Source organism: Coregonus clupeaformis, chromosome 36 (genome assembly GCF_020615455.1).
Source record: "Coregonus clupeaformis isolate EN_2021a chromosome 36, ASM2061545v1, whole genome shotgun sequence".
NCBI classification, from domain to species: domain Eukaryota; kingdom Metazoa; phylum Chordata; class Actinopteri; order Salmoniformes; family Salmonidae; genus Coregonus; species Coregonus clupeaformis.
In genome coordinates this window covers 36,674,781-36,915,461 of record NC_059227.1, presented here as the reverse complement: position 1 = coordinate 36,915,461, position 240,681 = coordinate 36,674,781, and the positions used below count along the sequence as shown (strand labels likewise).

Sequence of the window (240,681 nt, the reverse complement as noted above, 5' to 3'; positions counted from 1 at the left end):
TGCTGATGTTTCATACAGCAGCATACAGCTCTGTTTAGCCTTGTGAAAACTCTCTCCCCGATGTGGGCTGCTAATGTAGCCTACCCATATCTTACAAAATGTAGTAATTGTAATGTTTAAACGCCTACATGACAATGCAGTACATTACTATAGGGACTATAGGCTGCTGTCAATATGGTATTATGAAGACAATGAGTGGACATTGTTGTGAAAACAATGAATAGTGAATAGCCATTGTTTAAACAGAAAGATTGTCATAGTATATTTCATGACTTTTGATAGAGTGCATGTTCCTTAGCCACGTGTCAGGTGTTCTGAGGCAGTCCAGCCCACATGATCATTTGCAATAATTCCCGCCCTATAGCCTAACAATATCATATCATGTGCTCAATTACGTAAATATCTTTAGGCTAGGGAGTAGGGACAGGAATCTCATTTCTGAGAACTGCCTTGTAGCTGCCCTCACCTTTTAACCTGTGCGAACGGGATCCGCTCTTGACAGACGGAAAACGGGACGTAGGCTATATGCTCACATATACGGATTGGGAGCAAATCCGAGCCATCTGACGTGGAAGGATTTATAGGTTTAGGCGAAATTGCTTTCCGACAGTGAGATGAAATACCGTGGTATGTTTCAGTGTGTATATGTGTCTATAGTTTTTCAAATGGTTTTGGTGCGAACGGTAACCTACAGGGATCATGCCTGACGCACGTAAAAAGTTTTCACTGTAGCCTTTATTTTCTGAAACTGGACTTTTGGACAACTGGGTCCAGAACGCTGTCAGTGTGGAAATTATGCGCACGGATGTCCTACTGCTGCTACTTGCCTGGATGGTCGGTGCTTCTGGGAGATCAATTGGTCCGAGTAGACACGTGCGTCAGACCTACAGCCAAATCAGGTAGCCTACAATATTTAGGCTTCAAATGATTGATGAGTGCTGAGATGTGAGTGTAATTATCATAATGTCAATCCCAACAGGCTGCACTTGATGTACAGTGTAAGGTGTGCATTGATATGCATAGGATCTATAAGATAATGAATTCTGAGAAACATGCTCTCTCTTCTTGTGAAAGTTTTAACTGTGTCAACCTGTGCTGTGGGTAGGCCTATTATTGGCGGGTATAGGCTAAACGACAGTCGACAAAAAGCGCGGGAGGACTGTAATCCATTTATGTGCTACCAGTTACACTCAAGATGACAATCACTTGCACTGCACTGTTGGAACAGCATGCCCTTTATATTTGATTAAAGGTAACTGTCCAGTGTTTCCAGATTTCTATTAAATATAACCTATAATTAATTACAATAGTGAAATACTTTTTTGTTGTTGTTGTTGTAATGAAGTATGGGGCGGCAGGTAGCTTAGTGGTTAAGAGCGTTGTGCCAGTAACCGAATGGTCGCTGGTTCTAATCCCCGAGCAAGGCATTTAACCCTAATTGCTCCTGTAAATTGCTCTGGATGAGAGCGTCTGCTAAATGACTAAAATGTATGTTAAAAAGCAGATTTTCTGTGTTTGAATAGTGTCAGCATACCCCACCAACATAATGTTGTGGGCTTATACCGGTCATTAAACCCCCTAGAGTAGATGTCCATTCCCCCCTCGAAAATCGAATTTTCAAAATTCATCTGTTTAAGATGGAGATATCTGATTTTTGCATGGGCTGTTTCTCAATCCACCACATCCGCCAATGTGACTCTCACGAACACATACGTGTTGGTTGTTTTGCTCTAGGCCCACAAGCCTCACAAAACTTGTCTGAAGGTAGCCCAGTACTAGTAAAAAAAATTAATGGAAGTATATTTGGAAATACTTTAGGGGTTAAATATGGGTAAAAAAATGAAATAAATAAATCCTGCACTAAAAGCAGAGGGCCAAATTCAATGTTTCATCAAATATCTTTTATATATTTTTTCTTTTTATACTTACAGGGGTCCTAAAATTCCAAATCAAATAGCTAAATGATCCTTGGTATGACCATCTTAAAACAATTACATATGTTAGCTTAGTAGAAACCCAGCACCCGGCCATTAGACCTTTTAAAAATATTAATGCGAGTAGACCGCTGATTGGCCAGCTCAGCCATTGAGGCAAGATGACATCATCCTCTAAGTGAAAATAGCAAGCATGTTTTAAATGGTCTGTTTGAGATACAAGTTTGAGGTGGGGTTTTTTAAGTGTTTTTTCTCCAATTTATGCTTTGGCCACAAATATGTGGTCCTCTGTAGCTCAATTGGTAGAGCATGGTGCTTGTAACGCCAGGGTAGTGGGTTCTATCCCCGGGACCACCCAGACGTAAAAAAATTGATGCACACATGACTGTAAGTCGCTTTCGATAAAAGTGTCTGCTAAATGGCATATTATTATTATTATTATATGAGTATAAGATGAGTCAATAGCGTTATTTGGGTAACAGAATATTAACTTTTAAAAATGAGATTTTCACCCAAACAGATTTTTTTCTGGAATTCATCCAGACTACTCTATAACCATAGATCTACATAACTAGATAAAAAATTACCTGAGTTACCAGATGTTATCATTTTTGCGAGCAATATTTGTACAAAATGTCAGTATTTCACAATTCTGTATTATGCTATGTATTTATATGTGCCAGTCTGTATTGTTTAGGTGGCTTGGATGGAATGGTAATGCCTGATACAGTATAAAGGGTTTTGTTTGGTTGACACAAGGTGACAGTGCGTGGTTAGAAAAATTACTTACTCAGATTACGTAACCTGCACAGGTTATTTAATTTATTGTTATTGTTGTGGCTTTGCTGTCTGGAGGTTATCCGATTGGAAAGCAAAAGAGCAAAAACCCAGTGTAATTAAAAGTGATTTTTAATACATCAGTGATGTCACCTTCTAGATTGGTTGATTTATAGATGAGGAATTAGCTCCATTTGGGCTGCATACATTATGTCATAGTCTATACACTCTTGCAGAATAGCAGTGGCTGCTGCCTCTTCACCATGCTCTGAACCCCTCATGTCACTTCACATCATGTCTGCAATGGTGGGCACTGTCAGGGCAAGCTGGGCACATACAGGAACTTAATGCCCAGGAATATTGAGACAGCGGGTGTTCTAGTTACATCAGTGACCTCCAGGTCCAGTAACTGATGTTGGTCGCAGTACGTTTAGCCATCCCCATGGCTTTTGACCAGTGCTTGTCCAGGCCAATCACATCGCAACACATCCAAGTCCACCTCACATGCTGCAACAAAATACATTCATCATTGGGTCATATTGTACTAAGGGATTGGCCCATCAGCAGAAGGGTGAGGCCAGCATATCCATTTGTGGTTTAACACAGGGTTTCCCAAACTCGGTCCTGAGGCCCCCCCTGGGTGCACGCTTAGTTTTTTGGCCTAGCACTACACAGCTGATTCAAATAATCAAAGGTTGATGATGAGTTGGTTATTTGAATCAGCTGTGTAGTGCTAGGGCAAAAACCAAAACGTGCACTGTGTAGTGCTAGGGGGGGGGGGACCGAGTTTGGAAAACCCTGTGTTAAACCACAAATGGATATGCTGGCCTCACCCTTCTGCTGATGGGCCAATCCTTTAGTACAATATAAGGGCACGGGAACTCTGTTGATCATCATTGAAGACCATAGTATTACCGATTCATTCAGTGCCTGCCTAAAACAATTAAATCATCGATACTGTAAAGTTACTCAAACTCCCAGGGGCATTTGCTGAGAGTGTTGAGATTAAGTTGTTTTTCCTCAGAATTTCTCTTTGTGACACCCAGCAGATTTGTGTACACCTTCCTCCTTTACTTTCCTTTAAAATACCTAGAGAGGATCATATTCCAACATTCATCTTCTCTGACCTTGTGAGAAGAATATGTCATTGATTTACTTGGAACTGTATATGTGTGTGATGATTCCAGTGGATTTGAACAGCATGATTCTGATTTGAACAGCATGATGTTTGCACATCTGTGTCGGCTGGTTTTTAGACCACATTTGGGTAGGTAGGTCACTGATGCTTCTCTCTGCTTGCCATCAGAGTTCTTTCAGAGTAATATATTTTGCTAGGTGTTACTGCACTGTTGGAGCTAGAAACACAAGGATTTCGCTGCACATGCGATAACATCTGCAAATCTAGGTACACGACCAATAAACGTTAATTTGATTCGATTTGATTTCTACCAACGCTTTGAATTTGTTATTATAGTCTGACAGACGTTTTATTATGGTTGCCAAGATAAAGCTGCTTGGTATGTTTATAATTTTGAGTATATAGGCATAAAGGGCTTACGTTAGTGTATACTGATATCAAACTATATTGTTGAAGTGACTCTACAAATATGATTGTCTTAAATTGGATATTCATTGCAAATCATAGGCGGCAGGTAGCCTAGCGGTTAGAGCGTTGGGCCAGTAACTGAAAGGTTGCTGGTTAGAATCCCCAAACCGACAAGGCTCTGTCGATGTGCCCTTAAGCAAGGCACTTAACCCTAATTGCTCCTGTAAGTCGCTCTGGATAAGAGAGTCTGCTAAATGACTAAAAATGTAAATGGACCAAAACAGTCAAGCTCTGACTTGACGCATTCTAAAGCAATACAAAAATCATCTGTAAACTGAATTTGCTTACTGTCGTTCTAAAACAAATTACATAATAAAAATATTTGTATGAAACTTGTATGTCATGAGAGAATCATATCATAATTCCCAGATTAAGATATATTTATAGAGAAAAAAAGATTATATCAGTGAATCCCTCCCTGCTAAAGCAGTGACTGCTCTAATAGCCTGGTGAATATTCTCCTAAAGAGCTTTTAACCTGCACATATAGAGCTTTTAATCTGCATAGATAGAGCTTTGAACCTGCATATGTAATGGTGCTGAGTAGTCCTAGCAGCTGCCTGGACAAAACTAACACTGAAATATATTTTAATGTTGTTTCCCAAACAGCACCCTATTATTCCCTATATGAGTGGTGTAAATTACTGTCCGACATCAAAAAAACTATTAGAAAAAACATTGAATTACATCATGATATATTATCATTCATTCCAAGGCAATAACAAACAATTTTTTATTACCCAATTATTACGTTTTCTCCTCAATGTGATATCCAATTGGTAGTTATAGTCTTGTCCCATCGCTGCAACTCCCGTACGGACACGGGAGAGGCGAAGGTCGAGAGCCTCCGAAACACTACCCCGCCAAGCCGCACTGCTCGCTTAACCCGGAAGCCAGCCGCACCAATGTGTCGGAGGAAACACGGTACAGCTGGCCACCGAAGTCGACATAGCCCGGGATCAAACCCGGATCTGTAGAGACGCCTCTAGCACTGCTATGCAGTGCCTTAGACCGCTGCACTACTCAGGAGGCCCCAACAAACACATTGTTAAATTAATAAAGTACAAAGTCATTGTTTATATACATGATTCTATTGAGAGGTGGCTGTCCCACACTCTGACTCCTAAACTTCATGTTTGAAAATAAAGAAATTAATGAATTTGGTCATTTTTGTAACAGTATTATTCAATAGAACATCTTGAGTTGTTCTATTATTACATTACATTATTACAAGCCACACCCCTACAAATATCAGCAAGTGATGGGATTGCACCCCTCTCCAGCATGGCCACATAGTGAGTAGTCTGTCTGCAAACATTTTCAAGAAAATTAGTGAGCAAGTTGTTAAATCTTAATGTATTTTTTAAAGAAGTGTCAAAACTGAACACCACGGGGGACCAGTAAGAAAAAGTATGAAAATGTATGCACTCACTAATGTAAGACGCTCTGGATAAGAGTGTCTGCTAAATGACTAAAATGTAAAAATGGATGGTTTTGCTGGGATCTGTCCAAATGAAAGCTAGCCAGCCAAATACTATCTATAGCGATTCATTAAAGTCCAAACCGAAACGGTCACAAACGAAACAATTGACACCATAGAGATATAAAGAGGTCTCATCTTTGTATCTGTGCCATTATGGTGTCTGTGACAGCAGGCAGTGCCATTGAGGCTATCTCCATTTGAAAGTTCAAGTGACGTGCTCTACCGAGCTACAGAGTACCACCATGTGGGTAGTGGACAAGTGCACACTTCAGGAAAAGGTGTAGAGTATTGAGATGCATAGCAAGCAGGGTCTCCAACCCTCCAAGAGCCCAAACATTGACATATTTTTCGACCAAAAATAGACGTCTATAATGTACTGTACTTTTTTGTATTGTATTGTACGGTACCGTACTGTACCCTACTCTACTGTACTGTACTCTACTTTACTGTACTTTACTGTACTTTACTGTACTGTACTCTACTTTACTGTACTTTACTGTACCCTACTCTACTGTACTGTACTGTACCCTACTCTACTGTACTGTACTCTACTCTACTGTACTGTACCCTACTCTACTCTACTGTACTCTACTTTACTGTACTTTACTGTACTTTACTGTACTCTACTCTACTGTACTGTACTCTACTCTACTGTACTGAACTCTACTTTACTCAAGTTTCTTACAAATTATATATATTTTTTTTATAATATAGATTATATAATTCATGGATTATGTTTTAAATGCTCATAAAAGTGTGGTAAATGTGTACATTTTCCTGTCTCAAAAATATATTGTTCAAAACCAGCTGTTCAGGTACTTACTACTCTGCCCCTCAGTGACTGCCAGCAGCAGCAGCTCCGCCTCCATGGGCGCATAGGCCGTGCGAACATTGCTTGGATTGTTTTGCCAGCTATTCGCTATGAGGGAGAACTGCCCCAATGAAATCACAGGATTTCATAGCATAAATTATAACAGCACAAAGTAAATGGACCGTCCTGGGGAACTCAAATGTGGACTCAGTCAGAACTTCTGGGTCTGCTCTAGTCTCCCTCCCAATGAGTCTCTCGCGCCAGACGGCTTACTTCTACTCTATCAGATACAGATGGCGCTAAAGCAAAAGCTAATTGTAATTAACTTGTAAGTAAATAATCATAACAGTCATGGGAGCCTGGGACCTGATAAACCAGACAACTACATCCAACAAGAGTCGAAAGACAGAGGGACACACTAGCTAGAACCTTCTCATCGCAGAAGCATGGCCAATTCTATTGTTTCACCCCATGTTGTTCACCAGGTTCTACTGTAGGTGACAGGGCGACATGTTGTGTGGAATAAAACATTATAAAATGAATTAGCCGGCTACAGTAATTTGAGAAACATTAAGAAATAGTTTGGTGGATTTTTTGGTCAAATTAACCAGATATCTACCTTTGGTAGCTTGTTGCTACTTAGCTCCCATGCTAATTTCAAGTCTTTCTAAACTAATACAGTATCTGACTAACTCGAAAAGATGAAGTTATTTCAGAATGAAAGTTAACTTGCTAGAGCATCATGCTTTGTGACATTATGTAGCTAGCTATCCCCAGTTAGATAATGTATTTTCACTTTTTGCATCTGCATGCTTGTTGCGTTCTCCCTGGTGCACTCATTAGTGTGTTCGTGACGTGAGCTGGCTGCTCGTTCTAAATAGTATAATCTAATCTGTTCCAAACAGTGGCAGCATGTGCAGCAGTGGTCATTCGGTTTTTGACATGCGAAAGTGAAATAGGTGTGTTTATGCTGTTGTTCAAATGCACATATCGCTTTATATATCTTCTCAAAGAAACTACCTGTAGTTTGAAAACTTGGCATTACATTTCTGTCATGCTGCTTTGTTGACAACTCCAACCACCTCACGCCCTGGGTATTCAGACAATCAGCGGCCGCCACTGCTAACAATGAAAGAAAGTCTTAATCTAGTGGTCTTGGTCTTGAAACCACTTGAGACCTCATAAATTCAGTCTTTTAACTCGTCATGGTCTCAACTCAGTGGGTCTGGGTCTGGATCTTGGGACCAATGTCCTGGTTTAAATCTTGGTCTTGGCTCATGATTTCGGACAAGACCTTAGTCTTTGGTTAACAAACCATAGGCAACCCAACTTGAAGAAGAAGACAATGCTCTCTGATCATTGGCTGATCGCTCCCAACCCATAAGAATCTCCATCCAGTGGACTACTTTAAAATGATGGAAGCCCTCAATGGCAATATATCCATCTAGAGTCCTCTATATATCTCTATGATTGACACATGACACCGAAACGCCTGTTATTTGCCAGAATAAAGTTAGGAAAAGTGACAATGTATACATCTAGCAACATAATTATTTAGATGCATAAGTAATTCAATCAATCAATAGGTTTCAGATTCATACAATCATCATTGAACATTTTACAGAGAACAATAGAGGTGATATTTCTCTAAATTAAATTTAAAGGTTTGAAAATCTGGTTAAAAATCATGTTTTTACTATTTAGTAAATGTTGTATGCAAATAAAATGTATAAAATGAATCTGATCAATACTGTGCATGGTTCTCCCTTTATTGCAACTCTTTCAGTATGTTTCAATAGTGACAAATTTAGTGCCTGATAAGCAATTTAGGACAATATTTCAAACATGCAATACAAACAAAGTGTGTGAGTAGTAGATATGTCTATCTGACATATGTTGGAAGAGATGTGCGCTAAAAGTTTGGGGAAAATGAAAATAAAACATTGCACCACTTCTGTAGAATCACCCATATAGTGCACTACTTTTGACCAGGGCCTTATCATACTGTACTTCCCACTTTCAAGCAATGCTTAAACAATGCTCTGTTCAGCAATACTACAAACAAGTGGACGAGTGCTGTTCCAAATTGATTCTAGTGTTATTTTTTAAGATGTCTCAATGCACAGGGGACTTGGGAAACTCTTCTAATGAGCTGTTGGAATGGGCTATCATGTTGGAAATAGTCTCCTTTACATCTAATTTTTCTCGTTTTTCTTATAGATTCATACGAGAAGTACCATCGACTGTACAAGGACGTCAAAAAGTTGGCAGGTAAGAATCCTTCATCTAAATACAGTGTTACAGAAATAGTTTAGTCGAGAGGATCTGATTGAGGGAAACAAAGCAACTATCACCATAGGATTATTTACTTGGTTATTTATTTATTTAAAGCCCTATTCGGAAGGGATAAGATTTAATGGGGAAACTCAGGTAATGTAATTTTGTGAACGAGCACAAATCACCACATTCGTCATTTTAGTTCCGTCCGAATCTGCCATGTCAGTAATTTTTACTTGGCAGGGAGGTTATTATCCCAGCCCTAAAATCCTACTGTTTTTCGGCAAACTCCCAGGTCTTCTGATAATACTTATCCCGTGCGAATCGTCATCCCTGTGTTTTGAGGGATATTACAGAGGTTAACAGGTGCTGCACCCAGTTTCGGTAAGAACATGGGAAAAAATGTATGCCAGTCTGTTTGTGCTATCATGCCAACTTCTCGTCACTCATTGTCATGCTAAACATGTTTGGCTTGACAATGACAGCAGTGGAATTGGCAAGAGCACAAACAAATCTGGGACTAGCCAGTATGCTATAGAGGTTCAGAGACAATGACAAGAAGTGTAATTTTAAACATTGATTGTTTCATTGATCATGTTTCTCCACTCCTCACAGCCCTATACTGAGAAGAAGTCCAGATATGACCAAAACCACCATGACAAAGTCAGAGCAGCTCTTAAGCATAAATGACCACGACTTCACAATGAGGCCTGGCTTTGGAGGTGAGATTTTTTTACGGTGCTTTACTGTGTGACGTACAAATCAGAATCATCATCATCGGCAACATTCTACAGTTCACTGATATTTGCTGACAACTCTTACTTAATCATGACTCATCGTTAAGTGTAAGTCTTGCATCTAAACATTTCAGAAAAATTCTAGCTGTTTTTACTCAAATTAAGATTTGGCCGTTATCAGTTCTTAGAACTCAGGAAATCCATCAAATCCATGTATACTTGTCACATGCTTTGTAAACAACAGGTATAGACTAACAGTGAAATGTTTACTTACGGGCCCTTCCCAAGGACCCCATGGGGAGCAGATACATTAGAAGCGGATGTACACTTATGGGTCGTTCCATCTCAAAAAGCACAAGAAAGAGGATTTCGACAACCACCAACTCAGATTGTTCTGAAATTGTTTCTGTTGTTAGAAACAGATAACATTATTTTGTTGAAATTTAATTTGATGTCTGAGAAATTAAGCTAATTGATTGCACCCAAATTGGCTATTTACATTTATAGGATTCATATAATATTCAATAAATATAGTACCTAACATCCGATTTGGACCACTTTTTTTTAAACAATGAGTTAGACATGAGGAATCCAAATAAATGGTCAAAAGCCACTCACGGACCTTCCACACCCCACGCCAATCCCACTCCAACAACGAGTATAGAGTATCAGTTCTCTATGTCTGACAAGTAGTATGGAGCTACAGCTCGGAGTATTGTTTCTTCATCCTATGAAATGTATTCCCAGTGAATTCGTTGATGCTAAAGATACCATTGACTTGCATTGGATTTGTGCCACAAATGCTAAACAGTTAGCATTTTAAACAGTGGCCAGGTAAACAAAACCAAAGCATGGGTTGATGTCATACCATGTCCATTAACTGCTTCCATGGTAAGGAAACCAATATGTCATTTTGTAATTTGGGTTAAAAAAAAGTATATATAATACAAGTAGTCCTTGTGCATAGAGTTGTATGGTTTGTTAAACTTTGAAATCAATGGATTTTGTTTTGCATACATTTAAAAATGGAAAACCAGAGTCTCAGCGTTATTCTGTTACCGTTGGGCAACCCTGCCCTAGACCCACTTCAATTTGCATACCGCCCCAACAGATCCACAGATGACACAATCGCCATTGCACTACACACTGCCGTATCCCACCTGGACAAGAGAAATACCTATGTAAGAATGCTGTTCATCGACTACAGCTCAGCCTTCAATACCATAGTGCCCTTCAAGGTCATCATTAAGCTCAGATCCCTGGGTCTGAACCCCTCCCTGTGCAACTGGGTCCTGGACTTCCTGATGGGCGAGTGGTGAAGGTAGGCAACAACACCTCCGCCATGATGATCCTCAACACGGGGGCCCCACAGGGGTGCATGCTCAGCCCCCTCCTGCATGCGTGGCCACGCATGTCTCCAACTCAATCATCAAGTTTGCTGATGACACAACAGTGGTAGGCCTGATTACCAACAATGACTAGACAGCCAACAGGGAGGAGGTGAGAGCCCTGGCGGAGTGGTGCCGGGGGGGGGGGCTGCCATCCAGGACATCTACAGCACCCTGTTTCAAAGGAAGGCCAAGAAGATCATCATGGACCTCAGTCACCCGAACCACAGACAGTTTACTCGGCTTCTATTACCAGACCATCAGACTGTTGAACATATTCTAATATTTCTACTACTGTACATTTTAGTTACACTGTTTATACACACCATATATTTATTTATATACTGGATTCTTGACATGGCTCACTCTAATATATCTACTGCTATACATATAATTGTTAGTTTAGCTTGTGAGAGAATGCCAAGAGTGTGCAAAGCTGTCATCAAGGCAAAGGGTGGCTCTTTGAAGAATCTCAAATTAAAAGTATATTTTGATTTGTTTAACACTTTTGGTTACTACATGATTCCATATGTGTTATTTCATAGTTTTGATGTCTTCACTATTATTCTACAATGTAGAAAATAGTAAAAATAAAGAAAAACCCTTGAATGAGTAGGTGTCCAACCTTTTGACTGGTACTGTAAGAGATATGAATAAATGTTTTTTTTGTTACCTCATTGGATACACAAACAAAATGAGTGGTTCCTTTTTAAATCCCCTTAAGGGAGATGAGCTCTTTCAGCTGTCTGCAATATGAAATTTCAACCCAGGGAGGATTATAAAATGCACCCACTAAATATTGGAGAGCCTCCAGATATGTTTGTGTCTGGTACGGCTGAGTCGGTTTTTGGAACACTGTGGCCTAATTTGTTTTGTTTTTTTGCAGGGCACTGGATGAAGGGGACGAAAGGAGCAAAAGCTCATTGTTTTAAATAGAATTGTCTAGATAAAAATGTCCCCTAAATACAGCTACGTAATCCAGACAGTTTTTATTACATTGTTACAGCAATGGAGAGATAATCTTAGCAAGCTATTGACATTTTTGTTTTTGTCTATGTTGATTTGCGTACTATCAGGGACATTTCTAGGATTTGAGAACATTGGGGGCTTAGCCCAAAACCAGAGGGGAACCCTGGTAGGGGGTTCCGGGGGCTTCCTCCCCCAGAATAATAGATTTGGAATTTTAACAGCTAAATGCATCAATCTGGTGCACTTTGAGATTAGCATTGAGAGATTAGATCTACTAAGAATTTTGTTTAAAAATAAAAAAATAAAAAAAATCCACTCATGCGAATTGAACTATCAAAAATGAGCGCAAGGGCCCTGTTCGAAAATATCACCTTTTTTAAATGACCGCGGTTCCACACATGGTGCAGTCTGGGAAGAAATATCCTTTCTATTTCATTTTGTAATATTCCATTATATTCTTACTATAAAATGTCATATGTGTATGTTGACTGAGATAAGGGCATGGGAATATAAGTGTGTATTGTCTGCTAATAGGATGTGTTCGTAAATTCACTCTGGCAATCTACTCCGAGTTCAGAGCATTCTGGTTTGAGAGTGCCAGACTCTGGTTTGAGAGTGCCAGAGTGCAGAATAATGGATGAATTTACAAACTACATGTCGTGCCTGTTGTTATGACAGGTGCCAGTAAACATCAGCTAAAAATGTAATTAAATTGTTGCCAGTAACACAGTTACAATCACTAACCCTCTTGATAACATGAAAAGTCTTACCAGCTCTGCTAGGGCAAGTAAAATGGTCAGAGTGAGCTGTTTTCTGAACTTCTCTGTGTCTGTAAAGTAGCTAGCAAGCTAGCCAATGTTAGCCAGTTAGCTTGGGTGCTTGACTGACGTAAATAAACAAATGAACTATACACCTACCTACCCCAACCATTAACAACTTAAGCTATTTATGGAAACAAGTTACATTACCGTTAACATATCTGAATGGTTTTGTTTACTTATGTATTATGTTTATTGTTTTAATTCAGTTAAGATTTGAGTTGTGTATCTTTGCAGGACATACTGTTGAAGTTGGAGTTGATGTTCAGGTAGAAAGTCTGGACACAATCTCAGAAGTTGACATGGTAAGTGTTTCTATACTTTCTGTGAGCTGTGATGTTAACCAAAATAAAGCTGTCCTCAATAGATGCATAGATCATCCATGAAAGGATGCCTACTTTTTAATTTGACGAATTGGAAAGAAGAGGGGAAGACATTTATAGTGTATCCCATTCATTGCGGTTATTAATATGAGATCGCTTTGTTGAAATTCCAGCATTGTTATGCTCTGTGTTTCAGGACTTCACCATGACCCTGTATATTCCAGCATTGTTATGCTCTGTGTTTCAGGACTTCACCATGACCCTGTATATTCCAGCATTGTTATGCTCTGTGTTTCAGGACTTCACCATGACCCTGTATATTCCAGCATTGTTATGCTCTGTGTTTCAGGACTTCACCATGACCCTGTATATTCCAGCATTGTTATGCTCTGTGTTTCAGGACTTCACCATGACCCTGTATATTCCAGCATTGTTATGCTCTGTGTTTCAGGACTTCACCATGACCCTGTATATTCCAGCATTGTTATGCTCTGTGTTTCAGGACTTCACCATGACCCTGTATATTCCAGCATTGTTATGCTCTGTGTTTCAGGACTTCACCATGACCCTGTATATTCCAGCATTGTTATGCTCTGTGTTTCAGGACTTCACCATTACCCTGTATATTCCAGCATTGTTATGCTCTGTGTTTCAGGACTTCACCATGACCCTGTATATTAGGCACTACTGGAAAGACAAGCGCCTCTCTTTCCACAGCACCACCAATAAGAGCATGACCTTTGATGGGCGCCTGGTCAAGAAGATCTGGGTGCCAGACCTGTTCTTTGTCCACTCCAAGAAGTCTTTCACACACGACACCACCACAGATAATGTCATGCTGAGAGTCTACCCTGATGGCAAGGTGCTCTACAGCTTAAGGTAATTCACCTGGTCAGAGTCGAACATTGGTTTTGTTCTTTGCTCCATGGTTGACCACTGGCGCTCAGTTTGAAGCATACTGGTATAATACACTGCTCAAAAAAATAAAGGGAACACTAAAATAACACATCCTAGATCTGAATGAATGAAATAATCTTATTAAATACTTTTTTCTTTACATAGTTGAATGTGCTGACAACAAAATCACACAAAAATTATCAATGGAAATCAAATTTATCAACCCATGGAGGTCTGGATTTGGAGTCACCCTCAAAATTAAAGTGGAAAACCACACTACAGGCTGATCCAACTTTGATGTAATGTCCTTAAAAGAAGTCAAAATGAGGCTCAGTAGTGTGTGTGGCCTCCACGTGCCTGTATGACCTCCCTACAACGCCTGGGCATGCTCCTGTTGAGGTGGCGGATGGTCTCCTGAGGGATCTCCTCCCAGACCTGGACTAAAGCATCCGCCAATTCCTGGACAGTCTGTGGTGCAACTTGGCGTTGGTGGATGGAGCAAGACATGATGTCCCAGATGTGCTCAATTGGATTCAGGTCTGGGGAACGGGCGGGCCAGTCCATAGCATCAATGCCTTCCTCTTGCAGGAACTGCTGACACACTCCAGCCACATGAGGTCTAGCATTGTCTTGCATTAGGAGGAACCCAGGGCCAACCGCACCAGCATATGGTCTCACAAGGGGTCTGAGGATCTCATCTCGGTACCTAATGGCAGTCAGGCTACCTCTGGCGAGCACATGGAGGGCTGTGCGGCCCCCCAAAGAAATGCCACCCCACACCATGACTGACCCACTGCCAAACCGGTCATGCTGGAGGATGTTGCAGGCAGCAGAATGTTCTCCACGGCGTCTCCAGACTCTGTCACGTCTGTCACGTGCTCATTGTGAACCTGCTTTCATCTGTGAAGAGCACAGGGCGCCAGTGGCTAATTTGCCAATCTTGGTGTTCTCTGGCAAATGGCAAATGCCAAACGCCCTGCACGGTGTTGGGCTGTAAGCACAACCCCCACCTGTGGACGTCGGGCCCTCATACCACCCTCATGGAGTCTGTTTCTGACCGTTTGAGCAGACACATGCACATTTGTGGCCTGCTGGAGGTCATTTTGCAGGGCTCTGGCAGTGCTCCTCCTGCTCCTCCTTGCACAAAGGCGGAGGTAGCAGTCCTGCTGCTGGGTGTCCTGATGTACTGGCCTGTCTCCTGGTAGCGCCTCCATGCTCTGGACACTACGCTGACAGACACAGCAAACCTTCTTGCCACAGCTCGCATTGATGTGCCATCCTGAATGAGCTGCACTACCTGAGCCACTTGTGTGGGTTGTAGACCCCGTCTCATGCTACCACTAGAGTGAAAGCACCGCCAGCATTCAAAAGTGACCAAAACATCAGCCAGGAAGCATAGGAACTGAGAAGTGGTCTGTGGTCACCACCTGCAAAACCAGTCCTTTATTGGGGGTGTCTTGCTAATTGCCTATAATTTCCACCTGTTGTCTATTCCATTTGCACAACAGCATGTGACATTTATTGTCAATCAGTGTTGCTTCCTAAGTGGACAGTTTGATTTCACAGAAGTGTGATTGACTTGGAGTTACATTGTGTTGTTTAAGTGTTCCCTTTATTTTTTTGAGCAGTGTAGAATGGGTTTGGTGAACCACACTTGCACGATGAGTAACCTTGCCTGAGACTGGAAAACTTGTGTTAATAATAATGGATTGGATTTATATAGCGCCTTTCTACCTACTGAGGTACTCAAAGCGCTTTACATAGTCACCTCATCCACCATCAAAGCTAGGCATCAGCAGGCTTAGACAGTTTTGTGGCACACAAAATACCCTTGTGAACTCTAGTGGGTACAGTAGCTTGTTATGTAAAATAAGTCCAAACAAAGACAAAGCTTACGAATTATGGGTGAAATGAGCTAGCTAGGTCTGATCAGCGTGTGCTGTTGTAAACACTAGTCTTTGCCAACTGACTATTTATCCCCAAAGTGATTTCATTACGCAAATCACATAGCTGCCAGCTGAGGCAGGCTAAATTCAACCCTTTCATGCTTTTCTTTTAACCATTAGCAATTCACAAATAAAAAAATGCTGTGATGCTGTTTTGGATCAGGGTCCTGGCAAATTTATATCTCCTGACCAAATAGAAGTGCAGCTTGTATTTCATGACAACATCATTGAATGGATGTGATGAGAAACTGTTTGTCAGTAAAGTATAGTAAAGCTGCAGACAGAGAGTGAGTTTGTCATTTTGGTGAGTTATCAGAATGCTGGAGCCAAGAGAGACTTGTAATCCACGGTTGGTCCATTTGAGAGGCTTGGCAGCAAGAGCCAGGATCAAGATGTCTGTGTCAGTAGCTCCCTCTGCTGGCAGTCAGAACACACTGCATACAGTCTTATTGCACCTGTGGGCACTGATAGTAAGTAGCGTCATTAACACTTCCATCACTGGTGGTGTCAGCGGTCATGCTAAGAGAATGGTGCAAATAGCCATAAATAGCCATCAAGACAGACTCTGGTCTTGGGACTGTGAACTATGCCCTGGTATACACATAGGCCATCTGTAAATACCAATCTTGAGGTGGATTATACGATTTCTCTGTTCTTCCAGATGTATAGGACTTGTGGAGGGACAGGTTGGTGTGTGTTCTACTGTAGATACAATGCAGGCTCATCAGTAGGGTTAATCTCTCCGGAGAGATTTATTTTCCAGACAGGAGCAGATTGGGAGAGTAACTTCCTGTTTACTGTATGTGGACCTTCCTCCCAGAGGATCTGTGTAGCGGTGGGTCTCTTCTACACTGTGCTGGATTATCTTTGCTATTTTCATATATTCATCCCTGACCTGGGGGCTCCAAATCTCCTCAAACCCCTGACTCTGCGTGTATCTGTCTGAAATATAATGAAACAATAAGGCCCGAGGGGCTTTGGTATATGGCTAATATACCACGGCTAAGGGCTGTTCTTACGCACGACCCAACGTGGAGTGCCTGGATACAGCCCTTAGCCGTGGTATATTGGCAATATGCCTCAAACCCCCAAGGTGCCTTATTGCTATTATAAACTGGTTACCAACATAATTAGAGCAGTAAAAATACATGTTTTGTCATACCCATGGTATATGGTCTGATATACTACAGCTGTCAGCCAATCAGCATTCAGGGCTCGAACCACCCAGTTGATAATATACAACAACACATATTAACCCACATCCCCTACTGATTACTCTTTGCCATTATTGTATTATACTACATTGCTCTGTGCAGTGGCGATTTTAGCATATAAATCTTGCTGGGGCAAACTCCCCCCGAAAAAAATGTATGCATGCCGGCAAAGCCACTACACAGCACAACACTAAACAATACATTAATTGCACTATAACGGTGACCAGTGGTGATTTTAGCATGTAAATGTTGGTGGGGCAAACTCCCCCAAAAATGTTTTGATGCATGCCAGCAAAGCCACTACACAACACAACACAACACTAAACAATACATTAATTGCACTGTAGGCCCCCACAAACTGTTAGGGTCTACATAAAGCTGTCCCAACAGCAGAGCTTTCTTTTCAGCACCATGGAGTGAATCCTTACCACCGCTACACCTGGCTATCAGCGGAGCCTTGTCTGGCAGCAAAACAGTTCATTCAGCCTAATTTACTGCCATTTAAAAAAACATAGCTGATATGGCTGACTTGCTTAAACAAATGTGTTTTCTACTGACAATTGAGATGTACAAACAAACTATGACATAAGGGGACGACGAGCGGATAAGAGGCAATCCGTAATTTCGATTAAGACATTAATGAGCAAGCTAGGACGGACGTAGTCAATATAACTATTTGTTCAGCACTTTTGAAATGTACAGCGACAGAATTCAGAACATGGGCCGTTCTTACAGTATTCTCCCTGTACACCAAGTCAGAACCATAGGATAAATAAAGGGGGCATATAAGCAGACAATGAAAGCTCTTACAATATTCGATGATGACATTTCTCTAAAACAGGCTATAGGCTACATGTGCACCACCAAGTCAGAACAGTAGGCTAAATTATGAGAGAGAAAGGGACCAAATTATTAGGTTGAGGCACATGGGCTACTAACAGCTTACTAAACCACATACACTTAGTATTACTTTCTTAGCTACAGTATACATATCTCCCTGGCATATTACATCATTTATGCAGCAGCATACAATACATTTTTGGACTCACCTTGTTGTGCTGTGCTCACTTGAACAGGAAGGTGGCGCAACTGTAATCGTGGGCAAATTTTGTCATCAAAGTCTGGCATTCTCTGGATTTATGGTGCTTTCAAGACAACTGGGAACTCGAGAAAAAAAAACAAGGTTGAATCATGACGTCAGTGATGTTCAGGTCGGAGCTCTAGAAAGAGGCCCGAGTTCCCGACTTGGAATTCCGAGTTGGATGACCATTCAAAACGTATTTTCCCAGTCAGAGCTAGTGTTTTTCAGAGTTCCCAGTTGTCTTGAACTCAGTGAAGTCTGAGATTTCCCAGTTCCGAGTTTCCAGTTGTTTTGAACGTGGCAGAAGTCATGCTGGATTGACAGCATGGCCAATGTATTCAACTTTTTATGGCCAATGGTGTTGAATGTTTATCCTTTTAAGCTTGGAAAAGAGACCCTTAAACCCAGACTTGGACAACACACCACTCCACTGAATAGTAGGCTAGTGATTGCTTTGCAACGCTTGCAGTTAGCCACTGATTCCTTCCAAACCACTCATTGTTGAATTCTCGATTTCAAACGTATGTAATGTTTATGTCCAATGGCCAATGAGCACCAATACGTTTTATCTATAATTTCTCTTCAGAATTTCTCTTCATATAACAAGGATTGAAAAAGATTTACCAGTAGATTGTCGACTTGATTCATGATGATGACTGCTAGCTTGCTAGCTAAGATTTTGAAAGTATGACGTTGACATGATCAGTCCAATCAAAGCTACGGTAGATATAACTTGATTTGACGTAATTTCATCTGTGGCCAATGACCTTGAGCTTTCTTGGATGGGCACTTCTAATGTAACTCTATGGCAGCACCCAAGGGGCTTGAATTTTCGAGCTCTACCCATAGATTTTGCGGCGACGTAGGGTGACAGAACACTGAGCCAATCACAGCGCAACTAGAGAACATTACCAACCCCTACTCTCCGTATTGGCTGCCCCACCACCACAGAAAGCACTGAGCTAGGCTGAAACACCTGCATTTTGGAGCTGCCTTACTCAAGAAAGCAAAAAAGAGACCATGTTTATATGCGGCTTTATTAACTCAATTATTATTATTTTTACATTTTTGCAAACTGATATGTGACAGGTATTAATGCAAAAATAACATGCAGGTGGGGCTAAACATGTGGGGCTCAAAACAGGTGGGGCCGTGAATGACGGATCGCCACTGGCTCTGTGTATTGCTTGACCAATAGACTACTCAGCTTAGCCTGAGTACCAGTCTGTTTGTGCTATAATGTCAACTCCTTGTTACTCATTGTCATGCCTGCAACGTAGACGCAGGGAGTCAGGAAGCAGGTGCAGATGGTCAGTTTAATAATAACAAACATGGAGAGTTACAAAACAAGAGAAGCATCTGGACATGAAAACTGAACCAATACTGCCTGAAGAGTGATGCTAGGGAGTGCTAGATAAAGGGGCAATAATCAGGGTAGTGATGGAGTCCAGATGTGCCTCATGATGGGTTGCCAGGTGCGTAATGAGGGTTGCCAGGTGTGCGTACTGATGGGTTGCCAGGACCGGTGGTTAGTAGACCGTTGAGCGCCGGAGAGGGGGAGCGGGAGTAGACGTGACAATGTCAAACATTGGCTTGGCAATGACTGCAATGGAGCTGGCAAAAGCACAAACAGATCAGGGTATACTCAACTGTCCGTGTTGTGTTCTCATGCAGGGTGACGGTGACATCCATGTGCAGTATGGACCTGAGTCGCTTCCCTCTGGACACACAGACCTGCTCCCTGGAGATCGAGAGCTGTGAGTCTCCGCTCTAAGGATGTCACTTCCCATTTGACTCTTTCTCTTCTGTCACATTCAAATCGTAATATACAGTGCCTTGCAAAAGTATTCATCCCCCTTGGCGTTTTTCCTATTTTGTTACATTACAACCTGCAATTTAAATGGATTTTTATTTAGATTTCATGTAAAGGACATACACAAAATAGTCCAAATTGGTGAAGTGAAATAAATAAAAATACTTGTTTCAAAAAACTCTAAAGAATAAATAACGGAAAAGTGGTGCGTGCATATGTATTCACCCCCTTTGCTATGAAGCCCCTAAATAAGATCTGGTGCAACCAATTACCTTCAGAAGTCACATAATTTGTTAAATAAAGTCCACCTGTGTGCAATCTAAGTGTCACATGATCTGTCACATGATCTCAGTATACAGCTAAAGTCTGAAGTTTACATACTCCTTAGCCAAATACATTTAAACTCAGTTTTTCACAATTCCTGACATTTAATCCTAGTAAAAAATTCCCTGTCTTAGGTCAGTTAGGATCACCACTTTATTTTAAGAATGTGAAATGTCAGAATAATAGTAGAGAGAATGATTTATTTCAGCTTTTATTTCTTTCATCACATTCCCAGTGGGTCAGAAGTTTACATACGCTCAATTAGTATTTGGTAGCATTGCCTTTAAATTGTTTATCTTGGGTCAAATGTTTCGGGTAGCCTTCCATAAGCTTCCCACAATAAGTTGGGTGAATCTTGGCCCATTCCTCATGACAGAGCTGGTGTAACTGAGTCAGGTTTGGAGGCCTCCTTGCTCGCACATGCTTTTTCAGTTCTGCCCACACATTTTCAATAGGATTGAGGTCAGGGCTTTGTGATGGCCACTCCAATACCTTGACTTTGTTGTCCTTAAGCCATTTTGCCACAACTTTGGAAGTAGGCTTGGGGTCATTGTCCATTTGGAAGACCCATTTGCGACCAAGCTTTAACTTCCTGACTGATGTCTTGAGATGTTGCTTCAATATATCCACATCATTTTCCTTCCTCATGATGCCATCTATTTTGTGAAGTGCACCAGTTCCTTCTGCAGCAAAGCACCCCAACAGCATGATGCTGCCACCCCCGTGCTTCACGGTTGGGATGGTGTTCTTCGGCTTGCAAGCCCCCACCTTTTTCCTCCAAACATAATGATGGTCATTATGGCCAAACAGTTCTATTTTGTTTCATCAGACCAGAGGACATTTCTCCAAAAAGTACGATCTTTGTCCCCATGTGCAGTTACAAACCGTAGTCTGGCTTTTTTATGGCGGTTTTGGAGCAGTGGCTTCTTCCTTGCTGAGCGGCCTTTCAGGTTATGTCGATATAGGACTCGTTTTACTGTGGATATAGATACTTTTGTACCTGTTTCCTCCAGCATCTTCACAAGGTCCTTTGCTGGTGTTCTGGGATTGATTTGCACTTTTCACACTAAAGTACGTTAATCTCTAGGAGACAGAACGCGTCTCCTTCCTGAGCGGTATGACGGCTGCATGGTCCCATGGTGTTTATACTTACTATTATTGCGTACTATTGTTTGTACAGATGAACGTGGTACCTTCAGGCGTTTGGAAATTGCTCCCAAGGATGAACCAGACTTGTGGAGGTCTACAATTTTTTTTTCTGAGGTCTTGGCTGATTTCTTTTGATTTTCCCATGATGTCAAGCAAAGAGGCACTGAGTTTGAAGGTAGGCCTTGAAAAACATCCACAGGCACACTCCAATTGACTAAAATGATGTCAATTAGCCTATCAGAAGCTTCTAAAGCCATGACATCATTTTCTGGAATTTTCCAAGCTGTTTAAAGGCACAGTCAACTTAGTGTATGTAAACTTCTGAACCACTGGAATTGTGATACAGTGAATTATAAGTGAAATTATCTGTCTGTAAACAATTGTTGGAAAATTACTTGTTTCATGCACAAAGTAGATGTCCTAACTGACTTGCCAAAACTATAGTTTGTTAACAAGAAATGTGTGGAGTGGTTGAAAAATGAGTTTTAATGACTCCAACCTAAGTGTATGTAAACTTCCTGTACATACACATGTTCTGAAAGGCCCCAGAGTCTGCAACACCACTAAGCAAGGGGCACCACCAAGCAAGTGGCACCATGAAGACCAAGGAGCTCTCCAAACAGGTCAGGGACAAAGTTGTGGCGAAGTACAGATCAGGGTTGGGTTAAAAAAAATAATCAAACATTTTGAACATCCCACAGAGCACCATTCAATCCATTATTAAAAAATTTAAAGAACATGGCACCACAACAAACCTGCCAAGAGAGGGCTGCCCACCAAAACTCACGGACCAGGCAAGGAGGGCATTAATCAGAGAGGCAACAAAGAGACCAAAGATAACCCTGAAGGAGCTGCAAAGCTCCACAGCGGAGATTGGAGTATCTGTCCATAGGACCACTTTAAGCCGTACACTCCCACAGAGCTGGGCTTTACTGAAGAGTGGCCAGAAAAAAGCCATTGCTTAAAGGGTTGAATAATTATGCGCGCTCAAGTTTTCTGTTTTTTTGTAAAATCCATTTAAATTCCAGGTTGTAAGGCAACAAAATAGGAAAAATGCCAAGGGGGGTGAATACTTTCGCAAGCCACTGTAATGTACAGTGGGGGAAAAAAGTATTTAGTCAGCCACCAATTGTGCAAGTTCTCCCACTTAAAAAGATGAGAGAGGCCTGTAATTTTCATCATAGGTACACGTCAACTATGACAGACAAATTGAGAAAAACTATTCCAGAAAATCACATTGTAGGATTTTTAATGAATTTATTTGCAAATTATGGTGGAAAATAAGTATTTGGTCACCTACAAACAAGCAAGATTTCTGGCTCTCACAGACCTGTAACTTCTTCTTTAAGAGGCTCCTCTGTCCTCCACTCGTTACCTGTATTAATGGCACCTGTTTGAACTTGTTATCAGTATTAAAGACACCTGTCCACAACCTCAAACAGTCACACTCCAAACTCCACTATGGCCAAGACCAAAGAGCTGTCAAAGGACACCAGAAACAAAATTGTAGACCTGCACCAGGCTGGGAAGACTGAATCTGCAATAGGTAAGCAGCTTGGTTTGAAGAAATCAACTGTGGGAGCAATTATTAGGAAATGGAAGACATACAAGACCACTGATAATCTCCCTCGATCTGGGGCTCCACGCAAGATCTCACCCCGTGGGGTCAAAATGATCACAAGAACGGTGAGCAAAAATCCCAGAACCACACGGGGGGACCTAGTGAATGACCTGCAGAGAGCTGGGACCAAAGTAACAAAGCCTACCATCAGTAACACACTACGCCGCCAGGGACTCAAATCCTGCAGTGCCAGATGTGTCCCCCTGCTTAAGCCAGTACATGTCCAGGCCCGTCTGAAGTTTGCTAGAGTGCATTTGGATGATCCAGAAGAGGATTGGGAGAATGTCATATGGTCAGATGAAACCAAAATATAACTTTTTGGTAAAAACTCAACTCGTCGTGTTTGGAGGACAAAGAATGCTGAGTTGCATCCAAAGAACACCATACCTACTGTGAAGCATGGGGGTGGAAACATCATGCTTTGGGGCTGTTTTTCTGCAAAGGGACCAGGACGACTGATCTGTGTAAAGGAAAGAATGAATGGGGCCATGTATCGTGAGATTTTGAGTGAAAACCTCCTTCCATCAGCAAGGGCATTGAAGATGAAACGTGGCTGGGTCTTTCAGCATGACAATGATCCCAAACACACCGCCCGGGCAACGAAGGAGTGGCTTCGTAAGAAGCATTTCAAGGTCCTGGAGTGGCCTAGCCAGTCTCCAGATCTCAACCCCATAGAAAATCTTTGGAGGGAGTTGAAAGTCCGTGTTGCCCAGCGACAGCCCCAAAACATCACTGCTCTAGAGGAGATCTGCATGGAGGAATGGGCCAAAATACCAGCAACAGTGTGTGAAAACCTTGTGAAGACTTACAGAAAACGTTTGACCTGTGTCATTGCCAACAAAGGGTATATAACAAAGTATTGAGAAACTTTTGTTATTGACCAAATACTTATTTTCCACTATAATTTGCAAATAAATTCATTAAAAATCCTACAATGTGATTTTCTGGAATTTATTTTCTCATTTTGTCTGTCATAGTTGACGTGTACCTATGATAAAAATTACAGGCCTCTCTCATCTTTTTAAGTGGGAGAACATGCACAATTGGTGGCTGACTAAATACATTTTTTCCCCACTGAACCTGTTCATAGACTGTTTCAAGTGGTGAACACTGAACAGCATGTCTCTTTCTTTTTAGATGCTTACACGGATGATGACCTGATGCTCTACTGGAAGAAAGGGAACAATTCCTTGAGCACTGACGAAAGGATCTCCCTCTCCCAGTTCCTCATCCAGGAGTTCCATACCACCAGCAAAAAATCATTCTACAGCAGCACAGGTACAGCACTGAAGACTGACACAACACATGCTGTTCACTGTGATTTATCAAGGTTGTTTTTCTGTAATGCTAATGTAATGCAGGCAATGCAATGCCTTCGGAAAGTATTCAGACCCCTTGACTTTTTCTACATTTTGTTAGCTTACATCCTTATTAAAACATTTATTAAATCGTTTTTTTCCCTCATCAATCTACACACAATACCCCATAATGACAAAGCAAAAATTGGTTTTTAGAAAAGTTTGCTAATTTATTAAAAATAAGTATTCAGACCTTTTACTCAGTACTTTGTTGAAGCACCTTTGGCAGCGATTACAGCCTTGAGTCTTCTTGGGTATAACGCTACAAGCTTGGCACACCTGTATTTGGGGAGTTTCTCCCATTCTTCTCTGCAGATCTTCTCAAGCTCTGTCAGGTTGGATGGGGAGTGTCACTACACAGCTATTTTCAGGTCTCTACAGAGATGTTCAATCGGGTTCAAGTCCGGGCTCTGGCTGGACCACTCAAGGACATTCTGAGACTTTTCCCGAAGCCACTCCTGTGTTGTCTGGCTGTGTGCTTAGGGTCGTTGTCCTGTTGGAAGGTGAATCTTCACCCCAGTCTGAGGTCCTGAGCGCTCTGGAGAATGTTTTCATCAAGGATCTCTATGTACTTTGCTCCGTTCATCTTTACCTCAATCCTGACTAGTCTCCCACTCCCTGCCGCTGAAAAACATCCCCACAGCATGATGCTTTCACCACCATGCTTCACCGTAGGGATGGTGCAAGGTTTCCTCCAGATATGACGCTTGGCATTCAGGCCAAAGAGTTCAATCTTGGTTTCATCAGACCAGAGAATCTTGTTTCTCATGGTCTGACAGGCTTTAGGTGCCTTTTGGCAAACTCCAAGTGAGATTTCATGTGCCTTTTACTGAGGAGTGGCTTCCGTCTGGCCACTCTACCATAAAGGCCTGATTGGTGGAGTGCTGCAGAGATGGTTGTCCTTCTAGAAGGTTCTCCCATCTCCACAGAGTCACTCTGGAGCTCTGTCAGAGTGACCATCGGGTTCTTGGTCACCTCCCTGACCAAGGCCCTTCTCCCCCGATTGCTCAGTTTGGCCGGGCGGCCAGCTCTAGGAAGAGTCTTGGTGGTTCCAAACTTCTTCCATTTAAGAATGATGGAGGCCACTGTGTTCTTGGGGACCTTCAATGCTGCAGAAATGTTTTGGTACCCTTCCCCAGATCTTTGCCTCGACACAATCCTGTCTCGACGCTCCACGGAAAATTCCTTCAACCGCATGGCTTGGTTTTTGCTCTGACATGCATTGTCAACTGTGGGACCTTATAGAGACAGGTGTGTGCCTTTCCAAATCATGTCCAATCAATTGAATTTGCCATAAGTGGACTCCAATCAACAGGATGAATCTGAGCTCAATTTCGAGTCTCATAGCAAAGGGTCTGAATACTTATGTAAATAAGGTATTTCTGTTTTCGTTTTGTCATTATGGGGTATTGTGTGTAGATTTGTTTTATTTCATCCATTTTAGAATAAGGCTGTTACGTAACAAAATGTGGAAAATGTCAAGGGGTCTGAATACTTTCCGAAGGCACTGTATATAACTAAACATATGTAGTAATCTGATCCTCTTCTTTCAAGGCTGGTACAACCGCCTGTACATCAACTTCACCCTGCGACGCCACATCTTCTTCTTCCTGCTCCAGACCTACTTCCCTGCCACTCTGATGGTCATGTTGTCCTGGGTGTCCTTCTGGATCGACCGCCGGGCCGTACCGGCCAGGGTTCCTCTTGGTGAGTTAGCCCCTAGTAGTCCAAGATTTTAGTCAACGCTTGTTTGAAGCTCATGATTCTGTCTTCTACTGTATTCATGTTTCATAATTACAAAGCCTAAACACCTCTATTAATCTGCCTTCAGTAGAATATCCTGCTGCGTCCCTAAGTTTGAACATTTCTGATCAGATGTTGTGTGTTGTACTGTGCTCCAGGTATCACCACGGTGCTCACCATGTCCACCATCATCACTGGAGTCAATGCCTCCATGCCCAGGGTTTCCTACATCAAAGCTGTGGACATTTACCTCTGGGTCAGTTTTGTGTTTGTGTTCTTATCGGTTATAGAGTACGCTGCAGTGAACTACCTGTCTACGGTGCAAGAACGGAAGGAAAGAAAGCTACGAGAAAGGGTAAGTGCCATTATAACATTCCATGGATCCAAAAAGTCAGTTTCTCAGCCTGTAAAAGATGCTCTGGGAAAGAGTTTCCGATTTCAAATTCCTCTGGAAAAAGTGTGCTTGTCTCAGATGGAAAAATGTGGGTACTGTAGCTCGGTATCTAATCCAGTCACTGTGTCTGTCTGCAGCTGCCCTGCACCTGTGGCATGACCCACCCAGGCATGATGGGTAGCTACAGCGAGGATGATGTCAACAACACAGGGAATTATGGCGGTGTGCCGATGGAGAACGGCGCTGTGATGCAGCAAAGGATGATGGTCCATCTGGACTTTGAGGAGAATGACCAGATCACAGGACACGTGGGCTCCAGCGCTTACAGCAGTATGTGGATCGACACCCATGCCATAGACAAGTACTCCCGGGTCATCTTCCCTGGGTCCTATATTCTGTTCAACATCATCTACTGGTCCTGCTACCTCTAATGCTGCACAGAATGGGATGGAGGTAGACATACCACAGAACTAGAATGAATTCTATTAATTCTATTATATTTCTACGAAAATACCCAGGGTATGAACCTGGAAAGGAACCACAACTCTGACGATGTGATGATGCAAAATGCTAAACCATGGTACCTGGATTTCTGTACCTGATCTATAGAGGGCATGCCATGCACTAAACACAAAGAGGCCATTGTGGAGAGGTTGGAGTCTGTTTGATTGAGTGTGTGGACAGGTGTCTTTTATACAGGTAACGAGTTCAAACAGGTGCAGTTAATACAGGTAATGAGTGGAGAACAGGAGGGCTTCTTAAAGAAATACTAACAGGTCTGTGAGAGCCAGAATTATTACTGGTTGGTAGGTGATCAAATACTTATGTCATGCAATAAAATGCAAATTAATTACTTAAAAATCATACAATGTGATTTTCTGGATTTTTGTTTTAGATTCTGTCTCTCACAGTTGAAGTGTACCTATGATAAAAAATGACAGACCTCTACATGCTTTGTAAGTAGGAAAACCTACAAAATCGGCAGTGTATCAAATACTTGTTCTCCCCACTGTATATGTTGGTGTTTTATATGTCTGGGAGAAGTAATGAGTTCATGTAATGATTAGTAAGTAATGGGCTGGCTTGTATGCATAGCTGAAAACATAATTGATTTTTTATCCACATTGAGAATTGCAAAACTGTCATTTAGTTTAGTTGTCATTGTCAATATAATATGTTATATTGCATTGTTGGAAGATACATTTTTTCAAAGCCTATGAGAAATAATGCAAAAGTCACACTACAGTAGAATAACACATTCCCTAAAAATCTTAACATTACATTTGATCATCATCATCATACAGTATCATACAGAGCTATCCATTATGTTAGTCATGATCAAATCAAGATTTATTGGTCACGTACACAGATTTGCAGGTGTTATGGCAGGTGCAGCGAAATGCTTATGTTACTAGTGTCACGCCTACTCCCGCTCCCACCTCCAGCGGATGGAATGAGCCGGCGCTCCGCACTCTCTTCCGGAAAGGACTGCGCGAAGAGGTCCAGACAGAGTTGGCATGTCGGGATGACAACCTATCCTTGGATGCACTCATTACGATGGCCATCTGTCTGAATAACCTTCTTTGGTCGCGTCGGTGCCCACCTCGCCACTCGCCTCCTTCCTTTGGCTGTCCTGAGGCAGAGCCTGAACCCATGGAGGTAGGGGCCACACACCTCTCCCAGGCAGAGTGGCGTCGCCGGAGACTGCTGGGGCTCTGTCCCTATTGCGGCCAGGAGGGGCACCAGCTTCCCAACCCGGAGTCCACTAGGGCAGAGGGACGGCCCTGTGATCCCGTCTCCCAGGGTAGGCCTGAATATTCCACCATCATCGTTTTCCGCCAAACCCTTTCTAGTTCCCATTTCATTGGCTGGCTGTCCCTCAGGAGTTGTCTCTACAGCTCTACTGGACTCCTGTGCTGCAGGGAATTTAATCGACCAGGCCCTCGCCTCCTCCCTGAACATAACTTCATACTCGCTCTCCTCTCCTTTTCTGGTCCAAGCCCTGGATAAGCGACCATTGGAATCACGCAGATCACAGCACCCCTCACCCTAAGGAGTCACTGCCAGGACCGACAGGGGGAGTGAGCCCTGTTCCTTCCCTGGGCGGTGTACGCCCAGAACTCACTTCGTCACTCCTCCACCGGGTTGACTCCCTTCCAGTGCGTCCTGGGATATCAGCCAGCCCTGGCTCCGTGGACTCCGAGCCAGACCGAGGCCCCTGCAGTGGACGAGTGGTTCAAGCAGACCGCCACCGCAGTGAAGCTCCCGTGTTCCATCCTGGTGATCGCATCTGGCTCTCCTCCAAGAACCTCCCGCTCCACCTGCCCTGCCGGAAGCTGAGCCCCCGGTTTGTGGGACCCTTCAAGGTCCTCCGGAGGGTCAATGAGGTTACTTACAGTGGCTCGCGAAAGTATTCACCCCCCTTGGCATTTTTCCTATTTTGTTGCCTTACAACCTGGAATTAAAATAGATTTTTGGGGGGTTTGTATCTTTTGATTTACACAACATGCCTACCACTTTGAAGATGCAAAATCTTTTTTATTGTGAAACAAACAAGAAATAAGACAAAAAAACTGAAAACTTGAGCGTGCATAACTATTCACCCCCCCCCCCCCAAAGTCAATACTTTGTAGAGCCACCTTTTGCAGCAATTACAGCTGCAAGTCTCTTGGGGGTATGTCTCTATAAGCTTGGCACATCTAGCCACTGGGATTTTGCCCATTCTTCAAGGCAAAACTGCTCCAGCTCCTTCAAGTTGGATGGGTTCTGTTGGTGAACAGCAATCTTTAAGTCATACCACAGATTCTCAATTGGATTGAGGTCTGGGCTTTGACTAGGCCATTCCAAGACATTTAAACGTTTCCCCTTAAACCACTCAAGGGTTGCTTTAGCAGTATGCTTAGGATCATTGTCCTCATGGAAGGTGAACCTCCGTCCCTGTCTCAAATCTCTGGAAGACTGAAACAGGTTTCCCTCAAGAATTTCCCTGTATTTAGCGCCATCCATCATTCCTTCAATTCTGACCAGTTTCCCAGTCCCTGCCGATGAAAAACATCCCCACAGCATGATGCTGCCACCACCATGCTTCACTGTGGGGATGGTGTTCTCGGGGTGATGAGAGGTGTTGGGTTTGCGCCAGACATAGCGTTTTCCTTGATGGCCAAAAAGCTCAATTTTAGTCTCATCTGACCAGAGTACCTTCTTCCATATGTTTGGGGAGTCTCCCACATGCCTTTTGGTGAACACCAAACGTGTTTGCTTATTTCTTTCTTTAAGCAATGTTTTTTTTCTGGCCACTCTTCCGTAAAGCCCAGCTCTGTGGAGTGTACAGCTTAAAGTGGTCCTATGGACAGATACTCCAATCTCCGCTGTGGAGCTTTGCAGATCCTTCAGGGTTATCTTTGGTCTCTTTGTTGCCTCTCTGATTAATGCCTTCCTTGCCTGGTCTGTGACTTTTGGTGGGCGGCCCTCTCTTGGCAGGTTTGTTGTGGTGCCATATTCTTTAAATTTTTTAATAATGGATTTAATGGTGCTCCGTGGGATGTTCAAAGTTTCAGACATTTTTTTATAACCCAACCCTGATCTGTACTTCTCCACAACTTAGTCCCTGACCTGTTTGCAGAGCTCCTTGGTCTTCATGGTGCCGCTTGCTTAGACACTTAGATTGCACACAGTTGGACTTTATTTAACTAATTATGTGACTTCTAAAAGTAATTGGTTGCACCATAACTTATTTAGGGGCTTCATAGCAAAGGGGGTGAATACATATGCACGCACCACTTTTCCGTTTATTTATTTGTTAGAATTTTTTTAACAAGTTATCTTTTTTATTTCACTTCACCAATTTGGACTATTTTGTGTATGTCCATTACATTAAATCAAAATCAAAATAATTTTAAATTACAGGTTGTAATGCAACAAAATAGGAAAAACGTCAAGGGGGATGAATACTTTTGCAAGGCACTGTACTGTTTAAAACTCCCTACCAACTACTGGATCTCACCCTCTTTTCATGTTTCCCTCCTCGGGCTGGGGGTTTCTGATCCCCTAGCTGATGCCGTCCCACACGACACTCCTCCGCCTCCCCTGGACATCGATAGGACCCCTGCCTATCCCGTCAGGTCCCTACTGGACTCCCGACGTTGTGGGGGTCGGCTTCAGTACATGGTGGACTGGGAGAGGTACGGCCCAGAGGAACGCTGTTGGGTTCCTGGACCCCATCATTGTCAGGGATTTCCATCTCCACCGTCCGGATCGGCCTGCTCCTCGCTCTCGGGGCCATCCTCCTGGCCGGCGTCGTCCTACGGTTGGAGCCGCGTGTCGGGTGTGGGGGGTACTGTCACGCCTACTCCCGCTCCATCTCTCCAGCGCTCGACGTCGCCAGTCTACTAACCACCGGCACTGGCAACCAATATTACGCACACCTGCTCCCCATCATTACGCACACCTGCTCCCCATCATTACGCACACCTACTCCCCATCATTACGCACACCTGCTCCCCATCATTACGCACACCTGCTCCCCATCATTACGCACACCTGCTCCCCATCATTACGTACACCTGCTCCCCATCATTACGTACACCTGCTCACCATCATTACGCACACCTGCTCCCCATCATTATGCCCACCTGCTCCCCATCATTACGCACACCTGGACCCCATCATTACGCCCACCTGCTCCCCATCATTACGCCCACCTGCTCCCCATCATTACGCCCACCTACTCCCCATCATTACGCCCACCTGCTCCCCATCATTACGCACACCTGCTCCCCATCATTACGCACACCTGGACCCCATTATTACGCACACCTGCTCCCCATTATTACGCACACCTGGACCCCATCATTACGCACACCTGGACCCCATCATTACGCACACCTGGACCCCATCATTACGCACACCTGGACCCCATCATTACGCACACCTGGACCCCATCATTACGCCCACCTGCTCCCCATCATTATGCACACCTGCTCCCCATCATTATGCACACCTGCTCCCCATCATTACGCACACCTGGACCCCATCATTACGCACACCTGGACCCCATCATTACGCACACCTGGACTTCGTCATTACCTTGATTCCCTTTATTTAGCCCTCAGTAGTCTCAGTTATCAGGCAGTATTGGTTTGTTTACATGTTCAGTACGAATCCCCTGTTTTGTTCAGTTGCCTTGCATAATTGTTATTAAACTCTCCTACTGCACCTGCTTCCTGGCTCCTTCATATACGTGACAACTAGCTCCAACAGTGCAGTAGCATGTCTCACAGATACAATAAAAATACACAACTAATCAAAACAAGAATTCAAGAAATAACAATCCAAGTAGATACAGTATATTATAGCATGTGTGAGCATTATGTTAAAGATACAAAGTAAAGGTCACTCGAAAGCACCAATAATTGTACTTTTGTGAGCCAGTATAGATCCTTGAGGTTGGTTAAGTTAGGGAACAAAGCTATACCAAATACCTTCTGTACCAATAAGTACATTATTGTGCAGTTATTATGAGATCAGATATATAGTAGCATCCAGAATTGCATGTCTTGGCAACTGAAATGTAATGTATATCAAAACAAATGTTCCAAATGGTTATTTCAAACTGTGCTATACAATGTCGGGATAATTTTGTGTATTGTGGTTTCAAATGGACCATTTCTCCTATATTTATTGCGTTCCCCCTTCTCTGGATATGCTTAAATATGTATTGAATAACTACTGAATAACAGTACTTGTACAGTATTTTAGAATGAATCTGTCAACTGATAAAAAATATTTGTTCTTACATTATTTCCTGGACTTCTTTACGTTTCTGACCACCCTTCCCATCTATTTTAGTTTGATTCAACAAGTGTGACAGGTAAATGGGCTATTGACATGATGATTTTGTAACTCAGTTTCTGAAACAATAAGTAATTGATTAAAATGTTTTCATCTATTTGCTGTTCACAAATTCAGCACATTGTTCTTACATTTAATTAACAGGCTTCTGCCCAGATAAGATAATGACTGCTTCATTCACATGCAATGAAATCCAAGAAAAACAAACAAATTATGGGCATCAGTAGACTTTTGTCAGATTTATTATTCAATTCCCTGAATGGAGATATAAAAACCTTCCTTTCCAATGCATTTAGGCTTATCTAATGCAACATTGATATGACATCTGTTTGGAATTAAGTCTAATTTCAACCAAAGCCTGGATAGGTATATCCTACAAAAAAATATAATGTGAATAACAATTTAAGTGCTCACACATAACAGGTACAGCGAACACATCTTTGGTTGAAGTGCCAATAAGTGCTTTTAAGGTTCTATGAAAGGCTGAAAATCAAGTTTATTAAGGCTTTATTTCCTCCTATTGATAGCCAATCATCAGCTGTCAGAATATCAAAACTGACCAGATAGATCAGTGAACACAAACGCTGGTCAATAGAGTGCTACAGATTGCAGAGTTTTGTTCTAGCCCCGCACTTACACATTAATCTCAATGAGGTCTTCAAGGTTGATTGGTTGAATCAGGTGTGCAGGAGGTGACATGGTATGGAGTGGGTCTCTGCTCCCCTATCTGCCAGAGCCTACTGTGAGTATACAGTAGGATCTTAATTTGAGCCAGTTTGCTACAGCAGGAAAATAATCCTGCAGCAACAGGAAATGTGAATTATTATGTGGATTATAATTAATTGACATTTTTATAGGGGTTGATACATTTTCCGTAAGGGAAAATCAAGTCTGAAATGTCAAAGTAGAAATTAAAAAACATCAGAAGCCTTTTTAAACCTCAAATACACTACAAGTTTGAAATGTCCTTTACTGCAGGAAAGTTCCCATGCAACAGGGTGATCAAATTAAGATCCCACATCAGTATGTGGTTCAGTACTGGGCCACCCCTCCACAATGTTTGGCCTCTGAGGCACCTTTCAGGGCACGCTCCTCCTTCAGATTAGCCTCCTTTAACTCCTCCCTGGCCCTCTGCAGCAGCTCTGGACACAGCAGCACATCCAGGGTTGTCATGGCCAGGGCCTTCGCCGCCCGCAGGGTGTAGAACTGAGCTTTATCATCACCTAGACGACAGATTCAGAGACACGCACAATAGGCCTTTGTGAAAAATGATTGAATCCACCGTTATTATGGTTTTATGTTGCACTCAAACTTCTCAATAAAGATTTACTGAACTGAACTGGAGGGGAAAAACATATGTAGTCTACTCCATGACACCATACTTGCATGTCATGGAGTAGACTACATGTTTCCTTTAACAACAACAACATATATTTGTCATTTGTTTCAGGTGTATGATAAAGACGTACCAGCAGCCACAGTGTATTCCTCTGTGTGGTTTAGAGCATCTGAGCCAATGTAAAAGTATGGGTGGATTCCAGGTACAATAAAAGACACATTGCCAAAGTCTGTGGAACCTGTGGAGATAACAAACTATCAAAGGTATTTTGTTCTACGTTACAGCATTACAGGTTCATTGCATAACAAGAATGTTGCTTCCTACATCTTCTGATGACCACAAGAGGGCCTGTGGAAAGCACAGGGAGGGATGCATGATTGAGTTGGGCTGTCTTACCAGAGGAGATTTTGAGAACATCTTCATTTTTAACAAATTCGATCCCCAAAGCCTTGCCGTTTAACTCATACAACCCCTGCAGGGTGAGATTCTGCAGAACGTTGTAAAATGCATTCCTTGCAAACTCCAGTTTAACCTTTAAAAAAAAAAAAAAAAAAAATATTTGGTAAATTGCTCTGGATATGTATTTTAATTGGATAATGTATATGTTGAGTCAATGTTTTGTTAAATATAACAATAATTGGTGTGACACGCAACAAGATGACTTCTTCACATGTAAAGAATAAATAAAAATAAAAAGTAAACGTAGATATATCTTTCTTTGTGGTAACTTTGTCATCACGCTTACTTCACAACCAGTTGCCATGGCAGCTGATCTAAAACACATCTCAGCCTTGGCCTTAATAATGGGCAGGTCTTTGCGTGTGGGAGTTCGGAGATAGTACTCCAGCTCTGTGTACGCAGGGATGATGTTGGGTTTCACCCCTCCATGCTTGATGATACCTGCACAGGATCACAAAGTAACACTGTTTGGGGTTGTAGCTGGTGAGCAAGTGGAGAAAGTGTATAACATAGACATTGCAAAATAGGTAACTATCTTAGTTAATGTTTGCTGCATAGAGTTTGCATGCCTCTCATTCTGAGGTTAAAATGCCTCTGAACTTATTGTGAAAAGAATGTATAAGACCAGGACTAACATATGTGTTAATGTTAACTGGGCTCAGTGGGCTGTCCCTCACCGTGGATTCTCCAGTCTGGCTTGAGTTGCTGTCTGAGCACAGAGAGGTTATTGTAGGCGAGCACAGCAGCGTCCAGTGCGTTGACTCCTTCCCAGGGGTAGGCTGCAGCATGAGAGGCCTTGCCATGGTACCTCACTATGACACTGGAAATTGAAAAAAATAAGTGCCAAAACGTTGTTGTTTACCCATAAATTATATTGAGTATATTTAGAGTGTGCGACTATCTTTATTTATTTATACACAAGTTTACTATACTGTTAGTCAGCACAACTCATGCTTTTCACTGGAAATTAAACCAGAAACCAGACTTTGGCCTTTAGAGTTATGCTGTTGGCCTGGTGGTTTATTCTGAGAGTAGGCCAAGGGAACATCAGCTGTATCTTAAATGTTGTAACTGGCCTGACTGCCTGGCAGTGACTGCAGCCTGAAATAGCACTCTGCAATGCAGCTAGGGCCCCCAGTACAGAGTTCATGGATATCTCAGTCTACAAGGGGATATTATCTGATAACAATGGATTGAACTCTACTAAATGGATCTCTTTCTAATATGTTTTCGTTCTAGCAGCCATTAACTATGTGAAATGGGATCCATATGTTTGTATTGCTTAATACATTATGAAAGATATTGTGTGCGTCCCAAATGTACCCTTTTAGGAATGCATTATTTGGGATTCAGACATTGTAATTGACTGTTTTGATTGTGTGTGAGCCCTTGAAATAACCTTACTCATGTTCAGCCACGTCTGGCAGCCAGGAGGCATCTTCCTGTGAGGGATGAGCCATGAATACCACGTCCAGGCCATCGAACGCCCCTTCCCTTATCAGGTCGATTTTACCCCCTCCATCCTCCTCTGCTGGGGTTCCCAACACTGTCACCTGTGGAAGAAGAGTTGGCTGGTCAATATTGCACGGAAAAACTCCTGAGTCCTGGCCCATGTCAGAGCTATTAAAAGCCAATAAATGTGGAGAGGGCTGATAATAAAATAAATGGGAGTTAGGTTAATGCACATCCTCTTTTACAATGCACTCAAAAATGATGCTTTATTGGCATATTTTGACTCCTAACACACTCATCCTATGACACCATTCAGTTTCTTTTCTTTACATGTGGTCCTATGTAGCTCAGCTGGTAGAGCACGGCGCTTGTAACGCCAAGGTAGTGGGTTCGATCCCCGGGACCACTCATACACAATAAAAAATGTATGGACGCATGACTGTAAGTCGCTTTGGATAAAAGCGTCTGCTAAATGGCATATTATTTTACGTTAAATGAGTAACTGCTATTCTTGGTTAACCCAGAAGTAAAAGTCAGCTACACATTTGGGATTTCGGCAACCAAGCCCTTTATCTACTTCCCCAGTCAGATGAACTTGTGGATACCATTTTTATGTATCTGCGTTGCTATCTAGCGTTTGCGCAGTTGCTAACTAGCATTAGTGCAATGACTGGAAGTCGGATTGTAGACGTTCAGTCATTGCGCTAATGCTAGTTAGCATTGGCTCACGAAACTACTTCTAACTTCATTCACACTGGATGCAGAGACATATAAACTGGAATCCACGAGTTAATCTGACTGGAGAAATCGATAAGGGCTTCATTGCAAAAAATCCCATACTATCCCTTTAACTAACAGCAGATTACTAGATGGAGAACATGCATCCTTAGGCTATTGAGAAATGTATTAGTAGGATAAGACAATTTTCCCAGTGTTGGCAACTATTTTTCAGTGAGAATGTCTATTGGCTCCTCGATTTATCGCAAGAAGTCGCTATGTAGCGTGTTCACCCCTCCCCTTGTGCTTCGCTGGCAGGGTGTGCACAGTTTCTGCAACAAAACCTCTCAGTGGCAAAACTCCCCAAAAAGGCAAGCCTGAAAAGTTGCTGAATTTGTCGCTAGGCTCGTTAACCATTAAAAGTCGCTGGAGTGGTCAGAAAACACGCTAAATATCCTATAGCTACACATTTTCCAGTGTGAGTGTTTTTCGTGCTCTCGTGTGGGGGGTGCGTGAGCAAGCGCCTAAAATATATCTTCAGACATCTTACCTGGACTGGGACAGGAAAATCGGGTGTGCATTCTACCAATGCTTTTAATCCGATCGCTGCGGCAGCTCCTACTTCAGCTATGAGGTTATGGCCACATGCATGTCCAATGCCCGGCAGTGCGTCGTATTCACACAAGAAACCAACATTTATGACATGTTTGTTCCCCTTGGCCTTGCCACCGACGGGTCCCCATATGGCACGGAATGCTGTCTCGAGTTTAAAGTGACTGTCCACAGTCCATCCCTTCTGCTCTGAGAAAAAGGCAACTAACCTGTCGTGTGACTTTCTTTCTTCATATGCGAGTTCTGGGCAACTCCATATGTCTTTGCTAAGACGATGAAGCCCGTCTTTGGCTTCGTCGATACAACTGCCAACTTTTTGTTTTAGCTCCAGGAGCCTATCTGTTGCGTGCTGAGCCATTTATAAAGAGTAAACGGAGTCAGCACTAAACACTGCACTGCAGACAGTAACAACTCTCACTTGCTCACAGATTGTCGGGAGTGTTGTAATTCTTGGTCAAATGACCCGTTTATGTTTTTATATACTACTGTAAAGTTGAACAATTTCTACATGGAGAATAGCTCTACCTCACGTGCCAGATCAATTTTCTTCAGACTGAGTAAACATGTTGCAGAAGGGGGCACTCATCCTCGTATTTCAGTCTACAAAAGTAATTCAGACAGGACAGTTGGCTCTCCTTCCATGGTAGGCTGATATGCAGCCTGGCTGAATAAAAAACGACATTAGTTGCACAGTATGAAGAAGATACACGTCATTACGTATAATACACTGAACAAAAACCATAAAAGCATCTTGAAAAGGTGGTCTTCTGTAGCTCAATTGGTAGAGCATGGCGCTTGTAACGCCAGGGTAGTGGGTTCGATCCCCGGGACCACCCATACGTAAATATATATGCACACATGATTGTAAGTCGCTTTGGATAAAAGCGTCTGCTAAATGGCATATTATTATAAAGTCTTGGTCCGATGTTCTATAAGCAAAAAAAAATCTCTAATTTTGTGCACAAATGTGCTACATCCCTGTTAGTAAGCATTTCTCCTGTTAGAAATAGCGTAATTCAAATCTGGAATTGGAATAAGAGAAAACATAATCAAGAGATATTCAATCCAAGCTAAATTTATTATATGCAAAATGTATGTATGATAAGTATGATGGTTCGTATACGGCCTCACTAAAATACCACGCAGGGCAGACAGAGAACTAAGCCATTGTTATGAGTTCTTCTTAAAATACTCTGACAGTGATAGTTCCCGCTCCCTGCTGGCCAATCAGAGTAGAGACTGAGCGTGGTTTAGACTTACTCAGCCTATCCGTTGGCGCACAGGCTGGTCCCAGTCCCTTGGTGCTTCACTGTTGCCAGGTATACATTGTTATCATCACAACCTGTAGAGTCAGCACCTATTTGCAGTACACGTCCTTGAGCGGTTCACAGATCACAAAGAGGCAGTGTTCGTGTCTGTGAGAAATGCAAGTCTTATCCCATCCTACCCCCTAACGTACCTCACATGAATCACAGCTTGTTATGTGAAACAATTTATATCAGTACAGTACAAACCTTTTATGTTTAATCATTAATGCATTCTTTCTAAGCTAGTCATCACATCTAGATCCCCACACTCCTTTGCCAAGATAATCCATCCACCTGACAGGTGTGGCATTTCAAGAAGCTGATTAAACAGCATGATCATTACACAGGTACACCTTGTGCTGGGGACAATAAACGGCCACTCTAAATTGTGCAGTTTTGTCACACAACACAATGCCACGGATGTCTCAAGTTTGTAGGGAGCATGCAATTGGCATGCGGACTGCAGGAATGTCCAACAGAGCTGTTCCCAGAGAATGGAATGTTAATTTCTCCACCATAAACCGCCTCCAACATTGTTTTAGAGAATTTGGCAGTACGTCCAACTGGCCTCATAACCGCAGACCACGTGTAACCACGCCAGCCCTGGACCTCCACATCCGCCTTCTACACCTGCGGGATAGTCTGGGGAGTATTTCTGTCTGTAATAAAGCCCTTTTGTGGGGAAAAACTCATTCTGATTGGCTGGGCCTGGCTGCCAAGTGGGTGGGCCTATGCCCTCCGTGGCCGCACCTTTTTTTGTTCTTAAAACCTCTTAAGGATCGGATCCTTTTTTTCAATTTTCGCCTAAAATGACATACCCAAATCTAACTGCCTATAGCTCAGAACCTGAAGCAAGGATATGCATATTCTTGATATCATTTGGAAAGAAACACTTTGAAGTTTGTGGAGATGTGAAATTAATGTAAGAGAATGTAACATATTAGATCTGGTAAAAGATAGTACAAACTATCTTTTGCATGATCTTTGAAATGCAAGAGAAAGGCCAGACAGTGATGTAGGATTCTAGATGTAATTTAGATGTTGTCCACAAGATAGAAGCAGTGTGTGTGCAAAGTTTCAGACTGATCCAGTGAAGAATTACATCACTACACAATATTTTGTATCAAGTCTGCCAGTAGATTTCCCAAATGTGCCGAATTGGTAAATGTATACATTTTCATGTACATAACTATAGAGAACATACACAAATGCTATGGTAATAAAAAATTAAAGTTTACACACTCCCAGGAATGTCATACATGACGGATCATTAGCTTCCCTACAGAAAAGACACTAACCTTCACACCTCTAGATGGCCAGGCGGGGGTGGGTGTGGAGCCAGAGACAGCAGTGCTGTTAAACTTTAGAACCCAGTTCCTACATTTGAATATAAAATGGATTTATCAAACAAAACTACACTACATTTTATCTCTGGGACCCTCAGGATGACAAATCAGAGCAAGATTACTGAATGTAAGTACATTATTTACCTTCAGAGGTGAATGTATCAAAGCAGTTGTTGTTGTGCACTATCCTCAAACAATAGCATGGTGTTTTTTCACTGTAATAGCAACTGTAAATTGGACACCGCAGGTAGATTAACAAGACTTTAAGCTTTCTGCCCATATAAGACATGTCTATGTCCCGGAAAGTTGGCTGTTGTTTACAAGGCCATTCTTGTCACACATGGCATACTGAGCTGCAACTGTCTGGTCTAGGGACACCGATCCCATAGAGGCTTAAACAAGATTAGCTTTAAAACCAGATTTCTCTGTTTATTTTCTCTTTCATGAGATACAATCAGTTGTTTACATTATTTCTTGTTTTGTAACGTTTTTTTTGCTTGAAAAAAAATATATTTACAATTATTTTTAAACTGGATTAATATCATACATTGTAAATTATATTTACATTATATATTTTGTTTAAAGGAAAATCAATGACTTCCCATTGTTCACCCCCTCCTTGTTTCATTGGTTCTTAAAATCGGTCAACGTCTATTAGCTCTTTCAAACGAAATCCTTGTGCAAAAATATAAGCCTTTGTGTTTCATCCCTCCCCCCTTCCACAGAGCTGGAGTTGTCTGGGGGGAAAGGAGGGTAGCCATCAGGTTGTTGGGAAGCGACCGGAGTACTGGCAAGTTTTAGTGGGTCGAATTCATTAACTTTCTTTCGAGCAGACCGTTTTGCTGCTGGACCCATTGCTGCACCCCTGCCCAGTCATGTGAAATCCATTGATTTGGCCATTGTGAATTTTTTATTTGACTGATTTCCTTATATCAACTGTAACTTAGTCAAATCTTTGAAATTGTTGCATTTATATTTTAGTTTGCTGCTGGTTAATTTCTTTGTTGTGTAAGTTATTTATCCGCAACCACTACAATCAATGCTGAAACTAGAGTACTAGTTCTCTGATGTATAATATATTACTAGAGTAATAAACCAATGAACTTGTGGGGAGACTGACAGGCATTGTGAAGTCTGACATCTTAGCATTTTCAACTTGTGAAGGCGAATGGTAACAGACAGACAACATATAGGGGGTAGCCAATATTTTAATGTGAATTTAGATATGAAATGCATCATAAAATTTAAAAAACAGTTCTAATTGCAATGTGAGTGTATTGCTTTAAGATGTATACAAATTTAGTCACTGGACTAAAATAACTTTTTGAACATTTGCAAAAAAAATGTGTAAGTCTTTGGTACAGTAATACAATTTCATCATTTGTGTGTGACACTGAGTGAAGGTACAAGAATTAGCAGCTGCCTAGCTCCAGAGGGAAGGGGTCAAAGGTGTGTTACATAATAATAAAGATAATGTCACTCTAAATGATCATACATCTTACTTCCGGTAAACATTCTCAGTGCTTTAGATGGAACACAACACTGGTGATCAGGGGGCAAATGAAAGACAAAACCAAAACTCTAAGAAAACATAACAGAAACGTGTCAGTGCTAGAGATTCAAAACAAAGGGCACTCAGTCAGTGCTGAATGTCTGTTGCCTGCAGCGGCAGTTGTCCTCCTCGTCGGAGGGGGAATTCTTGATTTTGAGACTCACATTTGTCACTCCATCTTCTTAATCTCGTCCACCCAGGTGGCTCCCTCTGTCGTTGAGCCTAGGGACGAGGTTACCGTCTTCTAGACCATCCTTCCAGAGAGTTCCCTGAAGATTGTGGATCCTCCCTGCAGTGCATTCAGGGCAATAGCAGTCACAACTGGTGGGCCGAGGTTCACAGAACCCCAAACATTCACACAACTCTATGCTTGCCACTATGGGGACCCGTGTTGGTTCAGTCAGTCTTGTGCAAATTTGTAAGAAAATCTCTTACGTTTAATGCGGCCTATTATTGGAACAGTAAAATAGTGCACCAGCTCAAGGTGAACATCTTTTTTTAGGCTTCAGTAACAAAACTATACTTTCTGTTAAAATAACATGAAAAATATACACTTATATTACATGTTTACAGTATATACATTTACACAAGTTCATAAAAAATCCCCACAAAAACAAGGCCGCTTGCTCAAAACAACATGTGAAATTGTATTACAGATCAAAAACTCATTACATTCTGTTGCTGTTAAGTTATAGTTCCAGTTCTTTCAGAGTCCAAATTCTTCAGTGCCAAATTTCTTGTCATTGATCAGGTAAAGAAGGATCCTTTTGACAAGATTTTCCATCCATTGAGATCATGGTTTATCTTGAACCTTCAGCAGAGACTTCAAATGAAAAGTAATTTGCTCTCGGCTGTGGTCGGAATGTTGGGGGGCAGTCTCGCCGACCCAATGACTGGGTGGTTTGGGCAGGACACTTGGAGATGGGGGCTCGCTGAATTTAGCTCCAGCATAGATCTTCTCTCCGTCTTTGAGCTCATCCTCAGGTACAAGCTCAGCTGGGGATACATTCACGATCTTGACATTGTCAACTGAGTTGAAGGGATTCTTCTCCTCTCTACGGAGGAGCTGGAAGGGAGCAGAATTGGGCTTCGGGTGGCAGCTGTTGTCATTTTTCTGTACTGAGGGAGCATTGCAAGGTGCATTAACGTGCCTGCTCCTTCGGGTGTTGAGATTTTGGGCAGCTTGATCGAGTCTATGGAGGTTGTGGACAGACTGGTCACCTGGTGTTGTGGCCCTCTCCACTCTCCCACTTTTTGACTTCAGCAGCTGGGAGGAAAGAGAAACAAACGTTACAATCTCACACTGTCAGAACCATTCTAACTGTTACGCAAATAGTTTCTACTTTGACTGCTCTGAAGAACACTTGAGGAAACATTTCCAGTTCCACCTCATCTGTTGTTGGTGTCAATGCAATATGTAAACATCTCAGGAACTGGCACATCGCCAGCATCGTTGAAATCCTTCATAACAAGTAACCTAAATACCTGTAGCACATCTCCTCAGGTCAACCTTTAATAAACATTGATTGTACATAGTGTATCAAATTCCTATGTCAACAGGGCTGCTTTCAGTACGGAAAAATGGTGCGCAACATTCAATTAAACCCAAACAGTTCTGAATGACAACTTGAAAAACATGGAGGAGTTTTGAACAGTCAACATGGCCACTGCCCTTTAAAATATGTCAGTCATTGTTTGAAGCCACACCCACCAAAGGTACCATAGTCTGTTCAAGAACGCAGGGGAGAGTTCAGTTCGATTAAACATTTGCTACGTTGCGTAACGGATTGTACTGACCAACAAGTTTCCCCAAAACGTTCAACATTCTTTGAGGTATGTTTGATCCGTTTGGTGGGTGTGGCTCGAAGCAATGAGTGACGTATATATGCTGACAGCGTTCCCCAACCCAACCTGTTTTTAAAAAAAACGGTCATTTCTTTTTATTAGGATCTCTTTTAGTCCTCATTTGGACTAATCTTCCAAGAGTAATTAAACATTAAAATACAATTTATAATACAATCACATTTTCACATATAACACACTGTTACAAACAGACATAACACTGACATATTGACCAGATAAATACTCAGTCTGAAAATATAGATTGATTCCTTCATCTACCATAGTCCTGCACAACCTTCCAATTTATTATATTTAAAATGGTTGTAAAGTATTGCTAGAATTTATATATTGAAATGTTTCTGGTCTGCTCAGATAAATTATTCAATTTCTTTATTGCTCTAAATCGAAATGTTATTTTGCCTATTTCTCTTTTCTGTCTGGATAACACAGATGGTGGACAATCTATTCCTAGTATTTACTGAATGTTTGTCTCTTACCAACTGAATAGAATGGCGCCGGAGAAGATGGCTGCCGTTTTACAGCCCTCTAACCAATTGTACTATTATGTGTGTTTTTCCGCGTTATTTGTAATTTATTTTGTACATAATGTTTCTGCCATCGTCTCTTATAACCAAAAAGAGCTTCTGGATATCAGGACAGCGATTACTCACCTCGTATTGGACTAATAATTTTTCTTCAACGAGGCGGCCGCGAAGGATATCCTACAGACACCCGACAAGGCCCAAATCCCCGTCATTCGCATGAGGAAGAGACAGAGATATCGTGGACGTAGGTCGGGGTGCCCTGTAAGGATCCGACGGCGAGCGAGTAAACTGCCGCTCCCATCAATCCTATTAGCCAATCTTCAATCATTGGAAAATAAATTGGATGACCTAAGATTACGGTTATCCTACCAATGGGACATTAAAAACTGTAATATCTTATGTTTCACCGAGTCCTGGCTGAACGACGACATGGATAACATACAGCTAGCGGGCTATACGCTACATCGGCAGGATAGAACGGCGGACTCCGGTAAGACAAGGGGTGGCGGTCTGTGTATATTTGTAAACAACAGCTGGTGCACAAAATCAAATACTAAGGAAGTCTCGAAGGTTTTGCTCGCCTGAGGTAGAGTATCTTATGATAAGCTGTAGACCACACTATTTACCAAGAGAGTTTTCATCTATATTTTTCATAGCTGTCTATTTACCACCACAAACCAATGCTGGCATTAAGACTGCACTGAATGAGCTGTATAAGGCCATAAGTCAACAGGAAAACGCTCATCCAGAGGCAGCGCTCCTAGTGGCCAGGGACTTTAATGCAGGGAAACTTAAATCCGTTCTACCTAATTTCTACCAGCATGTTAAATGTGCAACCAGAGGAAAAAAAACTCTAGACCACCTTTACTCCACACACAGAGACTCATACAAAGCTCTCCCTCGCCCTCCATTTGGCAAATCTGACCATAACTCTATCCTCCTGATTCCTGCTTATAAGCAAAAACTAAAGCAGGAAGCACCAGTGACTCGGTTAATAAAAAAGTGGTCAGATGACGCAGATGCTAAGCTACCGGACTGTTTTGCTAGCACAGACTGGAACATGTTCCGGGATTCTTCAGATAGCATTGAGGAGTACACCACATCAGTCACTGGCTTCATCAATAAGTGCATCGATGATGTCGTCCCCACAGTGACCGTACGTACATACCCCAACCAGAAGCCATGGATTACAGGAAACATCCGCACTGAGCTAAAGGGTAGAGCTGCCGCTTTCAAGGAGCGGGACTAACCCGGACGCTTATAAGAAATCCCGCTATGCCCTCCGACGAACCATCAAACAGGCAAAGAGTCAATACAGGACTAAGATTGAATCGTACTACACCTGCTCTGACGCTCGTCGGATGTGGCAGGGCTTGAACACTATTACAGACTACAAAGGGAAGCACAGCCGCAAGCTTCCCAGTGACACAAGCCTACCAGACGAGCTAAACCACTTCTATGCTCGCTTCGAGGCAAGCAACACTGAAGCATGCATGAGAGCACCAGCTGTTCCGGATGACTATGTGATCACGCTCTCCGTAGCAGATGCGAGTAAGACTTTTAAGCAGGTCAACATTCACAAGGCCGCAGGGCCAGACGGATTACCAGGACGTGTACTCCGAGCATGTGCTGACCAACTGGCAAGTGTCTTCACTGACATTTTCAACATGTCCCTGACTGAGTCTAATACCAACATGTTTCAAGCAGACCACCATAGTCCCCGTGCCCAAGGACACTAAGATAACCTGCCTAAATGACTACCGACCCGTAGCACTGACGTCTGTAGCCATGAAGTGCTTTGAAAGACTGGTCATGGCTCACATCAACACCATTATCCCAGAAACCCTAGACCCACTACAATTTGCATACCGCCCCAACAGATCCACAGATGATGCAATCTCTATTGCACTCCACACTGCCCTTTCCCACCTGGACAAGAGGAACACCTACGTGAGAATGCTATTCATTGACTACAGCTCAGCATTCAACACCATAGTGCCCTCAAAGCTCATCACTAAGCTAAGGATCCTGGGACTAATCACCTCCCTCTGCAACTGGATCCTGGACTTCCTGACGGGCCGCCCCCAGGTGGTAAGGGTAGGTAACAACACACCAAGACAGACGTGAAGAGGGCACGACAAAGCCTATTCCCCCTCAGGAGACTGAAAAGATTTGGCATGGGTCCTCAGATCCTCAAAGATTCTACAGCTGCACCATCGAGAGCATCCTGACTGGTTGCATCACCGCCTGGTATAGCAACTACTTGGCCTCCGACCGCAAGGCACTACAGAGGTTAGTGCGTACGGCCCAGTACATCACTGGGGCCAAGCTTCCTGCCATCCAGGACCTCTATACCAGGCGGTGTCAGAGGAAGGCCCTCAAAATTGTCAAAGACTCCAGCCACCCTAGTCATAGACTGTTCTCTCTGCTACCGCACGGCAAGCAGTACCGGAGTGCCATGTCTAGGTCCAAAAGACTTCTCAACAGCTTCTACCCCCAAGCCATAAGAATCCTGAACAGCTAATCATGGCTACCCAGACTATTTGCACTGCCCCCCCACCCCATGTTTTTACACTGCTGCTACTCTGTTAATTATTTATGTATAGTCACTTTAACTCTACCCACATATTACTTCAACTACCTCAACTAGCTGGTGCCCCCGCACATTGACACTGCACCGGTACCCCCCTGTATATATAGCCTCCATACGGTTATTTTATTTTACTTCTGCTCTTTTTTTCTCAACACTTTTTTGTTGTTGTTTTATTTTACTTTTTTATTAAAAATAAATGCACTGTTGGTTAAGGGCTGTAAGTAAGCATTTCACTGTAATGTCTACACCTGTTGTATTCGGCGCATGTGGCCAATAAAATTTGATTTGGAATACTGTTGTGAATGGAGTTGTCATTCACCTAGTGCAGGGTTTCCCAAACTCGGTCCAGGGGCCCCCTCGGTGCACGTTTTGGTTTGTGCCTAGAGTTACACAGCTGATTCAAATAACCAACTCATCATCAAGCTTTGATTACTTAAATCAGCTTTGTAGTACTGGGGCAAAAACCAAAATACGTGCACCCGGGGGGGGGGACCCTGACCTAGCGAGTACACTATTTTACAATTGGGTCGTGGGCTGAAGATCAATGTGCAAATTCAGAATAAAGTAAAGGGGGAAAAGACTCCATCCATCACACTGCTTCAAGCGAATTGGTGTCAAGTTGCATAATGCGTGTGTTGTTTACAAGGATAAAAACAGCATAATGTTTTACTAACAATGGACAAAGAAATAACCACATGTACAAGCATAGAATACGAACGAAAACCATCTACTTCACTAAATTAACTGAATATATACCTCTTTCTTTGTCCCCTGCTTAATATGGTGACGGGTCAGCACAGTCGCGAGCTCGGCACTTGGGGCTTTCGGAGCTGCGACGTTGTTGTTGATGTCTGCAAGACGCGTGGGGTTGTTTCTCAGCGTTTTTTGGTGCGGTTGCTGGTGTGTCCGCTGCAACCCTGACGTTGTTGAACGCAATTTTCTGCCACCTTTCTTCAACAGTGCTTGCCTTGTTTTGCCTAGGCTTGCCCCGACGTGGTGGGAAGTCAAAATTGATGGCTTATTGTTTTCAACGTTGTCCAGATTTGGTTCAATATGACTTAGTGATTCGCCCAACATGACTTCAAAGTGGAGAGGGAGGACACATCAACGATACTAGCAAATCGTTCTAAAATATAAACTAGGCTAACTTTAACCTGCTAGCCAACGACGTTAGTTCACCTCACTACTACTACTACAACAATCGACAACAGCTAGCTAACACGACGACGTTATCTAGTACATAGTAGATGGTGGAACTAAAGTCTGTCCGAAAACCTCGATGCAGATAGATTGCAGTGGGTTTTTTGATCAATTGAAGAAGAGTCCAACGATGTTGATGGCGTAATCTTATTGTAACTAGAAGCACGGTCTTCGAGATGGCGTAGAAGCGATGGAAATGGCGCAGGACAACTTCCTGATTGTATTTCAGGGGAAGCTGAAACACACGCCCACTTATTTCCAAACAAAGGAGATGAGAGCAACACGATTTTAACGCCGTAAATCACGTTAATTGCTAATAGAATAACAAAATGCCATTAAAGTTTATTTATAAGTCAACGCGAATGCGTGCTCCGTGAAAAGGTAGAAGCAGCGTATAAATAAATCATTGGTTTCGAAAGCCGGAAATTGCAGATCTCCCATGTTCGAAATGACGTCATGTATGTTGTCATTCTCATGATCGGTACTTTCCAACATGGAGAGGCAATTGCCGCATTCAACAACTGGGACCTCGGAAAATACGAGGTCAAAACAGTGGACGTCAGTGATATTCAGGTCGGAAAGACGGAGCTCTAGAAAGAGGCCCGAGTTCCCGAGTTGGAAATCCAAGTTGGATGACCATTCAAATCGATTTTTCCAGTCGGACCTCGTTTTTTTCCGAGTTGCCAGTCGTTTTGAAGGCACTGAAGTCGGAAGTCGGAGATTTCCGAGTTCCCCATGCCGCGTTCAAAACAACTGGGAAGTTGGAAATCTCTGACTTCAGTGGCTTTTCGACACCATCAGCTACTATCAAATCAACAAAACATTGACAGTATCCCACAACTGGTTAGCCACTATTGGCTTAAAAAGCCCCAAAAACCTAACACAAAATCTGCCAATTAATTTCCAGCGATATTGCCCATGTCTGTCTTTGTGGTGCGTGCATTTGTATATCACTCTACATTTACATTTACATTTTAGTCATTTAGCAGACGCTCTTATCCAGAGCGACTTACAGGAGCAATTAGGGTTAAGTGCCTTGCTCAAGGGCACATTTACGTCATTTAGCAGACGCTCTTATCCAGAGTGACTTACAAATTGGTGCATTCACCCTATAGCCAGTGGGATAACCACTTTACACTTTTTTTTTTTGGGGGTAGAAGGATTACTTTATCCTATCCCAGTTATTCCTTAAAGAGGTGGGGTTTCAAATGTCTCCGGAAGGTGGTGAGTGACTCCGCTGTCCTGGCGTCGTGAGGGAGCTTGTTCCACCATTGGGGTGCCAGAGCAGCGAACAGTTTTGACTGGGCTGAGCGGGAACTATGCTTCCGCAGAGGAAGGGGAGCCAGCAGGCCAGAGGTGGATGAACGCAATGCCCTCGTTTGGGTGTAGGGACTGATCAGAGCCCGAAGTTACGGAGGTGCCGTTCCCCTCACTGCTCCATAGGCAAGCACCATGGTCTTGTAACGGATGCGAGCTTCAACTGGAAGCCAGTGGAGTGTGCGGAGGAGGGGGGTGACGTGAGAGAACTTGGGAAGGTTGAACACCAGACGGGCTGCGGCATTCTGTGTCTCGCCAGCCAGTTGTTGTGATAACCATCTTGTGGGTTTCCCCAAAACCTTCTTAATTAAATGTTGACTGCAAAGTAGGTTTACCTGGCAGAAGTATATCATGAGGAAATATATAATTTGTATCTATTTGCCATGAAATTAGCAGCAGCAGTACAGAACCATTGCTAGACCTGCACGTTGGACAGCACATTCCTCATTAAAGGAGAATTACACAAAAACAATTATAATTTGTTAGCTTTCTTCCAGACCAAAACAAAAACGTATTCTGATGTGATTTGAGCATTGACATGCACTCAGAACATCCAATTTCGGAAAAAGTAAAAGTCTGACGCCTTAATTTTGGAAAATATAAAACAGAATTTGGGGGAAAATCCCAGATTTCATAGGCTCCCCTTAGAGTTGTTTCTTAACCATTATTTTACCAGGTATATTGACAGAAAACATTGTGAACTATTTTCTCTTGTACAATAAGGACCAGGGGAAGAGTTGCAGGGGAGAGGAGAAGAGAAGAATGTGCCTATTTGAAGGCTAGAAAAAAGTGAGTAGCTCGCGAACTGTTTCATTTTTTAGAAACAAGCTCTCATGCTAGAAAAGGTTGGACCCCTGGGCTACACTATCTAGCTACTTCCATCTCCTTACTGCTCCAAACGGGAGTGAAGGACGCTAGTGCGCTCAGTGTTGTTGTGTTGCTGTGTTGCCGGCTTGCAGCGCAAACTCTCCCCATTGAGCAGTGTAGACTGCAGGCCTATCACGGTGACTACAAGTTATTTTATCTGTATTCTATATAGGCTTCTATCCTACTCGAAATAAAATCAAGTGGGATGGAACAAATTGGAGATGGTGTCCAAATACAGTTTGTGACATATACTACAAGTTATTTCTCCTTCGCCCATAGAAATAAATCTCACTTTCATTTACAAGTTTTAACCAGAGCCATTTCTTGCCAGCAGGACGACTGACTGAACCGAATAAATTCGTTTCCACACTCGATTCTCAGCTGCATAACATACATCATCGATTTGAGCACCAGGCGTATCGGTATAGCCCAGGGATCATCAACTAGATTCAGCCGCAGGCTGATTTTTTTATTGGGCGGATGGTCAGGTGTCTGGAACATAATTACAAATAATTTGTAGACTGCAAATTGACTGCAAGAAGCCCAAATATATATAATATTTGACTAAAACAACATATTAGGGTTGTGGATTCGATTCCCACGGGGGGCAAGTATGAAAAATAAAATAAAAAAGAATGTATGCACTCACTAACTGTAAGTCGCTCTGGATAAGAACGTCTGCTAAATGACTAAAATGTAAAATGTACACAAAATACCCAATAATGACAAAGTGAAAACATGTTTTTAGAATTTTTAGCGAATTTATTGAAAATGAAATACAGAAATATCTCATTTGCTTAAGTAGTCACACCCCTGAGTCAATACTTTGTAGAAGCACCTTTGGCCGCAATTACAGCTGTGAGTCTTTTTGAGTACATCTCTAAGAGCTTTTACAACAGCTGGATTGTACATGATTTGCCTATTATTCTTAAAAAAATTATTCAAGCTTGTCAAGTTGATTGTTGATCATTCCTTAACAGCCATTTTCATGTCTTGCCATAGATTTCAAGCCGATTTCAGTCAAAACTGTAACTAGGCCACTCAGGAACATTCAATGTTGTCTTGGTAAGCAATTCCAGTGTAGATTTGCCTTGTGTTTTATACTGAACAAAAATGTAAACGCAACATGTAAAGTGATGGTCCCATGTTTAATGAGATTAAATAAAAGAGGCCAGACATTTTCCATACCCACAAAAAGCTTATTTCTCTCAAATTTTGGGCACAAATTTGTGTACATCCCTGTTAGTGAGCATTTATCCTTTGCCAATATAATCCATCCACCTAACAGGTGTGGCATATCAAGAAGCTGATTAAACAGCATGATTTAACAGGTGCACCTTGTGCTGGGGACACTCAACACTCACACAACACAATGCCACAGATGTGTAAAGTTTTGAGGGAGCGTGGAATTGGCATGGTGACTGCAGGAATGTCCCCCTGAGCTGTTGTCAGAGAATTTAATGTTCATTCCTTTACTATGGGCTGCCTCCAACGTCGTTTTAGAGAATTTGGCAGTACGTCCAACCGGCCTCACAACCGCAGACCACGTGTAACCACACCAGCCCAGGACCTCCACATCCGGCTTCTTCACCTGCGGGATCGTCTGAGACCAGCCACCCGGACAGCTGATGAAACTGAGGAGTATATCTATCTGTAATAAAGCCCTTTTGTGGGGAAAAACCCAGTGGGTGGGCCTATGGCTGTGACCCTGCCCAGTCATGTGAAATCTATAGATTAAGGCCTAATTTATTTATTTCAATTGATTGATTTCCTCAGTAAAATCGTTTAAATTGTTGCATGTTGCGTTTATTTTTGTTCAGTATAGGTTATTGTCCTGCTGAAAGGTGAATTTGTCTCCCAGTGTCTGTTGGAAAGCAGACTGAACCAGCTTTATCTCTAGAATTTTGCCTGTGCTTATAGCTGTATTCCATTTATTTTTATCTTAAGAAACTCCCTTGCAGATGACAAGCATACCTATAACATTTTGCAGCCACCACCATGCTTGAAAATATGAATGGTGGTACTCAGTGATGTGTTTTGTTGGATTTGCCCCCAAAATAACGCTTTGTATTAAGTGCCTTGTTGCAAACATGATGCATGTTTTGTAATATTTTTATTCTGTACAGGCTTCCTTCTTTTCACTCTCATTTAGGTTAGTATTGTGGACTAACTACAATGTTGTTGATCCATCCTCAGTTTTCTCATATCACAACCATTAAACTCTGTAACTGTTTTAAAATCACCATTGGCCTCATGGTGAAATCCCTGAGCGGTTTTCTTCCTCTCAGGCAACTGAGTTAGGAAGGACGCCTGTATCTTTGTAGTGATTGGGTGTATTGATACACCATCCAAAGGCTAATTAATAACTTCACCATGCTCAAAGGGATATTCAGCGTCTGCTTTTTTATATATTATATTTCTCTACCAATCGGTGCCCTTCTTTGTGTTGGCATTGAACAACCTCCCTGGTCTTTATGGTTGAATCTGTGCTTGAAATTCACTACTTGATTGAGGGACCTTACAGATAATTGTATGTGTGAGGTACAGAGATGACGGAGTCATTAAAAAAACATGTTAACCACTATTATTATTGAGAACCCTGGTATAGCCTCTCCCTTTCCAACATTGCATGTACAAGCCTTCGAGTATGGTGGCCAGAGGGGATCTATCTGTCTGTCTTTCTTTCTGCCTCTGTCTGTGTAACGCAGCAATATAATGATGTTCATTACACAGGGAGATGTTTTCCAGACACACATTATTGTTTTGTTTTCCTCATGTGTTTGTACTCTGATCCAGGCAGCGAGGACAGTTTTAATATTCAGATCACACTGAGGGAGGTCTTTCAAGCTGTTGCTGAGCTCTTGTACGTGACCTGCTTGCCTGGTTGGAGCCGCTGCATCAAATCTGCATGGCAACAGCTGCAGTCTGTGTTGCTAGGGGAAAGTCTCATCACATGAACAGACCCTCTAGCATGTAATTGGTCATCCTGATCAACATTTTCTTCTCTTCATTTTTATTTTCACACACACACACAGAGACTACGTAAAGATGTATAAGATTTGGATGCAGTCTGATGTATTTGATCTCATACACATCTTATACACTCCTTTTTCCTGATTGTCCTACATAGAATATGTCATGTGCATATTTGTACTCTCACTATATGTGTAACAACATGCTTGATAGTCTTTCCTGGTTGAGGGTTGAAGATTGACTACTTCTCTTCTAGTCTTTTTGAGAAACATTTGGCTGCGTTTACACAGTTCAGATCTTTTTCCCACTAATTGGTCTTTTGACCAATCCCATCAGATCTTTTCACGTCAGATTTTTTTCAGAGCTGATCTGATTGGTCAAAAGGCGAATTAGTAAAAAAATATCAGAATTGGGCTGCCTGTGTAAACGCAGGTCTTGGGTTTCTTACCAGGACCCAAACCGAAAACGGATTTAATGAGTCGCTCAGTAATGTATAGAGCCATGTCATCGAGGAATGCACTGCCACAAGAGGCTACTCAGGCAAAAAGCAAGTTTAGCTTTAATAAAAAAACATATTGTATCACAGCGCCTTTCCTCTTTCTAAAGATCTAATTTAACTGTCCTGTATATACGTATATTAATATGTACAGTGGGGAGAACAAGTATTTGATACACTGCCGATTTTGCAGGTTTTCCTACTTACAAAGCATGTAGAGGTCTGTAATTCTTATCATAGGTACACTTCAACTGTGAGAGACGGAATCTAAAACAAAAATCCAGAAAATCACATTGTATGATTTTTAAGTAATTAATTTGCATTTTATTGCATGACATAAGTATTTGATTACCTACCAACCAGTAAGAATTCCGGCTCTCACAGACCTGTTAGTTTTTCTTTAAGAAACCCTCCTGTTCTCCACTCATTACCTGTATTAACTGCACCTGTTTGAACTCGTTACCTGTATAAAAGACACCTGTCCACACACTCAATCAAACAGACTCCAACCTCTCCACAATGGCCAAGACCAGAGCGCTGTGTAAGGACATCAGGGTTAAAATTGTAGACCTGCACAAGGCTGGGATGGGCTACAGGACAATAGGCAAGCAGCTTGGTGAGAAGGCAACAACTGTTGGCGCAATTATTAGAAAATGGAAGAAGTTCAAGATGACGGTCAATCACCCTCGGTCTGGGGCTCCATGCAAGATCTCACCTCGTGGGGCATCAATGATCATGAGGAAGGTGAGGGATCAGCCCAGAACTACACGGCAGGACCTGGTCAATGACCTGAAGAGAGATGGGACCACAGTCTCAAAGAAAACCATTAGTAACACACTACGCCGTCATGGATTAAAATCCTGCAGCGCACGCAAGGTCCCCCTGCTCAAGCCAGCGCATGTCCAGGCCCGTCTGATGAGACAAAAATAGAGCTTTTTGGTCTAAACTCCACTCGCCGTGTTTGGAGGAAGAAGAAGGATGAGTACAACCCCAAGAACACCATCCCAACCGTGAAGCATGGAGGTGGAAAAATCATTATGTGGGGATGCTTTTCTGCAAAGGGGACAGGACGACTGCACCGTATTGAGGGGAGGATGGAAGGGGCCATGTATCGCGAGATCTTGGCCAACAACCTCCTTCCCTCAGTAAGAGCATTGAAGATGGGTCATGGCTGGGTCTTCCAGCATGACAACGACCCGAAAACACACAGCCAGGGCAACTAAGGAGTGGCTCCGTAAGAAGCATCTCAAGGTCCTGGAGTGGCCTAGCCAGTCTCCAGACCTGAACCCAATAGAAAATCTTTGGAGGGAGCTGAAAGTCCGTATTGCCCAGCGACAGCCCCAAAACCTGAAGGATCTGGAGAAGGTCTGTATGGAGGAGTGGGCCAAAATCCCTGCTGCAGTGTGTGCAAACCTGGTCAAGACCTACAGGAAACGTATTATCTCTGTAATTGCAAACAAAGGTTTCTGTACCAAATATTAAGTTCTGCTTTTCTGATGTATCAAATACTTCTGTCATGCAATAAAATGCAAATTAATTACTTAAAAATCATACAATGTGATTTTCTGGATTTTTGTTTTAGATTCCGTCTCTCACAGTTGAAGTGTACCTATGATAAAACTTACAGACCTCTACATGCTATGTAAGTAGGAAAACCTGCAAAATCGGCAGTGTATCAAATACTTGTTCTCCCCACTGTATATATTAATATAGTGTGTAAATAGTATTTTTGGTGTCTTGATATATATCATTCTTGTTTTATTTTTAATTGAATGTCATATTATCTTATGTTGTTCTTGTCTGCAACTGTTCTGTACTCTGTTCTGTATTTTATGTTTTATGTGGACCCCAGGAAGAGTAGCTGCTGCATGTGGACATATTTAAAAGAGATCTTAAAACACCTTTTGCGCTTTTCTTTTCCTTAGGATGCTCTTTTAGTCTTTCTGTTTTTATTGTTATTCTTTAGTTTTTTATCCTCTAATGTTTATGTTGTAAATATTTTTGTTTTTATTTTCATTGTTTTTTATTTAGCGCAGAAAAATGAGAAAAATATCAGAATTGTGCTGCCTGTGTAAACACAGCAATAGAGAGCTGCATGTAGGAGGAGGCATGTAAAGAACCTACCTAAAACAGGGAACATTGTTGGAAAGCAGCGGATTGACATTATTGCAGCCAAAGGGTGAAAAGAACGAGCAATCAGGTGGGCAGGCAATTAAGAGACACATTTCAACCTATAAAACATATCTGTTGTCTCTTAGAAACAAGATGTTATGACAGACAGAGCATCTCTCCACATTACTGTCTTGTCTCAGGTGTCTGCAAGCAAAATGTGATGAGTAACCTGTCTGATCAGGGAGGAGGTCAGTGACAACAACCTCTCCCTTAACTTCAGCAAGACAAAGGAGCTGATCGTGGACTACAGGAAACGGAGGGCTGGGCACGCCCCCATCCACATCGGTGGGGCTGAGGTGGACCGAGTCAAGAGCTTCAAGTTCCTCTGTGTCCATCCACATCACTAAGGAATTAACATGATCCACACACACCAACACAGTCTTGAAGGCACGACAACACCTCTTCCCCATCAGGAGGCTGAAAAGATTCGACATGGGCCCTCAGATCCTTAAAAAGTTCTACAGCTGCACCATTGAGAGCATCTTGACTGCTTGCATCACCACTTGGTATGGCAACTGCTTGGAATCCAACCACAAGGCACAACAGAGGGTAGAGCGTACGGCCGAGTACATCACTGGGTCCGAGCTCCCTGCCATCCAGGAACTCTATACCAGGCGGTGTCAGAGGAAGGCCCTAACAGTTGCAAAGACTCCAGCCACCCAAGTCATAGACTGTTCTCCCTGCTACCGCACGGCAAGTGGTACCGATGGACCAAGGCTGGAACCAACAGGACCCTGAACAGCTTCTACCCCCAAGCCATAAGACTGCTAAATAGTTAGCTATTTGGTTAACTATTTAACTATCTGCATTGACCCTTTTTGCACTAACTCTTTTGACTCATCACATACGCTGCTGCTACTGTTTATTATCTATCCTGTTGCCTAGTCACTTTATCCCTACCTATATGTACATATCTACCTCAATTACCTTGTACCCCTGCACATTGTCTCGGTACTGGTACCCCATGTATATAGATAGCCAAGTTATCGTTATTCACTGTGCATTTATTCCTTGTGTTATTATTTCTAAATGTTTCTCTCTGCATTGTTGGCAAGGGCCCATAAGTAAGCATTTCACTGTTAGTCTACACCTGTTGTTTATGAAGCACGTGACAAATAAAATCGGGTTTTGATTCGATTTTTATTAAAATACTACCACCTAACTGTTTTGTTTTAAGTGTGCTTAAAAGCAAAATCGAACTAATGTAGCAACATTTGACAGTAGCTGTTTGTGTCATATTTGGTTGCGGTTGTTCAATTTGATGATTTAAAAAATATGCTACCACACCAGTAAGCAGCAGATCCAGCAAGAACACAATGCATTTGATCACAGGTCTTCTCTTAAATTAACGAGGAATTTTAGGGTTAGTCTACCAGCTAGTGGTTATTTTAAGTGACTGCAATTAATGGCAAAATAGTGCGGTGCACACTGGGAGAAATGTGGAGAATGATTGTAATTCATTCATGGACCTCGATATTTGGACATTGAACAATCGTAAGTAAAAACCTACATTTTGATTGATTTTCTCAATTTCTGGATCAGACCGCAAGGCCTGGGTTAGGCCCCACATCTAACACAATCATCCTAATTTTCAAGGCCCAAAATCCGCAGGGCATTTGCGCACGAGAGCCCGCGGTGGAGGGTGATATCCCAGGGACCGTCACGTCGATGTTCAACTGACGGACTAATTGCTGTGGCTGACGTTACATCCTCGGTGTGTGAAATTACAGTTGCCACTCTTGGACAAAATGTCACACACTGATCCTCCCCCTCGATGGCGGAATAGTCCTAGAAGAGGACAACCTGTAGCAGGTGAGTGGCGAAAGATTGTTGTGTTGTTAGCTAGCTAACGTTAATGTATCTAGCTACAACGCTGGCTAGCACTGTTGTGTCGCACTGTCTAACATTTTTTTGCAAAACTCAATGATTCAGCCCGTTTGAGGCCTTTGGTTTGATAAACTATGTATTCAGTGGACGATAACCACAATTCACTTTAGACTAGAGGCAAAATCCCTATGCAAACACTCACTGTTAGTCAGCTATGCTGTTATCCTGCCTTAAAGCGGTCGAGTACAGATCACGTGTCAAAACAAACCAGCAATAATATGGTAGCAATATATAGGAACACGTTTTCATTTTAAAATGACGTGTTAAACAAGACTAACTGACTAAAAATAAAGCGAAAGCAAATACTAATGTTCAGTGTTTCTATAGCTACCTCAGCTAAATAGGGTGTGTGTTTTTGTAGTTAGGATTAGCTAACCAGATTACATGAAACGTCACTTGCCATCCGTTTAGATTAACGTTAGTGAAAAGGAAACATGCTTACATATTCCAAGTGCGATCCTTATACGTGTTATCTTATGTAGCTAAATTAGCTAATAACCATGTCATAACGTATGGAAAACATAGGACAGTGAGTGGTACTGTTTTCATGGTGTCTGCATGTCTTGTGGTGACCTGTCTGTGACCACTCTACCTTTTCACTGTCTCACCAGGTAAATTCCTGCCAATGAAAACTGTTGGGCCCCAAGTATGATGACGAAGTGGCAGAAGAGAACAGGTTTCATCCAAGCATGCTATCCCAGTATTTAAAGAGTGTCAAGGTATGTCTTCCATGATGTTAAAATGTGTTTACTAGTCTTTTGTTTCTCTTTGGGAAAGATCAATCAGAGCTCAATTCACCACTAGTCTGTCAACATATGTTTTGTGTATTTTCTACGTTAAAATGGGTTTGCTTATTGATCTAACAAACATTATCCGCTTCTATGACCGCAACCAGATCGAGAAATAGGGCGTTAAATATGTGAAGCTTCAGTGCAAAGGGTACGTATGAGTGACCTGTTTTTAAAACTCAAGATTAATTCTCCATGTTTACACATTCAAATGCCACTAGTTGAAAATAATATAATTTGTTGATTGATCTGATGTGGTGTTCCTTCCTTGTTTAGCCACAGAGCAATTGATAGGTAAGGAATGCAATGCGTGCAAGTTTTTTTTTTTTACTGGAGCTGTATATTTCCTTATCTTTGTTCATGTGTCTGGCGTGTTGTTCATACAGAAACACATGTTGTGAATACATTGTTTTTGTTTTGTTTTGATAGCAGTCAAGAGGTAAAATACAGTCACATTTGAACTTGGTGCTACATTATCCCAAAGTATAGAGGATGTTGTATTGTAACATATTTGCCTGACAACTCAGTGGGCGTGGTGTTTGGCCAGAGCCATGTGGATGTGTAGCCAGGGGTGTATTCATTATGTCTTGCAATGGAAACGTTTACAGTTTAAGAACTAAACAGAAGCAAACATAGCAAACGGAACAAATCAGGGAGGGACCTCGTGTTCGTTGAAAAACCTTTTCTGTTTGGAGTAAACGATTTCTGTTACAAAACGTTTTGCAACAGAATCAGTGTAATGAATACACCCTAGGCAAGTAGCATAACAGCAAAATTGATTTTCAAGGTACGAGTATGTACACGTTTGTCCACTAGGGAGAGCCAGAATATAACAACCAAACAGTTCTAATCTTTTTAGTACCAACCAGACACCCTCCCTTCCTAATATTCTATCAGCTATTTGTGATAAGATGCATTTTGTTTGTAAAAACTATAAAATGGGTTTGCTAAATATTAAGTCAAAGTAATTGCATCTTCCCACAGGCGTTCTTGTAGAATTATAACCAAGTGTGTTGGTTGGTGGTCTGCTCTGCACATAGAGGTGGTGAAACACATTCATATCTGACTGAAATTGGTACTGATCATATGCCAGGATATTAATAAACAAATTGGATGGAAACCTGAAATGTGTAGCGGCTTTTGCAGGGGCCATGTTTAGTATAGTTCACCATATCTGTGTATGCAATCACTTTGTTGTAGCTCAGTGTGTGACCTGTCTGAGTATACCTCACAAGCCCACGGTTTGGAAAGGACCAACTGGACCCCTGCTGCTTAGAGGCTTGAAGGCAGATAAACCAATTTCAAAACCTTGCAGTCATGAATGATAAATGCACAACCACCCCTGTTGTGCTTTTTTGTATGTCCTTGAGCATCTAGCGGGAAATGAATATTTCTCAGGCTGGAATATATGAATGTCGTTATAAAGATGTCCTCCTGTTGGCCACCCGTTGATCTTTATCTGTTGTCTCTCTGGTATTAATGCAGCTGTTGAAATTAGACAGTGGGGGCTCGTGAATGTAACCCTTTAACGACCCCCCATCATCATTACTGGAGATTTCATCTCCATTTATGCTACCAGACAGACATCTTGTCCTGTCTGACGGACAGGGTGTTACAGCAGTCAAGCTGAGGTCAATCAGTGGAAACATGTACCCAATGGAGATTGCCATGCATTGACTATTCAGACTATCAGAGAAGGAGAGAAAAATATTCTTATCCTGATTACTGGGATAAGTCCAGATTGACTTTCTATGACCGTATTTTCAGAGATTTCATCAGAGATCTCCTAGTGGCTGGTCAAACCAGTGAGTTCCCATTTTATACCACTCTCTAATTATTCCCTTTTAAAGTTGAATAGAAATGGCTGACCAACTGACCAACTGCATCATGGCCGAGGGAGATGCTTCACAGACTGACGAAGCATGGCGTCTAAAATCAAACCATTTCCCCCCCCAAACCACACATGAATGCTGATAAAGGCTCTGCCATGAACATTTTAAAGTGGAGTGAAGATTTAGTTTGTCCCTATGATCCTTCCCTGCCTTGAAGATCAAAGCAAACATGGACCGATTCCCTCTGTTCCCTTTCCTCTCCTGTCCCCTAGCGTTAGATTGCGTCTGCCGTCCGTATTCATAAAGTGACTCGGTGTAGGAGTGCTGCTCTAGGATCAGGTTCTCCATGTCCATTCATTATAATCTAAAAAGCAAAACTGTTCCTAAATCACTCCTACTCTGAGATGCTTTAAGAATACAGGCCCTGGAGTATGTAGCTAACCTCCAGTTGGCTGATGAACTGGTTTTAAACATGAGGCTCCCACTTAGAGAAGCACCAGCAGATCGTTAAACCAGGTGTACACTACACTAATTTGGGGTCCGATTTAGCTGTCCCAGACATGTTTTTGAGATGGGAGGCAAAATCCCCATGTCGTTGCCTACTCTGGGCGTGCATCTGTCAACGACGCTCGTTTAATGTTACGCCTCGATCACACCGACTGCGTCATTGCGCAAAATGGTACGCAGCATCATCTGGATATGTGTGCAAATGAAGTTCAACCTTCTGCTACCATTTCTGTCAAGCCGTCTACGCATACAGTTTGATGCATACGTTCGATAAATCCAACGTATACACCACACAGAACGCACCTCAACTGCCTCTGCAACGCAATGCTGAACGGCAAACGCAGCGTTCCATTGAAAATGAATGTACTTCTGGTGTACCAAAATGCAATGACGCTGTCGGTGTGATCGAGGCGTTAGCGTGTCAGAGACTGAGTGCTACCGATCCTATCTTTGAGCAGGTCCAGACGTCCCGATATTTTCAAACATGTTTGATTTTATCGGCACAATATCTGCAATACTCTTGTAGTGTGAGATCTGCAACTACAAGTTGAGAACAGTGATCAGCAATAGCCAATGAGAGCTCACCAAAGAAGCCAGTGAGACTACGTTGTTTTGCATCACCCAGAATGTGTAGACTCGTGCATGAGCCATGACTACTACTACTATGCGTTTGTGTACTTGCCTTTAACCAAAGCGTCAAATCGTTACAGCTCTGAAGTTCACAAGCAATTTTATTCAATTCAAAATGTTGGCTAGATATTTCAACTCTGTATGGCAAGCGTGAATGTCTGACTGAAAACATTTGAGGCTGCTTTGAGCCACAGCTCGTTCTAGCTACGTTAACAATCTAATCACATCATTGTTTTTGCGAGACAGCGTGGTGGTATCGAGATTCCTCATGAGCAAGTGAAGTATCGTTTAGTGTGTGACCCCCCCTGTCTGTGCCAGATCGTTTAGTGTGCGCACCACTACCTTGGCAAGACAACAAACTACAGGAAAGATGTTGTTTTAATGTGAGAGGCTCAGCGAGGTTAGGATTCTGAAAGTTGTGTAGTGAACACCCGGCATAAGGGCTCTCTCAGGTGGATTCAGTGGGCGTTATGCGTAGCCAGGCCACCACCTCCTCTCTTCACATATAGGACTATTGATTTTGCAGGAGAGAGATGGTTGGAAAGTGACAGGGTTATTGGACTCAAGTCAAATGTATTTATAAAGCCCTTTTTTACACCAGCAGATGTCACAAAGTGCTATACAGAAACCCAGCCTAAAACCCCAAACAGCAAGCAATGCAGATGTAGAAGCACAATTGCGAGTACACACACACACACACACACAATTGTAGTAGTAGGGACAGATGGGCACGTTGCTTTATTGACTTATGCAGTGTCTGTCTCTTTTTGTTCTCCCACAGGTGTCCACTGCACGAATGGCTTCAATTGGACAGGCTTTCTGATCTGTGCATACCTGGTGGAGAAGATGGACTGGAGGTAAGGTCTAGCCATTCCAATCAAGCAACACCCCAGGGAACTGTGTTTGTTACACACTACTTCTGTGTGTGTGTGTGTGTGTGTACATCCCACTGCCAAATCACTTAATGGATTCCAACATTGACCACACAACCAACACAATTCCCAGAGTGGTTTGGCTTGTGTCACTCCTCTGTGTGTTCAGGATGGACTTCTGTAGTCTGCTAAGGGGGTGGAGCCATGTTGCAGTGGAAGCAGACTTAAGGCGTCAGCATGCTTCAGTTCGGCTGGCGCCTAGCCGAACCGAACAAGTGTGCTCGCATACTCCCATAAAATATATTCGCTTGCATAACGAGAAAAAAAACGGCAATAGTACTGTTTGTCCATCTTGAGACGCCGTAGCCAGTATAAACTTCCTCACAATAGTCAGAATTAATCTAATCTAAGACAACTCAATAAATCTATAATTAATTTTGACATTTTTGCAGAGGAGGTCTTAGCCGCGCAATTTTACATCTAACGAAGATGTTTGGTGCTGTGTTTTTCAATGAAATTATTTGCAGGAAAACTAGTCATCTCTCGTTGAATGACTACAAAGACTTTATTGAAGAGTCCCTACTATTGACCAATCACTGATGAAGGGGTGTAGACTTCGATTTATGCACGAACTCTACCGAACTGTTTTGGGTGGGAAGCATGCAGACTCCTTTAGCCTTGTGGTTGATTGGGTTGGGTTCTATCAGAGGCTTCTATTTCAACTATCTCTGCCTGCCCAAACCACGTGATAAGCCCCAATACAAAATCAATCACCTCATTGACAACTCTGCAATGTCATCTTAGACCAGACTACTCCAGTAAATATACTGCTGGTACACTACATTACCAAAAGTATGTGCTCGTCAAACATCTCATTCCAAAATCATAGTCATTAATATGGAGTTGGACCCCCCTTTGCTGCTATAACAGCCTCCACTCTTCTGGAAAGGCTTTCCACTAGATGTTGGAACATTGCTGCGGGGTCTTGCTTCCATTCAGCCACGAGCATTAGTGAGGTTAGGCACGGATGTTGGGCGATTAGGCCTGGCTCGCAGTTGGTGTTCCAATTCATCCCAAAGGTGTTCGATGGGGTTGAGGTCAGGGCTCTGTGCACTCCAGTCAAGTTCTTCCACACCGATCTCGACAAACCATTTCTGAATGGACCTCACTTTTTGCACAGGTGCATTGTCATGCTGAAACAGGAAAGGGCCTTCCCCAAACTGTTGTCATAAAGTTGGAAGCACAGAATCGTCTAGAATGTCATTGTATGCTGTAGCGTTAAGATTTCCCTTCACTGGAACTAAGGGGCCTAGCCCGAACCATGAAAAACAGCCCCAGACCATCATTCCTCCTCCACCAAACTTTACAGTTGGCACTGCATTGGGGCAGGTAGTGTTCTCCTGGCATCCGCCAAACCCAGATTCGTCCGTCGGACTGCCAGATGGTGAAGCGTGATTCATCACTCCAGAGAACGCGTTTCCACTGCTCCAGAGTCCAATGGCGGCAAGTTTTACACCACTCCAGCCGACGCTTGGCATTGCACATGGTGACCTTAGGCTTGTGTGCGGCTGCTCGGCTGCTCGGCCATGGAAACCCATTTCAGGAAGCTCCCGACGAACAGTTCTTGTGCTGACTTTGCTTCCAGAGGCAGTTTGGAACTCGGTAGTGAGTGTTGCAACCGAGGACAGACGATTTTTACATGCTACGCGCTTCAGCACTCGACGGTCACGTTCTGTGAGCTTGTGTGGCCTACCACTTCGCTACTGAGCCGTTGTTGCTCCTCGACATTTCCACTTCATAGTAACAGCACTTACAGTTAACCGGGGCAGCTCTAGCAGGGCAGAAATTTGATGAACTGACTAGTTGGAAAGGTGGCATCCTATGAAGGTGCCATGGTGAAAGTCACGGAGCTCTTCAGTAAGGCCATTCTACTGCCAATGTTTGTCTATGGAGATTGCATGGCTGTGTGCTCGATTTTATACACCTTTTAGCAACGGATGTGGCTGAAATAGCCGAATCCACTAGTTTGAAGGGGTGTCCACATACCATTTGTATATATAGTGTATATCTTTGTTCCATTTTGAATGGATTGGTAATTGGTGATATGTTGGTTTGAGTAAGAATATATATAATTTGGAGACTATGCCCTTACTTACCCTTGCTGTCATTATTTTGTGAATAGGATGAGATGCTAGATCTGAACCTCAGGGTTCCATAAGCACGTAGAGCAGAACAAATCTGCAAATAAAATAAAAATGAAGAACCAGGCAGATTGTATTGCGTTTTCAAGTCTTGGAACACACGTAAGCTACAACTCTCCACAATGTCAGAGAGAGTATGATTTCCCTTCTCACGCCAAGCTGTAAAATATATTGTCTGGCTACCCAAGAGAAGACTGTGATTATTAAACAATGGCATATGGGGATGATGACTAATGATGTATTTCCAATGGTTCCCCATTGAACGCCATATTGTATTGTTTGCCTGATGATTGGGTCAAAGGTGAGTTTGGCTTTTTTGATAGAGATGTTGGAATATGCCAGATATTGGAGCCTGTACGGCTTTGCTAAATTCTCTTCCAGGGGGCACCAGGCCACTGGGATATTGAGGTTCAACCACACACGTTGTGGTCTTAGCATAAAGGCCCAAAAATATAATTTAAGATTGGGGAGGTTTTGGCCTCCAGGACAGTTTGTTCCATATACATTTGGAGATAACGTATGCAGTTTCTTCCAATATCCCAGTGGTGGTGAAACTGGAATCATAGAGCTGTAAAAGTTTATCCGTGGAAGTATGTTCATCTTAACGATGGAAATGCATGTCTGAAAAGAGTTTAAATTTTTGCATTGAGACCATCTTTGCAGGTCTGACTCTATTTGTTTATGAACACTAACATTGGTAGTGGTGGTGATCTGTAAGGTTGGAGAGTTGTCAATACCTAGGTATTTGAAATGGCTTACTATTACTCCTCATTCAGCGGAAATATTGCAGATTTTGACCAATTTTTGTAACCTGAGATTGAATATACACTGCTCAAAAAAATAAAGGGAACACTTAAACAACACAATGTAACTCCAAGTCAATCACACTTCTGTGAAATCAAACTGTCCACGTAGGAAGCAACACTGATTGACAATAAATTTCACCTGCTGTTGTGCAAATGGAATAGACAACAGGTGGAAATTATAGGCAATTAGCAAGACACCCCCAATAAAGAAGTGGTTCTGCAGGTGGTGACCACAGACCACTTCTCAGTTCCTATGCTTCCTGGCTGATGTTTTGGTCACTTTTGAATGCTGGCGGTGCTTTCACTCTAGTGGTAGCATGAGACGGAGTCTACAACCCACACAAGTGGCTCAGGTAGTGCAGCTCATCCAGGATGGCACATCAATGCGAGCTGTGGCAAGAAGGTTTGCTGTGTCTGTCAGCGTAGTGTCCAGAGCATGGAGGCGCTACCAGGAGACAGGCCAGTACATCAGGAGACGTGGAGGAGGCCGTAGGAGGGCAACAACCCAGCAGCAGGACCGCTACCTCTGCCTTTGTGCAAGGAAGAGCAGGAGGAGCACTGCCAGAGCCCTGCAAAATGACCTCCAGCAGGCCACAAATGTGCATGTGTCTACTCAAACGGTCAGAAACAGACTCCATGAGGGTGGTATGAGGGCCCAACGTCCACAGGTGGGGGTTGTGCTTACAGCCCAATACCGTGCAGGACGTTTGGCATTTGCCAGAGAACACCAAGATTGGCAAATTCGCCACTGGCGCCCTGTGCTCTTCACAGATGAAAGCAGGTTCACACTGAGCAGATGTGACAGACCTGACAAAGTCTGGAGACGCCGTGGAGAACGTTCTGCTGCATGACCGGTTTGGCGGTGGGTCAGTCATGGTGTGGGGTGGCATTTCTTTGGGGGGCCGCACAGCCCTCCATGTGCTCGCCAGAGGTAGCCTGACTGCCATTAGGTACCGAGATGAGATCCTCAGACCCCTTGTGAGACCATATGCTGGTGCGGTTGGCCCTGGGTTCCTCCTAATGCAAGACAATGCTAGGCCTCATGTGGCTGGAGTGTCAGCAGTTCCTGCAAGAGGAAGGCATTGATGCTATGGACTGGCCCGCCCGTTCCCCAGACCTGAATCCAATTGAGCACATCTGGGACATCATGTCTCGCTCCATCCACCAATGCCACGTTGCACCACAGACTGTCCAGGAGTTGGCGGATGCTTTAGTCCAGGTCTGGGAGGAGATCCCTCAGGAGACCATCTGCCACCTCATCAGGAGCATGCCCAGGCGTTGTAGGGAGGTCATACAGGCACGTGGAGGCCACACACACTACTGAGCCTCATTTTGACTTGTTTTAAGGACATTTATATCAAAGTTGGATCAGCCTGTAGTGTGGTTTTCCACTTTAATTTTGAGGGTGACTCCAAATCCAGACCTCCATGGGTTGATAAATTTGATTTCCATTGATAATTTTTGTGTGATTTTGTTGTCAGCACATTCAACTATGTAAAGAAAAAAGTATTTAATAAGATTATTTCATTCATTCAGATCTAGGATGTGTTGTTTAAGTGTTCCCTTTATTTTTTTTGAGCAGTGTACGTTTTTAAAGATGTTGAGAAGGACAGGTAGAGAATGAAAAATGTCTTCAACATATAATACAATATCATCTGCATGAAGGGCTCTGTGTTGTATATGTGTGAGGTCACAAGGAGGGATGCTGTCAGTATCAATGAAGTCACGCTTAGGGAAAGACAGAGCTTGAGGTGAAGAGCCCACCAGAGGTGCTGAATCATTTACTGCAGAGAGGAAGGGGATGAATGTGTGTTTGGGCAGAGAGAGACTGGATCTGGAAAAGGTTAGCAGAATCTGTGAATTCCCTTGGGCTTAGTGTTGGAGGTATAGACAGGATGAGGATGGACCTCCTCCTCATCCCCCCCATTTCCTCTGGTTTAATAATCCCACAGCACTCACAGACAGAGAGTCTGAGATGTGCATCAGTTCTGGTTCTGGATGACAATATCACATGTGGTTAATCTTTCCTTTCTCACACTGTCAGCCACAGAATCAGTCAGCGGACATACAATAACTACTCAACTACTAAGCAGCGATGTGATCAGAAACAGTTGTTGAATGATTTTTGACAGGGTTATCCATTGGTCAAAGACGATTGATGAGCTGAGACGGTGTAGTCCACTTTGATAGCTAATTGACATCTCCTGTCTCTAGAGAGGTCTACTTTTAGGCCAGAGGGCCTGACTGATGTTTTGTTGTGATCCTATGTGTTTTTTCTCTTGATGTGGGTCAGTGCTGAGGGGGCGGTGGCAGCGTTCGCTCAGGCCCTTGCAACCTGGGATCTACAAAGGCGACTACCTCAAGGAGCTCTTCTGTCGTTATGGAGACACGGAAGACGTGCCCGCCGCCCCCGCGCTGCCTGAGTGGTGCTTCGACGATGACGACCAGGACGATGATGGCAACGTGATTGGTCAGGAGTCGTCTCAGTCGGGCCCCTCCTCCTCTGGATCGGCGCTGGGTAAACGGAGGAAGGAGAGAATAAAAGTGGTGAGACTGACTGAGAAAGGACTGAGGAAATAGGCTGTAGCCAAGGAGAGACGATGTGTCCCAAATGGCACCCTATCCCCTTTAGTGCAGTACTTTTGACCAGAGCCCAATGGAAAATAGGTTGCCATTTGGGATAGGGCTGCACAATTTATCAAATTCACATAAAAATTGCAATATTGACATGTGCAATATCCATATCGCAGAAGCATACAATATTTCGAACCGCCCGTCAGCCGCGTGTAATATGTTTTTATAGTATAATCTGTTTGTCGTCTCTCGCTCCTCTTGTGACTGCTTCCCACACACAAAGCCCTGCCCCCTGTCACTCTAGCACCGCACTTCCTTCTCATGGTTAGATTCACTCTAAAGGCATCAGCATGCTTCAGTTCGGCTGGCGGCTAGCTGAAGTCGGCTAGGCGAACCGAACGAATGTGCTCGCACACTACCTTAAAAGACCTTCACTTGAAAAACGAAAAGTGGCAATAGTACTGTTTGTCCATTTTGAGATGCCATATTCGGTGTACACTTCCTCAAAAGAGTCAGAATTAATCTAAGATAACTCAAGAAATCTGTCATTCATTTTGACGTTTTTGCAGAGATCGTAGTCGCTCAATTTGGCATCTAGCTAAGATGTTTGGTGCAGTATTTCTCAACAATTTTTTTTGCATGAAAACGAGTCGTCTCGTTGAATGACAACAAAGACTTTATTGAATAATCCCTATTGTTGACCAATCACTGATGAAGGGGCGTAAACTACGAACAAAAACGTCACAAAATGTCATAATATATGCACAAACTCTTCTGAACTGTTTCAGCTGGGAAGCATACGGACGCCTTAAGGTTGCCTGCTGTTCTGTTAGGTCAAATGCTGTCAATACATTGTTCCAAACAGCAATACTACTTAGAGTGAGTGTGAGAGAGAGAATGCATTGGTTCTGCTCCAGTTCACACAGACTGACTGTGAGAGCCGTGTGGGACCCTCTGAAATTCTCTCTCCAAATGTGCATAGTGTGCCTTTTGCTTTAAATGTTGCGTTGTGTGACCACAGAGTGAAGGAAAAGCAGCCAACAAGTGCTCAGCATATGTGGGAACTCCCTCAAGACTGTTGGAAAAGCATTCCAGGTGAAGCTGGTTGAGAGAATGCCAAGAGTGTGCAAAGGGTGGCTATTTGAAGAATCTCAAATATAAAATATAAACACTTTTTTGGTTACTACATAATTCCATATGTGTTATTTCATAGTTTTGATGTCTTCACTATTATTCTACAATGTTGAATGAGTAGGTGTTCTAAAGCTTTTGACTGGTAGTGTATGCTGAGCACTTGTTGGCTGCTTTTCCTTCACTCTGCAGTCTGACTCATCCCAAACCATCTCAATTTGGTTGAGGTTGGGGGATTGTGGAAGCCAGGTCATCTGATGCAGCACTCCATCACTCTCCTTCTTGGTAAAATAACCCTTACACAGCCTGGAGGTGTCATTGTCCTGTTGAAAAACAAATGATAGTCCCACTAAGCCCAAACCAGATGGGATGGCGTATCGCTGCAGAATGCTGTGGTAGCCATGCTGGTTAAGTGTGCCTTGAATACTAAATAAATCACAGACAGTGTCACCAGCAAAGCACCCCCACACCATAACACCTCCTCCTCCATGCTTTACGGTGGGAAATACACATGTGGAGATCATCCGTTCACCCACACGGCGTCTCACAAAGACACAGCGGTTGGAACCAAAAATCTCCAATTTGGACTCCAGACCAAAGGACACATTTCCACCAGTCTAATGTCCATTGCTCATGTTTCTTGGCCCAAGTAAGTCTCTTCTTCTTATTGGTGTCCTTTAATAGTGGTTTCTTTGCAGCAATTCGACCATGAAGGCCTGATTTACACAGTCTCCTCGCAACAGTTGATGTTGAGATGTGTCTGTTACTTGAACTCTGTAAAGCATTTATTTGGGTTGCAATTTCTGAGGCTTGTAACTCTAATGAACTTATCCTCTGCAGCAGAGGTAACTCTGGGTCTTCCATTCCTGTGGCGGCCCTCATGAGAGCCAGTTTCATCATAGCGCTTGATGGTTTTTGCAACTGCACTTGAAGAAACTTTCAAAGTTCTTGAAATGTTCCGTATTGACTGACCATCATGTCTTAAAGTAATGATGGACTGTCGTTTCTCTTTGCTTATTTGAGCTGTTCTTGCCATAATATGGGATAGGGATATATTCTGTATACCCCCCCTGCCCCCCCCCACCTTGTCACAACACAACTGATTGGCTCAAACGCATTAAGAAGGAAAGAAATTCCACAAATTAACTTTTAAGAAGGCACAACTGTTAATTGAAATGCATGCCAGGTGACTACCTCGTGAAGCTGGTTGTGAGAATGCCAAGAGTGTGCAAAGCTGTCATCAAGGCTAAGGGTGGCTATTTGAAGAATCTCAAATATAGAATATATTTTGATTTGTTTAACACTTTTGTTGGTTACTCCATGATTCCATATGTGTTATTTCATAGTTTAGATGTCTTCACTATTATTCTACAATGTAGAAAATAGTAAAAAAATAAAGAAAAACCCTTGAATGAGTAGGTGTTCTAAAACTTTTGACTGGTAGTGTATGTAAATGTGATATTTCACTTTGTTATTTTTAATACATTTGCAAAAATTTCTAACCATATTTTTGCTTTGTCATTTATATTTTTTCTATTTTTTTTTTTTTGTCATTTAGCAGACGCTCTTATCCAGAGCGACTTAGTTTTAGTGAGTGCATACATTTTTCATACTGGCCCCCCGTGGGAATCGAACCCACAACCCTGGCGTTGCAGGCGCCATGCGCTACCAACTGAGCTACAGTCCAGTCCAGTCCAGTCCCAATTATGTTGTATTGTGTGAAGATTGATGAGAATGTTTTTTGAAAATCCATTTTAGAATAAGGCTGTAACGTACCAAAATGTGGAAAAAGTGAAGGGGTCTGAATACGTTCCCAATGCACTGTATACCTTCTGGTAGCGCTATGTGTGTGTGACCCACTCTTACGCAGGTTGGCATTTATTGTCATGAATCTTGCCCTGGAGGCAGCTCTGCAGCGTGGTCACTAGCTGGCACAGCCACAAAATCATAAGACCTAAACTTAACCACACTGCTAACCCTAATGCCTAACCCTAACCTTAAATGAAGACCAAAAAGCATTTTCTTATTTTCATGAATTTCTTTACGATATAGCCAATTTTAACTTTGCAGCTGGGCCATCTAGCAGAAATCGCTCAGTTCTGCCTCCAGGGCAAGATTCATGACAATAAATGTCAACCTGCCACTCTTAATGAATTTTTATATTTTAGAGCGTTGTACTGTTAAGAGACACCAGGGCAGACATATGGAGTAATTGTGTTGTTTCAGCTCTAAAGCCGCATAATGTCTCATATAAGAGAAGAATCACATAAAAGTTTATTACGCTTTCTGAATTTCCAGTCCCTTATGCTCTAAGCAGTTGATTAAAAAAAGTTTTTTATTGTGTGTGTGTTCTAGGTCCGGGTTTCCAGGTGCTCAGCCTGTGTCCATGGACAGGCGGAACCTTTGCTTTCTGGAATAGAATCCCTATAAGGTCAGCTGGAATGCTGATGGGATACTGTGAGTCACTTGTTCTTCAGTGTCCTCCTTCCTCTTCCCAGAGGGCTCAGTCACAAGAAGCTGTTTAGCATAATATTAGCATTCCCAGAGAGTACCACAGTATGAGTCATAATACCCATAAAACCTAGCGGTCAAACAAGGAAATGGTTCCATACATTTTTCCCATAGGGGATTTTAGAAACACTAAAATAAGGGCTGTGTTTTGTGTAGGCTTACCCTGGCATGACGTTTTGATAATATCTCTAGGACAAGGTGACTTTTATCAATATATTTGCCTGAATTCCCCCCCGCCCCCCCCCAAAATGAAATGCTAATTAGCTGCTAATGTGGCTATCATAAAGAACTACAAATGCCATGATGATCTGGACGGACCGATGAAATCGAGGCAAAGGTAAGAATCTCTGAATTAACTATCTGATGTTAGCTAAATTTAGTAATTAATATAATGAACAAATATAAACGCAACATGCAACAATTTTAAAGATTTTACTGGGTTACAGTTCATATGAGGAAATCAGTCAATTGTAATAAATTCACATGACTGGAAATACAGATATGCATCTGTTGGTCACAGATACCTTAAAAAAAAATGGGCCTCAGGATCTCGTCATGGTATTTTTGTGCATTCAAATTGCCATTTGATAAAATGCAATTGTGTTTGTTGTCCGTAGCTTATGCCTGCCCATACCATAACCCCACCGCCACCATGGGGCACTCTGGTCACAATGTTGACATCAGCAAATCGCTTGCCCACACAACTCCATATACATGGTCTGTGGTTGTGAGGCCGGTTGGACGTACTGACAAATTCTCTGAAACGACATTGGAGGCAGTTTATGGTAGAGAAATTAACATTACATTCTCTGGCAATAGCTCTGGTGGACATTCCTGCAGTCAGAACGTCAATTGCACACTCCCTCAACTTGTGAAATCTGTGGCATTGTGTTGTGTGACATAACTGCACATTTTAGAGTGCCTTTTATTGTCCCCAGCACAAGGTGCACCTGAGTAATGATCATGCTGTTTAATCAGCTTCTTGTTATGCCACACCTGTCAGGTGGATGGATTATCTTGGCAAAGGTGAAATGCTCATTAACAGGGATGTACACACATTTGTGCAGAATATTTGAGAGAACTAAGCTTTTTGTGCATATGGAACATTTCTGGGATCTTTTATTTCAGCTCATGAAACATGGGACCAACACTTTACCTGTTGCGTTGATATTTTTGTTCGGTGTAAATTGGCAAAATGTCTTTAAATTGACAATTATGTGAACTGTCTTGTGCAAGTTTTAAATTGTCACAATACCTGTTAGCAAAGGTGTCAGCTAGAGATGACATGCAGGATGTTGAAGGGATTTACAGTGCATTCGGAAAGTATTCAGACTTTTTCCACATTTTGGTACGTTACAGCCTTATTCTAAAATGTATTAAATAGTTTTCCCCCCCTCATCAATCTACACACAATACCCCATAATGACAAAGCAAAAACAGGTTTTTATAAATTTTTGATAATGTATTAAAAATAAAAAACTGATATCACATTTTACATAAGTATTCAGACCCTGTACTCAGTACTTTGTTGAAGCGCCTTTGGCAGCGATTACACACCTGTATTTGCGGAATTTCTCAGATTCTTCTCTGCAGATCTTCTCAAGTTCTGTCAGGTTGTATGGAGAGCGTCGCTGCACAGCTATTTTCAGGTCTCTCCAGAGATGTTCGATCGGGTTCAAGTCCGTGCTCTGGATGGGCCACTCAAGGACATTCAGAGACTTGTCCCGAAGCCACTCCTGCGTTGTCTTGGCTGTGTGCTTAGGGTTGTTGTCCTGTTGGAAGGTGAACTTTTGCACCAGGCTGAGGTCCTGAGCGCTCTGGAGCAAGTTTTCATCAAGGATCTCTCTGTACTTTGCGCCGTTCATCTTTCCCTCGATACTGACTAGTCTCCTAGTCCCTGCCGCTGAAAAACATCCCCACAGCATGATGCTGCCACCACCATGCTTCACGTTAGGGATGGTATTGGCCAGGTGATGAGCGGTACCTGGTTTCCTCCAGAAGTGACGCTTGGCATTCAAGCCAAAGAGTTCAATCTTGGTTTCATCAGACCAGAGAATCCCATGGTCTGTGAGTCCTTTAGGTGCCTTTTGGCAAACTCCAAGCGGGCTGTCATGTGCCTTTTTACTGAGGAGTGGCTTCCGTCTTGCTACTCTACCATAAATGCCTGATTGGTGGAGTGCTGCAGAGATGGTTGTCCTTCTGGAAGGTTCTCCCATCTCCACAGAGGAACTCTAGAGCTCTGTCAGAGTGACCATCGGGTTCTTGGTGGCAGCTCTAGGAAGAGTCTTGGTGGTTCAAAACTTCTTCCATTTAAGAATGATGGAGGCCACTGTGTTCTTGGAGACCTTCAATGCTGCAGAATTTTTTTGGTACCCTTCCTCAGATCTATGCCTCGACACAATCCTGTCTCGGAGCTCTACGGACAATTCCTTCGACCTTATGGCTTGGTTTTTGCTCTAACATGTGCTGTCAACTGTGGGACCTTGTATAGACAGGTGTGTGCCTTTCCAAATCATGTCCAATCAATTGAATTTACCACAGGTTGAAACATCTCAAGGATGATCAATGGAAACAGGATGCACCTGAGCTCAATTTCGAGGCTCATAGCAAAGGATCTGAATACTTATGTAAATAAGGTATTTCTGTTATACATTTTTTACAAATTTGCAAAAATTATGGGATATTGTGTGTAGATTGAGGATTTTTATTTATTTAATGCATTTTAGAATATGGCTGTAACATAGCAAAATGTGGAAAAAGTCAAGGGGTCTGAATACCTTCCAAATGCACTGTATAGTTTCTTTATGATGTCTACTTTGATGCTAATTAGCATTTTCGAATCTGAGAGTAAATAGAGCCGAATATATTGATAAAAGTCACCTTGTCCTAGAGAGATTCAAAACATCACACCAGGGTAAGCCTACACGAAACACAGCCCTTATTTTAAGTGTTTCTAAAATTCCATATGGAAAAAATGAATGGTGGAAAAACGATTGGAACCATTTCCCTGTTTGACCGCTAGGTTTTGGGGTATTATGACACCTCCACTGTGGGGCTCTATACAGATGTGTTTCACCTGAAGTCTTGAACGTGAACCAAAGCTTTTAGTGGATTTTGCTGTTTTCTGTGTCTAGTAAGAGCAGCTAGGCTCCTTGTCTCCCTGGTATTCAGCTTCCAGTCCTCACTGAGAATATGCAGGAATGTTAGGGTGAGCAGCACATGCCTCTATATGGTAATATCTGATTGTGCACTGAGCTCCCTGGCTTCATTTCTAGTTCATCTTCCAGGCCTATTAGTCAGGACTGTTAGCTGAATACTAACATTTATCCCGTACACTGCCCCCCTGGCTTTTAATCATCTTCGATTAGCCCTTCGCACTTGAATGGCAGCGCTACTCTGGTTGTGTGGAAACTGATGGCTGCAGTTGCAGAGTGGCTGGCCCGAGGCAGCTAGAAGAGTAGCCAGGGGCTGTGGTCGTCTCCACGTCGTCCTCCCCATTTAGAATAAGACTTCCAACGGAGCAGACAGATGCAGACAATCTTCTCAATCACTTGTCTGTGTGAAGACAGTTGTGCCTCTCTCCTACCCTGGAGGCTAGTGTCCTGTCCAGGGGGTGTACTTGTACATCAAACTGCCCTACTTATTATTACCCTGGAGGCTAACATTGTGGGCATGGAGTTTTTAGTATTCTGGTGGTCTACGCTGAAACACTTTCTCTCGATACGCTGGTGAATATTTCATGAAGCAAGGCACTCAATTTGAGAAATTTTACTTATCAGTCCTTTAATTTCCTGTAATAGGGAAGGAGGACGGCGAGCAGTCGGGAGTAGAGACCTGGCATCTGTCCAAGAAGGGACTAATGTGTCCATTTGGCTCTCTTCAGCTACCAACCTCTGGTCAATGTCACCGATGGGGTCCTTTAGCGCTCTGTCTTTTCAAGGAACGGCCCTAGATGCTCCGACTTATTTAAGTCCGAAGAATTAGGCCCACCTGGTTCATTTAGGGGCAATTCCCTCAGTTGGTACAGAGAGGGGGTCCTCATCTGTCCATGCATCTTTATCCTTTTCATTACTGCAAGACATTGGCTGATGACAGGCCGTTCTTAGAGCAGATTTATGTTTTCCAGAGCCAAGATGGGTTTCCATCTAAAACAACTTGTCTGTGTCCCAAATGGCACAATATTCCCTACATAGTGCACTACCTTTGACCAGAGCCACAGGGCTATGGTTAAGTGTAGTGTACTATATACTGTAAGTAATAGGATGCCATTTGGGACGCAGCCCTTGTGTTGAGATGAATGAGCTCAACTCGTTATCTCCTGAGAGCCCAGCCAGGCCTTCTTCAATTTGCAACGGCTCGCCTGTGGTGGAACCACTACCTGCCTGCCCACGGCCCGCCTTTCCTCCAACCACTTCTTACAGCATTCCTCCATCTTACATCATTCCTCCATCTTTAATGCATCTCCATTCACTTATTGTGCAGGAGTTTAAACAAGCCAGCTCAATGGCTTTTTGCTTATCTGTTTCCCCTGGCCTGCACTACAAAGTGCATTATAAATGAGCCCTTGTGGGTTGAAGCCATGTTAAATGCTCTCATTGATGCTCTTTTTTTGAGATATCAATCGGGAGTGAGTCGTGCTTGTGCATTCATGCTCGACTGAGTAGCATCATCATGAGGAGGGCCCAGGCGTAGTTTCCCATTTGGAAGGGAAGCAAAAAACGGAATGGAAAGGAAATGGATGCAAGTAAGTCAGTCAAACTGATGTTGCTTTATTTGTTGATGTTGGATCTATTGCTGGAGGAGATTGAGCCCTTCACACAAGATGAGACGTCTTATCGCACGATGCATGGTACAGCTCCATTAGTACACCAACAACAGGGCTTGGCGATATCAAAGCAGAATATGATACTTCCTGAGATTTGCCTTGGGGGATTGCTTTCTGGCTGATGCAGCTGTCCGCCCTTTAAGATTACTTAACCTTTTACATGCTGTCTGGTGTCTCTCCATAAGGTTACAAGCTACATACTTTCCAATGTGAAACCCCATTCTCCTTTTATCCATTCCTAAGAGCTTCTCATCACTTAGCCAGAGGACTCTTATCTTTACATTTTAGTCATTTAGCAGATTACTTACAGTAAGTAGTGAGTGCATACATTTGTTATATTTTTCCCCAGTGGGAATCTAACCACAACCCTGGCATTGCAAGCTCCATGCTCTTCCAACTGAGCCAGTCTGTAGAAGCCTTTCAACTCCCAGAAAATCCTAAATGTTTAACAAATATATTTTTGGGGGATATTGCATGATTAGCTGTCTCCTTCTTCGCTGGCGGTGGAGCTCAGGTAGTGGAGGCTGGGTGAGATTCAAGGTCACATGATGATGATGAAATGGAATCAAGCCTATTTTGTGGCTGGGGACATTTTTGTTCCCACAGACCATGTCTGGATGTCTTCTTCTATTGTTTGTGGAAATGAAAAATAGGGCCCGTTTTGAAAGCCCACAGTGGTAATAGCACTACGTGTTCAGGGCCATTCATGTGGCTAGCAGATGTACAACCTCCATTTGTGGCAAGGTCTTTTCTATAAATGAGAGGAGGTTGTCGGATAAGGGCAATATTTATTTCAGAGAGATGCTGTGCTGCTTTTTCTGTGCTTGGTTGTGTTTTTCTTTAATCTCATACAGTTTAATATATAATAATGATATATGCTGTTTAGCGTACTTGTTAGTGCTTACATATGTTTTCATATTGGTTACCCTACAACCTTGACTTTTGAAGTGCCAAGCTCTACCAACTAAGCCACACGTTTGATGTTTGCCTGTTTAGCCTATAGCCAAAGTTCAATATGTGAATTGTGTGTGTTTGTCAGATACAGTTAACAGGCAGGTGCTGAATAAAGAGCATTGATGAGAAAAACATTACGACCCCCTCCACCCTGGGCCTGGTTAAACGTCCTCTCAATACGACCCCCTCCTCCCTGGGCCTGGTTAAACGTCCTCTCAATACAACCCCCTCCTCCCTGCGCCTGGTTAAACGTCCTCTCAATACGACCCCCTCCTCCCTGGGCCTGGTTAAACGTCCTCTCAATACGACCCCCTCCTCCCTGGGCCTGGTTAAACGTCCTCTCAATACGACCCCTCCTCCCTGCGCCTGGTTAAACGTCCTCTCAATACGACCCCCTCCTCCCTGGGCCTGGTTAAACGTCCTCTCAATACGACCCCCTCCTCCCTGCGCCTGGTTAAACGTCCTCTCAATACAACCCCCTCCTCCCTGGGCCTGGTTAAATGTCCTCTCAATACGACACCCTCCTCCCTGGCCCTGGTTAGACGTCCTCTCAATACGACCCCCTCCTCCCTGGGCCTGGTTAGACGTCCTCTCTGAATGGTGGTGATGTTTAGGTACATAAAGCCTGAAAAGCACCTCAGATCGCCCGGATAATAAGTCTCTCAGGATGCGTCACAAATGGCATCCTATTCCCTATATAGTGCACTACCCTATGGCCCCTGGTAAAAAGTAGTGCACTATAAAGGGAGTAGGGTGCTATTTGGGATGTAGCCTCATTAGGGCTAAGGTGGTGGACGGATGCCGGGTCAATTTATTTAGTTCTGTTGGTATGAAAATGTATGCACTCACTAACTGTAAGTCGCTCTGGATAAGAGTGTCTGCTAAATAACTAAAATGTGTTAGTGAAGCAGCATATGCTCCTGTTTTATGATGATGAGATTAGTGCTGCTTTTAATCTCTACCGTTGGCTGTAATTAATCCCAGGCAGGGTTGCCATGTTCGCGGTTTTCTAGCCAAATTGGGCTACTTTGAAAACGATGTCGCGGGTGAAAATGTATTAGTCACGAATTGCGAGTTTTTGAGCTACTTCTAAATTACATCATACATGGTATTTGAAAAAAACTATTTCACTGTGACCTGCAGTGAGGCAGGCTGTTGCTGATTGAGTGAGTGAGGGGCGGCAGGTAGCTTAGTGGTTAAGAGCGTTGTGCCAGTAACCGAAAGGTTGCTGGTTCTAATCCCCGAGCAGACTAGGTGAAAAATCTGGCGATGTGCCCTTGAGCAAGGCACTTAACCCTAATTGCTCATGTAAGTCGCTCTGGATAAGTGCGTCTGCTAAATGACTAAAATGTAAATGTAAAATGGTGGGGAGGGAAAACCGTATGGAACCGCTTATGAAAAAAACAGTTGTTGACTAGCATATTCAGTTCATATCCATATTATTTAATTTTAATTTTTTTGAGGGGTATTAAAAAATAAATAATAATATGGGAATATTTAAAACATACAATCTACTTGCAGTGAAGCCGCTCAACATCTACATCACATTAGTCATCTAACAGACACCCATCCAGAGCGACCCACAGACGCAACCAGGGTCAACACCCTGCTCAAGGGCATGTCAACAGATCTCCCACAAAGTCAAAAACGGGGACCCGAACCAGCGACCCGTCAGCCACCGGCCCAAGCTCCCAACCGCCAGGCCACCAGCCCTCCAAGATCCCCCCCACAGTTCACCAAGCGCTGCCCCGCAACCATCCGACAACTACTTTTTGTATACATCTGGCCCTTCATTGGACACTGTGTTAACAAACCTCCAAACGAGCTTCAATGCCATACAACACTCCTTCCGTAGCCTCCAACTGCTCTTAAACACTAGTAAAACTAAATGCATGCTCTTCAACCGAACGCTGCTTGCACCCGCCCACCCGACTAGAATCACTACTCTCGGCGGGTCTGACCTAGAGTATGTGGACAACTACAAATACCTAGGTGTCTGGTTAGACTGTAAACTCTCCTTCCAGACTCACATTAAGCATCTCCAATCAAAAGTTAGATCTAGAATCGGCTTCCTATTTCGCAACAAAGCCTCCTTCACTCATGCTGCCAAACATGCCCTCGTAAAACTGACTATCCTACCGATCCTTGACTTCGGCGATGTCATTTACAAAATAGCCTCCAACACCCTACTCAGCAAATTGGATGTAGTCTATCACAGTGCCATCCGTTTTGTCACCAAAGCCCCATATACTACCCACCATTGTGACCTGTACGCTCTTGTTGGCTGGCCCTCACTACATATTCGTCGCCAAACCCACTGGCTCCAGGTCATCTATAAATCACTGCTAGGCAAATCCCCGTCTTATCTTAGCTCACTGGTCACCATAGCAACACCCACCCGTAGTCTGCGCTCCAGCAGGTATATCTCACTGGTCATCCCCAAAGCCAACACCTCCTTTGGCTGCCATTCCTTCCAGTTCTCTGCTGCCAATGACTGGAACGAACTGCAAAAATCTCTGAAGCTGGAGACTCTTATCTCCCTCACTAACTTTAAGCGTCAGTTGTCAGAGCAGCTTACCGATCACTGCACCTGTACACAGCCTTTCTGAAATTAGCCCACCCAACTACCTCATCCCCATATTGTTATTTATTTTGCTCATTTGCACCCCAGTATCTCTATTTGCACATCATCTTTTGCACATCTATCATTCCAGTATTATACGAAATTGTAACTATTTTGCACTATGGCCTATTTATTACCGTACCTCCATAACTTACAACATTCGCACACACTGTATATATATTTTCTGTTGTATTTTGACTTTATGTTTTGTTTACCCCATATGTAACTCTGTGTTGTTGTTTTTATCGCACTGCTTTGCTTTATCTTGGCCAGGTCGCAGTTGTAAATGAGAACTTGTTCTCAACTGGCTTACCTGGTTAAATAAAGGTGAAATAAAAAAAACTAACAAAGGAAATAGAAAGTCTAACAGAACAGATAGGTGGCAATAAAAACTGTAACATAGAGGCTCAGAATAAATTAGAGGAAAAACAAAAAGAAATTGAGAAACTTATTCAAGAAAGATCAGGTGTAATATATTATAAAAATAAAGCAAACTGGATGGAATATGGGGAAAAATGCACCCAATTATTTTTTTTATCTTCAACATAGGAATGCTACCAAAAAGAATTTAATGAAACTGGTTACAATTGACGGAGTCACCCATGATTCACCAAATTATATTTTGAAGGAGGAAACAAAGTACTTTAAGCATATATTTTTCGTTTCAGTCGCCTCCATCTCCTCTAACTGAAGATAATTGTAGAGATTTTTTTTATTTATTGATAATGTCAAATTAACAGCCATACAGAAAGACTCATGTGAAGGTGAAATTACAGAGGAGGAACTTCTGGATGCAATTAAAGACTTTAAGTCCGGGAAAACTCCAGGGTTGGATGGCATACCAGTCGAGGTATACCAAACCTTTTTTGATATACTAAGAGGACCATTATTAGCATGTTCTAACCACTCCTATGTAAATGGTAGATTATCTGACACTCAAGAAGAAGGTCTGATCTCATTATTACTGAAACAGGATACAAGTGGAAAATATAAAGATCCAGTCCATTTAAAAAATTGGAGGCCCCTTACACTTCAGTGTTGTGATGCAAAAATTCTAGCAAAATGAATAGTGCATAGAATAAAAAAGGTATTGTCGGATATTATTCATTCTAATCAGACAGGTTTTTTACATGGAAGATAAAAAATAAAAAATAAAAATAATAATAATATTGTAAAGTGGTTGTCCCACTGGCTATCATAAGGTGAATGCACCAATTTGTAAGTCGCTCTGGATAAGAGCGTCTGCTAAATGATGTAAATGTAAATGTAAGATACATTGGAGATAATATAAGGCAAGTATTGGAAACAATAGAACACTATAGAAAATCTGGGAACCAGGTTATTCATAGTAGACTTCGAGAAGACATTTGATAAAGTACGACTGGGGTTTATATATAAATGCCTGGAGCATTTCAATTTTGGAGAATCTCTTTTTATAAAATGGGTCAAAATCATGTATATTAACATGATTTTTTTAGGTGTAAAATAGTAAATAATGGCTATTTCTCAGAAAGTTTTAAACTGTCAAGAGGAGTGAAACATATATATTTATTGTGGCCATTGAGATGTTAGCTATTAAAATCAGATCCAACAATAATATCAGGGGATTAGAAATCCAGGGCTTAAAAACAAAGGTGTCATTGTACGCTGATGATTCATGTTTTCCTTTAAATCCACAACTAGAATCCCTCCACAGCCTCATAGAGGATCTAGATACATTTTCTAACCTCTCTGGATTACTGTCACGATCGTCGTATCGAGTAGACCAAGGCGCAGCGTGTTGAGCGAACATACTTTATTTAATTAAAGTGCACACACGAATAACAAAACAACAAACGATACCGTGACGTCCTAAGTCTAAACACAACCAACTGGAACAAGATCCCACAAACACTAAGGGAAAACCGACAGTTTAAATATGGATCCCAATCAGAGACAACCAGCCACAGCTGACACTCGTTGCCTCTGATTGGGAGTCACTCAGGCCAACATAGAAATAAACAAACTAGAACTCCCAACATAGAACTTCAACACATAGAATGAACACACCCTGGCTCAACATATAGAGTCCCAGAGCCAGGGTGTGACAGTACCCCCCCCTAAAGGCGCGGACTGCGACCACGCCTCAATCAGAGCAAAACAGGGGAGGGCTGGGTGGGCATTCCTCCTCGGCGGAGGTTCTGGCTCCGGGCTTGCCCACCACCCTCCAATAATCCCCCCATAGCGCCCCTGGTCCGGTCTGGCCCCGCTGGCTGGAGCTGAACTGGACGTAGCAGGAGCGGTTAGCTTCAGCTCCGTTGTGGAGCAGTTGACCGGTACCTGATTAGGCACCGGTAACCCAGGCACGGGTTGTGCCGGACTGACGACGCGCACCCCTGGCTTGGTGCGTGAGGCAGGAACGGACCGGACCGGGCTGACGATGCGCACCCCTGGCTTGGTGCGTGGAGCAGCAACGGGCCGGACCGGGCTGACGATACGCACCCCTGGCTTGGTGCGTGGAGCAGGAACGGACCGGACCGGGCTGACGATACGCACCCCTGGCTTGGTGCGTAGAGCAGGAACGGGCCTTACCAGGCTGACGACTCGCACCCCTGGCTTGGTGCGTGGAGCAGCAACGGGCCGGACCGGGCTGACGATGCGCACCCCTGGCTTGGTGCGTGGAGCCGGAACGGGCCTCACCGGACTGACGACTCGCACCCCTGGCTTGGTGCGTGGAGCAGCAACGGGCCGGACCGGGCTGACGATGCGCACCCCTGGCTTGGTGCGTGGAGCAGCAACGGGCTTTACCAGGCTGACGACTCGCACCCCTGGCTTGGTGCGAGTAGCAGGAACGGGCTGGACCAGGCTGACGACTCGCACCCCTGGCTTGGTGCGAGTGGCAGGAACAGGCCGGGCCGGGCTGGCGACGCGCACCGTAGGCTTGGTGCGAGTGGCAGGAACAGGCCGGGCCGGGCTGGTGACGCGCACCGTAGGCTTGGTGCGAGGGGCAGGAACAGGCCGGGCCGGGCTGGCGACGCACACCGTAGGCTTGGTGCGAGGGGCAGGAACAGGCCGGGCCGGGCTGGCGACGCACACCGTAGGCTTGGTGCGAGGGGCAGGAACAGGCCGGGCCGGGACGGCGACGCGCACCGTAGGCTTGGTGCGAGTGGCAGGAACAGGCCGGGCCGGGCTGGCGACGCGCACCGTAGGCTTGGTGCGAGGGGCAGGAACAGGCCGGGCCGGCGACGCACACCGTAGGCTTGGTGCGAGTGGCAGGAACAGGCCGGGCCGGGCTGGCGACGCACACCGTAGGCTTGGTGCGAGAGGCAGGAACAGGCCGGACCGGGCTGGCGACGCGCACCGTACACTTGGTGCGAGGGGCAGGAACAGGCCGTACCGTACTGGGGACACACACCACTGGCTCTACACCGGGATCTGGAACGGGCCGGACCGGACTGGTAACACACCCCAGTACCTCTCGCCGTGCCTCTAAACCTTCCTTCCCTTCCTTTACCAGTGACCCCCGTAACCTGGTGGCCTTCTGAATACGCCCCTTGTCTGCCTCCGTCAGCCCCGTCGTCCATGCCCTGTGCCCCCCCCTACATTTTTTTTGGGGTTGCCTCTCGACCGTCCGACGACGACACTGATCACGCCGTTGCTCCTCTCTCCATCGCGCCTCTACTGTCTCACTCCATGGCCGGCGATCCATCCCGGCCAGGATTTCCTCCCAGGTCCAGGACCCCTGCCCGTCCAAAATCTGCTCCCACGTCCAGGCTGCCTGCTCCTGGACACGCTGCTTGGTCCTTGTATGGTGGGATCTTCTGTCACGATCGTCGTATCGAGTAGACCAAGGCGCAGCGTGTTGAGCGAACATACTTTATTTAATTAAAGTGCACACACGAATAACAAAACAACAAACGATACCGTGACGTCCTAAGTCTAAACACAACCAACTGGAACAAGATCCCACAAACACTAAGGGAAAACCGACAGTTTAAATATGGCTCCCAATCAGAGACAACCAGCCACAGCTGACACTCGTTGCCTCTGATTGGGAGTCACTCAGGCCAACATAGAAATAAACAAACTAGAACTCCCAACATAGAACTTCAACACATAGAATGAACACACCCTGGCTCAACATATAGAGTCCCAGAGCCAGGGTGTGACAGTACCCCCCCCTAAAGGCGACCTCAACCAGAGCAAAACAGGGGAGGGCTGGGTGGGCATTCCTCCTCGGCGGCGGTTCTGGCTCCGGGCTTGCCCACCACCCTCCAATAATCCCCCCATAGCGCCCCTGGTCCGGTCTGGCCCCGCTGGCTCCCAACATAGAACTTCAACACATAGAATGAACACACCCTGGCTCAACATATAGAGTCCCAGAGCCAGGGTGTGACAATTACAACCAAATTATGACAAATGTACTATATCACGTATTGGATCACTAAAAAATACAATTTTTACATTACCATGTAGTTTACCTATAAAATGGTCTGATGGTGATGTGGATATACTCGGAATACATATCCCAAAGGAAATAAATGATCTTACTTCAATAAACTTAATAGAAAGTTAGCAAAAATAGATAAGATCTTGCTACCATGGAAAGGTAAATACCTGTCCATTTGTGGAAAAATCACCCTGATTAACTCTTTAGTATTATCCCAGTTTACCTATTTGCTTATGGTCTTGCCTACGCCTAGCGAACAGTTTTTAAAATTATATGAGAAAAAAATATTCCATTTTATCTGGAACGGCAAGCCAGACAAAATTAAACGGGCCTATTTATATAATGAATATGAGTTCGGAGGACAAATGGTTAAATATTACAGCATTAGACCTATCACTAAAAGCTTCAGTCATACAAAAGTTATACTTAAATCCGAACTGGTTCTCTAGCAAATTAGTAAGATTGTCTCACCCAATGTTCAAGAATGGCCTTTTTCCCTTTATTCCGATTACAACCACTCACTTTCAGTTATTTGAATAGGAAATCATCTCTCAAATATTATTATTTCTAAAACAAGCCATAGAAAGTTGGTTGCAATTTAATCCTCCAGAAACGACAGAACAAATAATGCAACAAATATTGTGGTTAAACTCAAATATACTATTGAAAGAAAAAACTTTTTTTTGACAAAATGTTTAAAAAAGGTATAATCTTCGTAAATTATATCATCAGTAGGACTGGTGGAGTTATGTCGCACATGCAGCTAACAAAAATATATGGAAATGTCTGCTCTACCCAAAATTACAACCAAATAATTGCAGCCTTACCGCAAAAATGGAAGAGGAAAGTGAAAGGGGGAGAAAGTAAGGAACTTGTCTGTCGGCCTTGCATTAAAGAACATAATTTGTTAAGGAAAACTGTGATAAATAAAAAAGTATACCAGTTTCATTTAAGGACCAAAGGATTGACAGCAGTCCCATATAGATTGCAAAATAGTTGGGAAGATATTTATGACGTACCGATCCCATGGCATAGTGTTTATGAACTGATACGCAAAACGACACCGGATTCAAAACTTAGAATCTTTCAATTTAAATGATTATATAAAATTCTTGCTACCAATAGAATGTTATTTATATGGTGGATACAATCTTCCCAGCTCTGCAGATTTTGTTGCGAAGAGACAGAATCATTAGATCATTTGTTTTTGTACTGTCCATTTGTAGCTTGTTTTTGGACACAGGTCCAGGAATGGCTAAAGGATTGCAATATTTACCTGGAGCTAACCTTGCAGATGGCATTACTGGGTGATCTGAAAAGTCATAGTCAATCGATCAATAATATAATAATACTTTTAGCAAACATTTTTATTTTCAATTCACAATCTGTAGAAACAATGAGAATAGAAAGGTTCAGAACTTTTGTAAAACATCACAGTACAGTTGAAATATATATGGCAAATAGAAATCCTATATGGATGGTGTTAAGAGATAGATGGGAGGTGTTGAATGGAATTGAAGGATGGGACTAATAGCAACTAATAACAAATAATAACAAGATGACTAATAATGTAAGCATACTGTGTCCATAATAAGTATATAGGTTGTAGGTTGGGAGCGTTTGTGAAAGAGCACAGTTAGAAAGATATGGCATATAGAAGCAAACCGGATGAACATTATGAAAATGATCGGAGAGGTTGAGAGTAGAAGAAGTTCAGGAGAAAAAACAAACAAAAAAATAATTATTGTAAAATTGACTGTGTCCATAACATGTAGATAGTAAGTATAAGCTTGAAATAGAGGCCTAAGCATTGTTGTTCACTAGTTTACTCCAAGTAGGGAAAGGGTGGCGGGGTTGGAAAGTAATAAAGGGGAATATATTTTTTTTTAAAGGATATCAAATCAAATCAAATCAAATTTTATTGGTCACATGCGCCGAATACAACAGGTGCAGACATTACAGTGAAATGCTTACTTACAGCCCTTAACCAACAGTGCATTTATTTTAAACAAAAAAAGTAAGAATAAAACAACAACAAAAAAAGTGTTGAGAAAAAAAGAGCAGAAGTAAAATAAAGTGACAGTAGGGAGGCTATATATACAGGGGGGTACCGTTGCAGAGTCAATGTGCGGGGGCACCGGCTAGTTGAGGTAATATGTACATGTGGGTAGAGTTAAAGTGACTATGCATAAATACTTAACAGAGTAGCAGCAGCGTAAAAAGGATGGGGGTGGGGGGCTGTGCAAATAGTCCGGGTAGCCATGATTAGCTGTTCAGGAGTCTTATGGCTTGGGGGTAGAAGCTGTTGAGAAGTCTTTTGGACCTAGACTTGGCACTCCGGTACCGCTTGCCGTGCGGTAGCAGAGAAAACAGTCTATGACTAGGGTGGCTGGAGTCTTTGACAATTTTGAGGGCCTTCCTCTGACACCGCCTGGTATAGAGGTCCTGGATGGCAGGAAGCTTTGCCCCAGTGATGTACTGGGCCGTACGCACTACCCTCTGTAGTGCCTTGCGGTCAGAGGCCAAGCAGTTGCCATACCAGGCGGTGATGCAACCAGTCAGGATGCTCTCGATGGTGCAGCTGTAGAATTTTTTTGAGGATCTGAGGACCCATGCCAAATCTTTTTAGTCTCCTGAGGGGGAATAGGCTTTGTCGTGCCCTCTTCACGACTGTCTTGGTGTGTTTGGACCATGATAGTTCGTTGGTGATGTGGACACCAAGGAACTTGAAGCTCTCAACCTGTTCCACTACAGCCCCGTCGATGAGAATGGGGGCGTGCTCAGTCCTCTTTTTTTTCCTGTAGTCCACAATCATCTCCTTTGTCTTGGTCACGTTGAGGGAGAGGTTGTTGTCCTGGCACCACACGGCCAGATCTCTGACCTCCTCCCTATAGGCTGTCTCATCGTTGTCGGTGATCAGGCCTACCACTGTTGTGTCGTCGGCAAACTTAATGATGGTGTTGGAGTCGTGCCTGGCCATGCAGTCATGGGTGAACAGAGAGTACAGGAGGAGACTGAGCACGCACCCCTGAGGGGGCCCCCGTGTTGAGGATCAGTGTGGCAGATGTGTTGTTACCTACCCTTACCACCTGGGGGCGGCCCGTCAGGAAGTCCAGGATCCAGTTGCAGAGGGAGGTGTTTAGTCCCAGGATCCTTAGCTTAGTGATGAGCTTAGAGGGCACTATGGTGTTGAATGCTGAGCTGTAGTCAATGAATAGCATTCTCACGTAGGTGTTCCTCTTGTCCAGGTGGGAAAGGGCAGTGTGGAGTGCGATAGAGATTGCATCATCTGTGGATCTGTTGGGGCGGTATGCAAATTGGAGTGGGTCTAGGGTTTCTGGGATTATGCTGTTGATGTGAGCCATGACCAGTCTTTCAAAGCACTTCATGGCTACAGACGTCAGTGCTACGGGTCGGTAGTCATTTAGGCAGGTTATCTTAGAGTTCTTGGGCACGGGGACTATGGTGGTCTGCTTGAAACATGTTGGTATTACAGACTCAGTCAGGGACATGTTGAAAATGTCAGTGAAGACACTTGCCAGTTGGTCAGCACATGCTCGGAGTACACGTCCTGGTAATCCGTCTGGCCCTGCGGCCTTGTGAATGTTGACCTGCTTAAAAGTCTTACTCACATCGGCTACGGAGAGCGTGATCACATAGTCATCCGGAACAGCTGGTGCTCTCATGCATGCTTCAGTGTTGCTTGCCTCGAGCGAGCATAGAAGTGGTTTAGCCTCGTCTGGTAGGCTTGTGTCACTGGGCAGCTCGCGGCTGTGCTTCCCTTTGTAGTCTGTAATAGTTTTCAAGCCCTGCCACATCCGACGAGCGTCAGAGCCAGTGTAGTATGATTCAATCTTAGACCTGTATTGACTCTTTGCCTGTTTGATGGTTCGTCGGAGGTCATAGCGGGATTTCTTATAAGCGTCCGGGTTAGAGTCCCGTTCCTTGAAAGCGGCAGCTCTACCCTTTAGCTCAGTGCGGATGTTTCCTGTAATCCATGGCTTCTGGTTGGGGTATGTACGTACGGTCACTGTGGGGACGACATCTTCGATGCACTTATTGATGAAGCCAGTGACTGATGTGGTGTACTCCTCAATGCTGTCTGAAGAATCCCGGAACATGTTCCAGTCTGTGCTAGCAAAACAGTCCTGTAGCTTAGCATCTGCGTCATCTGACCACTTTTTTATTAACCGAATCACTGGTGCTTCCTGCTTCAGTTTTTGCTTATAAGCAGGAATCAGGAGGATAGAGTTATGGTCAGATTTGCCAAATGGAGGGCGAGGGAGAGCTTTGTATGCGTCTCTGTGTGTGGAGTAAAGGTGGTCTAGAGTTTTTTTTCCCTCTGGTTGCACATTTAACATGCTGGTAGAAATTAGGTAGAACGGATTTAAGTTTCCCTGCATTAAAGTCCCCGGCCACTAGGAGCGCTGCATCTGGATGAGCGTTTTCCTGTTGATTAATGGCCTTGTACAACTCATTCAGTGCAATCTTAATGCCAGCATTGGTTTGTGGTGGTAAATAGACAGCTATGAAAAATATAGATGAAAACTCTCTTGGTAAATAGTGTGGTCTACAGCTTATCATAAGATACTCTACCTCAGGCGAGCAAAACCTCGAGACTTCCTTAGTATTTGATTTTGTGCACCAGCTGTTGTTTACAAATATACACAGACCGCCACCCCTTGTCTTACCAGAGTCAGCCGTTCTGTCCTGCCGATGTAGCGTATAGCCTGCTAGCTGAATGTTATCATTGTTGTCGTTCAGCCACGACTCCGTGAAACATAAGATATTATAGTTTTTAATGTCCCGTTGGTAGGATAACCGTAATCTTAAATCGTCCATTTTATTCTCAAAAGCTTGAACGTTGGCTAATAGGATTGATGGAAGAGGCAGTTTACTCGCTCGCCGTCGGATCCTTACAAGGCACCCGGATCTGCGTCCGCGATATCTCCGTCTCTTCCTCACGCGAATGACGGGGATTTGGGCCTTGTCGGGTGTCTGCATGATATCCTCGCGCCGCCTCGTTGAAGAAAAAAAATCTTCGTCCAATGCGAGGTGAGTAATCGCTGTCCTGATATCCAGAAGCTCTTTTTGGTTATAAGAGACGATGGCAGAAACATTATGTACAAAATAAATTACAAATAACGCGGAAAAACACACATAATAGTACAATTGGTTAGAGGGCTGTAAAACGGCAGCCATCTTCTCCGGCGTATTTAGTCAGCCACCAATTGTGCATGTTCTCCCACTTAAAAAGATGAGAGAGGCCTGTAATTTTCATCATAGGTACACGTCAACTATGACAGACAAATTGAGGAAAAAAAATCAAGAAAATCAATCACATTGTAGGATTTTTTATGAATTTATTTGCAAATTATGGTGGAAAATAAGTATTTGGTCACCTACAAACAAGCAAGATTTCTGGCTCTCACAGACCTGTAACTTCTTCTTTAAGAGGCTCCTCTGTCCTCCACTCGTTACTTGTATTAATGGCACCTGTTTGAACTTGTTATCAGTATAAAATACACCTGTCCACAACCTCAAACAGTCACACTCCAAACTCCACTATGGCCAAGACCAAAGAGCTGTCAAAGGACACCAGAAACAAAATTGTAGACCTGAATCTGCAATAGGTAAGCAGCTTGGTTTGAAGAAATCAACTGTGGGAGCAATTATTAGGAAATGGAAGACATACAAGACCACTGATAATCTCCCTCGATCTGGGGCTCCACGCAAGATCTCACCCCGTGGGGTGAAAATGATCACAAGAACGGTGAGCAAAAATCCCAGAACCACACGGGGGGACCTAGTGAATGACCTGCAGAGAGTTGGGACCAAAGTAACAAAGCCTACCATCAGTAACACACTACGCCGCCAGGGACTCAAATCCTGCAGTGCCAGACGTGTCCCCCTGCTTAAGTCAGTACATGTCCAGGCCCGTCTGAAGTTTGCTAGAGTGCATTTGGATGATCCAGAAGAGGATTGGGAGAATGTCATATGGTCAGATGAAACCAAAATAGAACTTTTTGGTAAAAACTCAACTCGTCGTGTTTGGAGGACAAAGAATGCTGAGTTGCATCCAAAGAACACCATACCTACTGTGAAGCATGGGGGGTGGAAACATCATGCTTTGGGGCTGTTTTTCTGCAAAGGGACCAGGACGACTGATCCGTGTAAAGGAAAGAATGAATGGGGCCATGTATCGTGAGATTTTGAGTGAAAACCTCCTTCCATCAGCAAGGGCATTGAAGATTAAACGTGGCTGGGTCTTTCAGCATGACAATGATCCCAAACACACCGCCCGGGCAACGAAGGAGTGGCTTCGTAAGAAGCATTTCAAGGTCCTGGAGTGGCCTAGCCAGTCTCCAGATCTCAACCCCATAGAAAATCTTTGGAGGGGAGTTGAAAGTCCGTGTTGCCCAGCGACAGCCCCAAAACATCACTGCTCTAGAGGAGATCTGCATGGAGGAATGGGCCAAAATACCAGCAACAGTGTGTGAAAACCTTGTGAAGACTTACAGAAAACGTTTGACCTGTGTCATTGTCAACAAAGGGTATATAACAAAGTATTGAGAAACTTTTGTTATTGACCAAATACTTATTTTCCACCATAATTTGCAAATAAATTCATATATATATATATATATATATATATATATACACACACACACACACACACACACACACACACACACACACACACACACACACACACACACACACACACAGTGGGGAGAACAAGTATTTGATACACTGCCGATTTTGCAGGTTTTCCTACTTACAAAGCATGTAGAGGTCTGTAAATTTTATCATAGGTCCAGAAAATCACATTGTATGATTAAGTAATTCATTTGCATTTTATTGCATGACATAAGTATTTGATACATCAGAAAAGCAGAACTTAATATTTGGTACAGAAACCTTTTTTTGCAATTACAGAGATCATACGTTTCTTGTAGGTCTTGACCAGGTTTGCACACACTGCAGCAGGGATTTTGGCCCACTCCTCCATATAGACCTTCTCCAGATCCTTCAGGTTTCGGGGCTGTCGCTGGGCAATACGGACTTTCAGCTCCCTCCAAAGATTTTCTATTGGGTTCAGGTCTAGAGACTGGCTAGGCCACTCCAGGACCTTGAGATACTTCTTACGGAGCCACTCCTTAGTTGCCCTGGCTGTGTGTTTCGGGTCGTTGTCATGCTGGAAGACCCAGCCACGACCCATCTTCAATGCTCTTACTGAGAGAAGGAGGTTGTTGGCCAAGATCTCGCGATACATGGCCCAATCCATCCTCCCCTCAATACGGTGCAGTTGTCCTGTCCCCTTTGCAGAAAAGCATCCCCAAAGAATGATGTTTCCACCTCCATGCTTCACGGTTGGGATGGTGTTCTTGGGGTTGTACTCATCCTTCTTCTTCCTCCAAACATGGCGAGTGGAGTTTAGACCAAAAAGCAATTTTTATCTCATCAGACCACATGACCTTCTCCCATTCCTCCTCTGGATCATCCAGATGGTCATTGGCAAACTTCAGATGGGCCTGGACATGCGCTGGCTTGAGCAGGGGGACCTTGCGTGCGCTGCAGGACTTTAATCCATGACGGCGTAGTGTGTTACTAATGGTTTTCTTTGAGACTGTGGTCCCAGCTCTCTTCAGGTCGTTGACCAGGTCCTGGGCTGATTCCTCACCTTCCTCATGATCATTGATGCCCCACGAGGTGAGATCTTGCATGGAGCCCCAGACCGAGGGTGATTGACCGTCATATTGAACTTCTTCCATTTTCTAATAATTGCGCCAACAGTTGTTGCCTTCTCAACAAGCTGCTTGTCTATTGTCCTGTAGCCCATCCCAGCCTTGTGCAGGTCTACAATTTTATCCCTGATGTCCTTACACAGCTCTCTGTTTGTAGTCATAACATCTGGCAAATTATAAGGCACAGTTGCCAGAAAATAGCCTAACATTGGTTTTTGAAGGTTGTCCAAGTGTTTCTTGCGCAGAGATTTCGAGATCCTCTGTCCAACTTTCGTCACTCAAACTCTCCTGTCGGATGTGCAAAAGGGATTTATTTACAATCATAACAGTCAAAAGAGTTAAATCGACATCCGTTGATGGAAAATTATCTGGCGAGTTTAAATAAGGGCAAATTATATTTTATCTTGTCTTGCGACAATTCCTTTATTACGTCACCTTAGCTCTCAATAATAATTATTTTGATGGAAAACCGAATTTGTGTCATTATATCGTTAAAAGTTATGTTCATGTTCCTTGATTTGCTTGATAATATTATGGAAAAGGGTTTATTTGCTAAATGTGAAAACTCCTTTCTTGCTGCGGCAAAAAAAAAGTGTCGTTTTCAGGCCTTGTGGGCAGGTTTTGAGAGATCATCGATCTGGAAATGTTTGTTAGACTGGCAACCCTGATCCCAGGAACTGGGATAATAAGTGTTCACATTTCTGAAATATGAGCCTTCAATGCTAGAAGCAATTAAGAGCTGTGAAATTATTGTCATGCGTTGGTGATGAGATTAATAGGAATTTCAAGGATTCAGGCGCATATTATTTTGGCATGGGAGACTTGCTGATTGATTGCAGTCGTGCAGTTTGATCTTTATTTATCCTTGCGAATTATGCAGAGAATTCCTGACGCTTATCGCTGTCGTTAAATATCCAGGGCACTTTTTAACTGCTGGATTGGGAGTCTTCAATTGGAAATGTGTCTCTGGACTCAAGGTGGTCCGGCAAGATTGGCTCTGCACATAGGCTTTCTGGGTAGTAAACAGTGAACACACGCACACACTCAGTCAGTCAGTCCAAAGTAAGCATGACTTGTTTTTTCTCTCCATCTTATTCAAGTGACTCACACAAAGAACCTCTTGTTTATTCCAAATCTCTCCAGCCACTCACACTAGTCACCTCAGTTAACATAAGAAATTCATTTCCTAGCATTGTTTTAATTTTTACTGCTTACAAATATCAAAGAAATTCAATTTCTCTCTTCCAATCATACCTGTTTGATATTTCAAAATCCACTCACACTGCACCAATCTGAAGAAGTGATACAATCAGTCCTCTCTCTGGACTGAAGGAAGGGAGTTGGTGGTTCGATCAATGTGACAGTCTGCTACTTCCCTCCATGGAGAGAGAGAGCTGGCTGCTAATCAGTGGGGTGGCTGAGGTGAGCAGGTGTGTCTGAGTAGTTATGAGGAGGTCTGAGTAGTTATGAGGGGTCTGAGTAGTTATGAGGGGTCTGAGTAGTTATGAGGGGGTCTGAGTAGTTATGAGGGGTCTGAGTAGTTATGAGGGGGTCTGAGTAGTTATGTCCCAAATGGCGCCCTATTCCTATGGGCCCTGGTCAAAAGTTGTGCACTATAAATGCAATAGGCTGCCATTTGGGACGTAGGGGTCTTGATCCAGGTCCTGATCTATGGGTTGAGGAGGAAGAGCGACACTGTGGTCCCTGGGCCTCTAGGTACGCCCTTATCTCAGAGCTTAATTCCTCCTTTCTCCTCCCTCCCTCCCACCTCCTCTCATCCCCTTCCCTTGTGTAGCCTAGTTGCAGTCATTTTCTCAAAATGAGTAATCAATAGGACTGATGGTGTAAGAAGTGTAAGATTAGATTGTATCTCCTGGCTATTAAAGGAGACCGAGACACATGCTGTTGATCTAATATCGCCAGTTATTATGTTTCTCTCTCACACAATCTTTTTGTGGTGATCTGTCAGATGATTTTCTGGAGACTATTTTATTGCACACACGTCAGTCCACACAGACCAAACCCAGATCAATATACGGTATGAGTCATATTAAAAATCAGAATTTCTGTTGAATGTGATCTAACTTTACAACACTCTTAGAGGCAACGCTTGATCCTACACCACCCAATTATTTATGTAAAATACCTTTCTCACTGTGGTGTCAAACAGGAGAAATAGGCCCACACTCCTCCACCACTGGGGGGTGTTAGGGTTGTTTGAGTGGCAGCCCTGCCCTGCCTGCCAGTGGACTCTGCTGCTCACTAATGATGTGCAAAGCTGCTGGATCTGATCTGAGGGTCCCCGAGGGGGGTGGAGCTGCTTTCACTCAGGCCTCTGGGCACCACTGCTAGGAGCCGACACAATGGCCTCTGTGCAACATTAGGATCAAAGCACTCTGGGACACGGCTGGTAGATGAGGGGAAATCAGTGCCTTACAGAACCGCACCGGAGGAGGGGGGGTGGAGAACAGCAGGTGGAGAGGGAATTCTGCCAATATGAATAAAAGGGTATTTTGAATTGTAGTAGGGCCTACATTTTTGGGATCCATTATATTTTGGCACTGGGTATACAGCGACATCATGATGCCTTGAGAGGGAGCGAGAGTGGGGGGGAAATGTGGCTTATGACTGATGAGGAAGGGCCCCTCAGAGAGTTAGGCTGCAGTGACTGCCTCCCTGGACTCACTACATAAGGCATTTGACAGCAGAGACATGGCTAATTGGTCAATTAGATGACAGGGGGACCACTTTAGCCTTCTGCAATAACTGTTGTCTTCTCAGTGGGTGACACGTCTGTCTACTTTTCTTCCAAAATATAATGACACTCGTCTTTTGTTGTTTTTCTAGGAACATCGGCCCAATTTTAGGGAGGAGATGGGAGTGGTGTGGTTTGAAATTGTCCTTCTGCAGGAGAGGAGATATTGTCTCGTCTCTTCAAACTTCATGTTCGCTGAAGCCATTGTATGCAAGGCCAGGCAGAGCTGCATTGTAATCGAATGGGTCATTTTCGATTCACCTTTCTCACATCAGCAGTTGTCTACAAGCTCTCTCTAACACATTCAATACAGTGAGCTCAGAAACCATTCTCAATTTGTTCTGAAAAACTTCCATTGTACATCATCCACCCCTCTCCATCACTATCATTATTTCAATCTCCTCCCATCTCCTTCACTTTCCTGCCAATCCCTCTCACTGTCTCAAATCAAAGCAAATCACATTTTATTGGTCGCATACACATATTTAGCTGATGTTATTGCGGGTTTAGCAAAATGCTTGTCTTTCTAGCTCCAACAGTGCAGTAATATCTAACAATACACAACAATACACACAAATCTAAAAAGTGAAAGAATAGAATTAAGAAATATTAGGACGAGCAATGTCGGAGTCCAGAGTATAAATATATGTGTGTGGTGTGTGATGGGATGTATAGACATTATGGACAGTATATGGATAGAAAATGTAGGTTATCTGAAGAATACGTGCATAGAATAGTATATGTACAGCAATAGTTAAATAGGATAGGCCTTGACTAGAATACAGTATATACATATGAAGTGGGTAAAACAGTATGTAAAAAGTATCTCTGGGCTTAATGGCTGCAGCTTTTTCCTCCAACCTCTCCTTTGATCAGTGGTGGTGGTGAACAGCAGAGCTAGGCCGCATCCCAAATGGCACCCTATTTCCTATGTAGTGCACTATATTGGTATTTTATTAGGATCCCCATTATCTGTTGCAAAAGCAGCAGCTACTCTTCCAGGGGTCCACACAAAACATGAAACATGACATAATACAGAACATTCATAGACAAGAACAGCTCAAGGACAGAACTACATGAAAAAAATGTTTTAAGGCACTCGTAGCCTACATATCAATACATACACCCAAACAGTCTAGGTCAAATATAGGAAATATGGTGCCATTTGGGATACAGCCCTAGAGAACAGGGTCGTTCTCACTGCCCCCACAGTGTTTTAAAAGCCCTCCATTAAGCTAGAAACCGTTTGTTAGCTTTTTTGTTGAATATGTGTAGATGAGAAGGTCTATAGCCTACACTCCACTCAAGGCTGAGGGCCTTGTGGTAATAATGTGCACATCCACAGGCACTGTTCAACAGAGTACTGCTGTTCAGAACCTACATACAATGCTAAAGTGTAGCCTTTATTTTGTCAGTGAGTCTTTCAGATTTGACATCATGGAATTATACCTGATGAGCACTTGCATTAAATTGAATTAGACCGGAAGTGAATTGTTGAAAATGGGAATGAAGGGTAGAATTAAATACATGAAGGGTGGAATAAAAGGACTAGATTAGAGGATGACTGAACATGATCGTGATTAATGTGTGTCTGTGTCTGTGTGTAAGCGTTTAAGACAGCGCTGCTTATTGGACACCAGGGATGCTGTTGTCCAGATTCCTGAAGCTTTGTCAGAGTAGCAGCAGAGCAGGTGCAAGAAGGCAGTGGTTCTTCCAGAACAGAGCCTATAGGAGCAGAAGACCCCAAGGCAAGGCAGACGTGGCTCACCACTCCTCAGTCACATGGATGAGGAGCTCAACGGACATCCTCTCTATGGACTAGTATATTCATTGACTACAGCTCAGCATTCAACACCATAGTGCCCTCTAAGCTCATCACTAAGCTAAGGATCCTGGGACTAAACACCTCCCTCTGCAACTGGATCCTGGACTTCCTGACGGGCCGCCCCCAGGTGGTAAGGGTAGGTAACAACACATCTGCCACACTGATCCTCAACACGGGGGCCCCTCAGGGGTGCGTGCTCAGTCCCCTCCTGTACTCTCTGTTCACCCATGACTGCATGGCCAGGCACGACTCCAACACCATCATTAAGTTTGCCGACGACACAACAGTGGTAGGCCTGATCACCGACAACGATGAGACAGCCTATAGGGGAGGAGGTCAGAGATCTGGCCGTGTGGTGCCAGGACAACAACCTCTCCCTCAACGTGACCAAGACAAAGGAGATGATTGTGGACTACAGGAAAAAAAAGAGGACTGAGCACGCCCCCATTCTCATCGACGGGGCTGTAGTGGAACAGGTTGAGAGCTTCAAGTTTCTTGGTGTCCACATCACCAACGAACTATCATGGTCCAAACACACCAAGACAGTCGTGAAGAGGGCACGACAAAGCCTATTCCCCCTCAGGAGACTAAAAAGATTTGGCATGGGTCCTCAGATCCTCAAAAAATTCTACAGCTGCACCATCGAGAGCATCCTGACTGGTTGCATCACCGCCTGGTATGGCAACTGCTTGGCCTCTGACCGCAAGGCACTACAGAGGGTAGTGCGTACGGCCCAGTACATCACTGGGGCAAAGCTCCCTGCCATCCAGGACCTCTATACCAGGCGGTGTCAGAGGAAGGCCCTCAAAATTGTCAAAGACTCCAGCCACCCTAGTCATAGACTGTTCTCTCTGCTACCGCACGGCAAGCGGTACCGGAGTGCCAAGTCTAGGTCCAAAAGACTTCTCAACAGCTTCTACCCCCAAGCCATAAGACTCCTGAACAGCTAATCATGGCTACCCGGACTATTTGCACTGCCCCCCACCCCATCCTTTTTACGCTGCTGCTACTCTAAGTATTTATGCATAGTCACTTTAACTCTACCCACATGTACATATTACCTCAACTACCTCAACTAGCCGGTGCCCCCCGCACATTGACTCTGCAACGGTACCCCCCTGTATATATAGCCTCCCTACTGTCACTTTATTTTACTGTATATATAGCCTCCCTACTGTCACTTTATTTTACTTCTGCTCTTTTTTTCTCAACACTTTTTTGTTGTTGTTGTTTTATTCTTACTTTTTTTGTTTAAAATAAATGCACTGTTGGTTAAGGGCTGTAAGTAAGCATTTCACTGCAATGTCTGCACCTGTTGTATTCGGCGCATGTGACCAATAAAATTTGATTTGATTTGATTTGATAGCTCCAGCTGGAAGATTATATGCCTCTTACTTTGACGCCACGCTGTTGTATCTCATAATTGGGGCCAGGAGTTTTTCATGGCCCTGCTCGTAATCCTGTAGCAGGTCAGAAGTGGAGGTATCGTATCCAGCTCTTTGGTGGTCTTGGTTGGCTATGAGAGTCCATGCCCATCTTTCATTGGCTGAAAGGCTCTCTCATGAGTTCTCTCTCAGGGCCTGTCTCATATTGCCTGCGTTCCAAATGCACCCTTTTCCCTATTTAGTAGACTTAGGAATAGGGTGACATTTGGGACACAACCTTTGTATTCCACACTTCTCAGGCACCTGGATGCCTTCCAGAGCTCTCTGAACCAGCTGGTATAGATGGCAAATTAATTAGGTCTAATCCATATATGATTAAGGCTTTTTTTCTTTTTTTTCTTACTGCTGCTCACAATGTAGAAAATGCAGTAAAGTTGGCATTGATCTGCCATCCATCTCTGTCACCAGTCCCCTCTCCCCTGGAGAGCTGTACATCTCTGTCACTGCATTTTAGAAGGGGTTCGCATCGCCATCCAACAGGCCAGGCACGGCCCACCTTTGTGTTCATTTAGTAGTTTGCGGAATAAGCTTTGTGCAGTTAGCGCTACATGAGTGCACTAATGTTATAAAGTGGTGTAATGGGGGGCAAGCTCATTTGCCCACTGTTTTAGGATGCGTTGATTAGTTTACTTAACCTTTAGGAATAAAACGCTAACCAATACAGAGCTGCTCATTAAAACATCCTGCATCACTCAACACTTGTCATTTGGGGATGGAGCGAGAACTGCTGCCGGTAAGCCTACTGGAAGTATATAATTGGATTAATCAACTCTGCCATGTAATTACACATTGCTGAGCAGGTTTTTGTTTGTGTTGATTGTAGGAGGAAGTGTGTGTGCGTGTGCGATTTGTGTTTGATCATGTCCCCTCAGCTCTCCTGTTGTTGACTTTAATACAGTGGGGGAAAAAAGTATTTAGTCAGCCACCAATTGTGCAAGTTCTCCCACTTAAAAAGATGAGAGAGGCCTGTAATTTTCATCATAGATACACGTCAACTATGACAGACAAATTGAGAAAAAGAATTCCAGAAAATCACATTGTAGGATTTTTTATGAATTTATTTGCAAATTATGGTGGAAAATAAGTATTTGGTCACCTACAAACAAGCAAGATTTCTGGCTCTCACAGACCTGTAACTTCTTCTTTAAGAGGCTCCTCTGTCCTCCACTCGTTACCTGTATTAATGGCACCTGTTTGAACTTGTTATCAGTATAAAAGACACCTGTCCACAACCTCAAACACTCACACTCCAAACTCCACTATGGCCAAGACCAAAGAGATGTCAAAGGACACCAGAAACAAAATTGTAGACCTGCACCAGGCTGGGAAGACTGAATCTGCAATAGGTAAGCAGCTTGGTTTGAAGAAATCAACTGTGGGAGCAATTATTAGGAAATGGAAGACATACAAGACCACTGATAATCTCCCTCGATCTGGGGCTCCACGCAAGATCTCACCCCGTGGGGTGAAAATGATCACAAGAACGGTGAGCAAAAATCCCAGAACCACACAGGGGACCTAGTGAATGACCTGCAGAGAGCTGGGACCAAAGTAACAAAGCCTACCATCAGTAACACACTACGCCGCCAGGGACTCAAATCCTGCAGTGCCAGACGTGTCCCCCTGCTTAAGCCAGTACATGTCCAGGCCCGTCTGAAGTTTGCTAGTGTGCATTTGGATGATCCAGAAGAGGATTGGGAGAATGTCATATGGTCAGATGAAACCAAAATATAACTTTTTGGTAAAAACTCAACTTGTCGTGTTTGGAGGACAAAGAATGCTGAGTTGCATCCAAAGAACACCACACCTACTGTGAAGCATGGGGGTGGAAACATCATGCTTTGGGGCTGTTTTTCTGCAAAAGGACCAGGACGACTGATCCGTGTAAAGGAAAGAATGAATGGGGCCATGTATCGTGAGATTTTGAGTGAAAACCTCCTTCCATCAGCAAGGGCATTGAAGATGAAACGTGGCTGGGTCTTTCAGCATGACAATGATCCCAAACACACCGCCCGGGCAACGAAGGAGTGGCTTCGTAAGAATCATTTCAAGGTCCTGGAGTGGCCTAGCCAGTCTCCAGATCTCAACCCCATAGAAAATCTTTGGAGGGAGTTGAAAGTCCGTGTTGCCCAGCGACAGCCCCAAAACATCACTGCTCTAGAGGAGATCTGCATGGAGGAATGGGCCAAAATACCAGCAACAGTGTGTGAAAACCTTGTGAAGACTTACAGAAAACGTTTGACCTGTGTCATTGCCAACAAAGGGTATATAACAAAGTATTGAGAAACATTTGTTATTGACCAAATACTTATTTTCCACCATAATTTGCAAATAAATTCATTAAAAATCCTACAATGTGATTTTCTGGATTTTCTCATTTTGTCTGTCATAGTTGACGTGTACCTATGATGAAAATTACAGGCCTCTCTCATCTTTTTAAGTGGGAGAACTTGCACAATTGGTGGCTGACTAAATACTTTTTTCCCCCACTGTAATAATAATAATATGCCATACTTTCACAGGTTTACTTTACTTTAATGTGATTACTTTACTTTCACGGGTTTACTTTACTTTCATGGGTTTACTTTACTTTCATGGGTTTACTTTACTTTCATGGGTTTACTTTACTTTCACGGGTGTATTTTACTTTCACGGGTGTATTTTACTTTCACGGGTTTACTTTACTTTAATGTGATTACTTTACTTTCACGGGTTTACTTTACTTTCACAGGTTTACTTTACTTAAACGGGTTTACTTTACTTTCATGGGTTTACTTTACTTTCATGGGTTTACTTTAATCCTCTTAATCCAAACAGTTTTCATGTTGACTTAGATTGTTTATTCAATTACCCAAACAGAGGAGCAGTTGGCATGACAGCTTTTATTTGCGCTTTGCTCTTTGCCATGCCTTCAATAGAATGCAAAGAACAATCTGATGGAGGGATCAGGCAGTAAGAACGGAGGTGGTGTGACAGGCTGTCGGATACATAACAGTTGGGGTCTGCAGTCTGCACCACCACCATCCATGTTAATGGAGCTTCTTAAAAAACCCAGATAAACTTGACTTTTTGCAATATCCTGTCTTACACGCCTATCTATTGCATGACAATATTCTAATTAAACGAAGGTCCTCCGCAGTAGGATTAGATCTTATGTGTTTCACTGGGATGATTTGAATTAGTGACCCTGAGGAACTTGCTGCGTCTGGTGCTGAATGTCCCGGCAGTGGCATTGAAGAATGATAGGAGTCAAAGTAGTGTGTGTGTGTGTGTGCGTTCGTCCGTCCCCGATGGGGGCATTGAAGAATGAAAGGAATCAAAGTGCTGTTCAAGAGTTTGACTATGAATACATTAAGGCCTAACACCACTCCTTCTGGATGGCTGGATCAGCGTTGTTTTTATGGCTTTGCCTCCAGTCCTGTACTGTAGATGCAGTCAAAGAGCTATCTCAAAGTTTCTCCGAATCAAACGTTAATATGCATCCATGGTATCACAATAAAACGGTGAAGGACTGTCTTTGTACTGCAGGCTTATGTGGTCTTCCTGAGGCCAAGGAAAGTGCAGCATATTTCTTCATGCAAACGAAGTCCCGTATCTCACCTTCAAAAGCCAGAGAACTAATTCAGGATTAGTGCTAAAACTTCCTCAATCAGTGAAACAACTCGCCTACCTCGTCACTGCCGGTGAACGTAGCAGCACATCATGCTATTTGAAGATATGGCCATCTCTAACTGCAGGCTGGCACATTTGCATTCAAGTAGAGCGGCTTTAGGATGTAAATAACATCACAAGATATCAGAGCCTGTGACTGTTTTTGTCATCCAGTTTTGTCAATAGAGGAGAGAATTGGTTTGAAAGTGTCTACGTGCTCTAGAATATAATGCGGTTGTTTCTGTAGATGGAGGTTGAGGTGAGTTCAGTGTTTGAAGTTTGGAGTTTGATTCTGTTTTGTTCCCCAGATACTCTATTAACCCAACCATGTTTTGATTTGAACTGTAAAAGATGCCGATAAATCTGTGGCTCTGAGTAATCCTGATGCAGCTGTTTGAATATGATAATCTTTTTTTTTTCTTCTTTTTTTTATGTAAAAGTAATTCAATTCCAGTTGGAGTGAAACTTTGAAGTTAGATTTCATGCAATCAAACTTGTTATATGATGGGTTTTTTTGTTCTATTTTCCGCAGGTACATGATGCTGATCAATGGTAAGAACGAGGTGCACATGATCGATAGAGACAACTCAGTGTTCCACATAGCCAACCTAGAATTCCCCTTCTGGAAAGATCTCCGTGTTCACTTAGCCAACACTCTCTCTGTCTTTCTCTGTCTCTCTCTCTGTCTCTCTCTCTGTCTCTCTGTCTCTCTGTCTCTCTGTCTCTCTCTCTCTCTCTCTCTCTCTCTCTCTCTCTCTCTCTCTCTCTCTGTCTCTCTCTCTCTCTCTGTCTCGGTCTGTCTCTTTATCTCTCTCTCTGTCTCTCTGTGTATGTCTTGTATCTCCTTGACTCCTCCAAGCTCATTGAAAGTCCATCATGCCCCTCAGGCCTGGAATGTTGTGATTTTAGGCCTTCAAGAGGTGCCCAATCTGCCAGGGTACCAAGGCCATTAACCAAAATAGCCAATTACATTGATTTGAAAACTGAAAAACAGTAGCTATTCTGTTAAGAAAAACATAAGTATGTGAATGTACATAAATACATAGCCTACATGTTGAAGTGTACATGATAGCCTATGTGTACATAATGAGAATTTTAGTTACATATATATAGGCTAAACGCCAGTCATGTTTGACAAATATATATATTAGGGTTGGCCTGATATATGATTAAATCGAACATCGTGATATTTGACATTGACGATATATCGTCTTGCATTTCACAATATATCGTGAAGTGCAAGACGTTATATCGTGATTTGCAAGACTATACTCTATTTGAACTTTTACAAATCAAAATAGTGCAGTTTTATCTGTATCAATATGTTGAAAATAAACTCAAAATTAATTAACTAAGCCTTTTTTTTTTTGCCATACTAAGATTATTTTATGAGAATGCGACTATAATATCATAAATAAGCAAAAAACTTGCACAGTCTGGAATTATCTAGTCAATAACAGCGCAAAGCGATTATATTGGACATCGCAATTTTTGGAGTAGCATATCATAGAAGAGATTTCCCCAAATATCACCCAACCCTATGTAGGATAATTATTAATATCTAAAGCAGTGGTCACCAACCGGTGGATCGCGATCTCCAAGGTATTCCTAGTTGATCACCAAACATTTCTGTAAAAAACCCAACGATAAAGCCCTCGTACCTATTTATTTTTTTCGTTTAGCGCTGTTGGCGGTAGGTGCACTTGATTCAGCAGCCCTAGTGCCAGGAAGGCAAAGTGTTCCCATTTTGAACCATTTCATGAGTGTGAAGGTAGAACTCCGCCAACCCGGCAGGCCCAGAGAGCAAATCAAGTGCACCAAAAGGCCTACCGCTGGCCAATCAGATAGCTTAGATCACTGTGTCTGCACAGTTTTCTCGCGCCATAGACTGTATAAAGAAGCCTCGAACGCACAACAAAATTGATACTGTGAGATTTCTAAACTTCTAAAACCATGACTAGAGAGAGACAACGAATACAGCAAAGAGCTGCTGTTTTTATGAGTAAGTTCATGTTTAAGTTGTTATTCAGCACTGTCAACACTTTGTTCAACACTTTTATAAGCCATAAAATGCTACAACCAGCACTGCAGCTGCAATGAATGAGTATAGCAAAGTGATCCAATAAGCTTGCGTTGTTATTATTAGCGGCTTGTCTTTTTTTAATATCGAGGAATATTTCACTTTCTCTGGTCATAGGAGTATCAATATGAATTGGTGCACGAGGCAGAAATAAGTTTTGCGATCAGCTGGAAGACTGTGTCCTCATTTCTCAGCGGAGGGAGGGAGAGAGAAGGGACAGTAAGTCGGGTGAGAGGCAGCCTCACCGCTGCTCCCTCCCTCATCTCAGACTGATCATCAGATGCAGGCCATCAGTCCAGTAAAAAATTATGCTCACTCAGCTGGTTCTCACAAGTAATACATCAAATGATCTATTACCAGTGCGATCATATACCAAAAATGTTGAAATGTAATTTCAAAATTTTCTGAGAAGAAAAGCATTAGCAGGGCAATTCAAACATAGCCAATATGCAGTGATAATGTACTGGGCCTATAGCCGACTGCACAAACTTCATCTGAGTGGTAGATCTCAGCTTGCATTTTGACTCAGAAAGTGATCTTGACTCAGAAAAGGTTGGTGACCGCTGATCTAAAGGCTTGATTCTGTCGACATACTTGAGGCACTGTTCGTTCAGATAGGAGAGAAAGGCCAGTGTCTGTTGCGCACAGTAACATCACCCACCTTGCAATCTGAGCGGAGGCAGTCAACATTTTGAAACTATTTAACCATATACGTAGTTGTTTAAAACCTAGATGTTTTTTTGGGCATGTCTTACTGTGTTCCGACCATAGGAATGTTAAAGGGATTCTTTTATAAACACTTCCTCATACGCTATTGAAACCAGTATTTCTCCTATGTTTTCAACTTTCTTTCATTGTCCAGCAGCCAAAGACACAATCATACTCATATTAACAACCCATGCTTGTTGTTGCATCTTTAGATCTTCCCTCTTTTTTTCAAAATTTCTGAAGGGTATTTTCATCTCTGTCATATGAAACCGCTTGCATTTGTGGTGCACTTTTGAGAAGGGTGTTTTCCGCTAATTACATTTCGGAACATTTGCGCTTATAGCCTACTGTGTGCGCATTGCTGCACTTATAATGTGAAGAAATAGCCTAATCATTTATCAACATTTGAAGCTAAACGTTCTGATCTGCCTCACTGATTTTGAAAACTTTTTTTGAGGCGAGTGGTTGTATTAATTTGGGATCTATCGCGTCCCACAACTGCCCCAGAGTATGTTTGGAATATTTATTTCTCACACAGAAGGACAAGCTGACCAATAGAATAGGTCAACTTTTCTACAATGGAGGATAGTAGATTAACATAGGCTAGTGCTTTTGCTGTTTGTTACTCATCTTGTTGGCTGACGAAAAGTAAATGTGGACAGTTCTTCTAACATCTTCAATATGCGCCTCGGAATTTGATAAGAAGGACGCGCGCAGTTGCATCCCCGATGTGTCTGTCTTTTCTTGTAGCCTACTTCGGAGCTGCGATGCCTGTAAGAAGGACCCGATCACATGACGGGCATTGGCTAATAAGAATTGATATATCTGAGAGAGCCATGTGAGTGAGAGGTGCTTCGAGGAGGTGCGATTGGCAGCCGGGAGAAGGGAATTATATATTATTATATTCAGCCCAAGGGCACAAAGGCAACTTTGGCCACAAAAGGCATGGATTTTTTTAGGGGTCATTACGACTACACAAGGGGGCATCGACTGGCATGGCCGTCAATGCCGCCATGAAATTCGAGGCATGCCCACCATGTCTTTATACTTTCCTGTGATTTCTGTCCCATCTCTCTCTTGTGCTGGGACCTGGGTGAGGTGACCTAGGCTGCATCTGAAATGTAACCCTCTTCCCTATATAGTGCTCTTCACTATGTGTGCACTATATAGGGAATAGGGTGCCGTTTTAGACGCAGACTAGGTCACCTCACCCAGTTCCCAGCGCTCCCCAAGCAGCAGGTGCACAACATTTTACATTTACATTTTAGTCATTTAGCAGACGCTCTTATCCAGAGCGACTTACAGTTAGTGAATACATATATTTTTTTTTATACTGGCCCCCCCGTGGGAATCAAACCCACAACCCTGGCGTTGCAAACGCCATGCTCTATCAACTGAGCTACATCCCTGCCGGCCATTCCCTCCCCTACCCCGGACGACGCTGGGCCAATTGTGCGCCCCCCATGAGTCTCCCGGTCGCGGCCGGCTGCGACAGAGCCTGGATTCGAACCAGGATCTCTAGTGGCACAGTTAGCACTGCGATGCAGTGCCTTAGACCACTGCGCCACTCAGGAGTTAAAGACACCAGTCACATATCACTCTCCCTAATGGGGACCGAGGAGAGAAGAAGCTAGCTGCCTTTATGCTTCATGCCGGTGTACACAGCTTGGCATTTTGTACAGCAGCCCAGTTATGTGGGAGGTGAGGCTCAGATGTTTATTCTGCTCTGTGCAATCTTATGCTAAGCAGGTGCATTTTTCCTCTTAGTAATTCAGTGTTACTGATTGAGCTGGTGGATTTTGTGTCTTTGTGCAGGGAACACATTAGCAGGCTTTTGAAGCAGCGGTACACTGCAGATGTGACAGTCCATCTAGCCCAGGGCTGGGCAAACTACGGCCCGAGGGGGGTCAAAACAAAATGTCCCCTCTGTTGAATTTCGAAATCCCGATGTGGCCCTCGAGCCAAAAAGTTTGCCCACCCCTGGTCTAGCCTGTGATAAAGGACGTTGTTGTTGTGTTAATGACGGCTGCTGGCTTTCTGTCTTAGAAAGAACCTGTGGCTGAACCATGGCTCAGCTAAGCTCAGAGTTTCATCCATAGAATCTTACTCACACAGAATCTGCCTCTGGGCAATTCCACGGTAACAGAATAACAATGAGACTCAGATTTTTCACTTTAAAATGTATGTCAAACAAAAACCAATGATTGCAAAGTTAAACAAACCATACAACTCTATGCACAAGGACTAGTTTTAACAATTTCCACAGAAAATGTTATAAAAGCACATTTATTTGAAGAACAGTGCAGATGCAAAGTTTTGAAACAGAATGACGGTTTGTGCTGTTTGTGTCGACATTCTGTTACCAAACTTTGCCCTTCTGCCACAAGGCTTCTCTTCTGCTAGTCACTTTAGCATAGACATACATCCCCACACACCTAGTACGTAACTGTTACTGCCTCAGTGTGCTGCACATACATAACTGCCTCAATGTGTTGTACTGCTCTCTCCTCGTCTGACCATGTGTTCTCGCATACCCCGAGAGAATCTGGTCAGCGGGGTGGTGGCACAGGAATCCTCATCTCTCCCAAGTGGACATTCTCTCTTTTTCCCCTGACCCATCTGTCTATCTCCTCATTTGAATTCCATGCTGTCACAGTCACTAGCCCATTCAAGCTTAACATCCTTGTCATTTATCGCCCTCCAGGTTCCCTTGGAGAGTTCATCAATGAGCTTGATGCCTTGATAAGTTCCTTTCCTGAGAATGGCTCACCCCTTACAGTTCTGGGTGACTTTAACCTCCCTACGTCTACCTTTGACTAATTTCTCTCTGCCTCCTTTGCACTCCTCTCCTCTTTTGACCTCACCCTCTCACCGTACCCCCTACTCACAAGGCAGGCAATACGCTTGACCTCATCTTTACTAGATGCTGTTCTTCTACTAATCTCACTGCAACTCCCCTCCATGTCTCCGACCACTACTTTGTATCCTTTTCTCTCTCGCTCTCCTCCAACACTACTCACTCTGCCCCTACTCAGATGGTAATGCGCCGCCGCAACCTTCGCTCTCTCTCTCCCGCTACTCTCTCCTCTTCCATCCTATCATCTCTTCCCTCTGCTCAATCCTTCTCCCTCCAATCTCCTGATTCTGCCTCCTCAACCCTCCTCTCCTCCCTTTCTGCATCCTTTGACTCTCTATGTCCCCTATCCTCCCGGCCGGCTCGGTCCTCCCCTCCTGCTCCGTGGCTTGACGACTCATTGCGAGCTCACAGAACAGGGCTCGGGCAGCCGAGCGGAAATGGAGGAAAACTAGACTCCCTGCGGACCTGTCATCTTTTCACTCCCTCCTCTCTACATTTTCTTCCTCTGTTTCTGCTGCTAAAGCCACTTTCTACCACTCTAAATTCCAAGCATCTGCCTCTAACCCTAGGAAGCTCTTTGCCACCTTCTCCTCCCCGCTGAATTCTCCTCCCCCTAACCCCCCCTCCTCCCTCTCTGTGGATGACTTCGTCAACCATTTTGAAAGGAAGGTTGACGACATCCGATCCTCGTTTGTTAAGTCAAATGACACTGCTGGTCCTTCTCACACTGCCCTACCCTATGCTTTGACTTCTTTCTCCCCTCTCTCTCCAGATGAAATCTTGTGACGGCCGGCCGCCCAACAACCTGCCCGCTTGACCCTATCCCCTCCTCTCTTCTCCAGACCATCTCCGGTGACCTTCTCCCTTACCTCACCTCGCTCATCAACTCATCCTTGACCGCTGGCTATGTCCCTTCCGTCTTCAAGAGAGCGAGAGTTGCACCCCTTCTCAAAAAACCTACACTCGATCCCTCCGATGTCAACGACTACAGACCAGTATCCCTTCTTTCTTTTCTCTTCAAAACTCTTGAGCGTGCCGTCTTTAGCCAACTCTCTTGCTATCTCTCTCAGAATGACCTTCTTGATCCAAACCAGTCAGGTTTCAAGACTGGTCATTCAACTGAGACTGCTCTTCTCTGTGTCACGGAGGCTCTCCGCACTGCTAAAGCTAACTCTCTCTCCTCTGCTCTTGTCCTTCTAGACCTGTCTGCTGCCTTTGATACTGTGAACCATCAGATCCTCCTCTCCACCCTCTCCGAGTTGGGCATCTCCGGCGCGGCTCACTCTTGGATTGCGTCCTACCTGACCGGTCGCTCCTACCAAGTGGCGTGGCGAGAATCTGTCTCCGCACCACGTGCTCTCACCACTGGTGTCCCCAAGGGCTCAATTCTAGGCCCTCTCCTATTCTCGCTATACACCAAGTCACTTGGCTCTGTCATACCCTCACATGGCCTCTCCTATCATTGCTACGCAGACGACACACAACTAATCTTCTCCTTTCCCCCTTCTGATAACCAGGTGGCGAATCGCATCTCTGCATGTCTGGCAGACATATCAGTGTGGATGACGGATCACCACCTCAAGCTGAACCTCGGCAAGACGGAGCTGCTCTTCCTCCCGGGGAAGGACTGCCCGTTCCATGATCTCGCCATCACGTTTGACAACTCCGTTGTGTCCTCCTCCCAGAGTGCAAAGAGCCTTGGCGTGACCCTGGACAACACCCTGTCGTTCTCCGCTAATATCAAGGCGGTGACCCGGTCCTGTAGGTTCATGCTCTACAACATTCGGCGAGTACGACCCTGCCTTACACAGGAAGCGGCACAGGTCCTAATCCAGGCACTTGTCATCTCCCGTCTGGATTACTACAACTCGCTGTTGGCTGGGCTCCCTGCCTGTGCCATTAAACGCCTACAACTCATCCAGAATGTCGCAGCCCGTCTGGTGTTCAACCTTCCCAAGTTCTCTCACGTCACCCCGCTCCTCCGCACACTCCACTGGCTTCCAGTTGAAGCTCGCATCTGCTACAAGACCATGGTGCTTGCCTACGGAGCTGTGAGGGGAACGGCACCTCCGTACCTTCAGGCTCTCATCAGTCCCTACACCCAAACGAGGGCATTGCGTTCATCCACCTCTGGCCTGCTGGCCCCCCTACCTCTGCGGAAGCAAAGTTCCCGCTCAGCCCAGTCAAAACTGTTCGCTGCTCTGGCACCCCAATGGTGGAACAAGCTCCCCCACGACGCCAGGACAGCAGAGTCACTCACCACCTTCCGGAGACACTTGAAACCCCACCTCTTTAAAATACCTGGGATAGGATAAAGTAATCATTCTACCCCCCCCTTACCCCACCCCAAAGAAAGAAAGAAAGAAAAAAAACATATTGTAAAGTGGTTATCCCACTGGCTATAAGGTGAATGCACCAATTTGTAAGTCGCTCTGGATAAGAGCGTCTGCTAAATGACGTAAATGTATGTACAGAGGTCAACTCACAGCTACACAACTGTATTCATCCCCCCCCCAGAGCAATTCACTCTGCTGAATTGTTGATAACAACTTTCTCCAATGTCAGTGAGAATAAAAGCTAGCTGTTTGCCCCGGAGTTCACCGTTGTAGTGTGTCATCATTTGAATAAGTGTTGTCTTGTATTTGTCTGCGTTTATACACTCACATTTGAGTAAATATTTGATGAGTAAAATCCCTTAACAGGACAAACTAGAGTGAAATCATGTCATAATAACGGGAAAGCAGTATTTCCCTTAATGTTCCTACGGTAATGTGTCAGAATGGTGGTGCGTACTGTATTATTAATATTCATACAAACTCTCTCTCGTTGTCTCTCTCTCTCTCTCGCTCTCTCTCCCGCCCCTGCACCACCTAGTTGCGTGACGTGACTGTAAACCCAGTCGTGTCAGTTGGGCCTCTCCCCAGCTCTGATGTACCTGATTCTCAACTCCACGCTGTTAAATAATGAATGTCTAAATCTATTTCTGCCGCCGCCTGCCATTTGCCGTTCCCCTCCCCGGTACTTCCTGGTCTGTGCCGCAGGCTGCCGTACGCACCCCTCAGGAGACGCAGCCGGCCCCTTTTGAGAGTGCTTAGTTACCCCCCGCTGTTGGACCGGCACTTTCCAGGATGCTCCTCTCATTGTCTGAGTGGGAAAGTTTTCACTTCAACACCTTGCTGTGGTCTCTGTCTGTCTCTGTCTGTCTGTGTCTGTCTCTGCCTCTCTGTGTGTGTCTCTCTCTCTCTCTCTCTCTCTCTCTCTCTCTCTCTCTCTCTCTCTCTCTCTCTCTCTCTCTCTCTCTCTCTCTCTCTCTCTCTCTCTCTCTCTCTCTCTCTCTCTCTCTCTCTCTCTCTCTCTCTCTCTCTCTCTCTCTCTCTCTCTCTCTCTCTCTCTCTCTCTCTCTCTCTCTGTGTCTAAAATGTCCTCACCACACCCTCTGAACACCCCTCTGTCTCTTGTTTCCACAGGAGATGATTATCGACAAGGTGAACGGCCAGCCCGTCCCGCACTACCTGATCTATGGCATCATTAAATTCAACGTGAGTAGTGCCGTGCCCGCTGTGCCTGGTCAGCCGAGAACGTGTTGCCTCTGATGTGTTGCCCCTGTCATTCCCTAGTCAATACGCCCAAGGTCAGCCAGTCCACCAGGTCCATTAGCACACTAAAGCTCCATCAGCAGCCCCTCTGACCCCTGTGTTGACCTCTCTCTGATCCCCTCTCTAGTCCTTGTGCTCCTGGTCTCAGACAGAATAGATTGTCAGACCAGGGCTGTGGCTGAGAGAGAGGGAGGTGGAGGGGTCTCTGGAGAGGAGAACAGGGTGAGATGGGGTAGTCGGTAGTGTATATCTCTATCTACATTGTTAGCCCTGCCTCTGTCCATGGTGGCAGCCAGTCTGTATGTCAGACTGATGAGTGCTGCCTGGGAGGAGAGGAGCGGAGCTCAATCTGCCTGCTCCCCAGACCCCTCCGCTCTCTGGTCAGCCGGTCAGCCAGTCAGCCAGACAGCAGGACTCAGTAAAACCTGACCATAAAGATTCAGGACACTGTCCAGGACACACGTGCTAACATCAGAGCAGCCAATCTGAAATTGCTAAACATGTTTTTGCAAAAAAGCCTCCCTTGACCACAATCCTGTTTTACATGTTTGTAGTCCTAAAACTTTCTGAATGTTTAACTGCATCCACAAACCACATGTTTGTTTTTCTATCTCACAAGTTCCGTTGTATGCACCAACTACTGAAGACACCCAGCTAAGGAGAATTGAGCTTGATGGTTTTCTTCTGAACTGAAACTAATTATTATCAATTTACTGCTAATTAGTTATTAGGAACAGGGTACAACTTGGGACCCACGTTGATTATGTATTCACTGGCTTCATCCACATCACTCATTTTCACTGAGCTGTGAGATTGTTGCGGTTTGTTTCAGGGGTGAAATGGCATATATTCTCTTTATAAGAGTCCGGGAAAACAAGGCGGTGGCAGAGGCTATTAACAGATAATATTCCTACTGATGCCTTAATGAACTCATAGCCGGTGCTGATGCCAATCGCAATGCTAGGCTAGCTAGGCATTTACCAGGCAGGCTCAGAGATGAATGAGCTTGCATTAAATAGTCTGCCAGCCAGCCAGCCAGTCTGCCAGCCAGCCAGCCAGCCTGCCAGCCAGCCAGCCAGTCTGCTAGCCAGCCAGCCAGCCAGCCTGCCAGCCAGCCAGCCAGTCAGTCAGCCAGCCAGCCAATCAGCCAGCCAGCCAGCCAGCCAATCAGCCAGCCAGCCAGCTAACCGCTGTTCTGTCTTATTAATAGAGATGATGATCTCCAGGAGGATGGATTGAGGCCATTGTGTGGAGTGTGTGTCGCCTCCTGTCGCCATCGATCAGTGGCTCACACAGGGGGGGAAGTAGAGGGCCTTGGTGAAGGCAGCGGTGGGTTCTAGGAGGGAGGCAGTGGAGGTGGCGGTACAGAGGTTAGCAGCACTGCATGGCTCCCCGAGCTGTCACTAAGCACTGCAGAGTTGATCCCCAGTACCCAGCCCATTATTGGCTTCCTTCATCATCCCAGTCAGACTGCCCAGCCCAGGCACCAGGCTCCACACTGAGAGGGTCACCCATCTACCTGCCTGCTGCCCTGAGGGAGGGAGGGCACAGTCACAACTTATTTTGTCAAGACACAATTGATCACCACTATTCGCTAATCACTTGTCTGCTTTGCTGCCAGAATAATTGCTCTTTCTTGGTCAGTTCATTATTGTAAAAGAGAACATGTTGTTGAAGACAAATGGGTTGTAATAATGATGTATCCATTTGGGCCTATGTGGCTGGACTCTTTGAAAGCATGAGGATACCAAGCTTAGGTTGTAGAACAGAGTCAATTGGCTACTGTTACAGTTTGTGTTTGATATGCATGGATTATTACTTCATGCTGCATTACTCTGTTACGGTACATTATGTCAACAGTCATCCTACACGATGCCACAATGCTGGCCCCTTTTGTATGACTAGGTGACTCTCGAAAACATGAAATAGCTTGACCCCAACCACCACCCGGAGACAAGGGGGGAGAAAATTATATTTTCTGCTGTTGCCAGGGGTTATGAAATAAGCATTTTTTGTTTTCCTGGAAAGGTCCTGTCGGTGTCTGCTCCAGAGTTAAACCCTGCCACTCACTGTCAGCCACCAACTGGGGGAGAATCCAAGAGCTGTGTCGTGATAAAGACACAATGTCACTGTAGATTTATCTCCATATTTAATCACCGTTTCTACTTAATTGATTTTATAATGGAGAGACATTGACTTGAAATTAAACAGTCAATGGCCAACTCATTTCTGCAGTTGACATTATGCACATACAGTGGGGAAAAAAAGTATTTAGTCAGCCACCAATTGTGCAAGTTCTCCCACTTAAAAAGATGAGAGGCCTGTAATTTTCATCATAGGTACACGTCAACTATGACAGACAAATTGAGGAAAAAAAATCCAGAAAATCACATTGTAGGATTTTTAATGAATTTATTTGCAAATTATGGTGGAAAATAAGTATTTGGTCACCTACAAACAAGCAAGATTTCTGGCTCTCACAGACCTGTAACTTCTTCTTTAAGAGGCTCCTCTGTCCTCCACTCGTTACCTGTATTAATGGCACCTGTTTGAACTTGTTATCAGTATAAAAGACACCTGTCCACAACCTCAAACAGTCACACTCCAAACTCCACTATGGCCAAGACCAAAGAGCTGTCAAAGGACACCAGAAACTAAATTGTAGACCTGCACCAGGCTGGGAAGACTGAATCTGCAATAGGTAAGCAGCTTGGTTTGAAGAAATCAACTGTGGGAGCAATTATTAGGAAATGGAAGACATACAAGACCACTGATAATCTCCCTCGATCTGGGGCTCCACGCAAGATCTCACCCCGTGGGGTCAAAATGATCACAAGAACGGTGAGCAAAAATCCCAGAACCACACGGGGGGACCTAGTGAATGACCTGCAGAGAGCTGGGACCAAAGTAACAAAGCCTACCATCAGTAACTCACTACGCCGCCAGGGACTCAAATCCTGCAGTGCCAGACGTGTCCCCCTGCTTAAGCCAGTACATGTCCAGGCCCGTCTGAAGTTTGCTAGAGTGCATTTGGATGATCCAGAAGAGGATTGGGAGAATGTCATATGGTCAGATGAAACCAAAATATAACTTTTTGGTAAAAACTCAACTCGTCGTGTTTGGAGGACAAAGAATGCTGAGTTGCATCCAAAGAACACCATACCTACTGTGAAGCATGGGGGTGGAAACATCATGCTTTGGGGCTGTTTTTTCTGCAAAGGGACCAGGACGACTGATCCGTGTAAAGGAAAGAATGAATGGGGCCATGTATCGTGAGATTTTGAGTGAAAACCTCCTTCCATCAGCAAGGGCATTGAAGATGAAACATGGCTGGGTCTTTCAGCATGACAATGATCCCAAACACCCCGCCCGGGCAACGAAGGAGTGGCTTCGTAAGAAGCATTTCAAGGTCCTGGAGTGGCCTAGCCAGTCTCCAGATCTCAACCCCATAGAAAATCTTTGGAGGGAGTTGAAAGTCTGTGTTGCCCAGCGACAGCCCCAAAACATCACTGCTCTAGAGGAGATCTGCATGGAGGAATGGGCCAAAATACCAGCAACAGTGTGTGAAAACCTTGTGAAGACTTACAGAAAACGTTTGACCTGTGTCATTGCCAACAAAGGGTATATAACAAAGTATTGAGAAACTTTTGTTATTGACCAAATACTTATTTTCCACCATAATTTGCAAATAAATTCATTAAAAATCCTACAATGTGATTTTCTGGATTTTTTTTTCTAATTTTGTCTGTCATAGTTGACGTGTACCTATGATGAAAATTACAGGCCTCTCTCATCTTTTTAAGTGGGAGAACTTGCACAATTGGTGGCTGACTAAATACTTTTTTTCCCCACTGTATGTCCCTCTAATGTTCCTATTGAGGTCAGGTGTGCCATTAGGTGTGGCAGAATAAAATGTTCGCATTGTATAAGGCATGGGTGTTTGCGTGTGTGTGAGTGAATGCTCAGAGGGATGCCGTTGCGTGGCAACCCGGTAGGCCTCATTACTCTGTCGTGCCTGCTGAGGTAACTGGTCTGCAGGCGTGTGAAGCCCTGCGTCCCCTCCAGTCCCTTCCGCCTCACCAGTCACCCGGTGGCTACAGTAAGTGGCATGGCAGATCTCCTCCTGGGAGATCTGTGTGTGTGTGGAGGGGGGCCTGTGTGTGTGTGGAGGGGGGCCTGTGTGTGTGGAGGGGGGCCTGTGTGTGTGTGCACTCCCCTGTAGTCACCTCAGAGAGTGAGAGCCTCACTTCTAGACTGCCTCTTCTCTGCTGCACACCAACCCACTGTCTCTCTGCTAGGGTCTGAGGTTCCACTATGGGGAATTCCAATGCAGGGAGTCTGGTCTTTGTTTGATGTCACTGGCCACTGCAGTCTCCCCATAGAGTTTATGAGAATACACAGCTGTAACAGTCCCCACTCCCCAGCGTTACTGCATAATTGGAAATCTACAAAGGCTTTTAGGGCGTGTAGATGCCTTTCTCTGACTGCTATAGCATTCTTCCAGTGCAGCTCCTGCCTTTTTAAAGTTCTTCAGAGCTGACAACAACAGTAACACACCATGGTGAGATCCCATGGGGAACCTATGCATTATGCTGCTAACGACAACAGGTCCTGACTCTCACACTATTTTCTTTATGTGTTTCATCCCAGATTAGCTCAGTGAGTAGCAAAGTTCCAAGTATAGACATGGCAGTCTGTTTGTTGTTGTTGTACCAAAATTACCATATTCCCCTTCCTCCATTTTGTTTTGGACAGCTTAATTTGTGGTGGTGCACTTCCCTGGCCTATATATAGATTCCTTCCTACATCCTCGGTTGAATTACCCCTTAAGAGCTCTTATATGATGCTCTGGATTGTGCTTTGCATAGTACTCTATTTCTGTATTGATGTACCCATTCCTGACATTATTAGCGTATTTCTGTCACGAGAATTTCAATCTCTAATTAAACCTAAGCTTGAATCATTACCAGCGGTTGTAAGGCTCTGGTTTTAATCATGAATAATTCAAGGTCCACAACCAGCAAGAATGATCTGTATGTTTAATCATGGAGAGCTCTCCCGCCAAAACACATAACCAGCCTTTATATATGCTTCACACAAAGGAACTTTGCTCCGCCCACCTTTAGGTGGCCTTTAACCAGTTTCTCAGTCCCCTTCATCCTGGAATGTTTGTCTCAGCAGTTTCTAACTCACCCCCTCTGTTAGTGGGTTTATAATGATAACCCTAACACAGTTCACACAGTCATCATCAGTATTGGGGTTAACAATTTTAGTCATAATCATAATTCCTCTATCAATTTCCTTGCTTCATTCTATGCAGCCTATCCAATTAATTCAGTATACTGAGACTATATTCGTTTTTCTTGGGGGGATTAATTGAATTAGGTTGTTTTCCATCTCGCTACATTTGTCATGCATTGATTGAATCTGTTCCTTGCATATTCTTTTGGCTTTTCTGACTGTACGAATAAAATGCCATGAAATGAATTATGATAATCGACTCCAATAGAGATTTGAATGTGCCTGGGTCAGGTGAATGTGCCCGGGTCAGGTGAATGCGCTTTTCAAACTTTCAAAGCAAGGCAGCAGGCATACTGTACTAGGCTACCTCTGGCAGCAGGCATACTGCACTAGGCTACCTCTGGCAGCAGGCATACTGCACTAGGCTACCTCTGGCAGCAGGCATACTGCACTAGGCTACATCTGGCAGCAGGCATACTGCACTAGGCTACATCTGGTATACTGCACTCTGAACTGTACCTGAGCAGAGAGTCTGAAGGGAGGACTGCACATGCCCAGAATAATTGTTTTTAATCACTTGTAGCTGTGTCACGTCCTTCTGGTTCTCTCCGCCTGATGACGCATCTGACAGATGGTGTAAAACTGGTTGGCTGTGATACCAGTTGTTGCTCCAGGAACATGAAGCTCTGCTTTAAGTTGCTGTGCATTGGATTACATTCTCAGTCAGTCCATGCAGTGACGTGGTGTGGTGTTATGAAACATGCAGAAATGGCATCAACTGATGCGCAGTCTAGCCAGACCATTAGATCTCACATAGAACTGAATAGGTCCTTCACAGCCTCCTCTCTCTGTCTCCCACAAGGATAATAGGGTTGGATTTAATTGGATTTGGTTACTTCAAAAGCTGTTTGTTTGTGTCTACTGGTTGTTGTTCTACCAATGACCTGTCAGTGTGGCCGAGGTCCCCTGATCAAGACTCTGACCCCTAAACCTGCTGTGGTTTAAACACATTCTAATTGTCTGCAGCCAGAATGTAATCTGAAAGTTTTCACTGGCTGCACATTGAGACAATTTAATTCAAAACTGATAAATCTTCTTAAAATAAATTAACTATACTCTCGCTTTTTGCTCACTGTGTGTTCACATAATCCCCAGTAAATGTATTTGCCCTCACAAAGCCTAACCAACATTGCTGAGCCTACCAGGCATAGGCGTCTTTAGAGGTTGTGGCTACATCCTAGATGGCACCCTATTTCCAAAATAGTGCTCTACTTTTGACAAGAGCCCTATGGGCCCTGGTTAAATGTTGTGCACTACATAGGGAATAGGGTGCCATTTGGGACACAGACAGGATGTTAAAGAGTTGGAGGTGAGCCATGTCACCGACGCTGCTGCTGAGGTAATATACAGCTGCTGTAGAGCATCACTCTCTAAAGTTGAATCAAACAGCCCTGTAATTAGCCCTCACAGCAGCACTCTTGATATGTGGGGTATTATTCCCTGAGCTGTTTCGTAGAAGTTTCAGTCGTTGATGGTCCTCAGTCCCTAGACAGTGATGTTCTCCTCAGCTATGATTCCTGCTAGCACCGAGAAGCCCTAAATGCAGTCAGTCCATCAGTTATTCATTTGGTTAGGTCAGTCTCCAAGCAGAAAAGTATTGAAATGACCCCAAAGTAGCCTATAGAGCACAGTCGGCTCCAAAAGCATACCATCTCTAACCCAACACACCACCATAAGGTCTCCCCATATCCCCCGCTTTACATTAAAGAATCATCCGCCCGTAAGGCTCTTTGATATCACACAATAAAGCTCTCAGAAGTGTAAAGGAAATATTCTTAATTGCCCCTGTGTTTTCCCAGCGTAAAAGTATTGAACTGACCCTAAACTAGACCACATTCAGCTCACATTAAATATGCAGTGTGTAGGACCAAATCCAACCCAGTACCATCAATGAATCCCTGCTTTACACGTAAGACCTTCATCCTCCTGTAATGCTCTTTGATAACACTCTTGAGGAGAGGCATGGCCTTTACACAACGGTGCAGAATACACATACAGTACTTTCTTTTGGTCACTTAGCAGACGCTCTTATCCAGAACGACTTACAGGACCAATTAGGTTTAAGTGCCTTGCTCAAGGGCACATCGACAGATTTTTCATCTAGTCAGCACAGGTATTCGACCCAGCAACCTTTCGCTTACTGGCACAACCTCTTAACCGCTAGGCTACCTGCCGCCCCTTGACTTATTCCACATTTTGTTGTGTTACAGCCTGAATTCAAAATGGATTAAATATTTTAAAAGATTTGCACCCATCTACAAATTCCCCATAATGAGAAAGTGAAAACATATTTTTAGTTGTTGACATTTTTGGAAATGTATTGAAAATGAAATACAAAAATATCTAATCTATTCACACCCATGAGTCAATACATGTTAGAATCACCTTTGGCAGCGACTACAGCTGTGTGTCTTTCTGGGTAAGTCACTAATAGCTTTGCACAGTTGGATTGTACAATATTTGCCCATTCTTTTTAAAATACTTCAAGCTCTGTCAAGTTTTTGTGTGTGTATTTTACCCCCTTTTCCTCCCCAATTTCGATCTTGTCTCATCGCTGCAACTCCCCAACGGGTTCGGGAGGCAAAGTTTGAGTCATGCGTCCTCCGAAACATGAACCGCCAACCCGCGCCTCTTAACATCTGCCCACGCTTAACCTGGAAGCCAGCCGCACCAATGTGTCAGAGGAAACACGACCGAGGTCAGCCTGCAGGCGCCTGGCCCACCACAAGGAGTCGCTAGAGCGCGATGAGCCAAGTAAAGCCCCCATGGCCAAACCTTCCCCTAACCCGGAAGACACTGAACCAATTGTGCGCCGCCCTATGAGCCTCCTGATCACGGCCGGATCGAACCCGGGTCTGTAGTGACTCCTCCAGCACTGCGATGCAGTGCCTTAGACCGCTGCACCACTCGGGAGGCCCAGACAACCATTTTCAAGTCTTGCCATAGATTTTCAAGCAGATTTAAGTCAAAATTGTAACTTGGTCACTATCGTTTTGGTAAGCAACTCCATTGTAGATTTGGGCCTTGTGTTTTAGGTTATTGTCCTGCTGAAAGGTGAATTTGTCTCCCAATGTCTGAAGGAAAACAGACTGAACCAGTTTTTCCTCTAGGATTTTGCCAGTGCTTAGCTCCATTCAGTTTCTTTTTTATCCTGAAAAATGCCCCAGTCCTTAACAATTTACAAGCATACACATAACATGATGCAACCACTTCTATCCTTGAAAATATGGAGAGTGGTACTCAGTAATGTGTTGTATTGGATTTGCCCCAAACATAACACTGTATTCAGGATAAAAAGTTAATTGTGTTTCCACATTTTTTGCAGTATTACTTTAGTGCCTTATTGCAAACAGGATACATGTTTTGGAATATTAGTAATCTGTACAGGCTTCCTTCTTTTCACTCTGTTATTAGGTTAGTATTGTGGAGTAACTACAATGTTGTTGATCCATCCTCAGTTTTCTGCTATCACAGCCATTAAACACTGTAACTGTTTTAAAGTTACCATTGGCCTCATGGTGAAATCCCTGAGCGGTTTCCTTCCTCTCCGGCAACTGAGTTAGGAAGGGCACCTGTATCTTTGTAGTAATAAGGCACCTCAGGGGTTTGATATATGACTAATATATCACAGCTAAGGGCTGTTTCAAGGCACTCCACGTTGCCCTTAGCCCTTGTATATTGGCCATATACCACAAACCCAGAGGTGCCTTATTGATATTATAAACTGGTTACCAACATAATTACAGCAGTAAAAAATAAATGTTTTGTCATACCCGTGGTATACGGTCTGATATACCACAGCTATCAGACAATCTGCCTTCAGGGCTCGAACGACCCAGTTTATAAAAAGGAATACATAGCTTGTGTAAAACGCAATTATAAACCCAATAGGAGTGCCTTCCAATTACTCCACTGCAATTTAAACTTGAAGCAGTCAGCCAGCCAGTCATGTCTTTCATTTTGCTTACCGGTGTGTTACTGCAGCCAGATCAGAAAATCCACAATCAGTGTCAATGCTGTTTGCATGTAGGCTATGCTACATCAAGGCCCTATGAGAAGTCAATAGAAAGTAGAATACTGTATGGCTGAGTCTATGATGATGAAGAACATGATGAGGATGAGGAGGATGACTAGGATGATGATAGTGAATGATGAAGATGGTGCATAGGCTGTGATGCAGTTCACACTCATCAGCCTGCCTGTCAGCACCTCCAGTGGTCCGCTCCTGCTAATGAGTCAATGGTGCTGGTGTTTTTAATGAAGCAGATCCAAGCAGACAAGATTGCCATCGGCAAGGGAAGGCTGCAATATGAATTATAATTTGTATTAGGATCCCCATTAGCTGACGCCATATTGTCACTGCAGCTCTCTGATATTATTAGTACTTCATTATTTCTTTATTCTCATTCTATTTCATTCACTTTAGGGAATATTATTTTCTGTGCTATTTTCTTGCTGCAGCGTTTTGTATTCCCTTTGCTGTATGTATAACTAAGCGTTGGAATTTGAATTTGAACTTGACTTCCCGGGGACATTACAATAACTCAGATAAGAGCCTTTATGAAGCCACTAAGATGTTGTGTTCGTTTTACTACTACGTTTCTTCAGTCTCAGCTACCTTCAGCTCCTTCCTTAGCAAGTTCAGGTCGTGTAGTCCATCCGTGTTTCTGTCCGTTTTCAGGGTCGTATTGATTAGGCACCAAACTGAAGAAAACGGACTGACCGTTTGGTGCCTAATGAATATGACCGTGGAGTGTGGCCCTTGTGAGCCCTGAGGTTTGGGAGACATATAATGTTACTGCGGTCCGTCTGAAGCTAACCTCTCTTTTTCTCAGTAACTGTGTGGAAAAACAGGAGTGGAGGACATTAGATGAGACCCGTTGGCATGGTGACCTCACTAAATGTTTTATTGAATAGACGCTCATTGCCTGTGGCTTCTAGCTGCCTTAGATTGCTCTTTATATTATGACCCTGGCTCTAGCTACCCCAGGAGAAATCAACAAGATTTCTCTCTCCCTCTCTCCCTTTACCCCTCCATCTCTCTCCCTTTACCCCTCCATCTCTCTCCCTTTCTCCTTTTACCCCTCCATCTCTCTCCCTTTACCCCTCCATCTCTCTCCCTCTCTCCCTTTACCCCTCCATCTCTCTCCCTCTCTCCCTTTACCCCTCTATCTCTCCCTCTCTCCATTTACCCCTCTATCTCTCTCCCTCTCTCCCTTTACCCCTCTATCTCTCCCTCTCTCCATTTACCCCTCTATCTCTCTCCCCCTCTCCCTCTCTCCCTTTACCCCTCTATCTCTCCCTCTCTCCCTTTACCCCTCTCTCTCTCCCTCTCTCCCTTTACCCCTCTCTCTCTCGCCGTCTTCTTTCTTTCTCTGTGCCTCTTTTTGCTCGCCCTCTTTCTCTCTATTCAGTTCATCAGTTCATGATTATTCAGACCTGTACACTGTTGTCATGGCACTGGATTGGCAGCTGGTCTCCTTGTCATATCTAGACAATCTATCAAGCGGAAGATAAGAAAGATTGGATTTCATTTGAAAATATCCAAATGTATTGGTATTCACTGAACTGTGGGGGAGATATTAGCCCTACTTTGATTGACATTGCATTAGTAAGTCAGGTTTTGCATCAGTTCCTTCTCAAATGAATTATGGGAACGCAAAGCCTTACACCGTTTGTTCGAAGAGGATTCATTTGTTTGTCTGTTTGTCTTTCAGGGTTAGCCAGTCGGTCAGTGTGATTTCAGTATTCGGCTGTTGTGTATAGAGAAAGAGATAATCTCCCCTCGGATGGAGAAGATGAAGACGGGACAGATTGACAAGACCAAGGAGCCCTTCAGTGTCAGGAACAAGCCATTCTTCAACATTCACGCAGCACGAAAGGTAACACACACACACACACACTGTGCCAGCTCATCCCAAGTCTGAGGTGGTGATGGTATGACATGCTACAAGTTCCTAGTTCGTTACTTACAGTGACTCATCTAAGGTCTAATCCAAACAACAGGATAGATAAACTTCCGATGACATTTCAGTCTCCGTTTTAATGTTTTCTCTCTTTGAAACAAATCTGTATTATTCATCTTGAAGTATTAATGCACTCTCATAAAGTGATAAATAGTACATTTGCTTCCCACGCTATTCTAATAATTCCAGTTTCCATTGCTTGTAGTGCTTTTAGTTACTGTATATTGACTGCCTATGTACCAAAGGGCTGTGTAGATGCCTCTATCACCATTCAAGGAAAAATAGGAATTATCAAAGCTTTGATCTGAAAATCAACCCCTTTAATCAGTGAGAATATTCATGGTACTCTAAATAATCAACAAAAAGAAAAATAGCTTTAAAAATGGCCTATTTTTCTATGGGAGTGTATTCCTGTAAAGTTCACTCCTTGTGGCTCCACTCTTTGCAATCTGATTGATTATTCACAGATCACAAAGATAATCTCGAAAAAGCCTTTTTAATACTAGATCTATAAATGAGCCGATAACTAGATTTCTCTAGTAATCAAATAACGACTAGATTCTTATCAGATTATGCTAGTAAATCTATAAATATTGAGGAGCCACATCTAGCCATATTTGTGTTTGTTAGAATGCAGCCCACAGTTTCTGAAAAGGCCAAGGACAAGTTTTTTTATTTTCCGAAAGCTATTAAACCTCCCCATCAAGGCCCTGCACCCATCGTAATGTCTCCGCCGAAGGGTATTGCACAATTAACTAGGTCTGCACTGCGCTGGATCAGTGGGAAACTAGTTCTGTATGTTCACATTAAATGCCTGATAACAGAGGAGAGGGGAGGGAAGGTTTCTGTCAGTCTTCACATTTCTCCCACCACTGTTCATCTGTTTCGTCTGGTCATGGTGGGAGCAGGGAACAGCCCCAGTCCCAGCTGCTATCACAGATCTCTTTGTGCTGGAGCCTGTTTTTGTCCTGTATGAAATGATAGCCATGAATGACTGGGTTACCCCCCTGGTAAACCCTGTTCTGACTTCCAACCCCTAATGTCTGAGGCCTTTATGACAGATCACAGATCGCCCACTCTCTTGTTCGCGGGATGTCGATGAAGATATTCCAGAAATGGACTCATTGGAATTATACCTGCTTCATTCACTGTGTCTTTGTTCGGCTGCTGAGGCCATCTGCTCCAGAGCCTCTATATACAGCCAAATCTCTGTTAGAGCCAACATGAAACGGGGGGGAATTGGAATCTGGTTTATTCATTCACAGTGGCGCAGCTCTCCACTTCATGGCATGTTTGCCGGAAATTCCTTTAATGATATTTCAATGAGAGGCCGAGGCTGTGTGATGGCTTTTGTCTGATGCTGTGCGGCTGGATTGTGTCCCGACTCCCGCCGCCCTCATGTTTCCAGCTCTGTTCATTTAATGTGCAATTTTCTCTTTAAATGAGACTATATAGGACTATATATTATTTTATTTTGTTTGTGAAATAGTTTTGCATTAACCGCAATAGCCTGTGTTCTGTTAGAATACAAAGGACTTATCGAGTCGCTCTGTTTTATTTGAGCATTTTGCCTCTTATTCAGTAAAGTGGATGTTGATGGGACTAGAAAATGGACTCCTAGGAGGCAAAAAAGCATTTGCTGAGTGGAAGATGAGGCTTTAGATTAGATTTGCCTTAGCATTGGTCTAAGTTAAGGGCCCATTAGCAGACTGGAGTATGGGAGAAGGTTCAGTTGGAGGCGATGGAGAGCCCTCTGGTCATTTGAAATGGCTGACAGTAGATGAGGAAAAGATCTGGACTTAATGAAGAGTGACACTGAATGCTCTTTCACACCAGCTAGATGTGCTCACTCACTGGTTTTAATTGAGCTGTGTGCTGAGGCCCCTAATAACCCCCACCCACGTATGCACACACACTCACGCACACACACACACAGCCGTCTCCAGTCACGTGCTCTGCATGTCAAGCGGCTCTTAAGCACACGACAGCATTGGGTCAAACTGCTCCAAATTGTCGAGTACTTAAGAGAGGAAATGGTTAGGAGTGGGATGTCATTCAACTTTGTTAGCCTCCACCTTACTCCATTTACTTAGCAGGTCTAGTCTTCAACTTTAATATAGCCTGTTTGAATGGATTTGTCTGAAATAGATTTTCCCAAAGCGGGAAACCATTGTCTGGTATATGGTCGGAGGTTCTTATGTGTATTCTAGGCTATGTCATCCTTTTCCAAAATGGGCCAACGTTCAGATTACTGTTAACAGCTCTTGAACTATTGAATTTATGGAGGAAATGGTGTTCTTCTGAAAAACATTCTAATACGGAGATGCCCTTTTTGGTTGAGAAGCCCTCCTGAATTAGCCTGGCTGACGCAACCTAAGTGACTCAGCGCAGGGAGAGCCGTGCAGGGGCGGCCTGTTCAATAGGGCGATATGGGCGACGCACTGCCAAACGGGAAAAGGAAGGGATTTTTTTTCTAATCAATTATATCACGGCAACAGTAGTTATCAGTGTTGTAATCTATACGTCTGATCTGCCACAGTGCCACACTGCCACTAAATGTCGAATCAGGCTAAAGTCGTGCTTCAAATGGCTCCACCCCCTTTTGGGGCGATTTCAGTCAGATTGAAAATCGCCCAGAACTTCTGTCATAGACTCCCATGTAAAATCTATTTTTTTCAAATTTCAGAGCCTTCAATACAATCTCAATGGGTGTCTGTGGGCTTGCACTTACGCGCTTTCGTCACATGAACGTAACTAAGAAAAGAGAGGGTAGCAGCGTCAATCAATTCACTACTACTATCAACATGGCTAGGCTTCAGTGCAACTCGATTGTGTCTTTGAAAGAATTTCCTTTTTGTCGGCGAACAAATGAAGATAAATTGGCAACGAAACAATTAGGACCTCCCAGACCAAATTTAATAATTCAACAGGTTTCTACTAAAGGGGGGAAGTCCTACACCCGAGGATTTTCCAAAAAATGGTACGAACAAAAAAATAACATTGCCACTCAACTGGATGAGGGATACAGGCTAGCTGTCCGCCGCCACAACGATGAGGTTAGTGTTGATAATCACAAGTTTACTGGAGAACTGAGACCAAGTAGAGACTTTGGACAGGGTGGATATGGTTATATTGCGATATTGTCAATACAGTATATCGTAAAGTATCACTATGTAACTCGATTTCTTTCACCCCAATCCCTCAAATTAACGGTAAATAACTGAATTGTTTGCCCCACATTTAGCTAAGATGATTAGCTAGCCAGCTAAAATGTTTTATTTAGTTAGCAGTCGCATCTACAATAGTTTACTGTCAATAACATGTCTCCAAAAATGACGTGGTGTCTCCAATTGTGTTGACATTTTACAATTGCGATGCGCATCCATGAGTATCCACTTTCTGTAGCTCAGCTGGTAGAGCACGGCGCTTGTAACGCCAAGGTAGTGGGTTCGATCCCCGGGACCACCCATACACAAAAATGTATGCACGCATGACTGTAAGTCGCTTTGGATAAAAGCGTCTGCTAAATGGCATATTATTATTATTATTATTATTATTCCAGCCTTGTGTAGGTCTCCAATTTTGTCCCTGACATCCTTGGAGAGCTCTTTGGTCTTGGCCATGGTGGAGAGTTTGGAATCTGATTGATTGATTGCTTCTGTGGACAGGTGTCTTTTATACAGGTAACAAGCTGAGATTAGGAGCACTCCCTGAGATCAGTCAATAAATGATTCTGGTATTGACTTATATGCTGCCCCTGTCTTCATGTTGTTGCTGGACATATCTTTTTAAAAATGTGTGTAGGTCACCTAAATCATCAGAAAAATTGCCCCTCCTGAGAATTTTTTCAGGAGCCGCCACTGGAGCCGTGACACACTGATCTGGAAAGGAGGCAGTTTGTTAATGCAATATTCACTCAAAAATTATGCAACGGTTTTGATTGGTTCTCTCTAGGGATGTAATGATTCACCGATGCGCATCGGTCCCCGATTCAAATGTTTAAAAGATACAAGTGCATCGATACGCAGACCCCAAACCGATCCAAATGTAGCATGCATTGGTCAGAAAATGTATTCAAACATTACGAATCGCTGGTTCACATTTACTTTTTATTGTTACTCATATTACATTTTTCCTTCTGAAAATACCTAATATTTTATGACAACTGATGCGTCCTCTCCTTCAGTGTCGAACTGCATGTACAGTAGCTTTCGAAAGTATTCACCCCCTTGGCATTTTTCCTATTTTGTTGCCTTACAAAAAGGAATTAAAATTGATTTTTTGGGGGTTTGTATCATTTGATTTACACAACATGCCTACCACTTTGAAAATGTAAAATATTTTTCCTTGTGAAACAAACAAGAAATAAGACAAAAAAAACAGAACTTGAGCGTGCATAACTATTCACCCCCCCCAAAGTCAATACTTTGTAGAACCACCTTTTGCAGCAATTACAGCTGCAAGTCTCTTGGGGTATGTCTCTATAAGCTTGGCACATCTAGCCACTGGGATTTCTGCCCATTCTTCAAGGCAAAACTGTTCCAGCTCCTTCAAGTTGTATGGGTTCCGCTGGTGTACAGCAATCTGTAAGTCATACCACAAATTCTCAATTGGATTGAGGTCTGGGCTTTGACTAGGCCATTCCAAGACATTTAAATGTTTCCCCTTACACCACTCGAGTGTTGCTTTAGCAGTATGCTTAGGGTCATTGTCCTGCTGGAAGGTGAACCTCCGTTCCAGTCTCAAATCTCTGGAAGACTGAAGCAGGTTTCCCTCAAGAATTTCCCTGTATTTAGCGCCATCCATCATTTCTTCAATCCCAGTCCCTGCCGATGGTGTTCTCGGGGTGATGAGAGGTGTTGGGTTTGCGCGAGACATAGCGTTTTCCTTGATGGCCAAAAAGCTCAATTTTAGTTTAATCTGACCAGAGTACCTTCTTCCATATGTTTGGGGAGTCTCCCACATGCCTTTTGGCGAACACCAAACGTGTTTGCTTATTTTTTTCTTTAAGTGATGTCTTTTTTCTGGCAACTCTTCCGGAAAGCACAGCTCTGTGGCGTGTACGGCTTAAAGTGGTCCTATGGACAGATACTCCAATCTCCGCTGTGGAGCTTTGCAGCTCCTTCAGGGTTATCTTTGGTCTCTTTGTTACCTCTCTGATTAATGCCCTCCTTGCCTGGTCCGTGAGTTTTGGTGGGCGGCCCTCTCTTGGCAGGTTTGTTGTGGTGCCATATTCTTTCAATTTTTTAATAATGGATTTAATGGTGCTCTGTGGGATGTTCAAAGTTTCGGATATTTGTTTATAACCCAACCCTGATCTGTACTTCTCCACAACTTTGTCCCTGACCTGTTTGGAGAGCTCCTTGTCTTCATGGTGCAGCTTGCTTGGTGGTGCCCCTTGCTTAGTGGTGTTGCAGACTCTGGACCCTTTCAGAACATGTGTGTATATATACTGAGATCATGTGACAGATCATGTGACACTTAGATGGTGGTCCTCTGTAGCTCAGCTGGTAGAGCACGGCGCTTGTAACGCCAAGGTAGTGGGTTCAATCCCCGGGACCACCCATACACAAAAAAAATGTATGCACGCATGACTGTAAGTCGCTTTGGATAAAAGCGTCTGCTAAATGGCATATTATTATTATTATTATTATTAGATTGCACACGTGGACTTTATTTAACTAATTATGTGACTTCTGAAGGTAATTCGGTGCACCAGATCTTATTTAGGGGCTTCATAGCAAAGGGGGTGAATACATATGCACGCACCAGTTTTCCGTTATTTATTTTTTTTGAATTATTTGAAACAAGTTATTTTTTTCATTTCACTTCACCAATTTGGACTATTTTGTGTATGTCCATTACATGAAATCCAAATAAAAATCAATTTAAATTACAGGTTGTAATCCAACAAAATAGGAAAAACGGCAAGCGGGATGAATACTTTTGCAAGGCACTGTAACTGTGTTGACAGTCATTGATCTACAAGTCATTTTACATGCCGAACAACCCCAGGCAATATCAGAGCCTAGTCAAAATGCGCACTGTGCCCACCTTCAGCATTCAAATACTAAAATGGCTTGCGTGATAACCTATGAAATTTGCGAGGTTATTGTTATCTATGAAAATTCTGTTTTACCGGAATAAAAGTAAGCTACCAGAGACACAACTCTCATCTGACTATACCTGCTGTATACCTGCTGAACGGGGCTTACAATAGATTTTATTTTGATTGTTCAGGTTCACCATCAGTCTCAAACCGAATCGTACTGAATTATTTCAAACTAAAATGTATCATTCCTGTATCATATTGGAGCTCATGTGTCTACTATAGATGCATATCGAATCGTCTTGAAAGGGAAAGATCCACATCCCTAGTTCTCTCAAATGTATTTTTTTCCTCAGGGTTACAGACCTCTCGTTGTTTGGATTTGAAAATCCAACCTTTGTAATAGAAGGGGGCGTTGCTCAGGGGCTTTGTTTGGCTGTGGGTGTTTGAGTGAGGAGAGCCAACCAGTAAAAGCACAGACCCCTTCATTATCGACGCATTGTGCCAACAAAATCAAAGAGCCATTCCAGAAGTTGGAAGGACTGGGAGAGTTAGGCATTAGCCAGAATACTCCTCAATTGCCTTTGTGTTAATATTAGGCTATATAGCGTAATTAATTCTGCCTGATGGTGTTTTTGCTGTGGCTGAATGTAATGTACCCAGATTTAATGAAGTGATTGGTAATCTTTCCCTGCCTTTCCCACCAGTCTAATATCCACACCTCATTTTTCAAACACAGCCACCAATTAGTTCAATAAACTATTTATTTGGATCATTAAAGCAGTGTGATCAGTATCAGCAAGCTTTGGTCTTTAACCTATCAGCAAGCCTTGACCTTTAACCCCACCAATAACACCAGCTTAATGCTCCCTAAGTGGAATGTTTCTTCAATACTGCAGTGTTTTTAGGGCCGGCTTCGAGAAACGACTTTCAAGCTAAGGCAAGGGAACAAATGGGATTTGTTACTGCGAGTGAGCCATTCTCATCTTTGAAATGGGATACCGGTTTATCTGCAATTGATTTTTTTCTTAGTGACCTAAAATGTGGGCCTAGTTCATTTTCATACCTTATGAGATTAGTTTATTTTTGCCAAATGCAGACTGATGGCGGAGGACTAGAATAAGGCTTAGGTGATATATTGACTGCATTATAGCTGGGAGATTTGGACTTTAAAAGAGAGTTAAAGTCTCAGGTGAAATGGACTGGGGGATGACTGAAGCATGCAATTTCTATCTCTGGGGCATACTCCAAAGCACTCATTTGTTTTCTGTGAGGAGCTATGAGTCAGAAACTGCAGTCATTTATCTGTGTTGCACCATGAGAGAGCCACTTTCACACTTCTAATGCAGCACTATGGAATTACCACAACTCTATTGTGATGACCTTGTACTGACTGTGTTAGTGATTGGGGTTCAGTTTAAACTCCAATCCCTCCTTGTCAGTTCAATGCCTTATCTCAACACAACAGATACAGTGAGGGGAAAAAAGTATTTGATCCCCTGCTGATTTTGTACGTTTACCCACTGACAAAGAAATGATCAGTCTATAATTTTAATGGTAGGTTTATTTGAACAGTGAGAGACAGAATAAAATACAAAAAATCCAGAAAAACGAATCTCAACATTTTTAGAAATGGATTTGCATTTTATTGAGGGAAATAAGTATTTGACCCCTCTGCAAAACATTTACATTTACATTTTAGTCATTTAGCAGACGCTCTTATCCAGAGCGACTTACAGTTAGTGAGTGCATACATTATTTTATTTTTCATACTGGCCCCCCGTGGGAATTGAACCCACAACCCTGGCATTGCAAACGTCATGCTCTACCAACTGAGCTACATCCCTGCCAGCCATTCCCTCCCCTACCCTGGACGACGCAGGGCCAATTATGCGCCGCCCCATGGGTCTCCCGGTCGCGGCCGGCTACGACAGAGCCTAGATTCGAACCAGGATCTCTAGTGGCACAGCTAGCACTGCGATGCAGTGCCTTAGACCACTGCGCCACTCGGGAGGCCTACATTACTTAGTACTTGGTGGCAGAGGTCAGACGTTTCTTGTAGTTGGCCACCAGGTTTGCACACATTTCAGGAGGGATTTCGTCCCACTCCTCTTTGCAGAGCTTAACCAAGTCATTAAGGTTTCGAGGCTGACTTATGGCAACTCGAACATTCAGCTCCCTCCACAGATTTTCTATGGGATTAAGGTCTGGAGACTGGCTAGGCCACTCCAGGACCTTAATGTGCCTCTTCTTGAGCCACTCCTTTGTTGCCTTGGCCGTGTGTTTTGGGTCATTGTCATGCTGGAATACCCATCCACGACCCATTTTCAATGCCCTGGCTGAGGGAAGGAGGTTCTCACCCAAGATTTGACGGTACATGGCCCCGGCCATCGTCCCTTTGATGCGGTGAAGTTGTCCTGTCCCCTTAGCAGATTAACACCCCCAAACATAATGTTTCCACCTCCATGTTTGACGGTGGGGATGGTGTTCTTAGGGTCATAGGCAGCATTCCTCCTCCTCCAAACACTTGCGAATAATCGCACCAACTGTTGTCACCTTCTCACCAAGCTGTTTGGCGATGGTCTTGTAGCCCATTCCAGCCTTGTGTAGGTCTACAATCTTGTCCCTGACATCCTTGGAGAGCTCTTTGGTCTTGGCCATGGTGGAGAGTGTGGAATCAGATTTTGTGCGTGTGTAAAAATGCATCATGCATGTGAATGCGTGTCATTAGAAAGTGTTCTGTCCTTCCCTGATCTAGGTAGGCCTATGTTAAACAATTCCAAGATCTTGTCCAGAGTGCCATTTTTGAATCAGAATATTTCGACAATGTTCAGTGTGCCATTTTGTAAACACCATAAGTAATTTGCGTTGCGATTACATTTTATTTAGCCTAATTACAAATGTTGAAATGCAGATGAAATCCCTGCTTCCCCTTATCGGTATTCAGTTCATTGCAAACCATAGAAGCGTGTAATCATTCATTCGCTTGCAGCAAACTCCTAAAGCAAATCCAGTTTTTCAGATCTGTTTTCCTCCAGCACGTTTTTCTTTGCTCAGAAAAGTATTTTCTCACAAACTTCTCCTATATTAAAACTTAGAGACTTGGTCTGATAAGTAGAAGGCCATACACAGCCAATAGAACATACAGAACATGTTGTGTTGACACTGCCTTAGAACAGGGGTCTTCAACCTTTTCTTGCCCCGGGACCTCCTCCCAGGCAAACTGGCGACCTAGGGACCCCCATCATACATTAACAAAAAAAGTAATTCACTTGTCATCAAGTGAATGATAAAGCAAGGAGAAGTAATCAACATTTTAAAATAAATAGATTTGGTAGATCGTTGTTCATTTTTTTGACCTCCCCAGCCACATTATAATTGAAAGAGGAAGTGTGAACTCTAGCATAGCCTATTAGCTAGACAGGTAACTCCAAACACATTTTCGGTAAGAGCAGCTGATTAGCTGGTTAACCCTTTACACTCATGGGAATTGGCCTATATGGATAGGGCTGAATTTAAATGTTTCTTACAGAATAAATATTAAAGGCATGGTAGCAGTTGAAAGGGAACAGTTTGAGATTATGGGACAATTATTAGACCAAAATTGACAACACAACAATTCACCTGGCACAAGACTGAATCCGAACATTACACTCTTGATTTGATGTGCATTTTACATAAATTGTACTTTTCACCGCATTTGTTAATAACGAAATCTGAAAATACTCTGGATACATTCGGTAACATATAAGAATATTCCTGGAAAATGTAGGGTAGGTGCAACATAAGACAAAAAAATAACACTGGTTTGAGTGAGAGAACTAACTGGTGTCTAACTGGTGTCTCCAAGTGGCCACACACCTCTCCAAAGTGTGCACAGTTCCTAAGTAATTTCAATGCTTTTTTATGACTGAAATAAGTCTTTTTTTAGCTCTCCTAGCTGTGCAGTTGAGGAACTAGAGCAAGCACACTTAGTTGTTTTGTTTGGAACACAACCCTGCATCCCCTCCATCACACAATTACTGTTGTTTATGCAATACAAAAACGGTCCATTATAAAAATAGCAATCTGGGTCAGGTGGGCATGATTTGAAAGCTTGTTCTATTGCCAATATGATTAGCTAAGTTATAAAGTGTTAGGCTTTCGCAGGGCAATTTAGGAAACCGATCGTAATTTTGGTGCGCATAGAAAGGAGTCATGCGTGCATTCAGGTGTGAGTTCAGGCGAATTTTCTTCCCAAAAGACAACAGGCTCATTCTGTTCAGAACAACCAAGAGAATGACGCCATGTCAACTGGTAACTGTACATCAAACATAGTGATCATAAACGTTGACACTGTATATGACATGAGTTTTATGATATGGAAATGTGAAGTCCACATTTGGACTCACAGGTGTTTGGCTTGCTTGTATGACATCAAAGCAGTATTTATTATAATCCTCAAAGTCACGTCTTTCAAAATACATGGAGTCATCTCAATTTACAGCATTTCCCTCACGCAGACAACACATTTTTTTCAAAGATTGACCAATTACCGGGAGGGATGGGGGCAACTTCTTGTCGCGAGCTGTGCTCAAGTTCAGAACGGCTATCAGTCAAAACCCATACAATGCTGTGAAGCAGAGACCCTGATCTCTGACGTAACTTATAGAATGTCACTGTACAGCCACTACGTTCCAATTTAGGCGCTTATTAGTGCCCAAATCTGCCATTTTCAACCCGTAACGAGTTTAAAGGGTTACACAAAGGTTAGCTATGTGTTGGCAAAAATGTATGTTCAAGTCAAGAAGGCTTACTTGCAGCCAAGGCACTGGTAACCTATTCCTGGGTACTTTTTCAAAGCTTATGTCAGATACTCCAGTGAGTGTAATTGGCTCAATATTAGGTGTTGAGAAATAAAGTTGACATCATTAGAAATATATTATCTTATTTTCTACTGTAGGTATGTAATTCAAAATGTGTTTGTTCTGTTGTTGCTAGCAATATTCATAAACATTTAATAAAATATATTTTTTTTGCCGACTCCCTGCAGTACCTTAAGGGTCCGTGGAACATTTTACCAATACCACTCCCTCCCTGCAAGTGCACTCAAACACACACCTTTCACAATTTCATGCAACACTGACCTTGATTACATTGCTGCAATTTCCATGGTTGGATTCAAGGACAACATCCTCCATTATCACCTGCATTCTCTCTTCACTTCAACAATGCCTTACAAAGAGAAATGTCTTACCTTCTTTTATAAGGGCTTAAAAATAAGAAGATGAGTAAGAAGGTTTGTTTACCTCAGTTCTGGGAATTAAAAGCTTTCTTCAAGGCCCTGTCGGGGGAAAAAAGGGAGTTGTATTGTTAGTATACTCATGGCCACTATCGACTGGGGGAGGTGGTGGTTACGAATACACAATAGACCAGACTACATGCAACCAAATAGGCCTACCCCAGGTGGTTCCTGGGGCAATGTATTTCATGCAAGGCTATATACAGTTGTTAAAGCATGAAATGTCATGCAAATGAAACATGGCTAGCCAACACATCAGACATTGGAGATTATGAAGGGGGGAAAAGCGAGTAGGCCCAATCCTAAGTAATTAAATACCCTCACCTTAAATGTTTATTCTGTAATGTAAGAAGACACAATTGCTGTTTATTACAATGTAAGGTGACACAAGTACTGTCCATCTCCTCAACATATGCTAACCCCTTTAAACTATACTTTATATATCATGGATGGTCAGTCCTTACGTCAATAGCTCTGTCTATGAATTTGAGAGTGCTTACATTTCTTCCGGGCCCGTCCCTCAGCTTTTTACCAAAACAGAGGTGGGGTGCCCACTTTGTTATTGCCCCTTTAATGTGGTGAATTATTTAGAGGGCTGAGGGTGTGTGATTGCCATACCAATATACAGTGGGGAAAAAAAGTATTTAGTCAGCCACCAATTGTACAAGTTCTCCCACTTAAAAAGATGAGAGAGGCCTGTAATTTTCATCATAGGTACACATCAACTATGACAGACAAAATGAGAAAAAAAATTCCAGAAAATCACATTGTAGGATTTTTAATGAATTTATTGGCATATGATGGTGGAAAATAAGTATTTGGTCAATAACAAAAGTTTCTCAATACTTTGTTATATACCCTTTGTTGGCAATGACACAGGTCAAACGTTTTCTGTAAGTCTTCACAAGGTTTTCACACACTGTTGCTGGTATTTTGGCCCATTCCTCCATGCAGATCTCCTCTAGAGCAGTGATGTTTTGGGGCTGTCGCTGGGCAACACAGACTTTCAACTCCCCTCCAAAGATTTTCTATGGGGTTGAGATCTGGAGACTGGCTAGGCCACTCCAGGACCTTGAAATGCTTTTTACGAAGCCACTCCTTCGTTGCCCGGGCGGTGTGTTTGGGATCATTGTCATGCTGAAAGACCCAGCCACGTTTCATCTTCAATGCCCTTTCTGATGGAAGGAGGGTTTCACTCAAAATCTCACGATACATGGCCCCATTCATTCTTTCCTTTACACGGATCAGTCGTCCTGGTCCCTTTGCAGAAAAACAGCCCCAAAGCATGATGTTTCCAACCCCATGCTTCACAGTAGGTATGGTGTTCTTTGGATGCAACTCAGCATTCTTTGTCCTCCAAACATGACGAGTTGAGTTTTTACCAAAAAGTTATATTTTGGTTTCATCTGACCATATGACATTCTCCCAATCCTCTTCTGGATCATCCAAATGCACTTCAGACGGGCCTGGACATGTACTGGCTTAAGCAGGGGGACACGTCTCGCACTGCAGGATTTGAGTCCCTGGCGGCGTAGTGTGTTACTGATGGTTGGCTATGTTACTTTGGTCCCAGCTCTCTGCAGGTCATTCACTAGGTCCCCCCGTGTGGTTCTGGGATTTTTGCTCACCGTTCTTGTGATCATTTTGACCCCACGGGGTGAGATCTTGCGTGGAGCCCCAGATCGAGGGAGATTATCAGTGGTCTTGTATGTCTTCCATTTCCTAATAATTGCTCCCACAGTTGATTTCTTCAAACCAAGCTGCTTACCTATTGCAGATTCAGTCTTGCCAGCCTGGTGCAGGTCTACAATTTTGTTTTTGGTGTCCTTTGACAGCTCTTTGGTCTTGGCCATTGTGAAGTTTGGAGTGTGACTGTTTGAGGTTGTGGACAGGTGTATTTTATACTGATAACAAGTTCAAACAGGTGCCATTAATACAGGTAACGAGTGGAGGACAGAGGAGCCTCTGAAAGAAGAAGTTACAGGTCTGTGAGAGCCAGAAATCTTGCTTGTTTGTAGGTGACCAAATACTTATTTTCCACCATAATTTGCAAATAAATTCATAAAAAATCCTACAATGGGATTTTCTGGATTTTTTTTCCTCAATTTGTCTGTCATAGTTGACGTGTACCTATGATGAAAATTACAGGCCTCTCTCATCTTTTTAAGTGGGAGAACTTGCACAATTGGTGGCTGACTAAATACTTTTTTTCCCCACTGTATTCAAACAGAGTGCATTTTCTGTCTAGTTTTATTTGAAAAACCTTACATGCCCTCCAGGCTTAGCGCGAGAGAGCGCTTGTACACTATAGTTGGAGAGAACCCTGAGCTCTCTGTATGAAGTCAGCGGGTGTCCGTCAATCTTCAGATGTGCTCAGAAAGCCTGGCTCTCGGTGGGATTCTGAGCTGAGTTTCCGTCAGACACCACCTCGTCAGTCAGGCCTCTGCTCTGCCGCCCTCAATGGATGACTCATAACGCCCTCCTCTCCTCCTCCTGGCTGCATCCCAAAAGGCACCCTATTCCCTTTATAGTACACTACTTTTGACCAGGGCCCATAGTAGTGCACTATATAGGGCATAGCTTGCCCTTTGGGACGCAGCTGCTGCTTTCACTCCCAGCCCAGGATCCCCCAGTGATCTGCCCACTGTGTGCCTAGCACTCAGAACACAGCTAATTCACCCTTGTCTAAAAAAAATATGCACATACAGAGTGGGATTAAAATGTATTTGTCAACGATCTACACAAGATACTTTGTAATGTCAAAGTGGAAGAACTTTAGTGCCTTGTTGCAAACAGGATGCATCTTTTGAAATATTTTTATTCTGTACAGGCTTCCTTTTCACTCTGTCAATTAGGTTAGTATTGTGGAGTAACTACAATGTTGTTGATCCATCCACAGTTTTTTCCTATCACAGCCATTAAAAACCCTGTTACTGTTTTAAAGTCACCATTGGCCTCATGGTGAAATCCCTGAGCGGTTTCCTTCCTCTCTGGCAATTGAGGTAGGAAGCATGCCTGTATCTTTGTGGTGACTGGGTGTATTGATACACCATCCAAACTGTAATTAATAACTTCACCATGCTCAAAGAGATATTCAATGTCTGCTTTTTTTGTGTTTTTTACCCATCTACCAATAGGTGCCCTTCTTTGCGATGTATTGGAAAACCTCCCAGGTCTTTATGGTTGAATCTGTGTTTGAAATTGACTGCTCAACTGAGGGACCTTACAGATAATTGTATGTGTGGGGTACAGAGATGAGGTAATCATTCAAAAATCATGTTAAACATTATTTTTGCACACAGAGTGAGTCCATAAAACTTATATGACTTGTGAAGCAAATGTTTACTCCTGAATTCATTTAGGCTTGCCATAACAAAGGGGTTGAATATTTATTTACTGAAGACATTTCAGCTTTTCATTTTTGATTAATTTGGAAACATTTTGAAAAACATAACTCCACTTTGACGTTATGGGGTATTGTGTGACAAAAAATCTAAATGTAATCCATTTTAAATTCAGGCTGTAACACAACAAAATGTGGAAAAAGTCGAGGCGTGTGAATACTATCGGAAGGCACTGTATATGTTCTTCTTTCTGTCATGCTTTTGGACAGTTATGCCTTGTGGGACTCTTACATTGACATGAAACCTCTTTGAAAAGGACAGGCTCTTTTGTCTCTATAAGCTCTGTCAGACAGTCATATGTAAGGACCTCAGTGACAGGGCACTTACTGGGAAATTATGCAATAAGTATCATTATCCCCATCATTACCTTCATCATATGATACACCTCAGCCTCCAGCTTGCCAATCCATAACTTGTGTGCATTGGACCAGAAGTGCTAATTTGTTGCTCAATTACACCAGACAGAGCAAAGTCTTTATTGGCACCTCGGGCTCCCATCGCATCCCAGATCGCTTTCCAGTTGGGTGAAATTCAGTCATCAAGCTTCCATCCATTTACATTTTAGTAATTTAGCAGACACTCTTATCCAGAGCGAGTTACATTACTGAGTGCATACATTTTCATACTTTTTTTGTACTTGTCCCCCGGGGAATCGAACCCACAACCCTGGTGTCGCAAGCGCCATGCTCTACTAACTGAGCCACACGAGATCCAAGCAACCATACTACAAAAATAGGTCATACGTATTACATTAGTACTGGAGAGTTCAGGAGATAGGACAGCAGGCACCACTGGGTAATGTGTTCACAGAGGCATGATGGAAATGGACTGTGCTCTTATGTTAGAGGGAGGGATCGGCTGCCTGCCTGCACTCATAATGGCTGCAGTAAGTGGATGTGCCACTGCCACCACCTTCAATTGGATTTGCAATAGAAAATAATCACTCTCAGGGCACTACATTAACCCCTGTTAATGTTGGACAAGAAGAATATCGATTTAAGTTGTCCATATGAACAAGTTACAAAAATCACAATATCAAACAATTACTCAGATCAGAATTGGATCAGAGAGGCCAACATTGGAATAAGATTAAAATCTATTTTTCATGTACATAAATAAAAAAGCCTACGTGTCAAAGTGTAGGTGATCTGCATATTGACTACAACCTCATGTCCAAACCGATGCTGACATGAGGGAGGCGCCAGAAAATGTAGCCAGACTTTTAGTTACATAAATATAGGCTAAACGCCAGTCATGTTCGACAAATATAATGAAGGATAATTAACATTAACATCTAAAGGCTTGATTCTGCCGACGTACTCGAGGCACGGTCCGTTCAGATCAAATGGACACAAGACCGGAGAGTAAAGGGCAGTGCCGCACATCACCCATGTTGAATCTGAGTGGAGGCGGTCAGCATTTTGAAACTATTTAACCATAATCGTAATTGTTTAAAACCTTGACATTTCATGTAATTTTATGAAGCATGTCTTACCTTGTTTCAAAGTATCCCAGCCTAGCCAAAATACGACCACAGAAATGTTGAGGGAATTATTTTATAAACACTTAATATGAAACCAGTATCTTTCTCATTTTCTATTGGTTTTCAAATCAGTTATTTTATCACCCAGCAGCCAAAGGCATTATGCTAGTCATATTAGTAACCCATGCTAGTTGATGCATCTTTAGATCTCCCCTCTTTCTTAATAACTGATATTTTCATCTCGGTCACATGAAACGGCTGGCGCGTGCGGTGTGCTTTTGAGAGTGTTGTTTTCCCACTAATTGCATTTTGGAACATTCACACGTAGTCTATAGCAATGTGCGCATTGTTGAGATTATAATATGATGTAATAACACTTTATCAACATTTTAAGCAAAATGGTCTGATCTGTTGCATCTGCCTCATTGCATTCTTAAATGTTTTTATGTGCCTTGGTTGAATGAATTTTGGAGAGTCTGTTTTGTACCGTATGCATATTTTATCAGTCCAGGGACGACAGGACACCATTAATTTTGAGCCCTGTAGGGAATTATTTTATGAAGACATAAAAAGTATGTGAGTTGTAATTGTAATGTTGCAATATTTTATAGGCTACCAAGGGTGGCCAACCATCCTCCAGGAGGTCCTTAAAGGTGTTGTGTTTTGAGACAGGCTTGAATATAAGAGTGTAGCCTACATTTTTGTCTGATCCTCTATGGTAAAATAGACAGTAATGCATTTTATTTAGTAAAGTGGTTCCTTGCATTATACAATGATGCAAAAATAGTATTACAGAAAAAAACATTAGGTGGGGGGAGACAAGTGACTTGAGCTTTTGGACAAGTAAAAAAATCTGTCCTACTTGTCCAAAGGACAAGTGGCTAAAAAAGTTAATGTCAAGCCCCGACTCATCTTGGATACTGAACTTTGGTTTAAAACTCATCCAGAGTCAAGTTGAAAGTTTTATTGTCACGTGCACAAGTACAGTGAAATGCCGTTCTTGCTCTTTCCCAACAATGCAGTAATCAATATCAGTAGTACTATACAATATAAAATAAAAAGCCAAGTAGAACAAAAACACAAGAAATGATAGTGGATACATTTTGTGCCAAAAAGAGTTACGATAAATGGCAAAACAATCACAAAATAGCAAAGTTGGGTCGGAGCTCGCAAGACTGCAGCCATATGGTATGTCGCCATCTCTTGGACAGTCACCTGAGATCAGTGTGTTTGGTATACACTCAGTGGCATATCGTCACATTCAGTGATCGCAACACTCAACTGACCAAATCCAGTGTGGGCGTGTCTATTAATCTTCACGTTTTCCCTGCTCATGAATGTCTTTGCTAAGTTGTTATGGTTTTATTAAATCCATCCGTCAATGCCAAACCCCCAAAAGTATTCTGCTTCAGTTTCTTCAGACTGTAACCTTGTTTGACTGGAGGCCGGCAGGCAGTAGCCTAGTTGTGTAGTCTTGCCATGCTCTCTCTCTCTCTGATGTTGGCTTGTATATTTAACAAGGAGGTTCAAGCCTGCTACAGAGGGCCAGTCGTCGCATTAGACATGAAAGCAGCCTCCGGCAACAGCCCTATAGACTGACTAGAATATCAATCTATCCTCTTCCTCCTTTCATTATATCCCTCCGCACCTGAAGCTCTCAGAGTGATGAGGTGCAGCGAGCAGGCCGGCAGAGGTGGAGAAATAAGTGTACATCCCAAATGAAAACCTATTCCCTATATAGTGCACTACTTTTGACCAGGCCCTGGTAAGAAGTAGTGCGCTATATAGGGAATAGGGTACCATTTGGGACGCAGACTAAGACGGTGCCTGGGAAGGGAAAATGCATAATTTCACTCAAGGTGTATGGAGGGGAAATTGCAGGTATGGAAGATAGCTCTGGCTATCTACTCCGATTTCAGAGCACTCTCGTCTGAGTGTGCCAGAGCACAGAATAACTGAGGAATTTACGAACGCTCAACATCCGTTGAATATGTACAAAATTGTAATTATTTTGCACTATAGCCTATTTATTGCCTTACCTCCATAACATACTACATTTGCACACACTGTATATAGATTTTCTATTGTGTTATTGACTGTATGTTTTGTTTATCCCATGTGTAACTCTGTGTTGTTGTTGTTTTTATCGCACTGCTTTGCTTTATCTTGGCCAGGTCGCAGTTGTAAATGAGAACTTGTTCTCAACTGGCCTACCTGGTTAAATAAAGGTGAAATAAAATAAAAATAAAAATATGGCCGGTGTCAGTAAACCGCGGCATAAAAGCGTAGTAAAATTGTTGCCTGCAGCACAGTTACAGTCACCAACGCTCTGGATAACACGAAAACAGCCTAACCAGCTCTACTAGGGTGAGAAAAATGGTCAGAGTGAGGTGTTCTCTCATTTATGTCTGGAAGTAGCTAACAAGCTAACTTTAGCCAGTTAGCTTGGGTGCTTGACTGCTGTTTTGAGGTCAGAACGCTTGGATCAACCCTACTCCTCGGCCAGAGCGTCCAGTGTGCGCTCAGAATTTACAATCAGACAATCTGACAACACTCTGAATTTCCGGGGAATGTGTGAAATTGTGTGGAATTCTGTGAAAGCCCTGATGGTTTGTACACAGCTGTCAAGTTTCAAGTTTTATTAGTCGTATGTTCAGGAGACACAATGGCATACACCGTCCAACTAAATGCTTATTTGCAAGTTTCTTCTTGGCAAATAATAAAAGATAAGCATATCAAGTAAATATGTTTTGATGGCTTTTTAAAGCTTAATGTGATTTATTGTGCTTTTACTGATAAATGTTTTTCTCTCTTCACAGATGATGTATGGATGAGTAGTATGTCATTCTCCATGAATACAATTGCAACACAACAGAAAAACAGTTAACTCTCTGTAATAGCAGTCTTTATAAAAACTGTATTGTACATGACTTGAATGAAAAATGTGTTCATGCATGGTGTTTCAGAGAATTTATTCTATAGGGCTTATGTATCTCGCCTTAGAAGCCTGATTAGTGTGAATCTCAGTCTTGCAAGTGACTTACGCTTTTGGACAAGTAAAGCTTATCTTGTGTCTCTTAATTTGTCTCTCTCTCTGGAGAATAAGACTGTCCCCTAATCAGAATATATTCACACCCGTTGACTTTTTCAACAATTTGTTGCGTTACAGCCTGAATTTAAAATGTATTAAATTGTGATTTTGTGTCACTGATCTACACACAATACCCCGTAAGGTCAAAGTGGAATTTGTTTTTTAGAAATGTTTACAAATTAATCAAAAATGAAAAGATAAAATCTCTTGATTCAATAACTAGTCAACCGCTTTGTTATGACAAGCCTAAATAACTTCAGGAGTAAAAATGTGCTTAACAAGTCAGATAAGTTGCATGGACTAACTGTGTGCAATAATGGTGTTTTAACATTATTTTTGAATGACTACCCCATCTCTGTACCCCACACATACAATTATCTGTAAGGTCTCAGTCGAGCAGTGAATTTCAAGCACAGATTCAACAACAAAGACCAGGGAGGTTTTCCAATGCCTCGCAAAGAAGAGCACCTATTGGTATATGGGTAAAAAACAAAAATAGACATTGAATATCCCTTTGAGCATGCTGAAGTTATTAATTACACTTTAGATGGTGTATCAATACACCACGTCACTACAAAGATACAGGCGTCCTTCCTAACTCAGTTTACGAAGAGGAAAGAAACTGCTCAGGGATTTCACCATGAGAAGGAAGCCTGTACAGAATAAAACATATTCCAAAACATGCATCCTGTTTGCAACAAGGCACTAAAGTTATACTGCAAAAAATGTACCACTCTTCATATTTTCAAGCATGGTGGTGGCTGCATCATGTTATGGGTGTGCTTGTCATTGGCAAGGACTAGGGAGTTTTTTTTTTTAGAATAAAAAGAAAAGGAATAGAGCTAAGCACAGGCAAAATCCTAGAGGAAAACCTGGTTGTCTGCTTTCCAACAGACACTGGGAGACAAATCCAAGTTTCAGCAGGACAATAACCTAAAACGCAAGGCCAAATATACACTGGAGTTAATTACCAAGATGACATTGAATGTTCCTGAGTGGCCTAGTTACAGTTTTGACTTAAATCAGCTTGAAAATCTATGGCAAGACTTTAAAATGGCTGTCCAGCAATGATCAACAACCAACTTGACAGAGCTTAAATACTTTTTTAAAGAATAATGGGCAAATATTGTACAATCCAGGTGTGCAAAGCTCATAGAGACTTACCCAGAAATACTCACAACTGTAATTGCTGCTAAAGGTGATTCTAACATGTATTGACTCAGGGGGTTGAATACTTACCTAATCAAAATACGTTAGTGTTTTATTTTCCATTGATTAATATATATATATATATACAGTGAGGGGAAAAAAGTATTTGATCCCCTGCTGATTTTGTATGTTTGCCCACTGACAAAGAAATGATCAGTCTATAATTTTAATGGTAGGTTTATTTGAACAGTGAGAGACAGAATAACAACAAAAACATCCAGAAAAACGCATGTCAAAAATGTTATAAATTGATTTGCATTTTAATGAGGGAAATAAGTATTTGACCCCCTCTCAATCAGAAAGATTTCTGGCTCCCAGGTGTCTTTTATACAGGTAACAAGCTGAGATTAGGAGCACACTCTTAAATGGGGTGCTCCTAATCTCAGTTTGTTACCTGTATAAAAGACACCTGTCCACACACTCAATCAAACAGATTCCAAACTCTCCACCATGGCCAAGACCAAAGAGCTCTCCAAGGATGTCAGGGACAAGATTGTAGACCTACACAAGGCTGGAATGGGCTACAAGACCATCGCCAAGCAGCTTGGTGAGAAGGTGACAACAGTTGTTGCGATTATTCGCAAAAGGAAGAAACACAAAAGAACTGTCAATCTCCCTCGGCCTGGGGCTCCATGCAAGATCTCACCTGTGTGAGATCTAGTGTCGAGAACTATGCTGAGATGCTGTGAGAACAAGAAATCCGCTGACACTGTCCTCGATTATAATTATTTATTACATTGAAGATCTCAGCGCCAATTTACAGACTTCTGCAGACATCTGAAGAATAACCGGCCCCAATCTCTAATATGTTATTCTCCCCTCCTTTGTCCCAAACCATAGTATATATATCCTATGTAACCTGATATGGGTGTTTTCCCCTACAGACCAATACCAGGACTCCACATAACAGACTTCCTCTGTTTTAGGGTTCCCCTATAGAAATGCTCTCCAGAAAGACCATTTGCAAACGTCAGCAAAATTGTAAATTGTCTAGATACTACATATTTCCCCCCTTCGAGACTAACTAAGTCTCGAAAACAAAAAGAATAGGATTATGACAAATAACAATTTTTCTTATTGAGTAACTTTAACAATAAACCAAAAACAAATTTTTCTATGGAGTGTAAATACATTTCTATGAAATATGAACAAATCTTTATGGAGTGTAAATAAATTTATATGAAATATGAACAAATCTTTATGGAGTGTGAGAGCGAAAAACCTGTCTGGCAGCTTTCTTTCCAAATATCCATCAATCAATCAAGACAGTAAAATTCTCTCACGGCCCCTCTGCCCCAGGCAACCACTTAAGTACTCCAGATCAATTCATTAATCTTTATCAATGCATTTTAAACTATGATGCAATTAAATACACATGAAAGCCCCAGCAAACAAAATACAATCAAATTTGTCCAAATTCAGGCTGGTCGACCCATCGGACCCTCCTTTGGATTCTCTCTGTCCCTGCCTAGACCCAATATCCCTAAGCATCAACAAAATAAACAAAAACATCTGAGATCCCCACATGTACCCAACTACAGCAAATATCATTCTTCAAAAATGTATACAGAAAGAATATGACACAAATTATGTATTACCCATGCAAATATGTCTATATATCATTTCAGACACTGGAATGTAGTCCACTACACTTCATCTCCTTAGCAGTGTCGACTTTCAATGCAACGTCGGTGATGGAATCTGAACATTTCCACACCTTCCTTGTTCCACTTCCTCCAGTCCATTCATATTGTCCCCTCTACACATTCCCCCATATGCTTACAGTATCTTTTGCAAAACAACACATTCAAATTAAAACATCAATATCAACTAAAAATGATATATAAAATGAATCACATTGCATTTCCCCCCTTTGATTCATCACAAAATACTAAATATCACAATAATATGTAAAAACTTAAAAAATGATCGGATATTCAAAATTGATATCTATCCATCAATACTCCTTTGAGTCTTAACAGAAGGTTAAAACCTCTTATCGTTTCATTTGCAAAACCCTTCAAAGTATAGGTAATATTATCAATGTGATCTGCCAAAAATGTTACACCATACCATGGAAAAAGTCCAAGTCCCCACTTCTCTCCTAGACTTGTCCTCCAATGGTAGGCTTCCAGACTATGACATTTCTCTCTTTCAGAATCAGATTTATCTGTTTCCGGTGCTTCCCCTCTTTTAATGGTAAAAACCTCATATGGAAGCTTCAACATCGACATGTAACAACATCCTTTCCATCCATAGGGTAAGAATATATTATTTCTCACCACAAACCCCAGATGTTTCTAAAATTCCCAATAGTCACATTACCATGCAAAAGCTGATCTTTCACCATCAAAGTCCTGCTCTTCTTACTAACTTGAACATAAAAAGTTACATTATATTTCTCATTACTAACCTTATGTTCATGCTTACCCAAAGTCATCATATAATCATCACAATCTGATATTCCCCTAAACATCCCCTTTCCATCATATGTTTTATTTGAACAAAAACAGCTTTTAGCCCTCACGGGTTTCACCTCCAATGCTTCATGAAGCGCTGTTAACTGATTTTCCTTCCTATCTAACAAATTCACATAGGGTAATTCATTTAACCAAGAACACATAAACCTAGGCCTAAACAAATGCTTCCACAACGACATTATTATATCTGTTAATGATTGTTGCTGATACAACAGCCATGATAAAGCATAAGATTTACACATACTTGATAGAGGTTGAGCTACCTTCTCTAAGATTCAACCCCATGTTCCTGGTGCTGGAATTCTCAACAGACATGGACCCTCAAGATTCCTCACTGATCTTACAGAATGAGGTAACCGCTTGAACCAAAGATTCCTACCTGCCCATCCATCTTTAATTTGCAAAACAGAAGAATCAAATCCATATGCCTTCCATTTAGTTTCTCTCTTCCCTAACGAGCAGTATTGATCAGATATATCTTCTTGTCTTCCATCAAAATCAAAGAACTCATCCTGTACCTCCATGATAGTATTCTCCCTGATCTTCCCCTCTAACATTACGCAAAATAAGTGAGCAATCACTCATAACCCTCTTCCACTTCATATCGTTTTACAAAATATACTTCCTTTGACTAGATGAAACAGCTTCTACTTCTTGTCCTGATAACAACACTTCTTCTCCATAATTATCTCTCCACTGAACTCTAAATTTCCCTTCACCACTGTTCTCTCTCTCGTACTAACATTGAAGCTGAGCTGACTGTCCTAGAGTTCCTTCAACCCTAGTTTTCATAACTTTTTAGTCTGACTTTTTCTCCTAATTTTTCCAAAAACCATTTCACTGATTTATCCACAAATTCCTTTCCCACTAATTTTTTCAAAAACAATTTCACTGATTTATTCACAAATTCCTTTCCCACTAATTTGAGGATATTTGATCGGGAAGTCCCCACCTGCTTATGACTTCTTTACACAAAAACTTGGCAAACGATTGAGCATCTTTTAGCTTAGTTTGACATCTTATGCACCTCTTGGTGTAGGAATGTAACCAAGAATAACAGTCACACCCCTGCAAACATTAGCTAACCCATAGCTTCCTAAATCATCAGACCTATTAGGTCTAGAGGCGCTACTATCAACCCCTCATGGTTTCTCCAAAGACAACAAAGGATTGTTACTCTGAGGATTTTTTCATTTGTCTTCAAAACACCTGCTTTTGAAAGTCCTTCAATTTGTGGTTCAATCCCTTGGATTGCTTCATCTTTCAATGGATACTGATTCTTCCAAGGAGGTCTGGCTCCTGGTTGAAGTTCAACTTTCACCTCAATTGGGCTGATTTCACAAGTCCAATATCGGTACTACTTTGATACCACAAACATTCTTGAACTTGTTGCAACATCTCCTCTTTCATAGATTCTTAATCCATCTTCACACTGCAAATAGATTCATGTGTCATCCGTACAGCTTATGACTCTCCTTGTCCTTGAACCAAAATCATTATTTTGAGAAATCGCTGATCTTCACTCCTCCAAATCCCCAAATTCTCTTTAATCAGCACAAAAACAGCCTTCTCTGCTTCTGTCATCATTTCTCCTATTTGCTTCTGCTCATAGCCTTCAGAAACCAACAAGGTCACATGTGGCACACTCTTCTCAATCTCAAATTCTTTATCCAGATAATCATCTGTGTTTAACTTCATATCTGCTCCTTGTGGTCCTAAAACTATGCAACATAAGCTGAGTTGAACTTTCTTTGGTTGATGACTCAACCATTCCTCTGAGTTCAATTGGGCAGCATTCTTGAAATACTTGAGCTGAGTTGAAATGGATATTCCAGAAGCCTCGCATCTGGCATATTTTTTCCCCCTTAAATTTCTTCCATATCTTAGCCTGCTTCAAAAAATCTTCACTGAGATTTCCAATCCAGAATACTGTAGACGAATCCATCTCTGTCATCATCAACAATTGGTAAACCTTTTCCTTTGGCACTTCTACCAGACAGCCATCTGGTGTACATCTTATTGTACAGTTCAACTTACACAATGCATATCTTCCCAACAATGCAATAGGTGTATGTTCTGAGACCAGTATGGGTATTGTAATTTTCTGATTTTTATAGCAGAGCTCAATTGGTTCCGTAAGAGGAATCAACTGTTTCACTCCCTCAAATCCCTGTCCTAATTAGTTGATTGGACATAGTGAGATGTGTAACCTCTTCAGGCTGAACACAGATAAAAGCAGTTCCGCTATCCACCATCACTTCCAATGGTCGGTTGTTTATTTTCACCTCAATTGTTGGATCTTTTTCCGGTCCTGATGCTACCAGCTGACACCCCCCTTTCGGATCTTCTCGGCACCCCTAGAATCCTTGCTCCTGGCCCCTATAAGGGTTCACCTGTCTTCCAGATGATCTTGACATGCCCCTGTATCTTCCTCTGAAATTCCCTCTTGTGTTTCCTTCTGGCCCATTACACTCACAGCAAAGTCACCAACCTGTCCACAATCATAACACACTTCTGAAGATTGTTGGAAGTATGGCTTAAATCTTCCTCCTCTTCCTAAGCCTTCTCGTCCTCTTCCTCTCCAATTCTGTGTCTGTCCAGAGACTGGCTATGGATATGAAACAACTGGTACCGCTATTGGTGGCTGGTACAATTGCGGTTGGAACTGGTCCTGTTGAAGCTGTGGCAGTGATTGTTGATTTGGTGCACACTGATTCTTCATAACCAAAGCTTGTTTCTTCTCCTTCTTATTCTCCCCCAGTTGTATTTCATTGAGTTTTCTGAGAGTTTCTTGGTCCTGTTCTTTCTGGTTGTGTTCCTTTTTCCTGTACAGATCCACTTGATGGGCTATATGATCTGTATAGATGCCTTTTGTCATGCTTCCAAGTCCAACCACCTCTGCCAGTTTGCTCCTTACTGGTGAGGGCAGTCCCATCTGCAGTTTAGCTCTCAAAATTGACTGCTCAATTTGACTCACATCTGGATCATTTCCGGTAATATTTCTCCACACTTGATGAACTCTTGACACATAGGCTCTCGGATTTTCTTGTTGTCCTAGTGGGTCAATCAGAATGTTGTCAGGATGCACATTTGTTGGAAACGTATCTTTCAGTGCTCTCCACAGCCGATTTCTACTTGCAGCCAACAATTCAGGGTCATTCACCGCAGTCCCCACATATCTATTAAGTCCAGCTCTCTGAAAAATGTCTTCCATTTCTGGAATTCCAAGGAGATTAGCCAAAAGTATCTTAATGTCTCCTATGGCAGACTGTGTTCCCACCGTAATTTCTTCCAATTTTGAAATCCAAGGATATGCTCCATCTTGAAGAGTAGGCAACTTCTCAAGTATATCTGACATATCGGTATTCTTCAAAGGCTTATATTCTAGGTTCTGTCCTCGAAATATCACTGGCACCATCTTCTTACTTGTGCTCTCTTTCCTTGGCCTCAATGTATACTTCTTCTCCAATTCTTGGGATCCTTTTCTCAGCAGTTTTTTCTTCTGTATCTTCAGCTTCTTGAGTTGTTCTTCCAGTTCTCTTACTTCTTCTAAATTATTCTCCTTATCCAGGCATGATACGCATCGGTCTATATCACTTTCTATATCTTTTTGCTAATCATTGTAGGATAAAATCCTCTTGAATATGAAGCACCTTTAATCTCCAAATCTTCATCGCTGTCTTCATCTTCACTTTCATCAGAACTCGAATATCTTCTTCTTCTTCCAACTTCACCCCTTCTTTTCTCTCTTGCCAACCTCCTTCTGTTCACAGAGTCATATCCACCCATGATCTCTTCTGAATCACTCTGATCATCATCATCATCATCTTCAAGTTCCATCCTCCTGAACCTCACTCCACCCTTAGTTTCTAGACATCTCGTTTTCTTCTTACTTTTGGAGTTTGGATTCATCTTTATGGTCGTTTCTGCTTTTCCTCTCTCTATTATTCAAGCACTTTCATTATGTTGATGACGTCTGGGTTAAGAGTCCCTTCCACTGGCCATGGTTGTTCAATGTCAGGCCAACGTTTATTCCATTTTCCAGATAACCTTGCAATATCATTAACTAGAGGATTACTATTTTCTACTACATCAACAGGAGTAATTACTTTAATCGTTTTGATGTCCTTTTTCCCCCTTGTAACAACTCTTTTATATTCCTTTATTGTGAATTATTTTATTATTTTAGACTATGTAGCTTATGGTTCCCTCCCTTTTTTTTCTTAATTAATTAATAAATACATTTCTTTATTTTTATTAATTTCTTTATTTTACCAAATTATTGATTAGTGGCAATCTTACCACATCCGATCAGGAAAGGTAAAGGAAAGTAGTCAACTTCAGAGCAATCCAAAAAAGAAAGACCTCTAATCCAGCAACACTACAGCACACACATTTTACATTTACATTTACGTCATTTAGCAGACGCTCTTATCCAGAGCGACTTACAAATTGGTGCATTCACCTTATAGCCAGTGGGATAACCACTTAACAATGCCTTATTTATTTTTTAATTTTAATTTTAATTATTTTAATTATTATTATTATTATTATTATTATTATTTTTATTTTTTTTGGGGGGGGGTGGGTTGGGGTAAGGTGGGGGTAGAAGGATTACTTTATCCTATCCCAGGTATTCCTTAAAGAGGTGGGGTTTCAAATGTCTCCGGAAGGTGGTGAGTGACTCCGCTGTCCTGGCGTCGTGAGGGAGCTTGTTCCACCATTGGGGTGCCAGAGCAGTGAACAGTTTTGACTGGGCTGAGCGGGAACTATGCTTCCGCAGAGGTAGGGAGCCAGCAGGCCAGAGGTGGATGAACGCAATGCCCTCGTTTGGGTGTAGGGACTGATCAGAGCCTGAAGGTACGGAGGTGCCGTTCCCCTCACAGCTCCGTAGGCAAGCACCATGGTCTTGTAGCAGATGCGAGCTTCAACTGGAAGCCAGTGGAGTGTGCGGAGGAGCGGGGTGACGTGAGAGAACTTGGGAAGGTTGAACACCAGACGGGCTGCAGCATTCTGGATGAGTTGTAGGGGTTTAATGGCATAGGCAGGGAGCCCAGCCAACAGCGAGTTGCAGTAATCCAGACGGGAGATGACAAGTGCCTGGATTAGGACCTGTGCCGCTTCCTCTCACAAACCAATTGCCTAATAAGCACCCAATTACCTTAATTTTACAGAATAATGTCAGTGCTGAATTTCCCACACAACTCTAATCAAACCAACTCATGCACAAAAACTCAAATGTGCAATTCTTAATTACATCAATTGATCAGTCTGTTGCCAAGTCCCTGTCAAATTGTCACAACATGAAATATGCTAGGCACACAAAATATCCTCTATGGGAAGGTAAGTTTTGTGAATAGAATAGTACTAGCCTTGATTTGACTTGATCCGTTGCAGCACACCCTGTCGCGTGATGCACTCGGCAGCACCTCCTCTTTCTCTCTCTCTGTCTCCTCCTTATCGTCTCTCATATCACAGAAGAACAAAGAACAGACAAGAATTTAGTATTTTATGCACTCACTTGGTTATTTCACCCATGCAATACTCCTCTGTTCACATTCGCGCTAAGAAATAAGCAAACAGCTTAACTCAGGAATAGTATAAATAGCTCAATAACATTTTTTTTTTCATTTTTTTATTTTTTTTTATTTTTTTTAATCGTCAACATATCTCTCATTTATCAATTCAATAGATCTCAATCAAATAGTTTCATCAAGCAACAGCCGATTTAACAAACAGTGTAAGTCTCCCCCTCCTTCTCTGTCTGCTCTGAGTCTGCGTCTCCCAGCAGCTCAGTGCAGGCAGGGGAGTGGCATATTTGCTCTACGTAACTCTAAACTCATAAAATCACACGCATGCGTAGTTCATTCACCAATGCGATTTCAGAGTGAGAAGAGCTCCCAAGTAGCTCTCTCCAAGCTAAACAACAGAAAGTAGACAGACCAGCTGTCCCTCCGTTATTTCCCCAACACAGACAAACAGTAACACTTAACAGAGCTCACAAACCAACACAAAACATAGAACACAAATCCTACTCTCTTCCACACACACACACACACACACAATTCAAGAGGCTTTTATCCGTTCCTACGGACCTCTAAAGCATGCTACTACCACCGTCGCGCCGTTTTTTCATTGTTCCTTCCTAAATTTATGCTACCTCGAGTTTGCAGATTTTCAAATGAGAGGTTACATCAAACATATACCTCGTCAACTATAAGTTGAGCGATAACTTGCAACCGAATGTATCTACCACAATCTCCAGTTCCCGGAACTGACCTAAATACAACCTAGTGAGTTTTCAGGATTTTCGGCCCATCCTAATGATCGCCTCGTTTGAGGGCTTGCCATAGATCCGTGACGTCCTAATTTGTATACATTTTTTCTTAGTTCCTGGCCTTCCTCCTTCCTTCTATTCTTTTTGAATTTTATTCAAGCAAAATATCCCTGTGTCCAGTATTATCAATACCTATAGACACTCGCCCCTGTTTGCGTTGCTTTCAACGCAAACAAATTTAGTCAGCTCGGCGCCCATGAATGGAACGCTGAGAAAAGACGCAACACGGCCCAACGTCGCCATTAATGTAGTGTCGAGAACTATGCTGAGATGTTGTGAGAACAAGAAATCCGCTGACACTGTCCTCGATTATAATTATTTATTACATTGAAGATCTCAGCGCCAATTTACAGACTTCTGCAGACATCTGGAGAATAACCGGCCCCAATCTCTAATATGTTATTCTCCCCTCCCTTGTCCCAAACCATAGTATATATATCCTATGTAACCTGATATGGGTGTTTTCCCCTACAGACCAATCCCAGGATTCCACATAACAGACTTCCTCTGTTTTAGGGTTCTCTAGAAATGCTCTCCAGATGCTTCCCCAAGCTGAGTCAACATCCTCTAAGACCATTTGCAAACGTCAGCAAAATTGTAAATTGTCTAGATACTACAGTTGCAATGATCATGAGAACGGTGAGGAATCAGCCCAGAACTACACGGGAGGATCTTGTCAATGATCTCAAGGCAGCTGGGACCATAGTCACCAAGAAAACAATTGGTAACACACTACGCCGTGAAGGACTGAAATCCTGCAGCGCCCGCAAGGTCCCCCTGCTCAAGAAAGCACATATACAGGGCCGTCTGAAGTTTGCCAATGAACATCTGAATGATTCAGAGGAGAACTGGGTGAAAGTGTTGTGGTCAGATGAGACCAAAATCGAGCTCTTTGGCATCAACTCAACTCGCCGTGTTTGGAGGAGGAGGAATGCTGCCTATGACACCAAGAACACCATCCCCACCATCAAACATGAAGGTGGAAACATTATGCTTTGGGGGGTTCTCTGCTAAAGGGACAGGACAACTTCACCGCATCAAAGGGAAGATGGACGGGGCCATGTACCGTCAAATCTTGGGTGAGAACCTCCTTCCCTCAGCCAGGGCATTGAAAATGGGTCGTGGATGGGTATTCCAGCATGACAATGACCCAAAACACATGGCAAAGGCAACAAAGGAGTGGCTCAAGAAGAAGCACATTAAGGTCCTGGAGTGGCCTAGCCAGTCTCCAGACCTTAATCCCATAGAAAATCTGTGGAGGGAGCTGAAGGTTCGAGTTGCCAAACGTCAGCCTTGAAACGTTAATGACTTGGAGAAGATCTGCAAAGAGGAGTGGAACAAAATCCCTCCTGAGATGTGTGCAAACCTGGTGGCCAACTTCAAGAAACGTCTGACCTCTGTGATTGCCAACAAGGGTTTTGCCACCAAGTACTAAGTCATGTTTTGCAGAGGGGTCAAATACTTATTTCCCTCATTAAAATGCAAATCAATTTATAACATTTTTGACATGCGTTTTTCTGGATTTTTTTGTTGTTATTCTGTCTCTCACTGTTCAAATAAACCTACCATTAAAGTTATAGACTGATCATGTCTTTGTCAGTGGGCAAACGTACAAAATCAGCAGGGGATCAAATACTTTTTTCCCTCACTGTGTATGTATATATATATATATATATATATATATATATATATATATACACTACCGTTCAAAAGTTTGGGGTCACTTAGAAATGTCCTTGTTTTCGAAAGAAAGGCAATTTTCTTGTCCATTTAAAATAACATAAAATTGATCAGAAATACAGTGTAGGCATTGTTAATGTTGTAAATGGCTACCGTAGCTGTAAACGGCTGATTTTTTATGGAATATCTACATAGGCGTACAGAGGCCCATTATCAGCAACCATCAGTCCTGTGTTCCAATGGCACGTTGTGTTTGCTAATCCAAGTTTATCATTTTGAAAGGCTAATTGATCATTAGAAAACCCTTTTGTAATTATATTAGCACAGCTGAAAACTGTTGTGCTGACTAAAGAAGCAATAAAACTGGCCTTCTTGAGACTAGTTGAGTATCTGGAGCATCAGCAATTGTGGGTTTGATTACAGGCTCAAAATGGCCAGAAACAAATAACTTTCTTCTGAAACTCGTCAGTCTATTCTTGAAGGCTATTACATTCGAGAATGAAGGCTATTCCATGTGAGAATTTGCCAAGAAACTGAAGATCTTGTACAACGCTGTGTACTACTCCTTTCACAGAACAGCGCAAACTGGCTCTAACCAGAATAGAAAGAGGAGTGGGAGGCCCCGGTGCACAACTGAGCAAGAGGACAAATACATTAGTGTCTAGTTTGAGAAACAGGCGCCTCACAGGTCCTCAACTTGCAGCTTCATTAAATAGTACCCGCAAAACACCAGTCTCAACGTCAACAGTGAAGAGGCGACTCCGGGATGCTGACCTTCTAGGCAGAGTTGCAAAGAAAAAGCCATATCTCAGACTGCCCATCTTAATATTTTATTTTTATTGGCAAGTCTGAGATATGGCTTATTCTTTGCAACTCTGCCTAGAAGTCAGCATCCCGGTGTCGCCTCTTCACTGTTGACGTTGAGATTGGTGGGGGGGGTTTCTTTCGAAAACAAGGACATTTCTGAGTGACCCCAAACTTTTGAACGGTAGTGTGTGTGTATATATATATATATATATATATATTTTTTTTTTACATTAGAGTATTTTGTATAGATCATTGACAAAAAATGACAATTAAATCAATTTAAATCCCATCTTTGTAACACAACAAAATGTGGAAAAAGTCAATGGGTGTGAATAATTTCTGAAGGCACTGTAAGTATCGTGATAATATCATATCGTGATATCCCTGGCAATTCTCAGCCCTATGGGCCCTGTTCAAAAGTAGAGCATAGGGAATAGGGTGCCATACACCTTAGCCAAATACATTTAAACTCAGTTTTTCACAATTCCTGACATTTAATCCTAGTAAAAATTAGTATTTGGTAGCATTGCCTTTAAATTGTTTAACTTGGGTCAAACATTTTGGGTAGCCTTCCACAAGCTTCCCACAATAAGTTGGGTGAATTTTGGCCCATTCCTCCTGACAGAGCTGGTGTAACTGAGTCAGGTTTGTAGGCCTCCTTGCTCACACACGCTTTTTCAGTTCTGCCCACACATTTTCTTTAGGATTGAGGTCAGGGCTTTGTGATGGCCACTCCAATACATTTACTTTGTTGTCCTTAAGCCATTTTGCCACAACTTTGGAAGTATGCTTGGGGTCATTGTCCATTTGGAAGACCCATTTGTGACCAAGCTTTAACTTCCTGACTGATGTCTTGAGATGTTGCTTCAATATATCCACATAATTTTCCTTCCTCATGATGCCATCTATTTTGTGAAGTGCACCAGTCCCTCCTGCAGCAAAGCACCCCTACAGCATGATGCTGCCACCCCCGTGCTTCACGGTTGGGATGATGTTCTTCGGCTTGCAAGCCATCCCCTATTTCCTCCAAACATAACGATGGTCATTATGGCCAAACAGTTCTATTTTTGTTTCATCAGACCAGAGGACATTTCTCCAAAAAGTACGATCTTTGTCCCCATGTGCAGTTGAAAACTGTAGTCTGGCTTTTTTATGGCAGCTTTGGAGCAGTGGCTTCTTCCTTGCTGAGCGGTATGTCAGGTTATGTCGATATAGGACTCATTTAGCTGTGGATATAGATACTTTTGTACCTGTTTCCTCCAGCATCTTCACAAGGTCCTTTGCTGTTGTTCTGGGATTGATTTGCACTTTTCGCACCAAAGTACGTTCATCTCAAGGAGACAGAACGCGTCTCCTTCCTGAGCGGTATGACGGCTACGTGATCCCATGGTGTTTATACTTGCGTACTATTGTTTGTACAGATGAACGTGGTACCTTCAGGGGTTTGGAAATTGCTCACAAGGATGAACCAGACTTTTTCTGAGGTCTTGGCTGATTTCTTTTGATTTTCCCATGATGTCAAGCAAAGAGGCACTGAGTTTGAAGGTAGGCCTTGAAATACATCCACAGGTACACCTCCAATTGACTCAAATTATGTCAATTAGCCTATCAGAAGCTTCTAAAGCCATGACATCATTTTCTGGAATTTTCCAAGCTGCTTAAAGGCACAGTCAACTTAGTGTATGTAAACTTCTGAACCACTGGAATTGTGATACAGTGAATTATAAGTGAAATAATCTGTCTGTAAACAATTGTTGGAAAAATTACTTGTCATGCACAAAATAGATGTCCTAACCGACTTGCCAAAACTATAGTTTGTTAACAAGACATTTGAGGAGTGGTTGAAAAACGAGTTTTAATGACTCCAACCTAAGTGTATGTAAACTTCCGACTTCGACTGTATATCTGGTAGATTATACGAGTTCAGGGTGGAAGATAACCAAGCACTTGATTGTCTCAGGGACAGTTCAATAAAGCGTGGAGGTTGCAGTGGCAGTGGGTTTTTTTAAATGGAGAATGGGTGTGTTGAAGAGCTGGGCATTGTAAATCCCTCAAAACAGCAAGCGCCTTCCATTACGTTCTCAACCCACCGTTGTATTCAAATACTGTACAGTATTCCTGCTTTACCATGAATATCATTATGTACTACTCTGTTTGCACATCGATGTAAAACGACCCCAGCAGGATGGTTGATGGTAAGTGTTTTTCAGATGTAATTTGTTGCGAAGGAGTGCGCTGCTGTCAGACCTGTGGAAGACAGATAGAGGGAGGAGAAAGAAGGCTGGGAGGATGGCATGCTCATTGTCGTTTTAATGTTACTCAGCCCATCTCCGACCCAACTATGATTCATCACTGTACCACTATGTGAAATGAGCCTGGACGTTTGACAGTAGGTCAGAAACGTCCATTCCGTCACCTTGGCATGAAGATTCTCTCTCATGAGAAAGCCGACAGAGCTCACCATTTGACCTTTTGTCTCTCAGTCGAGTGCAACGGTAGTCATCAGTACAGTAGCCATTCCGTCCTTCACACTGACGTCTCCTGTGGAAGCCTGATGGATCTCCAATAGGGATGTGTGCTTTCATCTCCTCCTCCGCAGGCCTACCAGGCGAAGGTTGGTGAATCCTGTCTTAACAGGTTTACCATGAAATCCAGGGCTGCTGCGGCTGTACTCCCCTCTCTGGAGCTTCCACGCAAACATAGCTCTGGGGAACTTCCTCTATGGAGGTGGGTGCATCGGTGGAAGTCACCCTCAGCTCATCTCTCCACCACCTTGGGTTTCTCTCTCTCTCTCTCTCTCTCTAAAGGAAGAGTCTGTTTCTAAAGGAAGAATCCTCGCTATCTCTCTCTGTGAGAGAGAGATGGCTCGGAGATGCAGTGGGGGTGGTAGGTTTACTATGGTGTCAAAGAACTGAAAGGGAACTCCAAATAGACCTACATACAGTTGCATCATAAACAGTTCTAGAAGCAGAACTTTATATGAAAGTTGAGCTTCAGTATGGAACCGGAATGACTCGCTCCTATTCCATTCCAGGTTGCCCTGGTGCTTCTCTTTAGTGGCAATTAGGGCTGACCCCAATTGGTTGATTGTTTGTTCGTTAGGCTGTTGGTTGACCGAGATTGTTTTAATCGAGCAGTAACAAATATATATTTGCGGCCATCTCAGTGAACTAATCCATTGTTGTGGAGGCCTAGACTAAATGCCAATTTATGCTTGATCCGAAAATGTTGTCAGAGGCTCCATATGGAGGGTGTGATGCATATGGACCCTCCAGAGGCTTGCAGAGCACAAATCAAGCTCCGTACCACATCTCCATGCTCCTCCCAAATGTTGTAACAATTCTGAGGGCTCTGTATTGCTCCGCATTGACATGATTGGTTGATGGTAGGTGGGGGCTTTACATCCTGTAGAAAACACAAACTCACTTCCTTGACAACAGCTCTGCACTGCTCCGTGAAGCACAAGAAGAATGAATGTCCTGACTTCTGCTGAGGCCGTATCACCGTAAATGCTGCATGGCCAATGCAGATGTCGGATTGACAATGCGCTCCAATTTGTGCACATTCATTGTTTCATAACTTCATTGTGTAAATTGTTTGCGTTTGATTGTTAGTGTATATCAATTCCCCATTACATATATCACCAGTAGTACATTTACCGTTAATGCCTACAATTTCTAATCTACAATGTTTGTTACTTTGGTTATGGTAATTTCTGTTAATGCATTCAATATTATTATTACAGTCTTCCCGTTATCATTGTCGGAGTGGACACATTGTTTGCAGAGTGCACAACCTAGGCTACACTTGTGAGAAACACGTTTTGGTTTATTTCATTCCATTGAATAGTTTTGTCAAGTTAGGGTGTGTTCGTAAATTAAATCTAGAGTTCCAGAGTGCACTCTGGGCGTTCGTAAATTCAGAGCATTGTCAGATTGTCCGTTCGTAAATTCAGAAAACACTCGGAGCGTTCAGAGCGCACACTGGACACTCTGGCCGAGGAGTAGGGTTGATCCGAGCGTTTAGACCAATTGATTGGTCGAAAGAACAGACCACTTTCGGTCAACCAATTCTTTTTTTTTTTGTCGGGGACAGCCCTAGTGGCAATAGTCACTGTCAAGTACTGTCTCAGGTTGTTATCTACTGCCAGCTGAAGGAACCATTACCACTACTTTATCTACATCTCCACCTGTGGCAGCTGGCGGATCTTCTCCACTTAGCCACCTAGCAGCCATTCTGTTCGGGGGCACATTTCATTATTTCCCCCTGACTCAGTCTGTGCATTTTAGCAGTGTTTGACATTAAATAATTAAGTCCCAAATCAATTGCACGCCGCCACGATAATTACATTTGGCTTCTGCAAGTCTGTTGTGTGTTGAGCTCCATTGTGATGAAGCGTTGTTTCTAAGTAATCAGCGGGCAGATGATACCTCACAGTTCCTGCGTGTTGGCAAAGGCAGCTTGTTGACAGGTTCCTGATCTCTCCTCTACCCTCCCCTCCAAACTTCAGATTGCTGAAGTGCCTCTGTCTCCTAGCTACAGGCTCTAGTACTAGGGACACAGCCCAATCCTCTAAGTGAAGTGTCAGATTCAGAGAGTCTCTTCATTCTCCACCATTATGTAATGATGACTATTGTTAGACGTGTTAATGATGACTCCAGTCACTCAGCTGGTATGATGCCATAATTGGTGATGACAGTTCTGTATGGATATTATTGTTGTTTCTGCCTTGTTGTACGTTGCTGCTTGTATTTCAGCTCAGTCTCCTCTCTCTTAGTGGATATGAAACCTGACCCTGCTTTCTGGCTAATGCAGGACTGTACTTATAGAGGGGCAATGCCATTTCCTGCCAGTTAACCCAATGTTACAGCACTTATGGCACAGGTAGAAAAATCCCTCCTGGGTAATTATTTGAAAACCATTGAAGAGATTGTAAAACCATGGATGAGAAAGATGAGCAAGAATGACTCTTCCTTTGTTGTTCATCTCTTGGTTGAGGTGGCATTTTCATGACTTATGATGGCATTGACTCACAATCTGGTTCTTGTATAGAGACTGCAATATGACATTTAGAGATATTTAAACAGCCTCATTGCATTGCTACCACCACCTGTGGTGACATTTTAAAGGTGTTGTGCACTGTCGACTATTTTCAGCTTTGTTCTCTGTGTGTGTAAAATGCAATTTACAGGGATAATTACTGTATGATGAGCTGCCATGGCAATGTAATTGAAGTTCACTTTCATTTAAATTGTGCCGTAAAATGTATGAACATAGAAATTGATGTGTTTGTTTAATACAGTGGTAGCTTTTGCATGCAAGCTACTCTGGCAGTCTGGCTGGCTGTCTGTCAGTCTGTCAGTCAGGTTAACCCTCTTGAGTCAATTTTCACGGCCCTGCTGAAATGTAATTAGCATAATACATTAAAAAATCTGTCTGTTTAAGATAGCGATATCTGGGTTTTTTGCATGTGCTGTGTCTCAATCCACCATGTCCGCCAATGGCGTCCTTCCGCATCTGCGGTGGAAGGTGGCCGAGCTACAGCGGTGTTTGTCAGGCCATGAGACCTCACGAAAACGTCTGTAATGTGGAAGGTGAGTCTCTTACAAGCGTGTACATGTTGGTTGTTTTGCTCTAGGATGCCTCACAAGGATGCAGCCCAGTACCAGTTTAAAAAAATGAATGGAAGTATACTAAACTTGTCTGCTTCATCAAGTTTTAATGTCACATGCACATGTACAGTGAAATGCCTTTCTTGCAAACTCAAAACCCAACAATGCAATAATCAATAACAATGTAATACTGGAAAAAACACACAAGAAATAAAAAATATGAAGAACATAATAAGTAAGTAAGCATACTACTGTATATACAGGGTCAGTTCCAATACCATATTTACAATGTGCAGGGATACTGGAGTGATGGGGGTAGATATGTATAGGGTTAAGGTGACTAGGCAACAGGATATAAGATAAACCGAGTAGCAGCAGCTTGTATGTGAGTGGGTGTGTAGAGTCAGTATAAATGTTTATGCATATTATGTGTGAGTGAGAAGATGATGGAGTGTGTGTTTGAGTGTGTAGGGCCCTGTGAGTGTGCATAGAGACAAAAATAGTGCAAAAATAAAAGTTCAATGAAGATACAAGGTTAACTCAGATAGTCCGTGTAGCTATTTCAGTCGTGTTGCTGGGGGATAGAAGCTGTTCAAGAGCCTGTTGGTGTCAGACTTGATGCACCGGTACCACTTGCCGTGCAGAAGCAGAGAGAATAGTCTATGGCTTGGGTGGTTGGATTTTCCGGGCCTTCCTTCCACACTGCCTGATATAGATTTGCAATGGTTGATGGCGAGATGGACGATGCAATACAATGACTTGAGGCTAGCAACAGTTAGCTACCCCATTGAAGTTCCTTTTAATTTCCCAACTGGCAGCTGTGATTGGGGCTGTTGAACAGCCTGGCGGGCTGCTTGCCTCCCTCCTCTAGGCTTTTTACCACAGGGGCCCAGACCGCCTGAAGGGCCCCTTCTAGCTGCTACCTCCTCGCATCAGTGACAGCATTTACTAATAATAATACAGCCAGTCTGCTCGTCGCCACAGGCTGCTCCAGCTCCGCTCTTTTATATTAGGCCACACAGTGAAACACAATGAGAAATTGTCCTTTTTAATCCTACGCCAAGCTGAGTTGTATTGGCGCGGTCCAGAATACAGAAATGAGTCATGTTATATTGTTTATGACTGGCACCCAGTTGGTTCCGGTTCAATAACACAGGTCAAAAGAGGATTGACAAAATAAAGAAGACAATTTCTCAGAAAGTCGCATAAACTAAAAGTAAAACGTGTTGTTTCCATACTCCGATAACCTTTGGTTGGTCACAAAATGTTCTACAAATGTTATCACCGTTTTCGGCATGAGACTTAGCAGCATTGTGCAGGCTTGGGCTTTGTTGTCAGCCAGTGTCGCTAATGTACTTCGATTCATCCTCACAGTGTTTGATTCAACCTTGACTGGGTGCTTCTCATTGTGTGCCTCTCTCAAATAGACTATTTGTGCCGCTTCCCCACCGCACTGCCGCAGTGGAACAGAACACGACTCCTTTATTTTGGTTATATGCTTATTCTCTAACGCCTTGTTCATATTAGTACTTCAAGTTAGGAACGTGCTTTGCAAATTCTTTCTTACTTAGTCCTCTTTGTTCCAACGCTGCCGAGCAAATTCTGCTGTGACCATAATATTAAACTATATTCTCTGGCCCTGGGCTTTTCCATTAGCCTAGCTTACGGCACTCTGATTGTTCTGCTCTTGTTTGTTTAAGACCGTTTTCATTCAGACCAGCTAGCTGTAATATTATAGCTCAGAGTAATTGAGTTTCTACAGAAGCCTGTCTCTGCCTCCTCCCTTGGCGTTGCCTCCGCCAATATGGTCCTGTAGATTATTTCTCTGAAAGTCTGTCCTACAGTCATTGTTAATCGAGTAGCTAGGCAAACCCAGAGCCATATATTAATACATTCTATACATGGCTCTGAGCAAACCTCTCTGTTCCCTCCATCATGAGCCTAATGATTTGTTATTTAGGTCTTTGACCTAAGCCTAAGCTGTCAAATGGTGTGCAACTGTGCATTGATGGTTGCAACTTAATTGATGCATTATCAATCACTGAGAAGTGCTTGGTACTGATACAGTAACACGATTAGGGTTGCAAAATTCCTGGAACTTTCAATAAATTACCTTTGTTTTCCCGAAATCCCGGTTGGAAGTTTCCTGGAATCGGGAGGGAATAAGCAGGAATTCCGGAGTGCTCCAAATGTTCCCCGAGTTTTCCAACCCGAAACGATATCAAGGCAAAAAACTATGCGTTTTAGCTAAAGTCATAGAATAACCACTGGGCTTTATTTTTCTAAACATTGAACATATATGTTGATAACTGGTAGAACAACTAAAATAACAAATATAATATATTCTATTCTATATTCATTTCTTTCAAAAATAAAACACCATATTAAATTACATAAACATTTCTTAAATGTTCCTTATGCAAAACCATATTTGAGACTCGGAGCATACAAAATTATTTTACAATTACATTTATTACAACTGTTTTAAAATGTAATTAGATACATTAATTTGCTCAACTATGGCCATTATATTAGGTCAATTTACATTACATTTAAGTCATTTAGCAGATGCTCTTATCCAGAGCAACTTAACAAGAGCAATTAGAGTTAAGTGCCTTGCTCAAGGGTACATTGACAGATTTTTCACCTAGTCGACTCTGGGATTTGAACCAGCGACCTTTCATTCATTAGACCTATGATTCATTATTCATTACAGCTACAGTGCATTCGGTAAGTATTTAGACCCCTTCCCTTTTTCCACATTTTGTTACGTTACAGCCTTATTCTAAAATGGATTAAATAAAACATTTTCCTCATCAATTTACACACAATACCCCATAATGACAAAGCGAAAACAGGATTTTAGATTTTTTTGCAAATGTATTAAAAATAAAAACAGAAATACCTTATTTACATAAGTATTCAGACCCTTTGCTATGAGACTCGAAAATTCAGCTCAGGTGCATCCTGTTTCCATTGATCATCCTTGATGTTTCTACAACTTGATTGGAGTCCAACTGTGGTAAATTCAATTGATTGGACTTGATTTGGAAAGGCACACACCTGTCTATATAAGGTCCCACAGTTGACAGTGCATGTCAGAGCAAAAACCAAGCCATGAGGTCGAAGGAATTGTCATTAGAGCTCCGAGACAGGATTGTGTCGAGGCACAGATCTGGGGAAGGGTACCAAAAAATGTCTGCAGCATTGAAGGTCCCCAAGAACATAGTGGCCTCCGTCATTCTTAAATAGAAGAAGTTTGGAACCACCAAGACTCTTCCTACAGCTGGCCGCCCGGCCAAACTGAGCAATCGGGGGAGAAGGGCCTTGGTCAGGGAGGTGACCAAGAACCCGATGGTCACTCTGACAGAGCTCCGGAGTTCCTCTGTGGAGATGGGAGAACCTTCCAGAAAGCCAACCATCTCTGCAGCACTCCACCAATCAGGCCTTTATGGTAGAGTGGCCAGATGGAAGCCACTCCTCAGTAAAAGGCACATGACAGTCCGCTTGGAGTTTGCCAAAAGGCACCTAAAGACTCTCAGACCATGAGAAACAAGATTTTCTGGTCTGATGAAACTAAGATTGAACTCTTAAGTCTGAATGCCAAGCGCCACATCTAGAGGAAACCTGGCACCATCCCTACGGTGAAGCATGGTGGTGGCAGCATCATGTTGTGGGGATGTTTTTCAGCTGCAGGAACTGGGAGACTAGTCAGGATCGAGGGCAAGATGAACGGAGCAAAGTACAGAGAGATCCTTGATAACAACCTGCTCCAGAGCATTCAGGACCTCAGACTGGGGCGAAGGGTCACCTTCCCAACAGGACAACGACCCTAAGCACACAGCCAAGACAACGCAGGAGTGGCTTCGGGACAAGTCTCTGAATGTCCTTGAGTGGCCCAGCCAGAGCTGGGACTTGAACCCGATCTATCATCTCTGGAGAAAAATAGCTGTGCAGCAATGCTCCCCATCCAACCTGACAGAGCTTGAGAGGATCTGCAGAGAAGAATGTGAGAAACTCCCCAATTACAGGTGTGCTAAGCTTGTAGCGTCATACCCAAGAAGACTTGAGGCTGTAATCGCTGCCAAAGGTGCTTCAACAAAGTACTGAGTAAAGGGTCTGACTCCTTATGTAAATATGATATTTCAGTTTTTAATACATTTCTAAAAACCTGTTTTTGCTTTGTCATTATGGGGTATTGTGTGTAGATTGGTGAGGGGGGGAAAAAACTATTTAATCAATTTTAGAATAAGGCTGTAACGTAACAAAATGTGGAAAAAGACAAGGGATCTGAATACTTTCCGAATGCACTGTACATCATTTAATGTATGAAATGAATAGTTTAGTTCCAAAACTACATTAAAAACACTTGGAAGCTCATTTCTGAAGTGTTTATATTACAATAGTCTACACACCATATAAATACAAAGGATTTTACACAGCATACTGTACTCCTAGTACTCCTGAGTGGCGCAGTGGTCTAAGGCACTGCATTGCAGTTCTAACTGTGCCACTAGAGATCCTGGTTCGAATCCAGGCTCTGTCGCCGCCGGCCGCGACCGGGAGACTCATGGGCGGCGCACAATTGGCCCAGCGTCGTCCAGGGTAGGGGAGGGAATGGCCGGCAGGGATGTAGCTCAGTTGATAGAGCATGGCGTTTGCAACGCCAGGGTTGTGGGTTCGATTCCCACGGGGGGCCAGTATAAAAAAAATATGTATTCACTAACTGTAAGTTGCTCTGGATAAGAGCGTCTGCTAAATGACTAAAATGTAAATGTATACTATGATTCCCAAAGTGCATTTCAACTCCCGGGGTGCAATGCTCCGCCCAGGGCTGCTGGCTGGCTAGTGGCTACTGCTAGCAAGCCCACTAAGCCCAGACAAACGTGAAGTAGTATAAATATGTTGCCTGTCATAGCTAAGTTATGAGTGCATTTCACATTACTTTTGGTTTGCAATCATATTATAATGCTCACATGAATGTCATGCTGAATATATGTTAATGTCATTGTCACTCAAAAATAATTCAAATGTTTTTGCTAGTAGAGTAACGTTACTATGCAAATATCACAGAGCTGCGAACTCTCACGCATTGGTCATGAGACACACGCATTTGACCCTCTTCTCACACTCTCACGGCACACCTCTTATCTCCCACATTGAAAAGTACTGCTTTTATTTTCTATTTAGTCCATTGTATAGTCAGCGCGTTAACTTTTCAACTGTGCTCCATGAGCAGAACCTCCATCCTTGTCCTGTCTTGCCACAGCACTGTGAACTGCGGCACATTGAAGCATATGATGAAGCATATGATTGGTCTAGTTATGTAAGGGATCAAGAGGATTGGATGCATGTTTTAAAGAAACGACCCTCAAGATTAGAGTGGAGCTGAATGGAGAGAGAGAACGTTCTCCGCTGAGTTTCTAAAACTGTAAAAAGAGCAGCCCGGTAGCGCTGTTTTATGTATAATGTTGTCAACAAAATTAGGTTGCTGTTACTCCTGTCCCTATTGCAGAACAGCATGTACTAAATTAGATTGAATCCACACTTGCATTAGTCCCCTCGTTTGGTGATTGGCATTTAGGCTCTGCCAATGAAAAGACAACAAACAGACCTATAGTATGTTTTAGAAGGGAAGTTTGGTAGGGTGACCTGATTTGTAACTATGAAAATCATTTTGTCAGACAGATTGTGAACCCACAAGTGTAAGTTTGAATCTAGAGGGGGGACAACAAATAGACAAATCATTTGGTTAGGGTGTAGGGGCAGAATTATGTCATCTTGTCTTCAGGATATATGATCTATTTACTTTATTTAGTCTGATCAGTGGAACAATTCTCATTCTTAACAGTGGGCTAAAATATAGGGTAATTACTGTGCTTGTCAGCAAGAACACAACTGTTATTCCCCATACTTATTTTATTATTCCACTTACTTCCTAATTTTGCCAGTGTAATCACATATTTGAAATCTGATATGCCTACTTTGAAAATGAATTATGTGAGGCTATGTATTTTTGCAGCCATTCATGGACAGTGTTGAATAAGTCATACAAATAAGCATTGGATATTACATTCTCCAGGCCTCTACTAAAATGTCAAAAATTATATTTTTGTGCACATGCTAGGCAGAGATGGTAGGGGGTCTCACAACTCATAAATGCATCATATTTTGTCTATGTAGAGTAAGATGAAGGCAGGGATCTTCAACTACTGGGCATAAACCACCTGAATATTGATATTCATTCGATTTTTTTTTTTGAAGGTTGGGTGATTTAGAGGAATTAGTTGTTATAACAAGAACACCCAGCACTTGGGAAACATAGATCAAGGGTGGCCAACCCTCCTGGAGAGCAAGCAGGATTTTCTTCCAGGCCTATTTTAAAGAGAGAGTTCACCCAAATTACAAAATGTTTGTCCTTACCTTGAAAGCAGTCTATGGACAAGGAGACTGCAATCTATGATTTGGTTACCCACTGCCATCAACCATTAATATTACAATTTCCTGTGCAGAGCCTTGGTGTAGTGGTAACACTCCCTGGCATGTGTCGCATACAACTTTCCACCTGAGAACAGGGATCAATCCCTGCTTCCAACCTTCCCACTGTTTCTAGCATTTGCCTGTCTCCCTATCTCATATTATTACGGTCTGAATAAAGTGTCAAACCACCTAAAAAATATGTTTACACACATATTAGCATACTTTCAATTTCATCCCCCAAAAATCTCAAAGTAACAAAGTCGTCAAATTTTGAGTGTTTATTTAATTTTCAAAGCATCCTGAATACACCTGACCTGTTTTTAGGTTTTTTTACCCTAGATCTAGGACTAAGCCATGTCAAAATAAGTAGAGTTGCAGGAAATTAGCTTTAAAAGTAAACTTTTCCTGGGGGAGGACCCCCAGTGCCCCATCTAGGGGTTGTGCCAGGGGGCAATGAAATTTACATAGCAAATCTCAATCCACGCATTCTTCAAAAGTTGGCAGCCCTGATGTCATGTGTAAAATAGTTTTTTTATGTAGTTTTTCAACTAAACCTCCCTTGCACTGCACTGCTTTGTAACACCTTTTGCATAATTGTTTTGGTGAGCTAGCCCTCATCTGCTCTGTAAGCAAAGTATTCCCATAGTTTGCTTCTGGAGCCAGTTTTGTCAAGCTGTGGGCATAGAGATATTTTCGTTAGAAGCTATGCTGTTGGCATTCTCTCTCTCCTCTCGCTTGCTTCTCAAAAGTGGCTTGCGCTGTGTCAGCTGCATGCGCAAGTAGCCTGGCTAGCTTACTACTGCCTCCTTAAGAATATTCGGACAAATTACTAGACAGTCTCGATCCTCTCAATCTGTATGACGTGAGACACATTTGACAGAACTACCTAAAGTAACAAAAATTCTCGTATCAAACCGTTTTTTCACTGTGCAACACTACCCTACATAGTGTACTACTTTTGACCCTATCCTTACTGTGGCCTATAGGGCTCTGGTCAAAAATTGTGCGCTATAAAGGGAAAAGGGTGCAATTTGGGACGTAGACTATGGTTTTCTGTGTGTGCTTATAGGAGGCTATAGATGTCATTCTATTCCCCAGACTCCAGCTTATTTTCATTCCTTGCTGTACAGTGTTACAGTATCTGTCCTGTTGCTGATGAAATCTCCTGTTGTGTTTTTCCAGCTCCTGGAAGGCAGCTTCACGTCCCAGGTCAGCCATGAAGTCGACGGCCTTATCTTCCAGCCTTGCTGGGTGAGTCTGTCTTAAACACTGTTATTTGTGTCAGAGTCACTGGCCTGTCTCTACAGGCTGATTGCACCGCGGCACAACGTTTTTAACAACCTCCCTCTAATAATAAGACAGCGGGGTAGGACTCGGCCCTCAGGTCTCTGGAGAAATGTATTTGTCAGGCTCACTCTGTGTTAAAGTCACCTCTGCGTGCCCTCCTGTCATTGTGAAGGAAGGGAGGGATGCCCAAACCTGCACTCTGACAGTCAACAGGTCCAGTCTCTGTGTGGAACAGCCACTGTCTGCACAATAAAAGGGAGAAGGTAGGTAGACCACCTCTGCTTTGTGTTGGAGGGAAATAGCCATCTCTGCCAACACCACTGTTACGATGTTATGATGATGTTATTATTACAGCAGCGGTCCCGGGGAAGAGTACCCTTATCTGGGGCAATAATCCTGGTCTTCCATCATCTCCCTCCCTCAAGGAGACACAGTATCCCCTATTTGGATTGTTTGAAGAGGATGTGTTTTTCTCTGGGACGGCAGGTAGCCTAGCGGTTAAAAGCGTTGTGCCAGTAACCGAAAAGTTGCTGGTTCGAATCGCTGAGCTGACTAGGTGAAAAATCTGTCAACGTGCCCTTGAGCTAGGCACTTAAGCTTAATTGCTCCTCTAAGTCGCTCTGGATAAGAGTGTCTGCTAAATCAGGGTTTGCCAATCTCGGTCCTGGGGCGCATGGAGGCAGAGTATTTTACATATAAATTGCTGACTCAGCGTCTTATCTCTGATGATGCACATTGTACGACGTGCGTCAACCCCCGTCTCTTCCAAATACTGGTGGAGTACTACCTTCAGGAATTCTCTAGTTGGGTGCCACAGGTGTTCGACATAATTGTCATAAAAAATATACTCCACTCAGTCTGTTCTTTAGTCAGCTGCTACGGTAGGTGTCAAACAAACTATCAAACAGTGTCTATGTATTTAACTACCTCCTCCCTGGTGTTGGGTGATATTTTTCTCTGACATCAGGAAAGTTTATGTTCTCTTTTCTCTGAGTTCTCATTTATTTGCTAACGGGAGCCTTGTCTTCTTGTTTATGTCAGTGTGTTACAATATTGATATCCCTGGTCCAGCTGCAAATCATAAAGTAGCAACAGCAAGGTCATTGATCGTCACTGAAATAGCCAAACCAGGAAATGGGACTATTTGACAAAGACAACGGATCAATAGACAGACATATACTGAACAAAAATATAAACGCAACCTGTAAAGTTTTGGTCCCATTATTTTTCATGAGATGAAATAAAAGATCCCAGAAATGTTTTATACTCAAAAAATGCTTATTTCTTTCATTCTGATTGGCTGGGCCTGGCTCCCCAGTGGGTGTACCTGGCTCCCAAGTGGGTGGGCCTGCCCAGTCATGTGAAATCCATAGATTAGGGCCTAATTTATTTATTTCAATTGACCGATTTCCTTCTATGAACTGTACCTCAGTAAAATCGTTGAAATTGTTGCATGTTGCGTTTATATTTTTGTTCAGTATAGAAGGGAAGTAAAATGACGTATAACCTGTCCCCAACTAGGAAATTACATAGAATCTGTCCCCAACTAGGAAATTACATAGAATCTGTCCCCAACTAGGAAATTACATAGAATCTGTCCCCAACTAGGAAATTACATAGAATCTGTCCCCAACTAGGAAATTATATAGAACCTGTCCCCAATTAGGAAATTAGGGTAGATTTGGACTCAAGCTAAACATCCAACCTGTTTACCAATATCCCCTGAGCTGAATGTGCCTTTAATCAATTGTCACACAATCACAGGTGAAATGTGGTAAGTGGATAATAGAGAAATGTGTATTTTCCTTCTTTGGGCCAGAGGGAGAGCTAGTCCAGCCCTGCACCTGCTAGAAGAACAGCTTTTCAAATCATGTTGTCATACAGTCCAGTTTACGCCTGATGAAACACTTCCCTATGGGCAAAACAATGTCTACGGCATTGTGTTATTATCCAAGTTGTCAGATTAGATTGCCACGAGATAACAGCGTCAGCCATTTAAGTCGGTCCATTTTGTCTAAAAGCAGCAGCAGACTGAGATCACCCACCTGGGATTCATTCAGAGCTTTAACCAGTCTTTACAACATGCTCTATCTGTCTGATAGAGCATGTTGTAGACTGCCCCCCCCCCCCGTAAACAAACTGTTTGGGTTTTGCATCGCTCTTTGAGTTCAGATTTTATAATGGAGGATATGAAAAGCTCAGTACCTATCAGGTAGTGGGAGGCAGTCTCCTGGGTGTGCTGGGCTGGGAATGAGATTAGGCTGCAAACTGGAGGTTTGGAGCAGCTGCAGCAGCCCAACACTGCACCGGAACACACATGGAGAGTTGCTGTCTCTCCGACGTGAATAGGCATCTCTTTCAGGGGAGCTAATTGATGTGTAATTTACGTTATTATCACAGAGGTCATTTCCTGTTCCCCCATTATAGCCGGTCACTGTGGGTGCTCCCAAATGGCACCATATTTCCTTTATAGTGCACTACTTTTGACCAGAGTCCATAGTGAATAGGGTGCCATTCATTATTTATTTACTAGCTAATTAAATGGGAACACAGGATAAACATACACATTCTGCACCGGTTATTGACTGGAAAAAACAGGTTCCTAGCGGAATGACAACAACATGGCGACTTGTTAAAGAAGAGTTGGAGAGAGAGAGAGACACACTTAACCTTGATACATTCAGAAACCACTCTCAACTATAGTATCCATATACTTTTGCACACGAACCGCCACCCGTTTTGAGTTAGAAATCATTAATGTATTTACGTGAAATGTCTTAGTTCGCTGGGGATCTCTCGGTGAACCGGGCCGCCTAGGAAAGGGGTTGTGCCTTTTCGCGGCACACTTGTAAGGCTCTTCTTGTCCAAAATGGTTCGCAATGTCCTTCTTCGTAGTTCTCTTCTTCGTAGTTGTCCGGTCACCGATGACTTGTCGTGTAGTACTGAACAGAACTACAGAGTTGATTTTCCTTCCATTTGCTCTTGAAGATGCTTCTTTGAAGATAGGCTAGCCCTCCGTATCGATGATTCCCAGTGGGGTGATGGGCGTAGCGTAACAGGATGGCTTGAGCAGAGTAATACGATGGGCCTACTTAAATTCGCTTTTGAAGATACTTTTCTTAGGTCAGCTAATCAGTCTTACCAGTGATTGTCTGGGAGGTGAGTTTTTATTACCTCCACCTCGTGTTGAGATTCAAAGTTCCAACCATTTTAAACGTGTAGCTGCCGCTTTCACGTTTTCTGGTCTGATGTGTTAATTCATAATCCCTCCTTTATACACTTTTGTCGAAAAGGGGCGGTTCAATCAGGCTGACACGCTCTCTGACCTCACTTTGGGGCAGTGACTAGTAACTGTGCAAAGTTATGAAAAACAATGATCTCTTAGAGCTTCTCAAATCACATCTCTATCTTAACAAAAATACTTTCATCATTTTTCATATTACATGCACAATGCATAGTATGGCAACGTCAAATATGTAGTGGGGATACTTTCCAAGTTACAGTATTTCCTTTATAACATTTTTCATGACATCACAAAATAACAAGCAATATGACATTAGTGTTCTATAGATCGCCTCTGACCTTTCCCCACGTTCTACATTAGGAATATTATTCCAGTATTTGCTTTTGAACGTGTTAAAGTTTCAGCGGGAAAAAGTATGTTGAAACAAAGACATTCCTTTGGTGGGTCTTGAGAGGGAGAGACTGGCCTTCTTTGTTGATTTACAACAGGGTGTGAGCTGTTAACCCCCCTCTACGGGTGAGAGGGGGTCTGATTTGAAGTTATTCATTGCAAACCTGATCTGACCTATTTGGATTCTCGTGGACAGTCATGACACTGCATACTCCGGTTCTAAAACTGTCTTTTAAGGGCTCAACATTTGTTAGAATTCTCCTCTATTCAATACTGGCCATGTAATTCTGAGAAAGTTAAAAAATATTCTTAAAATAGCCTAATTAGCAAGTAACTCCTATGCTGTCAAGGTCGCCCCTGAACACTGCATATTTTAACCTTACAAATAGATAAACATCTTAGTTAGCTACCTCGCCCACCTCAACCATTTAATCCCTGGCTCATTGAATGAGGGAATTATTTTATAAAAACATAAAAAATATTGGGTTGTATTTGTAATATTGCAGGGTGGCCAACCCTCCTCCAAGAGAGTCCAGGACAGCTACTGGGTGTTCAGGCTTTTGCTCCAGCCCTGCACGAACACACCACATTGAAAATATATATATATATATATATATATAAGTTACTCAACAGGACCTTGATAAGCTGTGTTTGAGCAGGGTTGGATAAAAAGCCTGCACACCCAGTAGCTATCCAGATGGAGGGTTGACAGACCACATGTGTTTCATACAGTAGCCTATAAGTGCAGTATTTGACTTTGTGGGGGGTTAAGTGCCTTGCTCATGGCCACAATGGCAGGACATATAATACATGGCATCAGAGACCAGCAGCCTTCCATTGTCAATACCAGTGATAGTAATGAAGGTTATTTTGTGAAATGGTTCCTTGCATCATACAACACAATTTTCCGTCACCTTCTTTGGCCCATGGTGTTAGCAAGTTTTTTTGGGGGGGACAAGTAAGTCCTACTTGTCCGGAAGACAAGTGGATAAAAAAGTTAATGTCAAACCCTGCTTGTAGATTGTAGACTGTACATTGTACAGTACAAAAACACAGCTAGCCAAACACAACAGTCTCTTGCTAGGTGCACAGTTGAATTATAGGGCAACTACACCCTCCCCAACATTTTGGGGGGATTGTTCCCAGACCTCAAAAGTGGTCTCCTGATGTGGTTTAATAAGCATTGTTGTGGACTTAGAACATCATATTTTTGTAGTCTTCAATACAAAAAAGTGATTTTGAGAGTGAAAACCTGAAAAATATATGTAAAACACGGAAACCTGGAAAAACTAAACTGGGAAAACAGAATTTACCAAAAGATAAAACTGATTTTATAGGGCCCTACAACTTAGACTGACTGTTCAAAATCGCTAACAATAACACCCTTTTGAGATTGTGCAAAGGTAAAAAAAATGCCTTCCAAACAATCAATGTAAATATGATATTGTCAAGTTAAAATATAATTATTTGTGTATGGAGGGTAGGTCATTATAGGCTACTAGCTGAGCCCGCAAATTAAAGAAAACATTTAAATGATGTTTGCATCATCCGCTTTCCCGGGCCAGTATTCTTTTCATCCGGGCCAGTAGCTTTCAGTTGGCACTGGCCCAGTGTGCCTCTGGCAAATTCACCTGAATGTCAAGCTCTGCAAGGGCATGCTAATTTAAAAGATGGCTAGTCATTATTAGCCTGGTTCTGGAAGGAATGCAGGTACATTATGGGACACAGGTCAGGTCATTATCTCTGCACAGCGGCAAATAATTGATGCAACCAAATCATGTGCAGGTGCCATCAACTAAAAAGGTAGTTGAAAAAGTTAGTCTAGAACCCTGGTGTGTGTGTCTGTCTCAGTCACCAGATCTCAACCCAATTGAACACTCATGGGAATTTCTGGAGCGGTGCCTGAGACTGCGTTTTCCACCACCACCATCAACAAAACACAAAATTATGGAATTTCTCGTGGAAGAATGGTGTCGCATCCCTCCAATAGAGTTCCAGACTCTTGTAGAATCTATGCCAAGGTGCATTGAATATGTTCTGGCAGCTCGTGGTGGCCCAGCGTCCTATTAAGACACTTTATGTTGGTGTTTCCTTTATTTTGGCACTTACCTGCATATCGTGATAATTTATAGCTGTGTTTATAAAAAATACGTGTATTGTTGAGTTTGTTGGATTCAGCAGATATAGGTACATACTGTTCAGAGAACAACTAATTGACCAACGTCGGTTCAATTATTTTAATTCCATTTTGTTAGGGGGTTTTCTGTGAGCTCAATGTGCACATTGCACAGTTTCTCTAGAGATAAATCAGATCCAGCCTGAACTGTGCGATGTAGTAGGGAGTTGTAGTTTCCAACAGGCCAATATTCTACATAGTTTAGCGCATAAAATGTGGTAATTAACTACAATGACCATAATCCATTGCATAATACTTGTCCGGTCTGTTTATTTATGCCTGCTACGGAAGAGGCAGAATAATGTGCGATCTTGAGGGGATATAGAGAGCAGCTTCACAAGGTATCTCTATCTGAAAATACATGATCTAAGTAATTGATAGTTGGTATTCAGCAGTCATAAATGTATACCTTATTTACTTTGAAGAACTACAAAATAGTGATTTTGTCAGACAGCATACAGTGGGGAAAAAAAGTATTTAGTCAGCCACCAATTGTGCAAGTTCTCCCACTTAAAAAGATGAGAGAGGCCTGTAATTTTCATCATAGGTACACGTCAACTATGACAGACAAATTGAGAAAAAAAATTCCAGAAAATCACATTGTAGGATTTTTAATGAATTTATTTGCAAATTATGGTGGAAAATAAGTATTTGGTCACCTACAAACAAGCGAGATTTCTGGCTCTCACAGACCTGTAACTTCTTCTTTAAGAGGCTCATCTGTCCTCCACTCGTTACCTGTATTAATGGCACCTGTTTGAACTTGTTATCAGTATAAAAGACACCTGTCCACAACCTCAAACAGTCACACTCCAAACTCCACTATGGCCAAGACCAAAGAGCTGTCAAAGGACACCAGAAACAAAATTGTAGACCTGCACCAGGCTGGGAAGACTGAATCTGCAATAGGTAAGCAGCTTGGTTTTAAGAAATCAACTGTGGGAGCAATTATTAGGAAATGGAAGACATACAAGACCACTGATAATCTCCCTCGATCTGGGGCTCCACGCAACATCTTACCCCGTGGGGTCAAAATGATCACAAGAACGGTGAGCAAAATCCCAGAACCACACGTGGGGACCTAGTGAATGACCTACAGAGAGCTGGGACCAAAGTAACAAAGCCTACCATCAGTAACACACTACGCCGCCAGGGACTCAAATCCTGCAGTGCCAGACGTGTCCCCCTGCTTAAGCCAGTACATGTCCAGGCCCGTCTGAAGTTTGCTAGAGTGCATTTGGATGATCCAGAAGAGGATTGGGAGAATGTCATATGGTCAGATGAAACCAAAATATAACTTTTTGGTCAAAACTCAAAGAATGCTGAGTTGCATCCAAAGAACACCATACCTACTGTGAAGCATGGGGGGTGGAAACATCATGCTTTGGGGCTGTTTTTCTGCAAAGGGACCAGGACGACTGATCCGTGTAAAGGAAAGAATGAATGGGGCCATGTATCGTGAGATTTTGAGTGAAAACCTCCTTCCATCAGCAAGGGCATTGAAGATGAAAGGTGGCTGGGTCTTTCAGCATGACAATGATCCCAAACACACCGCCCGGGCAACGAAGGAGTGGCTTCGTAAGAAGCATTTCAAGGTCCTGGAGTGGCCTAGCCAGTCTCCAGATCTCAACCCCATAGAAAATCTTTGGAGGGGAGTTGAAAGTCCGTGTTGCCCAGCGACAGCCCCAAAACATCACTGCTCTAGAGGAGATCTGCATGGAGGAATGGGCCAAAAAACCAGCAACAGTGTGTGAAAACCTTGTGAAGACTTACAGAAAACGTTTGACCTGTGTCATTGCCAACAAAGGGTATATAACAAAGTATTGAGAAACTTTTGTTATTGACCAAATACTTATTTTCCACCATAATTTGCAAATAAATTCATAAAAAATCCTACAATGTGATTTTCTGGATTTTTTTTTCTAATTTTGTCTGTCATAGTTGACGTGTACCTATGATGAAAATTACAGGCCTCTCTCATCTTTTTAAGTGGGAGAACTTGCACAATTGGTGGCTGACTAAATACTTTTTTTCCCCACTGTATGCAGCAGCTCAATAGAGATGAGATGGTGACTTGAATTGAAATGATAGTCATCAAATAAAACAAATGTAATGTACCCAACAACTGAAATATTTTATTAAAGTAATGTGAATAAATGATGGTTAATAAGTAATAAGCAGTAATGGGCAGTCACTACCATCATGGGATTTTTATTAATTGTTTTATTCTGTGTTACAGCATTCAACCCACATAATCGAAACTGAAATCGAACCATCCTCAAAAAGCACTAATTGCTCAGCACTAGCCCTTGGGCACAACATGTTCAACAATGAATATGTTTGGCAGCCTTCATTTTAATTTTAATTTGTAGAAATAGCCTAGCCCTGCCTGGCTCCCCAACAATAAGCCTCAGTCGGCATAGTAAATTAATGTAGCCTAGCGGAGGGTCAGAGTGCCCTCTATGACTAAAGTCCAGTTCTATTGAGAGTCTCAATAATATTTTCAGGGCACCTGATGGGTTCTCAGCACTGAATGAGAGGAGGATTGGATGCACACTGGCCTTTCTGAGGTTTGGATGCTAATGTGGTGGTCTGATGTGCGACCCGAGCTGGCTATAGGCTTGCTGGAGGAGAGGCTGCCTGGCTGGCTGCATAATGAGACTGAATGACCTTCTTCCCTGCTCAAACCAACAGTAAAGTTCACATTCAAACATTCCGTTAAAGAAGAACTCTTTATAGTTTGTGTTGATGAGCCTTCAGTGAACAGCCTGCCGTGATTGCTTTTCATCATGTGTGAATTGAACTGTCAGTGTTTTTTGAAGCTGTGGGCAGTGTGAAAATGTTTAAGACAAGTACAGGATAACAGACAGCTGTCCATACTGTCCATCTTGTCAGCAGGTCTCTACATTTCTGTAGGCCTATGTACTTAAATTAATCTCACAGTTAAATTGAAAAGTTTTCTTAAATCACATCACTGCATGAAATAAATTATTTTTCTAATTCAGACTTATCTCACACATCATCAGGAGGCTAATACATATTTAATGTGTTACTACATCAAAGCCTCCCTGCTCACGGAGTGATGCGTGTTACATGTCATGCAGAGAGATGTGTTAAATGTCCTGCAGAGAGATAGGTGTTATACAGTGGGGGAAAAAAGTATTTAGTCAGCCACCAATTGTGCAAGTTCTCCCACTTAAAAAGATGATAGAGGCCTGTAATTTTCATCATAGGTAGACGTCAAATATGACAGACAAAATGAGAGAAAAAAATCCAGAAAATCACATTGTAGGATTTTTTATGAATTTATTTGCAAATTATGGTGAAAAATAAGTATTTGGTCAATAACAAAAGTTTCTCAATACTTTGTTATATACCCTTTGTTGGCAATGACACAGGTCAAACGTTTTCTGTAAGTCTTCACAAGGTTTTCACACACTGTTGCTGGTATTTTGGCCCATTCCTCCATGCAGATCTCCTCTAGAGCGGTGATGTTTTGGGGCTGTCGCTGGGCAACACAGACTTTCAACTCCCTCCAAAGATTTTCTATGGGGTTGAGATCTGGAGACTGGCTAGGCCACTCCAGGACCTTGAAATGCTTCTTACGAAGCCACTCCTTCGTTGCCCGGCGGTGTGTTTGGGATCATTGTCATGCTGAAAGACCCAGCCACGTTTCATCTTCAATGCCCTTGCTGATGGAAGGAGGTTTTCACTCAAAATCTCACGATACATGGCCCCATTCATTCTTTCCTTTACACGGATCAGTCGTCCTGGTCCCTTTGCAGAAAAAACAGCCCCAAAGCATGATGTTTCCACCCCCATGCTTCACAGTAGGTATGGTGTTCTTTGGATGCAACTCAGCATTCTTTGTCCTCCAAACACGACGAGTTGAGTTTTTACCAAAAAGTTCTATTTTGGTTTCATCTGACCATATGACATTCTCCCAATCCTCTTCTGGATCATCTAAATGCACACTAGCAAACTTCAGACGGGCCTGGACATGTACTGGCTTAAGCATGGGGACACGTCTGGCACTGCAGGATTTGAGTCCCTGGCGGCGTAGTGTGTTACTGATGGTAGGCTTTGTTACTTTGGTCCCAGCTCTCTGCAGGTCATTCACTAGGTCCCCCCGTGTGGTTCTGGGATTTTTGCTCACCGTTCTTGTGATCATTTTGACCCCACGGGGTGAGATCTTGCGTGGAGCCCCAGATCGAGGGAGATTATCAGTGGTCTTGTATGTCTTCCATTTCCTAATAATTGCTCCCACAGTTGATTTCTTCAAACCAAGCTGCTTACCTATTGCAGATTCAGTCTTCCCAGCCTGGTGCAGGTCTACAATTTTGTTTCTGGTGTCCTTTGACAGCTCTTTGGTCTTGGCCATAGTGGAGTTTGGAGTGTGACTGTTTGAGGTTGTGGACAGGTGTATTTTATACTGATAACAAGTTCAAACAGGTGCCATTAATACAGGTAACGAGTGGAGGACAGAGGAGCATCTTAAAGAAGAAGTTACAGATCTGTGAGAGCCAGAAATCTTGCTTATTTGTAGGTAACCAAATACTTATTTTCCACCATAATTTGCAAATAAATTCATTAAAAATCCTACAATGTGATTTTCTGGAAAAAAAATTCTCAATTTGTCTGTCATAGTTGACGTGTACCTATGATGAAAATTACAGGCCTCTCTCATCTTTTTAAGTGGGAGAACTTGCACAATTGGTGGCTGACTAAATACTTTTTTCCCCCACTGTATAGGATAAAGAGGGTGGGCTAAATAAGGGTAATAATTGGTCTTCCGTTCCATGGCAGGTCTAAAAGAGGATGCTCCTATTGTAGTTAAAAAGAGCAAGCTAATTGTCAAGAGCATTTATAGATGGATATTGAAAAGGTGAGAGTCGCCTACATGAATTCCTAATTCCTCAGAAATTCATTTCTGGAGAATCCAATTAAAGCTGCAAATGAAAGTCCAAATTTGACATGGTTGCTTTTAGGTCTGAACCAGGTGGTCTTTGAAGTACCATCAAGGACTTTGGTCGACAACGAGTACAAGAGGCATTATATCACAAAATGCCTATAGCTTAGAAAAATGCAATACTATTTCCACAGCTATTTTCATTATAATAGGGTACCTGTTGTCATACAAATTAACATAACATAAATGTATATACAGTGCGGTGAAAAAGTATTTGCCCCCTTTATGATTTTCTCTATTTTTGATACTGAATGTTATCAGATCTTCAACCAAAACCTAATATTAGATAAAGGGAACCTGAGTTTACAAATAACAAAAAAAGCCTGTACTGACTGAGGGACAACCATCACGTAGGAGTGACGGCACATGTTGGAAGCCATTTCAACCACTCACCACTATTCCAGGGGAGAACATGGAAGACAATACATTTCCTGGAAGAATGTATAGTAAAATTCCAAGAAACCAATTCCTATGACTTGGGAACGGATGGAGCAAGGAATTCGGCAAGAATATAGGAATATATGATTACAGACAGAAACAAAAATTACGAAACCCATTTCGCCATTGAACAAAGAAACAGGCAAAAGGACAAACTCTCTCCCCTACATTGCTATGGATCTGAAAGAAATATACTACCCACAGCCTGAGTAGAGCAAACCCTATCTATACACTCATCTCCAACTCAATCCTGCAGTAAATTCATTAAAAATCCTACAATGTGATTTTCTGGAAAAAAAAATCTAAATTTGTCTGTCATAGTTGACGTGTACCTATGATGAAAATTACAGGCCTCTCTCATCTTTTTAAGTGGGAGAACTTGCACAATTGGTGGCTGACTAAATACTTTTTTCCCCCACTGTATGTACTGCAGAGAGCTGGCCACATGCCCAGGGAGGGCACAGGGTTTGCGTCCCAAATGGCACCCAATTCCCTATATGGTGTACTACTTTTTCTCAGAGCCCTATGTGCCCAGGTCAAAAGTAGTGCACTATAAAGGGAATAGGGTGCCATTTGGGAAGCAGCCGGGGTGTGTTCAACCATGGAGCTGTGCCTACTCAGCGTACCTTCACCTGCCTCCTCTATTTATCCAATCACCACTGTTTGCCCTCCAGCTGAACCATCAGCTCCATCAGTGGGTATGCATCAGTAGTCTCCTCTCTCTACTGGTGACACGGAGAGCCAGGACCCCTGTTATCCCCTCCCTCTTATCTGTGTCACCACCAGGAAGGATGTGTCCATCCATCCGTTGTGTAAATGGGGGATTATGAGTTTGTCTGTTTTTAGGCCTATCCCTGTCTGACCCTGCTATTAATTAAATGGAGCTTTCCGAGAAGCACAATCATGCCTGACCTCATTATCGATTATATGCCATTTCAGAGATTGGTTTAGATGGATGGATTCCATATACTGAAGCTACATCTATCTCATTTTACATATACTTTTCTCTCCCATAACTTGATGAAGCGTAGATTGACATAAACTGTCTGTTTACACTTTCTAAAATGTTGCGTGGGTAAGGTCATAGCGTTGATGTGTGTTTTGTTATGTGTGATGTCTTAGAGCTAGCTGGAGTCTTGACGTAGTGGTCCATGTGAAAGCACATTCTCCTCCTGTCAAACATCTAGTTCTCTGGAGGTGCTACTGCATTGAAATAACCTGCAAAGTACTTGTAAGTTTTGTTTAATTGCTTTAATTTGCTTCAAGGCAAACAATTTGGTAGCCTAAAAAGACCAACAAATGTAATTTTAGAAGCTTAACCCCAGGTGTGGAAGTTTACCATTAGCTTATGCTAAAGCGAGCAGAAGGCAGGGAAGGGTAGTACGTTTTACCAGTGTTATACTGAACAAATATATAAACGCAACATGCAACAATTTCAACGAGTTACAGTTCATATAAGGAAATCAGTCAATTGAAATACATTCATTAGGCCCTAATCTATGGATTTCACATGACTGTGCAGGGGCGCAGCCATGGGTTGGCCTGGGAGTGCATAGGCCCACCCACTGGGGAGCCAGAAGGAAAAACAGAAATTGAGCATTAGTAATAACAGAACAGTGTCATTGCCACAGATGGCTGAATAGTAAATGGGCCAACGCTCCAGATGGTGATCTTTTGTACAGCGTGTACGGAAACCCACAACAACTCCCCTTCGCTCCATTCACTGTGTTCATCTCAAATAATACTTCATTTCCAAAGGAAAAATAAGACAAAATATCAAGGAGGGACTTCTTATCTGGTCCCGATGTGGGAGGGCTGTGGTAGATTGGAGTGATTATCGTGAAATATTGTTACTTTTGTTAGGTTCTAAATAACAAGGTAAAAACCGACGGACGACTAGTAAAGCTCAAACCAAGTTTATTCACCCACTGGGTCACACAGCTGCAAAAGACAAAATACATGTTCCAACCAGCACAGATATATATATACTCCAATTTAGGTGAACTCCTCCTTCCCTCTAAACATTCCATGTTTATTGCTAGGCAGGAAGTTAAGTGATGCAGGTAATAAACTGTTCCTTCTCCCTTAATGTGACCTGACCTCGACCCCATTCCTAACTAATCCACATCTCTCCACCCTTATCAGTGACTGCAACCTTTCCTTTACTCAGTACATTCCGAGCTTAATTGCCTCCACCATATACATTCCTCCTACAGATAACCATTCACTTCTGGTGTAGAAACCAGACTATGGCACTCCTCATGTCTATAGGAAACCTGATGATTAACAATATTTCAAGTTTAAAAGTCAGAACCCATCACTTTGATATTTACATTTACATTTTAGTCATTTACCAGACGCTCTTATCCAGAGCGACTTACAGTTAGTGAATACATATATTTTTTTTTATACTGGCCCCCCGTGGGAATCGAACCCACAACCCTGGCGTTGCAAACGCCATGCTCTATCAACTGAGCTACATCCCTGCCGGCCATTCCCTCCCCTACCCTGGACGACGCTGGGCCAATTGTGCGCCGCCCATGAGTCTCCCGGTCGCGGCCGGCTGCGACAGAGCCTGGATTCGAACCAGGATCTCTAGTGGCACAGTTAGCACTGCGATGCAGTGCCTTAGACCACTGCGCCACTCAGGAGTACATGATCTTAGCAAATATTTTGCTCAGTAAATATCAGATTAATTTAGTTTTAGAAATGAGTGCCTCCTTTAACCCTCACTTACTGTTAATACATTCTGCTAATTTTGGGTAAATTGTCCCTGAGATAATTGATGTCATCAATTTAGATGGATTGTTTTCATTTGATCTTTTGGCTCTGTGGTTTATAAATCACACGCTGTGCTGTGTAAACTTCAGTATCTTTGGAGGGTGGGTGTGTGCACGTCTGTGGGGTGTTTGTTGCATGATTTATGCTGCAATGTAGTTTCCTAAGGCTCTGCTTGTTTGTGTGCGTGTGTGAGTGCTGACAGAGACGGCTCCTCTCGGGATGGGATTTAGTGGAGTGGTCCCTCCTTTGTCTTTAAATCCTCAGCAACACTAACAAAGCCTGCCTTGGAGCAAACAAAGAGCTGCTATTCAAATGAGACAACTCGTTTTGAGTATTACTGTGATGGGAGAGGAGTGATCTCGCAGCCATAGATTTTCATTTGACAGATCTTCAAGAAAATATATCATATATTTCACAATTCAGCCTTGCCATATCTGCACTTGTGTCAGATGATAGCGATTATACTATAATCTATATTTCTGTTCATCACATTATAATCCTGAAAGGGGTTTACTGTGTAGGTGTCTCAAGTGGCACTGAGCACCATGTGTTCTCTATGGGCACCATGTGTTCTCTATGGGCACCATGTGTTCTCTATGGGCACCAGGAACTAGAGCTCTGCACGGGCATTAATTCTAAGCCCGAGCCCTACCAATGTCCGCGACATTCAGGCCCTACCCTACCCAGGCCCGATTGCTTCCTCCAAATGTAACGCCCTACCCGAAATCCTCTCTGTCTGTCACTCGCTCTGCTCATGGCGCTCTGTGTCTGTGAGTATCCTTAGCAATGGCTTCGCTTGGGCTGCTCAATGAAGAGACGTGAGAGAGCAGTTAGCTGTTAGCTACTTTTCGTCAAACTAAACTCAGACAAAACTCAAAGAACATTATTATTTCTGTTAAATAATCTCTCCTGTTTTATATTTGACGAGGTTGAAGCAATTCTGACACCATGTTATGATCTTAGTCAGATATGACTGTACTGCGCAGCAGAGCACATGCAAATAACTCAGCTTCAAACTGTTAGCTATCAATTTAGTGATGCACTGCCCGTACCCTAGTTATTGATGAAAAACAGGTCCTACCCGGCCCTAACCCAATGTATAATGTCGGGCCCGTTGGGCTTTGGTGGGGTAGCAGAGCCCTACCAGGAACACCTCATTCCTGAGTGACACATCATCGACGGCCTCTGTAATACACTCTGGAATACAGCGCCGGAGAAGATGGCTGCCGTTTTACAGCCCTCTAACCAATTGTACTATTATGTGTGTTTTTCCGCGTTATTTGTAATTTATTTTGTACATAATGTTTCTGCCATCGTCTCTTATAACCAAAAAGAGCTTCTGGATATCAGGACAGCGATTACTCACCTCGCATTGGACGAAGATTTTTTCTTCAATGAGGCGGCCGCGAAGGATATCCTACAAACACCCGACAAGGCCCAAATCCCCGTCATTCGCGTGAGGAAGAGACGGAGATATCGCGGACGCAGATCCGGGTGCCTTGTAAGGATCCGACGGCGAGCGAGTAAACTGCCTCTCCCATCAATCCTACTAGCCAACGTTCAAGCTTTTGAGAATAAAATGGACGATTTAAGATTACGGTTATCCTACCAACGGGACATTAAAAACTGTAATATCTTATGTTTCACGGAGTCGTGGCTGAACGACAACAATGATAACATTCAGCTAGCAGGCTATACGCTACATCGACAGGACAGAACGGCAGACTCTGGTAAGACAAGGGGTGGCGGTCTGTGTATATTTGTAAACAACAGCTGGTGCACAAAATCAAATACTAAGGAAGTCTCGAGGTTTTGCTCGCCTGAGGTAGAGTATCTTATGATAAGCTGTAGACCACACTATTTACCAAGAGAGTTTTCATCTATATTTTTCATAGCTGTCTATTTACCACCACAAACCAATGCTGGCATTAAGATTGCACTGAATGAGTTGTACAAGGCCATTAATCAACAGGAAAACGCTCATCCAGATGCAGCGCTCCTAGTGGCCGGGGACTTTAATGCAGGGAAACTTAAATCCGTTCTACCTAATTTCTACCAGCATGTTAAATGTGCAACCAGAGGGAAAAAAACTCTAGACCACCTTTACTCCACACACAGAGACGCATACAAAGCTCTCCCTCGCCCTCCATTTGGCAAATCTGACCATAACTCTATCCTCCTGATTCCTGCTTATAAGCAAAAACTGAAGCAGGAAGCACCAGTGATTAGGTTAATAAAAAAGTGGTCAGATGACGCAGATGCTAAGCTACAGGACTGTTTTGCTAGCACAGACTGGAACATGTTTCGGGATTCTTCAGACAGCATTGAGGAGTACACCACATCAGTCACTGGCTTCATCAATAAGTGCATCGATGATGTCGTCCCCACAGTGACCGTACGTACATACCCCAACCAGAAGCCATGGATTACAGGAAACATCCGCACTGAGCTAAAGGGTAGAGCTGCCGCTTTCAAGGAACGGGACTCTAACCCGGACGCTTATAAGAAATCCCGCTATGACCTCCGACGAACCATCAAACAGGCAAAGAGTCAATACAGGTCTAAGATTGAATCATACTACACTGGCTCTGACGCTCGTCGGATGTGGCAGGGCTTGAAAACTATTACAGACTACAAAGGGAAGCACAGCCGCGAGCTGCCCAGTGACACAAGCCTACCAGACGAAGCTAAACCACTTCTATGCTCGCTCGAGGCAAGCAACACTGAAGCATGCATGAGAGCACCAGCTGTTCCAGATGACTATGTGATCACGCTCTCCGTAGCCGATGTGAGTAAGACTTTTAAGCAGGTCAACATTCACAAGGCCGCAGGGCCAGACGGATTACCAGGACGTGTACTCCGAGCATGTGCTGACCAACTGGCAAGTGTCTTCACTGACATTTTCAACATGTCCCTGACTGAGTCTGTAATACCAACATGTTTCAAGCAGACCACCATAGTCCCCGTGCCCAAGAACTCTAAGATAACCTGCCTAAATGACTACCGACCCGTAGCACTGACGTCTGTAGCCATGAAGTGCTTTGAAAGACTGGTCATGGCTCACATCAACAGCATAATCCCAGAAACCCTAGACCCACTCCAATTTGCATACCGCCCCAACAGATCCACAGATGATGCAATCTCTATCGCACTCCACACTGCCCTTTCCCACCTGGACAAGAGGAACACCTACGTGAGAATGCTATTCATTGACTACAGCTCAGCATTCAACACCATAGTGCCCTCTAAGCTCATCACTAAGCTAAGGATCCTGGGACTAAACACCTCCCTCTGCAACTGGATCCTGGACTTCCTGACGGGCCGCCCCCAGGTGGTAAGGGTAGGTAACAACACATCTGCCACACTGATCCTCAACACGGGGGCCCCTCAGGGGTGCGTGCTCAGTCTCCTCCTGTACTCTCTGTTCACCCATGACTGCATGGCCAGGCACGACTCCAACACCATCATTAAGTTTGCCGACGACACAACAGTGGTAGGCCTGATCACCGACAACGATGAGACAGCCTATAGGGAGGAGGTCAGAGATCTGGCCGTGTGGTGCCAGGACAACAACCTCTCCCTCAACGTGACCAAGACAAAGGAGATGATTGTGGACTACAGGAAAAAAAAAGAGGACTGAGCACGCCCCCATTCTCATCGACGGGGCTGTAGTGGAACAGGTTGAGAGCTTCAAGTTCCTTGGTGTCCACATCACCAACGAACTATCATGGTCCAAACACACCAAGACAGTCGTGAAGAGGGCACGACAAAGCCTATTCCCCCTCAGGAGACTAAAAAGATTTGGCATGGGTCCTCAGATCCTCAAAAAATTCTACAGCTGCACCATCGAGAGCATCCTGACTAGTTGCATCACCGCCTGGTATGGCAACAGCTTGGCCTCTGACCGCAAGGCACTACAGAGGGTAGTGCGTACGGCCCAGTACATCACTGGGGCAAAGCTTCCTGCCATCCAGGACCTCTATACCAGGCGGTGTCAGAGGAAGGCCCTCAAAATTGTCAAAGACTCCAGCCACCCTAGTCATAGACTGTTCTCTCTGCTACCGCACGGCAAGCGGTACCGGAGTGCCAAGTCTAGGTCCAAAAGACTTCTCAACAGCTTCTACCCCAAAGCCATAAGACTCCTGAACAGCTAATCATGGCTACCCGGACTATTTGCACTGCCCCCCCACCCCATCCTTTTTACGCTGCTGCTACTCTGTTAAGTATTTATGCATAGTCACTTTAACTCTACCCACATGTACATATTACCTCAACTACCTCAACTAGCCGGTGCCCCCGCACATTGACTCTGCAACGGTACCCCCCTGTATATATAGCCTCCCTACTGTCACTTTATTTTACTTCTGCTCTTTTTTTCTCAACACTTTTTTTGTTGTTGTTTTATTCTTACTTTTTTGTTTAAAATAAATGCACTGTTGGTTAAGGGCTGTAAGTAAGCATTTCACTGTAATGTCTGCACCTGTTGTATTCGGTGCATGTGACCAATAAAATTTGATTTGATTTGATACCCCTGACTGTTCCGTCATCCTGGCAGTTATATGTGGAAAGCGATCTTTACTGGCAGTGTGGAGAGTGATCTTTACGTCTCAGCAGGCTAACAGCAGTATAGTAGGCCTCACTGGTGCTACACCTCAGTAAGTCCAGATGGCATAAAGAACCGGCCAGAAACAGGCTGGAGTATACCCACTGGGCAACTCCTTCACGTTGTCTTCCTTACTATGGTAGACACACTGAATTTATTGGCAGTGACAGTAGGCAATTTATATGCAATGTGCGATCCATCACATAGAAATGAAATTGCTGGCAGTATGTGCCTGAATTAAAGTCGAAGGGTCTGTTTTGCACTTTAATAATGTAGAAACTCAGACATTGTTTTGTATCTGTCCTTGCTTTTTGACATGCAAAACAACAGTAATGAAAAGGAGTACTTTTCAATCAGAGAATCAACTTGAAGGTTATCCAGGAGTCTAGTTTTAAGGGGTAAGTTAGTTGCCATGGTTGCATTGAGGACATCATAATTCCTTCCCTCAGGCCTGTATTGATTGATTTAACCCTTTACCCATCCAGTATGTGTGAAATGTACTATAGATTATCTTATCTCATTATCTGTGTCCAGCGTTCCTTCTGTTCCTGCTGTTATCATTTCTGTCTTTGTACAGGACATGGCTCAGGACACGGCTCAGATTTGTCTGTTGTCCTAAAACATGTTTGGCATGACAATAAGTGACACAAGAAGTTGGCGTGATGGCACAACCCGACTGGCACTCAGTGTATTGATAAGGGAGTTTGGTCTCATGTCTTATCTTTATTTGTAGATGCGTTGATGGTAGATATGGTTAAGATTCTCCAGTGCAATACTGTAGGAAGGCTATATTACAGATCTCTGCAGAGCATTTTAGAGCCATATTTGTCACATATGTATTATGCAAGTGGTTGTGACTTGATATGCAGTCAGATAAAACATCACAGCCAAGCTGTTACCACTTCATTCGTATTGATGTAGTGTAGTCAAATGTTTTTGTAGAGTTGCAACTGCATAGTGCAACTGCATAGAGTTGTTTTGTGTTTGTACATTAACCTTGTTTATCCACCGTACCGCATAACTGCCTTTATTGAAGAATGTTCCCTCTACTCCCACCTTTTCATAAGAAAGTATGTTTGCGACGTGGAAGTCCATTAAAGAGCGCGGTGCCCTGTCTGGCAGCCTCTGCTGAATGGCCATTGTGAAGGAAAGCGCTGCTTTCAAAGGTTGGTGAAGGCCTCCACCTACATGCAGCATTACATCAGGGATACAGGAAAAGGAGACACTGTGCTCTGCTCTGCTCTCTATACTTCTCTTTGGACTGAATGACACAAAGTGAGGCTTTCACTCAAGTGAACCAAAAATTGCAAAGAAGTTCACCTCACTGACCTACGCTACCAATAAGCTTATTTAATTACCGATGGGGACCTCGGCAGAGGAGTGGATCACGTCGATCGATTGTCACTTTAGCTCCAAGAAACTTCAAGCTCTTAGTTTTACTCTAACTTGAAGACTGAGGAAGGCTAGGAAGCTGAAACGTTTGTTGTAACAATTTATTAACTAATTTACGTTTGAACCTCCTGCTTAACCTTGCTCTGGAAGCCTGTGTTGCTATCCAGGGATCCTCCATCCAATCAGCAGAGCTCAGTGGTCGATGCCTGTCTTCCTGCGACTGGTCTCCAGCCACATGTTCCCTTGAGAGGGCCCAGCGTACAGGTGGAAGAAACAGGCTAACAGTAACATGGCTCATCCCAGGCAGCAAATCGAAGTGGCCGTGACCCTGAATGGATCAACAGCCCCTGGGAGAGAGGGTCTCAGACGAAGATGTCAGCACAGACCTTGATCTTATCTGACTGGGATAACTATTGGAGAGCAGGTTGTCATACCAAGACAACAGGCCTCAAGTGTCCTGCTGGGTATAAGCAGGTATTGTGTGAAGGGACTGCAGGATTGAGTTGGAGATGAGTGTATAGATAGGGTTTGCTCTACTCAGGCTGTGGGTAGTATATTTCTTTCAGATCCATAGCAATGTAGGGGAGAGAGTTTGTCCTTTTGCCTGTTGCTTTGTTCAATGGCGAAATGGGTTTCGTAATTTTTGTTTCTGTCTGTAATCATATATTCCTATATTCTTGCCGAATTCCTTGCTCCATCCGTTCCCAAGTCATAGGAATTGGTTTCTTGGAATTTTACTATACATTCTTCCAGGAAATGTATTGTCTTCCATGTTCTCCCTGGAATAGTGGTGAGTGGTTGAAATGGCTTCCAACATGTGCCGTCACTCCTACGTGATGGTTGTCCCTCAGTCAGTACAGGCTTTTTTTGTTATTTGTAAACTCAGGTTCCCTTTATCTAATATTAGGTTTTGGTTGAAGATCTGATAACATTCAGTATCAAAAATAGAGAAAATCATAAAGGGGGCAAATACTTTTTCACCGCACTGTATATACATTTATGTTATGTTAATTTGTATGACAACAGGTACCCTATTATAATGAAAATAGCTGTGGAAATAGTATTGCATTTTTCTAAGCTATAGGCATTTTGTGATATAATGCCTCTTGTACTCGTTGTCGACCAAAGTCCTTGATGGTACTTCAAAGACCACCTGGTTCAGACCTAAAAGCAACCATGTCAAATTTGGACTTTCATTTGCAGCTTTAATTGGATTCTCCAGAAATGAATTTCTGAGGAATTAGGAATTCATGTAGGCGACTCTCACCTTTTCAATATCCATCTATAAATGCTCTTGACAATTAGCTTGCTCTTTTTAACTACAATAGGAGCATCCTCTTTTAGACCTGCCATGGAACGGAAGACCAATTATTACCCTTATTTAGCCCACCCTCTTTATCCTATACAGTGGGGGAAAAAAGTATTTAGTCAGCCACCAATTGTGCAAGTTCTCCCACTTAAAAAGATGAGAGAGGCCTGTAATTTTCATCATAGGTACACGTCAACTATGACAGACAAATTGAGAATTTTTTTTCCAGAAAATCACATTGTAGGATTTTTAATGAATTTATTTGCAAATTATGGTGGAAAATAAGTATTTGGCTACCTACAAACAAGCAAGATTTCTGGCTCTCACAGACCTGTAACTTCTTCTTTAAGAGGCTCCTCTGTCCTCCACTCGTTACCTGTATTAATGGCACCTGTTTGAACTTGTTATCAGTATAAAAGACACCTGTCCACAACCTCAAACAGTCACACTCCAAACTCCACTATGGCCAAGACCAAAGAGCTGTCAAAGGACACCAGAAACAAAATTGTAGACCTGCACCAGGCTGGGAAGACTGAATCTGCAATAGGTAAGCAGCTTGGTTTGAAGAAATCAACTGTGGGAGCAATTATTAGGAAATGGAAGACATACAAGACCACTGATAATCTCCCTCGATCTGGGGCTCCACGCAAGATCTCACCCCGTGGGGTCAAAATGATCACAAGAACGGTGAGCAAAAATCCCAGAACCACACGGGGGGACCTAGTGAATGACCTGCAGAGAGCTGGGACCAAAGTAACAAAGCCTACCATCAGTAACACACTACGCCGCCAGGGACTCAAATTCTGCAGTGCCAGACGTGTCCCCCTGCTTAAGCCAGTACATGTCCAGTGTCCAGGCCCGTCTGAAGTTTGCTAGAGTGCATTTGGATGATCCAGCAGAGGATTGGGAGAATGTCATATGGTCAGATGAAACCAAAATATAACTTTTTGGTAAAAACTCAACTCGTCGTGTTTGGAGGACAAAGAATGCTGAGTTGCATCCAAAGAACACCATACCTACTGTGAAGCATGGGGGTGGAAACATCATGCTTTGGGGCTGTTTTTCTGCAAAGGGACCAGGACGACTGATCCGTGTAAAGGAAAGAATGAATGGGGCCATGTATCGTGAGATTTTGAGTGAAAACCTTCCATCAGCAAGGGCATTGAAGAGGAAACGTGGCTGGGTCTTTCAGCATGACAATGATCCCAAACACACCGCCCGGGCAACGAAGGAGTGGCTTCGTAAGAAGCATTTCAAGGTCCTGGAGTGGCCTAGCCAGTCTCCAGATCTCAACCCCATAGAAAATCTTTGGAGGGAGTTGAAAGTCCGTGTTGCCCAGCGACAGCCCCAAAACATCACTGCTCTAGAGGAGATCTGCATGGAGGAATGGGCCAAAATACCAGCAACAGTGTGTGAAAACCTTGTGAAGACTTACAGAAAATGTTTGACCTGTGTCATTGCCAACAAAGGGTATATAACAAAGTATTGAGAAACTTTTGTTATTGACCAAATACTTATTTTCCACCATAATTTGCAAATAAATAAATTAAAAATCCTACAATGTGATTTTCTGGATTTTTCTGGACGTGTACCTATGATGAAAATTACAGGCCTCTCTCATCTTTTTAAGTGGGAGAACTTGCACAATTGGTGGCTGACTAAATACTTTTTTCCCCACTGTACATATACTATTACTCCTGTTTACATGTACACTACTGGTCAGAAGTTTTAGAACACCTACTCATTCAAGGGTTTTTCTTTATTTTTACTATTTTCTACATTGTAGAATAATAGTGAAGACATCAAAACTATGAAATAACACATATGGAATCATGTAGTAACCAAAAAAGTGTTAAACAAATCAAAATATATTTTATATTTGAGATTCTTCAAATAGCCACCCTTTGCCTTGATGACAGCTTTGCACACTCTTTGCAGTATCCCTGCCCTATAAAATCTGCAATGCTGAGAACGCAAAAGGAATCACAGAATTCAGACATTAAAACGGAATTGAACAATATTCCAAAATTTATTGAACTACTTAAAACATTCTGAGAACTCCATTAGATAAATGAATTGTTTGATCATAAAGTAGTGCAGTGGGAGAAGTCATATTCAAATCAAATGGTGATACGATCATTGATGGTGTTTTTACATTGTAGTCATTTAGCAGATGCTCTTATTCAGAGCAATTAGAGTTTAGTGCCTTGCTCAAAAGGGCACATCGACAGACTTTTCACCTAGTCGGGGATTCGAACCAGCATCCTTTCGGTTACCGGCCCAACCTCTTAACCGCTAGGCTACCTGCCAACCTACGTGATGTGACAGACGATGTACGTGGCTGACGATGTATATTATTTATAGCCTATTTCAACTTGACTGGCACCACGCATTAAAGAGCTGACCGGGCAGCCCACAGCAGGGCCATTCCAAATGGCCTATTTCTTTCCTATAGGCTGCGTAATCTATTTCAGTAAATATGTTGTAAACAATTTACAGAATGTAAGAGAACAATGTAGACAGAGCTAAGATTTTCACCAAAGCAATGCAAAATGACCAGTCAAAATATTTGTGTTGTTTTCTCTCTCTCAATGTTGGATGATCTGGGCCATATAGCAGAAAATGAATTTATCTAACGGAGTTTTCAGAAAGTTTTAAGTAGTTTCAAATAACCTAAAAACATGATAGGCCTAAGGTAATAATGACATTAGTAGAACAAACAATAGCTAAATATAGAAAAATCTAACAAGTAGTTTGAACAAACCTTACAGTTGAGCAAAGCTTAGTTGAAAAGAAATGATGCATGCGTCCCTCCTCCTTGCCATTGCAAACGAAACGGCCAAAATCCTAATCCTACTAAATGAAATAGCCTGTCAGAAGCATTAAGACAAGTTAAAGTTAGGAAGAGTATTTCCCAAATAGGCTATTCTAAGTGTTTAATGTTCTAAAGTTGCAGCATTCAAATCGGAACAATTGTGAAAGTCAGTCTATAGGCGATTCTCTATCACAACTTTATTTTTACTGACAAATATTACAGGCAACAAGAAGTGAAATTGAGCAAACAATATCAAGATGGAAAAATCTAATGAGAAGTGAAAGAACTGACAGCTGAGCAAAGCTTATGAAAGAATCGATGTGTAGAGTAGGCATATTGCCATAGACTATTATTAGCTATGTATAGAAACTACCAACAACGTATAGAAGCCTAGGCCTAATAAGAGAGGAAGATCAGGCAGAAATGCGAATCATTGAACAATTATCCCGTTCTGGGGACAGCAGAGTTCCGTGCTCTGCAGCCGGGCCCATCATGATTTACAACCCATCACACGATGCACAGCCAACGAAGCTGTCTTGCGCTTCCGCACACGCAGACACACACCTCTTTCGTGCCACAGTTCCAACAGAGAGGAATAGGCTACTAAAAAAAAGATTTGTCTCCAAAATATATGTTGTCATGATTCCTCTCGTCCCTCCTGTAGCGTGCGAGCTCGCGCTAGCAATCCTTTTTAGCTGTATTTTTTTAATGATATTTTTATTTATTTTTAATGTTTTTCCTGGGGGTGCGATACCATCATATTATCACAACGTTTTATTGGTACTTAATCACTATAGGACAAAGGCTGACATCACCCAACCAGTGGATATTTGTTTCGCAAACTCTACCATCACACGTGAGCTACAAAAACACAGCTAAACAACAACCTCTTGCTAGGTGCACACTGGAATTAAAGGGTAACTACCCACAAAAATCTAAATTCCCCCCAAAAATCTAAGACCTCAAAAGGGGTCTCCTGATGTGGTTTATGCATTGTTGTGGACTTAGAACGTAACATTTATTTAAAAAGTGTGATTTTGAAATAAGCATACAGATGCAGATTATGCGCGCTGACGCCGCCTGGTCTGCCAATCGCAAAGCGCATGCAAGTGCATCTCGGATGGTGTTTTTGTGTCTCAGTTGGTATGTAATGTGTTCCAGGGCGTCAGTGTGCTACGCACATACCAGTCTGCGCACTAGCTCTGGTCCAGGGCGTTATATTAGTGTGTTAGTATCATAGTGGTCAAAGTTGGGAGAGCAATGACTGAATACAGTATATGAAGTGGGAGAGCTAGCTAGCTACACTATATATACAAAAGTATGTGGACACCCATTAAAATTTGTGGATTCGGCTATTTCAGCCACACCCGTTACTGAGAGGTGTATAAAATTGAGTGCACAGCCAGGCAATCTCCATAGACAAACATTGGCAGTAGAATGGCCTTACTGAAGAGCTCTGTGACTTTCACCATGGCACCATCATAGAATGCCACCTTTCCAACAAGTCAGTTTGCCAACTTCTGCCCTGCTAAAGCTGCCCCGGTCAACTGTAAGTGCTTGTTATTGTGAAGTGGAAACGTCTAGGAGCAACAACAGCTCAGACGCGAAGTGGTGGTGGGCCACACAAGCTCACAGAACGGGACCGTAGATTTCTGAAGCGTGTGGTGCGTAAAAATCGTCTCCTCGGTTGCAACACTCACTACCGAGGTTCCAAACTGCCTCTGAAAGCAACATCAGCACAAGAACTGGCAGCTTGATGAAATGGGTTTCCATGGCCGAACAGCCGCACACAAGCCTAAGATCACCATGCGCAATGCCAGGTGCTGGCTGGATTGGTGTAAAGCCCGCCCCATTTGGACTCTGGAGCAGTGGAAACGCGTTCTCTGGAGTGATGAATCATGCTTCACCATCTTGCAGTCCAACGGATGAATCCTGGTTTGGCAGATGCCAGGAGAATGCTACCTGCCTGAATGCATAGTGCCAACTGTAAAGTTTGGAGGAGGAATAATGGTCTGGGGCTGTTTTTCATGGTCGGACCTCAGCCCCATCGAACACCTTTGGGATGAATTGGAACGCAGACTGCGAGCCAGGCCTAATCGCCGAACATCAGTGCCCGACCTTACTAATGCTCTTGTGGCTGAATGGAAGTAAGTCCCCACAACAATGTTCCAACATCTAGTGGAAAGCCTTCCCAGAAGAGTGGAGGCTGTTATAGCAGCAAAGGGGGGACCAACTCCATATTAATGCCCATGATTTTAGAATGAGATGTTCGACAAACAGGTGTCCACATACTTTTGGTAATGTAGTATATGTGTTCAGGATTAATTTCGTTTTGATCATTTTTGGATACAGTGTTAATGCCAAAAATCACTACAACCAAGCAACCACTGTTGCTAGTGCTTTAGCTGTCACCTAGATAAATTGGCTACACTGGCTAGCTAGCTAGTACTACAAGCTAGCTAGTAGCGCATTCAACATCCGGTCTCATCTCGTATGTCTCACAGTGTGTGTGGTGTGAGAAGGTATCTGCTGGTGCCAGACCCTATTGGGGAAAACAATGGGAACATGGAAAGCAAAACTGAGAACTGAATTTGGGATAAAACAAAATGGAATCAGACATAACATTTTACAGATTTTATAAGGCATTATTTTGATATTGAATTCTGCATTGTTGTGAAGGGCTTGCAAGTTAAGCATTTCACTGTATTGTATGTGACAAATAAAACTTGAAACAGTTTCCCTGTTACGAACATAATGTATTTTGTCTGTCTCTTCCTCCAGCCTGGTTGCTAAGTTACGGAAAATATAACCTGACTACCATACTCCTCACAGAGGATTTTTCCACTAAACTCAAAGTAGAACAAAGTCTGTTCGCGGTTTGGAGCCATTCCCTGAACAATATATCATTTTCTGCTCTCCAAATCGATTACGAATGGAGCTTACCTTCAGACATATTGGCTGCCTTTTGAAAAATGTGTTGATTTTCTGAAAGGAGCAGTGTAAAATACCTGCACTTTCAGTCAATTCTCAAGAGTGTGAATGTAGATACACTGTATGTGTTATTCTGCATTTTTTTGTTATGTTCATGGAATCGAGAAATCAATGAGATGAGAATCATTTTACTTTATTAATCCCCAAGGTGACGTTAGGTTGAAATAAGCTTGTTAAAGTGTATGGAGCGTTCCCCAGCACCTCACTGGCACACAGTTTTAGATTTACAGGGTCGTCAAACCAAGGTAACAGAAACATTATGAGCCAGTAGTTTCAGGACTGGGTCATATTCTAAAAAACTGTCTGAGTGCATGCCAGCGGGCTGTGTGTTTGGAATGAATGATCTGACACACTGGCATGTCATGTAGCTTCCTCTTATGTGCAGGTGTGGGACGGGGGTGTACTATTTATCTTTCACTGTCTACTGTTGTTTATTTCCTGCTGTGTTCCTATGTGGATTATGTATGTAATGTGTGAGGTGTGCGAAGACTTTCCTCTTGTAGGACAATAAACACCAATCTAATCTAATGTCAGTCTCTCTCCTCGTGTCTCTGTAGAAATACAAAGCTGGGCGATGTGATGACATCCTCAAGTGGAAGCCACCTAGCCTCAACTCCTTAGACTTCCATCACATCACCCAGCTTTTTGCTCACCGTTCTTGTGATCATTTTGACCCCACGGGGTGAGATCTTGCGTGGAGCCCCAGATCGAGGGAGATTATCAGTGGTCTTGTATGTCTTCCATTTCCTAATAATTGCTCCCACAGTTGATCACCAAAGTCAGTGAAGGGTGAGTCACTGTTACTAGGGAAACGCTCCACCAACATGATGATTCTACTCTAAGAACAAACACCCATCTCTTTGACGCATGCGTGTAGTTTGAGACATCAAGACAACCACATACTATAGTAGTGACAGAGTGTCAGCTACTCGCTTTGAACCATGTTCTGTACAATGATCTATATAAACTCTGGATTGCCGATGCTATGTATTGGCCATTGAGAGGCTTTGAAGCCACCGGTCAGCCGTATTGGCACTGCCTAGTAGGAGTAGTCCTCCATAGGAATGAATGGAAATCTAGATTTTTAGATTTAGATTTTAGTCATTTAGCAGACGCTCTTATCCAGAGCGACTTACAGTTAGTGAATGCATACATTATTTTTTTCATACTGGCCCCCCGTGGGAATCGAACCCTCAACCCTGGCGTTGCAAACGCCATGCTCTACCAACTGAGCTACATCCCTGCCGGCCATTCCCTCCCCTAACCTGGACGACGCTGGGCCAATTGTGCGCCGCCCCATGGGTCTCCCGGTCGCGGCCGGCTACGACAGAGCCTGGATTTGAACCAGGATCTCTAGTGGCACAGCTAGCACTGCGATGCAGTGCCTTAGACCACTGCGCCACTCGGGAGGTTAAATCTACAGTATTTCAATTAAATGTTTCAAGTATTAAAGGACACACCTACTCATTCAAGGGTTTTTCTTTATTTTTACTATTTTCTACATTGTAGAATAGTAGTGAAGAAATCAAAACTATGAAATAACACATATGGAATCATGTAGTAACCAAAAAAGTGTTAAACAAATCAAAATATATTTTATATTTGAGATTCTTCAAAGTAGCCATCCTTTGCCTTGATGACAGCTTTGCACACTCTTGGCATTCTCTCAACCAGCTTCACCTGGAATGCTTTTTGACCAGTCTTGAAGGAGTTCCCACATATGCTGAGCACTTGTTGGCTGCTTTCCCTTCACTTTGCGGTCCAACTCATCCTAAACCATCTCAATTGAGTTGAGGTCGGGTGATTGTGGAGGCCAAAGCAACCCCACACCATCAAACCTCCTCCTCCATGCTTCACGTGGGAACCACACATGCAGAGATAATCCGTTCCCCTACTCTGCGTCTCACAAAGATACGGCGGTTGGAACCAAAAATCTCAAATTTGGACTCATCAGACCAAAGGACAGATTTCCACCGGTGTAATGTCCATTGCTCATGTTTCTTGGCCCAAGCAAGTCTCTTCTTATTATTGGTGTCCTTTAGTAGTGGTTTCTTTGCAGCAATTCGACCATGAAGGCCTGATTCACGCAGTCTCCTCTGAACAGTTGATGTTGAGATGTGTCTGTTACTTGAACTCTGTGAAGCATTTATTTTTGCTGCAATTTCTGAGGTTGGTAACTCTAATGAACTTATCCTCTGCAGCAGAGGTAACTCTGGGTCTTCCTTTCCTGTGGCGGTCCTCATGAGAGCCAGCTTCATCATAGCGCTTGATGGTTTTTGCGACTGCACTTGAAGAAACTTTCAAAGTTCTTGAACTTTTCCCGGACTGACTGACCTTCATGTCTTGAAGTAATGATGGACTGTCATTTCTCTTTGCTTATTTGAGCTGTTCTTGTCATAATATGGACTTGGTCTTTTACCAAATAGGGTTGGCTGATTGGCTCAAACACATTAAGAAGGAAAGAAATTCCCCAAATTAACTTTTAACAAGGCACACCTGTTAATTTAAATGTATTCCAGGTGACTACCTCATGAAGCTGGTTGAGAGAATGCCAAGAGTGTGCAAAGCTGTCATCAAGGGAAAGGGTGGCTATTTGAAGAATCTCAAATATAACATATATTTTGATTTGTTTAACACTTTTTTGGTTACTACATGATTCCATATGTGTTATTTCATAGTTTTGACGTCTTCACTATTATTCTACAATGTAGAAAATAGTAAAAATAAAGAAAAACCCTTGAATGAGTAGGTGTGTCCAAACGTTTGACCGGTAGTGTAGTTCTGAAAGAGCTGTTAGCTGGCAGAGTACTGCTTCTCCTCAGAGCCCAGTGGTAGTGGTCCAGGTCATTCATTCGTTCTTTGTCTTTGTTAGAGGAGAAGGAATGAGTGCTTGTTTATCTGCCAACACACTCCATCCCTCAGCGTTTCTCTGCTCTCTGTGCTTCAGAGAAGAAGCAGCTCAGTCTCACCACTTTCATTACCTCAACTGAAAAACAGGATGAGAAGCTGAGAGAAAAGGATGGATAGTTGGAGGATAGAGGGAAAGAGCAGGAAGAAGACAGAGTGTGAGAGAACAAGACAGTGAGGGAAAGAGATAGCAAATGATAATGGGAGTTTTCCCAGGTGGGGCATGGAATAAGCACATAGGTTTTTACCGTGGCAACTTGAATTATGGATTTATCAAGCCCGGTTTCTCTCTGAAGAGGCTACCTCGAGTTGGTCCATTAAAACAATTTCTACATGTGACATTGTCAATTCAACCAATCGTTGGTCATTAAATGAATGAGACCTGTAGGAGGCCGGCAGCCAGGGCGTAAAGATGGACTGGACCTGCTTCACGAGGGCCAGACGTATTTGATTCTGCACCACAATATGGTGGATTAACTGCTGTGTGCCCACAGCTGGAAATCAGAAGTCACAATAACAAAAACGGACATAGACATAGACGATGTAGGAAGGGAATGCAAACCATTTTCCGCGTCATAAGAAAATAATGTTTCTCAAACAGCTTTGTGGATTTTTGCCCTGGGTTAAAGCCTTGAGGAGTTTGTGCTTGTGTAAACATTCATTCCGTTCGAAGTGAAACTCCAATTATCGGACACAAACAAGCTGATGAAAGTAGAATCTCAATGTTCCACCTTTATCTGCTGGTGAGCAGGACCCCTGTGAGAAAAGGCTGGGCTTGGTGGCCTTGCAGCTTACAGCAGGCGGGCACGGGTTAGAGGCTTTACAGACCCGGTCCGGCCTCTCAGCCAGCTGCATTGAGAAGAGACAGAGCCTGCGTCTTCAATGGCACCCTATTCCCTATGTAGTGCACTACTTTTAACCCCTATGGGCCCTGGTCAAAATAAATGCACTATATAGGAAATAGGGTGCCATTTGGGACGCAATCAGAGGTTCATCTGGTTCAAACACCCTCAGCAAACAGAAGGAGATCTGCAGGGCAAAACATGTTAATTTCGACTGTTTTCTCTTTGTGAAATGACTGTTCTGCATGTATTACAAGTTATCTGGAATGGCCATGTGGCCCACAGCCCTTGCTGGCAGCTTAGCCCCAGTCCATTCGGAGCTTGTTGGACAAATGCCGTTTGAATATAGAAGAGATGTCTTGTTGACTGTTGCGCTCTGTGATTTGGGGTTCAAACTAAGTCCCGTTCCCAATGTGTTTAATTAGATTAAGGTAATGTTGACCATAAATGCAATCAGCATGTTATTATCACCTTTACCCAGTGGATTTTAGGTCGTTTTTACCTGGGACTGATTCAAATCAATGGATCAATCATCAAATGCAGCATGAAATGCTTAGTAACATAGACAGCCCTGAGTAACACGTTCAGATTGCAGTGGAACATCAACTTAGATTCCAAAATTGACATGACAAACAATAGGCCACAGGCAGTCCATCATTTCACAGCATCAGTCTTGCAGTCTGCCTCAATGACTTTGATCAAACAAAAAATTGACAACATCCAGGTTATTTTCGGATCACCATGTCAATAGAATTTTCTGTCATGGTTTAACTTTTTTGTCAGTGACCAGAGGTCTTGATAAATACATAGCCCATACAGTTTACGAGGGCAAAGTAGGCTATTTTAGGAATATTTGATGTCAGAGGTTGGGTAAAGTGTGTGAGTGCGGACGTTGGCAGGTGGGTGTGAAGTGAAAGGTTATGTTGTGAACTCAGGGTTGCTCTGCAGTTGTTTCCCTCAGTTCACGGATGGCCGGAGGGCTCCATGGCAGTGTTGACGGCTGCTTCCTGCCTCCCCTCTCCTCACCGTCATTACAGAGGAAGAGGGAGTGGAGAGTCAGCCCCCCCCCCCTAATGAGCGCTCCGCTCACCCAAACCCCTTTATACCCAAAAGGCGGTCTCCAACAGGATGACCCAACATGAGAGATGAAATCTATCCACTCAGGGTTCGATACTGCAACCAAAACAGTCGCGTTTGCCACCAGTGCGACACATTTTTATTGGGTGCCAGTGAATTGGGTGTTTTTACCTGGTCACATTAATTTTTGGTTCACAACTTGCTTTTTTTGTTGTTATTATCATGATTTATTCAAACAGTAATGTGCAATTGAATAAAAAGAAACCAACTTTCTGAAGAGGGAACAACGGCACAGAAATGCCCCCGTCTGTGTGTGACTCCCGGCAGGAAACCCTCCGGGCCAGTCTATCATCCCTGTCAGTGGCCCGCTTGGGCCAGTGATAAAAAATAAAAAATAATGCTATTTTTAATTTAGGCTATATAATTGATTAAAAACAGATGGCTTTCCGAAGCGGTTCGTTCATTATGTTGATTATTTATCACGTGCGCTACACACTTGTAGCCTATAAATAATCTGTCGGTCAGAGAGAGCGCGCAGCTCTTAAACAGCTGCTTGTTGCGTGGAGAAGCTCGACAACTGGTATGGGTAGGTATAGGAAAGATGTTCCTACCAGTCAGTAAATTATAAGGCAGGAATGGGTATGCAAACCAGGTATTTAAAAAGTTAAATGTCTTGGTTGAATATTTGCGATGCGTAATTCAGTCAGGGTCTCAACTTACTATTAGAATACACAAGGTGCAATTTAGAAATTTGGTTGTGCATCAGCATTTTTTCTCTTATGTCAGTCACTGAATTAGTCAGCAAACAATTTTTAGATTGGTAGTTAGTCTAGCCAGCTATCTAAACTTGTAGTAATCATGGCCGAAGACCGACCGGGCACACAGGGCACGTGCCCAGGGGCCTTGACCTCCAGGGGGCCCCCATTTTGATTTTGATTTTGTTAGTCATTCAGATAACATATTAACATGGCATAAGTCATTACAAAATGTGTAGAATTGCAGGAAATTAGCTTTTTTTAGTTTTTCTACTGTCGAGGGGGGCCACAAAAATGTTTTGCCTCAAGGTGGGGGGACCCCCAACCAAATCTTTCTTAGCGCCCCCAAAAGGCTAGAGCCGACCCTGTGTCGAGGCCTGTGTTTGCAGTGTGTGTAGGGCCTGTACGTCTACCACTATGTGTAGCCGTTAGCAATGCTAATGATAGCCTAGCCGTCTTCGGGTAGATGGAAAGGCAATTAGAAGGTAACTACATGATTCTTCCTACCTGGAAGAATCATGATTATTTGCGTCAATCCAGTGGCCATTTGTTTTGAAAACTCCATCACAAGTGTGCTAGCCAAACACAACTGTCTGGCAACTACAGACCTCAAAAGTGGTCCTCTGATGTGGTTTAAGCATAGTTGTTTTTCTATTTAAAAAAGTTTGATTTTGAGAGTGAAAACCTTTAAAAAAAAGGGGAAATCAGTCCTCCTCCCGCTTTCTTTTGGTTTAATTAATTAATGATTAATGTGCCATTTAGCAGACGCTTTTATCCAAAGCGACTTACAGTCATGCGTGCATAAATGTTTGTGTATGGGTGGTCCCGGGGATCAAACCCACTACCCTGGCGTTACAAGCGCTGTGCTCTACCAGCTGAGCTACAGAGGACCACAAAAAAAAGAACACATGGCACTCTGAAGTCTGAAGTCTATTTTCTTTGCTGTTACATTTTAGTCATTTAGTAGACGCTCTTATCCAGAGCACAGATTTTCATACCTTTTTCATACTTTTACTGTTACAGTAAATATATCCACATTTATGCTAATTTAAAATATGGCTAGTCATTATTAGCCTGGTTCTGTATGGAATGCAGGTACATTATGGGACACAGGCCAGATCATTATCAATATTTTCTATTAAATAAATTGGTGCGACCAAATCATGTGCAGGTGCCATCATCTGAAAAAGTTGGTAGCACCAGTGACACTAGTTGTAAAAGTTAGTGTAGAACCCTGCCACTGTGGTTTGAACATCAGATCAGCCCAGATAGCCCCCTCATTTCCGCCTGTGCTTCTCACAAGTTAAGTGATGGTGTAGGGAGAACCAGGAACAGGAAGCCAGTGACGGTATCGTCAGTGACAGTGTTTAGGTCTGGGGAGGAGGGTTTGGGTGCGTAACAAAAGCAGACAATGCGTCCTGAAATAACCATGAGCAGCCAGGCAGGGGGTGTTTCAATGGAGGGGTGTGTGTGTGTCATTAAGGCCAGCTGTGGGGCTTGATCCCTGGCGATGAGACGGAAAAGCACATGGTCACAGGACCAGGGGGGGAACGCTTGTTTGGGGCCTCACATACACAAAAAGCTTCACACACACAGCAAAAACCCTGATTCTGCACCACATTACGGTGGATTAACTGCTGAGTGCTCACAGCTGGCGATCAGAAGTCACAATTAATGTAGCTGACGTAGATACAGACGGATGATGTAGGGAGAGAATGTACAACTGTTATAACATTGTAGGCAGAAGGTGGTCAGTTTGATGCCTATGGGGTTTTGAATGGCGCTATAATTGTCCTCCAGACGTGGCATCGTCACCGTCCTGTGTTTGCACTCTGTAACCTACATGTTGAAGCCTCCAGATGCACTGAGAGAAAGGCTACGTCCCAATCATCTCCCCTTCTTCCCAAAGTGTATACTTGTTCACTTCCCTTCACTAATTTGAAAGGAAATTACTGGTATAAGAACGAATGCACACTTCAGGAGAAAGGAGATATTAATGTGACACACCCAGAGAGAGGGGATGGGAGGTGATCGATGTTGCCGCTATTTCATTCTGTTACTAGCTGGTAAACAGCGGTGTGCTGTAGTAAGCTAACTCTAGTTTCTGAGAAACATTGTTCCCTCTCTCATTAACGGGCAGGGGATGCTGTCTGTTTGGGGCTTGGGGCTTAGGGTGTGACCTCAGGGAGTCTGGAGGTGTTAATGAAGATGTTTTGTCTTTGCAGGTTGCTCCCCCAGACTGTCGGATTGCTCTATGTCGGCAGCTATGACATGCCCTTTACAAAGATGAAGGTGAGACAAGGAGCTGGATGTGTTGCTAAACTCAACCTCACCTACACACACAAAGGAAATGCTGTAAGCCCTTACAATGTTTGCCTAACAACACCAAGTGAGCCTTTGTTTTTGCCAGGGATTTACAACAAAGACTCCATGGTAAAGATTTAAGAGATATATAATATGCCATAGAAATGTCTGCATCCAACACACAAGTACTCAACTCATTTAAAAATCATCTATAAACCCAAAGTTGGATACTCAACCTTTCTTGAGACATGAAAAGGATATAGATTTTTTAAAGTTAAAGATTTTCACAGATATTCCCTTCCCTCCAATGCACTCCACTGTGTGGCCAGTCATGGATCTTTCTCCCCAACGCAAGCAGAGGCTCCACTTTGAGAACGAGAAGCTCTAGTCTAGCTCTCTCTGTATGAAATTCGTTAAAAGCCTGTTCAAGTTAATGCCCACTTATGTCTCATTTAACTTTATTCGTAGAGGGTCTCTGGGTCTGGTGGAGTACCAGGCTCCCTATGCAGAGCAGAGTCATATGAGGCCTGTGGAAGAGGAACTAACTCATTAATCATACATTGCCCGCTGCAACATCCATGACAGATCTGTTGAAGTCAGATATTAGCGTTTCTGGTGAAAGCAGCCGGTAGCAGGGAAACGAGAGGACCCTTTGATGGCAGGCAGTGTGGGAGTGTGCAAATCTGTTCGTCACCTTCCCAGATAGCGATCCATTTTTTTCTTCATCAATACATTTACGCGGGTTGGGAGTCGTATCTCAGTCTCACTGTGTAATGCTTATGTCTGGCTTAATGGGATACATTTTCTGTATGCGTAGGTGCCTCTAGATTGTTTGGGTAATTTCCGACTCAACTCCTCAGTCATTTCAGGAAGAATAATTTGCCAAATGCACTTACATTTGATATGCTTTAATGGTTAGGTAATTGCAATAGTTATTTTTTGTTGTGTACAGAAGCCGCCTCTTAGGAGATGCCAGTTTTTTATTTTAAGGCCCTGGATATTTTCCAGTAGATAATTGACTTTCTTTAATCGAGACAGAACTCAATATACCCTTCACAGTATTATCTCCTAAACAAATTGGTATCTTTTAAAAGATTGCAGGGGAACAACAGCCTCTGTCTGTGGTGACTTGGTGTTAGTGTGGTTTTGTTTGGATGCTTTGTCTTTAGCTTATCAGTCACACCTTTCCTCAGAACTGTCAACTTAGCTTTCTGCTTTATTCCAGCAATTAGAGTGTACTCACGCCTCTTCCTCTCATTTCAAATACAATATTATCCGTCTTTGAGAGAACTGGGTAACGATCAGTATGACCCTCCAGAAGCCAGACATTGACGTCAAGTAATGGCACAGTGCGAAACTGTTAACGCTGTTCCCATTTAAAACAGTTTCAGCCCTTTACACAGCTATTACAGTTCCAGGGGTTATCAGTAATTCTGTGTAATTACAAAGCATCTAGTAGAACAAGACTACTCAATAGGGCATGAGGTGGATGTGTAGAGGCGTTAATGCGATGTTGTTCTTAGCTGAGTCATGATGTTGACATCCCTACGGATCGGATGGGGTTGGTTGGGAGGCTGAAATTAATGGCACAGTCCTTCCTGCGCCTAACCATCACATCATCATAGCAACACAAAGGTTGCTAGGGGCCATCTGTCGCATATCATATCAACAGCTAAGAGCAGCCTTTTATGTGTCGATATCAAAGGACTGTGTTAACCTTGAATTTTGATTGTAGTTGTCCATCGACACCGACGCGGTCTCAGAGTTCCTGCGTCAGCATCCCTTGCATCGTATAACAGTGTTCCAGACAGTCCTCCAACTATACAGCGCAATGCTTTGTTATTGAAATGGACCCAAGTGCCACCACAGAGTCCCAGGCCTCTGGGCCAGCTTTGATTAAGTCCAGAATGAAAGAAAGAGCCGCCCAGACGGAGGGGAATGAGAAATATCCTGGCCGTGTAATATAATGCCTTCCTCTGTCAACATCTGACTTGTAAAGTAATACAACACGTCTTTACAACTTGCAGCGACCAAGGAGCTTTGTCATAAAATCCCCTCCAGCTTATAAAGCAGTAGGCTCGACTTGTCATCTCTGCTTGTAATCAGTCTGCACTCAGAACACCAACGGGAGGAAAGTTGGGGGCATACAGACAGACACTGGATGCATCCCAAATGGCCAAATGGCACCCTATTTCCTATGTAGTGCACTACTTGTGGAAACGACTAAGTCTAGACTATTGACACCTGTCTGGTAGAATCAAACACAGTGAGCTGTAGGGTACTTTTGATGGGCATACGAAATGTTTTATTTTAAGATCAGTCTAACTTTATATTTCTCTAAGAATTTTCGTGCTCTAAATAAATCACAAGTTCACCGGAGGCAAAAGCTTGGCATAGGGGTATGATGAAACACAATATTATTTTTCCCCGATAGCCAAGTTACTGGTCCCAAACGCCATGATTGGAATAGAGGGTTATGGAGGATAGATTGGCGTAGTTACTATGAATACACCGGCATTACACATAATAATAGCTGGGAGGGGAGGGTGAGAGTGAGTTTTCCTTTGCCGGAGTCACCTACTAGCTGGCTGCAAGTGTGAGACCATAATGAAGTGGATTTGGCTGGATTAAAGACCAAGCGGTGGGTGGGGAGACATGGCAGCCAGCATGTCTCTCACACACGACTATGGAAGGGATCCCAGCAAACACCACGGCAAACAGGACAGACTCTCATCCCTGCCTGCCAAAAAGTTGCCTCTTGCATTGTTATTTGTCAGCTCTCTTGGCTTTGTGTAAAACTCTGAGCATCGCCCATTCTGTCGCTTCTCTCAGCTGTTCTTAGGAAGGTCTGAAATAATAGTTTGGTTTGGAAATGGAACTGAATCATCGGATCTTTACAGCTAAATGTGTGCTTGTTCTCATTTTAATAGCACAGTGCTGCTACTTGGCAGTTGGTACAGACACTGGTGATGAGGGTAGTGAGACCACGTACCCCTAAGTCTAATGTGTATAATTGTGGGTTGATCCCACTTTTCTCGTGGTCATGCAAACTGTGGTGTGATGTGTTCTGAGCATGACGCCTCCCTCTCTTCACACTCTTTCATCCACACTCTTTCATCCACACTCTTTCATCCACACTCCCTCCCTACTTGAGCACCCAGATGCCCTTCTCTCCAGGAGCAGACAGGCTCTTACGGAGTGCTCGGTCCTCTTGCCAGGCACGGTGGTGTGTTCATGGCAGAGCCGCCCACTCCCTGGTGTCTGCCGGGTCTTCATCTGCTCAGGGGCAGCCTGGCAGTGTGCCCTCGCCAGTCCACTGAACCCTGGAGGTCCAGTGCAGCTCTGCTCCCCTCTCTGTAGCTCCTTTAGCACCACCTCACCCATGTAGATACATACTCAATGATTTGTTGAACAGAACAGTCAATATCAGTGGAGCTAAAGAGCAAATTGATGATGAGTTTCTTAATAAAGTTTTCCTATATCACCATCCGCTGTCTGCATACAGTAGAATGTGTCTGTGTCTTTGGTGTGATGAAATGTTGAAGTGTTTGAGAACAGCAGCTAGGGAAAGCTAGGCAAATCAAACTCATGACAAATGGGCAACAGATACACAAATGTCTTGCATGACTCATTATTCAAAGTGTACATACATAATTCAATTGTCAAGCAGTTATTGCTGTATAATGTCCCAGTATTGTGATAGGAGGACCAGAAGGATTGTAGTCAGTATAATATACTGTATATAATATCCAGAAATTTTGACATTCTAAACCAACCACATGGACTCCTCTTTCCTTCTATAGGCCTCCAAGGAGCTGAAGCAGTACAACAACAAGATCATAGAATGCTCCTTTAACGACAACACCTGGGTGTTCATGAGACAGACGGTGGACAAGAGCTTCCCCAACTCCTACGACACAGCCATGGGTGAGTGAGCAGTGTTTCCCAAAAATTTTTTGCCATACAAAATCAATTGATTCTCCCCAATTTTAAGTCAATTAAGTAGCTGGCCACATAAATACTGAACAAAAATATAAAGGCAACATGCAACAAAGATTTTACTGAGTTACAGTTCATATACAGTGAGGGAAAAAAGTATTTGATCCCCTGCTGATTTTGTACGTTTGCCCACTGAAAAAGAAATGATCAGGCAGGCATAATCAAAGTGACGCTGAACTAGCGCACTTGCCAGTCTTTAGGGTGTCAATGTCAAGCCATTTTGAGGATGTTGGTATTATATTTTGCACAAATGTGCTCATGCCTACAGGAGCCTTTTGAAGTAGCCTAATCAGATGAAAACATTGTGACTGGTTATGTTTATGCCACATATACAGTGAGGGAAAAAAGTATTTGATCCCCTGCTGATTTTGTATGTTTGCCCACTGACAAAGAAATGATCAGTCTATAATTTTAATGGTAGGTTTATTTGAAAAGTGAGAGACAGAATAACAAACAAAAAATCCAGAAAAACGCATGTCACAAATGTTATAAATTTATTTGCATTTTAATGAGGGAAATAAGTATTTGACCCCCTCTCAATCAGAAAGATTTCTGGCTCCCAGGTGTCTTTTATACAGGTAATGAGCTGAGATTAGGAGCACACCCTTAAAGGGAGTGCTTCTAATCTCAGCTTGTTACCTGTATAAAAGACACCTGTCCACAGAAGCAATCAATCAATCAGATTCCAAACGCTCCACCATGGCCAAGACCAAAGAGCTCTCCAAGGATGTCAGGGACAAGATTGTAGACCTACACAAGGCTGGAATGGGCTACAACACTATCGCCAAGCAGCTTGGTGAGAAGGTGACAACAGTTGGTGCGATTATTCGCAAATGGAAGAAACACAAAAGTACTGTCAATCTCTCTCGGCCTGGGGCTCCATGCAAGATCTCACCTCGTGGAGTTGCAATGATCATGAGAACGGTGAGGAATCAGCCCAGAACTACACGGGAGGATCTTGTCAATGATCTCAAGGCAGCTGGGGCCATAGTCACCAAGAAAACAATTGGTAACACACTACGCCGTGAAGGACTGAAATCCTGCAGCGCCCGCAAGGTCCCCCTGCTCAAGAAAGCACATATACAGGGCCGTCTGAAGTTTGCCAATGAACATCTGAATGATTCAGAGGAGAACTGGGTGAAAGTGTTGTGGTCAGATGAGACCAAAATCGAGCTCTTTGGCATCAACTCAACTCGCCGTGTTTGGAGGAGGAGGAATGCTGCCTATGACCCCAAGAACACCATCCCCACCGTCAAACATGGAGGTGGAAACATTATGCTTTGGGGGTGTTTTTCTGCTAAGGGGACAGGACAACTTCACCGCATCAAAGGGACAATGGACAGGGCCATGGAAAATCTGTGGAGGGAGCTGAAGGTTGGAGTTGCCAAACGTCAGGCTCGAAACTTTAATGACTTGTAGAAGATCTGCAAAGAGGAGTGGGACAAAATCCCTCCTGAGATGTGTGCAAACCTGGTGGCCAACTACAAGAAACGTCTGACCTCTGTGATTGCCAACAAGGGTTTTGCCACCAAGTACTAAGTCATGTTTTGCAGAGGGGTCAAATACTTATTTCCCTCATTAAAATGCAAATCTATTTATAACATTTTTGACATGTGTTTTTCTGTCTCTCACTGTTCAAATAAACCTACCATTAAAATTATAGACTGATTATGTCTTTGTCAGTGGGCAAACGTACAAAATCAGCAGGGGATCAAATACTTTTTTCCCTCACTGTAAGGAAATCAGTCAATTGAAATACATTAATTAGGCCCTAATCTATGGATTTCACATGACTGGGCAGGGGTGCAGCCATGGGTGGGCCTTGGAGGGCATAGGCCCACCCAATTGGCAGCCAGGCCCAGCCAATCAGAATGAGTTTTTCCCCACAAAAGAGCTTTATTACAGACAGAAATACTCATCGTGGTCTGCGGTTGTGAGGCCGGTTGGACGTACTGCCAAATTCTCTAAAACGATGTTGGAGGCAGCTTATTGTAGAAAAATGAACATTCAATTCTCTGGCAACAGCTCTGGTGGATATTCCTGCAGTCAGCATGCCAATTGCAATCTGTGGCATTGTGTTGTGTTACAGAACTGCACATTTTAAAGTGGCCTTTTATTGTCCCCAGCACAAGGTGCACCTGTTTAATGATCATGCTGTTTAATAAGCTTCTTGATATGCCACACCTGTCAGGTGGATGGATTATCTTGACAAAGGAGAAATGCTCACTAACAGGGATGTAAACAAATTTGTGCACGAAATCTGAGAAAAATACGCTTTTTGTGCATATGGATAATTTTTGGAATTAATTTCAGCTCATGAAACATTGGACCAACACTTAACATGTTGCGTTTTATATTTTTGTTCAGTGTAGTTGTAAGTAGTCGCTATTTTGGCCCTAGCTGGCACTTATAGGACACTGGTTGAGAGTCTGCCTGCCTGCCTGGCCAGCCCTGGAGCAATCTGTATTAATATCTACAGCCTCTTTATCTCTGTCTGCAATAAGACAATCACTGGGCCTATTAGATTAATGGCTTAGTTCATCTATATTTCACCACACACACGTCTTACTTTAATGCCAGTGTTTTTTCATTACTCATGGTGTGTGTATCTGTGTGGACGTGTTTAACTATTCTTGTGGGGACCAGAAGTCCCCACAAGAATAGTAAACAAACAAAAATTTGACCAACTGGGGAATTTTTTTTTGTCCCCACGAGGTCAAATGCTATTTCTAGGGGGTTTAGGGTTAGGTTAGAATTAGTGTTAGGGTGAGAATTACATTAAGGCTGAGGAGCTAGGGTTAGGAGTTAGGTTTAGGGTTATGGGTTAGGGAAAATAGGATTTTGAATGGGACTGAATTGTGTGTCCCCACAAGATTAGCTGTACAAGTGTGTGTGTGTGTGTGTGTGTGTGTGTGTGTGTGTGTGTGTGTGATGTTTATTATTCAGTTTTTCTTTTATTGTAGAAATGTCCACTGATTGAATACCATACTCTTTCTTCTACGCTTCAAGGCTTTTTACCTTCTCGGTTTCCCAAATCTATATTTAATGCTTGAATTCTGCCAACCTTATAGCTGCAAATGTCAAGGGAGCCCAAACATTAAAAAAAAAAAAAAAAAAATCTGAAACTTCTTTAATGGAATTTGAGGAGTTACAGTGTAGTTGTACACTTGTACCCTGAGGAAAGGAAAAGGTTTAGAGATTTTCTGAGTTTATTAGTTACATGCACAGGGTTTCAGATGTAAATGCAGGGTACAGCAAAAATCTTAAGCTCCGAGCTTCAACAATGCAGGTCAAAGGGTTTAAAACTACCTCCACTATGAAGTGAACATGGCCTGGATTTTGTGCATTTTAGCTGCAGAAACAGCCTGCATTAGAGGTGGACCAAGCCCAGGAAGGGTCCATCATCACGTCTGAGCTAACTTCCTGTCTGTGTGTCTCTTCTCTTCCAGCTGTGTGTACCAGCATCCTGTCACAAAAGGAAACCTTTCTGGACCGCTGTGCCCTGGGGGCCCAAGGACAGAACCGGAAACATCCCCCTGACCCAGACACAGAGCTCATGCCCCCTCCTGCTCCAAAGAGACCCAACCGGGCCGCACCATAGAGCACCACACAACGGGGGAGGGCCGGGTTGGGCCAGTGTAGCAGTGTATCTATATGGCTTGCAGAAAGAGGTCCTTCATGGTTACAGCCCTCCCCCTGCCCCCCTCCTCCCCCCTCAGAGACACAGACATTTGAAAAGCCCCTCTTATCTATGACCATTTGTTTATCAGCCTCTTTCAGGCCTTCTTAACTAAAAAGATCTGATTGAATAACTTATAGATCCTGTTATATATCCCTGTTTAGCGCCCCTTCTAGCTTTAATTTCAATGGTTCTTATTAAAGATAAAATACATAATGGTGAATTTAGATTGTATTTCTTTTTTATTTCCCTTTTTTTAAGGATCTCCCAACTAATCTATTGGTCAACAACAGAGGAATTGTTTTTTTAACTACGGCAGCACCTGACTATGCAGATCTTGTGTCAATGTTTTGTCTAGCTGTTTGTTTGTATTTGGGATAGTGGTAATCAGATGGGAAACAACCATCTGACTCCTCCTTTATACCTTTTCTCTCCCAGCAGTGAAGTGAAGGAATGCACAATTGAATATTTCAAAGGTATTATTTTGTAGCAAGAGAGAGCTATTCCTCTGATATATATTCTTCTGACACACAGTGAAAGATCAGGTTGACAACATGAATAACCATGCTGTCTTCACAGTATGTGTGTAACAAACACACCCTGCCTCCACATGACGTCACATGACCATATCGTCAGACCCCAGAATAAACTGTGTAGCCGCTTGGGAAATGTCATGATGGAAACACGCCTCTCCTCCTTGAGTTTTTTCCTCCTTTAGTTTTTTCTTCTTTGTTTTTCTTCTTCAATGTGTGTAGAATAATAAGATTTCAACACTTGCTTTTTTAACAGATACCCCTAGTTCATAAGACTGGTTTACTGCTGCATTTGTTCTTTAATTGGATCAATTAAAGCATTACATCATGTGAAAGGGACGGTATTTTCAACCAATGAGCGAAGCTTTTTCATTATCACTATTGTCCTGATGTGTGGATGATACTAGATTTTGAAGTTACAATGCAATACCATTTAAGGAATATTCCTTCATGTTTCTGTCTGTGACTGCGTGTGTTTGTATATATATTTTTGGTCTATTTGAGTCTGCCTTTTTTTGGATGTCTGTCTGTCTCTGTGTGCCTTAGGGTCTTACCACTTCTCCTTGCAGCAGGGGAACAGACGGGGGTAGATGAGTTGTACTGCCAAGGCACTTTCCCCTCTGGCAGCACATGAAAGCTGCTCCATCTCCATCAAAGCCGCGCTCACCTTTTGTCATGTATCTGGCTGCCTCGGAGATGCATTCATTCACATGCAGCTGGAGGCCCACACACACATACATACACACATATGTACATAAATAATATTTCAGAGGCCTGATGTGGAGGTGTTTGTGCCCTGGAGTATAGACTAGGAGAGAATAGGGAACCGTACTGTTTTTATGATCAGATGTTTGAAGATTTGATTCCCCTGAGATGACACTACTCCCAAATGCCCTGTGTTCCAACTGTGTTCCAACTCAAAAACACTGGTCAAAATCAAATCAACGTGTATGAATACAATCATTTATATCTCAAAAGGGAGCCCAAATCATGTCTTTGATCAAGCAGGTAGTTAATGATGACAATAACAACCTAATAATGTATCACTGGATACACGCCATCCACAACATGGGTTTGAAAATATAATTAGGGGAGTGAAATGCACCCCTCAACCCCTCTTCCCCCTAACGTCACGATCATGCATCCGTCTTTGTAGAATTGATTTAACTGGGCGGTTTGCACTAGCTTGAAGTCAGGCTGGTCTGACCCGATTACCCTCCTGAAATTATATATTTAATTGCATGGATCTTTCAATGCCAAACTCTCAGGGCGTGGAGACTCAAACCTATTATTAGTGGATTTTTCTTCCAATAAACCCATCTCAGAGTTGGCCATGTGAAAAATGAGTCAGACTGATTTTGAACAGTGTACAGCAGGGTTTCCCAAACTCATTCCAGGGGCCCGCGCAGGGTGCACGTTTTGGTTTTTACCCTAGCACTACACAGCTGATTCAAATAACCAACTGATCATCAAGCTTTGATTATCTGAATCAGCTGTGTAGTGCTAGGGCAAAAAACAAAATGTGCACTGGGGGGGAGGAGTAGGACCGAGTTTGGGAAACCCTGCTGTACAATGTGACATTCTCATCAGAAGGACTGCAGTGTCACAACGTCTAGGACAGCTTGCCAGGCAGGAGGAGTAGATCATCGTGGGCATGGCAGGGCCCTTCTGCTCCTGTCACGACATGTCCACCTCGAAGGCTCCAAGATGCCCATGCCATTCCCTGACCCTCAGATGCATGTCTGTCTGGACTGCCAGTGCCCAAGTCTATCTTGCCAACTCCTCATGGAATTGTCATGCCTGCATTTACAATGACAATGGAGTAGGCAAGAGCACAAACATCTTGGCCCAGGCTACCCAAGTCCTCCAGTCCAGAACAATTTGTATTTTTTATCTTGTCTGGCTTTCCTAACATGATGAGCCATAGGATCCCGTCTGCCTCCTATGGCACCTATACATTCTCAACTAGCTTCATGCATTTACATATGTATAGTGAATCACTCTGATACCTCTTGTTATGTTCATCAACAACAACATAAAAAAGCCATGGTTGGTACAGACGCAATTAAACCCTAACGAACCTATTTGCATGTTAAAGTGATTAGACCTTGATTAGACCAACTGTTCAACTACCAGAACGCACATGGTGCCACGCTGCAATGTAGTCAGTGTCATTTAGTCTGGAGACGAGTCTTGGAAAAACATGGACATGGAAATGAAGACACTGATACACTGGCAAATGAACTGCTCTGAGGGCAATATGATTGCAAATATTACAGAATGTAATATGTGATGAAAAATTGAATACTAGCCTCACCTCTCTCCCCTGCTTGCTCATTTTCTATTTGCCCACAGCTGCTGTCTGAGTGCTTATGTAAATAGCTTTATAGCTATGTGGCCTTAGTAGGAGCATTAGCATAATGTTATAGCCAATCCACGATGTGGGTTTAGATGTGGATTTCCAACTGTCCTAATGGGTTTGTAATGGTGGATGATAGGGGCCAGTGTGATCGCTCTAGTGTGACTACCACTGGAATCTGTTCAGTGGCTCCTGTTGACTTGCCTCCAGTCAGCATGGCAAGAAGTGTTTATGCGTGAATCTGTATTCAGGTTCAAAAACACTTGCCAAGGTTACCATCCATGTGTTGCAATGGCACAGGGCAGATTTGAGGAAGATGTACAATACATATTACAACTTTTATGCATTAGCTCCATTAAAGTCCCCATATTCAATAGCAAAAATGCTAATTTTCTTCAAGCGTTACATTTTATTTTACTGTCGCTGTGTTGTGATAGGGGTGGGTTTGTTATGATGGGGTGGGGTGCTGCATTGAAAACAAGCCTTGCTTGCAGCTCTCTTTTGCATAGTGAGTGGATTTGGTGGGAGAAGTGTTGAGACTGTTTCATTACAAAAAGTACTTTCATCCTGCATTTGCTGAAAGACTGATGTATTTGCATAAAAATAGAGTGGAGAGAAGCAGCAGGTGTTTTCCATAGCTCCATTTCACTCATTCGAAACTGAGTGTTAAGCCTTTCTCTCTGGAAGTGTTTCTGACGAATGCGCCAGAAGCTAGTTACAGTCGCAGGGTTTTTACATCTTTCTTTCTTCTGTGAAAAATGAGGTGTGATGGTTCAAATGTGAAATATTTATGCGTACACATTAAACAGCTGTTAATGCAGTCGAGAGTGAAACCCGAACTCCCTTATGAGACTTATTCAGGGGGTTGACTCAGCGTGGTTGCAATGCCCTGGCAAAATCACTCTGAGGAGACCTTGGGATAGTTATTGCTCTCTTGTGTGTGTTTCATTTTACATTTACATTTTAGTCATTTAGCAGACGCTCTTATCCACAGCGACTTACAGTTAGTGAGTGCATACATTATTTTTTTATTTTTTTCATACTGGCCCCCCGTGGGAATCGAACCCACACACCTGGCGTTGCAAACACCATGCTCTACCAACTGAGCTACATCCCTGCCGGCCATTCCCTCCCCTACCCTGGACGACGCTGGGTCAATTGTGCGCCGCCCCATGGGTCTCCCGGTCGCGGCCGGCTACGACAGAGCCTGGATTCTAACCAGGATCTCTAGTGGCACAGCTAGCACTGCGATGCAGAGGAGAGGAGAGGTCAAATATCTTGCTACATTATATGGAGAGTAGGCAATGTGGTTCACGATAAAAACGTCAATTGGATTAGTCCCTACTCTCTTTGCCTTGGTCTTATCATTCAACAAATGTTAATTCATCTTTTCAACATCACGTTTGTGCAGGAGGATGTTTATATTCGGAGTTAAGCGAAGCTTGGAGCTGACCCTCCGTCATCTCATCATCAACTAGGAGAGTGTTTCCAATTCCAATCCAACCCAATTCACATTCTCAAAATGCCAAATCCTTCTCTGAGCTCTACCTGGGCCAAGGCACACAGCGCCCGGGAGGCAGAAGGCACCATTTCAAATACAGACATTATTGGAGCTCATTGCAGTGTGGAGTTGCGATCGAACTGCTTCCAGAGCAGGAATAATAAAGGGGATGAGATCTGGAATGGGACTCTGCAGAGATACAGTTGAAGTCGGAAGTTTACATACACCTTAGCCAAATACATTTAAACTCAGTTTTTCACAATTCCTGTCATTTAATCCTAGTAGAAATTCCCTGTCTTAGGTCAGTTAGGATTACCATTTTATTTTAAGAATGTGAAATGTCAGAATAATAGTAGAGAGAATTATTTATTTCAGCTTTTATTTCTTTCATCACATTCCCAGTGGGTCAGAAGTTTACATACACTCAATTAGTATTTGGTAGCATTACCTTTAAATTGTTTAACTTGGGTCAAACGTTTCAGGTAGCCTTCCACAAGCTTCCCACAATAAGTTGGGTGAATTTTGGCCCATTCCTCCTGACAGAGCTGGTGTAACTGAGTCAGGCTTGTAGACCTCCTTGCTCGCACAAGCTTTTTCAGTTCTGCCCACAAATCTTCTATAGGATTGAGGTCAGGGCTTTGTGATGGCCACTCCAATACCTTGACTTTATTGTCCTTAAGCCATTTTGCCACAACTTTGGAAGTATACTTGGGGTCATTGTCCATTTGGAAAATCAATTTGCGACCAAGCTTGAACTTCCTGACTGATGTCTTGAGATGTTGCTTCAATATATCCACATAATTTTCCTTCCTCATGATGCCATCTATTTTGTGAAGTGCACCAGTCCCTCCTGCAGCAAAGCACCCCCACAGCATGATGCTGCCACCCCTGTGCTTCACAGTTGGGATGGTGTTCTTCGGCTTGCAAGCGCACCCCCTTTTTCCTCCAAACATAACAATGGTCATTATGGCCAAACAGTTCTATTTTTGTTTCATCAGACCAGAGGACATTTCTCAAAAAAGTACGATCTTTGTCCCCATGTGCAATTGCAAACTGTAGTCTGGCTTCTTTATGGCGATTTTGAAGCAGTGGCTTCTTCCTTGCTGAGCGGCCTTTCAGGTTATGTCGATATAGGACTCGTTTTACTGTGGATATAGATACTTTTGTACCTGTTTCCTCCAGCATCTTCACAAGGTCCTTTGCTGTTGCTCTGGGATTGATTTGCACTTTTCGCACCAAAGTACGTTCATCTCTAGGAGACAGAACGCGTCTCCTTCCTGAGCGGTATGACAGCTGCGTGGTCCCATGGTGTTTATACTTGCGTACTATTGTTTGTACAGATGAACGTGGTACCTTCAGGCGTTTGGAAATTGCTCACAAGGGATGAACCAGACTTGTGGAGGTCTACCATTTTTTTTTCTGAGGTCTTGGAGGATTTATTTTCATTTTCCCATGATGTCAAGCAAAGCGGCACAGAGTTTGAAGGTAAGCCTTGAAATACATCCACAGGTACATCTCCAATTGACTCAAATGATGTCAATTAGCCTATCAGAAGCTTCTAAAGCCATGACATCATTTTCTGGAAATTTTCCAAGCTGTTTAAAGGCACAGTCAATTTACCGTATGTAAACTTCTGACCCACTGGAATTGTGAAACAGTGAATTATAAGTGAAATAATCTGTCTGTAAACAATTGTTGGAAAAATTACTTGTGTCATGCACAAAGTAGATGTCCTAACCGACTTGCCAAAACGATAGTTTGTTAACCAGAAATTTGTGGAGTGGTTGAAAAATGAGTTTTAATGACTCCAACCTAAGTGTATGTAAACTTCCTACTTCAACTGTACCTAATCTGTGTGCTAATATCAAAGACCAGCCATTACAAATGATTAAATTATTTAAAACTTTATAGCCTGGTATATAGGGCCCAGAAATCAGGTAGAGAAATCCCATGTGCATGAAGACAACATACACTGATAGCAAGGCATCACTGCGTCAATCCAGAATAATATACTTTTTTTTTTTACACTCATTTGTGTCTGGATTTATCTGTCTATTACTTGCATCTGTTTATCAATAATATACTTTTTTTATCAGCTTTTGTTTTTCCTGTCCTGTATTGTAGCTTTGAGTTTGAGAAAATATCTTAATTAATAAAATGTATCATTAATTAGAGGGCTTGTCTACTGCTCTGCAAGAAGAGAACTGGTATGAATGAGATGCTAGAAAAGCAGAGTAATAATTATCTTATCAATGTTAAGCATTCTTAGAGATAGTGTGTGTATCCCAAATCGCACCCTATTTCCTATAATAGTGCACTACTTTACGACTCGAGCCCTATGGGCCACTATATGGGGATTAGGGTGCCATTTGGGATGCAGCCACAGGCTCCGACAGGAGGCCATAGTGACCAGACTCATACCCATCTCTTCTTCTCCTCCTCCTCCACCCCGGCCTCTGAGCCCAGGGCCACAGCAAACAAGCAAAACTCATATATTTATTGGAACGTGAGAGCACACAAAACCTGTGACTCACATTTGGCTTTGTGTCTTTTCTTAATAATATTCAGAAGAAGCCGCCTGTCTCAGACTGATGCTGTTACTGTGACAGATATGGTGTGATAGGGTCAATTTTCTCTGTCTCCACTGCAGAGACAACCGGCTCTGTACACAAACCTTACTTACACTGTGAGCCTCCATGTCCTCCATGTAAAACAGCAGGTGAAGTACAAATATTCCCACCTTGACATTCCGGGGTATATTACATTAGACATCTATTTTCTCCAGGTTTCAGCCAGTGGGTTTCAGGTTACTCTGTAGCCTCTGTCACAGGCTTTCCACCTTCGGTGAGCGAAACCTGGTCATCTGAGGCTCGTTACTCTGTAACCCAATAACACATCCATGGGGTGACGATAAGAGCACATTCTTAGAAGGTTTGGGGGATGTCTACACTGAGCTCAACCCTCCCACAGTCAGACAGTGGATATCTGCTTGTTCTGTACAATCATCTGTCCATGGGGGTTTCAGCTAAGTGTTACTATAGAGATCCATTTGTCTGAGCCTAGGAGCCCCACCACTCTTCTGTTAGCAGCCATTTCATGTGACGAGATTTGTTGGTTCGTCTGATCCCCCGAGGACCACACCCAGTTACATTTGTCCAAAAATGTTTCTTTCCTTTTTTTTTCAAAGTTGGTATGGTTTTCAAAGCCTTCGTGATCTGTACAGTATGCTGTAAGTCGCTGAGATACTATAAAATACTGAGAGGGAGAGAGTGTAGAAACATATGTTTTGCAATTGCAGAGGCAGAGAGAGATGTTTGAAATTGCCCTCTGACTCTGACATACTTGTAATTAGCAAGTATTGAGATTCAAGGCTATGGGGAATTTCCAGTCCTCTTTGAGTGTGGGGGTGTTTGAATTGGAAGGGAGGGGGGTTCTTAGGGTGCACAGGAAATAAATGGATTTGGAGAGAAAGAGCCATTGTAAAGCCATTGCACTGTGCTTTTGTGTAATTCTGAGCAGAGGCGGTATCAAGCACTGTGGGTCTGAGTTATAGCATTATGCTATAATAAGAAATTGGACCTAAAATCCCCTGCTATATAGCCCCTAGCCACATCAAAGAGCACCCTGTGGTGGTGCTGGATTAATATTTAACGCCAGGCACTAATAAATGTCCCCTGGTCATGGGCTATCATGGGAGAGCAGCAACACCTCCCTAAAAAACAACTGATCAGGAAAATGAAAGGAAAATGGGGGTTGATTTTCTGAGGACTAGGGAAACACAATGCTATCACCTAGGGATTTGAGCTAAAAGAAAATCAGCAAAGGGGAAGAGAATGCAGTCTGAGAATAATGTAAAAGTAGTATTCACAGTTTGTTTTTCCAGACACCTAATTTGAATGAAAGCATTCAAACCACGTAGAGCAGAAGAACCAACCCTGACCTCAACTTCCTGTTTATTAAACGCTCTGACCAGAGTTGTTTCGCTCTGGGAATGGCTTAGCTCAGGACATCAAACTCTTTTACAATATACGGACCACAAACCTATGGGGACAGGCTGTCATTTGTGCATCCTAAATACCACTATTCATATTGATCAAAGCTGTCTTTTACTAGGCTTTTATGACAGTGTAAACTGCCATTCACAAATTCCGTCAAGATTGCTACAGGTGGCTTTATATGCAGTGTGACATTTACCGTATATAACATTTTTTATTTCAATCATAGATTTCTGAATCTCATCACTTCTGCACCATCAATCCTGTCACATAGAGCTCGTGGGTCTGAGCCTTTAGCCCATATGCTCCTCATGATGAGTAGGCACCGTAGGCAGACAGGTTGCCTCTCACATTAACAATGTTCAAGCATACACCCTTGGTCTGGGATTTCTGAGACGACATGATAAGTGTAAAATCTGGAAGAGGAACACTCCTGTCCCTGTCCAGCTGGGACCACTGCTCCTCTCCCATGTCTTCCCAGAAGCCCTATGTCATTGTGTGTGATGGAAGAACATCAACACCTCATCTGTATTGATTGGGTTGCCATGACACCAGAGCTGGGTTTAGTTCATGCAGTGGATGTTGATGTTCTTTGGTGGAGGAGCCATGGTGCTTCAGTCTTCCTCTGCTCTACAGCACTGTTAATAAGTGGTCAAAAGTAGTTTACTACATAGGAAATAGGGTGCCATTTGGGACACAAACACCCTCTCGACCTAAAAGTGAGGACTGGCTCCCTTGAACATGTTGGAAGTATTTCAGATTTCTGACATAAGTTGTCTTGTTTTCGGCTCTCTGAACATTGCACTCAATTTGGAAGACTTCACTGTGAAAAATATCCTGTACTTCAGCTATTTAATGTTTCATCCTTGTGTGTGTCATGTAACCAGTCATTTGAATCCTCTGTGGTTGTCATGCCAACAACATATCCAAGTTGGTTGGTTGGGTAAGCTCTGTGGAGTCAAATGGTTGGTGTGTCCTCAGATACACTACATGACACCTGCTCGTCGAACATCTCATTCCAAAATCATGGGCATTCATTTACCACTTCGCGGCCGAGCCGTTGTTGCTCCTAGACGTTTCCACTTCAAAATAACAGCACTTACAGTTGACTGGGGCAGCTCTAGCAGGGCAGAAATTTGTCGAACTGACTTGTTGGAAAGGTGGCATCCTATGATTTACATTTTACATTTTAGTCATTTAGCAGACGCTCTTATCCAGAGCGACTTACAGTTAGTGAGTGCATACATTTTTCATACTGGCCCCCTATGATGGTACCACGTTGAACATCACTGAGCTCTTCAGTATGGGCCATTCTACTGCCAATGTTTGTCATGGAGATTGCATGGCTGTGTGTTCGATTTTATACACCTCGCAGCAACGGGTGTGGCTGAAATTGCTGAATCCACTCATTTGAAGGTGTCCACATGCTTTTGTATATGTAGTGTACACAGGAGGTTGGTGGCACCTTCATTGGGAAGGACGGGCTCATGGTGATGTCTGGAGTGGAATCAGTGGAATGGTATCAAATACATCAAACACATGGTTAGATGCCATTCCATTAACTCTGTTCCAGCCATTATTATGAGCCGTCCTCCCCTAAGCAGCCTCCACTGGTAGTGTATGTACTGTACATGTGGAGGGAGGAAGGAGAAGGTGTGCTGGCTGGCTGTCGCTAGTGTCTCTCCTGCTTGGTGGTGGGTGAGGAGACAGATGGGCACTTACAAAGCCATGAGTCCATATAAGCTCCTCAGTTCAGATCTAAGGCACGGTGCCCAGGCAGGTTCACTCTCTGGGTCCATCCCAAATGGCACTCTATTCCCTTTATAGTGCACATTAGTGCACTATATAGGGAATGGGGTGCCATTACTGTGCACTGTATAGGGAAGAGGGTGCCATTTGGGACTCTGTTTGTCTGGGACATCTCCACACCTCTACTGCTGCTGTTAGCCATATGGCAAAGGCAATACTCTCTTCTTCTGGTGGGGCATGTCTGGCATGAGAACAAAGGACATACAGTGGGGGGAAAAAGTATTTAGTCAGCCACCAATTGTGCAAGTTCTCCCACTTAAAAAGATGAGAGAGGCCTGTAATTTTCATCATAGGTACACGTCAACTATGACAGACAAAATGAGATTTTTTTTCTCCAGAAAATCACATTGTAGGATTTTTTATGAATTTATTTGCAAATTATGGTGGAAAATAAGTATTTGGTCAATAACAAAAGTTTCTCAATACTTTGTTATATACCCTTTGTTGGCAATGACACAGGTCAAACGTTTTCTGTAAGTCTTCACAAGGTTTTCACACACTGTTGCTGGTATTTTGGCCCATTCCTCCATGCAGATCTCCTCTAGAGCAGTGATGTTTTGGGGCTGTCGCTGGGCAAAACACGGACTTTCAACTCCCTCCAAAGATTTTCTATGGGGTTGAGATCTGGAGACTGGCTAGGCCACTCCAGGACCTTGAAATGCTTCTTACGAAGCCACTCTTTCGTTGCCCGGGCAGTGTGTTTGGGATCATTGTCATGCTGAAAGACCCAGCCACGTTTCATCTTCAATGCCCTTGCTGATGGAAGGAGGTTTTCACTCAAAATCTCACGATACATGGCCCCATTCATTCTTTCCTTTACATGGATCAGTCATCCTGGTCCCTTTGCAGAAAAACAGCCCCAAAGCATGATGTTTCCACCCCCATGCTTCACAGTAGGTATGGTGTTCTTTGGGTGCAACTCAGCATTCTTTGTGCTCCAAACACGACGAGTTGAGTTTTTACCAAAAAGTTATATTTTGGTTTCATCTGACCATATGACATTCTCCCAATTCTCTTCTGGATCATCCAAATGCACTCTAGCAAACTTCAGACGGGCCTGGACATGTACTGGCTTAAGCAGGGGGACACGTCTGGCACTGCAGGATTTGAGTCCCTGGCGGCGTAGTGTGTTACTGATGGTAGGCTTTGTTACTTTGGTCCCAGCTCTCTGCAGGTCATTCACTAGGTCCCCCCGTGTGGTTCTGGGATTTTTGCTCACCGTTCTTGTGATCATTTTGACCCCACGGGGTGAGATCTTGCGTGGAGCCCCAGATCGAGGGAGATTATCAGTGGTCTTGTATGTCTTCCATTTCCTAATAATTGCTCCCACAGTTGATTTCTTCAAACCAAGCTGCTTACCTATTGCAGATTCAGTCTTCCCAGCCTGATACAGGTCTACAATTTTGTTTCTGGTGTCCTTTGACAGCTCTTTGGTCTTGGCCATAGTGGAGATTGGAGTGTGACTGTTTGAGGTTGTGGACAGGTGTCTTTTATACTGATAACAACTTCAAACAGGTGCCATTAATACAGGTAACGAGTGGAGGACAGAGGAGCCTCTTAAATAAGAAGTTACAGGTCTGTGAGAGCCAGAAATCTTGCTTGTTTGTAGGTGACCAAATACTTATTTTCCACCATAATTTGCAAATAAATTCATAAAAAATCCTACAATGTGATTTTCTGGATTTTTTTTCCTCAATTTGTCTGTCATAGTTGACGTGTACCTATGATGAAAATTACAGGTCTCTCTCATCTTTTTAAGTGGGAGAACTTGCACAATTGGTGGCTGACTAAATACTTTTTTTCCCCACTGTAGATTGAGGAATGCAATGAATCTTCTTACCTATACTTTAAACATTGTCTTTTAAACTAATCATTTGATCCACGTGTATAAGTAAAGACACTTTTTACTAGTTGGTTTCCTGTATCTAACCATTAATGGCTGAATTTGATATGGATAGATCACTGGGGTAAACAACTGACATAACTTCATTTTGGCTTTTTGTGGTGTTAAATTTTGGTTTAAAATATATATTGTATCTATCTGTGGTATTCACTTCTCAATGCAATGTAGAATCTTGAAATGACCCCATTTGTCACTATGATTGAAGATTCATAAAAGTGTACATATGACGTTTGGAAAGGCAGTATCATCGGTTTATATTACGTGCTCACTGATCTGAGAAAACATGACTTTATTGCATTCCATATACATTTAAAGAGGATACTGCAAGATAAACTAATGCTGATTTGCAGCTTTTCCGGGTTTCAAGGCATCAGCTCCCAGTATTTCACTTTCATCACCCCAAATGTTTTGCTCAGAATCCATTTGAGTTGCAGACTGTGGGATGATATTTCACCAGTTGAAACATGATACATTTTCAACGATTTATGTCCTTTGCTGCCAGATTTTGAAACATGAATCACAACCTTGTCAAAAGAGGGAATGAGGGCTAAAGCGAGTCCCCACATTGATAAATGACTTTCACGAAACATTAAGTCAGAAAAGCAGGCATGCTGTGGCATGCAAATAAAAGATACATGATATGTCATGTCATCGGAACTGTACCATGAAGTTCTTCCAGACACAAACATATACATTTGAAATGCACTGGCAGGTGAAATGGGAGATATTGCAGGTTACTTGCATCATTATACAATTGTTTTGAAAATACTCAAGTTATGTAACATGATTGCATGTATATAACTGTGGAGAGATATTCTAGGAGAAAGGGGTGTTTGATTAATCACAGGATTGAAGAAACCGTAATCTGTCAGGAACTGAATATGGAAGGGGGGCTGCATAATCATAAATAGACAATGGTTGTACTGCGGCTATTAATGGGTACACCAAATCTCAACAAATGTTTCCTTTTATGGATTTCTCAGCATTTTCACGAATTCAGATTTCTGCAGAAATCATTTAGAAGTTAAAGGCCCAGTGTAGCCAAAAACGTGATTTTCCTGTGTTTGAAAAGGATGCCTGAAATTTCAGCCTGTTTTGGTGGTGTCACGGTCGTTGAAGAACGGGTCAGACCAAGGCGCAGCGTGAAATGCATACATGTTTATTAAACTGAATAAACATACAAAACAACAAACGGCAACGAAACGTGACATCGGCAGGCTATACACTTACAAGCCCAAACTCACCGACCACAAACAAGATCCCACAACACAGGCAGGAAAACAGGCTGCTTAAGTATGATCCCCAATCAGAGACAACGAGCGACAGCTGCCTCTGATTGGGAATCACACCCGGCCAAACATAGACATACAAAACCTAGATCTACACATAGATCTACCACCAAATAGAACTCAACATGCACACCCTGACCAAACTAACTAGAGTTATGTAGGTCAGGGCGTGACAGGTGGGATAGAGTGTTGGCCTGCCTGGTGATATAATTTGGAAGACATACAATTTGGAAGACTCCTGAGTGGCGCAGTGGTCTAAGGCACTGCATCGCAGTGCTAACTGTGCCACTAGAGATCCTGGTTTGAATCCAGGCTCTGTCGCAGATGGCCGCGACCGGGAGACTCATGGGCGGCGCACAATTGGTCCAGGGTAGGGGAGGGAATGGCCGGCAGGGATGTAGCTCAGTTGATAGAGCATGGCGTTTGCAAAGCCAGGGTTGTGGGTTCGATTCCCACGGGGGGCCAGTATAAAACAAATTATGTATTCACTAACTGTAAGATGCTCTGGATAAGAGTGTCTGCTAAATGACTAAAATGTAATGCATTCGGAAAGTATTCAGACCACTTGACTTTTTCCAAATTTTGTTACAGACCCATTGCTATGAGACTCGAAATTGAGCTCAGGTGCATCCTGTTTCCATTGATCATCCTAGAGATGTTTCTACAACTTGATTTTAGTCCACCTGTGGCAATTTCAATTGACTGGACATGATTTGGAAAGCCACACACCTGTCTATATAAGGTCCCACAGTTGACAGTGCATGTCAAAGCAAAAACCAAGCCATGAGGTTGAAGGAATTGTCAGTAGAGCTCCGATACAGGATTGTGACGAGGCACAGATCTGGGGAAGGGTACCAAAAAATGTCTGCAGCATTGAAGGTCCCCAAGAACACAATGGCCTCCATCATTCTTAAATGGAAGAAGTTTGGAACCACCAAGAGTCTTCCTAGAGCTGGCCGCCCAGACAAACTGAGCAATCGGGGGAGAAGGGCCTTGGTCAGGGAGGTGACCAAGAACCCGATGGTCATTATGACAGAGCTCCAGAGTTCCTCTGTGGAGATGGGAGAACCTTCCAGAATGACAACCATCTCTGCAACACTCCACCAATCAGGCCTTTATGGTAGAGTGGCCAGACGGAAGCCACTCCTCAGTAAAAGGCACATGACAGCCAGCTTAAAGTTTTCCAAAAGGCACCTAAAGACTCTCAGACCATGAGAAACAAGATTCTCTGGTCTGATGAAACCAAGATTGAACTCTTTGGCCTGAATGCCAAGCGTCACATCTGGAGGAAACCTGGCACCATACCTACGGTGAAGCATGGTGGTGGTAGCATCATGCTGTGGGGATGTTTTTCAGGGGCAGGGACTGGGAGACTAGTCAGGATCGAGGGAAAGATGAAGGGAGCAAAGTACAGAGAGATCCTTGATGAAAATCTGCTCCAGAGTGCTCAGGACATCAGACTGGGGCGAAGTTCACCTTCCAACATGACAACGACCCTAAGCACACAGCCAAGACAACGCAGGAGTGGCTTCGGGACAAGTCTCTGAATGTCCTTGAGTGGCCCAGCCAGAGCTCGGACTTGAACATCACTGGAGAGACTTGAAAATAGCTGTGCAGCTATGCTCCCCATCCAACCTGACAGAGCTTGAGAGGATCTGCAGAGAAGAATGGGAGAAACTCCCCAAATACAGGTGCGCCAAGCTTGTAGTGTCATACCCAAGAAGACTCGAGGCTGTAATCGCTGCCAAAGGTGCTTCAACAAAATACTGAGTAAAGGGTCTGAATACTTATGTAAATGTGATATTTCAGTTTTTTATTTTTAATACATTTGCAAACATTTCTAAATAACTGTTTTTGTTTTGTCATTATGGGGTATTGTGTATAGATTGATGAGGGAAAAAGCCAATTTCATCCATTTTAGAATAAGGCTGTAACGTAACAAAATGTGGAAAAAGTCAAGGGGTCTAAATACTTTCTGAAGGCACTGTACCGTTGGCTCGGTTTTTCATCATGAGAACTATGAGAGGAGTGCGGCAAGTTTTCATGATTGCGTCCCAAATGGCACCCAATTACCTATATAGAGGGCCCTGGTCAAAAGTAGTGCACTATATAGGGAACACTGTGATCGCAACAGGAAGTTTCTAGTTCATAAGAGCAGTTGAGACGCACCCTACTGAAATTGAAAAAGTCAATTCCCTGGTGATAAGGCCTTGAGGATCTCATTCCAAGCTCTATGTTACACTGTGGGCTCATCTGAGCCCCAACAGGACAAAATGTATGACATTATGTGAGACCCAGATGGCAATGTGTTTTGCTTGCATCACTGTTCACCATCTGATTGGCATAATGTAGTCACCTAAATTATCACACTATATGCAGTCAAAATACACACTAATTCCTAAGTCATTCAATATAAAGGTTTAGCAGCTTTTTAAATATCCCAGACACCTGTGTGTGTGGTACAAAATTCTGCTCTAGGCTGCAGTGAAAATGTCATTTGAATAATGGCACAAAAGCCCTGTGATTTGAATGTTTAATTCCATTTGGATCAGTTGTGGGTCTACTCTGGACAGGTAAGATAGGTACAGTAGCAGGCCAGTCTGGCTGTATTTTTACTTTGGATACTGAGATGCGCTGTCTGTTGCAGATTCTCCCAAGTCATCCTATAATAATGTGGCCACGTATTCTCCCGGTTAAGCGCTCTGTTCTGCCTCCTCTCCAATCCGAGTGCCTATTCCTCACGAACCTAGAACCTATCGATTCCTTATAGCCTAAATATGTAATTTCACTTTTTAAATGTATTACCTTTTACAGTGAGGGAAAAAAGTATTTGATCCCCTGCTGGTTTTGTACGTTTGCCCACTGACAAATAAATTATCTGTCTATAATTTCAATGGTAGGTTTATTTGAACAGTGAGAGACAGAATAACAACAAATAAATCCAGAAAAACACATCTCAAAAATGTTATAAATTGATTTGCATTTTAATGAGGGAAATAAGTATTTGACCCCTCTGCAAAACATGACTTAGTACTTGGTGGCAATCACAGAGGTCAGACGTTTCTTGTAGTTGGCCACCAGGTTTGCACACATCTCAGGAGGGATTTTGTCCCACTCGAGGCTGACGTTTGGCAACTCAAACCTTCAGCTCCCTCCACAGATTTTCTATGGGATTAAGGTCTGGAGACAGGCTAGGCCACTCCAGGACCTTAATGTGCTTCTTCTTGAGCCACTCCTTTGTTGCCTTGGCCGTGTGTTTTGGGTCATTGTCATGCTGGAATACATTTACATTTACGTCATTTAGCAGACGCTCTTATCCAGAGCGACTTACAGTTAGTGAGTGCATACATTTTCATACTGGTCCCCCGTTGGAATCGAACCCACAACCCTGGCATTGCACGCGCCATGCTCTACCAACTGAGCTACACGGGACTACCCATCCACGACCCATTTTCAATGCCCTGGCTGAGGGAAGGAGGTTCTCACCCAAGATTTGACGGTACATGGCCCCGTCCATCGTCCCTTTGATGCGGTGAAGTTGTCCTGTCCCCTTAGCAGAAAAACACCCCCAAAGCATAATGTTTCCACCTCCATGTTTGACGGTGGGGATGGTGTTATTGGGGTCATAGGCAGCATTCCTCCTCCTCCAAACACGGCAAGTTGAGTTGATGCCAAAGAGCTCGATTTTGGTCTCATCTGACCGCAACACTTTCACCCAGTTCTCCTCTGAATCATTCAGATGTTCATTGGCAAACTTCAGACGGGCATGTATATGTGCTTTCTTGAGCAGGGGGACCTTGCGAGCGCTGCAGGATTTCAGTCCTTCACGGCATAGTGTGTTACCAATTGTTTTTTTGGTGACTATGGTCCCAGCTGCCTTGAGATCATTGACAAGATCCTCCCGTGTAGTTCTGGGCTGATTCCTCACCGTTCTCATGATCATTGCAACTCCGCGAGGTGAGATCTTGCATGGAGCCCCAGGCCGAGGGAGATTGACAGTTATTTTGTGTTTCTTCCATTTGAAAATAATCGCACCAACTGTTGTCACCTTCTCACCAAGCTGCTTGGCGATGGTCTTGTAGCCCATTCCAGCCTTGTGTAGGTCTACAATCTTGTCCCTGACATCCTTGGAGAGCTCTTTGGTCTTGGCCATGGTCGAGAGTTTGGAATCTGATTGATTGATTGCTTCTGTGGACAGGTGTCTTTTATACAGGTAACAAGCTGAGATTAGGAGCACTCCCTTTAAGAGTGTGCTCCTAATCTCAGCTCGTTACCTGTATAAAAGACACCTGGGAGCCAGAAATCTTTCTGATTGAGAGGGGGTCAAATACTTATTTCCCTCATTAAAATGCAAATCAATTTATAACATTTGTGAAATGCGTTTTTCTGGATTTTTTTTTGTTATTCTGTCTCTCACTGTTCAAATAAACCTACCATTAAATTTATAGACTGATCGTTTCTTTGTCAGTGGGCAAACGTACAAAATCAGCAGGGGATCAAATACTTTTTTCCCTCACTGTATATGTGGCATAAACATAACCAGTCACAATGTTTTCATCTGATTAGGCTACTTCAAAAGGCTCCTGTAGGCATGAGCACATTTGTGCAAAATATAATTCCAGCATCCTCAAAATGGCTTGACATTGACACCCTAAAGACTGGCAAGTGCGCTAGTTCAGCGTCACTTTGATTATGCCTGCACATCATGGTTCACCAGCAGCCCCAAACATCTAAAGAATAAACTACAGACCAGCAGAAAAAATCTTGTAAGAATTTAACTTAAATTCCCCCCTCATACTCATCTGGAGGTCGAGCATTTTAAGCAGCTAGGCTGGCTATCAAAAAAGAGTAGTATTAATTTCTACTTGGTCTAGTACACAGAATTATCATATGTACCCAGGTACCTATCCAAATATTTTTTGTTAGAGATGTCCACTAGCATAATACCAGAGACAGAGACTCTAATTTTCATTGTTTTAGATATGAGTCTATCTGGTAAGGACACATTTTTATATACCGGCGCTGTTGAGTGGAACAAATTACTAGAGCATCTCAAAGCCATACCAACCATAACAACTTTTAAAAGAATGTCAAAAGCTGGCTAATGAGTGAACAGTATAACCTTTTTTAGTCTGTATCTCTGTAATTGTATATGTTTTTATGTAAATAATAGGGACCACAATGTGTATATATGTTTATTTTTTTACTGACAAATATAATCAATCAATAAACCCAAACCATTTTGATGAATGGAAAGAGACATCTGTTACAAAAGACCAAAAAGTTGAATAACGTTCGGAGATTGTGAAGCCAAGCCTTCGATACTGGGTTAGACTACAAGGTAGGGATGGATGTATTTTCTGCAGTGGTGTAAAGTACTGAAGTAAAAATACTTTAAAGTACTACTTAAGTAGTTTTTTGGGGTATCTGTACTTTACTTTAGTCTTTATATTTTTGACAACTTTTACTTTTACTTCACTACATTCCTAAAGAAAATAATGTACTTTTTACTTCATACATTTTTGCCTGACACCCCTGACACCCAAAAGTAATCGTTACATTTTGAATGCTTAGCAGGACAGGAAAATTGTCTAATTCACACACTTATCAAGAGAACATCCCTGGTCATTCCTACTGCCTCTGATCTAGTGGACTCACTAAACACATGCTTTGTCTGTAAATTATATCTGAGTGTTGGAGCGTTCCCTTGGCTATCTGTACATTTAAAGAACAAGAAAATGGTTCCTTCTGGTTGGCTTAATATAAGGAATTTGAAATGATTTATACTTTTACTTTTGATACTTAAGTATATTTAAAACCAAATAATTTTAGACTTTTCTTCAAGTAGGATTTTACTGGGTGACTTTCACTTGTACTTGAGTCATTTTCTATTAAGGTATCTTTACTTATACTCAAGTATGACAATTGGGTACTTTTTCCACCACTGATTTTCTGTTTGTCGAGATTTACATAGTCTATTTATTGTGGTGCTGAAAACGCAAACCATGATATTGAAGCGCCCGAAGTCGGTATGCTTTGTTTCTTGGTTGTGTGGTCCTTTGGCACAGAAACCTGTTGGTGGAAAACGTGTTGCATATATTTTATATAATTACAAATATGGCATCAAAATGTAGAAAATCTGATTTCCCCCTAGCTGATCATTGTCTGCAGCCGGCTCTGATCGTAGTGTAAATGAAACTGGCAGGGAGAGTGAGCTCGTCCGTGGTGGTCGGCGAACCCTCAACCTTCTGGCCATTATCCACATTTATACACAAGTTCGTTACAGTTATTGTTATTTGTGGTCGTAAACATTATTTTGATTTCAACAGTGGGGGGGTGCTTTTTTTATGACTCCTTGAGTTGGACCAGCCCATGTTTGATATTTTGCTTATTTATACAAAAGATTATTGCATTATCCCTGTGCTTTATCTAATAGCATAACCAAATGACCTGGGAGATTACATTAAAAGTACATACATGGTGCAAGTGATCAATGCCGTTCGAGATTCTGCGCAGATTACAGCAATTGTGAAGATCTCCACAGCTGCAATAGCTGTTGATGATTTTGCAAATGCTATATAGGCCTAAATAACATCATTGACAATATATAAGTGATAAAGTATGGTCACATTTCCTTTGCTCTGTTAAACCTACCCTTTGGAATTACTTTGATAGCAACAGTGAATCTATTTAGTTTTTTTAAGTGGAGCTCTCTCAACAATCATTCTCACGATAGCACATTGGTAATAGTCAGTGACAAATATGATAGCTAGGCTTGGTTAGAACCCTGGATGGGAGACCAAAGGGTAGCTGCAGATAGATTAATTATCCAGTAGGAGGTGCTGCCCAGCTTATTTTTGTATATACATACACTACCAGTCAAAAGTTTAGACACACCTACTCATTCAAGGGTTTTTCTTTATTTGTACAATTTTTTACATAGTAGAATAATAGTGATGACATCAAAACTATGAAATAACACATATGGAATCATGTAGTAACCAGAAAAGTGTTAAACAAATCAAAATATATTTTATATTTGAGATTCTTCAAATAGCCACCCTTTGGAAAGGAAGACCCGGAGTTACCTCTGCTGCAGAGGATAAGTTCATTAGAGTTACCAGCCTCAGAAATTGCAGCCCAAATAAATGCTTCACAGAGTTGAAGTAACAGACACATCTCAACATCAACTGTTCAGAGGAGACTGTGTGAATCAGGCCTTCATGGTCGAATTGCTGCAAAGAAACCACTACTAAATGACACCAATAAGAAGAAGAGACTTGCTTGGGCCAAAAAACACGAGCAATGGACATTAGACCAGTGGAAATTTGTCCTTTGGTCTGGAGTCCAAATTTGAGATTTTTGGTTCCAACCGCTGTGTCTTTGTGGGTGAACGAATGATCTCTGAATGTGTATTTCCCACCGTAACGCATGGAGGAGGAGGTGTTATGGTGTGGGGAAGCTTTGCTGGTGACACTGTGTTTTATTTAGAATTCAAGGCACACTTAACCAGCATGGTTACTATAGCATTATGCAGCGATATGCCATTGCATCTGGTTTGGACTTAGTGGGACTATCATTTGTTTTTCAACAGGACAATGACCCAACACACCTCCAGGCTGTGTAAGGGCTATTTTACCAAGAAGGAGAGTGATGGAGTGCTGCATCAGATGACCTGGCCTCCACAATCCCCCGACCTCAACCCAATTGAGATGGTTTGGGATGAGTCGTACCGCAGAGTGAAGGAAAAGCAGCCAGCAAGCATATGTAGGAACTCCTTCAAGACTGTTGGAAAAGCATTCCAGGTGAAGCTGGTTGAGAGAATGCCAAGATTGTGCAAAGCTGTCATCAAGGCAAAGGGTGGCTATTTGAAGAATCGCAAATATAAAATATATTTTGATTTGTTTAACACTTATGTGTTATTTCATAGTTTTGATGTCTTCACTATTACTCTACAATGTAGAAAATAGTAAAAATAAAGAAAATCCCTGGAATGAGTAGGTGTGTCCAAACTTTGACTGGTAGTGTATATATACAGTGGGGGAAAAAAGTATTTAGTCAGCCACCAATTGTGCAAGTTCTCCCACTTAAAAAGATGAGAGAGGCCTGTAATTTTCATCATAGGTACACGTCAACTATGACAGACAAATTGAGAAAAAAGATTCCAGAAAATCACATTGTAGGATTTTTAATGAATTTATTTGCAAATTATGGTGGAAAATAAGTATTTGGTCACCTACAAACAAGCAAGATTTCTGGCTCTCACAGACCTGTAACTTCTTCTTTAAGAGGCTCCTCTGTCCTCCACTCGTTACCTGTATTAATGGCACCTGTTTGAACTTGTTATCAGTATAAAGGACACCTGTCCACAACCTCAAACAGTCACACTCCAAACTCCACTATGGCCAAGACCAAAGAGCTGTCAAAGGACACCAGAAACAAAATTGTAGACCTGCACCAGGCTGGGAAGACTGAATCTGCAATAGGTAAGCAGCTTGGTTTGAAGAAATAAACTGTGGGAGCAATTATTAGGAAATGGAAGACATACAAGACCACTGATAATCTCCCTCGATCTGGGGTTCCACGCAAGATCTCACCCCGTGGGGTCAAAATGATCAAAAGAACGGTGAGCAAAAATCCCAGAACCACACGGGGGACCTAGTGAATGACCTGCAGAGGGCTGGGACCAAAGTAACAAAGCCTACCATCAGTAACACACTACGCCGCCAGGGACTCAAATCCTGCAGTGCAAGACGTGTCCCCCTGCTTAAGCCAGTACATGTCCAGGCCCGTCTGAAGTTTGCTAGAGTGCATTTGGATGATCCAGAAGAGGATTGGGAGAATGTCATATGGTCAGATAAAACCAAAATAGAACTTTTTGGTAAAAACTCAACTCGTCGTGTTTGGAGGACAAAGAATGCTGAGTTGCATCCAAAGAACACCATACCTACTGTGAAGCATGGGGGTGGAAACATCATGCTTTGGGGCTGTTTTTCTGCAAAGGGACCAGGACGACTGATCCGTGTAAAGGAAAGAATGAATGGGGCCATGTATCGTGAGATTTTGAGTGAAAACCTCCTTCCATCAGCAAGGGCATTGAAGAGGAAACGTGGCTGGGTCTTTCAGCATGACAATGATCCCAAACACACCGCCCGGGCAACGAAGGAGTGGCTTCGTAAGAAGCATTTCAAGGTCCTGGAGTGGCCTAGCCAGTCTCCAGATCTCAACCCCATAGAAAATCTTTGGAGGGGAGTTGAAAGTCCGTGTTGCCCAGCGACAGCCCCAAAACATCACTGCTCTAGAGGAGATCTGCATGGAGGAATGGGCCAAAATACCAGCAACAGTGTGTGAAAACCTTGTGAAGACTTACAGAAAACGTTTGACCTGTGTCATTGCCAACAAAGGGTATATAACAATGTATTGAGAAACTTTTGTTATTGACCAAATACTTATTTTCCACCATAATTTGCAAATAAATTCATTAAAAATCCTACAATGTGATTTTCTGGATTTTATTTTCTCATTTTGTCTGTCATAGTTGACGTGTACCTATGATGAAAATTACAGGCCTCTCTCATCTTTTTAAGTGGGAGAACTTGCACAATTGGTGGCTGACTAAATACTTTTTTTCCCCACTGGATATATATAGTGGATATAACGTTTAAGATCTGACATTTGTTTTAAAAGGTACAAATTCAACATATTTTATACAAGGCTTGTATATGTTGAAATTTGGTTACCATGATGACATAATCCTGTTTATTTTCCACATAAATTCCACATCACATTACGTTGACATAGTACATTGAAACGACGTTGATTCAATCAGGTTGTGCCCGGTGGGTAAAGATTGCAGTTCGTTAATCAATACACAGAATCATGAGATAAGGCCTACAGCTGAACGCCAATGCGTTCGAGGAAAGCAAGACAATCAGCTTGTGTACTTATTGGTCTGTGTTGAAGTCTGGGATCTTCTCAGGGGCTCTGGTGCGCAGTCTAAAGTACTTCCTACGATATAAATTCATGAAACCGTGAGGACTCAGTGTCCTACTGGTGGCTCGAAAGAGCTTAGCTCAAAGGTTATTTGTGCGCTACAGAGGTCGTCCACAATGGAGTCCCCTTGGGGACATGCACAGTTTCTGAGCAATTGAATAGACTAAGACTAACTGAGCCTGATTGGACAGCTCAGAGCTTCTGCTCTTTTATGTCCATACAGTGCATACGGAAAGTATTCAGACCCATTGACTTTTTCCATATTTTGTTACATTACAGCCTTGTTCTAAAATTGATTAAATTGTTTTTTTTCTCATCAATCTACACACAATACCCCATAACGACAAAGCAAAAACAGGTTTTTAGAATTCTTTGCTAATTTATTAAAAATGAAATATGACATTTACATAAGTATTCAGACCCTTTACTCAGTACTTTGTTGAAGCACTTTTGGCAGCGATTACAGCCTTAAGTCTTCTTGGGTATGACGCTACAAGCTTGGCACACCTGTATTTGAGGAGTTTCTCCCATTCTTCTCTGAAGAACCTCTCAAGTTCTGTCAGGTTGGATTGGGAGCATTGCTGCACTGCTATTTTCAGGTCTCTTAGAGATGTTCGATCGGTTTCAAGTCCGGGCTCTGGCTGGGCCACTCAAGGACATTCAGAGACTTGTCCCAAAGCCACTGCTGCGTTGTCTTAGCTGTGTGCTTCGGCTCGTTGTCCTGTTGGAAGGTGAACCTTTGCCCCAGTCTGAGGTCCTGAGCACTCTGGAGCAGGTTTTCATCAAGGATCTTTTGTACTTTGCTCCGTTCATCTTTGCCTCGATCCTGACTGGTCTCCCAGTCCCTGCCGCTGAAAACATCCCCACAGCATGATGCTGCCACCACCATGCTTCACCGTAGGGATGGTGCCAGGTTTCATCCAGACATGACGTTTGGCATTCAGGCCAAAGAGTTCCATCTTGCTTTCATCAGACCAGAGAATCTTGTTTCTCATGGTCTGAGAGTCATTTTGGTGCCTTTTGGCAAACTTCAAGCAGGCTGTCATGTGCCTTTTACTGAGGAGTGGCTTCCGTCTGACCACTCTACCATAAAGGCCTGATGGAGGAGTGCTGCAAAGATGGTTGTCCTTCTGGAAGGTTCTCCCATCTCCACAGAGGAACTCTGGAGCTCTGTCAGAGTGACCATCGGGTTCTTGGTCACTTCCCTGACCAATGCCCTTATCCCCCGATTGCTCAGTTTGGCTGGGCGGCCAGCTCTAGGAAGACTCTTGGTGGTTCCAAGCTTCTTCCATTTAAGAATGATGGAGGCCACTGAGTTCTTGGGGACCTTCAATGCTGCAGAATTGTTTTGGTGCCTCGTCACAATCCTGTCTCGGCGCTCTACGGACAATTCCTGTCTTGGTTTTTGCTCTGACATGCACTGTCAACTGTGGGACCTTATATAGACAGGTGTGTGCCTTTCCAAATCATGTCCAATCAATTAATCAATTGAATTTACCACAGGTGGACTCCAATCAATTTGTAGAAACATCTCAAGGATGATCAATGGAAACAGGATGCACCTGAGCTGAATTTCGAGTCTCATAGCAAAGGATCTGAATACTTATGTAAATAAGGTATTTCTGTTTTTTGTTTTTAATACATTTGCAAGAATTTCAAAAAACCTGTTTTTACTTTGTCATTATGGGGTATTGTGTGTAGATTGCTGAGAAAAAAAAGTACATTTAATCAATTTTAGAATAAGGCTGTAATGTAACAAAATGTTGAAAAAGTCAAGGGGTCTAAATACTTTCCGAAGGCACTGTATATACTCTTGGTGAGAGGAAGAGGCAAGGAAGGCAAGGATCAAGGCGGGAGGACGTGGTTAAATCAAGGCACTTCTCTTGTCTTCTCTTGTCATTCATTCACAGTATTTTATAGTTCCAAGGAGGGGTTTGACTCAGTGCTAAGATCAATGGCCAGGCGTGACGTAGCTACAATGGGATGAGGGATGAAGAATATAAATATTGTAGTTAATTTACATTGACATTTACATCATTTAGCAGACGCTCTTATCCAGAGCGACTTACAAATTGGTGCATTCAACTTATGATAGCAAGTGGGACCTTTTTTTATGAGGGGGTGGGGGAGGGGGGGGTAGAAGGATTGCTTTATACTATTCCAGGTATTCCTTAAAGAGGTAGGGTTTCAAGTGTCTCCGGAAGGTGGTCAGTGACTCCGCTGTCCTGGCGTCGTGGGGGAGCTTGTTCCACCATTGGGGTGCCAGAGCAGCAAATAGCTTTGACTGGGCTGAGCGGGAACTGTGCTTCTGTAGAGGTAGGGGAGCTAGCAGGCCAGAGGTGGATGAACGTAGTGCCCTCGTTTGGGTGTAGGGTCTGATCAGAGCCTGAAGGTAAAGAGGTGCCGTTCCCCTCACAGCTCCATAGGCAAGCACCATGGTCTTGTAGTAGATGCAAGCCTCAACTGGAAGCCAGTGGAGTGTGCGGAGGAGCGGGGTGACATGAGAGAACTTGGGAAGGTCGAACACCAGACGGGCTGCGGTGTTCTGGATAAGTTTTAGGGGTTTAATGGCACAGGCAGGGAGCCCAGCCAACAGCGAGTTGCAGTAATCCAGACGGGAGATGACAAGTGCCTGGATTAGGACCTGTTCCGCTTTCTGTGTAAGGTAGGGTCGTACTCTGCGAATGTTGTAGAGCATGAACCTGCAGGATCGGGTCACCGCCTTGATGTTAGCGGAGAATGACAGGGTGTTGTCCAGGGTCATGCCAAGGCTCTTTGCACTCTGTGAGGAGGACACAATGGAGTTGTCAACCGTGATGGCGAGATCATGGAGCGGGCAGTCCTTCCCAGGGAGGAAGAGCAGTTCCGTCTTGCCGAGGTTCAGCTTGAGGTGGTGATCCAACATCCACACTGATATGTCTGCCAGACATGCAGAGATGTGATTCGCCACCTGGTTATCAGAAGGGGGAAAGGAGAAAATGAATTGTGTGTCGTCTGCGTAGCAATGATAGGAGAGACCATGTGAGGATATGACAGAGACAAGTGACTTGGTGTATAGAAAGAATAGGAGAGGGCCTAGAACTGAGCCCTGGGGGACACCAGTGGTGAGAGCACGTGGTGCGGAGACAGATTCTCGCCACACCACCTGGTAGGAGCGACCTGTCAGGTAGGACGCAATCCAAGAGTGAGCAGCGCCGGAGATGCCCAACTCGAAGAGGGTGGAGAGGAGGATCTGATGGTTCACAGTATCAAAGGCAGCGGATAGGTCTAGAAGGATAACAGCAGAGGAGAGAGAGTTAGCTTTAGCAGTGCGGAGAGCCTCCGTGACACAGAGAAGAGCAGTCTCAGTTGAATGACCAGTCTTGAAACCTGACTGGTTTGGATCAAGAAGGTAATTCTGAGAGAGATAGCAGGAGAGTTGGCTAGAGATGGCACGCTCAAGAGTTTTGGAGAGAAAAGAAAGAAGGGATACTGGTCTGTAGTTGTTGACATCGGAGGGATCGAGTGTAGGTTTTTTGAGGAGGAGTGCAACTCTCGCTCTCTTGAAGACGGAAGAGACATGGCCAGCGGTCAAGTATGAGTTGATGAGCGAGGTGAGGTGAGGTAAGGAAGAAGGTCTCCGGAAATGGTCTGGAGAAGAGAGGAGGGGATAGGGTCAAGCGGGCAGGTTGTTAGGCGGCCGGCCGTCACAAGTCGCAAGATTTCATCTGGAGAAAGAGGGGAGAAAGAAGTCAAAACATAGGGTAGGGCAGTGTGAGCAGGACCAGCGGTGTCATTTGACTTAATAAATGAGGATCGGATGTCGTCAACCTTCTTTTTAAAATGGTTGACGAAGTCATCCACAGAGAGGGAGGAGGGAAGGGGAGGAGGAGGAGGATTCAGCAGAGAGGAGAAGGTGGCAAATAGCTTTCTAGGGTTAGAGGCAGAGGCTTGAAATTTAGAGTGGTAGAAAGTGGCTTTAGCAGCGGAAACAGAGGAAGAGAATGTAGAGAGGAGGGAGTGAAAAGATGACAGGTCCGCAGGGAGTCTAGTTTTCCTCCATTTCCGCTCGGCTGCCCGGAGCCCTGTTCTGTGAGCTCGCAATGAGTCGTCAAGCCACGGAGCAGGAGGGGAGGACCGAGCCGGCCGGGAGGATAGGGGACATAGAGAGTCAAAAGATGCAGAAAGGGAGGAGAGGAGGGTTGAGGAGGCAGAATCAGGAGATCGGAGGGAGAAGGATTTAGCAGAGGGAAGAGATGATAGGATGGAAGAGGAGAGAGTAGCGGGAGAGAGAGAGAGCGAAGGTTGCGACGGCACATTACCATCTGAGTAGGGGCAGAGTGAGTAGTGTTGGAGGAGAGCGAGAGAGAAAAGGATACAAAGTAGTGGTCGGAGACTTGGAGGGGAGTTGCAGTGAGATTAGTAGAAGAACAGCATCTAGTAAAGATGAGGTCAAGCGTATTGCCTGCCTTGTGAGTAGGGGGGACGGTGAGAGGGTGAGGTCAAAAGAGGAAAGGAGTGGAAAGAAGGAGGCAGAGAGAAATGAGTCAAAGGCAGACGTAGGGAGGTTAAAGTCACCCAGAACTGTGAGGGGTGAGCCATCCTCAGGAAAGAAACTTATCAAGGCGTCAAGCTCATTGATGAACTCTCCAAGGGAACCTGGAGGGCAATAAATGACAGATGTTAAGCTTGAATGGGCTAGTGACTGTGACAGCATGGAATTCAAATGAGGAGATAGACAGATGGGTCAGGGGAAAAAGAGAGAATGTCCACTTTGGAGAGATGAGGATTCCTGTGCCACCGCCGTGCTGACCAGATGCTCTCGGGGTATGCGAGAACACATGGTTAGACGAGGAAAGAGCAGTAGGAGTAGCAGTGTTTTCTGTGGTAATCCATGTTTCCGTCAGCGCCAAGAAGTCGAGGGACTGGAGGGTAGCATAGGCTGAGATGAACTCTGCCTTGTTGGCCGCAGAACGGCAGTTCCAGAGGCTGCCAGAGACCTGGAACTCCACATGGGTCATGCGCGCAGGGACCACCAGATTAGAGTGGCAACAGCCACGTGGTGTGAAGCGTTTGTATGGCCTGTGCAGAGAGGAGAGAACAGGGATAGACAGACACATAGTTGACAGGCTACAGAGAAAGGCTACAATAATGCAAAGGAGATCGGAATGAAATGAACTAAACATCTGGGAAAGTGACAGATCGGGGGCTCCCTCACTTACGTTTCACTGAAACACTGTCACGGTCGTTTACGGATGAGACGGACCAAGGCGCAGCGTGATAAGCGTACATATTTATTTAGTACTGAACACACGACAAAAACAACAAACAAACGATACGTGAAGTCCAAGGTAGACTAATAACATACCTATACGGAACAAGATCCCACACCGACTGGTGCCAAACGGCTGCCTAAGTATGGTCCCCAATCAGAGACAACAAGCTACAGCTGCCTCTGATTGGGAACCACCCTGGCCAACATAGATCTACACGATCTAGAAACTCAACATAGAAAACTAAACATAGAACCTACACACCCTGGCTCAACATTTAAGAGTCCCCAGAGCCAGGGCGTGACAGTACCCCCAAAGGTGCGGACTCCGACCGCGCCCCATAAACATAACAGGGTAGGGGCCGGGTGGGCATTCCGCCTCGGAGGCGGATCCGGCTCCGGGCGTAACCACCACTTTCTCTCCACCTCCCTGGTGCGCCCCTGGTCTGGTCTGGCACCGCTGACTGGAGCTGGACCCGACGACGGTGGATCGAACTGTACGGACTCCGGACTGGAGCCGCTGACCGGAGCTGGACTGGGCACCGGTGGAACAGACTTCTCTGGCGCCGGAGTGGAGCGGCTGACCGGAGCTGGACTGGACCCCAGTGGAGCGGATTGCTCTGGCTCCGGAGTGGATCCGCTGACTGGAGTTGGACCGGACCCCGGTGGAGCGGATTGCTCTGGCTCCGGAGTGGAGCAGCTGACCGGTGCCGGACCAGGCACCGGAGGAACAGGCACGGGCCGTGCCGGACTGGACACACGCACCACTGGCTTGGTGCGGGGAGCAGGAACGGGCCGGACCGGGCTGACGACGCGCACCACTGGCTTGGTGCGGGGAGCAGATACGGGCCGGACCGGGCCGACGACGCGCACCACAGGCTTGGTGCGGGGAGCAGAAGCAGGCGGACCGGGCCGACGACGCGCACCACTGGCTTGGTGCGGGGAGCAGGAACGGGCGGACCGGGCCGACGACGCGCACCACTGGCTTGGTGCGGGGAGCAGGAACGGGCCGGACCGGGCCAACGACGCGCACCACTGGCTTGGTGCGGGGAGCAGGAACGGGCCGGACCGGGCCGACGACGCGCACCACTGGCTTGGTGCGGGGAGCAGGAACGGGCCGGACCGGGCCGACGACGTGCACCACAGGCTTGGTGCGGGGAGCAGGAACGGGCCAGACCGGGCCGATGACGCACACCACTGGCTTGGTGCGGGGAGCAGGAACGGGCCGTACCGGACTGGCGACACGCACCACTGGCTTGGTGCGAGGGGCAGGAACAGGCCGGACCGGGCTGGCGATGCGCACCACTGGCTTGGTGCGAGGGACAGGAACAGGCCGGGCTGGACTGGGAATACGCACCACTGGCTTGGTGCGGGGAGCAGGAACGGGCCGGGCCGGACTGGGAACACGCACCACTGCCTTGGTGCGGGGTGCAGGAACGGGCCGGGCCGGACTGGGAACACGCACCACTGGCTTGGTGCGGGGAGCAGGAACGGACTGTACCGGACTGTGGACACACACCACTGGCTTAGTGCGAGGAGCAGGAACGGGTCGGGCCGTACTGGGAACACGCACCACTATCTTAGTGCGGGGAGCAGGAACGGGCCGGACCGTACTGGGAACACACACCACTGGCCTTGTGCGGGAAGCAGGAATGGGTCGGGCCGTACTGGGAACACGCACCACTGGCTTAGTGCGGGGATCAGGAACGGGCCGGACCGGACTGGCGACACACACGACTTCCTTGGTGCGAGGAGCGGGACTGGGTTCCCTTATAAACCTCCGCTCCTTCTGCTGCCTAACCAGCTCCTCTCGCCGTGCCTCTACACTCTCCTTCTCCCTTATCGCCTCCTGTAGCTCCTCCCTCTGACCAATTAACTCCTGCTCCCTCTGGACCAATAGCCCCCGTAACCTGGTGGCCTCCTCTCCTAGTCTGCAGATTCGCCCTGTTGCTGCCTCCTGCTGCCTCGTCGTCCACGCCGTGTGCCCCCCCCAAAAAATTTATTGGGGTTGCCTCTCGGGTGTCCATCGTCGGCACGGTTGCCGCCGTTTCTGCTCTACTGCCTGGGCATTTACCTTCGCCCATGGCCCTTTCCCTGCGAATATCTCCTCCCATGACCACCATTTGCCCACCTAGGACATCGCTATTCTCTCTTCCTGGGCACGCTGCTTGGTCCTCATTTGGTGGGATCTTCTGTCACGGTCATTTACGGATGAGACGGACCAAGGCGCAGCGTGATAAGCGTACATATTTATTTAGTACTGAACACACGACAAAAACAACAAACAAACGATACGTGAAGTCCAAGGTAGACTAATAACATACCTATACGGAACAAGATCCCACACCGACTGGTGCCAAACGGCTGCCTAAGT

At 43.2% G+C, this 240,681-nt stretch overlaps 3 protein-coding genes and 1 pseudogene across 3 annotated transcripts; 2 read left to right on the top strand and 2 right to left on the bottom strand.

Moving 5' to 3' along the window:
* Positions 1 to 638: 638 nt before the first annotated feature.
* LOC121552634 (gamma-aminobutyric acid receptor subunit rho-1-like) lies at positions 639 to 27,356 on the top strand. Its single transcript, XM_041865609.1, has 10 exons — positions 639 to 899; positions 8,831 to 8,881; positions 9,503 to 9,609; positions 13,037 to 13,104; positions 13,778 to 14,001; positions 19,935 to 20,017; positions 24,305 to 24,445; positions 26,080 to 26,232; positions 26,427 to 26,623; positions 26,800 to 27,356. The coding sequence occupies exons 1-10, from the start codon at positions 796 to 798 to the stop codon at positions 27,091 to 27,093; spliced, it is 1,422 nt and encodes a 473-aa protein (XP_041721543.1). The 5' UTR covers positions 639 to 795; the 3' UTR covers positions 27,094 to 27,356.
* Positions 27,357 to 33,397: 6,041 nt separating this feature from the next.
* LOC121552229 (peptidase M20 domain-containing protein 2) lies at positions 33,398 to 37,725 on the bottom strand. Its single transcript, XM_041864982.2, has 7 exons — positions 37,030 to 37,725; positions 35,715 to 35,863; positions 34,988 to 35,130; positions 34,597 to 34,751; positions 34,248 to 34,383; positions 33,982 to 34,089; positions 33,398 to 33,735 (listed from the first exon to the last, which is right to left on the bottom strand). The coding sequence occupies exons 1-7, from the start codon at positions 37,447 to 37,449 to the stop codon at positions 33,545 to 33,547; spliced, it is 1,302 nt and encodes a 433-aa protein (XP_041720916.1). The 5' UTR covers positions 37,450 to 37,725; the 3' UTR covers positions 33,398 to 33,544.
* A 3,209-nt stretch (positions 37,726 to 40,934) lies between these two features.
* On the bottom strand, positions 40,935 to 47,898 carry pnrc1 (proline-rich nuclear receptor coactivator 1). Its single transcript, XM_041865041.2, has 2 exons — positions 47,033 to 47,898; positions 40,935 to 42,563 (listed from the first exon to the last, which is right to left on the bottom strand). Exons 1-2 carry the CDS (start codon positions 47,351 to 47,353, stop codon positions 42,090 to 42,092), a joined length of 795 nt encoding a protein of 264 aa, XP_041720975.1. The 5' UTR covers positions 47,354 to 47,898; the 3' UTR covers positions 40,935 to 42,089.
* Positions 47,899 to 56,624: 8,726 nt separating this feature from the next.
* On the top strand, positions 56,625 to 210,710 carry LOC121552286 (annotated as a pseudogene).
* Positions 210,711 to 240,681: the final 29,971 nt, after the last annotated feature.

Bases quoted from the DNA above. Each gene is read 5' to 3' on its own strand.
- pnrc1 (XM_041865041.2), bottom strand. From the start codon at position 47,353: ATGTTGGGCGAATCACTAAGTCATATTGAACCAAATCTGGACAACGTT. The intron at 42,564-47,032 runs GTATATATTCAG...CTTTCCTCCCAG, and splicing joins AGCAGGGGACAAAGAAAGAG to CTGCTGAAGTCAAAAAGTGG.
- LOC121552229 (XM_041864982.2), bottom strand. From the start codon at position 37,449: ATGGCTCAGCACGCAACAGATAGGCTCCTGGAGCTAAAACAAAAAGTT. The intron at 35,864-37,029 runs GTAAGATGTCTG...CTTCTTCCACAG, and splicing joins ATTTTCCTGTCCCAGTCCAG to GTGACAGTGTTGGGAACCCC. The intron at 33,736-33,981 runs GTACGTCTTTAT...TCTGTCGTCTAG, and splicing joins GGAATACACTGTGGCTGCTG to GTGATGATAAAGCTCAGTTC.
- LOC121552634 (XM_041865609.1), top strand. From the start codon at position 796: ATGCGCACGGATGTCCTACTGCTGCTACTTGCCTGGATGGTCGGTGCT. The intron at 14,002-19,934 runs GTAATTCACCTG...GTTCTCATGCAG, and splicing joins AAGGTGCTCTACAGCTTAAG to GGTGACGGTGACATCCATGT. The intron at 26,624-26,799 runs GTAAGTGCCATT...GTCTGTCTGCAG, and splicing joins AAAGAAAGCTACGAGAAAGG to CTGCCCTGCACCTGTGGCAT.